Source organism: Petromyzon marinus, unplaced genomic scaffold, assembly GCF_048934315.1.
Source record: "Petromyzon marinus isolate PM22_M1 ecotype Great Lakes invasive population unplaced genomic scaffold, UKy_Petmar_22M1.pri1.0 PM_Scaffold_1, whole genome shotgun sequence".
NCBI classification, from domain to species: domain Eukaryota; kingdom Metazoa; phylum Chordata; class Hyperoartia; order Petromyzontiformes; family Petromyzontidae; genus Petromyzon; species Petromyzon marinus.
Genome location: NW_027423057.1, coordinates 1129660 through 1418017, shown reverse-complemented (window position 1 = coordinate 1418017; position 288358 = coordinate 1129660). Strand labels below are relative to the sequence as shown.

The 288358-nt window shown below is 45.9% G+C and overlaps 1 protein-coding gene and 1 long non-coding RNA gene across 3 annotated transcripts; one reads left to right on the top strand and one right to left on the bottom strand.

Moving 5' to 3' along the window:
• Positions 1-114781: 114781 nt before the first annotated feature.
• On the top strand, positions 114782-133506 carry LOC142922493 (uncharacterized). The gene is made up of 4 exons (XR_012940093.1): positions 114782-114921; positions 127302-127392; positions 130510-130632; positions 132361-133506. It is a non-coding gene; the product is annotated as an uncharacterized LOC142922493 (long non-coding RNA).
• A 23279-nt stretch (positions 133507-156785) lies between these two features.
• Positions 156786-253813, bottom strand: LOC142922492 (dual specificity tyrosine-phosphorylation-regulated kinase 2-like). Of its 2 annotated transcripts, XM_076063305.1 has the most exons (12): positions 253503-253810; positions 252683-252722; positions 249705-249804; positions 248288-248448; positions 247290-247426; positions 242806-242952; positions 242193-242331; positions 164297-164378; positions 163773-163945; positions 162260-162320; positions 161550-161667; positions 156786-157197 (listed from the first exon to the last, which is right to left on the bottom strand). In XM_076063305.1, the coding sequence occupies exons 2-12, from the start codon at positions 252686-252688 to the stop codon at positions 156957-156959; spliced, it is 1365 nt and encodes a 454-aa protein (XP_075919420.1). In that variant the 5' UTR covers positions 252689-252722; positions 253503-253810; the 3' UTR covers positions 156786-156956. The 2 variants fall into 2 exon arrangements, with proteins under 2 accessions (XP_075919420.1, XP_075919418.1); XM_076063303.1 differs by lacking the exons at positions 156786-157197; positions 161550-161667; positions 162260-162320 and having other exon boundaries at positions 163080-163945; positions 253503-253813.
• Between the last annotated feature and the right edge of the window lie 34545 nt (positions 253814-288358).

Here is a 288358-nt window from a genome sequence, read left to right as displayed (position 1 = left end):
TGAGTGTTTCAGCTATGGGATATGAAATGGACGAGCGACCAATAAAACAGCATGTATTATGGGGATGAATGCTTTTTGCTATTCACAAAATAAAACAAAAGCAGTCATGCAAATATCTGAATTTTCACAGCACAGCAAAATCAGTTGCACCATTCAATTCCGCTCATCCAGACGGGGAGAATTCAATCACATTTATTCGATGCGACGTTTCTTATGGGATTTAATAAGCGACAACATTTTGACCCCAAACCGAGAGGATTCTGGGATGTTTGTGGTTTCTTGGTAATAACTCTGGAAGGAAACGTCGCAGACCCATCAAGGTGGTACTCGTACTGCTCGCCTCGTCGAGCGGAATCCAAATATATGAGTGTTTCAGCTATGGGATATGAAATGGACGAGCGACCAATAAAACAACATGTATTATGGGGTTGAATGCTTTTTGCTATTCACAAAATAAAACAAAAGCAGTCATGTAAATATCTGAATTTTCACAGCACAGCAAAATCAGTTGCACCATTCAATTCCGCTCGTCCAGACGGGGAGAATTCAATCACATTTATTCGATGCGACGTTTCTTATGGGATTTAATAAGCGACAACATTTTGACCCCAAACCGAGAGGATTCTGGGATGTTTGTGGTTTTTTGGTAATAACTCTGGAAGTAAACGTCGCAGACCCATCAAGGTGGTACTCGTACTGCTCGCCTCATCGAGAGGAATCCAAATATATGAGTTGTTAAGCTATGGGATATGAAATGGACGAGCGACCAATAAAACAACATGTATTATGGGGTTGAATGCTTTTTGCTATTCACAAAATAAAACAAAAGCAGTCATGCAAATATCTGAATTTTCACAGCACAGCAAAATCAGTTGCACCATTCAATTCCGCTCGTCCAGACGGGGAGAATTCAATCACATTTATTCGATGCGACGTTTCTTATGGGATTTAATAAGCGACAACATTTTGACCCCAAACCGAGAGGATTCTGGGATGTTTGTGGTTTTTTGGTAATAACTCTGGAAGTAAACGTCGCAGACCCATCAAGGTGGTACTCGTACTGCTCGCCTCATCGAGAGGAATCCAAATATATGAGTTGTTAAGCTATGGGATATGAAATGGACGAGCGACCAATAAAACAACATGTATTATGGGGTTGAATGCTTTTGCTATTCACAAAATAAAACAAAAGCAGTCATGCAAATATCTGAATTTTCACAGCACAGCAAAATCAGTTGCACCATTCAATTCCGCTCGTCCAGACGGGTAGAATTCAATCACATTCATTCGATGCGACGTTTCTTATGGGATTTAATAAGCGACACCATTTTGACCCCAAACCGAGAGGATTCTGGGATGTTTGTGGTTTTTTGGTAATAACTCTGGAAGGAAACGTCGCAGACCCATCAAGGTGGTACTCGTACTGCTCGCCTCATCGAGAGGAATCCAAATATATGAGTGTTTCAGCTATGGGATATGAAATGGACGAGCGACCAATAAAACAACATGTATTATGGGGTTGAATGCTTTTTGCTATTCACAAAATAAAACAAAAGCAGTCATGTAAATATCTGAATTTTCACAGCACAGCAAAATCAGTTGCACCATTCAATTCCGCTCGTCCAGACGGGGAGAATTCAATCACATTTATTCGATGCGACGTTTCTTATGGGATTTAATAAGCGACAACATTTTGACCCCAAACCGAGAGGATTCTGGGATGTTTGTGGTTTTTTGGTAATAACTCTGGAAGTAAACGTCGCAGACCCATCAAGGTGGTACTCGTACTGCTCGCCTCATCGAGAGGAATCCAAATATGTGGTTGTTAAGCTATGGGATATGAAATGGACGAGCGACCAATAAAACAACATGTATTATGGGGTTGAATGCTTTTTGCTATTCACAAAATAAAACAAAAGCAGTCATGCAAATATCTGAATTTTCACAGCACAGCAAAATCAGTTGCACCATTCAATTCCGCTCGTCCAGACGGGGAGAATTCAATCACATTTATTCGATGCGACGTTTCTTATGGGATTTAATAAGCGACAACATTTTGACCCCAAACCGAGAGGATTCTGGGATGTTTGTGTTTTTTTGGTAATAACTCTGGAAGGAAACGTCGCAGACCGATCAAGGTGGTACTCGTACTGCTCGCCTCGTCGAGCGGAATCCAAATATATGAGTGTTTCAGCTATGGGATATGAAATGGACGAGCGACCAATAAAACAACATGTATTATGGGGTTGAATGCTTTTTGCTATTCACAAAATAAAACAAAAGCAGTCATGCAAATATCTGAATTTTCACAGCACAGCAAAATCAGTTGCACCATTCAATTCCGCTCGTCCAGACGGGGAGAATTCAATCACATTCATTCGATGCGACGTTTCTTATGGGATTTAATGAGCGACAACATTTTGACCCCAAACCGAGAGGATTCTGGGATGTTTGTGTTTTTTTGGTAATAACTCTGGAAGGAAACGTCGCATACCCATCAAGGTGGTACTCGTACTGCTCGCCTTATCGAGAGGAATCCATATATATGAGTTGTTAAGCTATTGGGATATGAAATGGACGAGCGACCAATAAAACAACATGTATTATGGGGTTGAATGCTTTTTGCTATTCACAAAATAAAACAAAAGCAGTCATGCAAATATCTGAATTTTCACAGCACAGCAAAATCAGTTGCACCATTCAATTCCGCTCGTCCAGACGGGGAGAATTCAATCACATTCATTCGATGCGACGTTTCTTATGGGATTTAATGAGCGACAACATTTTGACCCCAAACCGAGAGGATTCTGGGATGTTTGTGTTTTTTTGGTAATAACTCTGGAAGGAAACGTCGCAGACCCATCAAGGTGGTACTCGTACTGCTCGCCTCGTCGAGCGGAATCCAAATATATGAATGGTTAAGCTATGGGATTTGAAATGGACTAGCGACCAATAAAACAGCATGTATTATGGGGTTGAATGCTTTTTGTTATTCACAAAATAAAACAAATGCAGTCATGCAAATATTTGAATTTTCACAGCACAGCAAAATCAGTTGCACCATTCAATTCCGCTCGTCCAGACGGGGAGAATTCAATCACATTCATTCGATGGGACGTTTCTTATGGGATTTAATAAGCGACAACATTTTGACCCCAAACCGAGAGGATTCTGGGATGTTTGTGGTTTTTTGGTAATAACTCTGGAAGGAAACGTCGCAGACCCATCAAGGTGGTACTCGTACTGCTCGCCTCATCGAGAGGAATCCAAATTTATGAGTTGTTAAGCTATGGGATATGAAATGGACGAGCGACCAATAAAACAACATGTATTATGGGGTTGAATGCTTTTTGCTATTCACAAAATAAAACAAAAGCAGTCATGCAAATATCTGAATTTTCACAGCACAGCAAAATCAGTTGCACCATTCAATTCCGCTCGTCCAGACGGGTAGAATTCAATCACATTCATTCGATGCGACGTTTCTTATGGGATTTAATAAGCGACACCATTTTGACCCCAAACCGAGAGGATTCTGGGATGTTTGTGGTTTTTTGGTAATAACTCTGGAAGGAAACGTCGCAGACCCATCAAGGTGGTACTCGTACTGCTCGCCTCATCGAGAGGAATCCAAATATATGAGTGTTTCAGCTATGGGATATGAAATGGACGAGCGACCAATAAAACAGCATGTATTATGGGGTTGAATGCTTTTTGTTATTCACAAAATAAAACAAATGCAGTCATGCAAATATTTGAATTTTCACAGCACAGCAAAATCAGTTGCACCATTCAATTCCGCTCGTCCAGACGGGGAGAATTCAATCACATTTATTCGATGCGACGTTTCTTATGGGATTTAATAAGCGACAACATTTTGACCCCAAACCGAGAGGATTCTGGGATGTTTGTGTTTTTTTGGTAATAACTCTGGAAGGAAACGTCGCAGACTGATCAAGGTGGTACTCGTACTGCTCGCCTCGTCGAGCGGAATCCAAATATATGAGTGTTTCAGCTATGGGATATGAAATGGACGAGCGACCAATAAAACAACATGTATTATGGGGTTGAATGCTTTTTGCTATTCACAAAATAAAACAAAAGCAGTCATGCAAATATCTGAATTTTCACAGCACAGCAAAATCAGTTGCACCATTCAATTCCGCTCGTCCAGACGGGGAGAATTCAATAACATTTATTCGAAGCGACGTTTCTTATGGGATTTAATAAGCGACAACATTTTGACCCCAAACCGAGAGGATTCTGGGATGTTTGTGTTTTTTTGGTAATAACTCTGGAAGGAAACGTCGCAGAACCATCAAGGTGGTACTCGTACTGCTCGCCTCGTGGAGAGGAATCCAAATATATGAATGGTTAAGCTATGTGATATGAAATGGACGAGCGACCAATAAAACAGCATGTATTATGGGGTTGAATGCTTTTTGCTATTCACAAAACAAAACAAAAGCAGTCATGCAAATATCTGAATTTTCACAGCACAGCAAAATCAGTTGCACCATTCAATTCCGCTCGTCCAGACGGGGAGAATTCAATCACATTCATTCGATGGGACGTTTCTTATGGGATTTAATAAGCGACAACATTTTGACCCCAAACCGAGAGGATTCTGGGATGTTTGTGGTTTTTTGGTAATAACTCTGGAAGGAAACGTCGCAGACCCATCAAGGTGGTACTCGTACTGCTCGCCTCATCGAGAGGAATCCAAATTTATGAGTTGTTAAGCTATGGGATATGAAATGGACGAGCGACCAATAAAACAACATGTATTATGGGGTTGAATGCTTTTTGCTATTCACAAAATAAAACAAAAGCAGTCATGCAAATATCTGAATTTTCACAGCACAGCAAAATCAGTTGCACCATTCAATTCCGCTCGTCCAGACGGGTAGAATTCAATCACATTCATTCGATGCGACGTTTCTTATGGGATTTAATAAGCGACACCATTTTGACCCCAAACCGAGAGGATTCTGGGATGTTTGTGGTTTTTTGGTAATAACTCTGGAAGGAAACGTCGCAGACCCATCAAGGTGGTACTCGTACTGCTCGCCTCATCGAGAGGAATCCAAATATATGAGTGTTTCAGCTATGGGATATGAAATGGACGAGCGACCAATAAAACAGCATGTATTATGGGGTTGAATGCTTTTTGTTATTCACAAAATAAAACAAATGCAGTCATGCAAATATTTGAATTTTCACAGCACAGCAAAATCAGTTGCACCATTCAATTCCGCTCGTCCAGACGGGGAGAATTCAATCACATTTATTCGATGCGACGTTTCTTATGGGATTTAATAAGCGACAACATTTTGACCCCAAACCGAGAGGATTCTGGGATGTTTGCGTTTTTTTGGTAATAACTCTGGAAGGAAACGTCGCAGACTGATCAAGGTGGTACTCGTACTGCTCGCCTCGTCGAGCGGAATCCAAATATATGAGTGTTTCAGCTATGGGATATGAAATGGACGAGCGACCAATAAAACAACATGTATTATGGGGTTGAATGCTTTTTGCTATTCACAAAATAAAACAAAAGCAGTCATGCAAATATCTGAATTTTCACAGCACAGCAAAATCAGTTGCACCATTCAATTCCGCTCGTCCAGACGGGGAGAATTCAATCACATTTATTCGATGCGACGTTTCTTATGGGATTTAATAAGCGACAACATTTTGACCCCAAACCGAGAGGATTCTGGGATGTTTGTGGTTTTTTGGTAATAACTCTGGAAGTAAACGTCGCAGACCCATCAAGGTGGTACTCGTACTGCTCGCCTCATCGAGAGGAATCCATATATATGAGTTGTTAAACTATGGGATATGAAATGGACGAGCGACCAATAAAACAACATGTATTATGGGGTTGAATGCTTTTTGCTATTCACAAAATAAAACAAAAGCAGTCATGCAAATATCTGAATTTTCACAGCACAGCAAAATCAGTTGCACCATTCAATTCCGCTCGTCCAGACGGGGAGAATTCAATCACATTCATTCGATGCGACGTTTCTTATGGGATTTAATGAGCGACAACATTTTGACCCCAAACCGAGAGGATTCTGGGATGTTTGTGTTTTTTTGGTAATAACTCTGGAAGGAAACGTCGCAGACCCATCAAGGTGGTACTCGTACTGCTCGCCTCATCGAGAGGAATCCATATATATGAGTTGTTAAGCTATGGGATATGAAATGGACGAGCGACCAATAAAACAACATGTATTATGGGGTTGAATGCTTTTTGCTATTCACAAAATAAAACAAAAGCAGTCATGCAAATATCTGAATTTTCACAGCACAGCAAAATCAGTTGCACCATTCAATTCCGCTCGTCCAGACGGGGAGAATTCAATCACATTCATTCGATGCGACGTTTCTTATGGGATTTAATGAGCGACAACATTTTGACCCCAAACCGAGAGGATTCTGGGATGTTTGTGTTTTTTTGGTAATAACTCTGGAAGGAAACGTCGCAGACCCATCAAGGTGGTACTCGTACTGCTCGCCTCGTCGAGAGGAATCCAAATATATGAATGGTTAAGCTATGGGATTTGAAATGGACTAGCGACCAATAAAACAGCATGTATTATGGGGTTGAATGCTTTTTGTTATTCACAAAATAAAACAAATGCAGTCATGCAAATATTTGAATTTTCACAGCACAGCAAAATCAGTTGCACCATTCAATTCCGCTCGTCCAGACGGGGAGAATTCAATCACATTTATTCGATGCGACGTTTCTTATGGGATTTAATAAGCGACAACATTTTGACCCCAAACCGAGAGGATTCTGGGATGTTTGTGTTTTTTTGGTAATAACTCTGGAAGGAAACGTCGCAGACCCATCAAGGTGGTACTCGTACTGCTCGCCTCATCGAGAGGAATCCATATATATGAGTTGTTAAGCTATGGGATATGAAATGGACGAGCGACCAATAAAAAAAAATGTATTATGGGGTTGAATGCTTTTTGCTATTCACAAAATAAAACAAAAGCAGTCATGCAAATATCTGAATTTTCACAGCACAGCAAAATCAGTTGCACCATTCAATTCCGCTCGTCCAGACGGGGAGAATTCAATCACATTCATTCGATGCGACGTTTCTTATGGGATTTAATGAGCGACAACATTTTGACCCCAAACCGAGAGGATTCTGGGATGTTTGTGTTTTTTTGGTAATAACTCTGGAAGGAAACGTCGCAGACCCATCAAGGTGGTACTCGTACTGCTCGCCTCGTCGAGAGGAATCCAAATATATGAATGGTTAAGCTATGGGATTTGAAATGGACTAGCGACCAATAAAACAGCATGTATTATGGGGTTGAATGCTTTTTGTTATTCACAAAATAAAACAAATGCAGTCATGCAAATATTTGAATTTTCACAGCACAGCAAAATCAGTTGCACCATTCAATTCCGCTCGTCCAGACGGGGAGAATTCAATCACATTTATTCGATGCGACGTTTCTTATGGGATTTAATAAGCGACAACATTTTGACCCCAAACCGAGAGGATTCTGGGATGTTTGTGTTTTTTTGGTAATAACTCTGGAAGGAAACGTCGCAGACCCATCAAGGTGGTACTCGTACTGCTCGCCTCATCGAGAGGAATCCATATATATGAGTTGTTAAGCTATGGGATATGAAATGGACGAGCGACCAATAAAACAACATGTATTATGGGGTTGAATGCTTTTTGCTATTCACAAAATAAAACAAAAGCAGTCATGCAAATATCTGAATTTTCACAGCACAGCAAAATCAGTTGCACCATTCAATTCCGCTCGTCCAGACGGGGAGAATTCAATCACATTCATTCGATGCGACGTTTCTTATGGGATTTAATGAGCGACAACATTTTGACCCCAAACCGAGAGGATTCTGGGATGTTTGTGTTTTTTTGGTAATAACTCTGGAAGGAAACGTCGCAGACCCATCAAGGTGGTACTCGTACTGCTCGCCTCGTCGAGAGGAATCCAAATATATGAATGGTTAAGCTATGGGATTTGAAATGGACTAGCGACCAATAAAACAGCATGTATTATGGGGTTGAATGCTTTTTGTTATTCACAAAATAAAACAAATGCAGTCATGCAAATATTTGAATTTTCACAGCACAGCAAAATCAGTTGCACCATTCAATTCCGCTCGTCCAGACGGGGAGAATTCAATCACATTTATTCGATGCGACGTTTCTTATGGGATTTAATAAGCGACAACATTTTGACCCCAAACCGAGAGGATTCTGGGATGTTTGTGTTTTTTTGGTAATAACTCTGGAAGGAAACGTCGCAGAACCATCAAGGTGGTACTCGTACTGCTCGCCTCGTCGAGAGGAATCCAAATATATGAATGGTTAAGCTATGTGATATGAAATGGACGAGCGACCAATAAAACAGCATGTATTATGGGGTTGAATGCTTTTTGCTATTCACAAAACAAAACAAAAGCAGTCATGCAAATATCTGAATTTTCACAGCACAGCAAAATCAGTTGCACCATTCAATTCCGCTCGTCCAGACGGGGAGAATTCAATCACATTCATTCGATGGGACGTTTCTTATGGGATTTAATAAGCGACAACATTTTGACCCCAAACCGAGAGGATTCTGGGATGTTTGTGGTTTTTTGGTAATAACTCTGGAAGGAAACGTCGCAGACCCATCAAGGTGGTACTCGTACTGCTCGCCTCATCGAGAGGAATCCAAATTTATGAGTTGTTAAGCTATGGGATATGAAATGGACGAGCGACCAATAAAACAACATGTATTATGGGGTTGAATGCTTTTTGCTATTCACAAAATAAAACAAAAGCAGTCATGCAAATATCTGAATTTTCACAGCACAGCAAAATAAGTTGCACCATTCAATTCCGCTCGTCCAGACGGGTAGAATTCAATCACATTCATTCGATGCGACGTTTCTTATGGGATTTAATAAGCGACACCATTTTGACCCCAAACCGAGATGATTCTGGGATGTTTGTGGTTTTTTGGTAATAACTCTGGAAGGAAACGTCGCAGACCCATCAAGGTGGTACTCGTACTGCTCGCCTCGTCGAGAGGAATCCAAATATATGAATGGTTAAGCTATGGGATTTGAAATGGACTAGCGACCAAAAAAACAGCATGTATTATGGGGTTGAATGCTTTTTGTTATTCACAAAATAAAACAAATGCAGTCATGCAAATATTTGAATTTTCACAGCACAGCAAAATCAGTTGCACCATTCAATTCCGCTCGTCCAGACGGGGAGAATTCAATCACATTTATTCGATGCGACGTTTCTTATGGGATTTAATAAGCGACAACATTTTGACCCCAAACCGAGAGGATTCTGGGATGTTTGTGTTTTTTTGGTAATAACTCTGGAAGGAAACGTCGCAGAACCATCAAGGTGGTACTCGTACTGCTCGCCTCGTCGAGAGGAATCCAAATATATGAATGGTTAAGCTATGTGATATGAAATGGACGAGCGACCAATAAAACAGCATGTATTATGGGGTTGAATGCTTTTTGCTATTCACAAAACAAAACAAAAGCAGTCATGCAAATATCTGAATTTTCACAGCACAGCAAAATCAGTTGCACCATTCAATTCCGCTCGTCCAGACGGGGAGAATTCAATCACATTCATTCGATGGGACGTTTCTTATGGGATTTAATAAGCGACAACATTTTGACCCCAAACCGAGAGGATTCTGGGATGTTTGTGGTTTTTTGGTAATAACTCTGGAAGGAAACGTCGCAGACCCATCAAGGTGGTACTCGTACTGCTCGCCTCATCGAGAGGAATCCAAATTTATGAGTTGTTAAGCTATGGGATATGAAATGGACGAGCGACCAATAAAACAACATGTATTATGGGGTTGAATGCTTTTTGCTATTCACAAAATAAAACAAAAGCAGTCATGCAAATATCTGAATTTTCACAGCACAGCAAAATAAGTTGCACCATTCAATTCCGCTCGTCCAGACGGGTAGAATTCAATCACATTCATTCGATGCGACGTTTCTTATGGGATTTAATAAGCGACACCATTTTGACCCCAAACCGAGATGATTCTGGGATGTTTGTGGTTTTTTGGTAATAACTCTGGAAGGAAACGTCGCAGACCCATCAAGGTGGTACTCGTACTGCTCGCCTCGTCGAGAGGAATCCAAATATATGAATGGTTAAGCTATGTGATATGAAATGGACGAGCGACCAATAAAACAGCATGTATTATGGGGTTGAATGCTTTTTGCTATTCACAAAACAAAACAAAAGCAGTCATGCAAATATCTGAATTTTCACAGCACAGCAAAATCAGTTGCACCATTCAATTCCGCTCGTCCAGACGGGGAGAATTCAATCACATTCATTCGATGGGACGTTTCTTATGGGATTTAATAAGCGACAACATTTTGACCCCAAACCGAGAGGATTCTGGGATGTTTGTGGTTTTTTGGTAATAACTCTGGAAGGAAACGTCGCAGACCCATCAAGGTGGTACTCGTACTGCTCGCCTCATCGAGAGGAATCCAAATTTATGAGTTGTTAAGCTATGGGATATGAAATGGACGAGCGACCAATAAAACAACATGTATTATGGGGTTGAATGCTTTTTGCTATTCACAAAATAAAACAAAAGCAGTCATGCAAATATCTGAATTTTCACAGCACAGCAAAATAAGTTGCACCATTCAATTCCGCTCGTCCAGACGGGTAGAATTCAATCACATTCATTCGATGCGACGTTTCTTATGGGATTTAATAAGCGACACCATTTTGACCCCAAACCGAGATGATTCTGGGATGTTTGTGGTTTTTTGGTAATAACTCTGGAAGGAAACGTCGCAGACCCATCAAGGTGGTACTCGTACTGCTCGCCTCATCGAGAGGAATCCAAATATATGAGTGTTTCAGCTATGGGATATGAAATGGACGAGCGACCAATAAAACAACATGTATTATGGGGTTGAATGCTTTTTGCTATTCACAAAATAAAACAAAAGCAGTCATGCAAATATCTGAATTTTCACAGCACAGCAAAATCAGTTGCACCATTCAATTCCGCTCGTCCAGACGGGGAGAATTCAATCACATTTATTCGATGCGACGTTTCTTATGGGATTTAATAAGCGACAACATTTTGACCCCAAACCGAGAGGATTCTGGGATGTTTGTGGTTTTTTGGTAATAACTCTGGAAGTAAACGTCGCAGACCCATCAAGGTGGTACTCGTACTGCTCGCCTCATCGAGAGGAATCTATATATATGAGTTGTTAAGCTATGGGATATGAAATGGACGAGCGACCAATAAAACAACATGTATTATGGGGTTGAATGCTTTTTGCTATTCACAAAATAAAACAAAAGCAGTCATGCAAATATCTGAATTTTCACAGCACAGCAAAATCAGTTGCACCATTCAATTCCGCTCGTCCAGACGGGGAGAATTCAATCACATTCATTCGATGCGACGTTTCTTATGGGATTTAATGAGCGACAACATTTTGACCCCAAACCGAGAGGATTCTAGGATGTTTGTGTTTTTTTGGTAATAACTCTGGAAGGAAACGTCGCAGACCCATCAAGGTGGTACTCGTACTGCTCGCCTCATCGAGAGGAATCCATATATATGAGTTGTTAAGCTATGGGATATGAAATGGACGAGCGACCAATAAATCAACATGTATTATGGGGTTGAATGCTTTTTGCTATTCACAAAATAAAACAAAAGCAGTCATGCAAATATCTGAATTTTCACAGCACAGCAAAATCAGTTGCACCATTCAATTCCGCTCGTCCAGACGGGGAGAATTCAATCACATTCATTCGATGCGACGTTTCTTATGGGATTTAATGAGCGACAACATTTTGACCCCAAACCGAGAGGATTCTGGGATGTTTGTGTTTTTTTGGTAATAACTCTGGAAGGAAACGTCGCAGACCCATCAAGGTGGTACTCGTACTGCTCGCCTCGTCGAGAGGAATCCAAATATATGAATGGTTAAGCTATGGGATTTGAAATGGACTAGCGACCAATAAAACAGCATGTATTATGGGGTTGAATGCTTTTTGTTATTCAGAAAATAAAACAAATGCAGTCATGCAAATATTTGAATTTTCACAGCACAGCAAAATCAGTTGCACCATTCAATTCCGCTCGTCCAGACGGGGAGAATTCACTCACATTTATTCGATGCGACGTTTCTTATGGGATTTAATAAGCGACAACATTTTGACCCCAAACCGAGAGGATTCTGGGATGTTTGTGTTTTTTTGGTAATAACTCTGGAAGGAAACGTCGCAGAACCATCAAGGTGGTACTCGTACTGCTCGCCTCGTCGAGAGGAATCCAAATATATGAATGGTTAAGCTATGTGATATGAAGTGGACGAGCGACCAATAAAACAGCATGTATTATGGGGTTGAATGCTTTTTGCTATTCACAAAACAAAAACAGTCATGCAAATATCTGAATTTTCACAGCACAGCAAAATCAGTTGCACCATTCAATTCCGCTCGTCCAGACGGGGAGAATTCAATCACATTCATTCGATGGGACGTTTCTTATGGGATTTAATAAGCGACAACATTTTGACCCCAAACCGAGAGGATTCTGGGATGTTTGTGGTTTTTTGGTAATAACTCTGGAAGGAAACGTCGCAGACCCATCAAGGTGGTACTCGTACTGCTCGCCTCGTCGAGCGGAATCCAAATATATGAGTGTTTCAGCTATGGGATATGAAATGGACGAGCGACCAATAAAACAACATGTATTATGGGGTTGAATGCTTTTTGCTATTCACAAAATAAAACAAAAGCAGTCATGTAAATATCTGAATTTTCACAGCACAGCAAAATCAGTTGCACCATTCAATTCCGCTCGTCCAGACGGGGAGAATTCAATCACATTTATTCGATGCGACGTTTCTTATGGGATTTAATAAGCGACAACATTTTGACCCCAAACCGAGAGGATTCTGGGATGTTTGTGGTTTTTTGGTAATAACTCTGGAAGTAAACGTCGCAGATCCATCAAGGTGGTACTCGTACTGCTCGCCTCATCGAGAGGAATCCATATATATGAGTTGTTAAGCTATGGGATATGAAATGGACGAGCAACCAATAAAACAACATGTATTATGGGGTTGAATGCTTTTTGCTATTCACAAAATAAAACAAAAGCAGTCATGCAAATATCTGAATTTTCACAGCACAGCAAAATCAGTTGCACCATTCAATTCCGCTCGTCCAGACGGGGAGAATTCAATCACATTCATTCGATGCGACGTTTCTTATGGGATTTAATGAGCGACAACATTTTGACCCCAAACCGAGAGGATTCTGGGATGTTTGTGTTTTTTTGGTAATAACTCTGGAAGGAAACGTCGCAGACCCATCAAGGTGGTACTCGTACTGCTCGCCTCGTCGAGAGGAATCCAAATATATGAATGGTTAAGCTATGGGATTTGAAATGGACTAGCGACCAATAAAACAACATGTATTATGGGGTTGAATGCTTTTTGTTATTCACAAAATAAAACAAATGCAGTCATGCAAATATTTGAATTTTCACAGCACAGCAAAATCAGTTGCACCATTCAATTCCGCTCGTCCAGACGGGGAGAATTCAATCACATTTATTCGATGCGACGTTTCTTATGGGATTTAATAAGCGACAACATTTTGACCCCAAACCGAGAGGATTCTGGGATGTTTGTGTTTTTTTGGTAATAACTCTGGAAGGAAACGTCGCAGAACCATCAAGGTGGTACTCGTACTGCTCGCCTCGTCGAGAGGAATCCAAATATATGAATGGTCAAGCTATGTGATATGAAATGGACGAGCGACCAATAAAACAACATGTATTATGGGGTTGAATGCTTTTTGCTATTCACAAAATAAAACAAAAGCAGTCATGTAAATATCTGAATTTTCACAGCACAGCAAAATCAGTTGCACCATTCAATTCCGCTCGTCCAGATGGGGAGAATTCAATCACATTTATTCGATGCGACGTTTCTTATGGGATTTAATAAGCGACAACATTTTGACCCCAAACCGAGAGGATTCTGGGATGTTTGTGGTTTTTTGGTAATAACTCTGGAAGTAAACGTCGCAGATCCATCAAGGTGGTACTCGTACTGCTCGCCTCATCGAGAGGAATCCATATATATGAGTTGTTAAGCTATGGGATATGAAATGGACGAGCTACCAATAAAACAACATGTATTATGGGGTTGAATGCTTTTTGCTATTCACAAAATAAAACAAAAGCAGTCATGCAAATATCTGAATTTTCACAGCACAGCAAAATCAGTTGCACCAATCAATTCCGCTCGTCCAGACGGGGAGAATTCAATCACATTTATTCGATGCGACGTTTCTTATGGGATTTAATAAGCGACAACATTTTGACCCCAAACCGAGAGGATTCTGGGATGTTTGTGTTTTTTTGGTAATAACTCTGGAAGGAAACGTCGCAGAACCATCAAGATGGTACTCGTACTGCTCGCCTCGTCGAGAGGAATCCAAATATATGAATGGTCAAGCTATGTGATATGAAATGGACGAGCGACCAATAAAACAACATGTATTATGGGGTTGAATGCTTTTTGCTATTCACAAAATAAAACAAAAGCAGTCATGTAAATATCTGAATTTTCACAGCACAGCAAAATCAGTTGCACCATTCAATTCCGCTCGTCCAGACGGGGAGAATTCAATCACATTTATTCGATGCGACGTTTCTTATGGGATTTAATAAGCGACAACATTTTGACCCCAAACCGAGAGGATTCTGGGATGTTTGTGGTTTTTTGGTAATAACTCTGGAAGTAAACGTCGCAGATCCATCAAGGTGGTACTCGTACTGCTCGCCTCATCGAGAGGAATCCATATATATGAGTTGTTAAGCTATGGGATATGAAATGGACGAGCGACCAATAAAACAACATGTATTATGGGGTTGAATGCTTTTTGCTATTCACAAAATAAAACAAAAGCAGTCATGCAAATATCTGAATTTTCACAGCACAGCAAAATCAGTTGCACCATTCAATTCCGCTCGTCCAGACGGGGAGAATTCAATCACATTCATTCGATGCGACGTTTCTTATGGGATTTAATGAGCGACAACATTTTGACCCCAAACCGAGAGGATTCTGGGATGTTTGTGTTTTTTTGGTAATAACTCTGGAAGGAAACGTCGCAGACCCATCAAGGTGGTACTCGTACTGCTCGCCTCGTCGAGAGGAATCCAAATATATGAATGGTTAAGCTATGGGATTTGAAATGGACTAGCGACCAATAAAACAGCATGTATTATGGGGTTGAATGCTTTTTGTTATTCACAAAATAAAACAAATGCAGTCATGCAAATATTTGAATTTTCACAGCACAGCAAAATCAGTTGCACCATTCAATTCCGCTCGTCCAGACGGGGAGAATTCAATCACATTTATTCGATGCGACGTTTCTTATGGGATTTAATAAGCGACAACATTTTGACCCCAAACCGAGAGGATTCTGGGATGTTTGTGTTTTTTTGGTAATAACTCTGGAAGGAAACGTCGCAGAACCATCAAGGTGGTACTCGTACTGCTCGCCTCGTCGAGAGGAATCCAAATATATGAATGGTCAAGCTATGTGATATGAAATGGACGAGCGACCAATAAAACAGCATGTATTATGGGGTTGAATGCTTTTTGCTATTCACAAAACAAAACAAAAGCAGTCATGCAAATATCTGAATTTTCACAGCACAGCAAAATCAGTTGCACCATTCAATTCCGCTCGTCCAGACGGGGAGAATTCAATCACATTCATTCGATGGGACGTTTCTTATGGGATTTAATAAGCGACAACATTTTGACCCCAAACCGAGAGGATTCTGGGATGTTTGTGGTTTTTTGGTAATAACTCTGGAAGGAAACGTCGCAGACCCATCAAGGTGGTACTCGTACTGCTCGCCTCGTCGAGCGGAATCCAAATATATGAGTGTTTCAGCTATGGGATATGAAATGGACGAGCGACCAATAAAACAACATGTATTATGGGGTTGAATGCTTTTTGCTATTCACAAAATAAAACAAAAGCAGTCATGTAAATATCTGAATTTTCACAGCACAGCAAAATCAGTTGCACCATTCAATTCCGCTCGTCCAGACGGGGAGAATTTAATTACATTTATTCGATGCGACGTTTCTTATGGGATTTAATAAGCGACAACATTTTGACCCCAAACCGAGAGGATTCTGGGATGTTTGTGGTTTTTTGGTAATAACTCTGGAAGTAAACGTCGCAGACCCATCAAGGTGGTACTCGTACTGCTCGCCTCATCGATAGGAATCCAAATATGTGAGTTGTTAAGCTATGGGATATGAAATGGACGAGCGACCAATAAAACAGCATGTATTATGGGGTTGAATGCTTTTTGCTATTCACAAAATAAAACAAAAGCAGTCATGCAAATATCTGAATTTTCACAGCACAGCAAAATCAGTTGCACCATTCAATTCCGCTCGTCCAGACGGGTAGAATTCAATCACATTTATTCGATGCGACGTTTCTTATGGGATTTAATAAGCGACACCATTTTGACCCCAAACCGAGAGGATTCTGGGATGTTTGTGGTTTTTTGGTAATAACTCTGGAAGGAAACGTCGCAGACCCATCAAGGTGGTACTCGTACTGCTCGCCTCATCGAGAGGAATCCAAATATATGAGTGTTTCAGCTATGGGATATGAAATGGACGAGCGACCAATAAAACAGCATGTATTATGGGGTTGAATGCTTTTTGTTATTCACAAAATAAAACAAATGCAGTCATGCAAATATTTGAATTTTCACAGCACAGCAAAATCAGTTGCACCATTCAATTCCGCTCGTCCAGTCGGGGAGAATTCATTCACATTTATTCGATGCGACGTTTCTTATGGGATTTAATAAGCGACAACATTTTGACCCCAAACCGAGAGGATTCTGGGATGTTTGTGTTTTTTTGGTAATAACTCTGGAAGGAAACGTCGCAGACCGATCAAGGTGGTACTCGTACTGCTCGCCTCGTCGAGCGGAATCCAAATATATGAGTGTTTCAGCTATGGGATATGAATTGGACGAGCGACCAATAAAACAACATGTATTATGGAGTTGAATGCTTTTTGCTATTCACAAAATAAAACAAAAGCAGTCATGTAAATATCTGAATTTTCACAGCACAGCAAAATCAGTTGCACCATTCAATTCCGCTCGTCCAGACGGGGAGAATTCAATCACATTTATTCGATGCGACGTTTCTTATGGGATTTAATAAGCGACAACATTTTGACCCCAAACCGAGAGGATTCTGGGATGTTTGTGGTTTTTTGGTAATAACTCTGGAAGGAAACGTCGCAGACCCATCAAGGTGGTACTCGTACTGCTCGCCTCATCGAGAGGAATCCAAATATATGAGTGTTTCAGCTATGGGATATGAAATGGACGAGCGACCAATAAAACAGCATGTATTATGGGGTTGAATGCTTTTTGTTATTCACAAAATAAAACAAATGCAGTCATGCAAATATTTGAATTTTCACAGCACAGCAAAATCAGTTGCACCATTCAATTCCGCTCGTCCAGTCGGGGAGAATTCATTCACATTTATTCGATGCGACGTTTCTTATGGGATTTAATAAGCGACAACATTTTGACCCCAAACCGAGAGGATTCTGGGATGTTTGTGTTTTTTTGGTAATAACTCTGGAAGGAAACGTCGCAGACCGATCAAGGTGGTACTCGTACTGCTCGCCTCGTCGAGCGGAATCCAAATATATGAGTGTTTCAGCTATGGGATATGAATTGGACGAGCGACCAATAAAACAACATGTATTATGGAGTTGAATGCTTTTTGCTATTCACAAAATAAAACAAAAGCAGTCATGTAAATATCTGAATTTTCACAGCACAGCAAAATCAGTTGCACCATTCAATTCCGCTCGTCCAGACGGGTAGAATTCAATCACATTTATTCGATGCGACGTTTCTTATGGGGTTTAATAAGCGACACCATTTTGACCCCAAACCGAGAGGATTCTGGGATGTTTGTGGTTTTTTGGTAATAACTCTGGAAGGAAACGTCGCAGACCCATCAAGGTGGTACTCGTACTGCTCGCCTCATCGAGAGGAATCCAAATATATGAGTGTTTCAGCTATGGGATATGAAATGGACGAGCGACCAATAAAACAGCATGTATTATGGGGTTGAATGCTTTTTGTTATTCACAAAATAAAACAAATGCAGTCATGCAAATATTTGAATTTTCACAGCACAGCAAAATCAGTTGCACCATTCAATTCCGCTCGTCCAGTCGGGGAGAATTCATTCACATTTATTCGATGCGACGTTTCTTATGGGATTTAATAAGCGACAACATTTTGACCCCAAACCGAGAGGATTCTGGGATGTTTGTGTTTTTTTGGTAATAACTCTGGAAGGAAACGTCGCAGACCGATCAAGGTGGTACTCGTACTGCTCGCCTCGTCGAGCGGAATCCAAATATATGAGTGTTTCAGCTATGGGATATGAATTGGACGAGCGACCAATAAAACAACATGTATTATGGAGTTGAATGCTTTTTGCTATTCACAAAATAAAACAAAAGCAGTCATGTAAATATCTGAATTTTCACAGCACAGCAAAATCAGTTGCACCATTCAATTCCGCTCGTCCAGACGGGGAGAATTCAATCACATTTATTCGATGCGACGTTTCTTATGGGATTTAATAAGCGACAACATTTTGACCCCAAACCGAGAGGATTCTGGGATGTTTGTGGTTTTTTGGTAATAACTCTGGAAGTAAACGTCGCAGACCCATCAAGGTGGTACTCGTACTGCTCGCCTCGTCGAGAGGAATCCAAATATATGAATGGTTAAGCTATGGGATTTGAAATGGACTAGCGACCAATAAAACAGCATTTATTATGGGGTTGAATGCTTTTTGTTACTCACAAAATAAAACAAATGCAGTCATGCAAATATTTGAATTTTCACAGCACAGCAAAATCAGTTGCACCATTGAATTCCGCTCGTCCAGACGGGGAGAATTCAATCACATTTATTCGATGGGACGTTTCTTATGGGATTTAATAAGCGACAACATTTTGACCCCAAACCGAGAGGATTCTGGGATGTTTGTGGTTTTTTGGTAATAACTCTGGAAGGAAACGTCGCAGACCCATCAAGGTGGTACTCGTACTGCTCGCCTCATCGAGCGGAATCCAAATATATGAGTGATTCAGCTATGGGATATGAAATGGACGAGCGACCAATAAAACAACATGTATTATGGGGTTGAATGCTTTTTGCTATTCACAAAATAAAACAAAAGCAGTCATGTAAATATCTGAATTTTCACAGCACAGCAAAATCAGTTGCACCATTCAATTCCGCTCGTCCAGACGGGGAGAATTCAATCACATTTATTCGATGCGACGTTTCTTATGGGATTTAATAAGCGACAACATTTTGACCCCAAACCGAGAGGATTCTGGGATGTTTGTGGTTTTTTGGTAATAACTCTGGAAGTAAACGTCGCAGACCCATCAAGGTGGTACTCGTACTGCTCGCCTCATCGATAGGAATCCAAATATGTGAGTTGTTAAGCTATGGGATATGAAATGGACGAGCGACCAATAAAACAACATGTATTATGGAGTTGAATGCTTTTTGCTATTCACAAAATAAAACAAAAGCAGTCATGTAAATATCTGAATTTTCACAGCACAGCAAAATCAGTTGCACCATTCAATTCCGCTCGTCCAGACGGGGAGAATTCAATCACATTTATTCGATGCGACGTTTCTTATGGGATTTAATAAGCGACAACATTTTGACCCCAAACCGAGAGGATTCTGGGATGTTTGTGGTTTTTTGGTAATAACTCTGGAAGTAAACGACGCAGATCCATCAAGGTGGTACTCGTACTGCTCGCCTCATCGAGAGGAATCCATATATATGAGTTGTTAAGCTATGGGATATGAAATGGACGAGCGACCAATAAAACAACATGTATTATGGGGTTGAATGCTTTTTGCTATTCACAAAATAAAACAAAAGCAGTCATGCAAATATCTGAATTTTCACAGCACAGCAAAATCAGTTGCACCATTCAATTCCGCTCGTCCAGACGGGGAGAATTCAATCACATTCATTCGATGCGACGTTTCTTATGGGATTTAATGAGCGACAACATTTTGACCCCAAACCGAGAGGATTCTGGGATGTTTGTGTTTTTTTGGTAATAACTCTGGAAGGAAACGTCGCAGACCCATCAAGGTGGTACTCGTACTGCTCGCCTCGTCGAGAGGAATCCAAATATATGAATGGTTAAGCTATGGGATTTGAAATGGACTAGCGACCAATAAAACAGCATGTATTATGGGGTTGAATGCTTTTTGTTATTCACAAAATAAAACAAATGCAGTCATGCAAATATTTGAATTTTCACAGCACAGCAAAATCAGTTGCACCATTCAATTCCGCTCGTCCAGACGGGGATAATTCAATCACATTTATTCGATGCGACGTTTCTTATGGGATTTAATAAGCGACAACATTTTGACCCCAAACCGAGAGGATTCTGGGATGTTTGTGTTTTTTTGGTAATAACTCTGGAAGGAAACGTCGCAGAACCATCAAGGTGGTACTCGTACTGCTCGCCTCGTCGAGAGGAATCCAAATATATGAATGGTCAAGCTATGTGATATGAAATGGACGAGCGACCAATAAAACAGCATGTATTATGGGGTTGAATGCTTTTTGCTATTCACAAAACAAAACAAAAGCAGTCATGCAAATATCTGAATTTTCACAGCACAGCAAAATCAGTTGCACCATTCAATTCCGCTCGTCCAGACGGGGAGAATTCAATCACATTCATTCGATGGGACGTTTCTTATGGGATTTAATAAGCGACAACATTTTGACCCCAAACCGAGAGGATTCTGGGATGTTTGTGGTTTTTTGGTAATAACTCTGGAAGGAAACGTCGCAGACCCATCAAGGTGGTACTCGTACTGCTCGCCTCGTCGAGCGGAATCCAAATATATGAGTGTTTCAGCTATGGGATATGAAATGGACGAGCGACCAATAAAACAACATGTATTATGGGGTTGAATGCTTTTTGCTATTCACAAAATAAAACAAAAGCAGTCATGTAAATATCTGAATTTTCACAGCACAGCAAAATCAGTTGCACCATTCAATTCCGCTCGTCCAGACGGGGAGAATTTAATTACATTTATTCGATGCGACGTTTCTTATGGGATTTAATAAGCGACACCATTTTGACCCCAAACCGAGAGGATTCTGGGATGTTTGTGGTTTTTTGGTAATAACTCTGGAAGGAAACGTCGCAGACCCATCAAGGTGGTACTCGTACTGCTCGCCTCATCGAGAGGAATCCAAATATATGAGTGTTTCAGCTATGGGATATGAAATGGACGAGCGACCAATAAAACAGCATGTATTATGGGGTTGAATGCTTTTTGTTATTCACAAAATAAAACAAATGCAGTCATGCAAATATTTGAATTTTCACAGCACAGCAAAATCAGTTGCACCATTCAATTCCGCTCGTCCAGTCGGGGAGAATTCATTCACATTTATTCGATGCGACGTTTCTTATGGGATTTAATAAGCGACAACATTTTGACCCCAAACCGAGAGGATTCTGGGATGTTTGTGTTTTTTTGGTAATAACTCTGGAAGGAAACGTCGCAGACCGATCAAGGTGGTACTCGTACTGCTCGCCTCGTCGAGCGGAATCCAAATATATGAGTGTTTCAGCTATGGGATATGAATTGGACGAGCGACCAATAAAACAACATATATTATGGAGTTGAATGCTTTTTGCTATTCACAAAATAAAACAAAAGCAGTCATGTAAATATCTGAATTTTCACAGCACAGCAAAATCAGTTGCACCATTCAATTCCGCTCGTCCAGACGGGGAGAATTCAATCACATTTATTCGATGCGACGTTTCTTATGGGATTTAATAAGCGACAACATTTTGACCCCAAACCGAGAGGATTCTGGGATGTTTGTGGTTTTTTGGTAATAACTCTGGAAGTAAACGTCGCAGACCCATCAAGGTGGTACTCGTACTGCTCGCCTCGTCGAGAGGAATCCAAATATATGAATGGTTAAGCTATGGGATTTGAAATGGACTAGCGACCAATAAAACAGCATTTATTATGGGGTTGAATGCTTTTTGTTACTCACAAAATAAAACAAATGCAGTCATGCAAATATTTGAATTTTCACAGCACAGCAAAATCAGTTGCACCATTCAATTCCGCTCGTCCAGACGGGGAGAATTCAATCACATTTATTCGATGGGACGTTTCTTATGGGATTTAATAAGCGACAACATTTTGACCCCAAACCGAGAGGATTCTGGGATGTTTGTGGTTTTTTGGTAATAACTCTGGAAGGAAACGTCGCAGACCCATCAAGGTGGTACTCGTACTGCTCGCCTCATCGAGCGGAATCCAAATATATGAGTGATTCAGCTATGGGATATGAAATGGACGAGCGACCAATAAAACAACATGTATTATGGGGTTGAATGCTTTTTGCTATTCACAAAATAAAACAAAAGCAGTCATGTAAATATCTGAATTTTCACAGCACAGCAAAATCAGTTGCACCATTCAATTCCGCTCGTCCAGACGGGGAGAATTCAATCACATTTATTCGATGCGACGTTTCTTATGGGATTTAATAAGCGACAACATTTTGACCCCAAACCGAGAGGATTCTGGGATGTTTGTGGTTTTTTGGTAATAACTCTGGAAGTAAACGTCGCAGACCCATCAAGGTGGTACTCGTACTGCTCGCCTCATCGATAGGAATCCAAATATGTGAGTTGTTAAGCTATGGGATATGAAATGGACGAGCGACCAATAAAACAACATGTATTATGGAGTTGAATGCTTTTTGCTATTCACAAAATAAAACAAAAGCAGTCATGTAAATATCTGAATTTTCACAGCACAGCAAAATCAGTTGCACCATTCAATTCCGCTCGTCCAGACGGGGAGAATTCAATCACATTTATTCGATGCGACGTTTCTTATGGGATTTAATAAGCGACAACATTTTGACCCCAAACCGAGAGGATTCTGGGATGTTTGTGGTTTTTTGGTAATAACTCTGGAAGTAAACGTCGCAGACCCATCAAGGTGGTACTCGTACTGCTCGCCTCGTCGAGAGGAATCCAAATATATGAATGGTTAAGCTATGGGATTTGAAATGGACTAGCGACCAATAAAACAGCATGTATTATGGGGTTGAATGCTTTTTGTTACTCACAAAATAAAACAAATGCAGTCATGCAAATATTTGAATTTTCACAGCACAGCAAAATCAGTTGCACCATTCAATTCCGCTCGTCCAGACGGGGAGAATTCAATCACATTTATTCGATGGGACGTTTCTTATGGGATTTAATAAGCGACAACATTTTGACCCCAAACCGAGAGGATTCTGGGATGTTTGTGGTTTTTTGGTAATAACTCTGGAAGGAAACGTCGCAGACCCATCAAGGTGGTACTCGTACTGCTCGCCTCGTCGAGCGGAATCCAAATATATGAGTGATTCAGCTATGGGATATGAAATGGACGAGCGACCAATAAAACAACATGTATTATGGGGTTGAATGCTTTTTGCTATTCACAAAATAAAACAAAAGCAGTCATGTAAATATCTGAATTTTCACAGCACAGCAAAATCAGTTGCACCATTCAATTCCGCTCGTCCAGACGGGGAGAATTCAATCACATTTATTCGATGCGGCGTTTCTTATGGGATTTAATAAGCGACAACATTTTGACCCCAAACCGAGAGGATTCTGGGATGTTTGTGGTTTTTTGGTAATAACTCTGGAAGTAAACGTCGCAGACCCATCAAGGTGGTACTCGTACTGCTCGCCTCATCGATAGGAATCCAAATATGTGAGTTGTTAAGCTATGGGATATGAAATGGACGAGCGACCAATAAAACAGCATGTATTATGGGGTTGAATGCTTTTTGCTATTCACAAAATAAAACAAAAGCAGTCATGCAAATATCTGAATTTTCACAGCACAGCAAAATCAGTTGCACCATTCAATTCCGCTCGTCCAGACGGGTAGAATTCAATCACATTTATTCGATGCGACGTTTCTTATGGGATTTAAAAAGCGACACCATTTTGACCCCAAACCGAGAGGATTCTGGGATGTTTGTGGTTTTTGGTAATAACTCTGGAAGGAAACGTCGCAGACCCATCAAGGTGGTACTCGTACTGCTCGCCTCATCGAGAGGAATCCAAATATATGAGTGTTTCAGCTATGGGATATGAAATGGACGAGCGACCAATAAAACAGCATGTATTATGGGGTTGAATGCTTTTTGTTATTCACAAAATAAAACAAATGCAGTCATGCAAATATTTGAATTTTCACAGCACAGCAAAATCAGTTGCACCATTCAATTCCGCTCGTCCAGTCGGGGAGAATTCAATCACATTTATTCGATGCGACGTTTCTTATGGGATTTAATAAGCGACAACATTTTGACCCCAAACCGAGAGGATTCTGGGATGTTTGTGTTTTTTTGGAAATAACTCTGGAAGGAAACGTCACAGACCGATCAAGGTGGTACTCGTACTGCTCGCCTCGTCGAGCGGAATCCAAATATATGAGTGTTTCAGCTATGGGATATGAAATGGACGAGCGACCAATAAAACAACATGTATTATGGAGTTGAATGCTTTTTGCTATTCACAAAATAAAACAAAAGCAGTCATGTAAATATCTGAATTTTCACAGCACAGCAAAATCAGTTGCACCATTCAATTCCGCTCGTCCAGACGGGGAGAATTTAATTACATTTATTCGATGCGACGTTTCTTATGGGATTTAATAAGCGACAACATTTTGACCCCAAACCGAGAGGATTCTGGGATGTTTGTGGTTTTTTGGTAATAACTCTGGAAGTAAACGTCGCAGACCCATCAAGGTGGTACTCGTACTGCTCGCCTCATCGATAGGAATCCAAATATGTGAGTTGTTAAGCTATGGGATATGAAATGGACGAGCGACCAATAAAACAGCATGTATTATGGGGTTGAATGCTTTTTGCTATTCACAAAATAAAACAAAAGCAGTCATGCAAATATCTGAATTTTCACAGCACAGCAAAATCAGTTGCACCATTCAATTCCGCTCGTCCAGACGGGTAGAATTCAATCACATTTATTCGATGCGACGTTTCTTATGGGATTTAATAAGCGACACCATTTTGACCCCAAACCGAGAGGATTCTGGGATGTTTGTGGTTTTTTGGTAATAACTCTGGAAGGAAACGTCGCAGACCCATCAAGGTGGTACTCGTACTGCTCGCCTCATCGAGAAGAATCCAAATATATGAGTGTTTCAGCTATGGGATATGAAATGGACGAGCGACCAATAAAACAGCATGTATTATGGGGTTGAATGCTTTTTGTTATTCACAAAATAAAACAAATGCAGTCATGCAAATATTTGAATTTTCACAGCACAGCAAAATCAGTTGCACCATTCAATTCCGCTCGTCCAGTCGGGGAGAATTCATTCACATTTATTCGATGCGACGTTTCTTATGGGATTTAATAAGCGACAACATTTTGACCCCAAACCGAGAGGATTCTGGGATGTTTGTGGTTTTTTGGTAATAACTCTGGAAGGAAACGTCGCAGACCCATCAAGGTGGTACTCGTACTGCTCGCCTCGTCGAGCGGAATCCAAATATATGAGTGATTCAGCTATGGGATATGAAATGGACGAGCGACCAATAAAACAACATGTATTATGGGGTTGAATGCTTTTTGCTATTCACAAAATAAAACAAAAGCAGTCATGTAAATATCTGAATTTTCACAGCACAGCAAAATCAGTTGCACCATTCAATTCCGCTCGTCCAGACGGGGAGAATTCAATCACATTTATTCGATGCGACGTTTCTTATGGGATTTAATAAGCGACAACATTTTGACCCCAAACCGAGAGGATTCTGGGATGTTTGTGGTTTTTTGGTAATAACTCTGGAAGTAAACGTCGCAGACCCATCAAGGTGGTACTCGTACTGCTCGCCTCATCGATAGGAATCCAAATATGTGAGTTGTTAAGCTATGGGATATGAAATGGACGAGCGACCAATAAAACAACATGTATTATGGAGTTGAATGCTTTTTGCTATTCACAAAATAAAACAAAAGCAGTCATGTAAATATCTGAATTTTCACAGCACAGCAAAATCAGTTGCACCATTCAATTCCGCTCGTCCAGACGGGGAGAATTCAATCACATTTATTCGATGCGACGTTTCTTATGGGATTTAATAAGCGACAACATTTTGACCCCAAACCGAGAGGATTCTGGGATGTTTGTGGTTTTTTGGTAATAACTCTGGAAGTAAACGTCGCAGACCCATCAAGGTGGTACTCGTACTGCTCGCCTCGTCGAGAGGAATCCAAATATATGAATGGTTAAGCTATGGGATTTGAAATGGACTAGCGACCAATAAAACAGCATTTATTATGGGGTTGAATGCTTTTTGTTACTCACAAAATAAAACAAATGCAGTCATGCAAATATTTGAATTTTCACAGCACAGCAAAATCAGTTGCACCATTCAATTCCGCTCGTCCAGACGGGGAGAATTCAATCACATTTATTCGATGGGACGTTTCTTATGGGATTTAATAAGCGACAACATTTTGACCCCAAACCGAGAGGATTCTGGGATGTTTGTGGTTTTTTGGTAATAACTCTGGAAGGAAACGTCGCAGACCCATCAAGGTGGTACTCGTACTGCTCGCCTCGTCGAGCGGAATCCAAATATATGAGTGATTCAGCTATGGGATATGAAATGGACGAGCGACCAATAAAACAACATGTATTATGGGGTTGAATGCTTTTTGCTATTCACAAAATAAAACAAAAGCAGTCATGTAAATATCTGAATTTTCACAGCACAGCAAAATCAGTTGCACCATTCAATTCCGCTCGTCCAGACGGGGAGAATTCAATCACATTTATTCGATGCGACGTTTCTTATGGGATTTAATAAGCGACAACATTTTGACCCCAAACCGAGAGGATTCTGGGATGTTTGTGGTTTTTTGGTAATAACTCTGGAAGTAAACGTCGCAGACCCATCAAGGTGGTACTCGTACTGCTCGCCTCATCGATAGGAATCCAAATATGTGAGTTGTTAAGCTATGGGATATGAAATGGACGAGCGACCAATAAAACAACATGTATTATGGAGTTGAATGCTTTTTGCTATTCACAAAATAAAACAAAAGCAGTCATGTAAATATCTGAATTTTCACAGCACAGCAAAATCAGTTGCACCATTCAATTCCGCTCGTCCAGACGGGGAGAATTCAATCACATTTATTCGATGCGACGTTTCTTATGGGATTTAATAAGCGACAACATTTTGACCCCAAACCGAGAGGATTCTGGGATGTTTGTGGTTTTTTGGTAATAACTCTGGAAGTAAACGTGGCAGACCCATCAAGGTGGTACTCGTACTGCTCGCCTCGTCGAGAGGAATCCAAATATATGAATGGTTAAGCTATGGGATTTGAAATGGACTAGCGACCAATAAAACAGCATGTATTATGGGGTTGAATGCTTTTTGTTACTCACAAAATAAAACAAATGCAGTCATGCAAATATTTGAATTTTCACAGCACAGCAAAATCAGTTGCACCATTCAATTCCGCTCGTCCAGACGGGGAGAATTCAATCACATTTATTCGATGGGACGTTTCTTATGGGATTTAATAAGCGACAACATTTTGACCCCAAACCGAGAGGATTCTGGGATGTTTGTGGTTTTTTGGTAATAACTCTGGAAGGAAACGTCGCAGACCCATCAAGGTGGTACTCGTACTGCTCGCCTCGTCGAGCGGAATCCAAATATATGAGTGATTCAGCTATGGGATATGAAATGGACGAGCGACCAATAAAACAACATGTATTATGGGGTTGAATGCTTTTTGCTATTCACAAAATAAAACAAAAGCAGTCATGTAAATATCTGAATTTTCACAGCACAGCAAAATCAGTTGCACCATTCAATTCCGCTCGTCCAGACGGGGAGAATTCAATCACATTTATTCGATGCGACGTTTCTTATGGGATTTAATAAGCGACAACATTTTGACCCCAAACCGAGAGGATTCTGGGATGTTTGTGGTTTTTTGGTAATAACTCTGGAAGGAAACGTCGCAGACCCATCAAGGTGGTACTCGTACTGCTCGCCTCATCGATAGGAATCCAAATATGTGAGTTGTTAAGCTATGGGATATGAAATGGACGAGCGACCAATAAAACAGCATGTATTATGGGGTTGAATGCTTTTTGCTATTCACAAAATAAAACAAAAGCAGTCATGCAAATATCTGAATTTTCACAGCACAGCAAAATCAGTTGCACCATTCAATTCCGCTCGTCCAGACGGGTAGAATTCAATCACATTTATTCGATGCGACGTTTCTTATGGGATTTAATAAGCGACACCATTTTGACCCCAAACCGAGAGGATTCTGGGATGTTTGTGGTTTTTTGGTAATAACTCTGGAAGGAAACGTCGCAGACCCATCAAGGTGGTACTCGTACTGCTCGCCTCATCGAGAGGAATCCAAATATATGAGTGTTTCAGCTATGGGATATGAAATGGACGAGCGACCAATAAAACAGCATGTATTATGGGGTTGAATGCTTTTTGTTATTCACAAAATAAAACAAATGCAGTCATGCAAATATTTGAATTTTCACAGCACAGCAAAATCAGTTGCACCATTCAATTCTGCTCGTCCAGTCGGGGAGAATTCAATCACATTTATTCGATGCGACGTTTCTTATGGGATTTAATAAGCGACAACATTTTGACCCCAAACCGAGAGGATTCTGGGATGTTTGTGTTTTTTTGGAAATAACTCTGGAAGGAAACGTCGCAGACCGATCAAGGTGGTACTCGTACTGCTCGCCTCGTCGAGCGGAATCCAAATATATGAGTGTTTCAGCTATGGGATATGAAATGGACGAGCGACCAATAAAACAACATGTATTATGGAGTTGAATGCTTTTTGCTATTCACAAAATAAAACAAAAGCAGTCATGTAAATATCTGAATTTTCACAGCACAGCAAAATCAGTTGCACCATTCAATTCCGCTCGTCCAGACGGGTAGAATTCAATCACATTTATTCGATGCGACGTTTCTTATGGGATTTAATAAGCGACAACATTTTGACCCCAAACCGAGAGGATTCTGGGATGTTTGTGTTTTTTTGGAAATAACTCTGGAAGGAAACGTCGCAGACCGATCAAGGTGGTACTCGTACTGCTCGCCTCGTCGAGCGGAATCCAAATATATGAGTGTTTCAGCTATGGGATATGAAATGGACGAGCGACCAATAAAACAACATGTATTATGGAGTTGAATGCTTTTTGCTATTCACAAAATAAAACAAAAGCAGTCATGTAAATATCTGAATTTTCACAGCACAGCAAAATCAGTTGCACCATTCAATTCCACTCGTCCAGACGGGGAGAATTCAATCACATTTATTCGATGCGACGTTTCTTATGGGATTTAATAAGCGACAACATTTTGACCACAAACCGAGAGGATTCTGGGATGTTTGTGGTTTTTTGGTAATAACTCTGGAAGTAAACGTCGCAGACCCATCAAGGTGGTACTCGTACTGCTCGCCTCATCGAGAGGAATCCATATATATGAGTTGTTAAGCTATGGGATATGAAATGGACGAGCGACCAATAAAACAGCATGTATTATGGGGTTGAATGCTTTTTGCTATTCACAAAACAAAACAAAAGCAGTCATGCAAATATCTGAATTTTCACAGCACAGCAAAATCAGTTGCACCATTCAATTCCGCTCGTCCAGACGGGGAGAATTCAATCACATTCATTCGATGCGACGTTTCTTATGGGATTTAATGAGCGACAACATTTTGACCCCAAACCGAGAGGATTCTGGGATGTTTGTGGTTTTTTGGTAATAACTCTGGAAGTAAACGTCGCAGACCGATCAAGGTGGTACTCGTACTGCTCGCCTCGTCGAGCGGAATCCAAATATATGAGTGATTCAGCTATGGGATATGAAATGGACGAGCGACCAATAAAACAGCATGTATTATGGGGTTGAATGCTTTTTGCTATTCACAAAATAAAACAAAAGCAGTCATGCAAATATCTGAATTTTCACAGCACAGCAAAATCAGTTGCACCATTCAATTCCGCTCGTCCAGACGGGGAGAATTCAATCACATTCATTCGATGCGACGTTTCTTATGGGATTTAATGAGCGACAACATTTTGACCCCAAACCGAGAGGATTCTGGGATGTTTGTGGTTTTTTGGTAATAACTCTGGAAGGAAACGTCGCAGCCCCATCAAGGTGGTACTCGTACTGCTCGCCTCGTCGAGAGGAATCCAAATATATGAATGGTTAAGCTATGGGATTTGAAATGGACTAGCGACCAATAAAACAGCATGTATTATGGGGTTGAATGCTTTTTGTTACTCACAAAATAAAACAAATGCAGTCATGCAAATATTTGAATTTTCACAGCACAGCAAAATCAGTTGCACCATTCAATTCCGCTCGTCCAGACGGGGAGAATTCAATCACATTTATTCGATGGGACGTTTCTTATGGGATTTAATAAGCGACAACATTTTGACCCCAAACCGAGAGGATTCTGGGATGTTTGTGGTTTTTTGGTAATAACTCTGGAAGGAAACGTCGCAGACCCATCAAGGTGGTACTCGTACTGCTCGCCTCGTCGAGCGGAATCCAAATATATGAGTGATTCAGCTATGGGATATGAAATGGACGAGCGACCAATAAAACAACATGTATTATGGGGTTGAATGCTTTTTGTTATTCACAAAATAAAACAAAAGCAGTCATGCAAATATCTGAATTTTCACAGCACAGCAAAATCAGTTGCACCATTCAATTCCGCTCGTCCAGACGGGGAGAATTCAATCACATTCATTCGATGCGACGTTTTTTATGGGATTTAATGAGCAACAACATTTTGACCCCAAATCGAGAGGATTCTGGGATGTTTGTGTTTTTTTGGTAATAACTCTGGAAGGAAACGTCGCAGACCCAGCAACGTGGTACTCGTACTGCTCGCTTCGTCGAGAGGAATCCAAATATATGAATGGTTAATCTATGGGATATGAAATGGACGAGCGACCAATAAAACAGCATGTATCATGGGGTTGAATGCTTTTTGCTATTCACAAAATAAAACAAAAGCAGTCATGCAAATATCTGAATTTTCACAGCACAGCAAAATCAGTTGCACCATTCAATTCCGCTCGTCCAGACGGGGAGAATTCAATCACATTCATTCGATGCGACGTTTCTTATGGGATTTAATAAGCGACAACATTTTGACCCCAAACCGAGAGGATTCTGGGATGTTTGTGGTTTTTTGGTAATAACTCTGGAAGGAAACGTCGCAGACCCATCATGGTGGTACTCGTACTGCTCGACTCGTCGAGAGGAATCCAAATATATGAGTGGTTAAGCTATGGGATATGAAATGGACGAGCGACCAATAAAACAGCATGTATTATGGGGTTGAATGCTTTTTGCTATTCACAAAATAAAACAAAAGCAGTCATGCAAATATCTGAATTTTCACAGCACAGCAAAATCAGTTGCACCATTCAATTCCGCTCGTCCAGACGGGTAGAATTCAATCACATTTATTCGATGCGACGTTTCTTATGGGATTTAATAAGCGACACCATTTTGACCCCAAACCGAGAGGATTCTGGGATGTTTGTGGTTTTTTGGTAATAACTCTGGAAGGAAACGTCGCAGACCCATCAAGGTGGTACTCGTACTGCTCGCCTCATCGAGAGGAATCCAAATATATGAGTGTTTCAGCTATGGGATATGAAATGGACGAGCGACCAATAAAACAGCATGTATTATGGGGTTGAATGCTTTTTGTTATTCACAAAATAAAACAAATGCAGTCATGCAAATATTTGAATTTTCACAGCACAGCAAAATCAGTTGCACCATTCAATTCCGCTCGTCCAGACGGGGAGAATTCAATCACATTCATTCGATGCGACGTTTCTTATGGGATTTAATGAGCGACAACATTTTGACCCCAAACCGAGAGGATTCTGGGATGTTTGTGGTTTTTTGGTAATAACTCTGGAAGTAAACGTCGCAGACCGATCAAGGTGGTACTCGTACTGCTCGCCTCGTCGAGCGGAATCCAAATATATGAGTGATTCAGCTATGGGATATGAAATGGACGAGCGACCAATAAAACAGCATGTATTATGGGGTTGAATGCTTTTTGCTATTCACAAAATAAAACAAAAGCAGTCATGCAAATATCTGAATTTTCACAGCACAGCAAAATCAGTTGCACCATTCAATTCCGCTCGTCCAGACGGGGAGAATTCAATCACATTCATTCGATGCGACGTTTCTTATGGGATTTAATGAGCGACAACATTTTGACCCCAAACCGAGAGGATTCTGGGATGTTTGTGGTTTTTTGGTAATAACTCTGGAAGGAAACGTCGCAGCCCCATCAAGGTGGTACTCGTACTGCTCGCCTCGTCGAGAGGAATCCAAATATATGAATGGTTAAGCTATGGGATTTGAAATGGACTAGCGACCAATAAAACAGCATGTATTATGGGGTTGAATGCTTTTTGTTACTCACAAAATAAAACAAATGCAGTCATGCAAATATTTGAATTTTCACAGCACAGCAAAATCAGTTGCACCATTCAATTCCGCTCGTCCAGACGGGGAGAATTCAATCACATTTATTCGATGGGACGTTTCTTATGGGATTTAATAAGCGACAACATTTTGACCCCAAACCGAGAGGATTCTGGGATGTTTGTGGTTTTTTGGTAATAACTCTGGAAGGAAACGTCGCAGACCCATCAAGGTGGTACTCGTACTGCTCGCCTCGTCGAGCGGAATCCAAATATATGAGTGATTCAGCTATGGGATATGAAATGGACGAGCGACCAATAAAACAACATGTATTATGGGGTTGAATGCTTTTTGTTATTCACAAAATAAAACAAAAGCAGTCATGCAAATATCTGAATTTTCACAGCACAGCAAAATCAGTTGCACCATTCAATTCCGCTCGTCCAGACGGGGAGAATTCAATCACATTCATTCGATGCGACGTTTTTTATGGGATTTAATGAGCAACAACATTTTGACCCCAAATCGAGAGGATTCTGGGATGTTTGTGTTTTTTTGGTAATAACTCTGGAAGGAAACGTCGCAGACCCAGCAACGTGGTACTCGTACTGCTCGCTTCGTCGAGAGGAATCCAAATATATGAATGGTTAATCTATGGGATATGAAATGGACGAGCGACCAATAAAACAGCATGTATCATGGGGTTGAATGCTTTTTGCTATTCACAAAATAAAACAAAAGCAGTCATGCAAATATCTGAATTTTCACAGCACAGCAAAATCAGTTGCACCATTCAATTCCGCTCGTCCAGACGGGGAGAATTCAATCACATTCATTCGATGCGACGTTTCTTATGGGATTTAATAAGCGACAACATTTTGACCCCAAACCGAGAGGATTCTGGGATGTTTGTGGTTTTTTGGTAATAACTCTGGAAGGAAACGTCGCAGACCCATCATGGTGGTACTCGTACTGCTCGACTCGTCGAGAGGAATCCAAATATATGAGTGGTTAAGCTATGGGATATGAAATGGACGAGCGACCAATAAAACAGCATGTATTATGGGGTTGAATGCTTTTTGCTATTCACAAAATAAAACAAAAGCAGTCATGCAAATATCTGAATTTTCACAGCACAGCAAAATCAGTTGCACCATTCAATTCCGCTCGTCCAGACGGGTAGAATTCAATCACATTTATTCGATGCGACGTTTCTTATGGGATTTAATAAGCGACACCATTTTGACCCCAAACCGAGAGGATTCTGGGATGTTTGTGGTTTTTTGGTAATAACTCTGGAAGGAAACGTCGCAGACCCATCAAGGTGGTACTCGTACTGCTCGCCTCATCGAGAGGAATCCAAATATATGAGTGTTTCAGCTATGGGATATGAAATGGACGAGCGACCAATAAAACAGCATGTATTATGGGGTTGAATGCTTTTTGTTATTCACAAAATAAAACAAATGCAGTCATGCAAATATTTGAATTTTCACAGCACAGCAAAATCAGTTGCACCATTCAATTCCGCTCGTCCAGACGGAGAGAATTCAATCACATTCATTCGATGCGACGTTTATTATGGGATTTAATAAGCGACAACATTTTGACCCCAAACCGAGAGGATTCTGGGATGTTTGTGTTTTTTTGGTAATAACTCTGGAAGGAAACGTCGCAGACCGATCAAGGTGGTACTCGTACTGCTCGCCTCGTCGAGCGGAATCCAAATATATGAGTGTTTCAGCTATGGGATATGAAATGGACGAGCGACCAATAAAACAACATGTATTATGGAGTTGAATGCTTTTTGCTATTCACAAAATAAAACAAAAGCAGTCATGTAAATATCTGAATTTTCACAGCACAGCAAAATCAGTTGCACCATTCAATTCCGCTCGTCCAGACGGGGAGAATTCAATCACATTTATTCGATGCGACGTTTCTTATGGGATTTAATAAGCGACAACATTTTGACCCCAAACCGAGAGGATTCTGGGATGTTTGTGGTTTTTTGGTAATAACTCTGGAAGTAAACGTCGCAGACCCATCAAGGTGGTACTCGTACTGCTCGCCTTATCGAGAGGAATCCAAATATATGAGTTGTTAAGCTATGGTATATGAAATGTACGAGCGACCAATAAAACAGCATGTATTATGGGGTTGAATGCTTTTTGCTATTCACAAAACAAAACAAAAGCAGTCATGCAAATATCTGAATTTTCACAGCACAGCAAAATCAGTTGCACCATTCAATTCCGCTCGTCCAGACGGGGAGAATTCAATCACATTCATTCGATGCGACGTTTCTTATGGGATTTAATGAGCGACAACATTTTGACCCCAAACCGAGAGGATTCTGGGATGTTTGTGGTTTTTTGGTAATAACTCTGGAAGTAAACGTCGCAGACCGATCAAGGTGGTACTCGTACTGCTCGCCTCGTCGAGCGGAATCCAAATATATGAGTGATTCAGCTACGGGATATGAAATGGACGAGCGACCAATAAAACAGCATGTATTATGGGGTTGAATGCTTTTTGCTATTCACAAAATAAAACAAAAGCAGTCATGCAAATATCTGAATTTTCACAGCACAGCAAAATCAGTTGCACCATTCAATTCCGCTCGTCCAGACGGGGAGAATTCAATCACATTCATTCGATGCGACGTTTCTTATGGGATTTAATGAGCGACAACATTTTGACCCCAAACCGAGAGGATTATGGGATGTTTGTGGTTTTTTGGTAATAACTCTGGAAGGAAACGTCGCAGACCCATCAAGGTGGTACTCGTACTGCTCGCCTCGTCGAGAGGAATCCAAATATATGAATGGTTAAGCTATGGGATTTGAAATGGACTAGCGACCAATAAAACAGCATGTATTATGGGGTTGAATGCTTTTTGTTACTCACAAAATAAAACAAATGCAGTCATGCAAATATTTGAATTTTCACAGCACAGCAAAATCAGTTGCACCATTCAATTCCGCTCGTCCAGACGGGGAGAATTCAATCACATTTATTCGATGGGACGTTTCTTATGGGATTTAATAAGCGACAACATTTTGACCCCAAACCGAGAGGATTCTGGGATGTTTGTGGTTTTTTGGTAATAACTCTGGAAGGAAACGTCGCAGACCCATCAAGGTGGTACTCGTACTGCTCGCCTCGTCGAGCGGAATCCAAATATATGAGTGATTCAGCTATGGGATATGAAATGGACGAGCGACCAATAAAACAACATGTATTATGGGGTTGAATGCTTTTTGCTATTCACAAAATAAAACAAAAGCAGTCATGTAAATATCTGAATTTTCACAGCACAGCAAAATCAGTTGCACCATTCAATTCCGCTCGTCCAGACGGGGAGAATTCAATCACATTTATTCGATGCGACGTTTCTTACGGGATTTAATAAGCGACAACATTTTGACCCCAAACCGAGAGGATTCTGGGATGTTTGTGGTTTTTTGGTAATAACTCTGGAAGTAAACGTCGCAGACCCATCAAGGTGGTACTCGTACTGCTCGCCTCATCGAGAGGAATCCAAATATATGAGTTGTTAAGCTATGGTATATGAAATGGACGAGCGACCAATAAAACAGCATGTATTATGGGGTTGAATGCTTTTTGCTATGCACAAAATAAAACAAAAGCAGTCATGCAAATATCTGAATTTTCACAGCACAGCAAAATCAGTTGCACCATTCAATTCCGCTCGTCCAGACGGGTAGAATTCAATCACATTTATTCGATGCGACGTTTCTTATGGGATTTAATAAGCGACACCATTTTGACCCCAAACCGAGAGGATTCTGGGATGTTTGTGGTTTTTTGGTAATAACTCTGGAAGGAAACGTCGCAGACCCATCAAGGTGGTACTCGTACTGCTCGCCTCGTCGAGAGGAATCCAAATATATGAATGGTTAAGCTATGTGATTTGAAATGGACTAGCGACTAATAAAACAGCATGTATTATGGGGTTGAATGCTTTTTGTTATTCACAAAATAAAACAAAAGCAGTCATGCAAATATCTGAATTTTCACAGCACAGCAAAATCAGTTGCACCATTCAATTCCGCTCGTCCAGACGGGGAGAATTCAATCACATTCATTCGATGCGACGTTTTTTATGGGATTTAATGTGCAACAACATTTTGACCCCAAATCGAGAGGATTCTGGGATGTTTGTGTTTTTTTGGTAATAACTCTGGAAGGAAACGTCGCAGACCCAGCAACGTGGTACTCGTACTGCTCGCTTCGTCGAGAGGAATCCAAATATATGAATGGTTAATCTATGGGATATGAAATGGACGAGCGACCAATAAAACAGCATGTATTATGGGGTTGAATGCTTTTTGCTATTCACAAAATAAAACAAAAGCAGTCATGCAAATATCTGAATTTTCACAGCACAGCAAAATCAGTTGCACCATTCAATTCCGCTCGTCCAGACGGGGAGAATTCAATCACATTCATTCGATGCGACGTTTCTTATGGGATTTAATAAGCGACAACATTTTGACCCCAAACCGAGAGGATTCTGGGATGTTTGTGGTTTTTTGGTAATAACTCTGGAAGGAAACGTCGCAGACCCATCATGGTGGTACTCGTACTGCTCGACTCGTCGAGAGGAATCCAAATATATGAGTGGTTAAGCTATGGGATATGAAATGGACGAGCGACCAATAAAACAACATGTATTATGGGGTTGAATGCGTTTTGCTATTCACAAAATAAAACAAAAGCAGTCATGCAAATATCTGATTTAACACAGCACAGCAAAATCAGTTGCACCATTCAATTCCGCTCGTCCAGACGGGGAGAATTCAATCACATTTATTCGATGCGACGTTTCTTATGGGATTTAATAAGCGACATCATTTTGACCCCAAACCGAGAGGATTCTGGGATGTTTGTGGTTTTTTGGTAATAACTCTGGAAGTAAACGTCGCAGACCCATCAAGGTGGTACTCGTACTGCTCGCCTCATCGATAGGAATCCAAATATGTGAGTTGTTAAGCTATGGGATATGAAATGGACGAGCGACCAATAAAACAGCATGTATTATGGGGTTGAATGCTTTTTGCTATTCACAAAATAAAACAAAAGCAGTCATGCAAATATCTGAATTTTCACAGCACAGCAAAATCAGTTGCACCATTCAATTCCGCTCGTCCAGACGGGTAGAATTCAATCACATTTATTCGATGCGACGTTTCTTATGGGATTTAATAAGCGACACCATTTTGACCCCAAACCGAGAGGATTCTGGGATGTTTGTGGTTTTTTGGTAATAACTCTGGAAGGAAACGTCGCAGACCCATCAAGGTGGTACTCGTACTGCTCGCCTCATCGAGAGGAATCCAAATATATGAGTGTTTCAGCTATGGGATATGAAATGGACGAGCGACCAATAAAACAGCATGTATTATGGGGTTGAATGCTTTTTGTTATTCACAAAATAAAACAAATGCAGTCATGCAAATATTTGAATTTTCACAGCACTGCAAAATCAGTTGCACCATTCAATTCCGCTCGTCCAGACGGAGAGAATTCAATCACATTCATTCGATGCGACGTTTATTATGGGATTTAATAAGCGACAACATTTTGACCCCAAACCGAGAGGATTCTGGGATGTTTGTGTTTTTTTGGTAATAACTCTGGAAGGAAACGTCGCAGACCGATCAAGGTGGCACTCGTACTGCTCGCCTCGTCGAGCGGAATCCAAATATATGAGTGTTTCAGCTATGGGATATGAAATGGACGAGCGACCAATAAAACAACATGTATTATGGAGTTGAATGCTTTTTGCTATTCACAAAATAAAACAAAAGCAGTCATGTAAATATCTGAATTTTCACAGCACAGCAAAATCAGTTGCACCATTCAATTCCACTCGTCCAGACGGGGAGAATTCAATCACATTTATTCGATGCGACGTTTCTTATGGGATTTAATAAGCGACAACATTTTGACCCCAAACCGAGAGGATTCTGGGATGTTTGTGGTTTTTTGGTAATAACTCTGGAAGTAAACGTCGCAGACCCATCAAGGTGGTACTCGTACTGCTCGCCTCATCGAGAGGAATCCATATATATGAGTTGTTAAGCTATGGGATATGAAATGGACGAGCGACCAATAAAACAGCATGTATTATGGGGTTGAATGCTTTTTGCTATTCACAAAACAAAACAAAAGCAGTCATGCAAATATCTGAATTTTCACAGCACAGCAAAATCAGTTGCACCATTCAATTCCGCTCGTCCAGACGGAGAGAAATCAATCATATTCATTCGATGCGACGTTTTTTATGGGATTTAATGTGCAACAACATTTTGACCCCAAATCGAGAGGATTCTGGGATGTTTGTGTTTTTTTGGTAATAACTCTGGAAGGAAACGTCGCAGACCCAGCAACGTGGTACTCGTACTGCTCGCTTCGTCGAGAGGAATCCAAATATATGAATGGTTAATCTATGGGATATGAAATGGACGAGCGACCAATAAAACAGCATGTATTATGGGGTTGAATGCTTTTTGCTATTCACAAAATAAAACAAAAGCAGTCATGCAAATATCTGAATTTTCACAGCACAGCAAAATCAGTTGCACCATTCAATTCCGCTCGTCCAGACGGGGAGAATTCAATCACATTCATTCGATGCGACGTTTCTTATGGGATTTAATAAGCGACAACATTTTGACCCCAAACCGAGAGGATTCTGGGATGTTTGTGGTTTTTTGGTAATAACTCTGGAAGGAAACGTCGCAGACCCATCATGGTGGTACTCGTACTGCTCGACTCGTCGAGAGGAATCCAAATATATGAGTGGTTAAGCTATGGGATATGAAATGGACGAGCGACCAATAAAACAACATGTATTATGGGGTTGAATGCGTTTTGCTATTCACAAAATAAAACAAAAGCAGTCATGCAAATATCTGATTTAACACAGCACAGCAAAATCAGTTGCACCATTCAATTCCGCTCGTCCAGACGGGGAGAATTCAATCACATTTATTCGATGCGACGTTTCTTATGGGATTTAATAAGCGACATCATTTTGACCCCAAACCGAGAGGATTCTGGGATGTTTGTGGTTTTTTGGTAATAACTCTGGAAGTAAACGTCGCAGACCCATCAAGGTGGTACTCGTACTGCTCGCCTCATCGATAGGAATCCAAATATGTGAGTTGTTAAGCTATGGGATATGAAATGGACGAGCGACCAATAAAACAGCATGTATTATGGGGTTGAATGCTTTTTGCTATTCACAAAATAAAACAAAAGCAGTCATGCAAATATCTGAATTTTCACAGCACAGCAAAATCAGTTGCACCATTCAATTCCGCTCGTCCAGACGGGTAGAATTCAATCACATTTATTCGATGCGACGTTTCTTATGGGATTTAATAAGCGACACCATTTTGACCCCAAACCGAGAGGATTCTGGGATGTTTGTGGTTTTTTGGTAATAACTCTGGAAGGAAACGTCGCAGACCCATCAAGGTGATACTCGTACTGCTCGCCTCATCGAGAGGAATCCAAATATATGAGTGTTTCAGCTATGGGATATGAAATGGACGAGCGACCAATAAAACAGCATGTATTATGGGGTTGAATGCTTTTTGTTATTCACAAAATAAAACAAATGCAGTCATGCAAATATTTGAATTTTCACAGCACTGCAAAATCAGTTGCACCATTCAATTCCGCTCGTCCAGACGGAGAGAATTCAATCACATTCATTCGATGCGACGTTTATTATGGGATTTAATAAGCGACAACATTTTGACCCCAAACCGAGAGGATTCTGGGATGTTTGTGTTTTTTTGGTAATAACTCTGGAAGGAAACGTCGCAGACCGATCAAGGTGGTACTCGTACTGCTCGCCTCGTCGAGCGGAATCCAAATATATGAGTGTTTCAGCTATGGGATATGAAATGGACGAGCGACCAATAAAACAACATGTATTATGGAGTTGAATGCTTTTTGCTATTCACAAAATAAAACAAAAGCAGTCATGTAAATATCTGAATTTTCACAGCACAGCAAAATCAGTTGCACCATTCAATTCCACTCGTCCAGACGGGGAGAATTCAATCACATTTATTCGATGCGACGTTTCTTATGGGATTTAATAAGCGACAACATTTTGACCCCAAACCGAGAGGATTCTGGGATGTTTGTGGTTTTTTGGTAATAACTCTGGAAGTAAACGTCGCAGACCCATCACGGTGGTACTCGTACTGCTCGCCTCATCGAGAGGAATCCATATATATGAGTTGTTAAGCTATGGGATATGAAATGGACGAGCGACCAATAAAACAGCATGTATTATGGGGTTGAATGCTTTTTGCTATTCACAAAACAAAACAAAAGCAGTCATGCAAATATCTGAATTTTCACAGCACAGCAAAATCAGTTGCACCATTCAATTCCGCTCGTCCAGACGGAGAGAAATCAATCATATTCATTCGATGCGACGTTTCTTATGGGATTTAATGAGCGACAACATTTTGACCCCAAACCGAGAGGATTCTTGGATGTTTGTGTTTTTTTGGTAATAACTCTGGAAGTAAACGTCGCAGACCCATCAAGGTGGTACTCGTACTGCTCGCCTCGTCGAGAGGAATCCAAATATATGAATGGTTAAGCTATGGGATTTGAAATGGACTAGCGACCAATAAAACAGCATGTATTATGGGGTTGAATGCTTTTTGCTATTCACAAAATAAAACAAAAGCAGTCATGTAAATATCTGAATTTTCACAGCACAGCAAAATCAGTTGCACCATTCAATTCCGCTCGTCCAGACGGGGAGAATTCAATCACATTTATTCGATGCGACGTTTCTTATGGAATTTAATAAGCGACAACATTTTGACCCCAAACCGAGAGGATTCTGGGATGTTTGTGGTTTTTTGGTAATAACTCTGGAAGTAAACGTCGCAGACCCATCAAGGTGGTACTCGTACTGCTCGCCTCATCGAGAGGAATCCAAATATATGAGTTGTTAAGCTATGGTATATGAAATGGACGAGCGACCAATAAAACAGCATGTATTATGGGGTTGAATGCTTTTTGCTATTCACAAAATAAAACAAAAGCAGTCATGCAAATATCTGAATTTTCACAGCAACGGCAAAATCAGTTGCACCATTCAATTCCGCTCGTCCAGACGGGTAGAATTCAATCACATTTATTCGATGCGACGTTTCTTATGGGATTTAATAAGCGACACCATTTTGACCCCAAACCGAGAGGATTCTGGGATGTTTGTGGTTTTTTGGTAATAACTCTGGAAGGAAACGTCGCAAACCCATCAAGGTGGTACTCGTACTGCTCGCCTCATCGAGAGGAATCCAAATATATGAGTGTTTCAGGTATGGGATATGAAATGGACGAGCGACCAATAAAACAGCATGTATTATGGGGTTGAATGCTTTTTGTTATTCACAAAATAAAACAAAAGCAGTCATGTAAATATCTGAATTTTCACAGCACAGCAAAATCAGTTGCACCATTCAATTCCGCTCGTCCAGACGGGGATAATTCAATCACATTTATTCGATGCGACGTTTCTTATGGGATTTAATAAGCGACAACATTTTGACCCCAAACCGAGAGGATTCTGGGATGTTTGTGGTTTTTTGGTAATAACTCTGGAAGTGAACGTCGCAGACCCATCAAGGTGGTACTCGTACTGCTCGCCTCATCGAGAGGAATCCATATATATGAGTTGTTAAGCTATGGGATATGAAATGGACGAGCGACCAATAAAACAACATGTATTATGGGGTTGAATGCTTTTTGCTATTCACAAAATAAAACAAAAGCAGTCATGCAAATATCTGAATTTTCACAGCACAGCAAAATCAGTTGCACCATTCAATTCCGCTCGTCCAGACGGGGAGAATTCAATCACATTCATTCGATGCGACGTTTCTTATGGGATTTAATGAGCGACAACATTTTGACCCCAAACCGAGAGGATTCTGGGATGTTTGTGTTTTTTTGGTAATAACTCTGGAAGGAAACGTCGCAGACCCATCAAGGTGGTACTCGTACTGCTCGCCTCGTCGAGAGGAATCCAAATATATGAATGGTTAAGCTATGGGATTTGAAATGGACTAGCGACCAATAAAACAGCATGTATTATGGGGTTGAATGCTTTTTGTTATTCACAAAATAAAACAAATGCAGTCATGCAAATATTTGAATTTTCACAGCACAGCAAAATCAGTTGCACCATTCAATTCCGCTCGTCCAGACGGGGAGAATTCAATCACATTTATTCGATGCGACGTTTCTTATGGGATTTAATAAGCGACAACATTTTGTCCCCAAACCGAGAGGATTCTGGGATGTTTGTGTTTTTTTGGTAATAACTCTGGAAGGAAACGTCGCAGAACCATCAAGGTGGTACTCGTACTGCTCGCCTCGTCGAGAGGAATCCAAATATATGATTGGTCAAGCTATGTGATATGAAATGGACGAGCGACCAATAAAACAGCATGTATTATGGGGTTGAATGCTTTTTGCTATTCACAAAATAAAACAAAAGCAGTCATGCAAATATCTGAATTTTCACAGCACAGCAAAATCAGTTGCACCATTCAATTCCGCTCGTCCAGACGGGGAGAATTCAATCACATTCATTCGATGCGACGTTTTTTATGGGATTTAATGAGCAACAAAATTTTGACCCCAAATCGAGAGGATTCTGGGATGTTTGTGTTTTTTTGGTAATAACTCTGGAAGGAAACGTCGCAGACCCAGCAACGTGGTACTCGTACTGCTCGCTTCGTCGAGAGGAATCCAAATATATGAATGGTTAATCTATGGGATATGAAATGGACGAGCGACCAATAAAACAGCATGTATTATGGGGTTGAATGCTTTTTGCTATTCACAAAATAAAACAAAAGCAGTCATGCAAATATCTAAATTTTCACAGCACAGCAAAATCAGTTGCACCATTCAATTCCGCTCGTCCAGACGGGGAGAATTCAATCACATTCATTCGATGCGACGTTTCTTATGGGATTTAATAAGCGACAACATTTTGACCCCAAACCGAGAGGATTCTGGGATGTTTGTGTTTTTTTGGTAATAACTCTGGAAGGAAACGTCGCAGACCCAGCAACGTGGTACTCGTACTGCTCGCTTCGTCGAGAGGAATCCAAATATATGAATGGTTAATCTATGGGATATGAAATGGACGAGCGACCAATAAAACAGCATGTATTATGGGGTTGAATGCTTTTTGCTATTCACAAAATAAAACAAAAGCAGTCATGCAAATATCTGATTTAACACAGCACAGCAAAATCAGTTGCACCATTCAATTCCGCTCGTCCAGACGGGGAGAATTCAATCACATTTATTCGATGCGACGTTTCTTATGGGATTTAATAAGCGACATCATTTTGACCCCAAACCGAGAGGATTCTGGGATGTTTGTGGTTTTTTGGTAATAACTCTGGAAGTAAACGTCGCAGACCCATCAAGGTGGTACTCGTACTGCTCGCCTCATCGATAGGAATCCAAATATGTGAGTTGTTAAGCTATGGGATATGAAATGGACGAGCGACCAATAAAACAGCATGTATTATGGGGTTGAATGCTTTTTGCTATTCACAAAATAAAACAAAAGCAGTCATGCAAATATCTGAATTTTCACAGCACAGCAAAATCAGTTGCACCATTCAATTCCGCTCGTCCAGACGGGTAGAATTCAATCACATTTATTCGATGCGACGTTTCTTATGGGATTTAATAAGCGACACCATTTTGACCCCAAACCGAGAGGATTCTGGGATGTTTGTGGTATTTTGGTAATAACTCTGGAAGGAAACGTCGCAGACCCATCAAGGTGGTACTCGTACTGCTCGCCTCGTCGAGCGGAATCCAAATATATGAGTGTTTCAGCTATGGGATATGAAATGGACGAGCGACCAATAAAACAACATGTATTATGGAGTTGAATGCTTTTTGCTATTCACAAAATAAAACAAAAGCAGTCATGTAAATATCTGAATTTTCACAGCACAGCAAAATCAGTTGCACCATTCAATTCCGCTCGTCCAGACGGGGAGAATTCAATCACATTTATTCGAAGCGACGTTTCTTATGGGATTTAATAAGCGACAACATTTTGACCCCAAACCGAGAGGATTCTGGGATGTTTGTGGTTTTTTGGTAATAACTCTGGAAGTAAACGTCGCAGACCCATCAAGGTGGTACTCGTACTGCTCGCCTCATCGAGAGGAATCCATATATATGAGTTGTTAAGCTATGGGATATGAAATGGACGAGCGACCAATAAAACAGCATGTATTATGGGGTTGAATGCTTTTTGCTATTCACAAAACAAAACAAAAGCAGTCATGCAAATATCTGAATTTTCACAGCACAGCAAAATCAGTTGCACCATTCAATTCCGCTCGTCCAGACGGAGAGAAATCAATCATATTCATTCGATACGACGTTTCTTATGGGATTTAATGAGCGACAACATTTTGACCCCAAACCGAGAGGATTCTTGGATGTTTGTGTTTTTTTGGTAATAACTCTGGAAGTAAACGTCGCAGACCCATCAAGGTGGTACTCGTACTGCTCGCCTCATCGATAGGAATCCAAATATGTGAGTTGTTAAGCTATGGGATATGAAATGGACGAGCGACCAATAAAACAGCATGTATTATGGGGTTGAATGCTTTTTGCTATTCACAAAATAAAACAAAAGCAGTCATGCAAATATCTGAATTTTCACAGCACAGCAAAATCAGTTGCACCATTCAATTCCGCTCGTCCAGACGGGTAGAATTCAATCACATTTATTCGATGCGACGTTTCTTATGGGATTTAATAAGCGACACCATTTTGACCCCAAACCGAGAGGATTCTGGGATGTTTGTGGTATTTTGGTAATAACTCTGGAAGGAAACGTCGCAGACCCATCAAGGTGGTACTCGTACTGCTCGCCTCGTCGAGCGGAATCCAAATATATGAGTGTTTCAGCTATGGGATATGAAATGGACGAGCGACCAATAAAACAACATGTATTATGGAGTTGAATGCTTTTTGCTATTCACAAAATAAAACAAAAGCAGTCATGTAAATATCTGAATTTTCACAGCACAGCAAAATCAGTTGCACCATTCAATTCCGCTCGTCCAGACGGGGAGAATTCAATCACATTTATTCGAAGCGACGTTTCTTATGGGATTTAATAAGCGACAACATTTTGACCCCAAACCGAGAGGATTCTGGGATGTTTGTGGTTTTTTGGTAATAACTCTGGAAGTAAACGTCGCAGACCCATCAAGGTGGTACTCGTACTGCTCGCCTCATCGAGAGGAATCCATATATATGAGTTGTTAAGCTATGGGATATGAAATGGACGAGCGACCAATAAAACAGCATGTATTATGGGGTTGAATGCTTTTTGCTATTCACAAAACAAAACAAAAGCAGTCATGCAAATATCTGAATTTTCACAGCACAGCAAAATCAGTTGCACCATTCAATTCCGCTCGTCCAGACGGAGAGAAATCAATCATATTCATTCGATACGACGTTTCTTATGGGATTTAATGAGCGACAACATTTTGACCCCAAACCGAGAGGATTCTTGGATGTTTGTGTTTTTTTGGTAATAACTCTGGAAGTAAACGTCGCAGACCCATCAAGGTGGTACTCGTACTGCTCGCCTCATCGATAGGAATCCAAATATGTGAGTTGTTAAGCTATGGGATATGAAATGGACGAGCGACCAATAAAACAGCATGTATTATGGGGTTGAATGCTTTTTGCTATTCACAAAATAAAACAAAAGCAGTCATGCAAATATCTGAATTTTCACAGCACAGCAAAATCAGTTGCACCATTCAATTCCGCTCGTCCAGACGGGTAGAATTCAATCACATTTATTCGATGCGACGTTTCTTATGGGATTTAATAAGCGACACCATTTTGACCCCAAACCGAGAGGATTCTGGGATGTTTGTGGTATTTTGGTAATAACTCTGGAAGGAAACGTCGCAGACCCATCAAGGTGGTACTCGTACTGCTCGCCTCGTCGAGCGGAATCCAAATATATGAGTGTTTCAGCTATGGGATATGAAATGGACGAGCGACCAATAAAACAACATGTATTATGGAGTTGAATGCTTTTTGCTATTCACAAAATAAAACAAAAGCAGTCATGTAAATATCTGAATTTTCACAGCACAGCAAAATCAGTTGCACCATTCAATTCCGCTCGTCCAGACGGGGAGAATTCAATCACATTTATTCGAAGCGACGTTTCTTATGGGATTTAATAAGCGACAACATTTTGACCCCAAACCGAGAGGATTCTGGGATGTTTGTGGTTTTTTGGTAATAACTCTGGAAGTAAACGTCGCAGACCCATCAAGGTGGTACTCGTACTGCTCGCCTCATCGAGAGGAATCCATATATATGAGTTGTTAAGCTATGGGATATGAAATGGACGAGCGACCAATAAAACAGCATGTATTATGGGGTTGAATGCTTTTTGCTATTCACAAAACAAAACAAAAGCAGTCATGCAAATATCTGAATTTTCACAGCACAGCAAAATCAGTTGCACCATTCAATTCCGCTCGTCCAGACGGAGAGAAATCAATCATATTCATTCGATACGACGTTTCTTATGGGATTTAATGAGCGACAACATTTTGACCCCAAACCGAGAGGATTCTTGGATGTTTGTGTTTTTTTGGTAATAACTCTGGAAGGAAACGTCGCAGACCCATCAAGGTGGTACTCGTACTGCTCGCCTCGTCGAGAGGAATCCAAATATATGAATGGTTAAGCTATGGGATTTGAAATGGACTCGCGACCAATAAAACAGCATGTATTATGGGGTTGAATGCTTTTTGCTATTCACAAAATAAAACAAAAGCAGTCATGTAAATATCTGAATTTTCACAGCACAGCAAAATCAGTTGCACCATTCAATTCCGCTCGTCCAGACGGGGAGAATTCAATCACATTTATTCGATGCGACGTTTCTTATGGGATTTAATAAGCGACAACATTTTGACCCCAAACCGAGAGGATTCTGGGATGTTTGTGGTTTTTTGGTAATAACTCTGGAAGTAAACGTCGCAGACCCATCAAGGTGGTACTCGTACTGCTCGCCTCATCGAGAGGAATCCAAATATATGAGTTGTTAAGCTATGGTATATGAAATGGACGAGCGACCAATAAAACAGCATGTATTATGGGGTTGAATGCTTTTTGCTATTCACAAAATAAAACAAAAGCAGTCATGCAAATATCTGAATTTTCACAGCAACGGCAAAATCAGTTGCACCATTCAATTCCGCTCGTCCAGACGGGTAGAATTCAATCACATTTATTCGATGCGACGTTTCTTATGGGATTTAATAAGCGACACCATTTTGACCCCAAACCGAGAGGATTCTGGGATGTTTGTGGTTTTTTGGTAATAACTCTGGAAGGAAACGTCGCAAACCCATCAAGGTGGTACTCGTACTGCTCGCCTCATCGAGAGGAATCCAAATATATGAGTGTTTCAGCTATGGGATATGAAATGAACGAGCGACCAATAAAACAGCATGTATTATGGGGTTGAATGCTTTTTGTTATTCACAAAATAAAACAAAAGCAGTCATGTAAATATCTGAATTTTCACAGCACAGCAAAATCAGTTGCACCATTCAATTCCGCTCGTCCAGACGGGGATAATTCAATCACATTTATTCGATGCGACGTTTCTTATGGGATTTAATAAGCGACAACATTTTGACCCCAAACCGAGAGGATTCTGGGATGTTTGTGGTTTTTTGGTAATAACTCTGGAAGTGAACGTCGCAGACCCATCAAGGTGGTACTCGTACTGCTCGCCTCATCGAGAGGAATCCATATATATGAGTTGTTAAGCTATGCGATATGAAATGGACGAGCGACCAATAAAACAACATGTATTATGGGGTTGAATGCTTTTTGCTATTCACAAAATAAAACAAAAGCAGTCATGCAAATATCTGAATTTTCACAGCACAGCAAAATCAGTTGCACCATTCAATTCCGCTCGTCCAGACGGGGAGAATTCAATCACATTCATTCGATGCGACGTTTCTTATGGGATTTAATGAGCGACAACATTTTGACCCCAAACCGAGAGGATTCTGGGATGTTTGTGTTTTTTTGGTAATAACTCTGGAAGGAAACGTCGCAGACCCATCAAGGTGGTACTCGTACTGCTCGCCTCGTCGAGAGGAATCCAAATATATGAGTGTTTCAGCTATGGGATATGAAATGGACGAGCGACCAATAAAACAACATGTATTATGGAGTTGAATGCTTTTTGCTATTCACAAAATAAAACAAAAGCAGTCATGTAAATATCTGAATTTTCACAGCACAGCAAAATCAGTTGCACCATTCAATTCCGCTCGTCCAGACGGGGAGAATTCAATCACATTTATTCGAAGCGACGTTTCTTATGGGATTTAATAAGCGACAACATTTTGACCCCAAACCGAGAGGATTCTGGGATGTTTGTGGTTTTTTGGTAATAACTCTGGAAGTAAACGTCGCAGACCCATCAAGGTGGTACTCGTACTGCTCGCCTCATCGAGAGGAATCCATATATATGAGTTGTTAAGCTATGGGATATGAAATGGACGAGCGACCAATAAAACAGCATGTATTATGGGGTTGAATGCTTTTTGCTATTCACAAAACAAAACAAAAGCAGTCATGCAAATATCTGAATTTTCACAGCACAGCAAAATCAGTTGCACCATTCAATTCCGCTCGTCCAGACGGAGAGAAATCAATCATATTCATTCGATACGACGTTTCTTATGGGATTTAATGAGCGACAACATTTTGACCCCAAACCGAGAGGATTCTTGGATGTTTGTGTTTTTTTGGTAATAACTCTGGAAGGAAACGTCGCAGACCCATCAAGGTGGTACTCGTACTGCTCGCCTCGTCGAGAGGAATCCAAATATATGAATGGTTAAGCTATGGGATTTGAAATGGACTCGCGACCAATAAAACAGCATGTATTATGGGGTTGAATGCTTTTTGCTATTCACAAAATAAAACAAAAGCAGTCATGTAAATATCTGAATTTTCACAGCACAGCAAAATCAGTTGCACCATTCAATTCCGCTCGTCCAGACGGGGAGAATTCAATCACATTTATTCGATGCGACGTTTCTTATGGGATTTAATAAGCGACAACATTTTGACCCCAAACCGAGAGGATTCTGGGATGTTTGTGGTTTTTTGGTAATAACTCTGGAAGTAAACGTCGCAGACCCATCAAGGTGGTACTCGTACTGCTCGCCTCATCGAGAGGAATCCAAATATATGAGTTGTTAAGCTATGGTATATGAAATGGACGAGCGACCAATAAAACAGCATGTATTATGGGGTTGAATGCTTTTTGCTATTCACAAAATAAAACAAAAGCAGTCATGCAAATATCTGAATTTTCACAGCAACGGCAAAATCAGTTGCACCATTCAATTCCGCTCGTCCAGACGGGTAGAATTCAATCACATTTATTCGATGCGACGTTTCTTATGGGATTTAATAAGCGACACCATTTTGACCCCAAACCGAGAGGATTCTGGGATGTTTGTGGTTTTTTGGTAATAACTCTGGAAGGAAACGTCGCAAACCCATCAAGGTGGTACTCGTACTGCTCGCCTCATCGAGAGGAATCCAAATATATGAGTGTTTCAGCTATGGGATATGAAATGAACGAGCGACCAATAAAACAGCATGTATTATGGGGTTGAATGCTTTTTGTTATTCACAAAATAAAACAAAAGCAGTCATGTAAATATCTGAATTTTCACAGCACAGCAAAATCAGTTGCACCATTCAATTCCGCTCGTCCAGACGGGGATAATTCAATCACATTTATTCGATGCGACGTTTCTTATGGGATTTAATAAGCGACAACATTTTGACCCCAAACCGAGAGGATTCTGGGATGTTTGTGGTTTTTTGGTAATAACTCTGGAAGTGAACGTCGCAGACCCATCAAGGTGGTACTCGTACTGCTCGCCTCATCGAGAGGAATCCATATATATGAGTTGTTAAGCTATGCGATATGAAATGGACGAGCGACCAATAAAACAACATGTATTATGGGGTTGAATGCTTTTTGCTATTCACAAAATAAAACAAAAGCAGTCATGCAAATATCTGAATTTTCACAGCACAGCAAAATCAGTTGCACCATTCAATTCCGCTCGTCCAGACGGGGAGAATTCAATCACATTCATTCGATGCGACGTTTCTTATGGGATTTAATGAGCGACAACATTTTGACCCCAAACCGAGAGGATTCTGGGATGTTTGTGTTTTTTTGGTAATAACTCTGGAAGGAAACGTCGCAGACCCATCAAGGTGGTACTCGTACTGCTCGCCTCGTCGAGAGGAATCCAAATATATGAATGGTTAAGCTATGGGATTTGAAATGGACTAGCGACCAATAAAACAGCATGTATTATGGGGTTGAATGCTTTTTGTTATTCACAAAATAAAACAAATGCAGTCATGCAAATATTTGAATTTTCACAGCACAGCAAAATCAGTTGCACCATTCAATTCCGCTCGTCCAGACGGGGAGAATTCAATCACATTTATTCGATGCGACGTTTCTTATGGGATTTAATAAGCGACAACATTTTGACCCCAAACCGAGAGGATTCTGGGATGTTTGTGTTTTTTTGGTAATAACTCTGGAAGGAAACGTCGCAGAACCATCAAGGTGGTACTCGTACTGCTCGCCTCGTCGAGAGGAATCCAAATATATGATTGGTCAAGCTATGTGATATGAAATGGACGAGCGACCAATAAAACAGCATGTATTATGGGGTTGAATGCTTTTTGCTATTCACAAAATAAAACAAAAGCAGTCATGCAAATATCTGAATTTTCACAGCACAGCAAAATCAGTTGCACCATTCAATTCCGCGCGTCCAGACGGGGAGAATTCAATCACATTCATTCGATGCGACGTTTTTTATGGGATTTAATGAGCAACAAAATTTTGACCCCAAATCGAGAGGATTCTGGGATGTTTGTGTTTTTTTGGTAATAACTCTGGAAGGAAACGTCGCAGACCCAGCAACGTGGTACTCGTACTGCTCGCTTCGTCGAGAGGAATCCAAATATATGAATGGTTAATCTATGGGATATGAAATGGACGAGCGACCAATAAAACAGCATGTATTATGGGGTTGAATGCTTTTTGCTATTCACAAAATAAAACAAAAGCAGTCATGCAAATATCTGAATTTTCACAGCACAGCAAAATCAGTTGCACCATTCAATTCCGCTCGTCCAGACGGGGAGAATTCAATCACATTCATTCGATGCGACGTTTCTTATGGGATTTAATAAGCGACAACATTTTGACCCCAAACCGAGAGGATTCTGGGATGTTTGTGTTTTTTTGGTAATAACTCTGGAAGGAAACGTCGCAGACCCAGCAACGTGGTACTCGTACTGCTCGCTTCGTCGAGAGGAATCCAAATATATGAATGGTTAATCTATGGGATATGAAATGGACGAGCGACCAATAAAACAGCATGTATTATGGGGTTGAATGCTTTTTGCTATTCACAAAATAAAACAAAAGCAGTCATGCAAATATCTGAATTTTCACAGCACAGCAAAATCAGTTGCACCATTCAATTCCGCTCGTCCAGACGGGGAGAATTCAATCACATTTATTCGATGCGACGTTTCTCATGGGATTTAATAAGCGACATCATTTTGACCCCAAACCGAGAGGATTCTGGGATGTTTGTGGTTTTTTGGTAATAACTCTGGAAGTAAACGTCGCAGACCCATCAAGGTGGTACTCGTACTGCTCGCCTCATCGATAGGAATCCAAATATGTGAGTTTTTAAGCTATGGGATATGAAATGGACGAGCGACCAATAAAACAGCATGTATTATGGGGTTGAATGCTTTTTGCTATTCACAAAATAAAACAAAAGCAGTCATGCAAATATCTGAATTTTCACAGCACACAAAATCAGTTGCACCATTCAATTCCGCTCGTCCAGACGGGTAGAATTCAATCACATTTATTCGATGCGACGTTTCTTATGGGATTTAATAAGCGACACCATTTTGACCCCAAACCGAGAGGATTCTGGGATGTTTGTGGTTTTTTGGTAATAACTCTGGAAGGAAACGTCGCAGACCCATCAAGGTGGTACTCGTACTGCTCGCCTCATCGAGAGGAATCCAAATATATGAGTGTTTCAGCTATGGGATATGAAATGGACGAGCGACCAATAAAACAGCATGTATTATGGGGTTGAATGCTTTTTGTTATTCACAAAATAAAACAAATGCAGTCATGCAAATATTTGAATTTTCACAGCACAGCAAAATCAGTTGCACCATTCAATTCCGCTCGTCCAGACGGAGAGAATTCAATCACATTCATTCGATGCGACGTTTATTATGGGATTTAATAAGCGACAACATTTTGACCCCAAACCGAGAGGATTCTGGGATGTTTGTGTTTTTTTGGTAATAACTCTGGAAGGAAACGTCGCAGACCGATCAAGGTGGTACTCGTACTGCTCGCCTCGTCGAGCGGAATCCAAATATATGAGTGTTTCAGCTATGGGATATGAAATGGACGAGCGACCAATAAAACAACATGTATTATGGAGTTGAATGCTTTTTGCTATTCACAAAATAAAACAAAAGCAGTCATGTAAATATCTGAATTTTCACAGCACAGCAAAATCAGTTGCACCATTCAATTCCGCTCGTCCAGACGGGGAGAATTCAATCACATTTATTCGATGCGACGTTTCTTATGGGATTTAATAAGCGACAACATTTTGACCCCAAACCGAGAGGATTCTGGGATGTTTGTGGTTTTTTGGTAATAACTCTGGAAGTAAACGTCGCAGACCCATCAAGGTGGTACTCGTACTGCTCGCCTCATCGAGAGGAATCCATATATATGAGTTGTTAAGCTATGGGATATGAAATGGACGAGCGACCAATAAAACAGCATGTATTATGGGGTTGAATGCTTTTTGCTATTCACAAAACAAAACAAAAGCAGTCATGCAAATATCTGAATTTTCACAGCACAGCAAAATCAGTTGCACCATTCAATTCCGCTCGTCCAGACGGAGAGAAATCAATCATATTCATTCGATGCGACGTTTCTTATGGGATTTAATGAGCGACAACATTTTGACCCCAAACCGAGAGGATTCTTGGATGTTTGTGTTTTTTTGGTAATAACTCTGGAAGGAAACGTCGCAGACCCATCAAGGTGGTACTCGTACTGCTCGCTTCGTCGAGAGGAATCCAAATATATGAATGGTTAAGCTATGGGATTTGAAATGGACTAGCGACCAATAAAACAGCATGTATTATGGGGTTGAATGCTTTTTGCTATTCACAAAATAAAACAAAAGCAGTCATGTAAATATCTGAATTTTCACAGCACAGCAAAATCAGTTGCACCATTCAATTCCGCTCGTCCAGACGGGGAGAATTCAATCACATTTATTCGATGCGACGTTTCTTATGGGATTTAATAAGCGACAACATTTTGACCCCAAACCGAGAGGATTCTGGGATGTTTGTGGTTTTTTGGTAATAACTCTGGAAGTAAACGTCGCAGACCCATCAAGGTGGTACTCGTACTGCTCGCCTCATCGAGAGGAATCCAAATATATGAGTTGTTAAGCTATGGTATATGAAATGGACGAGCGACCAATAAAACAGCATGTATTATGGGGTTGAATGCTTTTTGCTATTCACAAAATAAAACAAAAGCAGTCATGCAAATATCTGAATTTTCACAGCAACGGCAAAATCAGTTGCACCATTCAATTCCGCTCGTCCAGACGGGTAGAATTCAATCACATTTATTCGATGCGACGTTTCTTATGGGATTTAATAAGCGACACCATTTTGACCCCAAACCGAGAGGATTCTGGGATGTTTGTGGTTTTTTGGTAATAACTCTGGAAGGAAACGTCGCAAACCCATCAAGGTGGTACTCGTACTGCTCGCCTCATCGAGAGGAATCCAAATATATGAGTGTTTCAGCTATGGGATATGAAATGGACGAGCGACCAATAAAACAGCATGTATTATGGGGTTGAATGCTTTTTGTTATTCACAAAATAAAACAAAAGCAGTCATGTAAATATCTGAATTTTCACAGCACAGCAAAATCAGTTGCACCATTCAATTCCGCTCGTCCAGACGGGGAGAATTCAATCACATTTATTCGATGCGACGTTTCTTATGGGATTTAATAAGCGACAACATTTTGACCCCAAACCGAGAGGATTCTGGGATGTTTGTGGTTTTTTGGTAATAACTCTGGAAGTAAACGTCGCAGACCCATCAAGGTGGTACTCGTACTGCTCGCCTCATCGAGAGGAATCCATATATATGAGTTGTTAAGCTATGGGATATGAAATGGACGAGCGACCAATAAAACAGCATGTATTATGGGGTTGAATGCTTTTTGCTATTCACAAAACAAAACAAAAGCAGTCATGCAAATATCTGAATTTTCACAGCACAGCAAAATCAGTTGCACCATTCAATTCCGCTCGTCCAGACGGAGAGAAATCAATCATATTCATTCGATGCGACGTTTCTTATGGGATTTAATGAGCGACAACATTTTGACCCCAAACCGAGAGGATTCTTGGATGTTTGTGTTTTTTTGGTAATAACTCTGGAAGGAAACGTCGCAGACCCATCAAGGTGGTACTCGTACTGCTCGCTTCGTCGAGAGGAATCCAAATATATGAATGGTTAAGCTATGGGATTTGAAATGGACTAGCGACCAATAAAACAGCATGTATTATGGGGTTGAATGCTTTTTGCTATTCACAAAATAAAACAAAAGCAGTCATGTAAATATCTGAATTTTCACAGCACAGCAAAATCAGTTGCACCATTCAATTCCGCTCGTCCAGACGGGGAGAATTCAATCACATTTATTCGATGCGACGTTTCTTATGGGATTTAATAAGCGACAACATTTTGACCCCAAACCGAGAGGATTCTGGGATGTTTGTGGTTTTTTGGTAATAACTCTGGAAGTAAACGTCGCAGACCCATCAAGGTGGTACTCGTACTGCTCGCCTCATCGAGAGGAATCCAAATATATGAGTTGTTAAGCTATGGTATATGAAATGGACGAGCGACCAATAAAACAGCATGTATTATGGGGTTGAATGCTTTTTGCTATTCACAAAATAAAACAAAAGCAGTCATGCAAATATCTGAATTTTCACAGCAACGGCAAAATCAGTTGCACCATTCAATTCCGCTCGTCCAGACGGGTAGAATTCAATCACATTTATTCGATGCGACGTTTCTTATGGGATTTAATAAGCGACACCATTTTGACCCCAAACCGAGAGGATTCTGGGATGTTTGTGGTTTTTTGGTAATAACTCTGGAAGGAAACGTCGCAAACCCATCAAGGTGGTACTCGTACTGCTCGCCTCATCGAGAGGAATCCAAATATATGAGTGTTTCAGCTATGGGATATGAAATGGACGAGCGACCAATAAAACAGCATGTATTATGGGGTTGAATGCTTTTTGTTATTCACAAAATAAAACAAAAGCAGTCATGTAAATATCTGAATTTTCACAGCACAGCAAAATCAGTTGCACCATTCAATTCCGCTCGTCCAGACGGGGAGAATTCAATCACATTTATTCGATGCGACGTTTCTTATGGGATTTAATAAGCGACAACATTTTGACCCCAAACCGAGAGGATTCTGGGATGTTTGTGGTTTTTTGGTAATAACTCTGGAAGTAAACGTCGCAGACCCATCAAGGTGGTACTCGTACTGCTCGCCTCATCGAGAGGAATCCATATATATGAGTTGTTAAGCTATGGGATATGAAATGGACGAGCGACCAATAAAACAGCATGTATTATGGGGTTGAATGCTTTTTGCTATTCACAAAACAAAACAAAAGCAGTCATGCAAATATCTGAATTTTCACAGCACAGCAAAATCAGTTGCACCATTCAATTCCGCTCGTCCAGACGGAGAGAAATCAATCATATTCATTCGATGCGACGTTTCTTATGGGATTTAATGAGCGACAACATTTTGACCCCAAACCGAGAGGATTCTTGGATGTTTGTGTTTTTTTGGTAATAACTCTGGAAGGAAACGTCGCAGACCCATCAAGGTGGTACTCGTACTGCTCGCTTCGTCGAGAGGAATCCAAATATATGAATGGTTAAGCTATGGGATTTGAAATGGACTAGCGACCAATAAAACAGCATGTATTATGGGGTTGAATGCTTTTTGCTATTCACAAAATAAAACAAAAGCAGTCATGTAAATATCTGAATTTTCACAGCACAGCAAAATCAGTTGCACCATTCAATTCCGCTCGTCCAGACGGGGAGAATTCAATCACATTTATTCGATGCGACGTTTCTTATGGGATTTAATAAGCGACAACATTTTGACCCCAAACCGAGAGGATTCTGGGATGTTTGTGGTTTTTTGGTAATAACTCTGGAAGTAAACGTCGCAGACCCATCAAGGTGGTACTCGTACTGCTCGCCTCATCGAGAGGAATCCAAATATATGAGTTGTTAAGCTATGGTATATGAAATGGACGAGCGACCAATAAAACAGCATGTATTATGGGGTTGAATGCTTTTTGCTATTCACAAAATAAAACAAAAGCAGTCATGCAAATATCTGAATTTTCACAGCAACGGCAAAATCAGTTGCACCATTCAATTCCGCTCGTCCAGACGGGTAGAATTCAATCACATTTATTCGATGCGACGTTTCTTATGGGATTTAATAAGCGACACCATTTTGACCCCAAACCGAGAGGATTCTGGGATGTTTGTGGTTTTTTGGTAATAACTCTGGAAGGAAACGTCGCAAACCCATCAAGGTGGTACTCGTACTGCTCGCCTCATCGAGAGGAATCCAAATATATGAGTGTTTCAGCTATGGGATATGAAATGGACGAGCGACCAATAAAACAGCATGTATTATGGGGTTGAATGCTTTTTGTTATTCACAAAATAAAACAAAAGCAGTCATGTAAATATCTGAATTTTCACAGCACAGCAAAATCAGTTGCACCATTCAATTCCGCTCGTCCAGACGGGGAGAATTCAATCACATTCATTCGATGCGACGTTTCTTATGGGATTTAATGAGCGACAACATTTTGACCCCAAACCGAGAGGATTCTGGGATGTTTGTGTTTTTTTGGTAATAACTCTGGAAGGAAACGTCGCAGACCCATCAAGGTGGTACTCGTACTGCTCGCCTCGTCGAGAGGAATCCAAATATATGAATGGTTAAGCTATGGGATTTGAAATGGACTAGCGACCAATAAAACAGCATGTATTATGGGGTTGAATGCTTTTTGTTATTCACAAAATAAAACAAATGCAGTCATGCAAATATTTGAATTTTCACAGCACAGCAAAATCAGTTGCACCATTCAATTCCGCTCGTCCAGACGGGGAGAATTCAATCACATTTATTCGATGCGACGTTTCTTATGGGATTTAATAAGCGACAACATTTTGACCCCAAACCGAGAGGATTCTGGGATGTTTGTGTTTTTTTGGTAATAACTCTGGAAGGAAACGTCGCAGAACCATCAAGGTGGTACTCGTACTGCTCGCCTCGTCGAGAGGAATCCAAATATATGATTGGTCAAGCTATGTGATATGAAATGGACGAGCGACCAATAAAACAGCATGTATTATGGGGTTGAATGCTTTTTGCTATTCACAAAATAAAACAAAAGCAGTCATGCAAATATCTGAATTTTCACAGCACAGCAAAATCAGTTGCACCATTCAATTCCGCTCGTCCAGACGGGGAGAATTCAATCACATTCATTCGATGCGACGTTTTTTTATGGGATTTAATGAGCAACAAAATTTTGACCCCAAATCGAGAGGATTCTGGGATGTTTGTGTTTTTTTGGTAATAACTCTGGAAGGAAACGTCGCAGACCCAGCAACGTGGTACTCGTACTGCTCGCTTCGTCGAGAGGAATCCAAATATATGAATGGTTAATCTATGGGATATGAAATGGACGAGCGACCAATAAAACAGCATGTATTATGGGGTTGAATGCTTTTTGCTATTCACAAAATAAAACAAAAGCAGTCATGCAAATATCTGAATTTTCACAGCACAGCAAAATCAGTTGCACCATTCAATTCCGCTCGTCCAGACGGGGAGAATTCAATCACATTCATTCGATGCGACGTTTCTTATGGGATTTAATAAGCGACAACATTTTGACCCCAAACCGAGAGGATTCTGGGATGTTTGTGTTATTTTGGTAATAACTCTGGAAGGAAACGTCGCAGACCCATCAAGGTGGTACTCGTACTGCTCGCCTCGTCGAGAGGAATCCAAATATATGAATGGTTAAGCTATGGGATTTGAAATGGACTAGCGACCAATAAAACAGCATGTATTATGGGGTTGAATGCTTTTTGTTATTCACAAAATAAAACAAATGCAGTCATGCAAATATTTGAATTTTCACAGCACAGCAAAATCAGTTGCACCATTCAATTCCGCTCGTCCAGACGGGGAGAATTCAATCACATTTATTCGATGCGACGTTTCTTATGGGATTTAATAAGCGACAACATTTTGACCCCAAACCGAGAGGATTCTGGGATGTTTGTGTTTTTTTGGTAATAACTCTGGAAGGAAACGTCGCAGAACCATCAAGGTGGTACTCGTACTGCTCGCCTCGTCGAGAGGAATCCAAATATATGATTGGTCAAGCTATGTGATATGAAATGGACGAGCGACCAATAAAACAGCATGTATTATGGGGTTGAATGCTTTTTGCTATTCACAAAATAAAACAAAAGCAGTCATGCAAATATCTGAATTTTCACAGCACAGCAAAATCAGTTGCACCATTCAATTCCGCTCGTCCAGACGGGGAGAATTCAATCACATTCATTCGATGCGACGTTTTTTATGGGATTTAATGAGCAACAAAATTTTGACCCCAAATCGAGAGGATTCTGGGATGTTTGTGTTTTTTTGGTAATAACTCTGGAAGGAAACGTCGCAGACCCAGCAACGTGGTACTCGTACTGCTCGCTTCGTCGAGAGGAATCCAAATATATGAATGGTTAATCTATGGGATATGAAATGGACGAGCGACCAATAAAACAGCATGTATTATGGGGTTGAATGCTTTTTGCTATTCACAAAATAAAACAAAAGCAGTCATGCAAATATCTGAATTTTCACAGCACAGCAAAATCAGTTGCACCATTCAATTCCGCTCGTCCAGACGGGGAGAATTCAATCACATTCATTCGATGCGACGTTTCTTATGGGATTTAATAAGCGACAACATTTTGACCCCAAACCGAGAGGATTCTGGGATGTTTGTGGTTTTTTGGTAATAACTCTGGAAGGAAACGTCGCAGACCCATCATGGTGGTACTCGTACTGCTCGACTCGTTGAGAGGAATCCAAATATATGAGTGGTTAAGCTATGGGATATGAAATGGACGAGCGACCAATAAAACAACATGTATTATGGGGTTGAATGCGTTTTGCTATTCATAACTCTGGAAGGAAACGTCGCAGACCCATCATGTTGGTACTCGTACTGCTCGCCTCGTCGAGCGGAATCCAAATATATGAGTGGTTCAGCTATGGGATATGAAATGGACGAGCGACCAATAAAACAACATGTATTATGGGGTTGAATGCTTTTTGCTATTCACAAAAAAAAACAAAAGCAGTCATGCAAATATCTGAATTTTCACAGCACAGCAAAATCAGTTGCACCATTCAATTCCGCTCGTCCAGACGGGGAGAATTCAATCACATTCATTCGATGCGACGTTTCTTATGGGATTTAATAAGCGACAACATTTTGACCCCAAACCGAGAGGATTCTGGGATGTTTGTGGTTTTTTGGTAATAACTCTGGAAGGAAACGTCGCAGACCCATCATGTTGGTACTCGTACTGCTCGCTTCGTCGAGAGGAATCCAAATATATGAGTTGTTAAGCTATGGTATATGAAATGGACGAGCGACCAATAAAACAGCATGTATTATGGGGTTGAATGCTTTTTGCTATTCACAAAATAAAACAAAAGCAGTCATGCAAATATCTGAATTTTCACAGCACAGCAAAATCAGTTGCACCATTCAATTCCGCTCGTCCAGACGGGTAGAATTCAATCACATTTATTCGATGCGACGTTTCTTATGGGATTTAATAAGCGACAACATTTTTACCTCAAACCGAGAGGATTCTGGGATGTTTGTGGTTTTTTGGTAATAACTCTGGAATGAAACGTCGCAGACCCATCAAGGTGGGTCTCCTACTGCTCGCCTCGTCGAGAGGAATCCAAATATATGAATGGTTAAGCTATGGGATATGAAATGGACGAGTGACCAATAAAACAGCATGTATTATGGGGTTGAATGCTTTTTGCTATTCACAAAATAAAACAAAAGCAGTCATGCAAATATCTGAATTTTCACAGCACAGCAAAATCAGTTGCACCATTCAATTCCGCTCGTCCAGACGGGGAGAATTCAATCACATTCATTCGATGCGACGTTTTTTTATGGGATTTAATGAGCAACAAAATTTTGACCCCAAATCGAGAGGATTCTGGGATGTTTGTGTTTTTTTGGTAATAACTCTGGAAGGAAACGTCGCAGACCCAGCAACGTGGTACTCGTACTGCTCGCTTCGTCGAGAGGAATCCAAATATATGAATGGTTAATCTATGGGATATGAAATGGACGAGCGACCAATAAAACAGCATGTATTATGGGGTTGAATGCTTTTTGCTATTCACAAAATAAAACAAAAGCAGTCATGCAAATATCTGAATTTTCACAGCACAGCAAAATCAGTTGCACCATTCAATTCCGCTCGTCCAGACGGGGAGAATTCAATCACATTCATTCGATGCGACGTTTCTTATGGGATTTAATAAGCGACAACATTTTGACCCCAAACCGAGAGGATTCTGGGATGTTTGTGTTATTTTGGTAATAACTCTGGAAGGAAACGTCGCAGACCCATCAAGGTGGTACTCGTACTGCTCGCCTCGTCGAGAGGAATCCAAATATATGAATGGTTAAGCTATGGGATTTGAAATGGACTAGCGCCCAATAAAACAGCATGTATTATGGGGTTGAATGCTTTTTGTTATTCACAAAATAAAACAAATGCAGTCATGCAAATATTTGAATTTTCACAGCACAGCAAAATCAGTTGCACCATTCAATTCCGCTCGTCCAGACGGGGAGAATTCAATCACATTTATTCGATGCGACGTTTCTTATGGGATTTAATAAGCGACAACATTTTGACCCCAAACCGAGAGGATTCTGGGATGTTTGTGTTTTTTTGGTAATAACTCTGGAAGGAAACGTCGCAGAACCATCAAGGTGGTACTCGTACTGCTCGCCTCGTCGAGAGGAATCCAAATATATGATTGGTCAAGCTATGTGATATGAAATGGACGAGCGACCAATAAAACAGCATGTATTACGGGGTTGAATGCTTTTTGCTATTCACAAAATAAAACAAAAGCAGTCATGCAAATATCTGAATTTTCACAGCACAGCAAAATCAGTTGCACCATTCAATTCCGCTCGTCCAGACGGGGAGAATTCAATCACATTCATTCGATGCGACGTTTTTTATGGGATTTAATGAGCAACAAAATTTTGACCCCAAATCGAGAGGATTCTGGGATGTTTGTGTTTTTTTGGTAATAACTCTGGAAGGAAACGTCGCAGACCCAGCAACGTGGTACTCGTACTGCTCGCTTCGTCGAGAGGAATCCAAATATATGAATGGTTAATCTATGGGATATGAAATGGACGAGCGACCAATAAAACAGCATGTATTATGGGGTTGAATGCTTTTTGCTATTCACAAAATAAAACAAAAGCAGTCATGCAAATATCTGAATTTTCACAGCACAGCAAAATCAGTTGCACCATTCAATTCCGCTCGTCCAGACGGGGAGAATTCAATCACATTCATTCGATGCGACGTTTCTTATGGGATTTAATAAGCGACAACATTTTGACCCCAAACCGAGAGGATTCTGGGATGTTTGTGGTTTTTTGGTAATAACTCTGGAAGGAAACGTCGCAGACCCATCATGGTGGTACTCGTACTGCTCGACTCGTTGAGAGGAATCCAAATATATGAGTGGTTAAGCTATGGGATATGAAATGGACGAGCGACCAATAAAACAACATGTATTATGGGGTTGAATGCGTTTTGCTATTCATAACTCTGGAAGGAAACGTCGCAGACCCATCATGTTGGTACTCGTACTGCTCGCCTCGTCGAGCGGAATCCAAATATATGAGTGTTTCAGCTATGGGATATGAAATGGACGAGCGACCAATAAAACAACATGTATTATGGGGTTGAATGCTTTTTGCTATTCACAAAAAAAAACAAAAGCAGTCATGCAAATATCTGAATTTTCACAGCACAGTAAAATCAGTTGCACCATTCAATTCCGCTCGTCCAGACGGGGAGAATTCAATCACATTCATTCGATGCGACGTTTCTTATGGGATTTAATAAGCGACAACATTTTGACCCCAAACCGAGAGGATTCTGGGATGTTTGTGGTTTTTTGGTAATAACTCTGGAAGGAAACGTCGCAGACCCATCATGTTGGTACTCGTACTGCTCGCTTCGTCGAGAGGAATCCAAATATATGAGTTGTTAAGCTATGGTATATGAAATGGACGAGCGACCAATAAAACAGCATGTATTATGGGGTTGAATGCTTTTTGCTATTCACAAAATAAAACAAAAGCAGTCATGCAAATATCTGAATTTTCACAGCACAGCAAAATCAGTTGCACCATTCAATTCCGCTCGTCCAGACGGGGAGAATTCAATCACATTCATTCGATGCGACGTTTCTTATGGGATTTAATGAGCGACAACATTTTGACCCCAAATCGAGAGGATTCTGGGATGTTTGTGATTTTTTGGTAATAACTCTGGAAGGAAACGTCGCAGACCCATCAAGGTAGTACTCGTACTGCTCGCTTCGTCGAGAGGAATCCAAATATAACAATGGTTAATCTATGGGATATGAAATGGACGAGCGACCAATAAAACAGCATGTATTATGGGGTTGAATGCTTTTTGCTATTCACAAAATAAACAAAAGCAGTCATGCAAATATCTGAATTTTCACAGCACAGCAAAATCAGTTGCACCATTCAATTCCGCTCGTCCAGACGGGGAGAATTCAATCACATTCATTCGATGCCACCTTTCTTATGGGATTTAATAAGCGACAACATTTTTACCTCAAACCGAGAGGATTCTGGGATGTTTGTGTTTTTTTGGTAATAACTCTGGAATGAAACGTCGCAGACCCATCAAGGTGGTTCTCCTACTGCTCGCCTCGTCAAGAGGAATCCAAATATATGAATGGTTAAGCTATGGGATATGAAATGGACGAGTGACCAATAAAAAAGCATGTATTATGGGGTTGAATGCTTTTTGCTATTCACAAAATAAAACAAAAGCAGTCATGCAAATATCTGAATTTTCACAGCACAGCAAAATCAGTTGCACCATTCAATTCCGCTCGTCCAGACGGGGAGAATTCAATCACATTCATTCGATGCGACGTTTCTTATGGGATTTAATAAGCGACAACATTTTGACCCCAAACCGAGAGGATTCTGGGATGTTTGTGGTTTTTTGGTAATAACTCTGGAAGGAAACGTTGCAGACCCATCATGGTGGTACTCGTACTGCTCGACTCGTCGAGAGGAATCCAAATATATGAGTGGTTAAGCTATGGGATATGAAATGGACGAGCGACCAATAAAACAACATGTATTATGGGGTTGAATGCGTTTTGCTATTCATAACTCTGGAAGGAAACGTCGCAGACCCATCATGTTGGTACTCGTACTGCTCGCCTCGTCGAGCGGAATCCAAATATATGAGTGGTTCAGCTATGGGATATGAAATGGACGAGCGACCAATAAAACAACATGTATTATGGGGTTGAATGCTTTTTGCTATTCACAAAAAAAAACAAAAGCAGTCATGCAAATATCTGAATTTTCACAGCACAGCAAAATCAGTTGCACCATTCAATTCCGCTCGTCGAGACGGGGAGAATTCAATCACATTCATTCGATGCGACGTTTCTTATGGGATTTAATAAGCGACAACATTTTGACCCCAAACCGAGAGGATTCTGGGATGTTTGTGGTTTTTTGGTAATAACTCTGGAAGGAAACGTCGCAGACCCATCATGTTGGTACTCGTACTGCTCGCTTCGTCGAGAGGAATCCAAATATATGAGTTGTTAAGCTATGGTATATGAAATGGACGAGCGACCAATAAAACAGCATGTATTATGGGGTTGAATGCTTTTTGCTATTCACAAAATAAAACAAAAGCAGTCATGCAAATATCTGAATTTTCACAGCACAGCAAAATCAGTTGCACCATTCAATTCCGCTCGTCCAGACGGGTAGAATTCAATCACATTTATTCGATGCGACGTTTCTTATGGGATTTAATAAGCGACAACATTTTTACCTCAAACCGAGAGGATTCTGGGATGTTTGTGGTTTTTTGGTAATAACTCTGGAATGAAACGTCGCAGACCCATCAAGGTGGTTCTCCTACTGCTCGCCTCGTCGAGAGGAATCCAAATATATGAATGGTTAAGCTATGGGATATGAAATGGACGAGTGACCAATAAAAAAGCATGTATTATGGGGTTGAATGCTTTTTGCTATTCACAAAATAAAACAAAAGCAGTCATGCAAATATCTGAATTTTCACAGCACAGCAAAATCAGTTGCACCATTCAATTCCGCTCGTCCAGACGGAGAGAATTCAATCACATTCATTCGATGCGACGTTTATTATGGGATTTAATAAGCGACAACATTTTGACCCCAAACCGAGAGTATTCTGGGATGTTTGTGGTTTTTTGGTAATAACTCTGGAAGGAAACGTCGCAGACCCATCATGTTGGTACTCGTACTGCTCGCCTCGTCGAGCGGAATCCAAATATATGAGTGTTTCAGCTATGGGATATGAAATGGACGAGCGACCAATAAAACAACATGTATTATGGGGTTGAATGCTTTTTGCTATTCACAAAATAAAACAAAAGCAGTCATGCAAATATCTGAATTTTCACAGCACAGCAAAATCAGTTGCACCATTCAATTCCGCTCGTCCAGACGGGTAGAATTCAATCACATTCATTCGATGCGACGTTTCTTATGGGATTTAATGAGCGACAACATTTTGACCCCAAATCGAGAGGATTCTGGGATGTTTGTGATTTTTTGGTAATAACTCTGGAAGGAAACGTCGCAGACCCATCAAGGTAGTACTCGTACTGCTCGCTTCGTCGAGAGGAATCCAAATATAACAATGGTTAATCTATGGGATATGAAATGGACGAGCGACCAATAAAACAGCATGTATTATGGGGTTGAATGCTTTTTGCTATTCACAAAATAAAACAAAAGCAGTCATGCAAATATCTGAATTTTCACAGCACAGCAAAATCAGTTGCACCATTCAATTGCGCTCGTCCAGACGGGGAGAATTCAATCACATTCATTCGATGCCACCTTTCTTATGGGATTTAATAAGCGACAACATTTTTACCTCAAACCGAGAGGATTCTGGGATGTTTGTGGTTTTTTGGTAATAACTCTGGAAGGAAACGTCGCAGACCCATCATGTTGGTACTCGTACTGCTCGCCTCGTCGAGCGGAATCCAAATATATGAGTGGTTCAGCTATGGGATATGAAATGGACGAGCGACCAATAAAACAACATGTATTATGGGGTTGAATGCTTTTTGCTATTCACAAAAAAAAACAAAAGCAGTCATGCAAATATCTGAATTTTCACAGCACAGCAAAATCAGTTGCACCATTCAATTCCGCTCGTCGAGACGGGGAGAATTCAATCACATTCATTCGATGCGACGTTTCTTATGGGATTTAATAAGCGACAACATTTTGACCCCAAACCGAGAGGATTCTGGGATGTTTGTGGTTTTTTGGTAATAACTCTGGAAGGAAACGTCGCAGACCCATCATGTTGGTACTCGTACTGCTCGCTTCGTCGAGAGGAATCCAAATATATGAGTTGTTAAGCTATGGTATATGAAATGGACGAGCGACCAATAAAACAGCATGTATTATGGGGTTGAATGCTTTTTGCTATTCACAAAATAAAACAAAAGCAGTCATGCAAATATCTGAATTTTCACAGCACAGCAAAATCAGTTGCACCATTCAATTCCGCTCGTCCAGACGGGTAGAATTCAATCACATTTATTCGATGCGACGTTTCTTATGGGATTTAATAAGCGACAACATTTTTACCTCAAACCGAGAGGATTCTGGGATGTTTGTGGTTTTTTGGTAATAACTCTGGAATGAAACGTCGCAGACCCATCAAGGTGGTTCTCCTACTGCTCGCCTCGTCGAGAGGAATCCAAATATATGAATGGTTAAGCTATGGGATATGAAATGGACGAGCGACCAATAAAACAACATGTATTATGGGGTTGAATGCTTTTTGCTATTCACAAAAAAAAACAAAAGCAGTCATGCAAATATCTGAATTTTCACAGCACAGCAAAATCAGTTGCACCATTCAATTCCGCTCGTCGAGACGGGGAGAATTCAATCACATTCATTCGATGCGACGTTTCTTATGGGATTTAATAAGCGACAACATTTTGACCCCAAACCGAGAGGATTCTGGGATGTTTGTGGTTTTTTGGTAATAACTCTGGAAGGAAACGTCGCAGACCCATCATGTTGGTACTCGTACTGCTCGCTTCGTCGAGAGGAATCCAAATATATGAGTTGTTAAGCTATGGTATATGAAATGGACGAGCGACCAATAAAACAGCATGTATTATGGGGTTGAATGCTTTTTGCTATTCACAAAATAAAACAAAAGCAGTCATGCAAATATCTGAATTTTCACAGCACAGCAAAATCAGTTGCACCATTCAATTCCGCTCGTCCAGACGGGTAGAATTCAATCACATTTATTCGATGCGACGTTTCTTATGGGATTTAATAAGCGACAACATTTTTACCTCAAACCGAGAGGATTCTGGGATGTTTGTGGTTTTTTGGTAATAACTCTGGAATGAAACGTCGCAGACCCATCAAGGTGGTTCTCCTACTGCTCGCCTCGTCGAGAGGAATCCAAATATATGAATGGTTAAGCTATGGGATATGAAATGGACGAGTGACCAATAAAAAAGCATGTATTATGGGGTTGAATGCTTTTTGCTATTCACAAAATAAAACAAAAGCAGTCATGCAAATATCTGAATTTTCACAGCACAGCAAAATAAGTTGCACCATTCAATTCCGCTCGTCCAGACGGAGAGAATTCAATCACATTCATTCGATGCGACGTTTATTATGGGATTTAATAAGCGACAACATTTTGACCACAAACCGAGAGTATTCTGGGATGTTTGTGGTTTTTTGGTAATAACTCTGGAAGGAAACGTCGCAGACCCATCATGTTGGTACTCGTACTGCTCGCCTCGTCGAGCGGAATCCAAATATATGAGTGTTTCAGCTATGGGATATGAAATGGACGAGCGACCAATAAAACAACATGTATTATGGGGTTGAATGCTTTTTGCTATTCACAAAATAAAACAAAAGCAGTCATGCAAATATCTGAATTTTCACAGCACAGCAAAATCAGTTGCACCATTCAATTCCGCTCGTCCAGACGGGTAGAATTCAATCACATTCATTCGATGCGACGTTTCTTATGGGATTTAATGAGCGACAACATTTTGACCCCAAATCGAGAGGATTCTGGGATGTTTGTGATTTTTTGGTAATAACTCTGGAAGGAAACGTCGCAGACCCATCAAGGCAGTACTCGTACTGCTCGCTTCGTCGAGAGGAATCCAAATATCACAATGGTTAATCTATGGGATATGAAATGGACGAGCGACCAATAAAACAGCATGTATTATGGGGTTGAATGCTTTTTGCTATTCACAAAATAAAACAAAAGCAGTCATGCAAATATCTGAATTTTCACAGCACAGCAAAATCAGTTGCACCATTCAATTCCGCTCGTCCAGACGGGGAGAATTCAATCACATTCATTCGATGCGACGTTTCTTATGGGATTTAATAAGCGACAAGATTTTGACCCCAAACCGAGAGGATTCTGGGATGTTTGTGGTTTTTTGGTAATAACTCTGGAAGGAAACGTCGCAGACCCATCATGTTGGTACTCGTACTGCTCGCCTCGTCGAGCGGAATCCAAATATATGAGTGTTTCAGCTATGGGATATGAAATGGACGAGCGACCAATAAAACAACATGTATTATGGGGTTGAATGCTTTTTGCTATTCACAAAATAAAACAAAAGCAGTCATGCAAATATCTGAATTTTCACAGCACAGCAAAATCAGTTGCACCATTCAATTCCGCTCGTCCAGACGGGGAGAATTCAATCACATTCATTCGATGCGACGTTTCTTATGGGATTTAATGAGCGACAACATTTTGACCCCAAATCGAGAGGATTCTGGGATGTTTGTGATTTTTTGGTAATAACTCTGGAAGGAAACGTCGCAGACCCATCAAGGTAGTACTCGTACTGCTCGCTTCGTCGAGAGGAATCCAAATATAACAATGGTTAATCTATGGGATATGAAATGGACGAGCGACCAATAAAACAGCATGTATTATGGGGTTGAATGCTTTTTGCTATTCACAAAATAAAACAAAAGCAGTCATGCAAATATCTGAATTTTCACAGCACAGCAAAATCAGTTGCACCATTCAATTCCGCTCGTCCAGACGGGGAGAATTCAATCACATTCATTCGATGCCACCTTTCTTATGGGATTTAATAAGCGACAACATTTTTACCTCAAACCGAGAGGATTCTGGGATGTTTGTGGTTTTTTGGTAATAACTCTGGAAGGAAACGTCGCAGACCCATCATGTTGGTACTCGTACTGCTCGCCTCGTCGAGCGGAATCCAAATATATGAGTGGTTCAGCTATGGGATATGAAATGGACGAGCGACCAATAAAACAACATGTATTATGGGGTTGAATGCTTTTTGCTATTCACAAAATAAAACAAAAGCAGTCATGCAAATATCTGAATTTTCACAGCACAGCAAAATCAGTTGCACCATTCAATTCCGCTCGTCCATACGGGGAGAATTCAATCACATTCATTCGATGCGACGTTTCTTATGGGATTTAATAAGCGACAACATTTTGACCCCAAACCGAGAGGATTCTGGGATGTTTGTGGTTTTTTGGTAATAACTCTGGAATGAAACGTCGCAGACCCATCATGTTGGTACTCGTACTGCTCGCCTCGTCGAGCGGAATCCAAATATATGAGTGGTTCAGCTATGGGATATGAAATGGACGAGCGACCAATAAAACAACATGTATTATGGGGTTGAATGCTTTTTGCTATTCACAAAATAAAACAAAAGCAGTCATGCAAATATCTGAATTTTCACAGCACAGCAAAATCAGTTGCACCATTCAATTCCGCTCGTCCAGACGGGGAGATTTCAATCACATTCATTCGATGCGACGTTTCTTATGGGATTTAATGAGCGACAACATTTTGACCCCAAATCGAGAGGATTCTGGGATGTTTGTGATTTTTTGGTAATAACTCTGGAAGGAAACGTCGCAGACCCATCAAGGTGGTACTCGTACTGCTCGCTTCGTCGAGAGGAATCCAAATATAACAATGGTTAATCTATGGGATATGAAATGGACGAGCGACCAATAATACAGCATGTATTTTGGGGTTGAATGCTTTTTGCTATTCACAAAATAAAACAAAAGCAGTCATGCAAATATCTGAATTTTCACAGCACAGCAAAATCAGTTGCACCATTCAATTCCGCTCGTCCAGACGGGGAGAATTCAATCACATTCATTCGATGCCACCTTTCTTATGGAATTTAATAAGCGACAACATTTTGACCTCAAACCGAGAGGATTCTGGGATGTTTGTGGTTTTTTGGTAATAACTCTGGAAGGTAACGTCGCAGACCCATCAAGGTGGTACTCGAACTGCTCGCCTCGTCGAAATGAATCCAAATACATGAATGGTTAATCTATGGGATATGAAATGGACGAGCGACCAATAAAACAACATGTATTATGGGGTTGAATGCTTTTTGCTATTCACAAAATAAAACAAAAGCAGTCATGCAAATATCTGAATTTTCACAGCACAGCAAAATCAGTTGCACCATTCAATTCCGCTCGTCCAGACGGGGAGAATTCAATCACATTCATTAGATGCGACGTTTCTCATGGGATTTAATGAGCGACAACATTTTGACCCCAAACCGAGAGGATTCTGGGATGTTTGTGGTTTTTGCTGTCTGAAAGCCACTGTAAGCGTGAACAATCAATTAAGAATTGTAAGCCATCTGGCTTCCATGAGAGATTCGTTCATGAGGCTATCCACATATACAAGCACAGAGACAATTTCAACCGAGAAGATGGATTCTATCTTAGCAATCATTGGAAAGATTTGATAAACCATTTCAGTTCTTAATTGATTGTTAACGCTTACAGTGGCTTTCAGACAGCATACATTATAAAAAATTTCGTCTCCCCCCTCCTCTTTTCAGAATATAGGTGGACTAGTCCTGGGTAAACTGCCAAATCGCTGCGCGTGGCGCTAACGTTTTTTATAGATAAATAAATGCGCCGTTTAAAAATAAATTTATGCAAACCAACACACCTGAAGATGACCGTTTGAGTTATGGTCGAAACGTCGTGAGAATTTTTTTATTGTTCTATATATATTTTATTATTTTGTTGTTCTCTTCAACGTGACTTTACCAAAAAAACTAAGAATATGTTATGTCATTGTCACGTCACGTGATGTGATGTCACATTGCTGGTGCGCTCTAACATTATTTCAATGCAATTACAATTGACTGTATACCATTAAAACTGATAATTTGATGTTATAATATAGTACAATGACAGGTGTACATTTAATGTTGATTATTATCACATAAAATGTTCAGTATTACTTGTGGGAATTTCGGCAAACTTGTCCGTAACTGTTTAAATTGACTTACTCTTGTTAAAACTGTCATGATCCTTTTTATAATATCTCAAAAAAATTTACAGGTTGAAATTGTGAATTCGCTTATAAAAAAATGTTTCCACATGATCAACATGCCACCATCAGAGACAACCACGACGTTTCAGTGATGTTACAATAAAAAAAACTGGCAAATCGCTTGACAATCTATAATACGTTGACTTTAGGCATAATTTAAACTTGATGTGGATCCATCTTCTTTGGTTCTTTCGGTAAAGTCACGTAGAATGAGAATAAAATAATAAATTGATAAAATAAAATAACACAATAATATTCTCACGACATTTCGGCCACAACACAAGCGGCCTTCATCAGGTGAAGGGGACGAGACTGTCTGGAGGACAGCGCTGGAGTGAGAAAGCCACGCTGAGATCACGACCTTTAAGCTGTGTGAGAAGAAACAAAGCGCCTTGACAAAGGAATTAGCATATAATTTTAGCATTGAAATGGCTGAGTGATTAGATTGTGACTGGTCACAGAAAAGGCTATGTTAAAGTTAAAGCATACACATCCGCAAAGGCACCCCTTGACAAAGGAATTAGCATAGAATTTAGCATTGAAATAGCTAAGTTAAAGTATACACATCCGCAGAGGCACTCCAAGACAAAGGAATTAGCATAGAATTTAGCATTGAAATAGCTGAGTGATTAGCTTGTAACTGGTCACAGAAATAGCTATGTTAAAGTCAGAGCATATACATTCACCGAGGCACCTAGTACAAATCAAACAGGAGAATTAAGCATTGAAATAACTAGGCGAATTTAGCATTGTTGAAGTTAAGGCCTACACATCTGAGCTATTCACAGTAACTGGGTATACAATACAATATATAATGAATACTATATAGTGAACCAATAAAAAATACTAAAATATAAATTACCTCAATGTTATCAATAAACTCTATATTCTCCAATCAGCTAAGCTACCAACAATAAGTCGTTATATATCACAATGCTATATGGCGAAAAATGGGTGGATTCTTACCCTCAACTTTAGCAACACGGATAGCTACGGGTCCCGTTCAGACGGACGAGTTCATCCATGGTCGGAACAGAGGAGGGGGAGAGAGAGAGCTGCGAGGCGCTGTTATACTCCATGTTGTAAACCATACCATTAACCGTGGTGTGAGAGGTATTAAGAGTCAATGCCAGCGAAAGAGCTGCGGTCTGAAGGTCATCGTAAAATACAATTAATTAAGAATGGAAATGGTTTAAAACATCTTTCCAATGGTTACTAAGCCAGAATCCATCTTCTCGGTTGAAATGGTCTCTGTGCTTGTATATGTGAATGGCCTCATTAATTATTTTATTCTCATTCTACGTGACTTTACCGAAAGAACCAAAGAAGACGAATCCTTGCAGTCATGAAAGCTTTAAATTGATGTGGATCCTGAAGTTCAGTCAAATAACTTTGGAGGAAATATTTCACACGGTGTATTTCCCCTGTGGGTGTGTGTCAATGAATCTGTCAGTTTGTATGCATGATTCACGTACATGCAGCACAATAATTAACTGCTGACCATGTTGTGTTGGTAGATTTGGATGTTGCTGAGGAAAGATGGATTCCATGGAGACAATGTTTTTTTTTTCTTGCTCACTGTAGCCTCTTTCTGATACAATGGGGTGCACTGCATTGTGAGATGTTCGCACGGATTATTTGTCTCGATTGAAAGACGAAACAAGTATTAAATCAAGAAACGAAACTCTGAGCAATTACCAAAAAGACAGGAAGAATTCGGGAAATATGTTTTTATGTTTGAATTTCGGTACAATGGTAATTGAAAACAACATAACGTGTAAGGAGAAATCCTGGCGGGTGGCATTCATAGTATTTAAAGTGTAAACCTCCGTGTATGCGAGTTTGCATATGCATGCCTGTGTGCATGTGTGAGACTTGCATATCAGTCATTCAACCCATGGCACCTGGGTCTGTCCCGTGACCTTCTGCCACAACCACTGGCACACTCCAAGGATAAGGCCGGCGTCCTCTGGTCTCGGTGGATGCATCTATGGTCTCAATGCTGACCTTGGATGTGTCTGTCTTCTTGGTGAATTCTCCGGTGGTCTGGACAGAGGAATCTCTGAGTCCATTGTCGATCACAACCACGGGCCCACTCCAAGGATAAGGCCGGCGTCCTCTGGTCTCGGTTGATGCATCTCTAGTCTCAATGTTGACCTTGGATGTGTCTGTCTTCTTGGTGAAGTCCCCAGTGGTCTGGACAGAGGAATCTCTGAGTCCATCGTCGATCACAACCACGGGCCCACTCCAAGGATAAGGCCGGCGTCCTCTGGTCTCGGTGGATGCATCTCTAGTCTCAATGCTGACCTTGGATGTGTTCGCTGTCTTCTTGGTGAAGTCCCCGGTGGTCTGGACAGAGGAATCTCTGAGTCCATTGTCGATCACAACCACGGGCCCACTCCAAGAATAAAGCCGGCGTCCTCTGGTCTCGGTGGATGCATCTCTAGTCTCAATGCTGACCTTGGATGTGTCTGTCTTCTTGGTGAAGTCCGCAGTGGTTGGACAGAGGAATCTCTGAGTCCATTGTCGATCACAACCACGGGCCCACTCCAAGGATAAGGCCGGCATCCTCTGGTCTCGGTGGATGCATCTATGGTCTCAATGCTGACCTTGGATGTGTCTGTCTTCTTGGTGAATTCCCCGGTGGTCTGGACAGAGGAATCTCTGAGTCCATTGTCGATCACAACCACGGGCCCACTCCAAGGATAAGGCCGGCGTCCTCTGGTCTCGGTGGATGCATCTCTAGTCTCAATGCTGACCTTGGATGTGTCTGTCTTCTTGGTGAAGTCCCCAGTGGTCTGGACAGAGGAATCTCTGAGTCCATCGTCGATCACAACCACGGGCCCACTCCAAGGATAAGGCCGGCGTCCTCTGGTCTCGGTGGATGCATCTCTAGTCTCAATGCTGACCTTGGATGTGTCCGCCGTCTTCTTGGTGAAGTCCCCGCTGGTCTGGACAGATGAATCTCTGAGCCCATTGTCGATCACAACCACGGGCCCACTCCAAGAATAAGGCCGGCGTCCTCTGGTCTCGGTGGATGCATCTCTAGTCTCAATGCTGACCTTGGATGTGTCTGTCTTCTTGTTGAAGTCCCCAGTGGTTTGGACAGAGGAATCTCTGAGTCCATTGTCGATCACAACCACGGGCCCACTCCAAGGATAAGGTCGGCGTCCTCTGGTCTCGGTGGATGCATCTCTAGTCTCAATGCTGACCTTGGATGTGTCCGTCTTCTTGGTGAAGTCCCCGCTGGTCTGGACAGAGGAATCTCTGAGTCCATTGTCGATCACAACCACGGGCCCACTCCAAGGATAAGGCCGGCGTCCTCTGGTCTCTGTGGATGCATCTCTGGTCTCAATGCTGACCTTGGATGTGTCCGTCGTCTTGGTGAAGTCCCCGCTGGTCTGGCCAGAGGAATCTCTGAGTCCATTGTCGATCACAACCACGGGCCCACTCCAAGGATAAGGCCGGCGTCCTCTGGTCTCGGTGGATGCATCTCTGGTCTCAATGCTGACCTTGGATGTGTCTGTCTTCTTGGTGAAGTCCCCAGTGGTTTGGACAGAGGAATCTCTGAGTCCATTGTCGATCACAACCACGGGCCCACTCCAAGGATGAGGCCGGCGTCCTCTGGTCTCGGTGGATGCTTCTGTGGTCTCCATGCAGGCCCTTATGATATCGGTCTCATGTCTGATCTTTCGGAATCTGGGTCGTCTTACTATTTTCACTTTCTTGATAATTGCTTCATATTTTGTTTTCATCACTGCCCTCTGTTGATGTTTTATGATCCACATGTGGCAGATGATGAGAATAACATGAATAGCAGACATGTCTATGGATATTTTATGGACAATGGTCCACAATAAATTTGCAGTTTTCATAATCCCGTTATATGCCATTGCATGCCCAACACCATTCCATATCTTTTTTAACAACTCAAACACTGCAGTTGCATCTTTGATGGAGGCCTCGCTCATAGCAATTATCGCAGAACTGGCCATATGGCCAAAGGTTTGCAGCCAATCCAGGTACTGACTGTTGAAAAGTATGAGAAATATGTAAAAAATCAAACCAAACGTTGCCATTTTTTCAAATTCTTTACACAAGCTCCAATATTAAATCGGTCTGGTGCAAGATGCTTTGTTTCCTGTGACGAGTCGACACTGCTGACAGTTTGAGAGTGCTTCAGCTTATATAGCCTGAGGGCCGGTGTGACGTCATTGTGACGTCACAATGATGGCACAGTAACGTCTGTGACATAACTGTTATGTCATTGTCACGTCACGTGATGTGATGTCACATTGCTGGTGCGCTCTAACATTATTTCAATGCAATTACAATTGACTGTATACCATTAAAACTGATAATTTGATGTTATAATATAGTACAATAACAGGTGTACATTTTATGTTGATTATTATCACGTAAAATGTTGAGTATTACTTGTGGGAATTTCGGCAAACCTGTCCGTAACCGTTTAAATTGACTTACTCTTGTTAAAACTATCATGATCCTTTTTATAATATCTCAAAAAAATTACAGTTTGAAATTGTGAATTCGCTTATAAAAAAATGTTTCCACATGATCAGCATGCCACCATCAGAGACAACCACGTTGTTTCAGTGAGGTTACAATAAAAAAAGACTTGGCAAATCGCTTGACAATCTATAATACGTTGACTTTAGGCATAATTTAAACTTGATGTGGATCCATCTTCTTTGGTTCTTTCGGTAAAGTCACGTAGAATGAGAATAAAATAATAAATTGATAAAATAAAATAACACAATAATATTCTCACGACATTTCGGCCACAACACAAGCGGCCTTCATCAGGTGAAGGGGACGAGACTGTCTGGAGGACAGCGCTGGAGTGAGAAAGCCACGCTGAGATCACGACCTTTAAGCTGTGTGAGAAGAAACAAAGCGCCTTGACAAAGGAATTAGCATATAATTTAGCATTGAAATGGCTGAGTGATTAGCTTGTGACTGGTCACAGAAAAGGCTATGTTAAAGTTAAAGCATACACATCCGCAAAGGCACCCCTTGACAAAGGAATTAGCATAGAATTTAGCATTGAAATAGCTAAGTTAAAGTATACACATCCGCAGAGGCACTCCTTGACAAAGGAATTAGCATAGAATTTAGCATTGAAATAGCTGAGTGATTAGCTTGTAACTGGTCACAGAAATAGCTATGTTAAAGTCAGAGCATATACATTCACCGAGGCACCTAGTACAAATCAAACAGGAGAATTTAGCATTGAAATAACTAGGCGAATTTAGCATTGTTGAAGCTAAGGCCTACACATCTGAGCTATTCACAGTAACTGGGTATACAATACAATATATAATGAATACTATATAGTGAACCAATAAAAAATACTAAAATATAAATTACCTCAATGTTATCAATACACTCTATATTCTCCAATCAGCTAAGCTACCAACAATAAGTCGTTATATATCACAATGCTATATGGCGAAAAATGGGTGGATTCTTACCCTCAACTTTAGCAACACGGATAGCTACGGGTCCCGTTCAAACGGACGAGTTCATCCATGGTCGGAACAGAGGAGGGGGAGAGAGAGAGCTGCGAGGCGCTGTTATACTCCATGTTGTAAACTATACCATTAACCGTGGTGTGAGAGGTATTAAGAGTCAATGCCAGCGAAAGAGCTGCGGTCTGAAGGTCATCGTAAAATACAATTAATTAAGAATGGAAATGGTTTAAAACATCTTTCCAATGGTTACTAAGCCAGAATCCATCTTCTCGGTTGAAATGGTCTCTGTGCTTGTATATGTGAATGGCCTCATTAATTATTTTATTCTCATTCTACGTGACTTTACCGAAAGAACCAAAGAAGACGAATCCTTGCAGTCACGAAAGCTTTAAATTGATGTGGATCCTGAAGTTCAGTCAAATAACTTTGGAGGAAATATTTCACGCGGTGTATTTCCCCTGTGGGTATGTGTCAATGAATCTGTCAGTTTGTATGCATGATTCACGTACAAGCAGCACAATAATTAACTGCTGACCATGTTGTGTTGGTTGATTTGGATGTTGCTGAGGAAAGATGGATTCCATGGAGACAATGTTTTTTTTTTCTTGCTCACTGTAGCCTCTTTCTGATACAATGGGGTGCACTGCATTGTGAGATGTTCGCACGGATTCTTTGTCTCGATTGAAAGACGAAACAAGTATTAAATCAAGAAACGAAACTCTGAGCAATTACCAAAAAGACAGGAAGAATTCGGGAAATATGTTTTAATGTTTGAATTTCGGTACAATGGTAATTGAAAACAACATAACATGTAAGGAGAAATCCTGGCGGGTGGCATACATAGTATTTAAAGTGTAAACCTCCGTGTATGCGAGTTTGCATATGCATGTCTGTGTGCATGTGTGAGACTTACATATCAGTCAGTCAACCCATGGCACCTGGGTCTGTCCCGTGACCTTCTGCCACAACCACTGGCCCACTCCAAGGATAAGGCCGGCGTCCTCTGGTCTCGGTGGATGCATCTTTAGTCTCAATGCTGACCTTGGATGTGTCCGTCTTCTTGGTGAAGTCCCCGCTGGTCTGGACAGAGGAATCTCTGAGTCCATTGTCGATCACAACCACGGGCCCACTCCAAGGATAAGGCCGGCGTCCTCTGGTCTCGGTGGATGCATCTCTGGTCTCAATGCTGACCTTGGATGTGTCTGTCTTCTTGGTGAATTCCCCGGTGGTCTGGACAGAGGAATCTCTGAGTCCATTGTCGATCACAACCACGGGCCCACTCCAAGGATAAGGCCGGCGTCCTCTGGTCTCGGTGGATGCATCTCTAGTCTCAATGCTGACCTTGGATGTGTCTGTCTTCTTGGTGAAGTCCCCAGTGGTCTGGACAGTGGAATCTCTGAGTCCATTGTCGATCACAAACACGGGCCCACTCCAAGGATAAGGCCGGCGTCCTCTGGTCTCGGTGGATGCATCTCTGGTCTCAATGCTGACCTTGGATGTGTCTGTCTTCTTGGTGAATTCCCCGGTGGTCTGGACAGAGGAATCTCTGAGTCCATTGTCGATCACAACCACGGGCCCACTCCAAGGATAAGGCCGGCGTCCTCTGGTCTCGGTGGATGCATCTCTAGTCTCAATGCTGACCTTGGATGTGTCTGTCTTTATGGTGAAGTCCCCAGTGGTCTGGACAGTGGAATCTCTGAGTCCATTGTCGATCACAAACACGGGCCCACTCCAAGGATAAGGCCGGCGTCCTCTGGTCTCGGTGGATGCATCTCTGGTCTCAATGCTGACCTTGGATGTGTCTGTCTTCTTGGTGAATTCCCCGGTGGTCTGGACAGAGGAATCTCTGAGTCCATTGTCGATCACAACCACGGGCCCACTCCAAGGATAAGGCCGGCGTCCTCTGGTCTCGGTGGATGCATCTCTGGTCTCAATGCTGACCTTGGATGTGTCTGTCTTCTTGGTGAATTCCCCGGTGGTCTGGACAGAGGAATCTCTGAGTCCATTGTCGATCACAACCACGGGCCCACTCCAAGGATAAGGCCGGCGTCCTCTGGTCTCGGTGGATGCATCTCTAGTCTCAATGCTGACCTTGGATGTGTCCGTCGTCTTGGTGAAGTCCCCGCTGGTCTGGCCAGAGGAATCTCTGAGTCCATTGTCGATCACAACCACGGGCCCACTCCAAGGATAAGGCCGGCGTCCTCTGGTCTCGGTGGATACATTTCTGGTCTCAATGCTGACCTTGGATGTGTCTGTCTTCTTGGTGAAGTCCCCAGTGGTTTGGACAGAGGAATCTCTGAGTCCATTGTCGATCACAACCACGGGCCCACTCCAAGGATGAGGCCGGCGTCCTCTGGTCTCGGTGGATGCATCTGTGGTCTCCATGCAGCCCCTTATGATATCGGTCTCATGTCTGATCTTTCGGAATCTGGGTCGTCTTACTATTTTCACTTTCTTGATAATTGCTACATATTTTGTTTTCATCACTGCCCTCTGTTGATGTTTTATGATCCACATGTGGCAGATGATGAGAATAACATGAATAGCAGACATGTCTATGGATATTTTATGGACAATGGTCCACAATAAATTTGCAGTTTTCATAATCCCGTTATATGCCATTGCATGCCCAACACCATTCCATATCTTTTTTAACAACTCAAACACTGCAGTTGCATCTTTGATGGAGGCCTCGCTCATAGCAATTATCGCAGAACTGGCCATATGGCCAAAGGTTTGCAGCCAATCCAGGTACTGACTGTTGAAAAGTATGAGAAATATGTAAAAAATCAAACCAAACGTTGCCATTTTTTCAAATTCTTTACACAAGCTCCAATATTAAATCGGTCTGGTGCAAGATGCTTTGTTTCCTGTGACGAGTCGACACTGCTGACAGTTTGAGAGTGCTTCAGCTTATATAGCCTGAGGGCCGGTGTGACGTCATTGTGACGTCACAATGATGGCACAGTAACGTCTGTGACATAACTGTTATGTCATTGTCACGTCACGTGATGTGATGTCACATTGCTGGTGCGCTCTAACATTATTTCAATGCAATTACAATTGACTGTATACCATTAAAACTGATAATTTGATGTTATAATATAGTACAATAACAGGTGTACATTTTATGTTGATTATTATCACGTAAAATGTTGAGTATTACTTGTGGGAATTTCGGCAAACCTGTCCGTAACCGTTTAAATTGACTTACTCTTGTTAAAACTATCATGATCCTTTTTATAATATCTCAAAAAAATTACAGTTTGAAATTGTGAATTCGCTTATAAAAAAATGTTTCCACATGATCAGCATGCCACCATCAGAGACAACCACGTTGTTTCAGTGAGGTTACAATAAAAAAAGACTTGGCAAATCGCTTGACAATCTATAATACGTTGACTTTAGGCATAATTTAAACTTGATGTGGATCCATCTTCTTTGGTTCTTTCGGTAAAGTCACGTAGAATGAGAATAAAATAATAAATTGATAAAATAAAATAACACAATAATATTCTCACGACATTTCGGCCACAACACAAGCGGCCTTCATCAGGTGAAGGGGACGAGACTGTCTGGAGGACAGCGCTGGAGTGAGAAAGCCACGCTGAGATCACGACCTTTAAGCTGTGTGAGAAGAAACAAAGCGCCTTGACAAAGGAATTAGCATATAATTTAGCATTGAAATGGCTGAGTGATTAGCTTGTGACTGGTCACAGAAAAGGCTATGTTAAAGTTAAAGCATACACATCCGCAAAGGCACCCCTTGACAAAGGAATTAGCATAGAATTTAGCATTGAAATAGCTAAGTTAAAGTATACACATCCGCAGAGGCACTCCTTGACAAAGGAATTAGCATAGAATTTAGCATTGAAATAGCTGAGTGATTACCTTGTAACTGGTCACAGAAATAGCTATGTTAAAGTCAGAGCATATACATTCACCGAGGCACCTAGTACAAATCAAACAGGAGAATTTAGCATTGAAATAACTAGGCGAATTTAGCATTGTTGAAGCTAAGGCCTACACATCTGAGCTATTCACAGTAACTGGGTATACAATACAATATATAATGAATACTATATAGTGAACCAATAAAAAATACTAAAATATAAATTACCTCAATGTTATCAATACACTCTATATTCTCCAATCAGCTAAGCTACCAACAATAAGTCGTTATATATCACAATGCTATATGGCGAAAAATGGGTGGATTCTTACCCTCAACTTTAGCAACACGGATAGCTACGGGTCCCGTTCAAACGGACGAGTTCATCCATGGTCGGAACAGAGGAGGGGGAGAGAGAGAGCTGCGAGGCGCTGTTATACTCCATGTTGTAAACTATACCATTAACCGTGGTGTGAGAGGTATTAAGAGTCAATGCCAGCGAAAGAGCTGCGGTCTGAAGGTCATCGTAAAATACAATTAATTAAGAATGGAAATGGTTTAAAACATCTTTCCAATGGTTACTAAGCCAGAATCCATCTTCTCGGTTGAAATGGTCTCTGTGCTTGTATATGTGAATGGCCTCATTAATTATTTTATTCTCATTCTACGTGACTTTACCGAAAGAACCAAAGAAGACGAATCCTTGCAGTCACGAAAGCTTTAAATTGATGTGGATCCTGAAGTTCAGTCAAATAACTTTGGAGGAAATATTTCACGCGGTGTATTTCCCCTGTGGGTATGTGTCAATGAATCTGTCAGTTTGTATGCATGATTCACGTACAAGCAGCACAATAATTAACTGCTGACCATGTTGTGTTGGTTGATTTGGATGTTGCTGAGGAAAGATGGATTCCATGGAGACAATGTTTTTTTTTTCTTGCTCACTGTAGCCTCTTTCTGATACAATGGGGTGCACTGCATTGTGAGATGTTCGCACGGATTCTTTGTCTCGATTGAAAGACGAAACAAGTATTAAATCAAGAAACGAAACTCTGAGCAATTACCAAAAAGACAGGAAGAATTCGGGAAATATGTTTTAATGTTTGAATTTCGGTACAATGGTAATTGAAAACAACATAACATGTAAGGAGAAATCCTGGCGGGTGGCATACATAGTATTTAAAGTGTAAACCTCCGTGTATGCGAGTTTGCATATGCATGCCTGTGTGCATGTGTGAGACTTACATATCAGTCAGTCAACCCATGGCACCTGGGTCTGTCCCGTGACCTTCTGCCACAACCACTGGCCCACTCCAAGGATAAGGCCGGCGTCCTCTGGTCTCGGTGGATGCATCTTTAGTCTCAATGCTGACCTCGGATGTGTCTTTCTTCTTGGTGAATTCCCCGGTGGTCTGGACAGAGGAATCTCTGAGTCCATTGTCGATAACAACCACTGGCCCACTCCAAGGATAAGGCCGGCGTCCTCTGGTCTCGGTGGATGCATCTTTAGTCTCAATGCTGACCTCGGATGTGTCTTTCTTCTTGGTGAATTCCCCGGTGGTCTGGACAGAGGAATCTCTGAGTCCATTGTCGATAACAACCACGGGCCCACTCCAAGGATAAGTCCGGCGTCCTCTGGTCTCGGTGGATGCATCTCTAGTCTCAATGCTGACCTTGGATGTGTCCGTCTTCTTGGTGAAGTCCCCGCTGGTCTGGACAGAGGAATCTCTGAGTCCATTGTCGATCACAACCACGGGCCCACTCCAAGGAGAAGGCCGGCGTCCTCTGGTCTCGGTGGATGCATCTCTGGTCTCAATGCTGACCTTGGATGTGTCTGTCTTCTTGGTGAATTCCCCGGTGGTCTGGACAGAGGAATCTCTGAGTCCATTGTCGATCACAACCACGGGCCCACTCCAAGGATAAGGCCGGCGTCCTCTGGTCTCGGTGGATGCATCTCTAGTCTCAATGCTGACCTTGGATGTGTCTGTCTTCTTGGTGAAGTCCCCAGTGGTCTGGACAGTGGAATCTCTGAGTCCATTGTCGATCACAAACACGGGCCCACTCCAAGGATAAGGCCGGCGTCCTCTGGTCTCGGTGGATGCATCTCTGGTCTCAATGCTGACCTTGGATGTGTCTGTCTTCTTGGTGAATTCCCCGGTGGTCTGGACAGAGGAATCTCTGAGTCCATTGTCGATCACAACCACGGGCCCACTCCAAGGATAAGGCCGGCGTCCTCTGGTCTCGGTGGATGCATCTCTAGTCTCAATGCTGACCTTGGATGTGTCTGTCTTTATGGTGAAGTCCCCAGTGGTCTGGACAGTGGAATCTCTGAGTCCATTGTCGATCACAAACACGGGCCCACTCCAAGGATAAGGCCGGCGTCCTCTGGTCTCGGTGGATGCATCTCTGGTCTCAATGCTGACCTTGGATGTGTCTGTCTTCTTGGTGAATTCCCCGGTGGTCTGGACAGAGGAATCTCTGAGTCCATTGTCGATCACAACCACGGGCCCACTCCAAGGATAAGGCCGGCGTCCTCTGGTCTCGGTGGATGCATCTCTAGTCTCAATGCTGACCTTGGATGTGTCTGTCTTTATGGTGAAGTCCCCAGTGGTCTGGACAGAGGAATCTCTGAGTCCATTGTCGATCACAACCACGGGCCCACTCCAAGGATAAGGCCGGCGTCCTCTGGTCTCGGTGGATGCATCTCTGGTCTCAATGCTGACCTTGGATGTGTCTGTCTTCTTGGTGAATTCCCCTGTGGTCTGGGCAGAGGAATCTCTGAGCCCATTGTCGATCACAACCACGGGCCCACTCCAAGGATAAGGCCGGCGTCCTCTGGTCTCGGTGGATGCATCTCTAGTCTCAATTCTGACCTTGGATGTGTCTGTCTTCTTGGTGAAGTCCCCAGTGGTCTGGACAGAGCAATCTCTGAGTCCATTGTCGATCACAACCACGGGCCCACTCCAAGGATAAGGCCGGCGTCCTCTGGTCTCGGTGGATGCATCTCTAGTCTCAATGCTGACCTTGGATGTGTCCGTCTTCTTGGTGAAGTCCCCGCTGGTCTGGACAGAGGAATCTCTGAGTCCATTGTCGATCACAACCACGGGCCCACTCCAAGGATAAGGCCGGCGTCCTCTGGTCTCGGTGGATGCATCTCTGGTCTCAATGCTGACCTTGGATGTGTCTGTCTTTTTGGTGAAGTCCCCAGTGGTTTGGACAGAGGAATCTCTGAGTCCATTGTCGATCACAACCACGGGCCCACTCCAAGGATAAGGCCGGCGTCCTCTGGTCTCGGTGGATGCATCTCTGGTCTCAATGCTGACCTTGGATGTGTCTGTCTTCTTGGTGAAGTCCCCAGTGGTTTGGACAGAGGAATCTCTGAGTCCATTGTCGATCACAACCACGGGCCCACTCCAAGGATGAGGCCGGCGTCCTCTGGTTTCGGTGGATGCATCTGTGGTCTCCATGCCGGCCCTTATGATATCGGTCTCATGTCTGATCTTTCGGAATCTGGGTCGTCTTACTATTTTCACTTTCTTGATAATTGCTGCATATTTTGTTTTCATCACTGCCCTCTGTTGATGTTTTATGATCCACATGTGGCAGATGATGAGAATAACATGAATAGCAGACATGTCTATGGATATTTTATGGACAATGGTCCACAATAAATGTGCAGTTTTCATAATCCCGTTATATGCCATTGCATGCCCAACACCATTCCATATCTTTTTTAACAACTCAAACACTGCAGTTGCATCTTTGATGGAGGCCTCGCTCATAGCAATTATCGCAGAACTGGCCATATGGCCAAAGGTTTGCAGCCAATCCAGGTACTGACTGTTTAAAAGTATGAGAAATATGTAAAAAATCAAACCAAACGTTGCCATTTTTTCAAATTCTTTACACAAGCTCCAATATTAAATCGGTCTGGTGCAAGATGCTTTGTTTCCTTTGACGAGTCGACACTGCTGACAGTTTGAGAGTGCTTCAGCTTATATAGCCTGAGGGCCGGTGTGACGTCATTGTGACGTCACAAATGATGGCACAGTAACGTCTGTGACATAACTGTTATGTCATTGTCACGTCACGTGATGTGATGTCACATTGCTGGTGCGCTCTAACATTATTTCAATGCAATTACAATTGACTGTATACCATTAAAACTGATAATTTGATGTTATAATATAGTAAAATAACAGGTGTACATTTTATGTTGATTATGATCACGTAAAATGTTGAGTATTGCTTGTGGGAATTTCGGCAAACTTGTCCGTAACTGTTTAAATTGACTTAGTCTTGTTAAAACTGTCATGACATTTTTATAATATCTCAAAAAAATTTACAGGTTGAAATTGTGAATTCGCTTATAAAAAAATGTTTCCACATGATCAGCATGCCACCATCAGAGACAACCACGTTGTTTCAGTGAGGTTACAATAAAAAAGCCTTGGCAAATCGCTTGGCAATCTATAATACGTTGACTTTAGGCATAATTTAAACTTGATGTGGATCCATCTTCTTTGGTTCTTTCGGTAAAGTCACGTAGAATGAGAATAAAATAATAAATTGATAAAATAAAATAACACAATAATATTCTCACGACATTTCGGCCACAACACAAGCGGCCTTCATCAGGTGAAGGGGACGAGACTGTCAGGAGGACAGCGCTGGAGTGAGAAAGCCACGCTGAGATCACGACCTTTAAGCTGTGTGAGAAGAAACAAAGCGCCTTGACAAAGGAATTAGCATATAATTTAGCATTGAAATGGCTGAGTGATTAGCTTGTGACTGGTCACAGAAAAGGCTATGTTAAAGTTAAAGCATACACATCCGCAAAGGCACCCCTTGACAAAGGAATTAGCATAGAATTTAGCATTGAAATAGCTAAGTTAAAGTATACACATCCGCAGAGGCACTCCTTGACAAAGGAATTAGTATAGAATTTAGCATTGAAATAGCTGAGTGATTAGCTTGTAACTGGTCACAGAAATAGCTATGTTAAAGTCAGAGCATATACATTCACCGAGGCACCTAGTACAAATCAAACAGGAGAATTTAGCATTGAAATAACTAGGCGAATTTAGCATTGTTGAAGTTAAGGCCTACACATCTGAGCTATTCACAGTAACTGGGTATACAATACAATATATAATGAATACTATATAGTGAACCAATAAAAAATACTAAAATAAAAATTACCTCAATGTTATCAATAAACTCTATATTCTCCAATCAGCTAAGCTACCAATAATAAGTCGTTATATATCACAATGCTATATGGCGAAAAATGGGTGGATTCTTACCCTCAACTTTAGCAACACGGATAGCTACGGGTCCCGTTCAGACGGACGAGTTCATCCATGGTAGGAACAGAGGAGGGGGAGAGAGAGAGCTGCAAGGCGCTGTAATACTCCATGTTGTAAACCATACCATTAACCGTGGTGTGAGAGGTATTAAGAGTCAATGCCAGCGAAAGAGCTGCGGTCTGAAGGTCATCGTAAAATACAATTAATTAAGAATGGAAATGGTTTAAAACATATTTCCAATGGTTACTAAGCCAGAATCCATCTTCTCGGTTGAAATGGTCTCTGTGCTTGTATATGTGAATGGCCTCATGAATTATTTTATTCTCATTCTACGTAACTTTACCGAAAGAACCAAAGAAGACGAATACTTGCAGTTACGGAAGCTTTAAATTGATGTGGATCTTGAAGTTCAGTCAAATAACTTTGGAGAAAATATTTCACGCGGTGTATTTCCCCTGTGGGTGTGTGTGTGTCAATGAATCTGTCAGTTTGTATGCATGATTCACGTGCATGCAGCACAATAATTAACTGCTGACCATGTTGTGTTGGTTGATTTGGATGTTGCTGAGGAAAGATGGATTCCATAGAGACAATGTTTTTTTTTTCTTGCTCACTGTAGCCTCTTTCTGATACAATGGGGTGCACTGCATTGTGAGATGTTCGCACAGATTCTTTGTCTCGATTGAAAGACGAAACAAGTATTAAATCAAGAAACGAAACTCTGAGCAATTACCAAAAAGACAGGAAGAATTCGGGAAATATGTTTTTATGTTTGAATTTCGGTACAATGGTAATTGAAAACAACATAACATGTAAGGAGAAATCCTGGTGGGTGGCATACATAGTATTTAAAGTGTAAACCTCCGTGTATGCGAGTTTGCATATGCATGCCTGTGTGCATGTGTGAGACTTACATATCAATCAGTCAACCCATGGCACCTGAGTCTGTCCCGTGACCTTCTGCCACAACCACTGGCCCACTCCAAGGATAAGGCCGGCGTCCTCTGGTCTCGGTGGATGCATCTCTGGTCTCAATGCTGACCTTGGATGTGTCTGTCTTCTTGGTGAATTCCCCGGTGGTCTGGACAGAGGAATCTCTGAGTCTATTGTCGATCACAACCACGGGCCCACTCCAAGGATAAGGCCGGCGTCCTCTGGTCTCGGTGGATGCATCTCTAGTCTCAATGCTGACCTTGGATGTGTCTGTCTTCTTGGTGAATTCCCCGGTGGTCTGGACAGAGGAATCTCTGAGTCCATTGTCGATCACAACCACGGGCCCACTCCAAGGATAAGGCCGGCGTCCTCTGGTCTCGGTGGATGCATCTCTAGTCTCAATGCTGACCTTGGATGTGTCCGTCTTCTTGGTGAAGTCCCCGCTGGTCTGGACAGAGGAATCTCTGAGTCCATTGTCGATCACAACCACGGGCCCACTCCAAGGATAAAGCCGGCGTCCTCTGGTCTCGGTGGATGCATCTCTGGTCTCAATGCTGACCTTGGATGTGTCTGTCTTCTTGGTGAATTCCCCGGTGGTCTGGACAGAGGAATCTCTGAGTCTATTGTCGATCACAACCACGGGCCCACTCCAAGGATAAGGCCGGCGTCCTCTGGTCTCGGTGGATGCATCTCTAGTCTCAATGCTGACCTTGGATGTGTCTGTCTTCTTGGTGAATTCCCCGGTGGTCTGGACAGAGGAATCTCTGAGTCCATTGTCGATCACAACCACGGGCCCACTCCAAGGATAAGGCCGGCGTCCTCTGGTCTCGGTGGATGCATCTCTAGTCTCAATGCTGACCTTGGATGTGTCCGTCTTCTTGGTGAAGTCCCCGCTGGTCTGGACAGAGGAATCTCTGAGTCCATTGTCGATCACAACCACGGGCCCACTCCAAGGATAAAGCCGGCGTCCTCTGGTCTCGGTGGATGCATCTCTGGTCTCAATGCTGACCTTGGATGTGTCTGTCTTCTTGGTGAATTCCCCGGTGGTCTGGACAGAGGAATCTCTGAGTCCATTGTCGATTACAACCACGGCCCACTCCAAGGATAAGGCCGACGTCCTCTCGTCTTGGTGGATGCATCTCTGGTCTCAATGCTGACCTTGGATGTGTCTGTCTTTTTGGTGAAGTCCCCAGTGGTTTGGACAGAGGAATCTCTGAGTCCATTGTCGATCACAACCACGGGCCCACTCCAAGGATAAGGCCGGCGTCCTCTGGTCTCGGTGGATGCATCTCTGGTCTCAATGCTGACCTTGGATGTGTCTGTCTTCTTGGTGAAGTCCCCAGTGGTTTGGACAGAGGAATCTCTGAGTCCATTGTCGATCACAACCACGGGCCCACTCCAAGGATGAGGCCGGCGTCCTCTGGTTTCGGTGGATGCATCTGTGGTCTCCATGCCGGCCCTTATGATATCGGTCTCATGTCTGATCTTTCGGAATCTGGGTCGTCTTACTATTTTCACTTTCTTGATAATTGCTGCATATTTTGTTTTCATCACTGCCCTCTGTTGATGTTTTATGATCCACATGTGGCAGATGATGAGAATAACATGAATAGCAGACATGTCTATGGATATTTTATGGACAATGGTCCACAATAAATGTGCAGTTTTCATAATCCCGTTATATGCCATTGCATGCCCAACACCATTCCATATCTTTTTTAACAACTCAAACACTGCAGTTGCATCTTTGATGGAGGCCTCGCTCATAGCAATTATCGCAGAACTGGCCATATGGCCAAAGGTTTGCAGCCAATCCAGGTACTGACTGTTTAAAAGTATGAGAAATATGTAAAAAATCAAACCAAACGTTGCCATTTTTTCAAATTCTTTACACAAGCTCCAATATTAAATCGGTCTGGTGCAAGATGCTTTGTTTCCTTTGACGAGTCGACACTGCTGACAGTTTGAGAGTGCTTCAGCTTATATAGCCTGAGGGCCGGTGTGACGTCATTGTGACGTCACAAATGATGGCACAGTAACGTCTGTGACATAACTGTTATGTCATTGTCACGTCACGTGATGTGATGTCACATTGCTGGTGCGCTCTAACATTATTTCAATGCAATTACAATTGACTGTATACCATTAAAACTGATAATTTGATGTTATAATATAGTAAAATAACAGGTGTACATTTTATGTTGATTATGATCACGTAAAATGTTGAGTATTGCTTGTGGGAATTTCGGCAAACTTGTCCGTAACTGTTTAAATTGACTTAGTCTTGTTAAAACTGTCATGACATTTTTATAATATCTCAAAAAAATTTACAGGTTGAAATTGTGAATTCGCTTATAAAAAAATGTTTCCACATGATCAGCATGCCACCATCAGAGACAACCACGTTGTTTCAGTGAGGTTACAATAAAAAAGCCTTGGCAAATCGCTTGGCAATCTATAATACGTTGACTTTAGGCATAATTTAAACTTGATGTGGATCCATCTTCTTTGGTTCTTTCGGTAAAGTCACGTAGAATGAGAATAAAATAATAAATTGATAAAATAAAATAACACAATAATATTCTCACGACATTTCGGCCACAACACAAGCGGCCTTCATCAGGTGAAGGGGACGAGACTGTCAGGAGGACAGCGCTGGAGTGAGAAAGCCACGCTGAGATCACGACCTTTAAGCTGTGTGAGAAGAAACAAAGCGCCTTGACAAAGGAATTAGCATATAATTTAGCATTGAAATGGCTGAGTGATTAGCTTGTGACTGGTCACAGAAAAGGCTATGTTAAAGTTAAAGCATACACATCCGCAAAGGCACCCCTTGACAAAGGAATTAGCATAGAATTTAGCATTGAAATAGCTAAGTTAAAGTATACACATCCGCAGAGGCACTCCTTGACAAAGGAATTAGTATAGAATTTAGCATTGAAATAGCTGAGTGATTAGCTTGTAACTGGTCACAGAAATAGCTATGTTAAAGTCAGAGCATATACATTCACCGAGGCACCTAGTACAAATCAAACAGGAGAATTTAGCATTGAAATAACTAGGCGAATTTAGCATTGTTGAAGTTAAGGCCTACACATCTGAGCTATTCACAGTAACTGGGTATACAATACAATATATAATGAATACTATATAGTGAACCAATAAAAAATACTAAAATAAAAATTACCTCAATGTTATCAATAAACTCTATATTCTCCAATCAGCTAAGCTACCAATAATAAGTCGTTATATATCACAATGCTATATGGCGAAAAATGGGTGGATTCTTACCCTCAACTTTAGCAACACGGATAGCTACGGGTCCCGTTCAGACGGACGAGTTCATCCATGGTAGGAACAGAGGAGGGGGAGAGAGAGAGCTGCAAGGCGCTGTAATACTCCATGTTGTAAACCATACCATTAACCGTGGTGTGAGAGGTATTAAGAGTCAATGCCAGCGAAAGAGCTGCGGTCTGAAGGTCATCGTAAAATACAATTAATTAAGAATGGAAATGGTTTAAAACATATTTCCAATGGTTACTAAGCCAGAATCCATCTTCTCGGTTGAAATGGTCTCTGTGCTTGTATATGTGAATGGCCTCATGAATTATTTTATTCTCATTCTACGTAACTTTACCGAAAGAACCAAAGAAGACGAATACTTGCAGTTACGGAAGCTTTAAATTGATGTGGATCTTGAAGTTCAGTCAAATAACTTTGGAGAAAATATTTCACGCGGTGTATTTCCCCTGTGGGTGTGTGTGTGTCAATGAATCTGTCAGTTTGTATGCATGATTCACGTGCATGCAGCACAATAATTAACTGCTGACCATGTTGTGTTGGTTGATTTGGATGTTGCTGAGGAAAGATGGATTCCATAGAGACAATGTTTTTTTTTTCTTGCTCACTGTAGCCTCTTTCTGATACAATGGGGTGCACTGCATTGTGAGATGTTCGCACAGATTCTTTGTCTCGATTGAAAGACGAAACAAGTATTAAATCAAGAAACGAAACTCTGAGCAATTACCAAAAAGACAGGAAGAATTCGGGAAATATGTTTTTATGTTTGAATTTCGGTACAATGGTAATTGAAAACAACATAACATGTAAGGAGAAATCCTGGTGGGTGGCATACATAGTATTTAAAGTGTAAACCTCCGTGTATGCGAGTTTGCATATGCATGCCTGTGTGCATGTGTGAGACTTACATATCAATCAGTCAACCCATGGCACCTGAGTCTGTCCCGTGACCTTCTGCCACAACCACTGGCCCACTCCAAGGATAAGGCCGGCGTCCTCTGGTCTCGGTGGATGCATCTCTGGTCTCAATGCTGACCTTGGATGTGTCTGTCTTCTTGGTGAATTCCCCGGTGGTCTGGACAGAGGAATCTCTGAGTCTATTGTCGATCACAACCACGGGCCCACTCCAAGGATAAGGCCGGCGTCCTCTGGTCTCGGTGGATGCATCTCTAGTCTCAATGCTGACCTTGGATGTGTCTGTCTTCTTGGTGAATTCCCCGGTGGTCTGGACAGAGGAATCTCTGAGTCCATTGTCGATCACAACCACGGGCCCACTCCAAGGATAAGGCCGGCGTCCTCTGGTCTCGGTGGATGCATCTCTAGTCTCAATGCTGACCTTGGATGTGTCCGTCTTCTTGGTGAAGTCCCCGCTGGTCTGGACAGAGGAATCTCTGAGTCCATTGTCGATCACAACCACGGGCCCACTCCAAGGATAAAGCCGGCGTCCTCTGGTCTCGGTGGATGCATCTCTGGTCTCAATGCTGACCTTGGATGTGTCTGTCTTCTTGGTGAATTCCCCGGTGGTCTGGACAGAGGAATCTCTGAGTCTATTGTCGATCACAACCACGGGCCCACTCCAAGGATAAGGCCGGCGTCCTCTGGTCTCGGTGGATGCATCTCTAGTCTCAATGCTGACCTTGGATGTGTCTGTCTTCTTGGTGAATTCCCCGGTGGTCTGGACAGAGGAATCTCTGAGTCCATTGTCGATCACAACCACGGGCCCACTCCAAGGATAAGGCCGGCGTCCTCTGGTCTCGGTGGATGCATCTCTAGTCTCAATGCTGACCTTGGATGTGTCCGTCTTCTTGGTGAAGTCCCCGCTGGTCTGGACAGAGGAATCTCTGAGTCCATTGTCGATCACAACCACGGGCCCACTCCAAGGATAAAGCCGGCGTCCTCTGGTCTCGGTGGATGCATCTCTGGTCTCAATGCTGACCTTGGATGTGTCTGTCTTCTTGGTGAATTCCCCGGTGGTCTGGACAGAGGAATCTCTGAGTCCATTGTCGATTACAACCACGGCCCACTCCAAGGATAAGGCCGACGTCCTCTCGTCTTGGTGGATGCATCTCTGGTCTCAATGCTGACCTTGGATGTGTCTGTCTTCTTGGTGAAGTCCCCAGTGGTTTGGACAGAGAAATCTCTGAGTCCATTGTCGATCACAACCACGGGCCCACTCCAAGGATGAGGCCGGCGTCCTCTGGTCTCGGTGGATGCATCTGTGGTCTCAATGCTGAACTTCGATGTGTCTGTCTTCTTGGTGAATTCCCCGGAGGTCTGGACAGAGGAATCTCTGAGTCCATTGTCGATCACAACCACGGGCCCACTCCAAGGATAAGGCCGGCGTCCTCTGGTCTCGGTGGATGTATCTCTAGTCTCAATGCTGACCTTGGATGTGTCTGTCTTCTTGGTGAATTCCCCGGTGGTCTGGACAGAGGAATCTCTGAGTCCATTGTCGATCACAACCACGGGCCCACTCCAAGGATAAGGCCGGCGTCCTCTGGTCTCGGTGGATGCATCTCTAGTCTCAATGCTGACCTTGGATGTGTCCGCCGTCTTCTTGGTGAAGTCCCCGGTGGTCTGGACAGAGGAATCTCTGAGTCCATTGTCGATCACAACCACGAGCCCACTCCAAGGATAAGGCCGGCGTCCTCTGGTCTTGGTGGATGCATCTCTGGTCTCAATGCTGACCTTGGATGTGTCTGTCTTCTTGGTGAATTCCCCGGTGGTCTGGACAGAGGAATCTCTGAGTCCATTGTCGATCACAACCACGGGCCCACTCCAAGGATAAGGCCGGCATCCTCTGGTCTCGGTGGATGCATCTCTAGTCTCAATGCTGACCTTGGATGTGTCCGTCTTCTTGGTGAAGTCCCCGCTGGTCTGGATCGAGGAATCTCTGAGTCCATTGTCGATCACAACCACGGGCCCTCTCCAAGGATAAGGCCGGCGTCGTCTCGTGTCGGTGGATGCATCTCTGGTCTCAATGCTGACCTTGGATGTGTCTGTCTTCTTGGTGAAGTCCACAGTGGTTTGGACAGAGGAATCTCTGAGTCCATTGTCGATCACAACCACGGGCCCACTCCAAGGATGAGGCCGGCGTCCTCTGGTCTCGGTGGATGCATCTGTGGTCTTTATGCAGGTCCTTATGATATCGGTCTCATGTCTGATCTTTCGGAATCTGGGTCGTCTTACTATTTTCACTTTCTTGATAATTGCTGCATATTTTGTTTGAGTATGATCTTTAAATTGATGCTGGACTCAGTCGGGGGATATTTGAACAATTTGAATATTGGGGCGATATCGTCTTGCTACGGGTCTGAGTGAGAAGTCTCCCAGCGGTTGTTTGAGTCCATAATCGAGATTTTTGGGTTAGAGCACGTAAACATGCACTCAATAATACACTAAATATGCACTATTTATTTATATATACAGTGAGGGAAAAAAGTATTTGATTTGCTGCTGATTTTGTACGTTTGCCCACTGGTAAAGAAATTATCAGTCCATAATTTTAATGGTAGGTTTATTTGAACAGTGAGAGACAGAATAACAACAACAAAATCCAGAAAAAACGCATGTCAAAAATGTTATATATTTGACCCCCTCTCAATCAGAAAGAAATTAGGTTAGCTTTACATTTGTCTGACAGTGAATCAGCAGAAGAAGCAGTCATGTTGTCTATGTGATTCCAATCAGAAGGTGACATTTTTTGTGTTAACATTAAATGAGCTTGTAGGAGAGTCCTGTCTAAAGTATCGAGTTCAAATCGGAGTAGCCTTATCCTCTCTGAGATTTAAGATAGGCTGGCCTTAAACAGAATCTGTTTAGAATTTGGAGAAGATACAGCAGAAGAAATGAGTGTGAAAGCGATGGGTATTACCTTGTGATCGCGGCATCTTTTGAGGAAGGTCAGAGTCTCGATGAGCTGTGACTTCTTGTCCCGTTGTCTGTTTAAAGCTCTAACAGATAGGTGAAGGCCCTCCCCGTAGAGGTTATCAATTCTAGATTTAAAGCTTTCGTGACTGCAAGGATCCATACTCTTTGGTTCTATTCGGTAAAGTCACGTAGGTAAATAATAAAACAACAAAAATCACGACGTTTCGGCCACAACACAAGCGGCCTTCATCAGGTGAAGGAACCAGGCTGTCTCGAGGACAGCGCTGGAGTGAAACACAGCCACGCTCAGACCGCGACCGTTAAGCTGTGTGCGAGGAAACAAGGTGCCTTGACAAAGGAATTAGCATAAAAATTAGCATTTGATTGGCCGACTTAGCATGATGAACGGTGTAGAGGTGGTGTACATGCGGGTGCACATACCGGTTGGTGCGGATTGGAATCACATAGACAACATGACTGCTTCTTCTGCTGATTCACTGTCAGTCAAATGTAAAGCTAACCTGATTTCTAAATTCAACCAGCTATTAAAGAAAAACCCAGTTCCACATATAACAAAACTCGACGTCAACAAAATCGTCATTAATCAGAGTAGCACGCCGATTTCGGACAATCTGAAAACAATACTGGCTAGGGGACTGAATTTTGCTGTCACCCCAAAACACATACCAGTAGATGATATCATCTCTCAGGTCGATGTAACCCTCAAAGGCGTGGGACACATCCAAGCAGACGTTGCGAGAGCTGAAATAGCCCCGATTCTTAAGAATGCTAAGAAACCCATTAGTAACATCAGCAAAAATGAACGCTCTGAACTCGCGAATTTAAAAAAACAGAAGTGATATAGTCATCCTCTCAGCCGATAAAAGCAACGCTACTGTAATCATGGATAAAGACTCATACAACAACAAAATCCAGAATCTGCTCAATGATGGAAGTTACTCAAAAATTAAAAATGACCCTATCAATAGCCTAGCGATAAAAACCAACAAGATCATCACAAGTTCGACCTCCCTAATCGACCCAACTAAACGTCCCTCCCTAAAACCTTCTGCTGCAAGACTCCCTAGATTATATGGTCTTCCCAAGATCCATAAAGAAGGCACCCCACTACGACCCATCATATCCATGATCAACTCCCCTACCTATAGACTAGCCCGTTTTCTGTCATATTCCTTGCTGCCTTTCACTGGCAAGACCGCCTCAGCAGTACTTAACTCAGCCCAATTGGTCTCTATGGTCAAAGACGTTGTACTGTCCCCTGACGATATCCTTGTCAGCTTCGATGTGGTCTCTTTGTTCACCAAGGTCCCAGTACCTGATTCCATTGAAATAATTGAAAATTTGGTCCAACATGGACTAGATGCCGATACACCTGTACTGGTTAGGCACTGCCTCAACAATACCTACTTTACTTGGAATGGCTCCTTCTACAAACAAAATGAGGGTACCCCCATGGGTTCCCCCTTGTCACCAGTGATAGCCAATATTTTCATGGAGAAATTTGAATCAGATGCCATCCAGACTTCCACCCTCAGACCTTCCCAGGGGAAGAGATGTGGATGACACTTTCGTCATTTGGCCACATAGCCTCCCAGCTTTGAACCTTTTCCTACACCACATCAATTCCAGACATCCCGCCATCAAATTCACCATGGACGTGGAAAAAGATGGCAAGCTACCATTCTTAGATGTTCTGTTTCAGAGGAGACCTGATGGCTCATTGGGGCATTCTGTCTACAGGAAACCCACCCACACAGACTCCTACTTGAAACCTGATTCCCACCACCACCCAGACCAAAAGAATTATCTCATCAAAACTTTATACCATTGGGTTAATTGCATTTCGGACCAACACCACCTGACCAGTGAATTAAAACATGTGCACCTGGCCCTCAAAAGGAATGGATACTCTGACCGTACCATCCGCCATGCTGTTTCTCCCTCCATACAGAAACAACCACTTGATACTCAGGTCAAAACCATCACACTACCATATATAGCAGGCGTTACTAAAAAGATTTCCAAAATTCTAAACAAACACAAGATCCAGGTCCGGTTCAATACAGTACACAAAATTCGTGATCTGATCCCATCCGTGAAGGATGTCATTCCTGACTTACAGTACCCCGGGGTTTACAAATTGAGTTGTACCTGTGGTGATTGCTATATCGGGGAGACAAAGCGACATGTCTCTGACCGAATTCGCGAGCACAAATGAGATTTGAAACACGGCAGAACGAATTCTTCTGCTGTGGCTGATCATTGTCACAACGCTATGGGTGATCATGAGATTGTCTTCTCCGATACCAAGGTTCTCTGTAAACCTATAGGTTATCACCAGAGATGTGTTCACCAAGCCATTCAGATATACAAATACAGGCATACCTTCAACCGAGAGGATAGTTTCAAATTAAGCAACCACTGGAAGGACGTTTTAAATCATACCAAACGTCAACTAATTTCTAACAGCAATTTCAAGTAGTGGTATACCAAGCATATTCCTTCCGAACTTTCTATTTCCCTTTTTTCTACTTCCCCCTGACAGCACATTCTTGCCGATCTTTAATTTTTCTATTTTTTTTCCGTTTCTATTGCACACACACAGTGACCCACCCCCCACACCCTCTACACAACAAAAGACGGATTAACTCAGCCCCTCACCCCACCAAGGTCCCCCTACATGGCTCCTCCCGCCCCCTCCCTTAACCTGTATTTAAGCCAGAGGTTTCCAGAGCCTCGCCACTTGGTGCAGCGATTTTTTGCTGTGACTGTTTCCACCTGAAGACGGAAGCTTGTGTTGCCTTCGAAACGTCGTGTTTTATTTTTTTCTTTTATTTAATTTTAGTTTACTTTTTTACCTACGTGACTTAACCGAATAAAACCAAAGATTATAAAATAAAACCCCAATTCAGGACCCTACTGTGACTCAGTGTGGATTTCTTGGAGTAATTCTTTTATTATAAAGAATTACAGGGGCTGTTTGATGACACGACTAGGGAGCTGGCTTGCATTGCGGGGAACTTAATATTCAATTTGGATTCTGCAACCCTCAATGGCCTTTTTAAGTTCCATTTGTGCATGTAAAACTCGCACAAACAACCATACCCAGAAACCCATAGACTCCAAGAGAGACCCATGCATTCCTACAGACAATCAGACTCACACAGCAACCCCATAGACTCACACAGAGTCCTTTTGACATGCACATAGACCAATAGCCTCACACAGAGATCCATACACTCAAGAGACCCAAAAACTCACACAGAAATCCATAGATTCGCACAGAGGTCAATAGAATTTTAATCTGAATATTTATTTATACTGGATGAATCTGATGAGCTATGACGATCTGTTTTCACAGACGTCCAATCGGGCGGGTCAGAACATAACAAAAATACAATACAAAAACACGACAGGAAAGGTAAACAAATTGTTTGAATATATACAAATTAAACTGAACTGTTTTTATCTTACCATAGACTAAAATAAACCTGTTGGACTCGCACAGAGACCTTAACCACTAAACCTCGAACAAATAAAACCCTCTAAACCTCTAAACCCCGTAACTATCTAAATCCCTAACCATTTAAACCCATAACCATCTAAACTGCTAACCCTCTCAAAAACTTTACCCTTAAAACCCTAACCCACCAAAAACCCCTCACTCTCCAAACCCCTTAGTCTTTTAACCCTAACCTTCGAAGCCATTAAAAACCAAACCCTCAACCCTCTGAATCCCTAACCCTCTAAACCTTGAAACTCGATCCTTCTAAAACCCTAAATCCCTAATATTCTAAATACCAACCAATCTAAACCACAACCCTCTAATGAACTAACCCTCTAGACCCCTAACCCTCTGAACTCACAACCTTCTAAATCCTCAACTTCTAAAACCCAAACCCTCAAAACCCTAACGTTCTAAAAATCTAAATCCCTAATCTAATCCCAACACATTTAAACCCCAACCCTCTAAAGAACTAACCCTCTAGATGCCTAACCCTTAAAACACCTATACCCCTAAAATGCTAACCCTCTAAACACATAACCCACTAAACCCTCTAAACCCATAAATGTTTTTTTGGGGTTAGATTGTGTAACTATAAATGTGTCGTTAAACCAGCCACCACCCGACACAGCCAATTAGGAAAATTTGTCACATCAACAAAAAGTACCATTTAGTGTTGGAGACTAACCCAATATTAGTTGTGAAAGTCTAGGTGTTAAACCCTCAACTCTCAAACCACTAAACCCCTAACACTCTAAATCCCTAACCCTTGAAACCCCTATACCTCTAAACCCCTAAACACATACCCTTATAACCTCCTCAACTCCTAACCATCTAAACCATTCAACCTCTAACAATCGAAACCCATAAACCTCTAAACACGTAACTCTCTAAACCCTCTAAACTCAAAACGTTCTAAACTCTAACCCTCTAAACACCAAATCCTCTAAAGGACTTTACCCTGAAGACTCCAACCGTCTAAACACCTCACCCTTTAGAACCCTAACCCATAAACCCCAAAAACTCTTAACTGTCTAAACCCTTAACCTTCTAAACCAGACATGGGCAAAGTACGGCCCCCGGGCCGTATACGGCCCGTTGGGCTTTTTAATCCGGCCCGCCGAACTTATACAAATATTATTATTATTAAATTAAATTTTACCTTTCTCCTGTAATGCCCCCATTTCCCCATTTAGATGGCGCACTTTGACCGGGAGTTACGACATGTTTTTGTATTGTTCATGTTCGTGCAATTTGTTAAATTGCCTTGCAAATAAATGCTTTGCTACCTGTTAAAGGCCAAATCCTTTCATGTTATTATTTTTACACGACATTTATATTAGTTCACACAAACACTCCATCCATCTGTTCCTGGCCCGGCCCCTCTGTCAAATTTTAGAACCCATTGTGGCCCGTGAGTCAAAAAATTTGCCCACCCCTGTTCTAAACCCTTAAGCCCCAAACTGTCTAAACACCTAAACCTGTAAAACCATAACCCTTTAAACCCCTCACCTTATAAACCTCTAATCCCCGAAACACCGAAACCTCTAAACCCAAAACCTTCTAAAACTCGTAACCTTGTAAACCAAAACACCGAGCAATCAAAACCCATAAACCCCCTAAACCTCTAAACACCGACAGTAACTCTAAACCCTTAACCCTCTAAACCCATAACCTTCTAAACTCTACCAAATAAAAACCTCAGCCTCTTCACCCTTAAAACCCTATCTGTCTAAACTCCTCACCCTTTGAAATCCTGACCCAAATACCACGAAAACCCCAACCCTCTAAACCCCTCACCCTCTAATCCCCTAACCCTCTACACCCTTAACCCACTAAAACCCTAACCCTCAAAACCCCTAATACGCTCAACCCCTAAACATCATAACCCTTAAAACCCCCCAAACCTCTAAACTGCTTACCCCCTAAAAGCCCCAAAACCTCTAAACCCCTAAGTCCATAACCTTATAAACTCCTAACCCTCTAAACCACTAACCCTTTAACAATTAAACCCCATAAACCCTCTAAACACCTAATTCTCTAAACCGAGAACCCTCTAAAACCACAACCTTCTAAACTGTAACCCTCTAAAACTCAACCCTCAAAACCCCTTTACCCTTAAAACCATAACGGTCTAAACCCATCACCCTCTAAAATCCTAACCCATAAACCCCCAAACCTCTAACCCACTGAACCCCTAACCTAAACCCTTAAACACAAAATCGTTAAATTCAAAACCCTCTAAATCCCTAACCCTCTTAACCCCTCTACCCTTAAAACCATAACCCTCTGAACCCCTAAACCCCTAACTCTTTAAACCCCTATACGCCTAATAGCCTAATCCTCTAAACACCTAACCCTTTAAACCCCTTTACCCTTAAAACCCTAACCCTCTAAACCCCTAACTCTAGAATCCCCTAAACCGCTAACACTCTCAACCCCTAAACCCTATAACCCTCGAAATACCTAAACATATAAACCCCTTATCCCCAAAATACCCCAAAACCTCTAAACCCATAACTTTATAAACCCCTAACCCTCTAAACGCCTAGCTCTTTGTGTAGTGTGTGGTGGGTGTCACGGGGTGGGTGGGTGCAGGATGTGTGTGGTGGGTGGTGGGTATCACAGGGGGGTGTATGTGTGGAGTGTGCATGTGGTGGGTGTGGTGATAGTGGTCGTGGTGCACAACTGTCCATAACCACCACCTCTACTGTGTGGTGGACCGGCCACCACACAGCAGCGCGCGTCGGAGGAGTGAACGGATGGTTCTCCCTATGCGGGCCAGGCCCCCTCGCTTCCTCTTCTCCTCCTGCATCACCATCGCCTGATCCTCTTTCCTTGTCATCTCCTTCTCCTCCACCACCATCTCCTGCACCACCATCTCCTCCTCCTGCTCCTTCTTCGTCTCCACCTCCTCTGTCTCCCCCCCCATCTCCTCTTCGTCCTGCACCACCAGCTCCTCCACCCGGGTCTCCTCCTCCTGCACCACCAGCTCCTCCACCCGGGTCTCCTCCTCCTGCACCACCAGCTCCTCCACCCGGGTCTCCTCCTGCACCACCAGCTCCTCCACCAGGTTCTCCTCCTGCACCACCAGCTCCTCCAGCAGGGTCTCCTCATCCTGCACCACCAGCTCCTCCACCAGGGTCTCCTCTTCCACCACAACCGTCAGCTTCCCTTTAGAGGCCAGGGCAAGCGCGGAGGATGGGGGCAGCGCCGGCTCCGCTCTGTGAAGAGATGCGCACGACACCGTTCCAACTTCCTGCTACAGCAGAGATCACAGTCCGTCCCCCCTCCCCCCATCGTCCGCGTACGGACTGTGTGCAGAGATAGATTAACTAGGCTAATAACGATGCTGCAATAATGCAGCATACCATGCCCATCGTGGGTCTGGTTACAAAATGGGCATTAGTCTTGCGATATCACACTGGATGAAGGGCTACATGGCAAAGATATGGCTGCCTCATTATTTGTCCTCACCCAGGAACCAATTATAAAAATACATCCGTATATAACCGAATGTACACGTGGGGTTTGAACTGTACATGTGTTCGTTTGCGGGTGGCAGGGCTGGAACTCAGTCAAAGAAGGACCTGGGTTTGATTCCCATACTTGGGCCACTTCTCCGTGTGGAATGTGGAGTGTGTTCTACCCCTCCCCCCCCCCCCCCCCCGTTTTGTCCTGCATTGGTTTCCAAATCAGAATACATTATTTAGACTGGATGAAGAGGAATCCGATGAGCTATGAAGCTCTTCCTTCACAGATATGCAGTCGAGGCACAGGGTAAGCAAGTTACAACAACAAACAAAAGGAGTGCAACGTGTAAAAATGTAAGCAAGTCACAAAAAATTGAGCACATAAGCACAAAGTACATAAAATCCTGCCAGTTTTCAACACTAACTGTAAATTTGAGCAAGGCAGCAAAACATCAACAAAAACAGCCCCAGACCCCACCAAGACAACACACAGTCCCTCAATAAAATTGTACATTAAAATGTAACTTTCATTCCTTTGGGTTTGGCATTTTCCTCCACGTAACTGAACCCTGACACACGCCACGCAACCAGTTTTGGATGGACATCCTCGTCAGTGTTAGAAATTGAACCTCCAAATCATTCAATCGGGATCGCATAGCAGCAGTAGCAAAAGCAAATTTGTTCTGTACTGCAAACAACTTGGCAGGACTCTACTGAAAAAGAGTCTTGAGACTGAGTGAGGCTCATGCTGGCTAAATAAGGGTAGTAGTAATAAGTATAAATACATTAACAGGAGCAGAGCCGTTCCCCGGGTACGGTGTACTGGGGAAACCGCCCCGGGCACCGTGCTTTTGGCGGCCCTGTGCTTCGATGTCACGGTGTCAGACGTAAAATGTCTTTTTAACACATAGGCTTTCGCACCAGATTGGCTCACAAATGATGACATCACATTCACATTTATCACTATTTAAGACCGAAACAGGAGTATTTCTCCACAATTCTGGCCGTCACCTTATGAGGCTGGTTGCAATCCCCGGCAAAATGTCGTACTCGAATAGTAAATGTGGTGGGTTTACTTTCCAACACACTGGTGTGCTGATCTAGTAACTAATTGGCACATTTTGTTTACATGATACACCTTACTAATTGGCTGTGTTGGGTGGTGGTGAGTTTAACAACACATGTATATCTATGCGATCTAACCGAAAAAAAACCCTGTATTGTTGGTAATACTTCCGATTTAATTGTGACTTGCCCCGGGCCCCACACCTCCCTATGGACTGCCTTGAACATTGGACAAGCAGCTCATGGCTTACCGTCGCTCAGCAGCTCCAAAACACTGTACACTGCCAGGAGCAGCAATGGTGGTGGCGGTGGCGTTGCTGGTGGTGCTGGTGGCCACCGTCCGGAGCCAGCTGTGACCCAGCGCCTGCGCTGGCGTCATGCGACAATCCGGATCCCATCTGTTGAGAGACGCACGGGGGTCACACGCAGCGCACGTGGTGAGAGAGGCATGGTGAGAGGATTGACGTTCCTTCCCTTTCTCCCACGAGGTCCAGGATCGCACGGCATCAGCGGTAGTCTTGGTAGCAGCGGCAATCCTTCAATACGCGGTACTCTAAAAATGTCCTGAGCCTTGCACTGCCGAGGATCATCTTTAACGGACCTCCAAAGAGGGCGATCTTAACAAGGGTGGTACTGGTTATCGGCAGGTTAACTCAGCTCCACATCTTCCTGGTGATCGGTGGAGGGCGATCGTTGATCACCTTGGTGGGAGAAATCCTCATGGGGAGGGGGGAGGGGGTGGGGGATGATTCTTACTGCAGGCAGGAGCTGACAAAGTCAACAAACTCCGGGTCGTGGCTTTTGAGTGCCCCGTGAAGTGACAAGCTCCCTGGCACCCTTCTCTTGACTGGGGAGAACATCATGCCCAAACGATCTGCAGGAGACATGCACAGCAGAAGAGACACACAGTCACCAACCACCACTTTGCCCACCTACCCACTTGCCCACGCGCCCATTTACCCACCCACTCACCCAAGGAATTGAAAATACAAAGAGGCCCCCCCCCCCCCATGGCCACCCCCCCAAAAAGAACTACAACAGCTCCAGGCCACACCCTAACACTGAATCCGGCCGGTTGCTCGCCCCACCCTTCAACTCACCAAAGTAGTGCATTCCGTCAGGAGCTGCATCCATCATGCATCTTGGAGGCAACCCGAGGATCTGCACATGGTTGAGATAAAGGCAAAAGTCACCCGTGTAGCCGCAGCAGACTGTAGGGGCAAGTGCTTATAGTAGTGAGTAGAAACATCAGCAGCAACAGTAGCGGCACCTGTTGAGGGCCAGGACTGTGGCACACACAGAGAGGGGATGGTTGGCCATATTGAAGCAGGTACACACGGCACCAGGTACTCATTTGAGGCTGATTTATACTAGGGGATGCCCAGTACCGGTTCAGATAATCCTCACTGATGTTGGCCGTGAATTGGAATCAAACTCGCATTACCGGGTTTGTAGCTGAGCACGCTAACCGCTACACCACTGCTCCCACAACACGTACAAGACACACACGTGTACACACATACAACATACGATGGCTGCCATTCGCCAGATCACCAAGTAGCCAATCGCCCCCCCCTCTCCTGGCTCCCCACCCCCCCATAGCCTACAACTTCAAGAAAGGAGGGGGGAATCACGAGCGGGTGAACGTCCAGTTGGAAATACCTCCATGCAGCACGGGAGGTGGTCGTCGCGGCTGTCCGAATGGAATAATTCCCTGCCGGTCGCCAACTCTGCCACTGTGCAGCCCAGTGCCCACATGTCCACTGCACACGTTAATCTATAGCCCAGCAATACCTCCGGAGAGAGGTATGGCAGGGTCCCACCCACATGCAGAGCTGCACAACAACAACAAATATATATGTACGTGTGTGTGTATACTCACTGTGTCATGAACAGCATCGTTATCACACACTGTCACATGTACAGACACTAAGAGACTTACACACACACACTGGAACACAGACACACCCACATGCAGAAACTCACACCCACACGCAGAAACTCACACCCAGGTGAATTTACTCACGTTGCCTTTTCACAAAAAAGCTGTTGCCAAAGTCCGTGACCCTGACGGTGCCGGTCACGGTATCCTTGAGTAGAACATTTTCCTAAAGGAAGAAAGACAGAAGGAATTCACACTCGGAGGTTACGCCGATAGCATTCAGCCAGCAGTGGATCAATCACGTACCACGGTACAAACTAAACAGGGGAACTAGGTGAGGCGTAGCGCCGTCATCAACCTTGAGTCAAGTGCAACAATCGCTGTTTTCTGACAGCTGCCACTGGGGGTGCCCCTTTCAAATGCGTCAAGATGAGCGATGTTAGTCGAGGCTCATCACATTTAAAGCTCTCTGAAGCACCATATAAGTAAAAGGGTGCGGCTCTATCGACAACTTATCATAGATGCTCACAGCTGCCCGATAACGAGTTATGGACCAAAAACCACACTCAAGGGCGCACGGATTTCGTGACGCTTTCCACCGCGCGTTTGTCTTGGGAAGTTTTCTATTCACAGCATGGAAGCTGACAACGGGCAGCTGTCAGTTCAAACGCGTGTTTGGCACGTTTTGAAAATCATTCTTTTCGGCTCCGGTTTGTGTTTCCCAAAGTTTGGGGCAACGCTGTGATCTACATTGCTAGTTTTCTCTGTGGTGAGTACCCCAATAGCGACACGACTCTACACGACAGTTTAATTCATACCAGATCATCACCAGAGGTAACGTGACCCTGCTTCCTTCCAGATAGACGGACAGAGCTAACACATCGACCCTGTGACCAACGTGGTCAGTTTTCTCTATGGACCGAGTCCCCAATAATGACACAACTCCGGAACAAAGTCACGCTGATTGCTGTGTCCACTCACTGGCTTGATGTCTGCATGGATGATGCTCCTGGCCTTGGTGTGGCAAAGGAACTTGAGGATGCCCCTGGTGTAAGTTTTCACCATCCCCATGTGCAATTTCCGGAGCCCCGCTTCCATAATCACATCATAGAGGCTCTCCCTGTGAAAGAGGCAGCAGCAGCAACAATGACAACAACGAAGCAGCGTCAGTGTCATACCCTGCAATACTGCGTGGATTCTGATAACGAAATATTAATATTCTATTTGCACATTCACGACTAATACGATTCATAGCTCAGTGTGGGTTTAGGTCATCGGTTTGCTGATAAACCAAATCAGTTAGCACCATTGTCCACTTGCTTTCATTGGCTCTGTTTCCGGGTGGTGGAATTATCCATTAGGAGATACAAACTCCACAGAGAAAGGCGTCCGAGTTGAGAATCGAACTCAGGGATTTTCACCGAGGGGCTCAAGCATCACCACTGCGCTGATCGAGTGGAGGCGTGGCTATATAAAAGTGGGCGGGGCTGATTGAGAAAAGAGGCGTGGCCTCGTGCACCCGGGACACATGACAGCTCCACAGTATCACAATGCGTGGGTGGCACAGGAATCCCAAAAGTAACATCTAGCCCCGGTGGTGTGACGTTATCACCCTCCCCTGGTGTGGAAGAGATCGGGGCTTTGATCCCGACCGTGACGCATGTATATTTTGAGTTTGCATGTTCTACCCCTGGTCACGTGGCTTTTTCTCCGGGTTCTCTGGTTTTTCCCTCCACATTTAGAAACATATGTTTAGAGTATTTGGCTGCTATACATTTCCACATCAGCCACTTTTTTTAGCTATCATTTGTAGCCAGGCCGCTTGTGAAAAATAACTGATAGGGCAGTGGGCTTTACCTGTTAAATAAAAGTTTTAGTTTAGCTAATGAAGTTAACCACGCTATGGGTGGGAGGGGGGGGCGGTGGGAACACATGGTACGTACTTCAACAGCTCCAGGACAATGCAGTGGTGTCCTCTGAAGTCAAAATGATTCAGGACTTTGACAACGTTGTAGTCCTCATCACTGCCCTCGCCCTGAAGTTCCAGAGCCATCTGGAGCTCCATTCTCTGAAATTTATCATGCTTAGAGCTGTGCAGAGAAAATCCACAAATGAATCATGACTTAGACTTGCTTAAGGAATGACCAGAAACAAATTCTATTCAGAATTAAATAAATAAATATTCGTTCCCCGGGTGTAATGGCATTGTGAGTTCCGGTAGTGCGCTCATGGAAGGTTCCAGAAAGGATCGGGAAGAGGATCAAATAAGCAAGGGATAGAAGGGGGCTTGGGGTGCTGCCTGAACGTAGTGATTCCCTAATGTGTGAATTGAGCCGACTCCGAGCATGGCCCCAGCCACACTCAGGATTCCCAGGAGCTGAGCCAAGCCACGGCTGAGCCACTCATGTATCTTTAACAGTAGCTGAGCGGCTCAAGCCTGGGCCAAACCACGGCTGAGCTAGAGCTGAGCCTGAGTTTTAGAGACTGAGCCACAGCTGAGTCATGACTGAATGTGGCTCTCACAGAGCAAGGCATTATAACGTGGAATATCATGGGACCTCCTTTGCCAGTACCAAAATATCACAATATATTTTCTCCTTTTTTCTAGCAAGAAAACAGGTGTTAAGATGTTAAAATACCAAACTGAAACCTTTTACAAGGAATTCTGTCTGCATTAACCACAATACTTGTGGTCAGAATGCAAACAAAAAACATACTCTGATAATATATGCATTGTCTTTGAAACTGATTGGTCCACACCAGAAACAGCTTTCTTTTGAGCATCGTCTCAAAAACGGTGTTAGACCAGGGGACGCCAAAAGGCGTACAGCACAAAGACAAGCGTTATCAGAGTAATGAGAGCTCGGGGTGAATGGCTACATCATGGGAAATCCTTTGGGAGTATATTTTGGTACTGGCAAAGGAGATCCCATGATGTAGCTGCTATAACGCAGAACGCACACGTTATAACACGGAACACACCCGTTATGACATGGGACAACTCCATTACAGCGTGGAACATGCCTTTTATAGCGTGGAACGTGCCCATAATAACGTGGAAGGCTCCCATTATGACGCGGACTGCACCCATTATAATCCGGAATGCTTCTGTTCTAATGCAGGAAAGCGCCCATTATAACGTGGAATGTGCCCGCTATAAAATTGCACGGCTGAGCGGTATGACACAGTAGGCAGAATGCAGATTGATCACGTGACGTGACAGCATGCCCTCCGTTATTGGTCTCTTCACATCACTGTGTGCGTGTATTATATCTTGCAAAACTTTATCGTTACATTATATATGGTGATATTATGTTTGCTTAATGTGCTTTCCCTTAACGTGGCACTTTTCAGGAATGCCTCTACGAGGTTAAATGAAGACTTAATGTAATGTAAGCGTGAACTGATCCAGAACAGGGGGAGAACATAAAAACTCCACACAGGAGGGCACCCGAGTTAGGAGTCGAACCGGGGACTCTGTACGTGAGGCACGAGTTGTCACCACCTCATCACACGGCCGCCCACAGCACTGGACGTAACAACATCATCCTTGTGACGACACCGCTCTGAATTCTTACCTCAATGGTGATACCAAGATCTTCACGGCCACCAGGGTGTTCATCTTGTGGTCAAGGCACCGGATCACCTGGCCTTGACCTCCGCGCCCAATCCTCTTCAGCACCTCATAGCGGTAGTGAAGGTGCTCATGGTGGACCTGCACAAATATTACACAAATTTAGACTGACTGTATTTTGAAAATCACAACATGTGAGCATTATTTTACGAAATAATTGCTTTTTTTAAGTGTTTGGTTTTCTTAAATCTGTAATTGTGGAATGCTCTGATGTCTGCTGGCCGAGTCACCCTAAAAAAAGCTCTTTAGCTCAATGGGCTTAACTTGGGAAATAAACTTCTGATTGTGGAGTGTGTGGAAGAGTGCACGTGTGCTTTCTCTGGTTGGTTGGTGCTTAAGTTGCAATGACAAGAAGCCACAAACCCCGCGACCGCTACGCCCTGTGACCGCCCCCACGGCGGGGGCTTTGTGGCGAGTCTCACCGGAATGTAATGATGTTCGTGGTTGTCGTATCCATCGTTGTTGTGTCCCCGGAATCTGTTGCTGAGCGCAAAGTACCATACTTTCTGTATGGCGACAAGCTCCAGCTTCTCCCGGTGGGTCATTTGAGGGCCAAAGAGAGCCAGGATTGCTGCAGGCAAGAGAATGACAGCTGTCGGTGATCTTTCGTTTACGCAGCACAGCCTCAAAAAGTCTCAAGATTCCTTTTCAGGAGGTTCCTGCAGATGATTTACAGAGAATGGGGGTGACTCTGCTGCCATTACGTCTGCTGTGTGATCCCAATTTGAGGAATTTGCAGGGGATTTGGATGTTTTGGCCAATACCAGTTATGTCCGTATGTTAAACCGTGCTTCGGCAGCCCTGCTAATCAGAAGTGAGGGGGAAAGGCAACAAACTAACAAGTTCGCAAAAAATATTGATTTAAAAGTGCATCGCTCTAGTGGCTGCCTAATGTCGGAAGAGCATTCCAGATGAATGCAGAAGCACATCTGAAAGCGTGCCATGCAGTGACCATCTTTGTTTGATGTCCAGCTATATGTAGCTCTGAGGACATCTTAGGTTGCTTGGGTTTGACAACAGGGTTAATGAATTAGATAAATATAACACAGATATGCCATGAAGGATTTTATGAAATAAGAATAGCTTTTACCCTTTCTGGCACAAAAACAGGTGTTAATATGTTCAAACACCAAATAGCTACCTTTTGCAAGGCATCAAGTCTGCATTTACCACACGTACTTGTGGAAAAATATGCAAACAAACATGCTCTGATAATATATGGGCATTGTCTTTGAAACTGACTGGCCTGCACCAGAGACAGCCTTCTTTATGACCTTGTCTCGTCGGTGTTAGACCAGAGAACGGCAAAAGTCGAACGGTACATCACCCATGCAACATGGCCACCATGAAGTCCCCCCATGCATCATGGTCACTGTGACGTCCCCCTTGAAACATGACCATCGTGATGTCCCACCATTCAGCGTGGCCATCTTGACGTCACTCATTTCTGTTCTTACCTTGTGGCGATTTGCTGCGGATGGAGCCGGTGCGCGCTGAGGACAACGCACTCCACGTGGTGCAAGACTCGCCGTTACTCCGAGCCTCTCCAGCTCGGCTGATCTACACACACAAAGAGGAAGGTCCACCACATGGGCTTGATTAAGATGTTGGAGCAAGTGCAGTGGGCGAGCACTGAGCCAGCATCTCTGACATCCTGGGCTCCACATTCAGGAGAGTCCTGCCGAGATGTTGCCAGTTCTCAGCGTTGGGATATTTGGCCAATATCAGTTGCCATGCTTGGATTTACAATGAAAGACGTGTGGATTTCGAGGTCACAGGCAGGTCAATGGGATCGTTCAAACTGTTAAGAGGAGTGAGTGGGACTCGGGCCGGACGAGCCATGGCTAGTAGGGACAACAATGGCTCACGGTCAAGAATAATAACGGAGCGACAACCAAGGAACAGAACACATCAGAGAGGAGAGCCGCCAGAGAGATGGTGCGACGAAATCGGCGCTTGGCAGATTATTCCATCACAGGATGTGAGGGGTAGTAGGGTCTCAGGGAGGGAGGCGTTCATCCATCAGTGGATAGATAACAGCGCTGTAGATGCTCACGCGTAGACGGGCACGTACACCAACAGGATCTCAGAAAGACACTCTGATAGACGCGCACACACTTAGGCGGGCAAGGAGAAGCACACCCAGGTATACAGGTGACAGGTAGGCATACGCAGAGGGGAGAACACACGTCCACCCATACTTCACCACACGAGTCAAGGAGCCACATGTACCTCCATAGTAGCAACTTGCAGACGAGGGTGCTCAGAGCTCACGGTGTCTCTCGCGCGGTCCGGGTCTCTGCGTGGAGAGCGGGAGACAGAGGTGAGGGACACGCAGAGTTGAAGGGGCGTGACACACCCACGTCTAAACGCACGTCACGTCACAATGCGGACTCTCATCATCAACATGGACTCACATCCTCACCAGTCACCCACAATACGAAAAACACAAAAAACAACAACTGACATTCGCCACTAAGTAGCGGTGATGTGACCACGGCGCCTGTGCCAGGCCAGGTGCACTTTGAGACCACGTGAAGTGCCGAAGGCTCACTGACAGGCGGTCACAGGTCAGACCCAGGTGCCATGAGTTGTCTGACTGAGATGACTGTGCCAACTTGCTGCATTTTAGATGCCCGGCTCAAAGGTTGTTGTCGTGAGCGTTGCTCCTCTGTTCGGACACCACTACTAACACTACTCCTAACACCACCAACACCACCACTACGAACACCACCACTACGAACACCACCACTACGAACACCACTACTACGAACACCACTACTAACACCACAATTAACACCAAGAACAAAGACAAAGATCCCCCGTATAGCCTTAACAGACTGTTGGGGCAAGTGCTGTCCGCGAGCACCTATGAAGGCCGGCACGGCACACGAGGGGGTGGGTGGCCAACACCACGCCCGGCCGCCTTTGTCTCCCCAGTGGCAATGTTTGCACCTCGCACCAGGTACTCATTTAAGGCTGAGTCGATCTAGGGTGAGGCCCAGGACCAGTTCAGATAATCGTCACCAATGTTGGCCGTGAGCGGGAATCAAACCCAGGTCGCCAGGTTCTTAGCGCAGCGCGCTAACCGCTACACTACCCCACTAACACCATCACTAACACCACTACTAACACCACCACCAATAATACCACCACCACCAACACCACCACTAAGACCACCACGAACACCACTACCAGCACCAATAATACCACCATCACTAACACCACCACGACTAAGACCAGCAACAAAAATTACACCATCACTAACACCAACAACAACAACAACAACCGCCATTCGCCGCTAAGTGGCGGTGATGTCACCACGACGCTTGTGCCAGACCATGTGCACCTTGAGGCCACGTGAAGTGTCGAACGCCCGCCCGCTGGCAGGAGGTCACAGGGCAGACCCAGGTGCCACAGGTCGACTGACTGAGATGACTGGCTGATGCACCACCTGTGCCCCTTACTGTGCCAACTTGCTGTGCTTTAGCCATCCGGCGCTCTGCTCGTTGTTGTGAGCGTCGTTCCTGCGCTCTCCGTTGTTGTTGGAGGGCGACTGCCTCCAACTGCCCAGTAGCGTCCTTCACGAGCCTCTTCCACAGAGGCCGATCTTGACACAGCTGGTACCAGTTATCGGCAAGTCCACTCAGCTCCACATCCTGCTGTACCACATCACTCCATCTCTTCTCTAGCCCGTGCCGCGTCCGTTCAGCCCCCTCGATCCGGCCGAATAAAAGCTGCTTGCGCATGCGGTGATTGGGCATGCGGGCTACATGGCCCAGCCAACGCAGCCTTGCCTGCTGGAGGAGCTCACTGATGGGGCTTTGTCCAGATCTTTCGAGGATTTGTGAGCTCCTCACACAATCCAGCATGGGTAAACCCAGGATTGATCGGAGGCAGGCCAGCCTCAACGTTTCTAACTGGCAAAGATGTTCCATTAGGGGGGTCCACGTTTCACAAGCGTAGAGAAGGGAGGGAATGACTGCGGCTGAGAAGACCCGAAGCTTCGTGTGGAGCGACAGACCAGGTAGCTTCCACACAGCGTTACGCAACTGCTGAAAAGATAATGCCGCTCGACTGATTCGGAGTGAGACCTCTGCTGTTAAACCGGAGACGGTCATGAGCACACTGCCCAGGTATGGGAAACTTTCCACTCTCTCCACAACTGCCCCATCACCGATTGGGAGTTGTGGGGGTGGAGTGCTCGATGGTACAAAATACCCAGACAGGTGCTTCATTTTGGTGGGGCTGATGGTAAGGCCCCACCTCTTAGTGGCACACTCCAGTTTTAGCAGAAGCGCCTCCAACTCCTCCTCTGAGTGAGCCGCAATTATCAGGTCATTGGCATACATAACGTGGTTGACCAATAGGGAGCCATCCCTTGACGGCATCCGGGCATTGATCAGCCTCCCACTGTATCTGTACCAGATGGAAATTCCTCCGGTACTGCTACTGAAGGCTTCACGAACTACGTGGTTGAAATAGATGTTAAATAATGTTGCAGCCAGAGGACATCCCTGTCGCACCCCAAGGTGAACAGGGAATGGCTCCGACTCCCGGCCATGTAGTTTTACCCGGGTCCGCTAACCATAATGAAGGTCCTTAAAGATCGTGAGCAGCGGGTCAGGGACTCCGAAAGCACGAAGAACCCAGAGCCCAGGCCTACTGATGGTGTCATAGGCTTTTACCAGGTCAATAAAGCAGAGATGAAGGTCTTGTTGGAATTCCCTACACCTCTGCTTTAGCAAACGGACAGAAAATATGGCATCTGTGCAGGACCGCCCTTTCCTGAAACCACATTGGGGCTCCGCAAGCCTCTCCTCAGCATGCCTGGTAAGGCAGTGTTGAATAATCCTTGCCAGGACCTTTCCCGGCACACTGAGTGAGATGCCCCTGTAGTTGTTACAGTCTGTGCGTTCTCTCTTCTTAAAGATGGGGATCACCATGGCATCCGATCACCTCACTTACACCACCATCACTAATACCACCAACACCAACACCACCATCACTAACACCAGTAACACCACCACTATCACCACTACTAACAACCACAATCACTAACACCACCATCACTAACACAACTAACACCACCACCATCACGAGCACCACCACCACTAACACCACCAACATTAACACCACCACTCCTCCCCCTGCCAGTATGGGACACCAAAGACAAAGATCCCCGTAGAGACTTAACAGGCTGTAGGGGCAAGTGCTGTTAGCCAGCAGTACGTATGAAGGCCGGCACGACACACGAGGGTGTTGGATTGCCAGGACCACGCCCGGCCGCCTTTGTCTCCCCAGTGGCGATCTTTACACACCACACCAGGTACTCATTCGAGGTTAAGTCGATCTAGGGGAGGCCCAGCACCGGTTCAGATAATCGTTACTGCTGTTGCCCTTTAGAGGGAATCCAACTCGGGGACGCCGGGTTCATAGCGCAGCGCGCTGTCAGCTCCACGACCGTTCCACACACACACAGACTCACACAGACTCACACACACAGAGAGACTCACACAGAGCGTCTCACACACACAGACTCACACAGAGACTCACACACACACAGAGACTCACGCAGAGATACACACACACAGACTCACACACACAGACTCACACACACACAGAGACTCACACAGGGAGACTCACACAGAGTCTCACACGCACACAGAGACTCACACAGAGAGACTCACGCACACAGACTCACACACACACAGACTCACACACACACAGACTCGCACAGAGAGACTCACACACAGACTCACACAGAGAGACTCACACAGCCTCGCACAGAGAGACTCACACCACCACCGCCACCACTCACCCACAGCTCGGTTCCACTCCTGCTCTGGGGTCTGTCCGGGCCTCTCTAACGGCCAAACTGCCAATGGGAAGCACGTGGCACGAGACGCGGGGGCGGTACAAAGTAACCACGCCCCCGTGACGTCAGAGCCATGAGCTCCTCCCCCTCACACCTGAGCTCCTCCCCCCCTGCTCCCCATGCGCGACCACGCCCCATGGCCCGACATTTCCCTCCCCCTCGCTACCCCCCCTGCCCCCCCCCGCCCCTCCTCGTGACCCCCCTTCCCCCCCCGCCCCTCCACATTCGCAACCCCCCATGCCCCCTCACAACCCCCCATGCCCCCCCTCGCGACCCGCCCCCTCACCCCCCATGCCCCAACCCCCTTCCCTCGTCACCCGCCCCCTCACCCCCCATGCCCCGCCCCCCTCCCCCGCTGCTACTTCCGCTTAGGCCGGGGCCGAGTGGAGGCGGCGCGCGCTGTGGATTGTGGGTGGCGAGCGGCTGATTTGGATTCCAGCTCACGGCCACCGTCAGTGGCTCGCGAAAGCTTCTGAAGCGGCGGCTCGCTGGGCCTCCTCTACGTCGACTCAGCCTGAAGGTGAGAACCTCGCGCGGTGTGTCCACATCAGCAGTGGCGGCGGCGGCGGTGGGGGGAGACAGAGGAGGCGCCTGGCCCACAGCCGTCACGTTCTGCTGAGTTTGCTTCAAGCAGAGCTCGGCCCTGCTGCTGCTGCTGTTGAGAGGCACTCCCAGAGGGCCGTGTGGCTGATGGGAATTATAGTTGTGGTTAAATTATAGTTGTGGTTACAGTTCATAATAACGGTTTTTGGGTTAGATCGCGTTTATTTATAAATGTGTCGTAACCCTCCACCACCCGACACGGCCAATCAGCAAAAAAAGTGTCACGTTGACAAAAGACAAATAATTCACTACTTTAGCCCAGTACTCAAACTGTAAATGTGGATTCACTCTTCAACACACCGGTGGGCTAAAGTAGTGAATTATTTGTCTTTTGTCAACGTGACACTTTTTTTGCTGATTGGCCGTGTCGGGTGGTGGAGGGTTACGACACATTTATAAATAAACGCGATCTAACCCAAAAACCGTTATTATGAATAATATTGGTCGCGAAAGCCTACGTGTTAAACTGTGGTTACAGTTGTTGGTCGTGGTTATTGTTGTGTGGTTGTTATTGTGGTGGTTGTGCAGGTGGTGGCACACGAGTTAACCCATAGCACCAGGGTCTAGCCCTCCTCTTGTACCTAGCCAGGCAGAGCAGTCAACCCATGGCACCTGAGTCTGGCCCGTGGCCTCCTCCTGCACTTAGCCTGGCACAGCCGTCAAACCTTGGCACCTGAGTTATTGTGGGGACATCACCGCCACGTAGTGGTGAATGGCGACAGTTGATGTGTGTGGGCTTGTGTGTGAGTATGATGGTGAATGCGTGAGTATGATGGTGAGTATCATGGCGAGTGTATCATGGTTAGTTAGTAATACTGAGTGTGAGTTTGACTAATTCTCCTCTCTCTCGCTGTCTCTGCTTTCCCCCCTAACTACCTCGCCTGGTGTACAGGAGGTTGTGGGTTCGACCCCGACCCTGATGCCTGCTGTATATTTGGAGTTTGCGTGTCTCTGTCTCTCCCTGTGGTCGTGTGGACTTTTTCTCCGGGTCCTCCGGTTTTTCCCTCCACATTTAGAAACATTCGTTTAAAGTTTTTACTTAAAACTTTCGTGACTGTGATGATGAGCCACTTCGTTGAGCTATCATTGGTGCCAAATCGCTTCTGAAGAAGAGATGTTTAGCTCAGTGGACCTTAGTCTAGTTTTCTCTCTCCTTCCCGAGCACAAAAACAAGCAGGAGCAGGGGTAGGAGCATTCTCCACTTAGTGGTGGTGATGACGCCACGGCGCTTGTGCCAGGATATGTGCACCACAGATATCCATCACATAGAGACCCATAGAGTCATCACACATAGACCTATACACTCACCACGCACATACCCTCAGACTTGCACAGAGAACCATAGACTCACCACAGAGACCCATAGACTCATCAGACAGAGAACCACAGACTCAAACAGATCCACAGACTCGCACAGAGCCCTATAGACATAGACTCACCAAACAGAGACATAGACTCACCAGACAGATACCCATAGACTCAATCGTACCCATACTCACACAGAGACCCATAGACTCACCACAGAGACCCATAGACTCACCACAGAGACCCATAGACTCACCACAGAGACCCATAGACTCACCACAGAGACCCATAGACACATCAGACAGAGACGCATAGACTCACCCCACAAAGACGCATAGACTCACCCCACAGAGACCCATAGACTCAGAGAGAGACCCATAGACTCACCAAACAGACCCATAGAATCACCACATAGAGACCCATAGAGTCATACAAAAACGCATAGACTCATCACACAGAGAACCACCGAATCAAACAGACTCGCACAGAGCCCTATAGACTCATAAAACAGACACACATAAACTCACCACACAGAGACCCACGGACTCTCACAGAGACCCATAGACTCACCACACACAGATCCATCGACTCACAGAGAGCCCCAAGGGCTCGCGTGTGTGGTTATTTAGTTGAAGGTGGAGGGGGATTACCAGCCCCTTGCACCCATCCAGAACTCCCTGTTGCCACTGTGTGGCTGCGAGGCGACGTGAGGTTTACAGCTGGTCAGGTTTGGCACCCCCCCCCCCCCCCAAAATGGCATTTCTCACAACCACCGCCGCGTTATCGACCGTCGCCATTCGCCAATATGTGACAGTGACGTCACCACGGCGCCTGTGCCAGGCCAGGTGCACTTTGAAGCCACGTGAAGTGTCGAAGGCTCGCTGACCGGAGGTCCTGGAACAGACCCAGGTGCCATGGGTTGGCTGACTGAGATGACTGGCAGATGCACCACCTGTACCCCGTACTGTGCCAAATTGCTGCATATTTATCATCCGGTGTTCCGCTCGTTGTTGTGAGCGTCACTCCTCCGTTGTTGGTGGAGGGCGACTGTCTCCAACTGCCCAGTAGAAGCGTCCTTCACGAGCCTCCCCCGCAGAGGCCGATCCCGACACCGCTGGTACCAGTCGTCGGCAAAGCCCACTCAGCTCCATATCCTCCCGTAACGCATCAGTCCGCCTCCACTCCAGCCCATGGCGTTCCCGCCCATCCCCCTCCATCCACCCACATACTCATCTACCGGCTTACTGACGCACTCACCCACTCATATCTGCTCACGCACCCACACATAACATTTTAAATGCAGGCCACGCAAAGCATCGTGATCAGTTTACACCAAAATCTACTCTCAACCACTTAAACCACATATTCGTGAATGATGCGCACCCTAATCTGCCACTACGGTTGTGTGCAGGGTGTTGTGATGTCACGTAGTACGACGTTTCTCCTGGTCCCCCCCTTCTCCGTTATAACGCGCCGTCTATCTATGGCCTCGTCGCATTGGCCTTCATGGACGAGTGGTGATGGTGAAAGATGATTCAGCGGTGGACACTGAATTTACCGGGGCCCCATTTAACGTTTAGGTGACACGGGACACGGTACGTGAAGAACCTTTTATCTTTCGATTTAAAGCTTTCGTGACTGCAATGATTCGTCTTCTTTGGTTCTTTCGGTAAAGTCACGTAGAATTAGAATAAAATAATAAATTGATAAAATAAAATAACACAATAATATTCTCACGACGTTTCGGCCACAACACAAGCGGCCTTCATCGGGTGAAGGGACGAGACTGTCTGGTAGGACAACACTCCAGCGTTGTCCTACCAGACAGTCTCGTCCCTTCACCTGATGAAGGCCGCTTGTGTTGTGGCCGAAACGTCGGGAAAATATTATTGTGTTATTTTATTTTATCAATTTATTATTTTATTCTAATTCTACGTGACTTTACCGAAAGAACCAAAGAAGATGAACCTTTTATCTGTCCTATAAGCAGACTCCTCTGCGTGGGATATTTAACACCTCTTAATGCACAGACAACAGCCAACTCAGCCTCGCCTGCCGGAGGAGCTCACTGATGATCGGACAGTGCCCAGATCTCTCAAGCATCTGTGAGCTACTCGCACACAAAGATCCCCCGTGTAGCCTTTAACAGACTGTTGGGGCAAGTGCTTTATAACATCATCAAAGGGGCGCTGCAATATGATGCAATCCAAATCACCGATCAGAGATTTTCCTATATATGGTCTTTGTTGATCGTGAATCAAGACTAATTGTATTGATTCCACTCAATCGATCCTGCAGCAAGCTCGAAATGTCCGATTTTATCTGCAATATTCTGCGTTTCACAGATCATACAAAGCAACGGTATTGATGCCCGATTTGTATGAGCGAGTGGGTGGCAGGGTGAGTGGGTTTTTGAGTGGGTGAGTGAGGGTGTGGGTGGCTTTAGTAGTTGAGCGGGTGGGTGAGTCAGATAATGAGGCACCGCAGTGGCGAGATGTTAACTCCCTCGCCCAGAATACAGGATGTAATCAATTCGATCCCGACCCTGAAGCCTGTATATTTGGAGTTTTCATCTTCTTCCGTGGTCGCATCGATTTTTTTTATTCCTTGGGATTTGTTTTACACGTAGGCTTTCGCGACCAATATTATCCATAATAGAGGGTTTTTTGGGTTAGATCGCATAAATATATAAATGTGTCGTTAAAACCCACCACCACCCGACACAGCCAACTAGTAAGGGTTGTCACGTAATCAGAACATGCCAATTTATCACTAGTACAGCACACCGGTGTGTTGGAGAGTCAAGCCACAACATTTACAATCTGAGTACAACTTTTCGCCAGTAATTACAACTAGCTTCATCAGGCGACAGCCAGATTTGTGGAGAAGTTAGTCTGTTTCGTTCCTTATAAAGAGGCATAGATGTGGTGACCACACTTTGGCGCTCTTGATGCAAAGTGGGGAGGGGGGGAGAGATTAATGAGTCAACGTACATTATGCATGCGCATTATGTGAACCCTTTGCGCTTGTCCTTCTGGTCCATTGTGTGCATTAAAATAGCCGGGTTTTCCCTCCGCATTTCAAATCAACATGCGTTTAAAGGATTTGAATGCAATAAATGTTTACGTGATAAGCCACTTCGTCGACCTATTATTTGTAACCAGGTCACTTGCTATACCTCTGTGTGCCTTACCTGGTAAAAAAAAAAAATGTTTAGTTTCAGTTTATTGGATGGTTGAGTGGGTAGGTGGGATTTTGAGTGCGTGGGTGGGTCAGTTGGAGATTGAGTGGGTGTCAGGGTGAGTGGGTGGGTAAATTGGTGAGTGAGTGTGTTTGAGATCCAGTGGGTGGGTTTGTGAGTGGGTGGGTGAGTAGGTGGCTGAGTCGGAGTGTGGAGTGCCATGGTGGCGAGATGTTAACTGCCTCGTCTTTTATAAACGAGGTCATGGGTTCGATCCCGACCCTGACGTCTGTATATTTAGAGTGAGTGGGTGTGTAGGTGGGTGCATAGGTAAGTTCTTGAGTGAGTGGCTTGGTGTGTTGATGAGTCAGTGGGTTAGTGAATGAGTGGGTTTGTGAGTGGGTGAGTGAGTGTGTGGGTGGCTTTAGTAGTTGAGTTGGTGGGTGAGTCAGATAATGAGGCGCCACAGTGGTGAGATGTTAACTCCCTCGCCTGGTATATTGGAGTTTGTAGGTTCCCCCCAACCCTAAAGCCTGTATACATTTGGAGTTTGCATCTTCTCCCCATGGTCGGGTGGAATTTTCTCCGGGTTCTCCGGGTTGTCCCTCCGTATTTAGAAACATGCATTTATAGAATGTGGCTGCTATAACGTTCTACGTGAAAAGCCACTTCATTGAGCTGTTATTTGTGGGCAGATTGCTTCTGATAAAGATTTATATAGCTGTGGGCCTTACCTGGAAAAAAAAATCGTTTTAGTTCAGTGTTTTTTTATGATTGGCTGGGTGCGTGGGTGAGTGGGTTGGTGTGTGGGTGGGTGGATGAGTGGATGGGTGAGTAGCTGGATGCATGAGTGTGAGTTATAGATTGAGAGAGTGGCTTGGTGAGTGTGTGAGTGGCTCGGTGGTTGAGTTTGTGGGTGGTTGAGTAAGTAGCTGGTTGAGTAAGTGGCTGGTTGAGTTAGTGGGTGGTTGAGTTCATGGGTTGTTGAGTTAATGGGTGGGTATTTGAGTGGGTGGGTGTGTGGGTTCATGGATGGGAGAGTCGGAGAATGGAGCGCCATTGTGGTGAGATGCGAGCCACTTCACCTGGAAAACAGGAGGTTGTGGTTTCGATCTCGACCCTTCTGCCTGTATATTTGGAGTTTGCACGTTCTCCCCTTGGTCGCATGGATTTTTCTCCATGTCCTCCGGGTTTTCCCTCTGCATATAAAATCAACATGCATTTATAGGATTTGGCTGCAATAAATGTCTACGTGATAAGCCACTTCGTTGGCCTATCATTTGTAACCAGGTCACTACTGAAAGTGATGTACAGTATATAGCTCTGTGACCCTTACCTGGTAAAATAAAATTAGTTTAGTTTATTGGCTGGGTTGGTGAATGGGTAGGTGGGTTGTTGTGTGCTTGGGTTGGTGGGTTAGAGATTGAGTAGTTGTCAGGGTTGAGTGGGTTTGTTGTGAGTGGGTGGGTGAGTGGGTGGCTACGTCAGATAGTGGAGTGCCATTGTGGCGAGATGTTAACTTCCTCGTATTTTATGCAGGAGGTTGTGAGTTCAATCCCGACCCTGACGCCTGGAAATTTGGAGTGTGCATGTTGTTCCTGTGGTCGCGTGACATTTAATCAGAGTTCTCCGGGTTGTCCTGCTGCATTTAGACACATGCATTTATAGAATTTAGCTTCTACGTGAAAAGCCACTTCATTGAACTGCTATTTGTGGTCACGTGGCTTCTGAAAAATATCTATTTTGCTGTGGGCCTGACCTGGTAAAATAAAAAAAAATATTTAACATTTAGTTTAGTTTGTGGATAATTGGGTGGGTGGGTGAGTGGGCAAGTGCATGGGTGAGTGCCTGGGTGGGTTTATGGGTACTGAGTGGCTGGGTGAGTCAGTGCCTGGATGCATGTGACGGTGGGTATTTAAGTGAGTGGGTGACTGTGTGGGTTAGTGGGTGGGAGAGTCATATAGTGGGGGGCCACAGTGGCGATATGTTAACTACCTCGCCTCGTATACAGAAGGTTGTGGGTTCGATCCTGACCCTAATGCCTGTAGATTTCCCTCCACATTTAGAAACATGTATTTAGAGGAGTTGGTTGCTATAAATGTATACATGATAAGCCACTTTTTTGAGCTATAATTTTTGGCGATGGTGCTTCTGAAAACGATATTTATAGCTCAGTGGGCCTGACCTGGTAAAATAAACCTGGTTGAGTTAGTGGGTGGTTGAGTTAATGGGTGGTTTAATTATTGGGTGGCTTTATTATTGTTTGGTTGAGTGATGGGTGGATGATTAGTTATTTGGGTAGTGGGTGATTTGGTGAGTCGGTGAGTGGCTGAGGGAGTGGGAGGTGGTTGGGTGAGTGTGTGGGTTAGAAATGGAGTGGGTGGCAGGGTGAGTGGATGTGTAAGTGGGTGAGTGAGTAGGTGAGTGGCTGGGTAATTAGGTGAGTGGCTCGGTAAATTATTGAGCAGCTGGGCGAGTAGGTGAGTGTATGGGTGAGTGTGGGTGGGTATGTGGTTGGGTGAATGAGTGTGTGGGAAGGAGGTTAGGTGGGTAGTGGGTGGGTTATACATTGAGTGAGTGCGTTAGTGACTGGGTGAGTGAGTGGGCAGGTGGGTGGGTGAGTGAGTGGGCAGGTGGGTGGGTGAGTGGGTGGGTTAGCAATTGAGTGGCTCGGTGAGTGAGTGCTGGGTCGGTGAGTGGGTGAGTAGGTGAGTGTGTGGGTGTTAGTTAGTGGGTAGGTGATTGATGGGGTGGGTGTGTGAGTGAGGAGATGGGTGGGTGGGTTGGTGAGTGCATGAGGGAGTAAGTGGGTGGTTGGGCGAGTGCATAAGTGAGTGGGTCAGTGAGTGGGTGTGTGGGTGTGTGTAGATTAGTTTGGTATGAGATTGAGTGGGATGCTGGGTGAGTGGTTGAGAAGATAGGTGGGCAAGTTAATGAGTGAGTGGGTGGGTTAGTGGAGGGGTGAGTGACGGGTTGGGTGAGTGAGTGAATGGGTGAGTGACGGCTGGGTGGGTAATTTAACATGGGAAGTTGAGTGGGTAAGTTAGCGTGTAAGTGAGTGGATGGCTGAGTCAGAGAGTGAGGCGCCAAGGTGGTGAGATGTTCACTATTTTGCCTAGTATACAGGAGGTGGTAGATTCGATCCCGACCCTGTCGCCTGTATATTTGGAGTTTGCAAGTTCTCACCCGTGGTCGCCTGGATTTTGTTCTAGATACTCAGGGTTTTCCCTCTGCATTTAGAAGCAACATGTGTTTAGAGGATTTGGCTGCAATAAATGTATCTGTGATAAGCCACTCGTATATCTATCATTTGTAGCCAGGTCTATTCTGAAAAGGATCTATATAGCTTAATGGGCCTTGCCTGGTGAAATAAAAAGTAAATTTCAGTTTAAAGCTTTCATGACTGCAAGGATTCATCTTCTTGGTTCTTTCGGTAAAGTCACGTAGAATGGGAATAAAATAATAAAATTAAATAAGACAATAAAATTCTCACGACGTTTTGGCCACAACACAAGTGGCCTTCTTCAAGTGAAGAGACAGGTCTGTCCGGAAGACAGAGCTTGAATGAACGCTGACATGCAAGGACCGCGTCTATTAAGCTGTGTGGGCGGAGTTAAAATATGAATTTGCATGTTACCTGCATCACCTCCGGAGAGGAGGAGGGAGGGGGCTGGGAACACAGGCAGAGAGGAAACAAGAAAAGGGGCAAGTGCAACAGCCAAGGTGCGCTGTTGTGTCCTGAGTTGCCTTATGACTATGCTGTAAACTGGACTACTATATAATACAATATTATACCTTCCAATCTAAACTACATTGTATAACATCATATCATAGACAAATTCCACTTTTGAATTATACAATGCGTTACTTTACACTACCCTATACTTTAGATTATAAACTATTAGACTTGTGATATTACACTATGTCTTATTCTATGAACCCAACTATATACCACACTGATGTATATTCATTATGCAATTACGATGCTATATATTGCCTTATGAGTTATGTTAAACATTACAATGTTATACTATTAATTATTATACTACATGTTGTAAACCATACCATTGACCGTGGTGTGAGAAGTATTAAGAGGCAGTGCCAGCGAAAGGGCTGCGGTCTGAAAATCACCATAAAATACAATCAATTAAGAACCGAAATGGTTTAAAACATCTTTCCAATGGTTACTAAGCCAGAATCCATCTTCTCGGTTGAAATTGTATCTGTGCTTGTATATGTGGATGGCCTCATGAACGAATCTCTCATGGTAGCCGGTTGGCTTGCAAAGAACCTCTGTCTTGGAGAAGTCAATGTCATGTGAGCCCACTGAATTATAACAGTGATCTGCCACGGCAGAGGAGTTCGTCCTACCGTGTTTCAAGTCTGCTTTATGTTCGCGGATGGGGTCTGATATATGTCGTGTGGTTTCTCCAATGTAGCTGCTACCACAGACGCACTTTAGTTTGTAAACGCCCGGGTACTGTATGCCTGGAACCACATCCTTTACAGATGGAACCAGATCACGGATTTTTTTGTACTGTGTTGAATTGGACCTGGATTTTGTGTTTATTCAGGATTTTGGAGATATTTTTGTGACCCCCGCCAATGTACAGTGAGGGAAAAAAGTATTTGATCCTCTGCTGATTTTGTACGTTTGCCCACTGACAAAGAAATGATCAGTCTATAATTTTAATGGTCGGTTTATTTGTGGTGAAGGTTGTTTTGAAAACGAGCTACGTAGCTCATTGGGCCTAACCTGGTAAAATAAACATAATTTAGTGTGTAGGTGAGTGGGCGGTGGGTGAGTGAAATATTGGGTTAGAGATATAGGTGGGTGGCTTGCTGAGTGGGTGAGTGGCTCGGTGGTTAAGTTAGTGGGTGGTTGAGGTAGTGGGTGGTTTAATTAATAGGCGATTTAGTTTGTGAGTGGTTGAATTATTGGGTGGTTGACTGATGGGTGGGTGAATAATTCCGTGGTAATGGGTGAGTAGATGAGTGGGCGGGTGGTTGGGTGAGTGGGGGATTAGAAATTGAGTGGATTGCAGGGTAAGTGGATGTGTAAGTGGGGTGGGTAAGTAGGTGAGTGGCTGAGGGAGTGGGCAGCTGGTTGGGTGAGTGGGTGGGTTAGGAATTGAGTGGGTGGCAGAGTCAGTTGATGTGTAAGTACTGGGTGAGAAGGTGAGTGGCTCATTGAGTAAGTGAGTGGATGGGCGAGTAGGTGAGTGGATGGATGAGGGAGTGAGTGGGTGGGTGAATTAGTGGGTGGGTGAGTGGATGTTTGGGTGGGTGGATGAGTGAGTGAGTGTGTGGGTGAGTGAGTGAGTGTGTGGGTAGGTTGTTAGGTGGTTAGTGTGTGGGTTATAAGTTGAGTGGGTTAGTACCTGAGTGAGTCGGCGGGTGGGTTGGTGAGTTCGTTGTTGGATGAGTGGGTGAGTATTAGTGGGTAGGTATGTAGGTGAGTGATTGACTGTGTGGGTGGGTGAGTGAGTGAAGAGATGGGTAGGTGGGTTGGTTGGTGGGTGCGTGAGTGAGTAAGTGGGTGCGTGAGTGCATAAATGGGTAGGTGAGTGAGTTTGGGTATGAGATTGCGTGGGTGGTTGGGTGAGTGGTTGAGAATTAATTTTGATGAGTTAGTGGGTGGGTGAGTCGGTGAGTGAGTGGTTGGGTTAGCGTATGGGTAAGTGAGCAAGTGGTTGGGTGAGTGTGTGGGGTAGTGAGTGATTGAATAAGTGGGTGAGTGAGGGGCTGGGTGGTTGGCTTGGCTAGTGAGATTGTGGGTGGGTAAGTGAATGGGTGAATGGGTGTATTGGTCGGTGAGTGTGTGAGTAAGTTAGTCGGCACGTGATTGAGCGGGTGGCTGGCTGAGTGCGGGAGAAGATGGGTGGGTGAGTTAGTGGGTAGGTGAGTTGGTGCGTGGTTGGGTGAGTGAGGGGGTGGTTGGGTGAATGGGGGAGTGACTGGTGGGTGGGTAAGTTAATGTGGGAGGTTGAGTGGGTGAGTTAGTGTGTAATTGGGTGAGTGGGTCAGAGAGCGGGGTGCCACTATGGTGAGATATTAACTACCTCACTAAGTATACAGGAAATCGTGTATTCGATTCTGACCCTGCTGCCTGTATATTATGAGTTTTAATGTTTTGCCTGTGTCTTCGTAGATCTTTCTCCGGGTCCTCCAGATTCATCCCTCCCCATTTAGAGTCAAGATTTGTTTAGAAGAAATGTCAGCTTGATAAGCCACTTCGTTCACGTATCAGTTGTAACCAGATCACTTCTAAAATGTTTTATATAGCTCTGTGGGGCTTACCTGGTAAAATACAAAATAGTTTAGTTGTAGTTTATTGGATGGGTGATTGGGTAGGTGGGTAGTTCGGTGCGTGGGTGGGTTAGAGGTTGAGTAGGTGGCAGGATGAGTGGGTGGGTGAGTAGATAAGTGGCTGGTGAGCAGGTGGGTGGATGAGTGCATGAGTTATAGATTAAGTGGGTGAATGGGTCAGTGTGTGATTTGGGGCATGAATAGGTGATTGGGTGGGTTAGTGGAGTGTTGAGTGAGTGGGTCGTTGAGTTAGTGAGTGGGGGGTATGCAGGTGGGTTCGTAGGTAAGTGGTTAAGTGAGTGGCTGGGTGTGTTGATGAGTGAGTGGGTTTCGCGATTAAGTGGGTGCCACGGTGATTGGGTTCATGAGTGCTTGGCTGGGTGTTTGAGTGGGTGGGTGGGAGGCTGAGTCAGAGTGGAGCGCCAGGGTAGCGGAATGTTAACTCCCTCGCCATTTGTATAAGACATCGTGGGTTCGATCTCGATCGTGACGCCTGTATATTTGGAGTTTGCATGTTCTCCCTGTGGTTGCATGGATTTTTCTCTGGGACCTCCGAGTTTTTCATGCATATTTAGAAATATACATTTAGAGGCTTTGGCTGCTATAAATGTCCACGTGATAAGCCACTTCTTTGAGCTATCATTTGTTTGCCACGTCGTTTCCGACAAGGATCTATATAGCTCAGTGGGCCTTGCCTGGTGAATTTAAAATAATTCAATTGTAGTTGAACTATTTTAAGTGAATAGGTGGATGAGTGGGTCGGTGGGTTGGTGAGTGGCTGGTTTAGTAAGTGAGAGGTTGGATGAGTGGGTGGGTGGTTGAGTTGTTGGTTTAGAGATTAAGTACGTGGCAGGGTGAGTGAGTGGGTGGTTGAGTTGTTGGTTTAGAGATTCAGTACGTGGCAGGGTGAGTGAGTGGGTGGCTTTACGAGTGGGTGGGTGGGTGGATAAGTCAGAGAATGGGGCGCCATGGTGGCTAGGAGATGTTAACTGCCTCGCCTGGTATATTGGACTTCGTAGGTTCGATCCCGACCTTGACGCCTGCTGTATATTTTAAGTTTGCATGTTCTCCCCGTGGTCGTGCAGATTTTTCTCCGGTTTCTCCAGTTTTTCCCTGCACATTTAGAAACATGAGTATTTTGAGCATTTGGCTGCTATACATTTCCATGTGATAAGCCACTTCGTTAGGCTATCATTTGTGGCCAGGTCGGTTCTGAAAAATAGCTCTGGTAATATAAAAAATGGTTTCATTTATAGTCTACATAGGATTGACTTCCCAGGAAGTAACACTCATTGTATAAACCCCAGAAGAATATTGTTTTGAGTCACCTAAACCAGAATGTGAACTGATATATTCGTATTTTCAAGCGAGGTTCTTGGCCACAGACCACCTGGACAAATATGATGTAGTTTAGTTTGCATATGAATTATTACTTGGGGTTTGTTGACATGATAAAGTTAATGTTTTCTTTGACAGGTCTATTGTGTTGTACACTCTGACAGGGGCTCAGGCTTGTTGGGGCAGCATCTGGCTGAAATGCACCTTCACAACAGGAAGATTGGAGAGAGGCTTCACAAGGAAGAGAAACTATCGGTATTGAATCATGAAAATGTAAAACATGTGGAAAACTAGGCCCACCGATCCAACCCTAGCATCATGTCAACTATGTATTATGTTGACATTCCTTCGCACTGAGAGTAGGCATGCTAATCGGATCTAATGAATATGTGTAAACAGGCGATTTGTGTGTAAACAAACACACATTTCATACAGCTGTTTATTAATCGTAAAAATCAAGCGATTGAGCTAGTGAATGAGATAGACACATGCTGTCATTATTTCATACATGAACACAACTAGCCAGCCAGCGGTCATGCTTTTCCACACCTAATCACATTCATCTCTTTGTTTTAGCCATCTTTGTGATGAAGGGAACTGTATTGTTCATGTGTGTGCAATGTACTTTTCAGAATATGAATTATGTTGGGTAATATATGAATTATGGCTATTAAAAGTATCTGTATTTAAGTCCATCAGGGCAAACTCTTCTGCAAAGGAGACTTAGAGCATTCAACATTGCGTCCCTTTATATTTTTGCTAATCGCAATATTTTTCGATTTAAAGCTTTCGTGACTGCAGGGATTCATATTTTTGTTTCTTTCGGTAAAGTCACGTGGAAGGGAAATAATAAAATAATACAAATAAAACATTATATAATAAAATTTTCACGAAGTTTCGACCACAACGCAAGCAGACGTCCTCAGATGAAGAAACAGAGCTGTCGGAAAGACAGCGTCTTAATGAACGCTGGGTAGTGTTCATTAAGACGCTGTCTTTCCGACAGCTCTGTTTCTTCACCTGAGGACGGCTGTTTGCGTTGTGGCCGAAATGTCGTGAGAATTTTATTATATTATGTTTTATTTGTATTATTTCCCTTCTACGTGACTTTGCCGAAAGAACCAAGAATATAATCACAATATGTTCAGGAGATAAATGTCAAGGTCTGCTAGCCAAAAGAAGGCTTTAGGAGAGAGTTCATGTAGTTTTGCTATTCATTCATTAAAGGGCAATAGAGTAAATGCTAAAATAAATGTTTTCAGCTAATTATTTATATACGCTAGATTTACAAGTCTATAATGTACAGAAAATACCATGGTTGGCCAGACCATTGCTCGGCATCTGCATGTGGCTCCTGGGCAGTTCAAGTGTGGCTCTGCAGAGGCGCTGCTAATTTGTAACTCTTCAATTTAACTTTATATGAAGTGAGAACAATCTGGTATCGGAGGCAGGCCATGAGTACTCCCAGGGCACTGAGATTTCTAAAGTCAAAATTCCACAGCCAGTCGACACGAGTCAACTTCTGTATGGCTAATCTTTATCTCTTGTGGCTCCCGCGGCCATCTGAAGATTATGGTATGCTGCTGGTAGGGTCAGGAAAGTTGGTCACCCTTGGTATATATCTGTATATGCGTTGATGATTTTGTGCAATGTTCAGCTGCTCCGTCACGACAGGGGTCCCAGTCAGTTTGAGACTGCTAAATTAAGGTTCTCATGTGTTTTACAGATTTTGATAAAAATTTCAGTCTTAAATTTCTCCCAACAGGTATAGACCCTGGGCAGGAGGATGTAGAGTATGTGGGTTTCATACGGCTATATGCTGTGGTTACATCCCACATGTGATCTCCGCTTTAAAGTCATGAAACTGGTTGTAGCCCATTTAAATTTGAATATACCCGTTTAACACGTAGGCTTTCGCGGCCAATATCATCCATAATATCGGTTTTTTTTGGGTTAGATCGTTGAAATATAAATTTGTCGTTAAACCCGCCACCGACAGCCAATTCGTAAGGTTTGTCACATAAACAGAACATTCCAATTCGTGAAGGGCTCACAAGTGACGTCATCACATCTATCCCTCCAAGGAATGAAACAGGAGGATTTCTCTATGATTGTGGCTGTCCACCTAATGATGATAGTTGTAAATACCAGCGAAACGTCATACTCAGATTGTAAATGTTGTGGATTTTCTCTCCAACACTTCGGTTTGCTGTTCAAGTAGCGGATTGGCATGTTCCGTTTACGTGACAACCTTACTAATTGGCTGTTAGGTGGTGGTAGGTTTAACGGCTCATTCATTTTTATGCGATCTAACCCAGAAAAAACTATGTTATAGATTTAATATACCCTTTTGTTGAAGGACAGCCTGGGTGACCAAAGTTTTATAGGAACGGCAATAATGTTTACTTGATTAAATTAGTTTTATCATGGAGCGGTGAAATCAGCTGTTGTTCAGATGTCAGTCTAATTAGTATTACATCGTAGAAATATGAGAGTCCTTTGTGTAATATTCTATTAACCACTGATGATGGTAACATTGGTTTAAGGTTACATTTTAAGAAGAACTAGATTGGCGTACATTTTATCTTGTGCAAGTACACAAATTTATAAAACAATATATTTGATAAAAAAATGCATATATTTTCTTCCATTGCACACAGTTGTACCATTGATAACAGGGCACACAGTTACAACTGACATCACCAGATATCACTGAAGTTCCCTCAGAGATCGATCTTGCATAACCAGTGTTCACGTAATCAGTTATGTTTTCGCTAATTACCAATTACACTCAGCCGGGTTTGAGAGACTTGTATGAATGTATGTTGAACTTCCTTTCCACCGTACATAGCCAACCGTGCTAAACGGAGGTGTGGGAATTAAGCGCAGAACCTATCGTTAGGATCAATGCTGTTGTAATTTTTTTATGAGGATATCAATTGGTGGCTAAAATGAGATGTTCAAAGACTACAGCATGATAATCGGTACATAACATGAGTGTCGAATTATGTCTTAAGAATTACCCAGCCATTTGTACGTAAAATTCAACGTTTCTGGGTGACATCTTAAGTCCGTGTTCTTCATTGCAAGGCCCGTGGGCCGGTGGCAGTCCCTGGTGTCCTTTTTACTGCGACCCCTGACGTGCAGTCCCCGACAATACACACAAGTGAAAACACCCATCATGCTGTCAAACCCCCCAATGGTTTCAAATGTGAGATGGCTCTTTCACTGATAATGTCTTATTCGCGAAAGTGGCCCCCCTCCGAAAATGAGTGAATATCACTGTTTTAGGTCAAGGATTGGCCAAATAAAGTAGGTATTATTTGCTTATGTTTCTAAATGTCCGTAATAAAACTATATTTATGCCACCAGCTGAATGAGTGGCAGGAGGACTGGGTGACGTTCTTCTCACGGCAGCAACTGCAGCTTCAGCTGGACATGATAGAGAAGGACTACGGTGAACGGGAAACCCGCGAGCTCTGGTCTCGGCTTCAGGTTCGTAAGCTGTTTCACTCTCGCCCTTAACCCTTTCCTGTTCCGAGACGACTGCTCATTTCAGGATGGGTCTCGTTCACCACCGAATCTCGGAACCCGCAAGCGGTTCAGCGGTAATTTTATTTAGAGAGGCATAGCGCCGTTGTTTTTAAAGACATTGTACTCGCCGCAGAGCACCGTAGCAACAGGACAGCACTCTATTATAGCTGGTACCAAACTGTGCTACACACGTTCCCGCACGGCCTTGTGGGATCCTCGGTACTAATAAAGTTAATTAATATTTACTTCCTATTACGTTCCGATGACGTACACGAGATTCAGCGGTGAACGGGATGCACCCCGCAACTTGCGGTCATCTCTGAGCAGGAAAGAGTTAATACATGCAGCAGTGTAGCTCATCATGTGCACAGCCATATGGGAAACCCATTTGATCGCAGTGGGTTTTCGAGGTGACTTTAAAGGTAAAGTGGTGTTTCACACGCAGGCTTTCGCGACCAATATTATTCATGATAAAGTTTTTTTTGGCTTAGATCGCCCATTAGTAATGTTTCTGACATGAACAGAACGTGCCATTTATGTTATTGCTTCGGCACTCTGGTGTGTTAGAGAGGAAACGCGGAACATTTTAAAATGAGTACGACCTTTCGCTGGTGATTACAACCAGCATCATCAAGCAATTGCCAGAAGCGTTTTGACTTCTGGCAATTGCCTCATTGCAATTGGAGGTGGGTGTACGACGCATGTAAATTTATGCGATCTAACTCGAAAAAAACGTTATCATGAATAAAGCGGTGTTGTTTTTTGCGTGGTGTGCAGCTTCGGTTGGGGGATTTTTTCCGGGACGTAGAGGTGGTTCTGGCACTGCTCCACAGTGATATATGGACTGGGAATGCTGCAGAGATTAATGAAGGGCCCGTCATCTTTGACCCAGCCTCCTTCTATGGGCACTCGGAGTACGAGCTTGCCATCGCTGGGTACAAAAAAAAGCTACAAACAACCAAAACAATAGCAGCAACTGCCGTTCACTGCCCTGTCTGTGGCATGCAAGGTTCATTCGTATAACCTCAGTGTGGCAAGGGCTGGCTCATTTAATAAATAACAGAGACCAGGTAGAGTTGTGGTTGAGATGTCTACATGCTGAGGTCTCCACCCTCTCTATTTGCTAACTTACAAAGACTCATCCTTCCTTGCTAAGGCGTTTTGGGCAAATCCTGTTAAAGCTGATACAGTCAACAAAACAATAGTGGAACGATAAAACTCTTACTTATCCACGGCACTTGAGGATGCTTGAATGTTCCAGAAACACAGTTTGTCGAACAAGGAACCCCTGTTTCAGAGACAAGTTGCCACTGATGTGCTTTACCAGAAATCCAAGCTGAAGATAATTCATTACACGTCAAATGGAATTCAAACCCTCAGAGCTGGGATATGCTTCAGTGAACAAAAACACATTTGACATGATGTTTACTGTGCAGCCATTGGTGACCAAGTTGAGACCACAGCATTCCTGCACTTAATTCGCAGGAACGTTTGTTGATAGATGGCTCACTGAATTTTGAATGGAGGACCTCAATGGCATTGGCTCGGTGCTCTGACATTGAAATTAACCTCGAGCCACTCAATTACCTGCATTACGTTGAATTTGTTAAAATGTGTTCATTGTTATGTTGTTCGTGCTGGAACAGCAGCATTGTAAGATTTTGAATGTTTGGTGTTGTTTGGGTACAGGATGTTCCAGGAGCTTTAGCTCTACGCTTCACTCATCCTACCACGCTCTCATCCCAAAGTCACAAGGCTTCGGCAATAACCAGAAGCTCTAGCAACTCTTCCACTACCTGAACCACTGGAATTACTTTGGGACAGGATACCGAGGGTAATCCATCTCCACCATGCGCAGTCTCCTCAAGTGAATGAACGGTGCAGGAAATCGTGGGCTATGGTGTATAACTATAAAAATTCTTATCGGCCATGATATACATTGTTGAATAAAGGCCTTCCCTAAGCCACCAAATAAATCTCACAAAACTAGTCCATTTAATTGCTGTGCAATGCCCTAGGCATTCCACGTGAGTGTGACCGGGGGTCCCTTTGTTCCGCATCCTGGCCATGATATCCGCGCGAAAACTGGGTCAGTTAATGTTAGAATCAGAATCTTTAATTAGGCTGGACGAATCTGATGAGCTATGAAGCTCTTTTTTTCACAGATGTCCAGTCGGGGCGAGTCAGAAAGTTACAACAACAAACAGCAATACAAACAGATAGGAGGGCAAAGTAAAGGAACGCGAAGCAAATTTTGACTTAAAACTTTCGTGACTGCAGGAAATCATATTCTTGGTTCTTTCGGTAAAGTCACGTAAATAGAAAACAAAAAACAATAAAATAAAGACCACTTGTGTTGCGATTGAAACGTCCTGGGTTTTTTGCTTTTATTATTTTCAATTTATTTTTTATTTGTTATTTTTTTATTTTTTTTTTATTTAATTTGAATTTTATTTCTTGTTTTCTATTTACGTGACTTTACCAAGAATATGAACGCTAAGCAAGTCATGAAATGAAAATATATAAGAGTTCAAATTGCATTAGTGCATCAATTCCTGCCAAAATTTTTTATCACCAAATGCCATTTTGGGCAAGGCAGCATAACAAAAACAATCCCAGATGTTTGGCTAGTACCAGTTACAGTGTATGTTTTTGTTGTTGTTTTGCTATGGGAGTAAACCCATGCAGAGAAAGGGACCAGAATTAGGAAAGCGATGCCAGGCACTCCTTCAGAAGATGCCATGCACGGGCGTGACCACTGCACCACCCTGACGCCCAAACAAATGTAATTCAAATAATCTACAATACTGGAAAAATAAACCCTATTAGTATCAACCGAATGTCTGGACAATCTGACCCCCTCTACACAAGTAACAGTTGAGAGTCAACGCTGTGATGTTGTGCGATTGGTGCAAGCGACCCATCGTTGTGTTTTAATGTTGAGCGGTTAAACTTGCACTGTTGTGGGGTGAGGTCAAGTCCGATGGCTGCTTCCAGCGGTGTCAAGGTGAGCGTTTTGAAGAGGCTCGCGAAGGATGATACTTGGCAGTTGGGTGCAGTCTCCCTCCATTAACAACAGAGGACAGAGGAGCGACGCTCACAACAATTGGCTGAGCACTGGGCGTATACAACGCATGAAGTCGGCAGCAAGTTTATCTCAGGGAGTTGACCCGCACACGACAACTGGGTCTGTCCCGCGTGTTCACGCTATAACGCGGTTGCCTTCATTTAGGGAACGCGCACCGCCATAAGGCGACTTGTGAGCAGTCGACGCCGAACTACTTTCTTGAGCTGCGCGGTTGAGCGAGACGAGACGGTAACGCGGCGGCGTCCCCTCAAGTTGTTTGTAACCCAATTCTGACTGCGCTTGGACATTCATTACGGGGGAAATAGTTTTCGCTTAGCGCGGCACTTTTCAGGAACGCATCTACTGCGTTAAACGAGGACCCGTCGTACAGGTGCTGTGCACACTGTACTGGGAATCAAAATCTGTTTTGACCCTGGAGAAATCCGAAGCGCTATCAAGCTCTCACTCACAGGTGTCCAGTAAAAGGCGGTGGGGGGGTCACCAAGTGACACGCAGCTTGACCGTGGAGTAGACCGCGAGGACGCCAACGTCGCCTAGGCAACGCCGCCCCCCCGCCCCTCTGGCTCTGCCTGCCTCGCTCTGTGCACGTGAGGTGCCAACCACGTGACGCGGGCCACTGCGCGCGTTGCGTCACCGCTCACCGTGGGGGGCCCCTCCGCTACGTCCACATCGTACAGTCGCACATTCATTACTAGTTACTCTTAATCATGTTTATGGTCATCGTCATTAAAGGTGAGTTTAATAATAATACCACTACTACACAATGTGTGCATTAATATATACGGCATGAATAAAATGCACCTGTAAATATCCTAAGTAAGTTTGACCTGACATTATTGCACAACAATTGCCCAGCCACCGTGGGATGTTTATCCTCCAATGTGTATCTGGCTCTGACCTGACTTATATAAAAGTGCAGCTCTGCAATTGCTTGGTCACACGACCGCTGGTGAAAAGACTTTCATGAGAGCGAACTCTTTACGAGTATTTGGTCTACTTTTCCATATAACAATAGGTTTTACCCTTTCTGGCAATACAACAGGTGTCAAGATGTTAAAACACCAAACAGAATCCTCATTCAAGGAATCCTGTCTGCATTAACCACACGTACTTGTGGTGAACATGCAAACATGCTCTGATAATATATGCATTGTCTTTGAAACTGATTAGTCCACACCAGGAAGGTCCCATATTCTACTTTTCCACGTTGACCAGATGTGTTGGAAGAGCCGGCTGAAAGCCACACTTTGCTGCATCACACGTGACTTGCCGATCAGCTAACTGTGGTGTACCCATTTAGCGACCTATGGTCTGTGAGTTCAGTTTACTAACCATTAACAGCATGGCAGCTTTCTAATTGGCTTGTGTGACAATTAACCCATGTCATTATCTCTTGCACAGCCTGAAATAAGTTTTGGCGTCAGGGATGGAAATTATGACTCACCCACCTGCACCTGCCTTGTGCTCCCAGACACCTAAGGACCTTACTACCGCTGTGAGAAATTGACGGGCGTAGACTGCTGCATGGCGATGATGTATTCACGTCGTTCCTGCTGTTTTCCTCTTTTGCTAGGTGATGCAATTGGTGTGCCAACACCTCCAGATGCAGTTCCTGAAGGACGTGGGCATTCGGGACATGTTCGTTTTGCCTGTGATGAATGAGTTTGTCCAAACACACAGGGAAGTCAGCTTGTTCATCGAGGTGCGTTTCCCATGTTTATTTCACTCGATTGGTCGTCTGTTTGCAAGGTCATGCTCTGCCCAGAGGTCACCCACTGAGATTTTTTTTTACCGTAACATTACCGTCACTTGGGTTTGGTGATCGATTCAACAGGGCAAAAATATTTGTAAGAAGCGTAAACATGGCAACGTGATCATTGTCAGACCACGGAGGACCTTCAGAATGCCGAGTATGATCTTTAAATTGATCCTGGATGTCATTCCTGACTTACAGTACCCCGGGGTTTACAAATTGAGTTGTACCTGTGGTGATTGCTATATCGGGGAGACAAAGCGACATGTCTCTGACCGAATTCGCGAGCACAAATGAGATTTGAAACACGGCAGAACGAATTCTTCTGCTGTGGCTGATCATTGTCACAACGCTATGGGTGATCATGAGATTGTCTTCTCCGATACCAAGGTTCTCTGTAAACCTATAGGTTATCACCAGAGATGTGTTCACCAAGCCATTCAGATATACAAATACAGGCATACCTTCAACCGAGAGGATAGTTTCAAATTAAGCAACCACTGGAAGGACGTTTTAAATCATACCAACCGTCAACTAATTTCTAACAGCAATTTCAAGTAGTGGTATACCAAGCATATTCCTTCCGAACTTTCTATTTCCCTTTTTTCTACTTCCCCCTGACAGCACATTCTTGCCGATCTTTAATTTTTCTATTTTTTTTCCGTTTCTATTGCACATACACAGTGACCCATCCCCCGCACCCTCTACACAACAAAAGACGGATTAACTCAGCCCCGCACCCCACCAAGGTCCCCCTACATGGCTCCTCCCACCCGCCCCCCCTTAACCTGCATTTAAGCTTTTCTATTTCCACGGTTTTCTACTCCGCACCTTACAGCACATTCTTGCCGATCTTTAATTTTTTTCTATTTTTCCGTTTCTATTGCACATACACAGTGACCCTCCCCCCACACCCTCTACACAACAAAAGACGGATTAAGTCAGCCCCTCACCCCACCAAGGTCCCCCTACATGGCTCCTCCCCCCCCCTCCCATAACCTGTATTTAAGCCAGAGGTTTCCAGAGCCTCGCCACTTGGTGCAGCGATTTTTTGCTGTGACTGTTTCCACCTGAAGACGGAAGCTTGTGTTACCTTCGAAACGTCGTGTTTTAATTTATTCTTTTATTTAATTTTAATTTATTTTTTACCTACGTGACTTAACCGAATAAAACCAAAGATTATAAAATAAAACCCCAATTCAGGACCCTACTGTGACTCAGTGTGGATTTCTTGGAGTAAGTCTTTTATTATAAAGAATTACAGGGGCTGTTTGATGACACGACTAGGGAGCTGGCTTGCACTGCGGGGAACTTAATATTCAATTTGGATTCTGCAACCCTCAATGACCTTTTTAAGTTCCATTTGTGCATGTAAAACTCGCACAAACAACCATACCCAGAAACCCATAGACTCCAACAGAGACCCATGCATTCCTACAGACACTCAGACTCACACAGCAACCCCATAGACTCACACAGAGTCCTTTTGACATGCACAGAGACCAATAGCCTCACACAGAGATCCATACACTCAAGAGACCGAAAAACTCACACAGAAATCCATAGATTCGCACAGAGGTCAATAGAATTTTAATCTGAATATTTATTTATACTGGATGAATCTGATGAGCTATAACGATCTGTTTTCACAGACGTCCAATCGGGCGGGTCAGAACATAACAAAAATACAATACAAAAACACGACAGGGAAGGTAAACAAATTGTTTAAATATATACAAATTAAACTGAACTGTTTTTATCTTACCATAGACTAAAATAAACCTGTTGGACTCGCACAGAGACCTTAACCACTAAACCTCGAACAAATAAAACCCTCTAAAACCTCTAAACCCCGTAACTATCTAAATCCCTAACCATTTAAACCCATAACCATCTAAACCGCTAACCCTCTCAAACCCTTTACCCTTAAAACCCTAACCCACCAAAAACCCCTCACTCTCCAAACCCCTTAGTCTTTTAACCCTAACCTTCGAAGCCATTAAAAATCAAACCCTCAACCCTCTGAATCCCTAACCCTCTAAACCTTGAAACTCTAGGCTTCTAAAACCCTACATCCCTAATATTCTAAATACCAACCAATCTAAACCAAAACCCTGTAATGAACTAACCCTCTAGACCCCTAACCCTCTGAACTCACAACCTTCTAAATCCTCAACTTCTAAAACCCTAACCCTCAAAACCCTAACGTTCTAAAACCCTAAATCCCTAATCTAATCCCAACACATTTAAACCCCAACCCTCTAAAGAACTAACCCTCTAGATGCCTAACCCTTAAAACACCTATACCCCTAAAATGCTAACCCTCTAAACACATAACCCACTAAACCCCTAACCCTCTAAACCCATAAAAAAAATTTTGGGGTTAGATTGTGTAACTATAAATGTGTCGTTAAACCAGCCACCACCTGACACAGCCAATTAGGAAAATTTGTCACATCAACAAAAAGTGCCATTTAGTGTTGGAGACTAACCCAATATTAGTTGTGAAAGTCTAGGTGTTAAACCCTCAACTCTCAAACCACTAAACCCCTAACACTCTAAATCCCTAACCCTCTAAACACCAAATTCTCTAAAGGACTTTACCCTGAAGACTCCAACCGTCTAAACACCTCACCCTTTAGAACCCTAACCCATAAACCCCAAAAACTCTTAGCTGTCTAAACCCTTAACCTTCTAAACCAGACATGGGAAAAGCACGCCCCCCGGGCCGTATACGGCCCGTTGGGCTTTTTAATCCGGCCCGCCGAACTTGTACAAATATTATTATTACTAAATTAAATTTTACCTTTCTCCTGTAATGCCCCCATTTCCCCATTAGATGGCGGACTTTGACCGGGAGTTACGACATGTTTTTGTATGTTCATGTTCGTACAATTTGTTAAATTGCCTTGCAAATAAATGCTTTGCTACCTGTTAAAGGCCAAATCCTTTCATGTTATTATTTTTACATGCCATTTATATTAGTTCACACAAACACTCCATCCATCTGTTCCTGGCCCGGCCCCTCTGTCAAATTTTAGAACCCATTGTGGCCCGCGAGTCAAAAAATTTGCCCACCCCTGTTCTAAACCCTTAAACCCCAAATTGTCTAAACCCATAAACCTGTAAAACCATAACCCTTTAAACCCCTCACCTTATAAACCTCTAATCCCCGAAACACCGAAACCTCTAAACCCATAACCTTCTCAAACTCGTAACCTTGTAAACCAAAACACCGAGCAATCAAAACCCATAAACCCCCTAAACCTCTAAACACCGACAGTAACTCTAAACCCTTAACCCTCTAAACCCATAACCTAAACTCTACCAAATAAAGACCTCAACCCCTTCACCCTTAAAACCCTCTCCGTCTAAACTCCTCACCGTTTGAAATCCTAACCCAAATACCTTGAAAACCCCTCACCCTCTAATCCCCTAACCCTCTACACCCTTAACCCACTAAAACCCTAACCCTCAAAACCCCTAATACGCTCAAACCCTAAACATCATAACCCTTAAAACCCCCCAAACCTCTAAACTGCTTACCCCCTAAAAACCCCAAAACCTCTAAACCCCTAAGCCTTTAACCTTATAAACTCCTAACCTCTAAACCACTAACCCTTTAACAATCAAACCCCATAAACCCTCTAAACACCTAATTATCTAAACCGAGAACCCTTTAAAACCATAACCTTCTAAACTGTAACCCTCTAAAACTCAACCCTCAAAACCTCTTTACCCTTAAAACCATAACGGTCTAAACCCATCACGCTCTAAAATCCTAACCCATAAACCCCCAAACCTCTAACCCACTGAACCCCTAACCTAAACCCTTAAACACAAAATCTTTAAACCCAAAACCCTCTAAATTACTAACCCTCTTAACCCCTCTACCCTTAAAACCATATTTTTTTGAACCCCTAAACCCCTAACTCTTTAAAACCCTATACCCCTAATAGCCTAATCCTCTAAACACCTAACCCTTTAAACCCCTTTACCCTTAAAACCCTAACCCTCTAAACCCCTAACTCTAGAATCCCCTAAACCCCTAACACTCTCAACCCCTAAACCCTATAACCCTCGAAATACCTAAACATATAAACCCCTTATCCCCAAAATACCCCAAAACCTCTAAACCCATAACTTTATAAACCCCTAACCCTCTAAACCCCTAGCCCTTTGTGTAGTGTGTGGTGGGTGTCACGGGGTTGGTGGGTGCAGGGTGTGTGTGGTGGGTGGTGGGTATCACAGGGGGGTGTATGTGTGGAGTGTGCATGTGGTGGGTGTGGTGATAGTGGTCGTGGTTCACAACGATCCATGACCACCACCTCTACTGTGTGGTGGACCGGCCACCACACAGCAGCGCGCGTCGGAGGAGTGAACGGATGGTTCTCCCTATGCGGGCCAGGCCCCCTCGCTTCCTCTTCTCCTCCTGCATCACCATCGCCTGATCCTCTTTCCTTGTCATCTCCTTCTCCTCCACCACCATCTCCTGCACCACCATCTCCTCCTCCTGCTCCTTCTTCATCTCCACCTCCTCTGTCTCCCCCTCCATCTCCTCTTCGTCCTGCACCACCAGCTCCTCCACCAAGGTCTCCTCCTCCTGCACCACCAGCTCCTCCACCAGGGTCTCCTCCTCCACCTGCACCACCAGCTCCTCCACCAGGGTCTCCTCCTGCACCACCAGCTCCTCCACCAGAGTCTCCTCCTGCACCACCAGCTCCTCCACCAGGGTCTCCTCCCCCTCCTGCACCACCAGCTCCTCCACCAGGGTCTCCTCCTGCACCACCAGCTCCTCCACCAGGGTGTCCTCCTCCTGCACCACCAGCTCCTCCACAAGGGTCTCCTCCTCCTGCACCACCAGCTCCTCCACCAGGGTCTCCTCCTGCACCACCAGCTCCTCCACCAGGGTCTCCTCCTGCACCACCAGCTCCTCCACCAGGGTCTCCTCTTCCACCACAAACGTCAGCTTCCATTTAGAGGCCAGGGCAAGCGCGGAGGATGGGGGCAGGGCCGGCTCCGCTCTATAAAGAGATGCGCACGACACCGTTCCAACTTCCTGCTACAGCAGAGATCACAGCCCCCCCCCCCCCACCATCGTCCGCGTACGGACTGTGTGCAGAGATAGATTGACCAGGCTAATAACGATGGTGCAATAATGCAGCATACCTTTGCCCATCGTGGGTCTGGTTACAGAATGGGCATTAGTCTTGCGATATCACAAAGGATGAAGGGCTACATGGTAAAGATATGGCTGCCTCATTATTTGTCCTCACCCAGGAACCAATTATAAAAATACATCCGTATATAACCGAATGTATACGTGGGGTTTGAACTGTACATGTGTTCGTTTGCAGGCAGCAGGGCTGGAACTCAGTCAAAGAGGGACCTGGGTTTGATTCCCATACTTGGGCCACTTTCTCCGTGTGGAATGTGGAGTGTGTTCTACCCCCCCCCCCCCCCCCGTTTTGTCCTGCATTGGTTTCCAAAATCAGAATACATTATTTAGACTGGATGAAGAGGAATCCGATAAGCTATGAAGCTCTTCTTTCACAGATATGCAGTCGAGGCACAGGGTCAGCAAGTTACAACAAACAAGAGGAGTGCAACGTGTAAAAATGTAAGCAAGTCACAAAAAATTGAGCACATAAGCACAAAGTACATAAAATCCTGCCAGATTTTCAACACTAAATGTAAACTTGGGCAAGGCAGCAAAACATCAACAAAAACAGCCCCAGACCCCTCCAAGACAACACACAGTCCCTCAATAAAATTGTACATTAAAATGTAACTTTCATTCCTTTGGGTTTGGCATTTTCCTCCACGTAACTGAACCCTGACACACGCCACGCAACCAGTGTTGGATGGACATCCTCGCCAGTGTTAGAAATTGAACCTCCAAATCACTCAATTGGGATCACATAGCAGCAGTAGCAAAAGCAAATTTGTTCTGTACTGCAAACAACTTGGCAGGACTCTACTGAAAAAGAGTCTTGAGACTGAGTGAGGCTCATGCTGGCTAAATAAGGGTAGTAGTAATAAATATAAATACATTAACGGGAGCAGAGCCGTCCCCCGGGTACGGTGTACTGAGGAAACCGCCCCAGGCACCGTGCTTTTGGCGGCCCTGTGCTTCGATGTCACGGTGTCAGACATCAAATGTCTTTTTAACACGTAGGCTTTCGCACCAGATTGGCTCACAAATGATGACATCACATTCACATTTATCACTAAGACCGAAACAGGAGTATTTCTCCACAATTCTGGCCGTCACCTTATGAGGCTGGTTGCAATCCCCGGCAAAATGTCGTACTCGAATAGTAAATGTGGTGGGTTTACTTTCCAACACTGGTGTGCTGATCTAGTAACTAATTGGCACATTTTGTTTACATGATACACCTTACTAATTGGCTGTGTTGGGTGGTGGTGAGTTTAACAACACATGTATATCTATGCGATCTAACCGAAAAAACCCCTGTATTGTTGGTAATACTTCCGATTTAATTGTGACTTGCCCCGGGCCCCACACCTCCCTATGGACTGCCTTGAACATTGGACAAGCAACTCATGGCTTACCGTCACTCAGCAGCTCCAAAACACTGTACACTGCCAGGAGCAGCAATGGTGGTGGCGGTGGCGTTGCTGGTGGTGCTGGTGGCCGCGGTCCGGAGCCAGCTGTGACCCAGCGCCTGCGCTGGCGTCATACGACAATCCGGATCCCATCTGTTGAGAGACGCACCGGGGTCACACGTGGCTCACATGCTGAGAGAGGCGTGGTGAGAGGATTGACGTTCCTTCCCTTCTCCCACGAGGTCCAGGATCGCACGGCATCAGCGGTAGTCTTGGTAGCAGCGGCAATCCTTCAATACGCGGTACTCTAATAATGCCCTGAGCCTCGCACTGCCGAGGAGCATCTTTAACGGACCTCCAAAGAGGGCGATCTTAACACCGGTGGTACTGGTTATCGGCAGGTTAACTCAGCTCCACATCTTCCTGGTGATCGGTGGAGGGCGATCGTTGATCACCTTGGTGGGAGAAATCCTCATGGGGAGGGGGGAGGGGGTGGGGGATGATTCTTACCGCAGGCAGGAGCTGACAAAGTCAACAAACTCCGGGTCGTGGCTTTTGAGTGCCCCGTGAAGTGACAAGCTCCCTGGCACCCTTCTCTTGACTGGGGAGAACATCATGCCCAAACGATCTGCAGGAGACATGCACAGCAGGAGAGACACACAGTCACCAACCACCACTTTGCCCACCTACCCACTTGCCCACGCGCCCATTTACACACCCACTCACCCAAGGAATTGAAAATACAAAGAGGCCCCCCCGCATGGCCACCCCCCCAAAATACTACAACAGCTCCAGGCCACACCCTAACACTGAATCCGTCCAGTTGCTCGCCCCACCCTTCAACTAACCAAAGTAGTGCATTCCGTCAGGAGCTGCATACATAATGCATCTTGGAGGCAACCCAAGGATCTGCACATGGTTGAGATAAAGGCAAAAGTCACCCGTGTAGCCGCAGCAGACTGTAGGGGCAAGTGCTTTTAGTAGTGAGTAGAAACAGCAGCAGCAACAGTAGCGGCACCTGTTGAGGGCCAGGACTGTGGTACACACAGAGAGGGGATAGTTGGCCATATTGAAGCAGGTGCACACGGCACCAGGTACTCATTTGAGGCTGATTTGTACTAGGGGATGCCCAGTACCGGTTCAGATAATCCTCACTGATGTTGGCCGTGAATTGGAATCAAACTCGCATTACCGGGTTTGTAGCTGAGCACGCTAACCGCTACACCACTCCTCCCCCCACACGTTCAAGACACACACGTGTACATGCATAAAACATACGATGGCTGCCATTCGCCAGATCACCAAGTAGCCAATCGCCCCCCCTCTCCTGGCTCCCCCCCCCCCATAGCCTACAACTTCAAGAAAGGAGGGGGGAATCACGAGCGGGTGAACGTCCAGTTGGAAATACCTCCATGCAGCACGGGAGGTGGTCATCGCGGCTGTCCGAATGGAATAATTTCCTGCCGGTCGCCAACTCCGCCACTGTGCAGCCCAGTGCCCACATGTCCACTGCACACGTTAATCTGTAGCCCAGCAATACCTCCGGAGAGAGGTATGGCAGGGTCCCACCCACATGCAGAGCTGCACAACAACAACGAATATATAAGTACGTGTGTGTGTATACTCACTGTGTCATGAACAGCATCGTTATCACACACTGTCACATGTACAGACACTAAGAGACTTGCACACACACACACACACTGGAACACAGACACACCCACACGCAGAAACTCACACCCACACGCAGAAACTCACACCCAGGTGAGGTTACTCACGTTGCCTTTTCACAAAAAAGCTGGTGCCAAAGTCCGTGACCCTGATGGTGCCAGTCACGGTATCCTTGAGTAGAACATTTTCCTAAAGGAAGAAAGGCAGAAGTAATTCACACTCGGAGGTTACGCCGATAGCATTCAGCCAGCAGTGGATCAATCACGTACCACGGTGCAAACTAAACAGGGGAACTAGGTGAGGCGTAGCGCCGTCATCAACCTTGAGTCAAGTGCAACATTCGCTGTTTTCTGACAGCTGCCACTGGGGGTGCCCCTTTCAAATGCGTCAAGATGAGCGATGTTAGTCGAGGCTCATCACATTTAAAGCTCTCTGAAGCACCATCTAAGTAAAAGGGTGCGGCTCTATAGACAACTTATCCTAGTTGCTCACAGCTGCCCGATAACGAGTTACGGACCAAAAAACACACTCGAGGGCGCACGGATTTCGTGACGCTTTCCACCGCACGTTTGTCTTGGGAAGTTTTCCATTTACAGCATGGAAGCTGACAACGGGCAGCTGTCAGTTCAAACGCGTGTTTGGCACGTTTTGAAAATCATTCTTTTCGGCTCCGGTTTGTGTTTCCCAAAGTTTGGGGCAACGCTGTCATCTACATTGCTGGTTTTATCTGTGGTGAGTCCCGCAATAGCGACACGACTCTACACAACAGTTTAATTTATACCAGATCATCACCAGAGGTAAGGTGACCCTGCTTCCTTCCAGATAGACGGACAGAGCTAACACATCGACCCTGTGACCAACGTGGTTAGTTTTCTCTATGGACCGAGTCCCCAATAATGACACAACTCCGGAACAAAGTCACGCTGATTGCTGTGTCCACTCACTGGCTTGATGTCTGCATGGATGATGCTCCTGGCCTTGGTGTGGCAAAGGAACTTGAGGATGCCCCTGGTGTAAGTTTTCACCATCCCCATGTGCAATTTCCGGAACCCCGCTTCCGTAATCACATCATAGAGGCTCTCCCTGTGAAAGAGGCAGCAGCAGCAACAACAATGACAACAACGAAGCAGCGTCAGTGTCATACCCTGCAATACTGCGTGGATTCTGATAACGACAATATTAATATGATATTTGCACATTCACGACTAATATGATTCATAGCTCAGTGTGGGTTTAGGTCATCGGTTTGTTGATAAACCAAATCAGTTAGCACATCTGTCCACTTGCTTTCATTGGCTCTGTTTCCGGGTGGTGGAATTATCCATTAGGAGATACAAACTCCACGCAGAAAGGCGTCCGAGTTGAGAATCGAACTCAGGGATTTTCACCGAGGGGCACAAGCGTCACCACTGCGCTGCAGCCAACCTGCTGATCGAGTGGAGGCGTGGCTATATAAAAGTGGGCGGGGCTGATTGAGAAAAGAGGAGTGGCCTCGTGCACCCGGGACACATTACAGCTCCACAGTATCACAATGCGTGGGTGGCACAGGAATCCCAAAAGTAACATCTAGCCCCGGTGGTGTGACGTTATCACCCTCCCCTGGTGTGGAAGAGATCGGGGCTTTGATCCCGACCGTGACGCATGTATATTTTGAGTTTGCATGTTCTACCCCTGGTCACGTGGATTTTTCTCCGGGTTCTCTGGTTTGTCCCTCCACATTTAGAAACATGTGTTTAGAGTATTTGGCTGCTATACATTTCCACATCAGCCATTTTTTTTAGCTATCATTTGTAGCCAGGCCGCTTGTGAAAAATAACTGATAGGGCAGTGGGCTTTACCTGTTAAATAAAAGTTTTAGTTTAGCTAATGTAGTTAACCACGCTATGGGGGGGGGGGGGGGGGGGGCGGTGGGAACACATGGTACGTACTTCAACAGCTCCAGGACAATGCAGTGGTGTCCTCTGAAGTCAAAATGGTTCAGGACTTTGATGACGTTGTACTCCTCATCACTGCCCTCGCCCTGAAGTTCCAGAGCCATCTGGAGCTCCTTTCTCTGAAATTTATCATCCTTGGAGCTGTGCAGAGAAAATCCACAAATGAATCATGACTTAGACTTGCTAAAGGAATGACCAGAAACAAATTCTATTCCGAATTAAATAAATAAATATACGTTCCCCAAGTGTAATGGCATTGTGAGTTCCGGTACCGCGCTCATGGAAGGTTCCAGAAAGGATCGGGAAGAGGATCAAATAAGCAAGGGATAGAAGGGGGTTTGGGGTGTTGCCTGAACGTAGTGATTCCCTAATGTGTGAATTGAGCCGACTCCGAGCATGGCCCCAGCCACACTCAGGATTCCCAGAAGCTGAGCCAAGCCACGGCTGAGCCACTCATGTATCTTTAACAGCAGCTGAGCGGCTCAAGCCTGAGCCAAACCACGGCTGAGCGAGAGCTGAGCCTGAGTTTTAGAGACTGAGCCACAGCTGAGTCGTGACTAAATGTGGCTCTCACAGAGCAAGGCATTATAACGTGGGATATCATGGGACCTCCTTTGCCAGTACCAAAATATCAGAATAGATTTTCCCTTTTTTTCTGGCAACAAAACAGGTGTTAAGATGTTAAAACACCAAACTGAAACCTTTTACAAGGAATCATGTCTGCATTAACCATAATACTTGTGGTCAGAATGCAAACAAAAAACATACTCTGATAATATATGCATTGTCTTTGAAACTGATTGGTCCACACCAGAGACAGTTTTCTTTTGAGCCTCGTCTCAAAAACGATGTTAGACCAGAGTACGCCAAAAGGTGTACAGCACAAAGACAAGCGTTATCAGAGTAATGAGAGCTCAGGGTGAACGGCTACATCATGGACCTTCTTTGGGAGTATATTTTGGTACTGGCAAAGGAGGTCCCATGAAGTAGCTGCTATAACGCAGAACGCACCCGTTATAACATGTAACACGCCCGTTATGACATGGGACAACCCCATTACAGCGTGGAACACGCCTTTTATAGCGTGGAACGTGCCCATGATAATGTGGAAGGCTCCCGTTATAACACGGACCGCACCCATTATAATCCGGAATGCTTCTGTTCTAATGCAGGAAGGCGCCCATTATAACGTGGAATGTGCCCGCTATAAAATTGCAAGGCTGAGCGGTATGACACAGTAGGTGGAATGCGGAATGATCACGTGACGTGACAGCATGCCCTCCGTTATTGATCTCTTTACATCACTGTGTGCGTGTATTATATCTTGCAAAACTTTATCGTTACATTATATATGGGGATATTATGTTTGCTTAATGTGCTTTCCCTTAATGCGGCACTTTTCAGGAATGCATCTACCGGGTTAAATGAAGACTTAATGTAATGTAAGAGTGAACTGATCCAGAACAGGGGGAGAACATACAAACTCCACACAGGAGGACACCCGAGTCAGGAGTCGAACCGGGGACCCTCTACGTGAGGCACGAGTTGTCACCACCTCATCACACGGCCGCCCACAGCACTGGACATAACAACAACGTCGTCCTTGTGACGACACCACTCTGAATTCTTACCTCAATGGTGATCTCAAGATCTTCACTGCCACCAGGGTGTTCATCTTTTGGTCAAGGCACCGGATCACCTGGCTTTGAGCTCCATCCCCAATCTTCTTCAGCACCTCATAGCGGTAGTGGAGGTGCTCATGGTGGACCTGCACAAAATGACACAAATTTAGACTGACTATATTTTGAAAATCACAACATGTGAGCATTATTTTACGAAATAATTGCTTTTATTAAGCGTTTGGTTTTCTTAAATCTGTAATTGTGGAATGCTCTGATGTCTGCTGGCCGAGTCACCCTAAAAAAAGCTCTTTAGCTCAATGGGCTTAACTTGGGAAATACACTTCTGATTGTGAAGTGTGTGGGAGAGTGCACGTGTGCTTTCTCTGGTTGGTTGGTGCTTAAATTGCAATGACAAGAAGCCACGAACCCCGCGACTGCTGCGCCCTGTGACCGCCCCCACGGCGGGGGCTTTGTGGCGAGTCTCACCGGAATGTAATGATGTTCGTGGTCGTCGTATCCATCGTTGTTGTGTCCCCGGGATCTGTTGCGGAGCGCAAAGTACCATACTTCCTGTATGGCGACAAGCTCCAACTTCTCCCGGTGGGTCATTTGTGGGCCAAAGAGAGCCAGGATTGCTGCAGGCAAGAGAATAACAACAGCTGTCGGTGATCTTTCATTTAAGCAGCACAGCCTCAAAAAGTCTCAAGATTCCTTTTCAGGAGGTTCCTGCAGATGCTTTACAGAGAATGGGGGCGACGCTGCTGTCATTACGTCTGCTGTGTGATCCCAATTTGAGGAATTTGCAGGGGATTTGGATGTTTTGGCCAATACCAGTTATGTCCGTATGTTAAACCGTGCTTCGGCAGCCCTGCTAATCAGAAGTGAGGGGGAAAGGCAACAAACTAACAAGTTCGCAAAAATTATTGATTTAAAAGTGCATCGCTCCAGTGGCTGCCTAATGTCGGAAGAGCATTCCAGATGACTGCAGAAGCACATCTGAAAGCGTGCCATGCAGTGACCATCTTTGTTCGATGTCCAGCTATATGCAGCTCTGAGGACATCTTAGGTTGCTTGGGTTTGAAAACGGGGTTAACGAATTAGATAAATATAACACAGATATGCCAAGAAGGATTTTATGAAATAAGAATAGCTTTTACCCTTTCTGGCACAAAAACAGGTGTTAATATGTTCAAACACCAAATAGATACCTTTTGCAAGGCATCAAGTCTGCATTTACCACACGTACTTGTGGAAAAATATGCAAACAAACATGCTCCGATAATATATGGGCATTGTCTTTGAAACTGACTGGCCCGCACCAGAGACAGCCTTCTTTATGACCTTGTCTCGTCGGTGTTAGACCAGAGAACGGCAAAATTCGAACGGTACATCACCCATGCAACATGGCCACCATGAAGTCCCCCATGCATCATGGTCACTGTGACGTCCCCCTTGAAACATGACCGTCGTGATGTCCCACCATTCAGCGTGGCCATCTTGACGTCACTCATTTCTATTCTTACCTTGTGGCGATTTGCTGCGGATGGAGCCGGTGCGCGCTGAGGACAGCGCACTCCACGTGGTGCAAGACTCGCCGTTACTCCGAGCCTCTCCAGCTCGGCTGATCTACACACACAAAGACAAACGTCCACCACATGGGCTTGATTAAGATGTTGGAGCAAGTGCAGTGGGCGAGCACTGAGCCAGCATCTCTGACATCCTGGGCTCCACATTCAGGAGGGTCCTGCCGAGATGTTGCCAGTTCTCAGCGTTGGGATATTTGGCCAATATCAGTTGCCATGCTTGGATTTACAATGAAAGACGTGTGGATTTCGAGGTCACACGCAGGTCAATGGCATCGTTCAAACTGTTAAGAGGAGTGAGTGGGACTCGGGCCGGACGAGCCATGGCTAGGAGGGACAACAATGGCTCACGGTCAAGAATAATAACGGAGCGACAACCAAGGAACAGAACACATCAGAGAGGAGAGCCGCTAGAGAGATGGTGCGACGAAATCGGCGCTTGGCAGATTATTCCATCACAGGATGTGAGGGGTAGTAGGGTCTCAGGGAGAGAGGCGTTCATCCATCAGTGGATAGATAACAGCGCTGTAGATGCTCACGCGTAGACGGGCACGTACACCAAAAGGATCTCGGAGAGACACTCTGATAGACGCGCACACACTTAGGCGGGCAAGGAGAAGCACACCCAGGTATACAGGTGACAGGTAGGCACACGCAGAGGGGAGAACACACGTCCACCCATACTTCACCACACGAGTCGAGGAGCCACATGTACCTCCATGGTAGCAACTTGCAGACGAGGGTGCTCAGAGCTCACGGTGTCTCTCGCGCGGTCCGGGTCTCTGCGTGGAGAGCGGCAGACAGAGGCAAGGGACACGCAGAGTTGAAGGGGCATGACACACCCACGTCTAAACCCACGTCACGTCACAATGCGGACTCTCATCAACACGGACTCACATCCTCACCAGTCACACAATACGAAAAATACAAAAAACAACAACTGCCATTCGCCACTAAGTAGCGGTGATGTGACCACGGCGCCTGTGCCAGGCCAGGTGCACTTTGAGACCACGTGAAGTGCCGAAGGCTCACTGACAGGCGGTCACAGGTCAGACCCAGGTGCCATGAGTTGTCTGACTGAGATGACTGTGCCAACTTGCTGCATTTTAGATGCCCGGCTCAAAGGTTGTTGTCGTGAGCGTTGCTCCTCTGTTCGGACACCACTACTAACACTACTCCTAACACCACCAACACCACCACTACGAACACCACCACTACGAACACCACTACTACGAACACCACTACTACGAACACCACTACTAACACCACAATTAACACCACGAACAAAGACAAAGATCCCCCGTATAGCCTTAACAGACTGTTGGGGCAAGTGCTGTCCGCGAGCACCTATGAAGGCCGGCACGGCACACGAGAGGGTGGGTAGCCAACACCACGCCCGGCCGCCTTTGTCTCCCCAGTGGCAATGTTTGCACCTCCCACCAGGTACTCATTTAAGGCTGAGTCGATCTAGGGTGAGGCCCAGGACCAGTTCAGATAATCGTCACCAATGTTGGCTGTGAGCGGGAATCAAACCCAGGTCGCCAGGTTCTTAGAGCAGCGCGCTAACCGCTACACTACCCCACTAACACCATAACTAACACCACTACTAACACCACCACCAATAATACCACCAACACTAACACCACCACTAAGACCACCACGAACACCACTACCAGCACCAATAATACCACCATCACTAACACCACCACGACTAACACCAGCAACAAAAATTCCACCATCACTAACACCAACAACAACAATCGCCATTCGCCACTAAGTGGCGGTGATGTCACCACGACGCTTGTGCCAGGCCATGTGCACCTTGAGGCCAAGTGAAGTGTCGAACGCCCGCCCGCTGGCAGGAGGTCACGGGGCAGACCCAGGTGCCACAGGTCGACTGACTGAGATGACTGGCTGATGCACCACCTGTGCCCCTTACTGTGCCAACTTGCTGTGCTTTAGCCATCCGGCGCTCTGCTCGTTGTTGGGAGCGTCGTTCCTGCGCTCTCCGTTGTTGTTGGAGGGCGACTGCCTCCAACTGCCCAGTAGCGTCCTTCACGAGCCTCTTCCACAGAGGCCGATCTTGACACAGCTGGTACCAGTTATCGGCAAGTCCACTCAGCTCCACATCCTGCTGTACCACATCATTCCATCTCTTCTCTAGCCCGTGCTGCGTCCGTTCAGCCCCCTCGATCCGGCCAAATAAAATCTGCTTGGGCATGCGGTGATTGGGCATGCAGGCTGCATGGCCCAGCCAACGCAGCCTTGACTGCCGGAGGAGCTCACTGATGGGGCTTTGTCCAGATCTTTCGAGGATTTGTGAGCTCCTCACACAATCCAGCCTTGTTAAACCCAGGATTGATCGGAGGCAGGCCAGCCTCAACGTTTCTAACCGGCAAAGATGTTCCATTAGGGGGGTCCACGTTTCACAAGCGTAGAGAAGGGAGGGAATGACTGTGGCTGAGAAGACCCGAAGCTTCGTGTGGAGCGACAGACCAGGTAGCTTCCACACAGCGTTACCCAACTGCTGAAAAGATAATGCCGCTCGACTGATTCGGAGTGAGACCTCTGCTGTTAAACCGGAGACGGTCATGAGCACACTGCCCAGGTATGGGAAACTTTCCACTCTCTCCACAACTGCCCCATCACCGATTGGGAGTTGTGGGGGTGGAGTGCTCGATGGTACAAAATACCCAGGCAGGTGCTTCGTTTTGGTGGGGCTGATGGTAAGGCCCCACCTCTTAGTGGCACACTCCAGTTTTAGCAGCAGCGCCTCCAACTCCTCCTCTGAGTGAGCCGCAATTATCACGTCATCGGCATACATAACGTGGTTGACCAATAGGGAGCCATCCCTTGACGGCATCCGGGCATTGATCAGCCTCCCACTGTATCTGTACCAGATGGAAATTCCTCCGGTACAGCTACTGAAGGCCTCACAAACTACGTGGTCGAAATAGATGTTAAATAATGTTGGAGCCAGAGGACATCCCTGTCGCACCCCAAGGTGAACAGGGAATGGCTCCGACTCCCGGCAATGTAGTTTTACCCGGGTCCGCTCACCATAATGAAGGTCCTTAAAGATCGTGAGCAGCGGGTCAGGGACTCCGAAAGCACGAAGAAGCCAGAGAGCAGGCCTACTTATGGTGTCATAGGCCTTTACCAGGTCAATAAAGCAGAGATGTAGGTCTTGTTGGAATTCCCTACACCTCTGCTTTAGCAAACGGACAGAAAATATGGCATCTGTGCAGGACCACCCTTTCCTGAAACCACATTGGGGCTCCGCAAGCCTCTCCTCAGCATGCCTGGTAAGGCAGTGTTGAATAATCCTTGCCAGGACCTTTCCCGGCACACTGAGGAGTGAGATGCCCCTGTAGTTGTTACAGTCTGTGCGGTCTCCCTTCTTAAAGATGGGGACCACCATGGCATCTGATCACCTCACTTACACCACCATCACTAATACCACCAACACCACCATCACTAACACCAGTAACACCACCACTATCACCACTACTAACAACCACAATCACTAACACCACCCGCAGACTCACAACGGACACGCACAGACTCGCAACGGACACCCACAGACTCACAACGGACACCCGCAGACTCACAACAGACACCCGCAGACTCAGAACGGACACCCACAGACTCGCAACGGACACCCACAGACTCACAATGAACACCCACAGACTCACAACGGACACCCGCAGACTCACAATGAACACCCACAGATTCACAACGGACACCCGCAGACTCACAATGGACACCCACAGACTCACAACAGACACCCACAGACTCGCAACGGACACCAACAGACTCACAAGGAACACCCACAGACTCACAACGGACACCCGCAGACTCACAATGGACATCCACAGACTCACAACGGACACCCGCAGACTCACAACGGACACCCACAGACTCACAATGGACACCCACAGACTCACAACAGACACCCGCAGACTCACAACAGACACCCGCAGACTCAGAACGGACACCCACAGACTCACAACAGACACCCGCAGACTCGCAACGGACACCCACAGACTCGCAACAGACACCCACAGACTCACAACAGACACCCGCAGACTCAGAACAGACACCCACAGACACACAACGGACACAAGCAGACTCACAACGGACGCCGGAAGACTCACAACGGACACCCACAGACTCGCAACAGACACCCGCAGACTCAGAACGGACACCCACAGACTCACAACGGACACAAGCAGACTCACAACGGACGCCGGTAGACTCACAACATACGCCCACAGACTCACAAAGAGACCCATTAACGTGGAAAGGGACCAATCTATTTGGAAAGGGACCAAGGGAAGGCGCCCAACCGCCATCTTGCATAGGGAAGGCACCTAACCGCCATCTTACGTGGGGAAGGCGTCCAATCGCCATCCCACCCTACCTGCCCATTATAAATCCACCCCACCTGTCCATTATGAACCCACTCTACGTGCCCATTATAAACCCACTCTACCTGCCCATTATAAACCCACCCTACCTGTCCATTATAAACCCACTCTACCTGCGCATTATTAACCCACTCTACCTGCCCATTATAAACCCACCCTACCTGTCCATTATAAACCCACCCTACCTGTCCATTATAAACCCATCCTACCTGACCATTAAATACCCACCCTACCTGCCCATTATAAACCCACCCTACCTGCCAATTATAAACCCACCCTACCTGCCCATTGTAAACCCACCCTACCTGTTCATTATAAACCCACCCTACCTGCCCATTATAAACCCACCCTACCTATCCATTATGAACCCACCCTACCTGCCCATTATAAACCCACCCTACCTGCCCATTATAAACCCACCCTACCTGTCCATTATAACCCACCCTACCTGTCCATTATAAACCCACCCTACCTGCCCATTATAAACCCCAGTGACACGGCCAAGATGAACCCACCCTACCTGCCCATTATAAACCCACCCTACCTGTCCATTATAAACCCACCCTACCTGCCCATTATAAACCCACCCTACCTGTCCATTATAAACCCCAGTGACACGGCCAAGATGAACCCACCCTACCTGCCCATTATAAACCCCAGTGACACGGCCAAGATGAACCCAGACCCCACACGTCACTGACAATCGACGGCACCAGACCCCACAAAATCAACGTCCGCAAGGTCATCTCACGTCCCGGTGACTTTATGCACAATAACAACCCTCTTAGAAGAACACAACATTCTTACAATAATTATAATATTTACAATAATAACATTCAAAACTACGATATTATGTACAGAGCTATATATGATTAAATTATAACATTTTTTCTTAAACAAACTTCACGTGGCAGGGCCTAGACAGGCTTCTCGCCCAGTGCCTGCACCAGGCCTCCCTTCCCCCTCCCCATGTCCTGGAAACCGTGTGGCGAGGTCACTCCCTCCCTCATCCTCCTCCTTTGAGGACTGCCACCGGATGAAAACCAGCATGGGCTGGAGTCCCGGGGTAAGCGGGCCCTGGGTAGGCTACTGGGCTGAGTGTGTGGTGAGTGAGTGGTGGGCTGAGTGTGTGGTGAGTGCAGTCAGAGTGGCTGTGTCCAGTCCATGTCTGGGTTTCCACTCTTTCGTCTTCTGCCACAGCTGTTTCCCCACGGGAGTGTGTGGGGTGAGTGTGTGTGTGTGGTGAGTGTGTGTGGTGAGTGTGTGTGTGTGTGGTGAGTGTGTGTGTGGGGTGAGTGTGTGTGTGGGGTGAGTGTGTGTGGGGTGAGTGTGTGTGTGTGTGGGGTGAGTGTGTGTGTGTGGGCTGGGTGTGTGTGGCTGGGTGTGTGTGGTGAGTGTGGTGTTACGGGGTGAGTGGGTGGTGCGTGCGGTGGTGGTGCTGCTCGTGGTGGTGGATGGCACCGACTCCACCACCACCACCACCACGCCGCTACTCTGCCGTGGGCCGTCCACCACACAGCAGCAGGCGGCCGAAGAGCGACCGGAGTGAGCGGAGCGCCCTGCCCAGTTGGGCCAAGCCCCCTCGCTTCCTCTTCTTCTTCTCCTCCTCCTCCTCCTTCTTCTGCTGTTGCCGCATCTCCACCTCCTCCATCTTCTCCATCTTCTCCTTGTTCTCTTCTGTCTCCTCCTCCAACTCCTTCGTCTCGACCTCTTGCACCACGGCCACCACCACCACCACCACCTCCTTCTCCTCCTCCTTCTCCTCATCCGTCTCCTCCTCCACCTCCTCCACCTCCTTCTCCTCCATCTTCTCGTCCTTCTCCTCCTTCTCCTCCTCCGTCTTCTCCTCCTCCTCCTCCTCCATCTTGTCCTCGTTCACTTCCATCTTCACCACCTTCGTCTCGACCTCTTGCACCACCACGACCACCACCTTCTCCACCTCCTCCTCTGTCTCCTCATCACCCCCCTCCTCCTCACATTTGTTCTCCTGCTCCTCATTCTCATCCTTTTCCTCATCCCCCGTTTCCTCCTCTATCTCCTCATCCATCTCATCCTCATCCAACTCCTCCTCCTCCATCGCCTCCTCCGCCTCCTCGTCCTCCTCCATCTCATCCTCCGTCTCCTCCTCCTCGTCCTCATCCTCCTCCTCATCCTCCTCATCCTCATCCTCCTCATCCTCATCTTCCTCATCCTCCTCCTCATCCTCCTCATCCTCCTCCTCCTCCTCATCCTCCTCATCCTCATCCTCCTCATCCTCATCCTCCTCCTCGTCCTCGTCCTCCTCCATCTCCTCCTCATCCTCCTCCTTCTCCTCCTCCTGCTCCTCCTCCTCCCCCTCCTCATCGGAGGAGGAGGATGATGATGATGATGATGGGAGCCTCTTCTCCGGCTGAGCTCTGTGGAGAGAGAGGCAGCAACACCACAGCACCACCACGTCAGCATCGCGCGACTACGGCCAGAGGTCACAGTCGGTCCCCACCCCCAGGAGTGGACTTGCCCATCACGAGTTTCTACAGACTCATAGACACCCACAGAGATTCACAGAGACCCATACTCATAGAGACCCATACTCATAGAGACCCATGCTCATAGAGACCCATACTCATAAACACCCACAGAGATTCACAGAGACCCATACTCATAGAGACCCACAGAGACTCACAGAGACCCATACTCATAGAGACCCATACTCATAGAGACCCGCAGAGACTCACAGAGACCCATACTCATAGAAACCCACAGAGACTCACAGAGGCCCATACTCATAGAGACCCATACCCATAGAGACCCACAGAGACTCATAGAGACCTATACTCATAGAGATCAGCAGAGACCCATACACACAGAGACCCATACTCATAGAGACCCACAGAGACTCACAGAGACCCATACTCATAGAGACCAGCAGAGACCCATACACACAGAGACCCATACACATAGAGACCCATACTCATAGAGACCCACAGAGACTCACAGAGACCCATACTCATAGAGACCCATACCCATAGAGACCCACAGAGACTCACAGAGACCCATACTCATAGAGACCCACAGAGACTCACAGAGACCCATACTCATAGAGACCCACAGAGACTCACAGAGACCCATACTCATAGAGACCAGCAGAGACCCACAGAGACCCATACTCATAGAGACCCATACTCATAGAGACCCACCGAGACTCACAGAGACCCATACTCATAGAGACCCACCGAGACTCACAGAGACCCATACTCATAGAGACCCACAGAGACTCACAGCGACCCATACTCATAGAGACCAGCAGAGACCCATACTCATAGAGACTCACAGAGACTCACAGAGACTCATACTCATAGAGACCAGCAGAGACCCATACACACAGAGACCCATACTCATAGAGACCCACAGAGACTCACAGAGACCCATACTCATGGAGACCCATACTCATAGAGACCCACAGAGACTCACAGAGACCCATACTCATAGAGACCCACAGAAACTCACAGAGACCCATACTCACAGAGACCCATACTCTTAGAGACCCATACACATACAGAGACACACAGAGACCCATACACACAGAGACCCATACACACAGAGACTCATAGAGACTCATAGAGACCCACAGAGACCCATACACACAGAGAGAGCCTCACCGTGGCTTCACAGCTCTGGGGAGGGCCCGGCTGGTGGTGGGGAGGGCTCGGCTGGTGGTGGGGAGGGCCCGGCTGGTGGTGGGGAGGGCATGGCTGGTGGTGGGGAGGGCCCGGCTGGTGGTGGGGAGGGCCCGGCTGGTGGTGGGGAGGTCGTCGCTGGGGCTGGCGGTGTCGTCGCTCTGGAGCCAGCCGTGAGCCAGCGCCTGCTCCGGTGTCATGCGGAGTTCCGGATCCCAGCTAGGGTGAGGGGGGGCACGGAGGGGGGTAAGGGGGGGCACGGAGGGGGTTAGGGGGGGCACGGAGGGGGGGGGGAAGGACAAGAAGGGGGGTGAGGCGGGGTGAGGATATGACGTTCGCTAGACGTACGTCACGTTCCGATCTGATCGTGTCTGTACGTGTGTGTCTGTACGTGTGTGTGTGTACGTGTGTGTGTGTACGTGTGTGTCTGTACGTGTGTGTGTGTGTACGTGTGTGTGTGTACGTGTGTGTCTGTACGTGTGTGTGTACGTGTGTGTGTGTACGTGTGTGTGTACGTGTGTATCTGTACGTGTGTGTGTACGTGTGTGTAGGTCCGTCCGGCAAAACAACCCCCTACCTCCTCGTGGTGCCGGACGGGCAACTCTGCCGTGGACAGTGCTGTGGGGGGAGGTCCAATTTCGATTGGCTCCTCCCCTCATGGCATCTGTGTCCACCACAGGGTCTAAACGGGAGCTCTGGACGGGTGCGAGGGGCTGGTAACCCCTCCACCTTCAATTAATTACCACTAAACCGCGAATTAAGTATATAGCTAATAAGCTTGTGCCGGAGGCCCCGGGGGGCCAGGCGTCTATGACGTCTCCTGGCCAAACCCCAATTGGCGGAGCCAGGAGATTGAATATCTACCCTTGGGGCTCCTCCAGAAACAACGAAAAACCACTACGGGTGGCAACGTGGAATGTTCGAACGCTCACTGCGGAGGAGAGGCTGCCACTCCTCTGTCGGGAGCTGGACCGGTACCGCCTGGATCTCTGTGGCATTCAGGAGGTCCGGTGGACCGGTTCTGGCTCCTGCCACCATGATGGGTGGACAGTCCTCTACTCGGGGCAGCAGACTGCCAAACAACAGGATGTGGCTCTTCTGTTGAACAAAAGAACGAAGGGGGCGTGGGAGCGTGGCGGTGAGGTGTGGGAAGCTGTAAGCCCCAGGCTACTTTGGGCTCGCCTTCCCATCAACCGGAGGCGAGGAATGGTGGTCGTGGTTACTTATGCCCCCACCGAAGATGAACATCCGTGAAAGGATGCAGGCAAAGCCAATGAGTCAGATGCCTTCTATGACCTCCTGTCACAGGTGCTGGCTAAAGTGGCCCCTCGGGATAGAGTCATCATGTTGGGTGACTTCAATGGCCGAGTTGGTCATGATGCTGGCACCTGGTCTGGAGTGATTGAAGGGCATGGGCCAGATCAGCTCAATAACAACGGTAGGAGGCTGCTAGATTTTTGTGCAGCCCATGGGCTTGTAATTACCAACACGCTGTTCTGGCATCGGCGCATCCACACAACATCATGGATGCATGCCGGGTCCAAGCAAGAACATCTGCTGGACTACATAGTTACGGACCAGCGGATGCGAGCCCATGTCCTTGACACCAGGATCTACCGTGGAGCTGATCTGCCCTCTGACCATTGATTAGTCATATGTAAGATGCGCCTGCCATTCTTCCACTCCGGTGGTGGGTGTACACCCAGGACCCCATGCCAACCTAAAGTGGCCTGGTCTCAGTTATCTGATGAAAGTTGCAAGCGAGAATTTAATCATCGCTTGCGGCTGGGATTGGCATCGTCCCCGACTCCTCCTGATGTCGAGGGGAAATGGGCGAGGTTTAGGACTGTGACTCATGCAGCTGCAATGGCTGCTTTGGGTACGCGGTCCAGACCTCCCCAGAGACCCTGGCTGACAGAGAAGGTGTTCAGGATGGTTGAGAAAAAACGACAGGCCCACTGTCATCGGCTACAGAATCCCACGTCAGAGAATGAGGAGGCTTACCGCAGCCTTCGCTCGGAGGTTCGGAGAGCCGTGAGGCGCTGCAAGGATGGGTGGTGGTCGCGGGTTGCTGAGGAGATGGAGTCTGTCTCCGTGGCCCGTGATCACAAATCTCTATTTAACTCCATCAAAAAAGTAACCTGCAGCGCCACACCTATTACCATCATTAGGGGAAAAAACGGTGATCTAATCTCCAACCCCCAGGAATAGGTTTGCAGATTTGCTGGGCATTTCTGTGAGGTCCTGGGGGAGGGAAAATCCCTCAGCCAGGAAAACATCGTGGCACAAAGTGAGGATGACCCTGCTGAGGCTGCGGTGCCTCAAATATTGGAAGAAGTCACCCCCTGTGAGTGGCTGGCTGAGGTGCCATCTGTTGAGGAAGTACTGAAGGCGATCCGGAGTCTGAGACCAGGAAAGGCAGCGGGCAGAGATGATCTCCCATGCGAAATGCTGAGGGAGGGTGGCGTTTGTGCACAGACTGCCCTATATGACATCATAACAACAGTCTGGACCACTGGACGGGTTCCGCAGGATTGGAAGGATGCCCTGGTAGTCCCCCTTTTTAAGAAGGGGGACCGCACAGACTGTAACAACTACAGGGGCATCTCACTCCTCAGTGTGCCGGGAAAGGTCCTGGCAAGGATTATTCAGCATCGCCTTGCCAGGCACGCTGAGGAGAGGCTTGCGGAGCCCCAATGTGGTTTCAGGAAAGGGCGGTCCTGCACAGATGCCATATTTTCTGTCCGTCTGCTACAGCAGAGGTGTAGGGAATTCCAACAAGACCTACATCTCTGCTTTATTGACCTGGTCAAGGCCTATGATACCATCAGTAGGCCTGGGCTCTGGGTTGTTCTTCGTGCTTTTGGAGTACCTGACGCTCTGCTCACGATCATTAAGGACCTTCATGATGGTGAGCGGGCCCGGGTAAAACTACGTGGCCGGGAGTCAGAGCCATTACCTGTACACCTTGGGGTGCGACAGGGATGTCCTCTGGCTCCCACATTATTTAACATCTATTTTGACCACATAGTTCGTGAAGCCTTCAATAGCTGTACCGGGGGAATCTCTATATGGTACAGATATAATGGGAGGCTGATCGATGCCCGGGTGCGGTCAAGGGATGGCTCCGTATTGCTCAACCACGTTATGTATGCTGATGATTGGGTAATAGCTGCTCATTCAGAGGAGGAGTTGGAGACGCTGCTGCTGAGACTGGAGCGTACCACTAAGAGGTGGGGCCTTACCATCAGCCCCACCCAAACTAAGCACCTGCCTGGGTATTGTACCATCGGACACTCCACCCCCACAACTCCCAATCGGTGATGGGGCAGTTGTGGAGCGAGTGGAGAGTTTCCCATACCTGGGCAGTGTGCTTATGACCGGCTCCAGTTTAACAGCAGAGGTCTCACTCCGAATCTTTTAATTGGTTGCGTAACGCTGTGTGGAAGCTACCTGGTCTCTCGCTCCGCACTAAGCTTCAGGTCTTCTCGGCCACCGTCATTCCCTCCCTTCTCTACGCTTGCGAAACGTGGACCCCCCTAATGGAACATCTTTGCCGGTTAGAAACATTTAGGCTGGCCTGCCTACGATCCATCTTGGGTTTAACCAGACTGGATTGTGTGAGGAGCTCACAAATCCTTGAAAGATCTGGGCAAGGTCCCATCGGTGAGCTCCTCCGGCGGGCAAGGCTGCGATGGCTGGGTCATGTAGCCCGCATGCCCAGCCACCGCATGCTGAAACAGCTTTTGTTCAGCCGGATTGAGGGGGCTAAACGGGCACGGCACGGGCTAGAGAAGAGATGGAGTGACGTGGTACAGGAGGACGTGGAGCTGAGTGGACTTGCTGATGACTGGTACCAGCGGTGTCAAGATCGGCCTCTGTGCAGGAGGCTCGTGAAGGACGCTACTGGGCAGTTGGAGGCAGTCGCCCTCCAACAACAACAGAGGGCGGAGGAGCGACGCTCACAACAACGAGCGGAGCGCCGGGTGGCTAAAGCACAGCAGGTTGGCACAGTAGGGGGCACAGGTGGTGCATCAGCCAGTCATCTCAGTCAGTCGACCTGTGGCACCTGGGTCTGCCCCGTGACCTCCTGCCAGCGGGCGGGCGTTCGACACTTCACGTGGCCTCAAGGTGCACATGGCCTGGCACAAGCGTCGTGGTGACATCACTGCCACTTAGTGGCGTGTGAGTGTGTGTACGTGTGTGTACGTGTTCGATTCCCGCTCACAGCCAACACCAGTGACTGCGATTATCTGAACAACCGGTCCTGGTCCTCCCCTCGGTCGACTCAGCCTCAAAAGAGTACCTGGTGCGGTGTGTAAACATCTCCAACCCTGAGACAAAGGCGGCCGGGCGTGGTGCTGGCCACCCACCCCCTCTGTGTGTGCCACAGCACCGGCCTTCATAGATGCTGCTACTCGCTACTACTAACAGCACTTGCCCCTACAGTCTGCTAGAGGCTACACGGGGGATTTTGTCTGTGTGTAGGTGCTGCTACTCGCTACTACTAACAGCACTTGCCCCTACAGCCTGCTAGAGGCTACATGGGGGATCTTTGTCTTTGTTCTTACTGTAGGCAGTTTCTGATAAAGTTCACGAGCTGAGCTCCACATCCCCACAGCACGAAATGCAGGGGAATGCTTCCCGGGTGACGCTTCGTGGCCGGGCAGAGAGGATGGCCGAATCGGTCTGCAGGAGAGCGAGAGAGACAGAGAGAGACACAGATAGACAGAGATAGAGAGATAGAGAGAGATGGATAGAGAGACAGGGAGAGAGACAGAGAGAGACAGAGAGATAGAGAGAGAGAGGCAGAGAGAGACAGAGACACAGAGAGAGACACATAAAGAGATAAAGAGAGAGACAGGGAGAGAGAGACAGACACACGCACAGTGTCACTAACCACCACGTCAACAACATATCAACTCACCCACCCACACCGACTCCCACCCACCCACTTACTCACCTAACTACCTATCCACTCAACCCACCTACCACCCGACCTATCCACCAACTCACCCACCCACCTACCCACCCACCAACCTATCGACCCACCTATCCATACTTGGGTTGCTTATCAACCCCAACCCAGGTCGTAATTGAGTGGGCCCAAACCCCAACCACCACCTCCTCCCTACCGCTCCCCCCAGGCCCCCCCCACCACCACACCACCACCATCGCCACCACCACATCAACAACACACCACACCACGACACCACCACCACTGAACCACCACCAACACAGCACCACCACCACACCACCACCACACCACCCTTCTACTCACCAAAGAAGTGCTCTTTGTTGCGAGATCTCTCCACCATTTCTTTTGGAGGCATGCCCAGGATCTGCACAACCATTTCAAGACAGCGACAAAGAGAGACACGCTTGTTACACGCATTTTACACGCATGTTACACGCGTGTTACACGCATGTTACACGCGTGTTACACAGAGAGACCCATAGAGATTCAGAGACATATAGAAACATAGGGACTCCTAGAGACCCATACATAGATGCATAGAGACCGACAGAGATTCAGAGACTCACATAGAACCATAGGGACTCACAGAAACCCATACAGAGACCCATAGAGACCCATAGACTTACATAGAACAATAGGGACTCACAGAGACCCATACATAGACCCATAGAGACCCATATACTTATATAGAACAATAAGGACTCACAGAGACCCATACAGAGACCCATAGAGACCCATATACTTACATAGAACAATAGGGACTCACAGAGACCCATACAGAGACCCATAGAGACCCATAGACTTACAAAGAACAAAAGGAACTCACAGAGACCCATACAGAGCACCTTGGAGATCTAGAGACTCATATAGAAGGACAGTGACCTACACAGGGACCCAAGCTACAGCTAAACTATTTTTCTTTAACCAGGTAAGGCGCCCACAGAGCTACGTAGCTATTTCTCATCGGCCGTACGGCAGAAAAAGATCTCTATGTGACATTGTCACATTGAGCATTATGGGTGCGTAGGTGGGTAGATAGGTGGGTAGGTTGGTAGGTGGGTGGGTGAGTGGGTAGGTGGGTAGATAGGTTGGTAGGTGGGTGGGTATGTCGGTAGGTAGGTGGGTTGGTAGGTGGGTGGGTGAGTGGGTCGGTCGGTGGGTTTGGCGAGTCGGTGGGTCACTGGCTGGGTGACTGGCTGGGTAACTGCGTATTTGTCTGGGTGTCTGGCTGGGTGATTGGCTGGGTGACTTACTGGGTGACTGACTGGGTGACTGGTCAGGTGGCTGGCCGGGTGGCTGTGTGTCGGGCTGGGTGACTGGCTGGGTGACTGGCTGGGTGACTGGCTGGGTCACTGGCTGCGTGTCTGGCTGGGTGACTGGCTGGGTAACTGGTCAGGTGACTGGCTGGGTAACTGGCCAGGTGACTGGCTGGGTGTCTGGCTGGGTAACTGGCTGGGTGTCTGACTGGGTGTCTGGCAGCGTGACTGGCTGGGTGTCTGGCAGCGTGACTGGCTGGATGACTGGCTGCGTGACTGGCTGGGTGTCTGACTGGGTAACTGGCCAGGTGACTGGCTGGGTGACTAGCTGGGTGTCTAGCTGGGTGTCTGACTGGGTGACTGGCTGCGTGACTGGCTGGGTGTCTGACTGGGTGACTGGCTGGGTGTCTGACTGGGTGGCTGGCTGGGTGTCTGGCTGTGTGGCTGGCTGGGTGTCTGGCTGGGTGACTGGCTGGGTGGATGTCTGCGGGGCCGGTCTGGGCCAAGTCTCCCGCTTGAGGTGTCCCCCCCCCTTTCCCCCAAGGAGGCTCCCCGGTCACCTCGATGCAGCATGCCAGGTGGTCGTCGCGGCCGAAGGAGAGGAAGAGGTCCCTGCCGGTGGCCATCTTGGCGACGGTGCAGCCCAGGGACCACGTGTCCGCGGCGCAGGTGACCGGGTAGCCCAGCAGCACCTCGGGCGCCACGTAGACGAGGGTGCCTCCCACGTGCGAGGCTGTGCGGACGACGGCAAGCGACAGCGGCGGTGATGGTGAATGTGGACTGGGTACGTGCGCGTGTGTGGGGGGCGGTGGTGGGTGGGTGGGTGGGAGGAGAAACCCGCACACAGACACCCACACACCCACACACACACACCCACTCACACACCCACACACCCATAACCACACACCCACACACCCACACACCCACACCCACACACCCACACACCCACACACACACACAGACACCCACTACACACACCCACACACCCACACACACAGACACCCACACACACACCCACACACACACCCACACACCCACACACACCCACACACACAAGTGCAGGTGTATGAGGGTCACCACTCACGTGGACGGTCCACAAAGAAGCTGAAGCCAAAGTCGGTGACTCTGGCAACGCGGCTCGCGATGTTTTTCACCAGAATGTTGCCCTGGATGGGGAGCGAGCGGCAGGGAGAGAGAGGATTCACACTCAGCGGGGTCAAGGCGTCGAACACTCTCTAGGACTGTACGTCTATGTACGGTAACTACCTCTACTTATGAACGTTCAGCTTGCGAACTATCAGAGATACGAACCAAACCCAGTCCGTATGCTCCAGTTGCTGCTGTTCAGAACCGAGAGTTCATAAGTTCGATAGATGGCGGTCGTGGCATCTACATCTGCAGAACGTGAAGAACCAGTGGTAATCTACATCTGCTGAATGTGAAGAACCAGTGGCATCTACATCTGCAGAACGTGAATAACCAGTGGCATCTACATCTGCAGAACGTGAAGAACCAGTGGCATCTACATCTACAGAACGTGAAGAACCAGTGGAATCTGCATCTACAGAACGTGAAGGACCAGTGGCATCTACATCTACAGAACGTGAAGAACCAGTGGCATCTACATCTGCAGAACGTGAAGAACCAGTGGAATCTACATCTGCAGACCGTGAAGAACCAGTGGCATCTACATCTGTAGAACGTGAAGAACCAGTGGCATCTACATCTGTAGAACGTGAAGAACCAGTGGCATCTACATCTACAGAACGTGAAGAACCAGTGGCATCTGCGTCTACAGAACGTGAAGGACCAGTGGCATCTACATTTACAGAACGTGAAAAACCAATGGCGTCTAAATCTGCAGAACATGAAGAACCAGTGGCATCTATATCTGTAGAACGTGAAGAACCAGTGGCATCTGTGTCTACAGAACGTGAAGAACCAATGGCGTCTACATCTACAGAACGTGAAGAATCAGTGGCATCTTCTTCTACAGAACGTGAAGGACCAGTGGCATCTACATCTGCAGAACGTGAAGAACCAGTGGCATCTACATCTGTAGAACGTGACGAACCAGTGGCATCTACATCTGCAGAACGTGAAGAACCAGTGGCATCTACATCTACATCTACAGAACGTGGAGAACCAGTGGCATCTACATCTACAGAACGTGAAGAACCAGTGACATCTACATCTAAAGAACGTGAAGAAAGAGTGGCATCTACGTCTACAGAATGTGAAGGACCAGTGGCATCTACAGAACGCGAAAAACCAGTGACATCTATATCTCCAGAACGTGAAGAACCAGTGGCATCTACATCTGTAGAACTTGACGAACCAGTGACATCAACATCTACAGAACGTGAAGAACCAGTGGCATATTCGTCTAAAGAATGTGAAGGACCAGTGGCATCTACATCTACAGAACGTGAAGAACCAGTGGCATCTACATCTACAGAAAGTGAAGAACCAGTGGCATCTACGTCTACAGAACGTGAAGGACCAGTGGCATCTGCGTCTACAGAATGTGAAGAACCAGTGGCATCTGCGTCTACAGAATGTGACGAACCAGTGGCTTCTACATCTACAGAATGTGAAGAAGCAGTGGCATCTACATCTGTAGAACGTTAAGAACCAGTGGCATCTTCATCTACATAACGTGAAGAACCAATGGCATATACATCTGCAGAACGTGAAGAACCAGTGGCATCTACATCTACAGAACGTAAAGAACCAGTGGCATCTTCGTCTACAGAACATGAAGGACCAGTGGCATCTACATCTGCAGAACGTGAAGAACCAGTGGCATCTACATCTTTAGAACGTGACGAACCAGTGGCATCTACATCTAGAGAACGTGAAGAACCAGTGGCATCTACATCTACAGAACGTGAAGAACTAGTGGCATCTACATATGCAGAACGTAAAGAACCAGAGGCATCTACATCTGTATAACGTGACGAACCAGTGGCATCTACATCTGCAAAACGTGAAGAACCAGTGGTATCTACATCTACAGAACGTGAAGGACCAGTGGCATCTACATCTACAGAGCGTGAAGAACCAGTGGCGTCTACATCTACAGAACGTGAAGAACCAGTGACATCTACATTTAAAGAACGTGAAGAACAAGTGGCATCTACGTCTACAGAATGTGAAGGACTAGTAGCATCTACATCTACAGAACGCGAAAAACCAGTGACATCTATATCTCCAGAACGTGAAGAACCAGTGGCATCTACATCTGTAGAACTTGACGAACCAGTGACATCTACATCTAAAGAACGTGAAGAACCAGTGGCATCTACATCTACAGAATGTGAAGGACCAGTGGCATCTACTTCTACAGAACGCAAAAAACCAGTGACATCTATATCTCTAGAAACGTGAAGAACCAGTGGCATCTACATCTGTAGAACTTGACGAACCAGTGACATCTACATCTACAGAACGTGAAGAACCAGTGGCATATTCGTCTACAAAATGTGAAGGATCAGTGGCATCTACGTCTACAGAACGTGAAAAACCAGTTGCATCTGCGTCTACAGAATGTGAAGAACCAGTGGCATCTGCGTCTACAGAATGTGAAGAACCAGTGGAATCTGCGTCTACAGAATGTAACGAACCAGTGGCATCTACATCTACAGAACGTAAAGAACCAGTGGCATCTTCGTCTACAGAACGTGAAGGACCAGTGGCATCTATATCTGCAGAACGTGAAGAACCAGTGGCATCTACATCTTTAGAACGTGACGAACCAGTGGCATCTACATCTGCAAAACGTGAAGAACCAGTGGTATCTACATCTACAGAACATGAAGGACCAGTGGTATCTACATCTACATAACGTCAAGAACCAGTGGCGTCTACATCTACAAAATGTGAAGAACCAGTGACATCTACATTTAAAGAACGTGAAGAACCAGTGGCATCTACGTCTACAGAATGTGAAGGACCAGTGGCATCTACATCTACAGAACGCGAAAAACCAGTGACATCTAAATCTCCAGAACGTGAAGAACCAGTGGCATCTACATCTGTAGAACTTGACGAACCAGTGACATCTACATCTGCAGAACGTGAAGAACCAATGGCATATTCCTCTACAGAATGTGAAGGACCAGTGGCATCTACATCTACAGAAAGTGAAGAACCAGTGGCATCTACGTCTACAGAACGTGAAGGACCAGTGGCATCTGCGTCTACAGAATGTGAAGAACCAGTGGCATCTGCGTCTACAGAATGTAACGAACCAGTGGCTTCTACCTCTACAGAATGTGAAGAAGCAGTGGCATCTAAATCTACAGAACGTGATGAACCAGTGGCATCTACATCTGTAGAACGTGATGAACTAGTGGCATCTACATCTACAGAACGTGAAGAACCAGTGGCATCTTCATCTACATAACGTGAAAAACCAGTGGCATATACATCTGCAGAATGTGAAGAACCAGTGTCATCTACATCTACAGTACGTGAAGAACCAGTGGCATCTTCGTCTACAGAACGTGAAGAACCAGTGGCATCTACATCTGTAGAACTTGACGAACCAGTGACATCTACATCTAAAGAACGTGAAGAACCAGTGGCATCTACATCTACAGAATGTGAAGGACCAGTGGCATCTACTTCTACCGAACGCAAAAAACCAGTGACATCTATATCTCTAGAAACGTGAAGAACCAGTGGCATCTACATCTGTAGAACTTGATGAACCAGTGACATCTACATCTACAGAACGTGAAGAACCAGTGGCATATTCGTCTACAGAATGTGAAGGATCAGTGGCATCTACGTCTACAGAACGTGAAAAACCAGTTGCATCTGCGTCTACAGAATGTGAAGAACCAGTGGCATCTGCGTCTACAGAATGTGAAGAACCAGTGGAATCTGCGTCTATAGAATGTAACGAACCAGTGGCATCTACATCTACAGAACGTAAAGAACCAGTGGCATCTTCGTCTACAGAACGTGAAGGACCAGTGGCATCTATATCTGCAGAACGTGAAGAACCAGTGGCATCTACATCTGTAGAACGTGAAGAACCAGTGGCATCTACATCTACAGAACGTGAAGAACCAGTGGCATCTGCGTCTACAGAACGTGAAGGACCAGTGGCATCTACATTTACAGAACGTGAAAAACCAATGGCGTCTAAATCTGCAGAACATGAAGAACCAGTGGCATCTATATCTGTAGAACGTGAAGAACCAGTGGCATCTGTGTCTACAGAACGTGAAGAACCAATGGCGTCTACATCTACAGAACGTGAAGAACCAGTGGCATCTTCTTCTACAGAACGTGAAGGACCAGTGGCATCTACATCTGCAGAACGTGAAGAACCAGTGGCATCTACATCTGTAGAACGTGACGAACCAGTGGCATCTACATCTGCAGAACGTGAAGAACCAGTGGCATCTACATCTACATCTACAGAACGTGGAGAACCAGTGGCATCTACATCTACAGAACGTGAAGAACCAGTGACATCTACATCTAAAGAACGTGAAGAACCAGTGGCATCTACGTCTACAGAATGTGAAGGACCAGTGGCATCTACAGAACGCGAAAAACCAGTGACATCTATATCTCCAGAACGTGAAGAACCAGTGACATCTACATCTGTAGAACTTGACGAACCAGTGACATCAACATCTACAGAACGTGAAGAACCAGTGGCATATTCGTCTAAAGAATGTGAAGGACCAGTGGCATCTACATCTACAGAACGTGAAGAACCAGTGGCATCTACATCTACAGAAAGTGAAGAACCAGTGGCATCTGCGTCTACAGAATGTGAAGAACCAGTGGCATCTGCGTCTACAGAATGTGACGAAGCAGTGGCTTCTACATCTACAGAATGTGAAGAAGCAGTGGCATCTACATCTGTAGAACGTGATGAACCAGTGGCATCTACATCTACAGAACGTGAAGAACCAGTGGCATCTTCATCTACATAACGTGAAGAACCAATGGCATACACATCTGCAGAACGTGAAGAACCAGTGGCATCTACATCTACAGAACGTAAAGAACCAGTGGCATCTTCGTCTACAGAACATGAAGGACCAGTGGCATCTACATCTGCAGAACGTGAAGAACCAGTGGCATCTACATCTTTAGAACGTGACGAACCAGTGGCATCTACATCTAGAGAACGTGAAGAACCAGTGGCATCTGCGTCTACAGAATGTGAAGAACCAGTGGCATCTGCGTCTACAGAATGTGACGAAGCAGTGGCTTCTACATCTACAGAATGTGAAGAAGCAGTGGCATCTACATCTGTAGAACGTGATGAACCAGTGGCATCTACATCTACAGAACGTGAAGAACCAGTGGCATCTTCATCTACATAACGTGAAGAACCAATGGCATACACATCTGCAGAACGTGAAGAACCAGTGGCATCTACATCTACAGAACGTAAAGAACCAGTGGCATCTTCGTCTACAGAACATGAAGGACCAGTGGCATCTACATCTGCAGAACGTGAAGAACCAGTGGCATCTACATCTTTAGAACGTGACGAACCAGTGGCATCTACATCTAGAGAACGTGAAGAACCAGTGGCATCTACATCTACAGAACGTGAAGAACTAGTGGCATCTACATATGCAGAACGTAAAGAACCAGAGGCATCTACATCTGTATAACGTGACGAACCAGTGGCATCTACATCTGCAAAACGTGAAGAACCAGTGGTATCTACATCTACAGAACGTGAAGGACCAGTGGCATCTACATCTACAGAGCGTGAAGAACCAGTGGCGTCTACATCTACAGAACGTGAAGAACCAGTGACATCTACATTTAAAGAACGTGAAGAACAAGTGGCATCTACGTCTACAGAATGTGAAGGACTAGTAGCATCTACATCTACAGAACGCGAAAAACCAGTGACATCTATATCTCCAGAACGTGAAGAACCAGTGGCATCTACATCTGTAGAACTTGACGAACCAGTGACATCTACATCTAAAGAACGTGAAGAACCAGTGGCATCTACATCTACAGAATGTGAAGGACCAGTGGCATCTACTTCTACAGAACGCAAAAAAACAGTGACATCTATATCTCTAGAAACGTGAAGAACCAGTGGCATCTACATCTGTAGAACTTGACGAACCAGTGACATCTACATCTACAGAACGTGAAGAACCAGTGGCATATTCGTCTACAGAATGTGAAGGATCAGTGGCATCTACGACTACAGAACGTGAAAAACCAGTTGCATCTGCGTCTACAGAATGTGAAGAACCAGTGGCATCTGCGTCTACAGAATGTGAAGAACCAGTGGAATCTGCGTCTACAGAATGTAACGAACCAGTGGCATCTACATCTACAGAACGTAAAGAACCAGTGGCATCTTCGTCTACAGAACGTGAAGGACCAGTGGCATCTATATCTGCAGAACGTGAAGAACCAGTGGCATCTACATCTTTAGAACGTGACGAACCAGTGGCATCTACATCTGCAAAACGTGAAGAACCAGTGGTATCTACATCTACAGAACATGAAGGACCAGTGGTATCTACATCTACATAACGTCAAGAACCAGTGGCGTCTACATCTACAAAATGTGAAGAACCAGTGACATCTACATTTAAAGAACGTGAAGAACCAGTGGCATCTACGTCTACAGAATGTGAAGGACCAGTGGCATCTACATCTACAGAACGCGAAAAACCAGTGACATCTAAATCTCCAGAACGTGAAAAACCAGTGGCATCTACATCTGTAGAACTTGACGAACCAGTGACTTCTACATCTGCAGAACGTGAAGAACCAATGGCATATTCCTCTACAGAATGTGAAGGACCAGTGGCATCTACATCTACAGAACGTGAAGAACCAGTGGCATCTACATCTACAGAAAGTGAAGAACCAGTGGCATCTACATCTACAGAAAGTGAAGAACCAGTGGCATCTACATCTGTAGAACTTGACGAACCAGTGACATCAACATCTACAGAACGTGAAGAACCAGTGGCATATTCGTCTAAAGAATGTGAAGGACCAGTGGCATCTACATCTACAGAACGTGAAGAACCAGTGGCATCTACATCTACAGAAAGTGAAGAACCAGTGGCATCTACGTCTACAGAACGTGAAGGACCAGTGGCATCTGCGTCTACAGAATGTGAAGAACCAGTGGCATCTGCGTCTACAGAATGTGACGAACCAGTGGCTTCTACATCTACAGAATGTGAAGAAGCAGTGGCATCTACATCTGTAGAACGTGATGAACCAGTGGCATCTACATCTACAGAACGTGAAGAACCAGTGGCATCTTCATCTACATAACGTGAAGAACCAATGGCATACACATCTGCAGAACGTGAAGAACCAGTGGCATCTACATCTACAGAACGTAAAGAACCAGTGGCATCTTCGTCTACAGAACATGAAGGACCAGTGGCATCTACATCTGCAGAACGTGAAGAACCAGTGGCATCTACATCTTTAGAACGTGACGAACCAGTGGCATCTACATCTAGAGAACGTGAAGAACCAGTGGCATCTACATCTACAGAACGTGAAAAACTAGTGGCATCTACATATGCAGAACGTAAAGAACCAGAGGCATGTACATCTGTATAACGTGACGAACCAGTGGCATCTACATCTGCAAAACGTGAAGAACCAGTGGTATCTACATCTACAGAACGTGAAGGACCAGTGGCATCTACATCTACAGAGCGTGAAGAACCAGTGGCGTCTACATCTACAGAACGTGAAGAACCAGTGACATCTACATTTAAAGAACGTGAAGAACAAGTGGCATCTACGTCTACAGAATGTGAAGGACTAGTAGCATCTACATCTACAGAACGCGAAAAACCAGTGACATCTATATCTCCAGAACGTGAAGAACCAGTGGCATCTACATCTGTAGAACTTGACGAACCAGTGACATCTACATCTAAAGAACGTGAAGAACCAGTGGCATCTACATCTACAGAATGTGAAGGACCAGTGGCATCTACTTCTACAGAACGCAAAAAAACAGTGACATCTATATCTCTAGAAACGTGAAGAACCAGTGGCATCTACATCTGTAGAACTTGACGAACCAGTGACATCTACATCTACAGAACGTGAAGAACCAGTGGCATATTCGTCTACAGAATGTGAAGGATCAGTGGCATCTACGACTACAGAACGTGAAAAACCAGTTGCATCTGCGTCTACAGAATGTGAAGAACCAGTGGAATCTGCGTCTACAGAATGTAACGAACCAGTGGCATCTACATCTACAGAACGTAAAGAACCAGTGGCATCTTCGTCTACAGAACGTGAAGGACCAGTGGCATCTATATCTGCAGAACGTGAAGAACCAGTGGCATCTACATCTTTAGAACGTGACGAACCAGTGGCATCTACATCTGCAAAACGTGAAGAACCAGTGGTATCTACATCTACAGAACATGAAGGACCAGTGGTATCTACATCTACATAACGTCAAGAACCAGTGGCGTCTACATCTACAAAATGTGAAGAACCAGTGACATCTACATTTAAAGAACGTGAAGAACCAGTGGCATCTACGTCTACAGAATGTGAAGGACCAGTGGCATCTACATCTACAGAACGCGAAAAACCAGTGACATCTAAATCTCCAGAACGTGAAGAACCAGTGGCATCTACATCTGTAGAACTTGACGAACCAGTGACATCTACATCTGCAGAACGTGAAGAACCAATGGCATATTCCTCTACAGAATGTGAAGGACCAGTGGCATCTACATCTACAGAACGTGAAGAACCAGTGGCATCTACATCTACAGAAAGTGAAGAACCAGTGGCATCTACATCTACAGAAAGTGAAGAACCAGTGGCATCTACGTCTACAGAACGTGAAGGACCAGTGGCATCTGCGTCTACAGAATGTGAAGAACCAGTGGCATCTGCGTCTACAGAATGTAACGAACCAGTGGCTTCTACCTCTACAGAATGTGAAGAAGCAGTGGCATCTAAATCTACAGAACGTGAAGAACCAGTGGCATCTACATCTGTAGAACGTGATGAACTAGTGGCATCTACATCTACAGAACGTGAAGAACCAGTGGCATCTTCATCTACATAACGTGAAAAACCAGTGGCATATACATCTGCAGAATGTGAAGAACCAGTGTCATCTACATCTACAGTACGTGAAGAACCAGTGGCATCTTCGTCTACAGAACGTGAAAAACCAGTGGAATCTGCATCTACAGAACGTGAAGGACCAGTGGCATCTACATCTACAGAACGTGAAGAACCAGTGGCATCTACATCTGCAGAACGTGAAGAACCAGTGGCATCTACATCTGCAGACCGTGAAGAACCAGTGGCATCTACATCTGTAGAACATAAAGAACCAGTGGCATCTACATCTGTAGAACGTGAAGAACCAGTGGCATCTACATCTACAACACGTGAAGAACTAGTGGCATCTGCGTCTACAGAACGTGAAGGACCAGTGGCATCTATATCTGTAGAACGTGAAGAACCAGTGGCATCTGTGTCTACAGAACGTGAAGGACCAGTGGCATCTACATCTGCAGAACGTGAAGAACCAGTGGCATTTACATCTGTAGAACGTGACGAACCGTTGGCATCTACATCTGCAGAACGTGAAGAACCAGTGGCATCTACATCTACATCTACAGAACGTGGAGAACCAGCGGCATCTACATCTGCAGAACGTGAAGAACCAGTGGCATCTACGTCTACAGAATGTGAAGGACCAGTGGCATCTACTTCTACAGAACGCGAAAAACCAGTGACATCTATATCTCCAGAACGTGAAGAACCAGTGGCATTTACATCTGTAGAACTTGACGAACCAGTAACATCTACATCTACAGAACGTGAAGAAGCAGTGGCATATTCGTCTACAGAATGTGAAGGACCAGTGGCATCTACAGCTACAGAACGTGAAGAACCAGTGGCATCTACATCTACAGAAAGTGAAGAACCAGTGTCATCTACATCTGCAGAACGTGAAGAACCAATGGCATATTCGTCTACAGAATGTGAAGGACCAGTGGCATCTACATCTACAGAACGTGAAGAACCAGTGGCATCTACATCTACAGAAAGTGAAGAACCAGTGGCATCTACATCTACAGAAAGTGAAGAACCAGTGGCATCTACGTCTACAGAACGTGAAGGACCAGTGGCATCTGCGTCTACAGAATGTGAAGAAGCAGTGGCATCTAAATCTACAGAAAGTGAAGAACCAGTGGCATCTACATCTGTAGAACGTGATGAACCAGTGGCATCTACATCTACAGAACGTGAAGAACCAGTGGCATCTTCATCTACATAACGTGAAGAACCAGTGGCATATACATCTGCAGAACATGAAGAACCAGTGGCATCTTCGTCTACAGAACGTGAAGGAACAGTGGCATCTACATCTGCAGAACGTGAATAACCAGTGGCATCTACATCTACAGAACGTGAAGAACCAGTGGCATCTACTTCTGCAGAACGTGAAGAACCAGTGACATCTACATCTACAGAACGTGAAAAACCAGTGGAATCTGCATCGACAGAACGTGAAGGACCAGTGGCATCTACATTTACAGAACGTGAAAAACCAATGGCGTCTACATCTGCAGAACATGAAGAACCAGTGGCATATATATCTGTAGAACGTGAAGAACCAGTGGCATCTGTGTCTACAGAACGTGAAGGACCAGTGGCATCTACATCTGCAGAACGTTAAGAACCAGTGGCATCTACATCTGTAGAACGTGACGAACCGTTGGCATCTACATCTGCAGAACGTGAAGAACCAGTGGCATCTACATCTACAGAACGTTGAGAACCAGTGGCATCTACATCTGCAGAACGTGAAGAACCAGTGGCATATTCGTCTACAGAATGTGAAGGATCAGTGGCATCTACAGCTACAGAACGTGAAGAACCAGTGGCATCTACATCTACAGAAAGTGAAGAACCAGTGGCATCTACATCTGCAGAACGTGAAGAATCAATGGCATATTCGTCTACAGAATGTGAAGGACCAGTGGCATCTACATCTACAGAACGTGAAGAACCAGTGGCATCTACATCTACAGAAAGTGAAGAACCAGTGGCATCTACATCTAAAGAAAGTGTAGAACCAGTGGCATCTACGTCTACAGAACGTGAATGACCAGTGGCATCTGCGTCTACAGAATGTGAAGAACCAGTGGCATCTGCGTCTACAGAATGTAACGAACCAGTGGCTTCTACATCTACAGAATGTGAAGAACCAGTGGCGTCTACATCTACAGAACGTGAAGAACCAGTGATATCTACATCTGCAGACCGTGAAGAACCAGTGGCATCTACATCTGTAGAACGTGAAGAACCAGTGGCATCTACATCTACAGAACGTGAAGAACCAGTGATATCTACATCTAAAGAACGTGAAGAACCAGTGGCATCTACGTCTACAGAAGACGAAAAACCAGTGACATCTATATCTCCAGAACGTGAAGAACCAGTGGCATCAACATCTGTAGAACTTGACGAACCAGTGACATCTACATCTACAGAACGTGAAGAACCAGTGGCATATTCGTCTACAGAATGTGAAGGATCAGTGGCATCTACAGCTACAGAACGTGAAGAACCAGTGGCATCTACATCTACAGAAAGTGAAGAACCAGTGGCATCTACATCTGCAGAACGTGAAGAACCAATGGCATATTCGTCTACAGAATGTGAAGGACCAGTGGCATCTACATCTACAGAACGTGAAGAACCAGTGGCATCTACATCTACAGAAAGTGAAGAACCAGTGGCATCTACATCTAAAGAAAGTGAAGAACCAGTGGCATCTACGTCTACAGAACGTGAAGGACCAGTGGCATCTGCGTCTACAGAATGTGAAGAAGCAGTGGCATCTAAATCTACAGAAAGTGAAGAACCAGTAGCATCTACATCTGTAGAACGTGATGAACCAGTGGCATCTACATCTACAGAACGTGAAGAACCAGTGGCATCTTCATCTACATAACGTGAAGAACCAGTGGCATATACATCTGCAGAACGTGAAGACCCAGTGGCATTTACATCTACAGAACATGAAGAACCAGTGGCATCTTCGTCTACAGAACGTGAAGGAACAGTGGCATCTACATCTGCACAACGTGAAGAACCAGTGACATCTACATCTACAGAACGTGAAGAACCAGTGGCATCCACTTCTGCAGAACGTGAAGAACCAGTGACATCTACATCTACAGAACGTGAAAAACCAGTGGAATCTGCATCGACAGAACGTGACGGACCAGTGGCATCTACATTTACAGAACGTGAAAAACCAATGGCGTCTACATCTGCAGAACATGAAGAACCAGTGGCATATATATCTGTAGAACGTGAAGAACCAGTGGCATCTGTGTCTACAGAACGTGAAGGACCAGTGGCATCTACATCTGCAGAACGTTAAGAACCAGTGGCATCTACATCTGTAGAACGTGACGAACTGTTGGCATCTACATCTGCAGAACGTGAAGAACCAGTGGCATCTACATCTACAGAACGTGGAGAACCAGTGGCATCTACATCTGCAGAACGTGAAGAACCAGTGGCATCTACATCTACGGAACGTGAGGGACCAGTGGCATCTACATCTACAGAACGTGAAGAACCAGTGGCATCTACGTCTACAGAATGTGAAGGACCAGTGGCATCTACTTCTACAGAACGCGAAAAACCAGTGACATCTATATCTCCAGAACGTGAAGAACCAGTGGCATCTACATCTGTAGAACTTGACGAACCAGTGACATCTACATCTACAGAACGTGAAGAACCAGTGGCATATTCGTCTACAGAATGTGAAGGACCAGTGGCATCTACATCTACAGAACGTGAAGAACCAGTGGCATCTACATCTACAGAAAGTGAACAACCAGTGGCATCTACGTCTACAGAACGTGAAGGACTAGTGGCATCTGCGTCTACAGAATGTGACGAACCAGTGGCTTCTACATCTACAGAATGTGAAGAAGCAGTGGCATTTAAATCTACAGAACGTGAAGAACCATTGGCATCTACATCTGTAGAACGTAATGAACCAGTGGCATCTACATCTACAGAACGTGAAGAACCAGTGGCATCTTCATCTACATAACGTGAAGAACCAGTGGCATATACATCTACAGAAAGTGAAGAACCAGTGGCATCTACATCTGCAGAACGTGAAGAACCAATGGCATATTCCTCTACAGAATGTGAAGGACCAGTGACATCTACATCTACAGAACGTGAAGAACCAGTGGCATCTACATCTACAGAAAGTGAAGAACCAGTGGCATCTACATCTACAGAAAGTGAAGAACCAGTGGCATCTACGTCTACAGAACGTGAAGGACCAGTGGCATCTGCGTCTACAGAATGTGAAGAACCAGTGGCATCTGCGTCTACAGAATGTAACGAACCAGTGGCTTCTACCTCTACAGAATGTGAAGAAGCAGTGGCATCTAAATCTACAGAACGTGAAGAACCAGTGGCATCTACATCTGTAGAACGTGATGAACTAGTGGCATCTACATCTACAGAACGTGAAGAACCAGTGGCATCTTCATCTACATAACGTGAAAAACCAGTGGCATATACATCTGCAGAATGTGAAGAACCAGTGTCATCTACATCTACAGTACGTGAAGAACCAGTGGCATCTTCGTCTACAGAACGTGAAGAACCAGTGGCATCTACATCTGTAGAACTTGACGAACCAGTGACATCTACATCTAAAGAACGTGAAGAACCAGTGGCATCTACATCTACAGAATGTGAAGGACCAGTGGCATCTACTTCTACCGAACGCAAAAAACCAGTGACATCTAGATCTCTAGAAACGTGAAGAACCAGTGGCATCTACATCTGTAGAACTTGACGAACCAGTGACATCTACATCTACAGAACGTGAAGAACCAGTGGCATATTCGTCTACAGAATGTGAAGGATCAGTGGCATCTACGTCTACAGAACGTGAAAAACCAGTTGCATCTGCGTCTACAGAATGTGAAGAACCAGTGGCATCTGCGTCTACAGAATGTGAAGAACCAGTGGAATCTGCGTCTATAGAATGTAACGAACCAGTGGCATCTACATCTACAGAACGTAAAGAACCAGTGGCATCTTCGTCTACAGAACGTGAAGGACCAGTGGCATCTATATCTGCAGAACGTGAAGAACCAGTGGCATCTACATCTGTAGAACGTGAAGAACCAGTGGCATCTACATCTACAGAACGTGAAGAACCAGTGGCATCTGCGTCTACAGAACGTGAAGGACCAGTGGCATCTACATTTACAGAACGTGAAAAACCAATGGCGTCTAAATCTGCAGAACATGAAGAACCAGTGGCATCTATATCTGTAGAACGTGAAGAACCAGTGGCATCTGTGTCTACAGAATGTGAAGAACCAATGGCGTCTACATCTACAGAACGTGAAGAACCAGTGGCATCTTCTTCTACAGAACGTGAAGGACCAGTGGCATCTACATCTGCAGAACGTGAATAACCAGTGGCATCTACATCTGTAGAACGTGACGAACCAGTGGCATCTACATCTGCAGAACGTGAAGAACCAGTGGCATCTACATCTACAGAACGTGGAGAACCAGTGGCATCTACATCTACAGAACGTGAAGAACCAGTGACATCTACATCTAAAGAACGTGAAGAACCAGTGGCATCTACGTCTACAGAATGTGAAGGACCAGTGGCATCTACAGAACGCGAAAAACCAGTGACATCTATATCTCCAGAACGTGAAGAACCAGTGGCATCTACATCTGTAGAACTTGACGAACCAGTGACATCAACATCTACAGAACGTGAAGAACCAGTGGCATATTCGTCTAAAGAATGTGAAGGACCAGTGGCATCTACATCTACAGAACGTGAAGAACCAGTGGCATCTACATCTACAGAAAGTGAAGAACCAGTGGCATCTACGTCTACAGAACGTGAAGGACCAGTGGCATCTGCGTCTACAGAATGTGAAGAACCAGTGGCATCTGCGTCTACAGAATGTGACGAACCAGTGGCTTCTACATCTACAGAATGTGAAGAAGCAGTGGCATCTACATCTGTAGAACGTGATGAACCAGTGGCATCTACATCTACAGAACGTGAAGAACCAGTGGCATCTTCATCTACATAACGTGAAGAACCAATGGCATACACATCTGCAGAACGTGAAGAACCAGTGGCATCTACATCTACAGAACGTAAAGAACCAGTGGCATCTTCGTCTACAGAACATGAAGGACCAGTGGCATCTACATCTGCAGAACGTGAAGAACCAGTGGCATCTACATCTTTAGAACGTGACGAACCAGTGGCATCTACATCTACAGAACGTAAAGAACCAGTGGCATCTTCGTCTACAGAACGTGAAGGACCAGTGGCATCTATATCTGCAGAACGTGAAGAACCAGTGGCATCTACATCTGTAGAACGTGAAGAACCAGTGGCATCTACATCTACAGAACGTGAAGAACCAGTGGCATCTGCGTCTACAGAACGTGAAGGACCAGTGGCATCTACATTTACAGAACGTGAAAAACCAATGGCGTCTAAATCTGCAGAACATGAAGAACCAGTGGCATCTATATCTGTAGAACGTGAAGAACCAGTGGCATCTGTGTCTACAGAATGTGAAGAACCAATGGCGTCTACATCTACAGAACGTGAAGAACCAGTGGCATCTTCTTCTACAGAACGTAAAGGACCAGTGGCATCTACATCTGCAGAACGTGAATAACCAGTGGCATCTACATCTGTAGAACGTGACGAACCAGTGGCATCTACATCTGCAGAACGTGAAGAACCAGTGGCATCTACATCTACATCTACAGAACGTGGAGAACCAGTGGCATCTACATCTACAGAACGTGAAGAACCAGTGACATCTACATCTAAAGAACGTGAAGAACCAGTGGCATCTACGTCTACAGAATGTGAAGGACCAGTGGCATCTACAGAACGCGAAAAACCAGTGACATCTATATCTCCAGAACGTGAAGAACCAGTGGCATCTACATCTGTAGAACTTGACGAACCAGTGACATCAACATCTACAGAACGTGAAGAACCAGTGGCATATTCGTCTAAAGAATGTGAAGGACCAGTGGCATCTACATCTACAGAACGTGAAGAACCAGTGGCATCTACATCTACAGAAAGTGAAGAACCAGTGGCATCTACGTCTACAGAACGTGAAGGACCAGTGGCATCTGCGTCTACAGAATGTGAAGAACCAGTGGCATCTGCGTCTACAGAATGTGACGAACCAGTGGCTTCTACATCTACAGAATGTGAAGAAGCAGTGGCATCTACATCTGTAGAACGTGATGAACCAGTGGCATCTACATCTACAGAACGTGAAGAACCAGTGGCATCTTCATCTACATAACGTGAAGAACCAATGGCATACACATCTGCAGAACGTGAAGAACCAGTGGCATCTACATCTACAGAACGTAAAGAACCAGTGGCATCTTCGTCTACAGAACATGAAGGACCAGTGGCATCTACATCTGCAGAACGTGAAGAACCAGTGGCATCTACATCTTTAGAACGTGACGAACCAGTGGCATCTACATCTAGAGAACGTGAAGAACCAGTGGCATCTACATCTACAGAACGTGAAAAACTAGTGGCATCTACATATGCAGAACGTAAAGAACCAGAGGCATGTACATCTGTATAACGTGACGAACCAGTGGCATCTACATCTGCAAAACGTGAAGAACCAGTGGTATCTACATCTACAGAACGTGAAGGACCAGTGGCATCTACATCTACAGAGCGTGAAGAACCAGTGGCGTCTACATCTACAGAACGTGAAGAACCAGTGACATCTACATTTAAAGAACGTGAAGAACAAGTGGCATCTACGTCTACAGAATGTGAAGGACTAGTAGCATCTACATCTACAGAACGCGAAAAACCAGTGACATCTATATCTCCAGAACGTGAAGAACCAGTGGCATCTACATCTGTAGAACTTGACGAACCAGTGACATCTACATCTAAAGAACGTGAAGAACCAGTGGCATCTACATCTACAGAATGTGAAGGACCAGTGGCATCTACTTCTACAGAACGCAAAAAAACAGTGACATCTATATCTCTAGAAACGTGAAGAACCAGTGGCATCTACATCTGTAGAACTTGACGAACCAGTGACATCTACATCTACAGAACGTGAAGAACCAGTGGCATATTCGTCTACAGAATGTGAAGGATCAGTGGCATCTACGACTACAGAACGTGAAAAACCAGTTGCATCTGCGTCTACAGAATGTGAAGAACCAGTGGAATCTGCGTCTACAGAATGTAACGAACCAGTGGCATCTACATCTACAGAACGTAAAGAACCAGTGGCATCTTCGTCTACAGAACGTGAAGGACCAGTGGCATCTATATCTGCAGAACGTGAAGAACCAGTGGCATCTACATCTTTAGAACGTGACGAACCAGTGGCATCTACATCTGCAAAACGTGAAGAACCAGTGGTATCTACATCTACAGAACATGAAGGACCAGTGGTATCTACATCTACATAACGTCAAGAACCAGTGGCGTCTACATCTACAAAATGTGAAGAACCAGTGACATCTACATTTAAAGAACGTGAAGAACCAGTGGCATCTACGTCTACAGAATGTGAAGGACCAGTGGCATCTACATCTACAGAACGCGAAAAACCAGTGACATCTAAATCTCCAGAACGTGAAGAACCAGTGGCATCTACATCTGTAGAACTTGACGAACCAGTGACATCTACATCTGCAGAACGTGAAGAACCAATGGCATATTCCTCTACAGAATGTGAAGGACCAGTGGCATCTACATCTACAGAACGTGAAGAACCAGTGGCATCTACATCTACAGAAAGTGAAGAACCAGTGGCATCTACATCTACAGAAAGTGAAGAACCAGTGGCATCTACGTCTACAGAACGTGAAGGACCAGTGGCATCTGCGTCTACAGAATGTGAAGAACCAGTGGCATCTGCGTCTACAGAATGTAACGAACCAGTGGCTTCTACCTCTACAGAATGTGAAGAAGCAGTGGCATCTAAATCTACAGAACGTGAAGAACCAGTGGCATCTACATCTGTAGAACGTGATGAACTAGTGGCATCTACATCTACAGAACGTGAAGAACCAGTGGCATCTTCATCTACATAACGTGAAAAACCAGTGGCATATACATCTGCAGAATGTGAAGAACCAGTGTCATCTACATCTACAGTACGTGAAGAACCAGTGGCATCTTCGTCTACAGAACGTGAAAAACCAGTGGAATCTGCATCTACAGAACGTGAAGGACCAGTGGCATCTACATCTACAGAACGTGAAGAACCAGTGGCATCTACATCTGCAGAACGTGAAGAACCAGTGGCATCTACATCTGCAGACCGTGAAGAACCAGTGGCATCTACATCTGTAGAACATAAAGAACCAGTGGCATCTACATCTGTAGAACGTGAAGAACCAGTGGCATCTACATCTACAACACGTGAAGAACTAGTGGCATCTGCGTCTACAGAACGTGAAGGACCAGTGGCATCTATATCTGTAGAACGTGAAGAACCAGTGGCATCTGTGTCTACAGAACGTGAAGGACCAGTGGCATCTACATCTGCAGAACGTGAAGAACCAGTGGCATTTACATCTGTAGAACGTGACGAACCGTTGGCATCTACATCTGCAGAACGTGAAGAACCAGTGGCATCTACATCTACATCTACAGAACGTGGAGAACCAGCGGCATCTACATCTGCAGAACGTGAAGAACCAGTGGCATCTACGTCTACAGAATGTGAAGGACCAGTGGCATCTACTTCTACAGAACGCGAAAAACCAGTGACATCTATATCTCCAGAACGTGAAGAACCAGTGGCATTTACATCTGTAGAACTTGACGAACCAGTAACATCTACATCTACAGAACGTGAAGAAGCAGTGGCATATTCGTCTACAGAATGTGAAGGACCAGTGGCATCTACAGCTACAGAACGTGAAGAACCAGTGGCATCTACATCTACAGAAAGTGAAGAACCAGTGTCATCTACATCTGCAGAACGTGAAGAACCAATGGCATATTCGTCTACAGAATGTGAAGGACCAGTGGCATCTACATCTACAGAACGTGAAGAACCAGTGACATCTACATCTACAGAAAGTGAAGAACCAGTGGCATCTACATCTACAGAAAGTGAAGAACCAGTGGCATCTACGTCTACAGAACGTGAAGGACCAGTGGCATCTGCGTCTACAGAATGTGAAGAAGCAGTGGCATCTAAATCTACAGAAAGTGAAGAACCAGTGGCATCTACATCTGTAGAACGTGATGAACCAGTGGCATCTACATCTACAGAACGTGAAGAACCAGTGGCATCTTCATCTACATAACGTGAAGAACCAGTGGCATATACATCTGCAGAACATGAAGAACCAGTGGCATCTTCGTCTGCAGAACGTGAAGAACCAGTGACATCTACATCTACAGAACGTGAAAAACCAGTGGAATCTGCATCGACAGAACGTGAAGGACCAGTGGCATCTACATTTACAGAACGTGAAAAACCAATGGCGTCTACATCTGCAGAACATGAAGAACCAGTGGCATATATATCTGTAGAACGTGAAGAACCAGTGGCATCTGTGTCTACAGAACGTGAAGGACCAGTGGCATCTACATCTGCAGAACGTTAAGAACCAGTGGCATCTACATCTGTAGAACGTGACGAACCGTTGGCATCTACATCTGCAGAACGTGAAGAACCAGTGGCATCTACATCTACAGAACGTTGAGAACCAGTGGCATCTACATCTGCAGAACGTGAAGAACCAGTGGCATATTCGTCTACAGAATGTGAAGGATCAGTGGCATCTACAGCTACAGAACGTGAAGAACCAGTGGCATCTACATCTACAGAAAGTGAAGAACCAGTGGCATCTACATCTGCAGAACGTGAAGAATCAATGGCATATTTGTCTACAGAATGTGAAGGACCAGTGGCATCTACATCTACAGAACGTGAAGAACCAGTGGCATCTACATCTACAGAAAGTGAAGAACCAGTGGCATCTACATCTAAAGAAAGTGTAGAACCAGTGGCATCTACGTCTACAGAACGTGAATGACCAGTGGCATCTGCGTCTACAGAATGTGAAGAACCAGTGGCATCTGCGTCTACAGAATGTAACGAACCAGTGGCTTCTACATCTACAGAATGTGAAGAACCAGTGGCGTCTACATCTACAGAACGTGAAGAACCAGTGATATCTACATCTGCAGACCGTGAAGAACCAGTGGCATCTACATCTGTAGAACGTGAAGAACCAGTGGCATCTACATCTACAGAACGTGAAGAACCAGTGATATCTACATCTAAAGAACGTGAAGAACCAGTGGCATCTACGTCTACAGAATGTAAAGGACCAGTGGCATCTACTTCTACAGAAGACGAAAAACCAGTGACATCTATATCTCCAGAACGTGAAGAACCAGTGGCATCAACATCTGTAGAACTTGACGAACCAGTGACATCTACATCTACAGAACGTGAAGAACCAGTGGCATATTCGTCTACAGAATGTGAAGGATCAGTGGCATCTACAGCTACAGAACGTGAAGAACCAGTGGCATCTACATCTACAGAAAGTGAAGAACCAGTGGCATCTACATCTGCAGAACGTGAAGAACCAATGGCATATTCGTCTACAGAATGTGAAGGACCAGTGGCATCTACATCTACAGAACGTGAAGAACCAGTGGCATCTACATCTACAGAAAGTGAAGAACCAGTGGCATCTACATCTAAAGAAAGTGAAGAACCAGTGGCATCTACGTCTACAGAACGTGAAGGACCAGTGGCATCTGCGTCTACAGAATGTGAAGAAGCAGTGGCATCTAAATCTACAGAAAGTGAAGAACCAGTAGCATCTACATCTGTAGAACGTGATGAACCAGTGGCATCTACATCTACAGAACGTGAAGAACCAGTGGCATCTTCATCTACATAACGTGAAGAACCAGTGGCATATACATCTGCAGAACGTGAAGACCCAGTGGCATTTACATCTACAGAACATGAAGAACCAGTGGCATCTTCGTCTACAGAACGTGAAGGAACAGTGGCATCTACATCTGCACAACGTGAAGAACCAGTGACATCTACATCTACAGAACGTGAAGAACCAGTGGCATCTACTTCTGCAGAACGTGAAGAACCAGTGACATCTACATCTACAGAACGTGAAAAACCAGTGGAATCTGCATCGACAGAACGTGACGGACCAGTGGCATCTACATTTACAGAACGTGAAAAACCAATGGCGTCTACATCTGCAGAACATGAAGAACCAGTGGCATATATATCTGTAGAACGTGAAGAACCAGTGGCATCTGTGTCTACAGAACGTGAAGGACCAGTGGCATCTACATCTGCAGAACGTTAAGAACCAGTGGCATCTACATCTGTAGAACGTGACGAACTGTTGGCATCTACATCTGCAGAACGTGGAGAACCAGTGGCATCTACATCTACAGAACGTGGAGAACCAGTGGCATCTACATCTGCAGAACGTGAAGAACCAGTGGCATCTACATCTACGGAACGTGAGGGACCAGTGGCATCTACATCTACAGAACGTGAAGAACCAGTGGCATCTACGTCTACAGAATGTGAAGGACCAGTGGCATCTACTTCTACAGAACGCGAAAAACCAGTGACATCTATATCTCCAGAACGTGAAGAACCAGTGGCATCTACATCTGTAGAACTTGACGAACCAGTGACATCTACATCTACAGAACGTGAAGAACCAGTGGCATATTCGTCTACAGAATGTGAAGGACCAGTGGCATCTACATCTACAGAACGTGAAGAACCAGTGGCATCTACATCTACAGAAAGTGAACAACCAGTGGCATCTACGTCTACAGAACGTGAAGGACTAGTGGCATCTGCGTCTACAGAATGTGACGAACCAGTGGCTTCTACATCTACAGAATGTGAAGAAGCAGTGGCATTTAAATCTACAGAACGTGAAGAACCATTGGCATCTACATCTGTAGAACGTAATGAACCAGTGGCATCTACATCTACAGAACGTGAAGAACCAGTGGCATCTTCATCTACATAACGTGAAGAACCAGTGGCATATACATCTACAGAAAGTGAAGAACCAGTGGCATCTACATCTGCAGAACGTGAAGAATCAATGGCATATTCGTCTACAGAACGTGAAGGACCAGTGGCATCTACATCTACAGAACGTGAAGAACCAGTGGCATCTACATCTACAGAAAGTGAAGAACCAGTGGCATCTACATCTAAAGAAAGTGAAGAACCAGTGGCATCTACGTCTACAGAACGTGAATGACCAGTGGCATCTGCGTCTACAGAATGTGAAGAACCAGTGGCATCTGCGTCTACAGAATGTAACGAACCAGTGGCTTCTACATCTACAGAATGTGAAGAACCAGTGGCGTCTACATCTACAGAACGGGAAGAACCAGTGACATCTACATCTGCAGACCGTGAAGAACCAGTGGCATCTACATCTGTAGAACGTGAAGAACCAGTGGCATCTACATCTACAGAACGTGAAGAACCAGTGACATCTACATCTAAAGAACGTGAAGAACCAGTGGCATCTACGTCTACAGAATGTGAAGGACCAGTGCCATCTACTTCTACAGAACGCGAAAAACCAGTGACATCTATATCTCCAGAACGTGAAGAACCAGTGGCATCAACATCTGTAGAACTTGACGAACCAGTGACATCTACATCTACAGAACGTGAAGAACCAGTGGCATATTCGTCTACAGAAAGTGAAGAACCAGTGGCATCTACATCTGCAGAACGTGAAGAACCAATGGCATATTCGTCTACAGAATGTGAAGGACCAGTGGCATCTACATCTACAGAACGTGAAGAACCAGTGGCATCTACATCTACAGAAAGTGAAGAACCAGTGGCATCTACATCTAAAGAAAGTGAAGGACTAGTGGCATCTGCGTCTACAGAATGTGACGAACCAGTGGCTTCTACATCTACAGAATGTGAAGAAGCAGTGTCATTTAAATCTACAGAACGTGAAGAACCAGTGGCATCTACATCTGTAGAACGTGATGAGCCAGTGGCATCTACATCTACAGAACGTGAAGAACCAGTGGCATCTTCATCTACATAACGTGAAGAACCAGTGGCATATACATCTGCAGAATGTGAAAAACCAGTGGCATCTACATCTACAGAACGTAAAGAACCAGTGGCATCTTCGTCTACAGAACGTGAATAACCAGTGGCATCTACATCTACAGAACGTGAAGAACCAGTGACATCTACATCTAAAGAACGTGAAGAACCAGTGGCATCTACATCTGTAAAACGTGACGAACCAGTGGCATCTACATCTGCAAAACGTGAAGAACCAGTGGCATCTACAGAACGTGAAGAACCAGTGGCATCTACATCTGCAGAACGTGAAGAACCAGTGGCATCTACATCTGTAGAACGTGACGAACCAGTGGCATCTACATCTACAGAACGTGAATAACCAGTGGCATCTACAACTACAGAACGTGAAGAACCAGTGGCATCTACATCTGCAAAACGTGAAGAACCAGTAGCATCTACATCTGTAAAACGTGACGAACCAGTGGCATCTACATCTGCAAAACGTGAAGAACCAGTGGTATCTACATCTCCAGAACGTGAAGGACCAGTGGAATCTACATCTACAGAACGTGAAGAACCAGTGGCATATTCGTCTACAGAATGTGAAGTACCAGTGGCATCTACATCTACAGAACGTGAAGAACCAGTGGCATCTACATCTACAGAAAGTGAAGAACCAGTGGCATCTACATCTAAAGAAAGTGAAGAACCAGTGGCATCTACGTCTACAGAACGTGAAGGACCAGTGGCATCTGCGTCTACAGAATGTGAAGAAGCAGTGGCATCTAAATCTACAGAAAGTGAAGAACCAGTGGCATCTACATCTGTAGAACGTGATGAACCAGTGGCATCTACATCTACAGAACGTGAAGAACCAGTGGCATCTTCATCTAGATAACGTGAAGAACCAGTGGCATATACATCTGCAGAACGTGAAGACCCAGTGGCATTTACATCTCAGAACATGAAGAACCAGTGGCATCTTCGTCTACAGAACGTGAAGGAACAGTGGCATCTACATCTGCAGAACGTGAAGAACCAGTGGCATCTACATCTACAGAACGTGAAGAACCAGTGGCATCTACTTCTGCAGAACGTGAAGAACCAGTGACATCTACATCTACAGAACGTGAAAAACCAGTGGAATCTGCATCGACAGAACGTGACGGACCAGTGGCATCTACATTTACAGAACGTGAAAAACCAATGGCGTCTACATCTGCAGAACATGAAGAACCAGTGGCATATATATCTGTAGAACGTGAAGAACCAGTGGCATCTGTGTCTACAGAAGGTGAAGGACCAGTGGCATCTACATCTGCAGAACGTTAAGAACCAGTGGCATCTACATCTGTAGAACGTGACGAACCGTTGGCATCTACATCTGCAGAACGTGAAGAACCAGTGGCATCTACATCTACAGAACGTGGAGAACCAGTGGCATCTACATCTGCAGAACGTGAAGAACCAGTGGCATCTACATCTACGGAAAGTGAGGGACCAGTGGCATCTACATCTACAGAACGTGAAGAACCAGTGGCGTCTACATCTACAGAACGTGAAGAACCAGTGACATCTATATCTAAAGAACGTGAAGAACCAGTAGCATCTACGTCTACAGAATGTGAAAGACCAGTGGCATCTACTTCTACAGAACGCGAAAAACCAGTGACATCTATATCTCCAGAACGTGAAGAACCAGTGGCATCTACATCTGTAGAACTTGACGAACCAGTGACATCTACATCTACAGAACGTGAAGAACCAGTGGCATATTCGTCTACAGAATGTGAAGGACCAGTGGCATCTACATCTACAGAACGTGAAGAACCAGTGGCATCTACATCTACAGAAAGTGAACAACCAGTGGCATCTACGTCTACAGAACGTGAAGGACTAGTTGCATCTGCGTCTACAGAATGTGACGAACCAGTGGCTTCTACATCTACAGAATGTGAAGAAGCAGTGGCATTTAAATCTACAGAACGTGAAGAACCAGTGGCATCTACATCTGTAGAACGTAATGAACCAGTGGCATCTACATCTACAGAACGTGAAGAACCAGTGGCATCTTCATCTACATAACGTGAAGAACCAGTGGCATATACATCTACAGAATGTGAAGGACCAGTGGCATCTACAGAACGTGAAGAACCAGTGGCATCTACATCTACAGAAAGTGAAGAACCAGTGGCATCTACATCTAAAGAAAGTGAAGAACCAGTGGCATCTACGTCTACAGAACGTGAATGACCAGTGGCATCTGCGTCTACAGAATGTGAAGAACCAGTGGCATCTGCGTCTACAGAATGTAACGAACCAGTGGCTTCTACATCTACAGAATGTGAAGAACCAGTGGCGTCTACATCTACAGAACGGGAAGAACCAGTGACATCTACATCTGCAGACCGTGAAGAACCAGTGGCATCTACATCTGTAGAACGTGAAGAACCAGTGGCATCTACATCTACAGAACGTGAAGAACCAGTGACATCTACATCTAAAGAACGTGAAGGACCAGTGGCATCTACTTCTACAGAACGCGAAAAACCAGTGACATCTATATCTCCAGAACGTGAAGAACCAGTGGCATCAACATCTGTAGAACTTGACGAACCAGTGACATCTACATCTACAGAACGTGAAGAACCAGTGGCATATTCGTCTACAGAATGTGAAGGATCAGTGGGATTTACAGCTACAGAACGTGAAGAACCAGTGGCATCTACATCTACAGAAAGTGAAGAACCAGTGGCATCTACATCTGCAGAACGTGAAGAACCAATGGCATATTCGTCTACAGAATGTGAAGGACCAGTGGCATCTACATCTACAGAACGTGAAGAACCAGTGGCATCTACATCTACAGAAAGTGAAGAACCAGTGGCATCTACATCTAAAGAAAGTGAAGGACTAGTGGCATCTGCGTCTACAGAATGTGACGAACCAGTGGCTTCTACATCTACAGAATGTGAAGAAGCAGTGGCATTTAAATCTACAGAACGTGAAGAACCAGTGGCATCTACATCTGTAGAACGAGATGAACCAGTGGCATCTACATCTACAGAACGTGAAAAACCAGTGGCATCTTCATCTACATAACGTGAAGAACCAGTGGCATTTACATCTGCAGAACGTGAAAAAACAGTGGCATCTACATCTACAGAACGTAAAGAACCAGTGGCATCTTCGTCTACAAAACGTGAATAACCAGTGGCATCTACATCTACAGAACGTGAAGAACCAGTGACATCTACATCTAAAGAACGTGAAGAACCAGTGGCATCTACATCTGTAAAACGTGACGAACCAGTGGCATCTACATCTGCAAAACGTGAAGAACCAGTGGCATCTACATCTACAGAACGTGAAGAACCAGCGGCATCTACATCTGCAGAACGTGAAGAACCAGTGGCATCTACATCTGTAGAACGTGACGAACCAGTGGCATCTACATCTACAGAACGTGAATAACCAGTGGCATCTACATCTACAGAACGTGAAGAACCAGTGGCATCTACATCTGCAGAACGTGAAGAACCAGTAGCATCTACATCTGTAAAACGTGACGAACCAGTGGCATCTACATCTGCAAAACGTGAAGAACCAGTGGTATCTACATCTCCAGAACGTGAAGGACCAGTGGAATCTACATCTACAGAACGTGAAGAACCAGTGGCATATTCGTCTACAGAATGTGAAGTACCAGTGGCATCTACATCTACAGAACGTGAAGAACCAGTGGCATCTATATCTACAGAAAGTGAAGAACCAGTGGCATCTACATCTAAAGAAAGTGAAGAACCAGTGGCATCTACGTCTACAGAACGTGAAGGACCAGTGGCATCTGCGTCTACAGAATGTGAAGAAGCAGTGGCATCTAAATCTACAGAAAGTGAAGAACCAGTGGCATCTACATCTGTAGAACGTGATGAACCAGTGGCATCTACATCTACAGAACGTGAAGAACCAGTGGCATCTTCATCTACATAACGTGAAGAACCAGTGGCATATACATCTGCAGAACGTGAAGACCCAGTGGCATTTACATCTACAGAACATGAAGAACCAGTGGCATCTTCGTCTACAGAACGTGAAGGAACAGTGGCATCTACATCTGCAGAACGTGAAGAACCAGTGGCATCTACATCTACAGAACGTGAAGAACCAGTGGCATCTTCATCTACATAACGTGAAGAACCAGTGGCATATACATCTGCAGAACGTGAAAAACCAGTGGCATCTACATCTACAGAACGTAAAGAACCAGTGGCATCTTCGTCTACAGAACGTGAATAACCAGTGGCATCTACATCTACAGAACGTGAAGAACCAGTGACATCTACATCTAAAGAACGTGAAGAACCAGTGGCATCTACATCTGTAAAACGTGACGAACCAGTGGCATCTACATCTGCAAAACGTGAAGAACCAGTGGCATCTACATCTACAGAACGTGAAGAACCAGCGGCATCTACATCTGCAGAACGTGAAGAACCAGTGGCATCTACATCTGTAGAACGTGACGAACCAGTGGCATCTACATCTACAGAACGTGAATAACCAGTGGCATCTACATCTACAGAACGTGAAGAACCAGTGGCATCTACATCTGCAGAACGTGAAGAACCAGTAGCATCTACATCTGTAAAACGTGACGAACCAGTGGCATCTACATCTGCAAAACGTGAAGAACCAGTGGTATCTACATCTCCAGAACGTGAAGGACCAGTGGAATCTACATCTACAGAACGTGAAGAACCAGTGGCATATTTGTCTACAGAATGTGAAGTACCAGTGGCATCTAAATCTACAGAACGTGAAGAACCAGTGGCATCTACATCTACAGAAAGTGAAGAACCAGTGGCATCTACATCTAAAGAAAGTGAAGAACCAGTGGCATCTACGTCTACAGAACGTGAAGGACCAGTGGCATCTGCGTCTACAGAATGTGAAGAAGCAGTGGCATCTAAATCTACAGAAAGTGAAGAACCAGTGGCATCTACATCTGTAGAACGTGATGAACCAGTGGCATCTACATCTACAGAACGTGAAGAACCAGTGGCATCTTCATCTACATAACGTGAAGAACCAGTGGCATATACATCTGCAGAACGTGAAGACCCAGTGGCATTTACATCTACAGAACATGAAGAACCAGTGGCATCTTCGTCTACAGAACGTGAAGGAACAGTGGCATCTACATCTGCAGAACGTGAAGAACCAGTGGCATCTACATCTACAGAACGTGAAGAACCAGTGGCATCTACTTCTGCAGAACGTGAAGAACCAGTGACATCTACATCTACAGAACGTGAAAAACCAGTGGAATCTGCATCGACAGAACGTGAAGGACCAGTGGCATCTACATTTACAGAATGTGAAAAACCAATGGCGTCTACATCTGCAGAACATGAAGAACCAGTGGCATATATATCTGTAGAACGTGAAGAACCAGTGGCATCTGTGTCTACAGAACGTGAAGGAGCAGTGGCATCTACATCTGCAGAACGTTAAGAACCAGTGGCATCTACATCTGTAGAACGTGACGAACCGTTGGCATCTACATCTGCAGAACGTGAAGAACCAGTGGCATCTACATCTACAGAACGTGGAGAACCAGTGGCATCTACATCTGCAGAACGTGAAGAACCAGTGGCATCTACATCTACGGAACGTGAGGGACCAGTGGCATCTACATCTACAGAACGTGAAGAACCAGTGGCGTCTACATCTACAGAACGTGAAGAACCAGTGACATCTACATCTAAAGAACGTGAAGAACCAGTGGCATCTACGTCTACAGAATGTGAAGGACCAGTGGCATCTACTTCTACAGAACACGAAAAACCAGTGACATCTATATCTCCAGAACGTGAAGAACCAGTGGCATCAACATCTGTAGAACTTGACGAACCAGTGACATCTACATCTACAGAACGTGAAGAACCAGTGGCATATTCGTCTACAGAATGTGAAGGATCAGTGGGATCTACAGCAACAGAACGTGAAGAACCAGTGGCATCTACATCTACAGAAAGTGAAGAACCAGTGGCATCTACATCTGCAGAACGTGAAGAACCAATGGCATATTCGGCTACAGAATGTGAAGGACCAGTGGCATCTACATCTACAGAACGTGAAGAACCAGTGGCATCTACATCTACAGAAAGTGAAGAACCAGTGGCATCTACATCTAAAGAAAGTGAAGGACTAGTGGCATCTGCGTCTACAGAACGTGATGAACCGTTGGCATCTACATCTGCAGAACGTGAAGAACCAGTGGCATCTACATCTACAGAACGTGGAGAACCAGTGGCATCTACATCTGCAGAACGTGAAAAACCAGTGGCATCTACATCTACGGAACGTGAGGGACCAGTGGCATCTACATCTACAGAACGTGAAGAAACAGTGGCGTCTACATCTACAGAACGTGAAGAACCAGTGACATCTACATATAAAGAACGTGAAGAACCAGTGGCATCTACGTCTACAGAATGTGAAGGACCAGTGGCATCTACTTCTACAGAACGCGAAAAACCAATGACATCTATATCTCCAGAACGTGAAGAACCAGTGGCATCTACATCTGTAGAACTTGACGAACCAGTGACATCTACATCTACAGAACGTGAAGAACCAGTGGCATATTCGTCTACAGAATGTGAAGGACCAGTGGCATCTACATCTACAGAACGTGAAGAACCAGTGGCATCTACATCTACAGAAAGTGAACAACCAGTGGCATCTACGTCTACAGAACGTGAAGGACTAGTGGCATCTGCGTCTACAGAATGTGACGAACCAGTTGCTTCTACATCTACAGAATGTGAAGAAGCAGTGGCATTTAAATCTACAGAACGTGAAGAACCAGTGGCATCTACATCTGTAGAACGTGATGAACCAGTGGCATCTACATCTACAGAACGTGAAGAACCAGTGGCATCTTCATCTACATAACGTGAAGAACCAGTGGCATATACATCTACAGAAAGTGAAGAACCAGTGGCATCTACATCTGCAGAACGTGAAGAATCAATGGCATATTCGTCTACAGAATGTGAAGGACCAGTGGCATCTACATCTAAAGAAAGTGAAGAACCAGTGGCATCTACGTCTACAGAACGTGAATGACCAGTGGCATCTGCGTCTACAGAATGTGAAGAACCAGTGGCATCTGCGTCTACAGAATGTAACGAACCAGTGGCTTCTACATCTACAGAATGTGAAGAACCAGTGGCGTCTACATCTACAGAACGTGAAGAACCAGTGACATCTACATCTGCAGACCGTGAAGAACCAGTGGCATCTACATCTGTAGAACGTGAAGAACCAGTGGCATCTACATCTACAGAACGTGAAGAACCAGTGACATCTACATCTAAAGAACGTGAAGAACCAGTGGCATCTACGTCTACAGAATGTGAAGGACCAGTGGCATCTACTTCTACAGAACGCGAAAAACCAGTGACATCTATATCTCCAGAACGTGAAGAACCAGTGGCATCAACATCTGTAGAACTTGACGAACCAGTGACATCTACATCTACAGAACGTGAAGAACCAGTGGCATATTCGTCTACAGAATGTGAAGGATCAGTGGGATCTACAGCTACAGAACGTGAAGAACCAGTGGCATCTACATCTACAGAAAGTGAAGAACCAGTGGCATCTACATCTGCAGAACGTGAAGAACCAATGGCATATTCGTCTACAGAATGTGAAGGACCAGTGGCATCTACATCTACAGAACGTGAAGAACCAGTGGCATCTACATCTACAGAAAGTGAAGAACCAGTGGCATCTACATCTAAAGAAAGTGAAGGACTAGTGGCATCTGCGTCTACAGAATGTGACGAACCAGTGGCTTCTACATCTACAGAATGTGAAGAAGCAGTGGCATTTAAATCTACAGAACGTGAAGAACCAGTGGCATCTACATCTGTAGAACGTGATGAACCAGTGGCATCTACATCTACAGAACGTGAAGAACCAGTGGCATCTTCATCTACATAACGTGAAGAACCAGTGGCATATACATCTGCAGAACGTGAAAAACCAGTGGCATCTACATCTACAGAACGTAAAGAACCAGTGGCATCTTCGTCTACAGAACGTGAATAACCAGTGGCATCTACAGAACGTGAAGAACCAGTGACATCTACATCTAAAGAACGTGAAGAACCAGTGGCATCTACATCTGTAAAACGTGACGAACCAGTGGCATCTACATCTGCAAAACGTGAAGAACCAGTGGCATCTACATCTACAGAACGTGAAGAACCAGTGGCATCTACATCTGCAGAACGTGAAGAACCAGTGGCATCTACATCTGTAGAACGTGACGAACCAGTGGCATCTACATCTACAGAACGTGAATAACCAGTGGCATCTACATCTACAGAACGTGAAGAACCAGTGGCATCTACATCTGCAGAACGTGAAGAACCAGTAGCATCTACATCTGTAAAACGTGAAGAACCAGTGGTATCTACATCTCCAGAACGTGAAGGACCAGTGGAATCTACATCTACAGAACGTGAAGAACCAGTGGCATCTACATCTGCAGAACGTTAAGAACCAGTGGCATCTACATCTGTAGAACGTGACGAACCGTTGGCATCTACATCTGCAGAACGTGAATAACCAGTGGCATCTACATCTACAGAACTTGGAGAACCAGTGGCATCCACATCTGAAGAACGTGAAGAACCAGTGGCATCTACATCTACGGAACGTGAGGGACCAGTGGCATCTACATCTACAGAACGTGAAGAACCAGTGGCGTCTACATCTACAGAACGTGAAGAACCAGTGACATATACATCTAAAGAACGTGAAGAACCAGTGGCATCTACGTCTACAGAATGTGAAGGACCAGTGGCATCTACTTCTACAGAACACGAAAAACCAGTGACATCTATATCTCCAGAACGTGAAGAACCAGTGGCATCTACATTTGTAGAACTTGACGAACCAGTGACATCTAAAGAACGTGAAGAACCAGTGGCATATTCGTCTACAGAATGTGAAGGACCAGTGGCATCTACGTCTACAGAAAGTGAAGAACCAGTGGCATCTACGTCTACAGAACGTGAAGGACTAGTGGCATCTGAATCTACAGAATGTGACGAACCAGTGGCTTCTACATCTACAGAATGTGAAGAAGCAGTGGCATTTAAATCTACAGAACGTGAAGAACCAGTGGCATCTACATCTGTAGAACGTGATGAACCAGTGGCATTTACATCTACAGAACGTGAAGAACCAGTGGCATCTTCATCTACATAACGTGAAGAACCAGTGGCATATACATCTGCAGAACGTGAAAAACCAGTGGCATCTACATCTACAGAACGTAAAGAACCAGTGGCATCTTCGTCTACAGAACGTGAATAACCAGTGGCATCTACGTCTACAGAACGTGAAGAACCAGTGGCATCTACATCTGCAGAACGTGAAGAACCAGTGGCATCTACATCTGTAAAACGTGACGAACCAGTGGCATCTACATCTGCAAAACGTGAAGAACCAGTGACATCTACATCTACAGGACGTGAAGAACCAGTGACATCTACATCTACACAACGTGAAGAACCAGTGGAATCTGCATCTAACGAACGTGCAGTGGCATCTACATCTACAGAACGTGAAGAACCAGTGGCATCTACATCTACAGAACGTGAAGAACCAGTGACATCTACATCTAAAGAACGTGAAGAACCAGTGGCATATTCGTCTACAGAATGTGAAGGATCAGTGGCATCTACAGCTACAGAACGTGAAGAACCAGTGGCATCTACATCTACAGAAAGTGAAGAACCAGTGGCATCTACATCTGCAGAACGTGAAGAATCAATGGCATATTCGTCTACAGAATGTGAAGGACCATTGGCATCTACATCTACAGAACGTGAAGAACCAGTGGCATCTACATCTACAGAAAGTGAAGAACCAGTGGCATCTACATCTAAAGAAAGTGAAGAACCAGTGGCATCTACGTCTACAGAACGTGAATGACCAGTGGCATCTGCGTCTACAGAATGTGAAGAACCAGTGGCATCTGCGTCTACAGAATGTAATGAACCAGTGGCTTCTACATCTACAGAATGTGAAGAACCAGTGGCGTCTACATCTACAGAACGTAAAGAACCAGTGACATCTACATCTGCAGACCGTGAAGAACCAGTGGCATCTACATCTGCAGAACGTTAAGAACCAGTGGCATCTACATCTGTAGAACGTGACGAACCGTTGGCATCTACATCTGCAGAACGTGAATAACCAGTGGCATCTACATCTACATCTACAGAACTTGGAGAACCAGTGGCATCCACATCTGAAGAACGTGAAGAACCAGTGGCATCTACATCTACGGAACGTGAGGGACCAGTGGCATCTACATCTACAGAACGTGAAGAACCAGTGGCGTCTACATCTACAGAACGTGAAGAACCAGTGACATCTACATCTAAAGAACGTGAAGAACCAGTGGCATCTACGTCTACAGAATGTGAAGGACCAGTGGCATCTACTTCTACAGAACGCGAAAAACCAGTGACATCTATATCTCCAGAACGTGAAGAACCAGTGGCATCTACATCTGTAGAACTTGACGAACCAGTGACATTTAAAGAACGTGACGAACCAGTGGCATATTCGTCTACAGAATGTGAAGGACCAGTGGCATCTACGTCTACAGAAAGTGAAGAACCAGTGGCATCTACGTCTACAGAACGTGAAGGACTAGTGGCATCTGAATCTACAGAATGTGACGAACCAGTGGCTTCTACATCTACAGAATGTGAAGAAGCAGTGGCATTTAAATCTACAGAACGAGAAGAACCAGTGGCATCTACATCTGTAGAACGTGATGAACCAGTGGCATTTACATCTACAGAACGTGAAGAACCAGTGGCACCTTCATCTACATAACGTGAAGAACCAGTGGCATATACATCTGCAGAACGTGAAAAACCAGTGGCATCTACATCTACAGAACGTAAAGAACCAGTGGCATCTACATCTGTAGAACTTGACGAACCAGTGACATCTAAAGAACGTGAAAAACCAGTGGCATATTCGTCTACAGAATGTGAAGGACCAGTGGCATCTACAACTACAGAATGTGAAGGACCAGTGGCATCTACGTCTACAGAAAGTGAAGAACCAGTGGCATCTACGTCTACAGAACGTGAAGGACTAGTGGCATCTGCGTCTACAGAATGTGACGAACCAGTGGCTTCTACATCTACAGAATGTGAAGAAGCAGTGGCATTTAAATCTACAGAACGTGAAGAACCAGTGGCATCTACATCTGTAGAACGTGATGAACCAGTGGCATTTACATCTACAGAACGTGAAGAACCAGTGGCATCTTCATCTACATAACGTGAAGAACCAGTGGCATCTTCGTCTACAGAACGTAAATAACCAGTGGCATCTACATCTACAGAACGTGAAGAACCAGTGGCATCTACATCTGCAGAACGTGAAGAACCAGTGGCATCTACATCTGTAAAACGTGACGAACCAGTGGCATCTACATCTGCAAAACGTGAAGAACCAGTGACATCTACATCTACAGAACGTGAAGAACCAGTGACATCTACATCTACACAACGTGAAGAACCAGTGGAATCTGCATCTAACGAACGTGCAGTGGCATCTACATCTACAGAACGTGAAGAACCAGTGGCATCTACATCTGCAGAACGTGAAGAACCAGTGGCATCTACATCTGCAGACCGTGAAGAACCAGTGGCATCTACATCTGTAGAACGTGAAGAACCAGTGGCATCTACATTACAGAACGTGAAGAACCAGTGACATCTACATCTAAAGAACGTGAAGAACCAGTGGCATATTCGTCTACAGAATGTGAAGGATCAGTGGCATCTACAGCTACAGAACGTGAAGAACCAGTGGCATCTACATCTACAGAAAGTGAAGAACCAGTGGCATCTACATCTGCAGAACGTGAAGAATCAATGGCATATTCGTCTACAGAATGTGAAGGACCAGTGGCATCTACATCTACAGAACGTGAAGAACCAGTGGCATCTACATCTACAGAAAGTGAAGAACCAGTGGCATCTACATCTAAAGAAAGTGAAGAACCAGTGGCATCTACGTCTACAGAACGTGAAGAACCAGTGGCATCTTCATCTACATAACGTGAAGAACCAGTGGCATATACATCTGCAGAACGTGAAAAACCAGTGGCATCTACATCTACAGAACGTAAAGAACCAGTGGCATCTTCGTCTACAGAACGTGAATAACCAGTGGCATCTACAGAACGTGAAGAACCAGTGACATCTACATCTAAAGAACGTGAAGAACCAGTGGCATCTACATCTGTAAAACGTGACGAACCAGTGGCATCTACATCTGCAAAACGTGAAGAACCAGTGGCATCTACATCTACAGAACGTGAAGAACCAGTGGCATCTACATCTGCTGAACGTGAAGAACCAGTGGCATCTACATCTGTAGAACGTGACGAACCAGTGGCATCTACATCTACAGAACGTGAATAACCAGTGGCATCTACATCTACAGAACGTGAAGAACCAGTGGCATCTACATCTGCAGAACGTGAAGAACCAGTAGCATCTACATCTGTAAAACGTGAAGAACCAGTGGTATCTACATCTCCAGAACGTGAAGGACCAGTGGAATCTACATCTACAGAACGTGAAGAACCAGTCGCATCTACATCTGCAGAACGTTAAGAACCAGTGGCATCTACATCTGTAGAACGTGACGAACCGTTGGCATCTACATCTGCAGAACGTGAATAACCAGTGGCATCTACATCTACATCTACAGAACTTGGAGAACCAGTGGCATCCACATCTGAAGAACGTGAAGAACCAGTGGCATCTACATCTACGGAACGTGAGGGACCAGTGGCATCTACATCTACAGAACGTGAAGAACCAGTGGCGTCTACATCTACAGAACGTGAAGAACCAGTGACATATACATCTAAAGAACGTGAAGAACCAGTGGCATCTACGTCTACAGAATGTGAAGGACCAGTGGCATCTACTTCTACAGAACACGAAAAACCAGTGACATCTATATCTCCAGAACGTGAAGAACCAGTGGCATCTACATCTGTAGAACTTGACGAACCAGTGACATCTAAAGAACGTGAAGAACCAGTGGCATATTCGTCTACAGAATGTGAAGGACCAGTGGCATCTACAACTACAGAATGTGAAGGACCAGTGGCATCTACGTCTACAGAAAGTGAAGAACCAGTGGCATCTACGTCTACAGAACGTGAAGGACTAGTGGCATCTGCGTCTACAGAATGTGACGAACCAGTGGCTTCTACATCTACAGAATGTGAAGAAGCAGTGGCATTTAAATCTACAGAACGTGAAGAACCAGTGGCATCTACATCTGTAGAACGTGATGAACCAGTGGCATTTACATCTACAGAACGTGAAGAACCAGTGGCATCTTCATCTACATAACGTGAAGAACCAGTGGCATATACATCTGCAGAACGTGAAAAAACCAGTGGCATCTACATCTACAGAACGTAAAGAACCAGTGGCATCTTCGTCTACAGAACGTGAATAACCAGTGGCATCTACATCTACAGAACGTGAAGAACCAGTGGCATCTACATCTGCAGAACGTGAAGAACCAGTGGCATCTACATCTGTAAAACGTGACGAACCAGTGGCATCTACATCTGCAAAACGTGAAGAACCAGTGACATCTACATCTACAGAACGTGAAGAACCAGTGACATCTACATCTACACAACGTGAAGAACCAGTGGAATCTGCATCTAACGAACGTGCAGTGGCATCTACATCTACAGAACGTGAAGAACCAGTGGCATCTACATCTGCAGAACGTGAAGAACCAGTGGCATCTACATCTGCAGACCGTGAAGAACCAGTGGCATCTACATCTGTAGAACGTGAAGAACCAGTGGCATCTACATCTACAGAACGTGAAGAACCAGTGACATCTACATCTAAAGAACGTGAAGAACCAGTGGCATATTCGTCTACAGAATGTGAAGGATCAGTGGCATCTACAGCTACAGAACGTGAAGAACCAGTGGCATCTACATCTACAGAAAGTGAAGAACCAGTGGCATCTACATCTGCAGAACGTGAAGAATCAATGGCATATTCGTCTACAGAATGTGAAGGACCAGTGGCATCTACATCTACAGAACGTAAAGAACCAGTGGCATCTACATCTACAGAAAGTGAAGAACCAGTGGCATCTACATCTAAAGAAAGTGAAGAACCAGTGGCATCTACGTCTACAGAACGTGAATGACCAGTGGCATCTGCGTCTACAGAATGTGAAGAACCAGTGGCATCTGCGTCTACAGAATGTAATGAACCAGTGGCTTCTACATCTACAGAATGTGAAGAACCAGTGGCGTCTACATCTACAGAACGTAAAGAACCAGTGACATCTACATCTGCAGACCATGAAGAACCAGTGGCATCTACATCTGCAGAACGTTAAGAACCAGTGGCATCTACATCTGTAGAACGTGACGAACCGTTGGCATCTACATCTGCAGAACGTGAATAACCAGTGGCATCTACATCTACATCTACAGAACTTGGAGAACCAGTGGCATCCACATCTGAAGAACGTGAAGAACCAGTGGCATCTACATCTACGGAACGTGAGGGACCAGTGGCATCTACATCTACAGAACGTGAAGAACCAGTGGCGTCTACATCTACAGAACGTGAAGAACCAGTGACATCTACATCTAAAGAACGTGAAGAACCAGTGGCATCTACGTCTACAGAATGTGAAGGACCAGTGGCATCTACTTCTACAGAACGCGAAAAACCAGTGACATCTATATCTCCAGAACGTGAAGAACCAGTGGCATCAACATCTGTAGAACTTGACGAACCAGTGACATCTACATCTACAGAACGTGAAGAACCAGTGGCATATTCGTCTACAGAATGTGAAGGATCAGTGGGATCTACAGCTACAGAACGTGAAGAACCAGTGGCATCTACATCTACAGAAAGTGAAGAACCAGTGGCATCTACATCTGCAGAACGTGAAGAACCAATGGCATATTCGTCTACAGAATGTGAAGGACCAGTGGCATCTACATCTACAGAACGTGAAGAACCAGTGGCATCTACATCTACAGAAAGTGAAGAACCAGTGGCATCTACATCTAAAGAAAGTGAAGGACTAGTGGCATCTGCGTCTACAGAATGCGACGAACCAGTGGCTTCTACATCTACAGAATGTGAAGAAGCAGTGGCATTTAAATCTACAGAACGTGAAGAACCAGTGGCATCTACATCTGTAGAACGTGATGAACCAGTGGCATCTACATCTACAGAACGTGAAGAACCATTGGCATCTTCATCTACATAACGTGAAGAACCAGTGGCATATACATCTGCAGAACGTGAAAAACCAGTGTCATCTACATCTACAGAACGTAAAGAACCAGTGGCATCTTCGTCTACAGAACGTGAATAACCAGTGGCATCTACATCTACAGAACGTGAAGAACCAGTGACATCTACATCTAAAGAACGTGAAGAACCAGTGGCATCTACATCTGTAAAACGTGACGAACCAGTGGCATCTACATCTGCAAAACGTGAAGAACCAGTGGCATCTACATCTACAGAACGTGAAGAACCAGTGGCATCTACATCTGCAGAACGTGAAGAACCAGTGGCATCTACATCTGTAGAACGTGACGAACCAGTGGCATCTACATCTACAGAACGTGAATAACCAGTGGCATCTACATCTACAGAACGTGAAGAACCAGTGGCATCTACATCTGCAGAACGTGAAGAACCAGTAGCATCTGCATCTGTAAAACGTGACGAACCAGTGGCATCTACATCTGCAAAACGTGAAGAACCAGTGGTATCTACATCTCCAGAACGTGAAGGACCAGTGGAATCTACATCTACAGAACGTGAAGAACCAGTGGCATCTACATCTGCAGAACGTTAAGAACCAGTGGCATCTACATCTGTAGAACGTGACGAACCGTTGGCATCTACATCTGCAGAACGTGAATAACCAGTGGCATCTACATCTACAGAACTTGGAGAACCAGTGGCATCCACATCTGAAGAACGTGAAGAACCAGTGGCATCTACATCTACGGAACGTGAGGGACCAGTGGCATCTACATCTACAGAACGTGAAGAACCAGTGGCGTCTACATCTACAGAACGTGAAAAACCAGTGACATCTACATCTAAAGAACGTGAAGAACCAGTGGCATCTTCATCTACAGAATGTGAAGGACCAGTGGCATCTACTTCTACAGAACACGAAAAACCAGTGACATCTATATCTCCAGAACGTGAAGAACCAGTGGCATCTACATCTGTAGAACTTGACGAACCAGTGACATCTACAGAACGTAAAGAACCAGTGGTATATTCGTCTACAGAATGTGCAGGACCAGTGGCATCTACAACTACAGAATGTGAAGGACCAGTGGCATCTACGTCTACAGAAAGTGAAGAACCAGTGGCATCTACGTCTACAGAACGTGAAGGACTAGTGGCATCTGCGTCTACAGAATGTGACGAACCAGTGGCTTCTACATCTACAGAATGTGAAGAAGCAGTGGCATTTAAATCTACAGAACGTGAAGAACCAGTGGCATCTACATCTGTAGAACGTGATGAACCAGTGGCATTTACATCTACAGAACGTGAAGAACCAGTGGCATCTTCATCTACATAACGTGAAGAACCAGTGGCATATACATCTGCAGAACGTGAAAAACCAGTGGCATCTACATCTACAGAACGTAAAGAACCAGTGGCATCTTCGTCTACAGAACGTGAATAACCAGTGGCATATACATCTACAGAACGTGAAGAACCAGTGGCATCTACATCTGCAGAAGGTGAAGAACCAGTGGCATCTACATCTGTAAAACGTGACGAACCAGTGGCATCTACATCTGCAAAACGTGAAGAACCAGTGACATCTACATCTACAGAACGTGAAGAACCAGTGACATCTACATCTACACAACGTGAAGAACCAGTGGAATCTGCATCTAACGAACGTGCAGTGGCATCTACATCTACAGAATGTGAAGAACCAGTGGCATCTACATCTGCAGACCGTGAAGAACCAGTGGCATCTACATCTGTAGAACGTGAAGAACCAGTGGCATCTACATCTACAGAACGTGAAGAACCAGTGACATCTACATCTAAAGAACGTGAAGAACCAGTGGCATCTACATCTACAGAAAGTGAAGAACCAGTGGCATCTACATCTAAAGAAAGTGAAGAACCAGTGGCATCTACGTCTACAGAACGTGAATGACCAGTGGCATCTGCGTCTACATAATGTGAAGAACCAGTGGCATCTGCGTCTACAGAATGTAACGAACCAGTGGCTTCTACATCTACAGAATGTGAAGAACCAGTGGCGTCTACATCTACAGAACGTGAAGAACCAGTGACATCTACATCTGCAGACCGTGAAGAACCAGTGGCATCTACATCTGTAGAACGTGAAGAACCAGTGGCATCTACATCTACAGAACGTGAAGAACCAGTGACATCTACATCTAAAGAACGTGAAGAACCAGTGGCATCTACGTCTACAGAATGTGAAGGACCAGTGGCATCTACTTCTACAGAACGCGAAAAACCAGTGACATCTATATCTCCAGAACGTGAAGAACCAGCGGCATCAACATCTGTAGAACTTGACGAACCAGTGACATCTACATCTACAGAACGTGAAGAACCAGTGGCATATTCGTCCACATAACGTGAAGAACCAGTGGCATATACATCTGCAGAACGTGAAAAAACCAGTGGCATCTACATCTACAGAACGTAAAGAACCAGTGGCATCTTCGTCTACAGAACGTGAATAACCAGTGGCATCTACATCTACAGAACGTGAAGAACCAGTGGCATCTACATCTGCAGAACGTGAAGAACCAGTGGCATCTACATCTGTAAAACGTGACGAACCAGTGGCATCTACATCTGCAAAACGTGAAGAACCAGTGACATCTACATCTACAGAACGTGAAGAACCAGTGACATCTACATCTACACAACGTGAAGAACCAGTGGAATCTGCATCTAACGAACGTGCAGTGGCATCTACATATACAGAACGTGAAGAACCAGTGGCATCTACATCTGCAGAACGTGAAGAACCAGTGGCATCTACATCTGCAGACCGTGAAGAACCAGTGGCATCTACATCTGTAGAACGTGAAGAACCAGTGGCATCTACATCTACAGAACGTGAAGAACCAGTGACATCTACATCTAAAGAACGTGAAGAACCAGTGGCATATTCGTCTACAGAATGTGAAGGATCAGTGGCATCTACAGCTACAGAACGTGAAGAACCAGTGGCATCTACATCTACAGAAAGTGAAGAACCAGTGGCATCTACATCTGCAGAACGTGAAGAATCAATGGCATATTCGTCTACAGAATGTGAAGGACCAGTGGCATCTACATCTACAGAACGTGAAGAACCAGTGGCATCTACATCTACAGAAAGTGAAGAACCAGTGGCATCTACATCTAAAGAAAGTGAAGAACCAGTGGCATCTACGTCTACAGAACGTGAATGACCAGTGGCATCTGCGTCTACAGAATGTGAAGAACCAGTGGCATCTGCGTCTACAGAATGTAATGAACCAGTGGCTTCTACATCTACAGAATGTGAAGAACCAGTGGCGTCTACATCTACAGAACGTAAAGAACCAGTGACATCTACATCTGCAGACCATGAAGAACCAGTGGCATCTACATCTGCAGAACGTTAAGAACCAGTGGCATCTACATCTGTAGAACGTGACGAACCGTTGGCATCTACATCTGCAGAACGTGAATAACCAGTGGCATCTACATCTACATCTACAGAACTTGGAGAACCAGTGGCATCCACATCTGAAGAACGTGAAGAACCAGTGGCATCTACATCTACGGAACGTGAGGGACCAGTGGCATCTACATCTACAGAACGTGAAGAACCAGTGGCGTCTACATCTACAGAACGTGAAGAACCAGTGACATCTACATCTAAAGAACGTGAAGAACCAGTGGCATCTACGTCTACAGAATGTGAAGGACCAGTGGCATCTACTTCTACAGAACGCGAAAAACCAGTGACATCTATATCTCCAGAACGTGAAGAACCAGTGGCATCAACATCTGTAGAACTTGACGAACCAGTGACATCTACATCTACAGAACGTGAAGAACCAGTGGCATATTCGTCTACAGAATGTGAAGGATCAGTGGGATCTACAGCTACAGAACGTGAAGAACCAGTGGCATCTACATCTACAGAAAGTGAAGAACCAGTGGCATCTACATCTGCAGAACGTGAAGAACCAATGGCATATTCGTCTACAGAATGTGAAGGACCAGTGGCATCTATATCTACAGAACGTGAAGAACCAGTGGCATCTACATCTACAGAAAGTGAAGAACCAGTGGCATCTACATCTAAAGAAAGTGAAGGACTAGTGGCATCTGCGTCTACAGAATGCGACGAACCAGTGGCTTCTACATCTACAGAATGTGAAGAAGCAGTGGCATTTAAATCTACAGAACGTGAAGAACCAGTGGCATCTACATCTGTACAACGTGATGAACCAGTGGCATCTACATCTACAGAACGTGAAGAACCATTGGCATCTTCATCTACATAACGTGAAGAACCAGTGGCATATACATCTGCAGAACGTGAAAAACCAGTGGCATCTACATCTACAGAACGTAAAGAACCAGTGGCATCTTCGTCTACAGAACGTGAATAACCAGTGGCATCTACATCTACAGAACGTGAAGAACCAGTGACATCTACATCTAAAGAACGTGAAGAACCAGTGGCATCTACATCTGTAAAACGTGACGAACCAGTGGCATCTACATCTGCAAAACGTGAAGAACCAGTGGCATCTACATCTACAGAACGTGAAGAACCAGTGGCATCTACATCTGCAGAACGTGAAGAACCAGTGGCATCTACATCTGTAGAACGTGACGAACCAGTGGCATCTACATCTACAGAACGTGAATAACCAGTGGCATCTACATCTACAGAACGTGAAGAACCAGTGGCATCTACATCTGCAGAACGTGAAGAACCAGTAGCATCTGCATCTGTAAAACGTGACGAACCAGTGGCATCTACATCTGCAAAACGTGAAGAACCAGTGGTATCTACATCTCCAGAACGTGAAGGACCAGTGGAATCTACATCTACAGAACGTGAAGAACCAGTGGCATCTACATCTGCAGAACGTTAAGAACCAGTGGCATCTACATCTGTAGAACGTGACGAACCGTTGGCATCTACATCTGCAGAACGTGAATAACCAGTGGCATCTACATCTACAGAACTTGGAGAACCAGTGGCATCCACATCTGAAGAACGTGAAGAACCAGTGGCATCTACATCTACGGAACGTGAGGGACCAGTGGCATCTACATCTACAGAACGTGAAGAACCAGTGGCGTCTACATCTACAGAACGTGAAAAACCAGTGACATCTACATCTAAAGAACGTGAAGAACCAGTGGCATCTTCATCTACAGAATGTGAAGGACCAGTGGCATCTACTTCTACAGAACACGAAAAACCAGTGACATCTATATCTCCAGAACGTGAAGAACCAGTGGCATCTACATCTGTAGAACTTGACGAACCAGTGACATCTACAGAACGTAAAGAACCAGTGGTATATTCGTCTACAGAATGTGCAGGACCAGTGGCATCTACAACTACAGAATGTGAAGGACCAGTGGCATCTACGTCTACAGAAAGTGAAGAACCAGTGGCATCTACGTCTACAGAACGTGAAGGACTAGTGGCATCTGCGTCTACAGAATGTGAAGAACCAGTGGCATCTGCGTCTACAGAATGTAATGAACCAGTGGCTTCTACATCTACAGAATGTGAAGAACCAGTGGCGTCTACATCTACAGAACGTAAAGAACCAGTGACATCTACATCTGCAGACCATGAAGAACCAGTGGCATCTACATCTGCAGAACGTTAAGAACCAGTGGCATCTACATCTGTAGAACGTGACGAACCGTTGGCATCTACATCTGCAGAACGTGAATAACCAGTGGCATCTACATCTACATCTACAGAACTTGGAGAACCAGTGGCATCCACATCTGAAGAACGTGAAGAACCAGTGGCATCTACATCTACGGAACGTGAGGGACCAGTGGCATCTACATCTACAGAACGTGAAGAACCAGTGGCGTCTACATCTACAGAACGTGAAGAACCAGTGACATCTACATCTAAAGAACGTGAAGAACCAGTGGCATCTACGTCTACAGAATGTGAAGGACCAGTGGCATCTACTTCTACAGAACGCGAAAAACCAGTGACATCTATATCTCCAGAACGTGAAGAACCAGTGGCATCAACATCTGTAGAACTTGACGAACCAGTGACATCTACATCTACAGAACGTGAAGAACCAGTGGCATATTCGTCTACAGAATGTGAAGGATCAGTGGGATCTACAGCTACAGAACGTGAAGAACCAGTGGCATCTACATCTACAGAAAGTGAAGAACCAGTGGCATCTACATCTGCAGAACGTGAAGAACCAATGGCATATTCGTCTACAGAATGTGAAGGACCAGTGGCATCTATATCTACAGAACGTGAAGAACCAGTGGCATCTACATCTACAGAAAGTGAAGAACCAGTGGCATCTACATCTAAAGAAAGTGAAGGACTAGTGGCATCTGCGTCTACAGAATGCGACGAACCAGTGGCTTCTACATCTACAGAATGTGAAGAAGCAGTGGCATTTAAATCTACAGAACGTGAAGAACCAGTGGCATCTACATCTGTAGAACGTGATGAACCAGTGGCATCTACATCTACAGAACGTGAAGAACCATTGGCATCTTCATCTACATAACGTGAAGAACCAGTGGCATATACATCTGCAGAACGTGAAAAACCAGTGGCATCTACATCTACAGAACGTAAAGAACCAGTGGCATCTTCGTCTACAGAACGTGAATAACCAGTGGCATCTACATCTACAGAACGTGAAGAACCAGTGACATCTACATCTAAAGAACGTGAAGAACCAGTGGCATCTACATCTGTAAAACGTGACGAACCAGTGGCATCTACATCTGCAAAACGTGAAGAACCAGTGGCATCTACATCTACAGAACGTGAAGAACCAGTGGCATCTACATCTGCAGAACGTGAAGAACCAGTGGCATCTACATCTGTAGAACGTGACGAACCAGTGGCATCTACATCTACAGAACGTGAATAACCAGTGGCATCTACATCTACAGAACGTGAAGAACCAGTGGCATCTACATCTGCAGAACGTGAAGAACCAGTAGCATCTGCATCTGTAAAACGTGACGAACCAGTGGCATCTACATCTGCAAAACGTGAAGAACCAGTGGTATCTACATCTCCAGAACGTGAAGGACCAGTGGAATCTACATCTACAGAACGTGAAGAACCAGTGGCATCTACATCTGCAGAACGTTAAGAACCAGTGGCATCTACATCTGTAGAACGTGACGAACCGTTGGCATCTACATCTGCAGAACGTGAATAACCAGTGGCATCTACATCTACAGAACTTGGAGAACCAGTGGCATCCACATCTGAAGAACGTGAAGAACCAGTGGCATCTACATCTACGGAACGTGAGGGACCAGTGGCATCTACATCTACAGAACGTGAAGAACCAGTGGCGTCTACATCTACAGAACGTGAAAAACCAGTGACATCTACATCTAAAGAACGTGAAGAACCAGTGGCATCTTCATCTACAGAATGTGAAGGACCAGTGGCATCTACTTCTACAGAACACGAAAAACCAGTGACATCTATATCTCCAGAACGTGAAGAACCAGTGGCATCTACATCTGTAGAACTTGACGAACCAGTGACATCTACAGAACGTAAAGAACCAGTGGTATATTCGTCTACAGAATGTGCAGGACCAGTGGCATCTACAACTACAGAATGTGAAGGACCAGTGGCATCTACGTCTACAGAAAGTGAAGAACCAGTGGCATCTACGTCTACAGAACGTGAAGGACTAGTGGCATCTGCGTCTACAGAATGTGACGAACCAGTGGCTTCTACATCTACAGAATGTGAAGAAGCAGTGGCATTTAAATCTACAGAACGTGAAGAACCAGTGGCATCTACATCTGTAGAACATGATGAACCAGTGGCATTTACATCTACAGAACGTGAAGAACCAGTGGCATCTTCATCTACATAACGTGAAGAACCAGTGGCATATACATCTGCAGAACGTGAAAAACCAGTGGCATCTACATCTACAGAACGTAAAGAACCAGTGGCATCTTCGTCTACAGAACGTGAATAACCAGTGGCATATACATCTACAGAACGTGAAGAACCAGTGGCATCTACATCTGCAGAAGGTGAAGAACCAGTGGCATCTACATCTGTAAAACGTGACGAACCAGTGGCATCTACATCTGCAAAACGTGAAGAACCAGTGACATCTACATCTACAGAACGTGAAGAACCAGTGACATCTACATCTACACAACGTGAAGAACCAGTGGAATCTGCATCTAACGAACGTGCAGTGGCATCTACATCTACAGAATGTGAAGAACCAGTGGCATCTACATCTGCAGAACGTGAAGAACCAGTGGCATCTACATCTGCAGACCGTGAAGAACCAGTGGCATCTACATCTGTAAAACGTGAAGAACCAGTGGCATCTACATCTACAGAACGTGAAGAACCAGTGACATCTACATCTAAAGAACGTGAAGAACCAGTGGCATATTCGTCTACAGAATGTGAAGGATCAGTGGCATCTACAGCTACAGAACGTGAAGAACCAGTGGCATCTACATCTACAGAAAGTGAAGAACCAGTGGCATCTACATCTACAGAAAGTGAAGAACCAGTGGCATCTACATCTAAAGAAAGTGAAGAACCAGTGGCATCTACGTCTACAGAACGTGAATGACCAGTGGCATCTGCGTCTACAGAATGTGAAGAACCAGTGGCATCTGCGTCTACAGAATGTAACGAACCAGTAGCTTCTACATCTACAGAATGTGAAGAACCAGTGGCGTCTACATCTACAGAACGTGAAGAACCAGTGACATCTACATCTGCAGACCGTGAAGAACCAGTGGCATCTACATCTGTAGAACGTGAAGAACCAGTGGCATCTACATCTACAGAACGTGAAGAACCAGTGACATCTACATCTAAAGAACGTGAAGAACCAGTGGCATCTACGTCTACAGAATGTGAAGGACCAGTGGCATCAACATCTGTAGAACTTGACGAACCAGTGACATCTACATCTACAGAACGTGAAGAACCAGTGGCATCTTCATCTACAGAATGTGAAGGACCAGTGGCATCTACTTCTACAGAACACGAAAAACCAGTGACATCTATATCTCCAGAACGTGAAGAACCAGTGGCATCTACATCTGTAGAACTTGACGAACCAGTGACATCTACAGAACGTAAAGAACCAGTGGTATATTCGTCTACAGAATGTGCAGGACCAGTGGCATCTACAACTACAGAATGTGAAGGACCAGTGGCATCTACGTCTACAGAAAGTGAAGAACCAGTGGCATCTACGTCTACAGAACGTGAAGGACTAGTGGCATCTGCGTCTACAGAATGTGACGAACCAGTGGCTTCTACATCTACAGAATGTGAAGAAGCAGTGGCATTTAAATCTACAGAACGTGAAGAACCAGTGGCATCTACATCTGTAGAACATGATGAACCAGTGGCATTTACATCTACAGAACGTGAAGAACCAGTGGCATCTTCATCTACATAACGTGAAGAACCAGTGGCATATACATCTGCAGAACGTGAAAAACCAGTGGCATCTACATCTACAGAACGTAAAGAACCAGTGGCATCTTCGTCTACAGAACGTGAATAACCAGTGGCATATACATCTACAGAACGTGAAGAACCAGTGGCATCTACATCTGCAGAAGGTGAAGAACCAGTGGCATCTACATCTGTAAAACGTGACGAACCAGTGGCATCTACATCTGCAAAACGTGAAGAACCAGTGACATCTACATCTACAGAACGTGAAGAACCAGTGACATCTACATCTACACAACGTGAAGAACCAGTGGAATCTGCATCTAACGAACGTGCAGTGGCATCTACATCTACAGAATGTGAAGAACCAGTGGCATCTACATCTGCAGAACGTGAAGAACCAGTGGCATCTACATCTGCAGACCGTGAAGAACCAGTGGCATCTACATCTGTAAAACGTGAAGAACCAGTGGCATCTACATCTACAGAACGTGAAGAACCAGTGACATCTACATCTAAAGAACGTGAAGAACCAGTGGCATATTCGTCTACAGAATGTGAAGGATCAGTGGCATCTACAGCTACAGAACGTGAAGAACCAGTGGCATCTACATCTACAGAAAGTGAAGAACCAGTGGCATCTACATCTACAGAAAGTGAAGAACCAGTGGCATCTACATCTAAAGAAAGTGAAGAACCAGTGGCATCTACGTCTACAGAACGTGAATGACCAGTGGCATCTGCGTCTACAGAATGTGAAGAACCAGTGGCATCTGCGTCTACAGAATGTAACGAACCAGTAGCTTCTACATCTACAGAATGTGAAGAACCAGTGGCGTCTACATCTACAGAACGTGAAGAACCAGTGACATCTACATCTGCAGACCGTGAAGAACCAGTGGCATCTACATCTGTAGAACGTGAAGAACCAGTGGCATCTACATCTACAGAACGTGAAGAACCAGTGACATCTACATCTAAAGAACGTGAAGAACCAGTGGCATCTACGTCTACAGAATGTGAAGGACCAGTGGCATCAACATCTGTAGAACTTGACGAACCAGTGACATCTACATCTACAGAACGTGAAGAACCAGTGGCATATTCGTCTACAGAATGTGAAGGATCAGTGGGATCTACAGCTACAGAACGTGAAGAACCAGTGGCATCTACATCTACAGAAAGTGAAGAATCAGTGGCATCTACATCTGCAGAACGTGAAGAACCAATGGCATATTCGTCTACAGAATGTGAAGGACCAGTGGCATCTACATCTACAGAACGTGAAGAACCAGTGGCATCTACATCTACAGAAAGTGAAGAACCAGTGGCATCTACATCTAAAGAAAGTGAAGAACCAGTGGCATCTATGTCTACAGAACGTGAAGGACCAGTGGCATCTGCGTCTACAGAATGTAAAGAAGCAGTGGCATCTAAATCTACAGAAAGTGAAGAACCAGTGGCATCTACATCTGTAGAACGTGATGAACCAGTGGCATCTACATCTACAGAACGTGAAGAACCAGTGGCATCTTCATCTACATAACGTGAAGAACCAGTGGCATATACATCTGCAGAACGTGAAGACCCAGTGGCATTTACATCTACAGAACATGAAGAACCAGTGGCATCTTCGTCTACAGAACGTGAAGGAACAGTGGCATCTACATCTGCAGAACGTGAAGAACCAGTGGCATCTACATCTACAGAACGTGAAGAACCAGTGGCATCTACATCTGCAGAACGTGAAGAATCAATGGCATATTCGTCTACAGAATGTGAAGGACCAGTGGCATCTACATCTACAGAACGTGAAGAACCAGTGGCATCTACATCTACAGAAAGTGAAGAACCAGTGGCATCTACGTCTACAGAACGTGAATGACCAGTGGCATCTGCGTCTACAGAATGTGAAGGACCAGTGGCATCTACATCTACAGAACGTGAAGAACCAGTGGCATCTACATCTACAGAAAGTGAAGAACCAGTGGCATCTACATCTAAAGAAAGTGAAGAACCAGTGGCATCTACGTCTACAGAACGTGAATGACCAGTGGCATCTGCGTCTACAGAATGTGAAGAACCAGTGGCATCTGCGTCTACAGAATGTAACGAACCAGTGGCTTATACATCTACAGAATGTGAAGAACCAGTGGCGTCTACATCTACAGAACGTGAAGAACCAGTGACATCTACATCTGCAGACCGTGAAGAACCAGTGGCATCTACATCTGTAGAACGTGAAGAACCAGTGGCATCTACATCTACAGAACGTGAAGAACCAGTGGCATCTACGTCTACAGAATGTGAAGAATCAGTGGCATCTACATCTGCAGACCGTGAAGAACCAGTGACATCTACATCTGTAGAACGTGAAGAACCAGTGGCATCTACATCTACAGAACGTGAAGAACCAGTGACATCTACATCTAAAGAACGTGAAGAACCAGTGGCATATTCGTCTACAGAATGTGAAGGATCAGTGGCATCTACAGCTACAGAACGTGAAGAACCAGTGGCATCTACATCTACAGAAAGTGAAGAACCAGTGGCATCTACATCTACAGAAAGTGAAGAACCAGTGGCATCTACATCTAAAGAAAGTGAAGAACCAGTGGCATCTACGTCTACAGAACGTGAATGACCAGTGGCATCTGCGTCTACAGAATGTGAAGAACCAGTGGCATCTGCGTCTACAGAATGTAACGAACCAGTGGCTTATACATCTACAGAATGTGAAGAACCAGTGGCGTCTACATCTACAGAACGTGAAGAACCAGTGACATCTACATCTGCAGACCGTGAAGAACCAGTGGCATCTACATCTGTAGAACGTGAAGAACCAGTGGCATCTACATCTACAGAACGTAAAGAACCAGTGACATCTACATCTAAAGAACGTGAAGAACCAGTGGCATCTACGTCTACAGAATGTGAAGGACCAGTGGCATCTACTTCTACAGAACGCGAAAAACCAGTGACATCTATATCTCCAGAACGTGAAGAACCAGTGGCATCAACATCTGTAGAACTTGACGAACCAGTGACATCTACATCTACAGAACGTGAAGAACCAGTGGCATATTCGTCTACAGAATGTGAAGGATCAGTGGGATCTACAGCTACAGAACGTGAAGAACCAGTGGCATCTACATCTACAGAAAGTGAAGAACCAGTGGCATCTACATCTGCAGAATGTGAAGAACCAATGGCATATTCGTCTACAGAATGTGAAGGACCAGTGGCATCTACATCTACAGAACGTGAAGAACCAGTGGCATCTACATCTACAGAAAGTGAAGAACCAGTGGCATCTACATCTAAAGAAAGTGAAGAACCAGTGGCATCTATGTCTACAGAACGTGAAGGACCAGTGGCATCTGCGTCTACAGAATGTGAAGAAGCAGTGGCATCTAAATCTACAGAAAGTGAAGAACCAGTGGCATCTACATCTGTAGAACGTGATGAACCAGTGGCATCTACATCTACAGAACGTGAAGAACCAGTGGCATCTTCATCTACATAACGTGAAGAACCAGTGGCATATACATCTGCAGAATGTGAAGACCCAGTGGCATTTACATCTACAGAACGTGAAGAACCAGTGACATCTACATCTGCAGACCGTGAAGAACCAGTGGCATCTACATCTGTAGAACGTGAAGAACCAGTGGCATCTACATCTACAGAACGTGAAGAACCAGTGGCATCTACGTCTACAGAATGTGAAGAATCAGTGGCATCTACATCTGCAGACCGTGAAGAACCAGTGACATCTACATCTGTAGAACGTGAAGAACCAGTGGCATCTACATCTACAGAACGTGAAGAACCAGTGACATCTACATCTAAAGAACGTGAAGAACCAGTGGCATATTCGTCTACAGAATGTGAAGGATCAGTGGCATCTACAGCTACAGAACGTGAAGAACCAGTGGCATCTACATCTACAGAAAGTGAAGAACCAGTGGCATCTACATTTACAGAAAGTGAAGAACCAGTGGCATCTACATCTAAAGAAAGTGAAGAACCAGTGGCATCTACGTCTACAGAACGTGAATGACCAGTGGCATCTGCGTCTACAGAATGTGAAGAACCAGTGGCATCTGCGTATACAGAATGTAACGAACCAGTGGCTTCTACATCTACAGAATGTGAAGAACCAGTGGCGTCTACATCTACAGAACGTGAAGAACCAGTGACATCTACATCTGCAGACCGTGAAGAACCAGTGGCATCTACATCTGTAGAACGTGAAGAACCAGTGGCATCTACATCTACAGAACGTGAAGAACCAGTGACATCTACATCTAAAGAACGTGAAGAACCAGTGGCATCTACGTCTACAGAATGTGAAGGACCAGTGGCATCTACTTCTACAGAACGCGAAAAACCAGTGACATCTATATCTCCAGAACGTGAAGAACCAGTGGCATCAACATCTGTAGAACTTGACGAACCAGTGACATCTACATCTACAGAACGTGAAGAACCAGTGGCATATTCGTCTACAGAATGTGAAGGATCAGTGGGATCTACAGCTACAGAACGTGAAGAACCAGTGGCATCTACATCTACAGAAAGTGAAGAACCAGTGGCATCTACATCTGCAGAATGTGAAGAACCAATGGCATATTCGTCTACAGAATGTGAAGGACCAGTGGCATCTACATCTACAGAACGTGAAGAACCAGTGGCATCTACATCTACAGAAAGTGAAGAACCAGTGGCATCTACATCTAAAGAAAGTGAAGAACCAGTGGCATCTATGTCTACAGAACGTGAAGGACCAGTGGCATCTGCGTCTACAGAATGTGAAGAAGCAGTGGCATCTAAATCTACAGAAAGTGAAGAACCAGTGGCATCTACATCTGTAGAACGTGATGAACCAGTGGCATCTACATCTACAGAACGTGAAGAACCAGTGGCATCTTCATCTACATAACGTGAAGAACCAGTGGCATATACATCTGCAGAATGTGAAGACCCAGTGGCATTTACATCTACAGAACATGAAGAACCAGTGGCATCTTCGTCTACAGAACGTGAAGGAACAGTGGCATCTACATCTGCAGAACGTGAAGAACCAGTGGCATCTACATCTACAGAACGTGAAGAACCAGTGGCATCTACATCTGCAGAACGTGAAGAATCAATGGCATATTCGTCTACAGAATGTGAAGGACCAGTGGCATCTACATCTACAGAACGTGAAGAACCAGTGGCATCTACATCTACAGAAAGTGAAGAACCAGTGGCATCTACGTCTACAGAACGTGAATGACCAGTGGCATCTGCGTCTACAGAATGTGAAGGACCAGTGGCATCTACATCTACAGAACGTGAAGAACCAGTGGCATCTACATCTACAGAAAGTGAAGAACCAGTGGCATCTACATCTAAAGAAAGTGAAGAACCAGTGGCATCTACGTCTACAGAACGTGAATGACCAGTGGCATCTGCGTCTACAGAATGTGAAGAACCAGTGGCATCTGCGTCTACAGAATGTAACGAACCAGTGGCTTATACATCTACAGAATGTGAAGAACCAGTGGCGTCTACATCTACAGAACGTGAAGAACCAGTGACATCTACATCTGCAGACCGTGAAGAACCAGTGGCATCTACATCTGTAGAACGTGAAGAACCAGTGGCATCTACATCTACAGAACGTGAAGAACCAGTGGCATCTACGTCTACAGAATGTGAAGAATCAGTGGCATCTACATCTGCAGACCGTGAAGAACCAGTGGCATCTACATCTGTAGAACGTGAAGAACCAGTGGCATCTACATCTACAGAACGTGAAGAACCAGTGACATCTACATCTAAAGAACGTGAAGAACCAGTGGCATATTCGTCTACAGAATGTGAAGGATCAGTGGCATCTACAGCTACAGAACGTGAAGAACCAGTGGCATCTACATCTACAGAAAGTGAAGAACCAGTGGCATCTACATCTACAGAAAGTGAAGAACCAGTGGCATCTACATCTAAAGAAAGTGAAGAACCAGTGGCATCTACGTCTACAGAACGTGAATGACCAGTGGCATCTGCGTCTACAGAATGTGAAGAACCAGTGGCATCTGCGTATACAGAATGTAACGAACCAGTGGCTTCTACATCTACAGAATGTGAAGAACCAGTGGCGTCTACATCTACAGAACGTTAAGAACCAGTGACATCTACATCTGCAGACCGTGAAGAACCAGTGGCATCTACATCTGTAGAACGTGAAGAACCAGTGGCATCTACATCTACAGAACGTGAAGAACCAGTGACATCTACATCTAAAGAACGTGAAGAACCAGTGGCATCTACGTCTACAGAATGTGAAGGACCAGTGGCATCTACTTCTACAGAACGCGAAAAACCAGTGACATCTATATCTCCAGAACGTGAAGAACCAGTGGCATCAACATCTGTAGAACTTGACGAACCAGTGACATCTACATCTACAGAACGTGAAGAACCAGTGGCATATTCGTCTACAGAATGTGAAGGATCAGTGGGATCTACAGCTACAGAACGTGAAGAACCAGTGGCATCTACATCTACAGAAAGTGAAGAACCAGTGGCATCTACATCTGCAGAACGTGAAGAACCAATGGCATATTCGTCTACAGAATGTGAAGGACCAGTGGCATCTACATCTACAGAACGTGAAGAACCAGTGGCATCTACATCTACAGAAAGTGAAGAACCAGTGGCATCTACATATAAAGAAAGTGAAGAACCAGTGGCATCTATGTCTACAGAACGTGAAGGACCAGTGGCATCTGCGTCTACAGAATGTGAAGAAGCAGTGGCATCTAAATCTACAGAAAGTGAAGAACCAGTGGCATCTACATCTGTAGAACGTGATGAACCAGTGGCATCTACATCTACAGAACGTGAAGAACCAGTGGCATCTTCATCTACATAACGTGAAGAACCAGTGGCATATACATCTGCAGAACGTGAAGACCCAGTGGCATTTACATCTACAGAACATGAACAACCAGTGGCATCTTCGTCTACAGAACGTGAAGGAACAGTGGCATCTACATCTGCAGAACGTGAAGAACCAGTGGCATCTACATCTGCAGAACGTGAAGAATCAATGGCATATTTGTCTACAGAATGTGAAGGACCAGTGGCATCTACATCTACAGAACGTGAAGAACCAGTGGCATCTACATCTACAGAAAGTGAAGAACCAGTGGCATCTACATCTAAAGAAAGTGAAGAACCAGTGGCATCTACGTCTACAGAACGTGAATGACCAGTGGCATCTGCGTCTACAGAACGTGAAGAACCAGTGGCATCTACATCTACAGAAAGTGAAGAACCAGTGGCATCTACATCTGCAGAACGTGAAGAATCAATGGCATATTTGTCTACAGAATGTGAAGGACCAGTGGCATCTACATCTACAGAACGTGAAGAACCAGTGGCATCTACATCTACAGAAAGTGAAGAACCAGTGGCATCTACATCTAAAGAAAGTGAAGAACCAGTGGCATCTACGTCTACAGAACGTGAATGACCAGTGGCATCTGCGTCTACAGAACGTGAAGAACCAGTGGCATCTACATCTACAGAAAGTGAAGAACCAGTGGCTTATACATCTACAGAATGTGAAGAACCAGTGGCGTCTACATCTACAGAACGTGAAGAACCAGTGACATCTACATCTGCAGACCGTGAAGAACCAGTGGCATCTACATCTGTAGAACGTGAAGAACCAGTGGCATCTACATCTACAGAACGTGAAGAACCAGTGGCATCTACGTCTACAGAATGTGAAGGACCAGTGGCATCTACTTCTACAGAACGCGAAAAACCAGTGACAACTATATCTCCAGAACGTGAAGAACCAGTGGCATCAACATCTGTAGAACTTGACGAACCAGTGACATCTACATCTGTAGAACGTGAAGAACCAGTGGCATCTACATCTACAGAACGTGAAGAACCAGTGACATCTACATCTAAAGAACGTGAAGAACCAGTGGCATATTCGTCTACAGAATGTGAAGGATCAGTGGCATCTACAGCTACAGAACGTGAAGAACCAGTGGCATCTACATCTACAGAAAGTGAAGAACCAGTAGCATCTACATCTACAGAAAGTGAAGAACCAGTGGCATCTACATCTAAAGAAAGTGAAGAACCAGTGGCATCTACGTCTACAGAACGTGAATGACCAGTGGCATCTGCGTCTACAGAATGTGAAGAACCAGTGGCATCTGCGTATACAGAATGTAACGAACCAGTGGCTTCTACATCTACAGAATGTGAAGAACCAGTGGCGTCTACATCTACAGAACGTGAAGAACCAGTGACATCTACATCTGCAGACCGTGAAGAACCAGTGGCATCTACATCTGTAGAACGTGAAGAACCAGTGGCATCTACATCTACAGAACGTGAAGAACCAGTGACATCTACATCTAAAGAACGTGAAGAACCAGTGGCATCTACGTCTACAGAATGTGAAGGACCAGTGGCATCTACTTCTACAGAACGCGAAAAACCAGTGACATCTATATCTCCAGAACGTGAAGAACCAGTGGCATCAACATCTGTAGAACTTGACGAACCAGTGACATCTACATCTACAGAACGTGAAGAACCAGTGGCATATTCGTCTACAGAATGTGAAGGATCAGTGTGATCTACAGCTACAGAACGTGAAGAACCAGTGGCATCTACATCTACAGAAAGTGAAGAACCAGTGGCATCTACATCTGCAGAACGTGAAGAACCAATGGCATATTCGTCTACAGAATGTGAAGGACCAGTGGCATCTACATCTACAGAACGTGAAGAACCAGTGGCATCTACATCTACAGAAAGTGAAGAACCAGTGGCATCTACATATAAAGAAAGTGAAGAACCAGTGGCATCTATGTCTACAGAACGTGAAGGACCAGTGGCATCTGCGTCTACAGAATGTGAAGAAGCAGTGGCATCTAAATCTACAGAAAGTGAAGAACCAGTGGCATCTACATCTGTAGAACGTGATGAACCAGTGGCATCTACATCTACAGAACGTGAAGAACCAGTGGCATCTTCATCTACATAACGTGAAGAACCAGTGGCATATACATCTGCAGAACGTGAAGACCCAGTGGCATTTACATCTACAGAACATGAACAACCAGTGGCATCTTCGTCTACAGAACGTGAAGGAACAGTGGCATCTACATCTGCAGAACGTGAAGAACCAGTGGCATCTACATCTACAGAACGTGAAGAACCAGTGGCATCTACATCTGCAGAACGTGAAGAATCAATGGCATATTTGTCTACAGAATGTGAAGGACCAGTGGCATCTACATCTATAGAACGTGAAGAACCAGTGGCATCTACATCTACAGAAAGTGAAGAACCAGTGGCATCTACATCTAAAGAAAGTGAAGAACCAGTGGCATCTACGTCTACAGAACGTGAATGACCAGTGGCATCTGCGTCTACAGAATGTGAAGAACCAGTGGCATCTACGTCTACAGAATGTGAAGGACCAGTGGCATCTACTTCTACAGAACGCGAAAAACCAGTGACATCTATATCTCCAGAACGTGAAGAACCAGTGGCATCAACATCTGTAGAACTTGACGAACCAGTGACATCTACATCTACAGAACGTGAAGAACCAATGGAATATTCGTCTACAGAATGTGAAGGATCAGTGTGATCTACAGCTACAGAACGTGAAGAACCAGTGGTATCTACATCTACAGAAAGTGAAGAACCAGTGGCATCTACATCTGCAGAACGTGAAGAACCAATGGCATATTCGTCTACAGAATGTGAAGGACCAGTGGCATCTACATCTACAGAACGTGAAGAACCAGTGGCATCTACATCTACAGAAAGTGAAGAACCAGTGGCATCTACATATAAAGAAAGTGAAGAACCAGTGGCATCTATGTCTACAGAACGTGAAGGACCAGTGGCATCTGCGTCTACAGAATGTGAAGAAGCAGTGGCATCTAAATCTACAGAAAGTGAAGAACCAGTGGCATCTACATCTGTAGAACGTGATGAACCAGTGGCATCTACATCTACAGAACGTGAAGAACCAGTGGCATCTTCATCTACATAACGTGAAGAACCAGTGGCATATACATCTGCAGAACGTGAAGACCCAGTGGCATTTACATCTACAGAACATGAACAACCAGTGGCATCTTCGTCTACAGAACGTGAAGGAACAGTGGCATCTACATCTGCAGAACGTGAAGAACCAGTGGCATCTACATCTACAGAACGTGAAGAACCAGTGGCATCTACATCTGCAGAACGTGAAGAATCAATGGCATATTTGTCTACAGAATGTGAAGGACCAGTGGCATCTACATCTATAGAACGTGAAGAACCAGTGGCATCTACATCTACAGAAAGTGAAGAACCAGTGGCATCTACATCTAAAGAAAGTGAAGAACCAGTGGCATCTACGTCTACAGAACGTGAATGACCAGTGGCATCTGCGTCTACAGAATGTGAAGGACCAGTGGCATCTACATCTACAGAACGTGAAGAACCAGTGGCATCTACATCTACAGAAAGTGAAGAACCAGTGGCATCTACATCTAAAGAAAGTTAAGAACCAGTGGCATCTACGTCTACAGAACGTGAATGACCAGTGGCATCTGCGTCTACAGAATGTGAAGAACCAGTGGCATCTGCGTCTACAGAATGTAACGAACCAGTGGCTTATACATCTACAGAATGTGAAGAACCAGTGGCGTCTACATCTACAGAACGTGAAGAACCAGTGACATCTACATCTGCAGACCGTGAAGAACCAGTGGCATCTACATCTGTAGAACGTGAAGAACCAGTGGCATCTACATCTACAGAACGTGAAGAACCAGTGGCATCTACGTCTACAGAATGTGAAGGACCAGTGGCATCTACTTCTACAGAACGCGAAAAACCAGTGACAACTATATCTCCAGAACGTGAAGAACCAGTGGCATCAACATCTGTAGAACTTGACGAACCAGTGACATCTACATCTGTAGAACGTGAAGAACCAGTGGCATCTACATCTACAGAACGTGAAGAACCAGTGACATCTACATCTAAAGAACGTGAAGAACCAGTGGCATATTCGTCTACAGAATGTGAAGGATCAGTGGCATCTACAGCTACAGAACGTGAAGAACCAGTGGCATCTACATCTACAGAAAGTGAAGAACCAGTGGCATCTACATCTACAGAAAGTGAAGAACCAGTGGCATCTACATCTAAAGAAAGTGAAGAACCAGTGGCATCTACGTCTACAGAACGTGAATGACCAGTGGCATCTGCGTCTACAGAATGTGAAGAACCAGTGGCATCTGCGTATACAGAATGTAACGAACCAGTGGCTTCTACATCTACAGAATGTGAAGAACCAGTGGCGTCTACATCTACAGAACGTGAAGAAGCAGTGACATCTACATCTGCAGACCGTGAAGAACCAGTGGCATCTACATCTGTAGAACGTGAAGAACCAGTGGCATCTACATCTACAGAACGTGAAGAACCAGTGACATCTACATCTAAAGAACGTGAAGAACCAGTGGCATCTACGTCTACAGAATGTGAAGGACCAGTGGCATCTACTTCTACAGAACGCGAAAAACCAGTGACATCTATATCTCCAGAACGTGAAGAACCAGTGGCATCAACATCTGTAGAACTTGACGAACCAGTGACATCTACATCTACAGAACGTGAAGAACCAGTGGCATATTCGTCTACAGAATGTGAAGGATCAGTGGGATCTACAGCTACAGAACGTGAAGAACCAGTGGCATCTACATCTACAGAAAGTGAAGAACCAGTGGCATCTACATCTGCAGAACGTGAAGAACCAATGGCATATTCGTCTACAGAATGTGAAGGACCAGTGGCATCTACATCTACAGAACGTGAAGAACCAGTGGCATCTACATCTACAGAAAGTGAAGAACCAGTGGCATCTACATATAAAGAAAGTGAAGAACCAGTGGCATCTATGTCTACAGAACGTGAAGGACCAGTGGCATCTGCGTCTACAGAATGTGAAGAAGCAGTGGCATCTAAATCTACAGAAAGTGAAGAACCAGTGGCATCTACATCTGTAGAACGTGATGAACCAGTGGCATCTACATCTACAGAACGTGAAGAACCAGTGGCATCTTCATCTACATAACGTGAAGAACCAGTGGCATATACATCTGCAGAACGTGAAGACCCAGTGGCATTTACATCTACAGAACATGAACAACCAGTGGCATCTTCGTCTACAGAACGTGAAGGAACAGTGGCATCTACATCTGCAGAACGTGAAGAACCAGTGGCATCTACATCTACAGAACGTGAAGAACCAGTGGCATCTACATCTGCAGAACGTGAAGAATCAATGGCATATTTGTCTACAGAATGTGAAGGACCAGTGGCATCTACATCTACAGAACGTGAAGAACCAGTGGCATCTACATCTACAGAAAGTGAAGAACCAGTGGCATCTACATCTAAAGAAAGTGAAGAACCAGTGGCATCTACGTCTACAGAACGTGAATGACCAGTGGCATCTGCGTCTACAGAATGTGAAGGACCAGTGGCATCTACATCTACAGAACGTGAAGAACCAGTGGCATCTACATCTACAGAAAGTGAAGAACCAGTGGCATCTACATCTAAAGAAAGTTAAGAACCAGTGGCATCTACGTCTACAGAACGTGAATGACCAGTGGCATCTGCGTCTACAGAATGTGAAGAACCAGTGGCATCTGCGTCTACAGAATGTAACGAACCAGTGGCTTATACATCTACAGAATGTGAAGAACCAGTGGCGTCTACATCTACAGAACGTGAAGAACCAGTGACATCTACATCTGCAGACCGTGAAGAACCAGTGGCATCTACATCTGTAGAACGTGAAGAACCAGTGGCATCTACATCTACAGAACGTGAAGAACCAGTGGCATCTACGTCTACAGAATGTGAAGGACCAGTGGCATCTACTTCTACAGAACGCGAAAAACCAGTGACAACTATATCTCCAGAACGTGAAGAACCAGTGGCATCAACATCTGTAGAACTTGACGAACCAGTGACATCTACATCTACAGAACGTGAAGAACCAGTGGCATATTCGTCTACAGAATGTGAAGGATCAGTTGCATCTACAGCTACAGAACGTGAAGAACCAGTGGCATCTACATCTACAGAAAGTGAAGAACCAGTGGCATCTACATCTGCAGAACGTGAAGAACCAATGGCATATTCGTCTACAGAATGTGAAGGACCAGTGGCATCTACATCTACAGAACGTGAAGAACCAGTGGCATCTATATCTACAGAAAGTGAAGAACCAGTGGCATCTACATCTAAAGAAAGTGAAGAACCAGTGGCATCTACGTCTACAGAACGTGAAGGACCAGTGGCATCTGCGTCTACAGAATGTGAAGAAGCAGTGGCATCTAAATCTACAGAAAGTGAAGAACCAGTGGCATCTACATCTGTAGAACGTGATGAACCAGTGGCATCTACATCTACAGAACGTGAAGAACAAGTGGTATCTTCATCTACATAACGTGAAGAACCAGTGGCATATACATCTGCAGAACGTGAAGACCCAGTGGCATTTACATCTACAGAACATGAAGAACCAGTGGCATCTTCGTCTACAGAACGTGAAGGAACAGTGGCATCTACATCTGCAGAACATGAAGAACCAGTGGCATCTACATCTACAGAACGTGAAGAACCAGTGGCATCTACTTCTGCAGAACGTGAAGAACCAGTGACATCTACATCTACAGAACGTGAAAAACCAGTGGAATCTGCATCGACAGAACGTGAAGGACCAGTGGCATCTACATTTACAGAACGTGAAAAACCAATGGCGTCTACATCTGAAGAACATGAAGAACCAGTGGCATCTATATCTGTAGAACGTGAAGAACCAGTGGCATCTGTGTCTACAGAACGTGAAGGACCAGTGGCATCTACATCTGCAGAACGTGAAGAACCAGTGGGATCTACATCTGTAGAACGTGACGAACCGTTGGCATCTACATCTGCAGGACGTGAAGAACCAGTGGCATCTACATCTACAGAACGTGGAGAACCAGTGGCATCTACATCTGCAGAACGTGAAGAACCAGTGGCATCTACATCTACGGAACGTGAGGGACCAGTGGCATCTACATCTACAGAACGTGAAGAACCAGTGGCGTCTACATCTACAGAACGTGAAGACCCAGTGACATCTACATCTAAAGAACGTGAAGAACCAGTGGCATCTACGTCTACAGAATGTGAAGGACCAGTGGCATCTACTTCTACAGAACGCGAAAAACCAGTGACATCTATATCTCCAGAACGTGAAGAACCAGTGGCATCTACATCTGTAGAACTTGACGAACCAGTGACATCTACATCTACAGAACGTGAAGAACCAGTGGCATATTCGTCTACAGAATGTGAAGGACCAGTGGCATCTACATCTACAGAACGTGAAGAACCAGTGGCATCTACATCTACAGAAAGTGAATAACCAGTGGCATCTACGTCTACCGAACGTGAAGGACTAGTGGCATCTGCGTCTACAGAATGTGACGAACCAGTGGCTTCTACATCTACAGAATGTGAAGAAGCAGTGGCATTTAAATCTACAGAACGTGAAGAACCAGTGGCATCTACATCTGTAGAACGTGATGAACCAGTGGCATCTACATCTACAGAACGTGAAGAACCAGTGGCATCTTCATCTACATAACGTGAAGAACGAGTGGCATATACATCTGCAGAACGTGAAAAACCAGTGGCATCTACATCTACAGAACGTAAAGAACCAGTGGCATCTTCGTCTACAGAACGTGAATAACCAGTGGCATCTACATCTACAGAACGTGAAGAACCAGTGACATCTACATCTAAAGAACGTGAAGAACCAGTGGCATCTACATCTGTAAAACGTGACGAACCAGTGGCATCTACATCTGCAAAACGTGAAGAACCAGTGGCATCTACATCTACAGAACGTGAAAAACCAGTGGCATCTACATCTGGAGAACGTGAAGAACCAGTGGCATCTACATCTGTAGAACGTGACGAACCAGTGGCATCTACATCTACAGAACGTGAATAACCAGTGGCATCTACATCTACAGAACGTGAAGAATCAGTGGCATCTACATCTGCAGAACGTGAAGAACCAGTAGCATCTACATCTGTAAAACGTGACGAACCAGTGGCATCTACATCTGCAAAACGTGAAGAACCAGTGGTATCTACATCTCCAGAACGTGAAGGACCAGTGGAATCTACATCTACAGAACGTGAAAAACCAGTGGAATCTGCATCGACAGAACGTGAAGGACCAGTGGCATCTACATTTACAGAACGTGAAAAACCAATGGCGTCTACATCTGAAGAACATGAAGAACCAGTGGCATCTATATCTGTAGAACGTGAAGAACCAGTGGCATCTGTGTCTACAGAACGTGAAGGACCAGTGGCATCTACATCTGCAGAACGTGAAGAACCAGTGGGATCTACATCTGTAGAACGTGACGAACCGTTGGCATCTACATCTGCAGGACGTGAAGAACCAGTGGCATCTACATCTACAGAACGTGGAGAACCAGTGGCATCTACATCTGCAGAACGTGAAGAACCAGTGGCATCTACATCTACGGAACGTGAGGGACCAGTGGCATCTACATCTACAGAACGTGAAGAACCAGTGGTGTCTACATCTACAGAACGTGAATACCCAGTGACATCTACATCTAAAGAACATGAAGAACCAGTGGCATCTACATCTACAGAAAGTGAAGAACCAGTGGCATCTACATCTAAAGAAAGTTAAGAACCAGTGGCATCTACGTCTACAGAACGTGAATGACCAGTGGCATCTGCGTCTACAGAATGTGAAGAACCAGTGGCATCTGCGTCTACAGAATGTAACGAACCAGTGGCTTATACATCTACAGAATGTGAAGAACCAGTGGCGTCTACATCTACAGAACGTGAAGAACCAGTGACATCTACATCTGCAGACCGTGAAGAACCAGTGGCATCTACATCTGTAGAACGTGAAGAACCAGTGGCATCTACATCTACAGAACGTGAAGAACCAGTGGCATCTACGTCTACAGAATGTGAAGGACCAGTGGCATCTACTTCTACAGAACGCGAAAAACCAGTGACAACTATATCTCCAGAACGTGAAGAACCAGTGGCATCAACATCTGTAGAACTTGACGAACCAGTGACATCTACATCTGTAGAACGTGAAGAACCAGTGGCATCTACATCTACAGAACGTGAAGAACCAGTGACATCTACATCTAAAGAACGTGAAGAACCAGTGGCATATTCGTCTACAGAATGTGAAGGATCAGTGGCATCTACAGCTACAGAACGTGAAGAACCAGTGGCATCTACATCTACAGAAAGTGAAGAACCAGTGGCATCTACATCTACAGAAAGTGAAGAACCAGTGGCATCTACATCTAAAGAAAGTGAAGAACCAGTGGCATCTACGTCTACAGAACGTGAATGACCAGTGGCATCTGCGTCTACAGAATGTGAAGAACCAGTGGCATCTGCGTATACAGAATGTAACGAACCAGTGGCTTCTACATCTACAGAATGTGAAGAACCAGTGGCGTCTACATCTACAGAACGTGAAGAAGCAGTGACATCTACATCTGCAGACCGTGAAGAACCAGTGGCATCTACATCTGTAGAACGTGAAGAACCAGTGGCATCTACATCTACAGAACGTGAAGAACCAGTGACATCTACATCTAAAGAACGTGAAGAACCAGTGGCATCTACGTCTACAGAATGTGAAGGACCAGTGGCATCTACTTCTACAGAACGCGAAAAACCAGTGACATCTATATCTCCAGAACGTGAAGAACCAGTGGCATCAACATCTGTAGAACTTGACGAACCAGTGACATCTACATCTACAGAACGTGAAGAACCAGTGGCATATTCGTCTACAGAATGTGAAGGATCAGTGGGATCTACAGCTACAGAACGTGAAGAACCAGTGGCATCTACATCTACAGAAAGTGAAGAACCAGTGGCATCTACATCTGCAGAACGTGAAGAACCAATGGCATATTCGTCTACAGAATGTGAAGGACCAGTGGCATCTACATCTACAGAACGTGAAGAACCAGTGGCATCTACATCTACAGAAAGTGAAGAACCAGTGGCATCTACATATAAAGAAAGTGAAGAACCAGTGGCATCTATGTCTACAGAACGTGAAGGACCAGTGGCATCTGCGTCTACAGAATGTGAAGAAGCAGTGGCATCTAAATCTACAGAAAGTGAAGAACCAGTGGCATCTACATCTGTAGAACGTGATGAACCAGTGGCATCTACATCTACAGAACGTGAAGAACCAGTGGCATCTTCATCTACATAACGTGAAGAACCAGTGGCATATACATCTGCAGAACGTGAAGACCCAGTGGCATTTACATCTACAGAACATGAACAACCAGTGGCATCTTCGTCTACAGAACGTGAAGGAACAGTGGCATCTACATCTGCAGAACGTGAAGAACCAGTGGCATCTACATCTACAGAACGTGAAGAACCAGTGGCATCTACATCTGCAGAACGTGAAGAATCAATGGCATATTTGTCTACAGAATGTGAAGGACCAGTGGCATCTACATCTACAGAACGTGAAGAACCAGTGGCATCTACATCTACAGAAAGTGAAGAACCAGTGGCATCTACATCTAAAGAAAGTGAAGAACCAGTGGCATCTACGTCTACAGAACGTGAATGACCAGTGGCATCTGCGTCTACAGAATGTGAAGGACCAGTGGCATCTACATCTACAGAACGTGAAGAACCAGTGGCATCTACATCTACAGAAAGTGAAGAACCAGTGGCATCTACATCTAAAGAAAGTTAAGAACCAGTGGCATCTACGTCTACAGAACGTGAATGACCAGTGGCATCTGCGTCTACAGAATGTGAAGAACCAGTGGCATCTGCGTCTACAGAATGTAACGAACCAGTGGCTTATACATCTACAGAATGTGAAGAACCAGTGGCGTCTACATCTACAGAACGTGAAGAACCAGTGACATCTACATCTGCAGACCGTGAAGAACCAGTGGCATCTACATCTGTAGAACGTGAAGAACCAGTGGCATCTACATCTACAGAACGTGAAGAACCAGTGGCATCTACGTCTACAGAATGTGAAGGACCAGTGGCATCTACTTCTACAGAACGCGAAAAACCAGTGACAACTATATCTCCAGAACGTGAAGAACCAGTGGCATCAACATCTGTAGAACTTGACGAACCAGTGACATCTACATCTACAGAACGTGAAGAACCAGTGGCATATTCGTCTACAGAATGTGAAGGATCAGTTGCATCTACAGCTACAGAACGTGAAGAACCAGTGGCATCTACATCTACAGAAAGTGAAGAACCAGTGGCATCTACATCTGCAGAACGTGAAGAACCAATGGCATATTCGTCTACAGAATGTGAAGGACCAGTGGCATCTACATCTACAGAACGTGAAGAACCAGTGGCATCTATATCTACAGAAAGTGAAGAACCAGTGGCATCTACATCTAAAGAAAGTGAAGAACCAGTGGCATCTACGTCTACAGAACGTGAAGGACCAGTGGCATCTGCGTCTACAGAATGTGAAGAAGCAGTGGCATCTAAATCTACAGAAAGTGAAGAACCAGTGGCATCTACATCTGTAGAACGTGATGAACCAGTGGCATCTACATCTACAGAACGTGAAGAACCAGTGGTATCTTCATCTACATAACGTGAAGAACCAGTGGCATATACATCTGCAGAACGTGAAGACCCAGTGGCATTTACATCTACAGAAAGTGAAGAACCAGTGGCATATTCGTCTACAGAATGTGAAGGATCAGTTGCATCTACAGCTACAGAACGTGAAGAACCAGTGGCATCTACATCTACAGAAAGTGAAGAACCAGTGGCATCTACATCTGCAGAACGTGAAGAACCAATGGCATATTCGTCTACAGAATGTGAAGGACCAGTGGCATCTACATCTACAGAACGTGAAGAACCAGTGGCATCTATATCTACAGAAAGTGAAGAACCAGTGGCATCTACATCTAAAGAAAGTGAAGAACCAGTGGCATCTACGTCTACAGAACGTGAAGGACCAGTGGCATCTGCGTCTACAGAATGTGAAGAAGCAGTGGCATCTAAATCTACAGAAAGTGAAGAACCAGTGGCATCTACATCTGTAGAACGTGATGAACCAGTGGCATCTACATCTACAGAACGTGAAGAACCAGTGGTATCTTCATCTACATAACGTGAAGAACCAGTGGCATATACATCTGCAGAACGTGAAGACCCAGTGGCATTTATATCTACAGAACATGAAGAACCAGTGGCATCTTCGTCTACAGAACGTGAAGGAACAGTGGCATCTACATCTGCAGAACATGAAGAACCAGTGGCATCTACATCTACAGAACGTGAAGAACCAGTGGCATCTACTTCTGCAGAACGTGAAGAACCAGTGACATCTACATCTACAGAACGTGAAAAACCAGTGGAATCTGCATCGACAGAACGTGAAGGACCAGTGGCATCTACATTTACAGAACGTGAAAAACCAATGGCGTCTACATCTGAAGAACATGAAGAACCAGTGGCATCTATATCTGTAGAACGTGAAGAACCAGTGGCATCTGTGTCTACAGAACGTGAAGGACCAGTGGCATCTACATCTGCAGAACGTGAAGAACCAGTGGGATCTACATCTGTAGAACGTGACGAACCGTTGGCATCTACATCTGCAGGACGTGAAGAACCAGTGGCATCTACATCTACAGAACGTGGAGAACCAGTGGCATCTACATCTGCAGAACGTGAAGAACCAGTGGCATCTACATCTACGGAACGTGAGGGACCAGTGGCATCTACATCTACAGAACGTGAAGAACCAGTGGCGTCTACATCTACAGAACGTGAAGACCCAGTGACATCTACATCTAAAGAACGTAAAGAACCAGTGGCATCTACGTCTACAGAATGTGAAGGACCAGTGGCATCTACTTCTACAGAACGCGAAAAACCAGTGACATCTATATCTCCAGAACGTGAAGAACCAGTGGCATCTACATCTGTAGAACTTGACGAACCAGTGACATCTACATCTACAGAACGTGAAGAACCAGTGGCATATTCGTCTACAGAATGTGAAGGACCAGTGGCATCTACATCTACAGAACGTGAAGAACCAGTGGCATCTACATCTACAGAAAGTGAATAACCAGTGGCATCTACGTCTACCGAACGTGAAGGACTAGTGGCATCTGCGTCTACAGAATGTGACGAACCAGTGGCTTCTACATCTACAGAATGTGAAGAAGCAGTGGCATTTAAATCTACAGAACGTGAAGAACCAGTGGCATCTACATCTGTAGAACGTGATGAACCAGTGGCATCTACATCTACAGAACGTGAAGAACCAGTGGCATCTTCATCTACATAACGTGAAGAACGAGTGGCATATACATCTGCAGAACGTGAAAAACCAGTGGCATCTACATCTACAGAACGTAAAGAACCAGTGGCATCTTCGTCTACAGAACGTGAATAACCAGTGGCATCTACATCTACAGAACGTGAAGAACCAGTGACATCTACATCTAAAGAACGTGAAGAACCAGTGGCATCTACATCTGTAAAACGTGACGAACCAGTGGCATCTACATCTGCAAAACGTGAAGAACCAGTGGCATCTACATCTACAGAACGTGAAAAACCAGTGGCATCTACATCTGGAGAACGTGAAGAACCAGTGGCATCTACATCTGTAGAACGTGACGAACCAGTGGCATCTACATCTACAGAACGTGAATAACCAGTGGCATCTACATCTACAGAACGTGAAGAATCAGTGGCATCTACATCTGCAGAACGTGAAGAACCAGTAGCATCTACATCTGTAAAACGTGACGAACCAGTGGCATCTACATCTGCAAAACGTGAAGAACCAGTGGTATCTACATCTCCAGAACGTGAAGGACCAGTGGAATCTACATCTACAGAACGTGAAAAACCAGTGGAATCTGCATCGACAGAACGTGAAGGACCAGTGGCATCTACATTTACAGAACGTGAAAAACCAATGGCGTCTACATCTGAAGAACATGAAGAACCAGTGGCATCTATATCTGTAGAACGTGAAGAACCAGTGGCATCTGTGTCTACAGAACGTGAAGGACCAGTGGCATCTACATCTGCAGAACGTGAAGAACCAGTGGGATCTACATCTGTAGAACGTGACGAACCGTTGGCATCTACATCTGCAGGACGTGAAGAACCAGTGGCATCTACATCTACAGAACGTGGAGAACCAGTGGCATCTACATCTGCAGAACGTGAAGAACCAGTGGCATCTACATCTACGGAACGTGAGGGACCAGTGGCATCTACATCTACAGAACGTGAAGAACCAGTGGTGTCTACATCTACAGAACGTGAATACCCAGTGACATCTACATCTAAAGAACATGAAGAACCAGTGGCATCTACATCTACAGAACGTGAAGAACCAGTGGCATCTACTTCTGCAGAACGTGAAGAACCAGTGACATCTACATCTACAGAACGTGAAAAACCAGTGGAATCTGCATCGACAGAACGTGAAGGACCAGTGGCATCTACATTTACAGAACGTGAAAAACCAATGGCGTCTACATCTGAAGAACATGAAGAACCAGTGGCATCTATATCTGTAGAACGTGAAGAACCAGTGGCATCTGTGTCTACAGAACGTGAAGGACCAGTGGCATCTACATCTGCAGAACGTGAAGAACCAGTGGGATCTACATCTGTAGAACGTGACGAACCGTTGGCATCTACATCTGCAGGACGTGAAGAACCAGTGGCATCTACATCTACAGAACGTGGAGAACCAGTGGCATCTACATCTGCAGAACGTGAAGAACCAGTGGCATCTACATCTACGGAACGTGAGGGACCAGTGGCATCTACATCTACAGAACGTGAAGAACCAGTGGCGTCTACATCTACAGAACGTGAAGACCCAGTGACATCTACATCTAAAGAACGTGAAGAACCAGTGGCATCTACGTCTACAGAATGTGAAGGACCAGTGGCATCTACTTCTACAGAACGCGAAAAACCAGTGACATCTATATCTCCAGAACGTGAAGAACCAGTGGCATCTACATCTGTAGAACTTGACGAACCAGTGACATCTACATCTACAGAACGTGAAGAACCAGTGGCATATTCGTCTACAGAATGTGAAGGACCAGTGGCATCTACATCTACAGAACGTGAAGAACCAGTGGCATCTACATCTACAGAAAGTGAATAACCAGTGGCATCTACGTCTACCGAACGTGAAGGACTAGTGACATCTGCGTCTACAGAATGTGACGAACCAGTGGCTTCTACATCTACAGAATGTGAAGAAGCAGTGGCATTTAAATCTACAGAACGTGAAGAACCAGTGGCATCTACATCTGTAGAACGTGATGAACCAGTGGCATCTACATCTACAGAACGTGAAGAACCAGTGGCATCTTCATCTACATAACGTGAAGAACGAGTGGCATATACATCTGCAGAACGTGAAAAACCAGTGGCATCTACATCTACAGAACGTAAAGAACCAGTGGCATCTTCGTCTACAGAACGTGAATAACCAGTGGCATCTACATCTACAGAACGTGAAGAACCAGTGACATCTACATCTAAAGAACGTGAAGAACCAGTGGCATCTACATCTGTAAAACGTGACGAACCAGTGGCATCTACATCTGCAAAACGTGAAGAACCAGTGGCATCTACATCTACAGAACGTGAAAAACCAGTGGCATCTACATCTGGAGAACGTGAAGAACCAGTGGCATCTACATCTGTAGAACGTGACGAACCAGTGGCATCTACATCTACAGAACGTGAATAACCAGTGGCATCTACATCTACAGAACGTGAAGAATCAGTGGCATCTACATCTGCAGAACGTGAAGAACCAGTAGCATCTACATCTGTAAAACGTGACGAACCAGTGGCATCTACATCTGCAAAACGTGAAGAACCAGTGGTATCTACATCTCCAGAACGTGAAGGACCAGTGGAATCTACATCTACAGAACGTGAAAAACCAGTGGAATCTGCATCGACAGAACGTGAAGGACCAGTGGCATCTACATTTACAGAACGTGAAAAACCAATGGCGTCTACATCTGAAGAACATGAAGAACCAGTGGCATCTATATCTGTAGAACGTGAAGAACCAGTGGCATCTGTGTCTACAGAACGTGAAGGACCAGTGGCATCTACATCTGCAGAACGTGAAGAACCAGTGGGATCTACATCTGTAGAACGTGACGAACCGTTGGCATCTACATCTGCAGGACGTGAAGAACCAGTGGCATCTACATCTACAGAACGTGGAGAACCAGTGGCATCTACATCTGCAGAACGTGAAGAACCAGTGGCATCTACATCTACGGAACGTGAGGGACCAGTGGCATCTACATCTACAGAACGTGAAGAACCAGTGGCATCTACATCTACAGAAAGTGAATAACCAGTGGCATCTACGTCTACCGAACGTGAAGGACTAGTGGCATCTGCGTCTACAGAATGTGACGAACCAGTGGCTTCTACATCTACAGAATGTGAAGAAGCAGTGGCATTTAAATCTACAGAACGTGAAGAACCAGTGGCATCTACATCTGTAGAACGTGATGAACCAGTGGCATCTACATCTACAGAACGTGAAGAACCAGTGGCATCTTCATCTACATAACGTGAAGAACCAGTGGCATATACATCTGCAGAACGTGAAAAACCAGTGGCATCTACATCTACAGAACGTAAAGAACCAGTGGCATCTTCGTCTACAGAACGTGAATAACCAGTGGCATCTACATCTACAGAACGTGAAGAACCAGTGACATCTACATCTAAAGAACGTGAAGAACCAGTGGCATCTACATCTGCAAAACGTGAAGAACCAGTGGGATCTACATCTACAGAACGTGAAGAACCAGTGGCATCTACATCTGGAGAACGTGAAGAACCAGTGGCATCTACATCTGTAGAACGTGACGAACCAGTGGCATCTACATCTACAGAACGTGAATAACCAGTGGCATCTACATCTACAGAACGTGAAGAACCAGTGGCATCTACATCTGCAGAACGTGAAGAACCAGTAGCATCTACATCTGTAAAACGTGACGAACCAGTGGCATCTACATCTGCAAAACGTGAAGAACCAGTGGTATCTACATCTGCAGAACGTGAAGGACCAGTGGAATCTACATCTACAGAACGTGAAGAACCAGTGGCATCTACATCTGCAGAACGTTAAGAACCAGTGGCATCTACATCTGTAGAACGTGACGAACCGTTGGCATCTACATCTGCAGAACGTGAATAACCAGTGGCATCTACATCTACAGAACTTGGAGAACCAGTGGCATCCACATCTGAAGAACGTGAAGAACCAGTGGCATCTACATCTACGGAACGTGAGGGACCAGTGGCATCTACATCTACAGAACGTGAAGAACCAGTGGCGTCTACATCTACAGAACGTGAAGAACCAGTGACATCTACATCTAAAGAACGTGAAGAACCAGTGGCATCTACGTCTACAGAATGTGAAGGACCAGTGGCATCTACTTCTACAGAACACGAAAAACCAGTGACATCTATATCTCCAGAACGTGAAGAACCAGTGGCATCTACATCTGTAGAACTTGACGAACCAGTGACATCTACAGAACGTGAAGAACCAGTGGCATATTCGTCTACAGAATGTGAAGGACCAGTGGCATCTACAACTACAGAATGTGAAGGACCAGTGGCATCTACGTCTACAGAAAGTGTAGAACCAGTGGCATCTACGTCTACAGAACGTGAAGGACTAGTGGCATCTGCGTCTACAGAATGTGACGAACCAGTGGCTTCTACATCTACAGAATGTGAAGAAGCAGTGGCATTTAAATCTACAGAACGTGAATAACCAGTGGCATCTACATCTGTAGAACGTGATGAACCAGTGGCATTTACATCTACAGAACGTGAATAACCAGTGGCATCTTCATCTACATAACGTGAAGAACCAGTGGCATATACATCTGCAGAACGTGAAAAACCAGTGGCATCTACATCTACAGAACGTGAAGAACCAGTGGCATCTTCGTCTACAGAACGTGAATAACCAGTGGCATCTACATCTACAGAACTTGAAGAACCAGTGGCATCTACATCTGCAGAACGTGAAGAACCAGTGGCATCTACATCTGTAAAACGTGACGAACCAGTGGCATCTACATCTGAAAAACGTGAAGAACCAGTGACATCTACATCTACAGAACGTGAAGAACCAGTGGCATCTACATCTGCAGAACGTGAAGAACCAGTGGCATCTACATCTGTATAACGTGACGAACCAGTGGCATCTACATCTACAGAACGTGAATAACCAGTGGCATCTACATCTACAGAACGGGAAGAACCAGTGGCATCTACATCTGCATAACGTGAAGAACCAGTAGCATCTACATCTGTAAAACGTGACGAACCAGTGGCATCTACATCTGCAAAACGTGAAGAACCAGTGGTATCTACATCTCCAGAACGTGAAGAACCAGTGGCGTCTACATCTACAGAACGTGAAGAACCAGTGACATCTACATTTAAAGAACGTGAAGAACCAGTGGCATCGACGTCTACAGAATGTGAAGGACCAGTGGCATCTACATCTACAGAACGCGAAAAACCAGTGACATCTATATCTCCAGAACGTGAAGAACCAGTGGCATCTACATCTGTAGAACTTGATGAACCTGTGACATCTACATCTGCAGAACGTGAAGAATCAATGGCATATTCGTCTACAGAATGTGAAGGACCAGTGGCATCTACATCTAAAGAACGTGAAGAACCAGTGGCATCTACATCTACAGAAAGTGAAGAACCAGTGGCATCTACATCTACAGAAAGTGAAGAACCAGTGGCATCTACGTCTACAGAACGTGAAGGACCAGTGGCATCGGCGTCTACAGAATGTGAAGAACCAGTGGCATTGGCGTCTACAGAAAGTGACGAACCAGTGGCTTCTACATCTACAGAATGTGAAGAAGCAGTGGCATCTAAATCTACAGAACATGAAGAACCAGTGGCATCTACATCTGTAGAACGTGATGAACCAGTGGCGTCTACATCTACAGAACGTGAAGAACCAGTGGCATCTTCATCTACATAACGTGAAGAACCAGTGGCATATACATCTGCAGAACGTGAAAAACCAGTGGCATCTAAATCTACAGAACGTGAAGAACCAGTGGCATCTTCGTCTACAGAACGTGAAGGACCAGTGGCATCTACATCTGCAGAATGTGAAGAACCAGTGGCATCTACATCTTTCGAACGTGACGAACCAGTGGCATCTACATCTACAGAATGTGAAGGACCAGTGGCATCTACATCTACAGAACGCGAAAAACCAGTGACATCTATATCTCCAGAACGTGAAGAACCAGTGGCATCTACATCTGTAACCAGTGACATCTACATCTGCAGAACGTGAAGAAGCAATGGCATATTCGTCTCCAGAATGTGAAGGACCAGTGGCATCTACATCTACAGAACGTGAAGAACCAGTGGCATCTACATCTACAGAAAGTGAAGAACCAGTGGCATCTACATCAACAGAAAGTGAAGAACCAGTGGCATCTACATCTACAGAACGTGAAGAACCAGTGACATCTACAACTACAGAATGTGAAGAACCAGTGACATCTACATTTAAAGAACGTGAAGAACCAGTGGCATCGACGTCTACAGAATGTGAAGGACCAGTGGCATCTACATCTACAGAACGCGAAAAACCAGTGACATCTATATCTCCAGAACGTGAAGAACCAGTGGCATCTACATCTGTAGAACTTGATGAACCTGTGACATCTACATCTGCAGAACGTGAAGAATCAATGGCATATTCGTCTACAGAATGTGAAGGACCAGTGGCATCTACATCTAAAGAACGTGAAGAACCAGTGGCATCTACATCTACAGAAAGTGAAGAACCAGTGGCATCTACATCTACAGAAAGTGAAGAACCAGTGGCATCTACGTCTACAGAACGTGAAGGACCAGTGGCATCTGCGTCTACAGAATGTGAAGAACCAGTGGCATCTGCGTCTACAGAAAGTGACGAACCAGTGGCTTCTACATCTACAGAATGTGAAGAAGCAGTGGCATCTAAATCTACAGAACATGAAGAACCAGTGGCATCTACATCTGTAGAACGTGATGAACCAGTGGCGTCTACATCTACAGAACGTGAAGAACCAGTGGCATCTTCATCTACATAACGTGAAGAACCAGTGGCATATACATCTGCAGAACGTGAAAAACCAGTGGCATCTAAATCTACAGAACGTGAAGAACCAGTGGCATCTTCGTCTACAGAACGTGAAGGACCAGTGGCATCTACATCTGCAGAATGTGAAGAACCAGTGGCATCTACATCTTTCGAACGTGACGAACCAGTGGCATCTATATCTACAGAATGTGAAGGACCAGTGGCATCTACATCTACAGAACGCGAAAAACCAGTGACATCTATATCTCCAGAACGTGAAGAACCAGTGGCATCTACATCTGTAACCAGTGACATCTACATCTGCAGAACGTGAAGAAGCAATGGCATATTAGTCTCCAGAATGTGAAGGACCAGTGGCATCTACATCTACAGAACGTGAAGAACCAGTGGCATCTACATCTACAGAAAGTGAAGAACCAGTGGCATCTACATCAACAGAAAGTGAAGAACCAGTGGCATCTACATCTACAGAACGTGAAGAACCAGTGACATCTACAACTACAGAATGTGAAGAACAGTGGCATCTGCGTCTACAGAACGTGAAGAACCAGTGGCATCTACATCTACAGAACGTGAAGGACCAGTGGCATCTACATCTACAGAACGTGAAGGACCAGTGGCATCTACATCTACAGAACGTGAAGGACCAGTGGCATCTACATCTACAGAGCGTGAAGAACCAGTGGCATCTACATCTGGAGAACGTGAAGGACCAGTGGCATCTACATCTACAGAACGCGAAAAACCAGTGACATCTATATCTCCAGAACGTGAAGAACCAGTGGCATCTACATCTGTAACCAGTGACATCTACATCTGCAGAACGTGAAGAAGCAATGGCATATTCGTCTCCAGAATGTGAAGGACCAGTGGCATCTACATCTACAGAACGTGAAGAACCAGTGGCATCTACATCTACAGAAAGTGAAGAACCAGTGGCATCTACATCAACAGAAAGTGAAGAACCAGTGGCATCTACATCTACAGAACGTGAAGAACCAGTGACATCTACAACTACAGAATGTGAAGAACCAGTGACATCTACATTTAAAGAACGTGAAGAACCAGTGGCATCGACGTCTACAGAATGTGAAGGACCAGTGGCATCTACATCTACAGAACGCGAAAAACCAGTGACATCTATATCTCCAGAACGTGAAGAACCAGTGGCATCTACATCTGTAGAACTTGATGAACCTGTGACATCTACATCTGCAGAACGTGAAGAATCAATGGCATATTCGTCTACAGAATGTGAAGGACCAGTGGCATCTACATCTAAAGAACGTGAAGAACCAGTGGCATCTACATCTACAGAAAGTGAAGAACCAGTGGCATCTACATCTACAGAAAGTGAAGAACCAGTGGCATCTACGTCTACAGAACGTGAAGGACCAGTGGCATCTGCGTCTACAGAATGTGAAGAACCAGTGGCATCTGCGTCTACAGAAAGTGACGAACCAGTGGCTTCTACATCTACAGAATGTGAAGAAGCAGTGGCATCTAAATCTACAGAACATGAAGAACCAGTGGCATCTACATCTGTAGAACGTGATGAACCAGTGGCGTCTACATCTACAGAACGTGAAGAACCAGTGGCATCTTCATCTACATAACGTGAAGAACCAGTGGCATATACATCTGCAGAACGTGAAAAACCAGTGGCATCTAAATCTACAGAACGTGAAGAACCAGTGGCATCTTCGTCTACAGAACGTGAAGGACCAGTGGCATCTACATCTGCAGAATGTGAAGAACCAGTGGCATCTACATCTTTCGAACGTGACGAACCAGTGGCATCTACATCTACAGAATGTGAAGGACCAGTGGCATCTACATCTACAGAACGCGAAAAACCAGTGACATCTATATCTCCAGAACGTGAAGAACCAGTGGCATCTACATCTGTAACCAGTGACATCTACATCTGCAGAACGTGAAGAAGCAATGGCATATTCGTCTCCAGAATGTGAAGGACCAGTGGCATCTACATCTACAGAACGTGAAGAACCAGTGGCATCTACATCTACAGAAAGTGAAGAACCAGTGGCATCTACATCAACAGAAAGTGAAGAACCAGTGGCATCTACATCTACAGAACGTGAAGAACCAGTGACATCTACAACTACAGAATGTGAAGAACAGTGGCATCTGCGTCTACAGAACGTGAAGAACCAGTGGCATCTACATCTACAGAACGTGAAGGACCAGTGGCATCTACATCTACAGAACGTGAAGGACCAGTGGCATCTACATCTACAGAACGTGAAGGACCAGTGGCATCTACATCTACAGAGCGTGAAGAACCAGTGGCATCTACATCTGGAGAACGTGAAGGACCAGTGGCATCTACATCTACAGAACGTGAAGGACCAGTGGCATCTACATCTACAGAACGTGGAGGACCAGTTTCATCTACATCTGTCAGAGTGCCGAGCGTCGAAGCGAGCGTCCGCGCCCCCAGCCTGCCCTCCGCTCACCAGCTTTATGTCCCCGTGGACGATGCCCCGGGACTTGGCATAGGCGAGGAAGCGGAGGATGCCCCTGGTGTAGGCCCTCGCGATGTCCTCGTCGATGTGCCCCTGCCCCATGTCTCTGAGCAGCCAATGGAGGTTCGTGCTGTGACGGGGAGACAGAGGCGTCAGCGATGCCCCTCTCTGTGGGTCTCTGTGGGTGGTGGTGTGGTGGTGGTGAGTGGGTGGTGATGGTGGTAGTGGTGATGGTGAGTGGTGGTGATGGTGGGTGAGTGAGTGGTGGTGGTAGTGGTGAGTGAGTGAGTGAGTGGTGGTGAGTGAGTAGGTGGTGGTGGTGGTGGTGGTGATGGTGGTGATGGTGGTAGTAGTGATGGTGAGTGAGTGGTGGTGCTGGTGGTAGTGGTGATGGTGAATGAGTGAGTGAGTGGTGGTGGTGTTGGTGGTAGTGGTGATGGTGAGTGAGTGAGTGGTGGTGCTGGTGGTAGTGGTGATGGTGAGTGAGTGAGTCGTGGTGGTAGCGGTGATGATGGTGGTAGTCGTGATGGTAAGTGAGTGGTGGTGATGGCGGTAGTGGTGATGGTGAGTGAGTGAGTGGTGCTGGTGCTGGTGCTGTTCGTACCTCAACAGCTCCATGACAAGGCATTTATGTCCTCGGAAGGAGAAAGTCTCCAGGACTCTGGCAACGTTGAAGTCCACGTCGCTACGGTGGCTCTGCAGCTCCATGGACATCTGCATCTCCCTCAGCTGGTTCTCCTCTTGCATGGAGCTGCGCGCGAGTGAGCGAGTGCACAGAGAGAGACACAGAGACAGAGAGACAGAGAGTTTAGACATAACGTAGAGGAGGGATGGTGGTGATGGTGGGGAAGGGTGGTGGTGGTGTGGGGGTGGTGGTGGTAGTAGTCGTGATGGTGGTGGTAGTGTGGGGGTGGTGGTAGTGTGATGGTGATGGTGGTGGTAGTGTGATGGTGATGATGGTGGTGGTGGTGGTAGTGTGATGGTGGTCCGGCAAAACAACCCCCTACCTCCGTGCGGTGCCGGACGGGCAACTCTGTCGTGGAGAGTGCTGTGGGGAGAGGTCCAATTTTGATTGGCTCCTCCCCTCATGGCATATGTGTCCACCACAGGGGCTAAACGGGGGCTCTGGACGGGTGCGAGGGGCTGGTAACCCCTCCACCTTCAATTAATTACCACTAAACCACGAGTTAAACTGAAATATGTAACTAATAAGCTTGTGCCGGAGGCCCCGGGGGGCCAGGCATCTATGACGTCTCCTGGCCAAACCCCAATTGGCGGAGCCAGGAGATTGAATATCTACCCTCGGGGCTCCTCCAGAAACAACGAAAAGTCATTACGGGTGGCCACGTGGAATGTTCGAACGCTCACTGCGGAGGAGAGGCTGCCACTCCTCTGTCGGGAGCTGGACCGGTACCGCCTGGATCTCTGTGGCATTCAGGAGGTCCGGTGGACCGGCTCTGGCTCCTGCCACCATGAGGGGTGGACAGTCCTCTACTCGGGGCAGCAGACTGCCAAACAACAGGGTGTGGCTCTTCTTTTGAACAAAAGAATGAAGGGGGCGTGGGAGCGTGGCGGTGAGGTGTGGGAAGCTGTAAGTCCCAGGCTACTTTGGGCTCGCCTTCCCATCAACCGGAGGCGAGGAATGGTGGTCGTCGTTACTTATGCCCCCATTGAAGATGAACATCCGTGGAGGGATGCAGGCAAAGCCGATGAGTCAGATGCCTTCTATGACCTCCTGTCGCAGGTGCTGGCTAAAGTGGCCCCTCGGGATAGAGTCATCATGCTGGGTGAATTCAATGCCCGAGTTGGTCATGATACTGGCACCTGGTCTGGAGTGATTGGAGGGCAGGGGCCAGATCAGCTCAATAACAACGGTAGGAGGCTGCTAGATTGTTGTGCAGCCCATGGGCTTGTAATTACCAACACGCTGTTCCGGCATCGGCGCATCCACACAACATCATGGATGCATGCCGGGTCCAAGCAAGAACATCTGCTGGACTACATAGTGACGGACAAGCGGATGCGAGCCCATGTCCTTGACACCAGGACCTACCGTGGAGCTGATCTGCCCCCTGACCATCGACTAGTCATCTGTAAGATGCGCCTGCCATTCTTCCACTCCGATGGTGGGTATTCACCCAGGACCCCATTCCAACCTAAAGTGGCCTGGTCTCAGTTATCTGATGAAAGTTGCAAGCGAGAATTTCATCATCGCTTGCGGCTGGGATTGGCATCGTCCCTGACTCCTCCTGATGTCGAGGATAAATGGGCGAGGTTTAGGACTGTGACTCATGCAGCTGCAATGGCTGCTTTGGGTACGCGGTCCAGACCTCCCCAGAGACCCTGGCTGACAGAGGAGGTGTTCAGGATGGTTGAGAAAAAGCGACAGGCCCACTGTCATCGGCTACAGAATCCCACGTCAGAGAATGAGGAGGCTTACCGCAGCCTTCACTCGGAGGTTCGGAGAGCCGTGAGGCGCTGCAAGGATGGGTGGTGGTCGCGGGTTGCTGAGGAGATGGAGTCTGCCTCAGTGGCCCGTGATCACAAATCTCTATTTAACTCCATCAAAAAAGTAATCTGCAGCGCCACACCTATTACCATCATTAGGGGAAAAAACGGTGACCCAATCTCCAACCCCCAGGAACAGGTTTGCAGATTTGCTGAGCATTTCTGTGAGGTCCTGGGGGAGGGAAAATCCCTCAGCCAGGAAAACATTGTGGCACAAAGTGAGGATGACCCTGCTGAGACTGCGGTGCCTCAAATATTGGAAGAAGTCACCCCCTGTGAGTGGCTGGCTGAGGTGCCATCTGTTGAGGAAGTACTGAAGGCAATCCGAAGTCTGAGACGAGGAAAGGCAGCGGGCAGAGATGATCTCCCAAGCGAAATGCTGAGGGAGGGCGGCGTTTGTGCACAGACTGCCCTATATGACATCATAACAACAGTCTGGACCACTGGACGGGTTCCGCAGGATTGGAAGGATGCCCTGGTGGTCCCCCTTTTTAAGAAGTGGGACCGCACAGACTGTAACAACTACAGGGGCATCTCACTCCTCAGTGTGCCGGGAAAGGTCCTGGCAAGGATTATTCAACATCGCCTTGCCAGGCACGCTGAGGAGAGGCTTGCGGAGTCCCAATGTGGTTTCAGGAAAGGGCGGTCCTGCACAGATGCCATATTTTCTGTCCGTCTGCTACAGCAGAGGTGTAGGGAATTCCAACAAGACCTACATCTCTGCTTTATTGACCTGGTCAAGGCCTATGATACCATCAGTAGGCCTGGGCTCTGGGTTGTTCTTCGTGCTTTTGGAGTACCTGACGCTCTGCTCACGATCATTAAGGACCTTCATGATGGTGAGCGGGCCCGGGTAAAACTACGTGGCCGGGAGTCAGAGCCATTCCCTGTTAACCTTGGGGTGCGACAGGGATGTCCTCTGGCTCCCCCATTATTTAACATCTATTTTGACCACGTAGTTCGTGAAGCCTGCAATAGCTGTACCGGGGGAATCTCCATATAGTACAGATATAATGGGAGGCTGATCGACGCCCGGGTGCGGTCAAGGGATGGCTCCCTATAGCTCAACCACGTTATGTATGCTGATGATTTGGTAATAGCTGCTCATTCAGAGGAGGAGTTGGAGACGCTGCTGCTGAGACAGGAGCGTGCCACTAAGAGGTGGGGCCTTACCATCAGCCCCACCAAAACTAGCACCTGCCTGGGTATTTTTGTGCCATCGGACACTCCACCCCCACAACTCTCAATCGGTGATGGGGCAGTTGTGGAGAGAGTGGAGAGTTTCCCATACCTGGGCAGTGTGCTTATGACTGGCTCCAGTTTAACAGCAGAGGTCTCTCTCCGAATCAGTCGAGCGGCAATATATTTTCATCGGTTGCGTAACGCTGTGAGGAAGCTACCTGGTCTGTCGCTCCGCACTAAGCTTCAGGTCTTCTCAGCCACGGTCATTCCCTCCCTTCTCTATGCTTGCGAAACGTGGAACCCCTAATGGAACATCTTCGCCGGTTAGAAACATTTAGGCTGACCTGCCTACGATCCATCCTGGGTTTAACCAGACTGGATTGTGTGAGGAGCTCACAAATCCTTGAAAGATCTGGGCAAGGTCCCATCGGTGAGCTCCTCCGGCGGGGAAGGCTGCGATGGCTGGGTCATGTAGCCCGCATGCCCAGCCACCGCATGCCGAAACAGCTTTTGTTCGGCCGGATTGAGGGGGCTAGGCGGGCGCGGCACGGGCTAGAGAAGAGATGGAGTGATGTGGTACAGGAGGACGTGGAGCTGAGTGGACTTGCCAATGACTGGTACCAGCGGTGTCAAGATCGGCCTCTGTGGAGGAGGCTCGTGAAGGACGCTACTGGGCAGTTGGAGGTAGTCGCCCTCCAACAACAACGGAGGGCGGAGGAGCGACACTCAGAATAACGAGCGGAGTGCCGGGTGGCTAAAGCACAGCAGGTTGGCACAGTAGGGGGCAAAGGTGGTGCATCAGCCAGTCATCTCAGTCAGTCCACCCGTGGCACCTGGGTCTGCCCCGTGACCTCCTGCCAGCGGGCGTTCGACACTTCACGTGGCCTCAGGGTGCACATAGCCTGGCACAAGCGTCGTGGTGACGTCACCGCCACTTAGTGGCGAATGGCGGTTGTTGTTGTTGTGATGGTGGTGGTGGTAGTGTGATGGTGGTAGTGTGGTGGTGGTAGTGAGAGAGGGGTGGTGGCAGTGGTCGTGATGGTGGTGGTAGTGTGATGGTGGTGGTGGTAGTGTGATGGTGGTGGTGATGGTGGTGGCAGTGGTCGTGATGGTGGTGGTAGCGAGAGAGGGGTGGTGGTAGTGTGATGGTGGTGATGGTGGTGGCAGTGGTGGTGGTGATGGGGGTGGCAGTGGTCGTGATGGTGGTGGGTGCTCGAGCGAGTCAAGTAAAGGATGTTTCAGCCATAGTTTGTTATTGTTGTCACTGTGAGTGTTAGCTCACAGTGACAACAGCAGTCCCATAGTTGGCCCATTGTTGTTGTTGACATCGTTGTTGTTGTTGTTGTTGGTGCTGCTGCTGCTGCTGTTGACTGCACCGCTGCACCAGGGCCCACTCACTTGGAGGGCGAGGCGAGGATCTTGAGCGCCACCATTGTCCGAGTCTTGTGGTCCAGACACTGCACCACCACGCCCTGTCCGCCATGCCCAATCGTCTCGTTCAGCTCGAAGCGGTAGTAGAAGTGCTCGTTCTGGACCTTGCAGGGGTCACGAGGGAGGTCACGCGGAGTGGTCAGGGTGAAGGTCAAAGTGGGGTCACGGGGAGGTCACGGAAAGCATCAGGGTGAAGGTCAAATTGGGGGTCTGTGTGTGTCTGTGTGTGTGGGGAGTGGTGGTGCAGCGGTTAGCGTTACGCTGCGTTATCAACCTGGCGACCCGGGGTTCGATTCCCACTCACGGCCAACACCAACAGTGACGATTATCTGAACCGGTCCCGGGCCTCCCCTAGGTCGACTCAGCCTCAAATGAGTAGCTGGTGCGGTGTGTAAACATCGCCACTGGGGAGACAAAGGCGGTCGGGCGTGGTGCTGGCCACCCACCCCCTCGTGTAACGTTCTGGCCTTCATAGGTGCTCGCTAACAGCACTTGCCCCTACAGTCTGTGAAGGCTATATAGGGGATCTTTGTCTTTGTCTTGTGTGTGAGTCTCACAGGGATGTAGTTGTGTGTGTGTCTGTGTGTGTCGGTGTGTGTCTGTGTCTGTGTGTGTCTGTGTGTGTCTGTGTGTGTGTCTGTGTGTGTGTGTCTGTGTGTGTGTGTCTGTGTCTGTGTGTGTCTGTGTGTGTCTGTGTCTGTGTGTATGTGTCTGTGTGTGTCTGTGTGTGTCTGTGTTTGTGTGTGTGGCTGTGTGAGTGTCTGTATGTGTCTGTGTGTGTCTGTGTGTATGTGTGTGTCTGTGTGTGTCTGTGTGTGTCTGTGTGTGTGTGTCTGTGTGTGTCTGTGTGTGCGTGTGTGTCTGTGTGTCTGTGTGTGTGAGTCTCACAAGGATGTAGTTGTGTGTGTCTGTGTGTGTGTGTCTGTGTATGTGTGTGTCTGTGTGACTGTGTGTGTGAGTCTCACAAGGATGTAGTTGTTATCGTCGTCGTCATATCCTCCATTGGCCACGCCCCCTCGGCTTTCCTCCTCCCCCTCGTCCAAAGTAAAAAACCAAACCGCGTCCATGGCGGCGAGCTCCAGCTTCTGGCGCTTCGTCAGGGAAGTCTTGAAGATACGCTGGATCGCTGCACACGTGACAACAACAACAACATCAGCCACAACAACTGAAGCTATCAACTTGTTTTGTATACACAAACCGCGCTATGCCCCCCCCCCCAAAGTGGCTGGTGTCATCATCATCGTCGTCATCATCACCGTCGTCATCATCGTCATCATCATCATCGTTATCATCACGTGGCAGACAAATGCTCTAAACGCATTTTTCTACAGACTCAAAGAGACCCACAGAGACTCATTGAGACCCACAGAGACCCACAGAGACTCATAGAGACCCACAGAGAGCCACAGAGACCCACTGACACCCACAGAGACTCACAGAGACTCACCAGAGACCTTTACTAATGCAGAGGAGTCAAATGGAAACGTGTCGTCAGGTGTGCCGTCCGGCGCGATGGCGTCACGAAACGTGACGTCATGCGCGCCGGGCGGCTCCATGACGTCACGTCTCCCCTTGGTATAAAAAGGGGAACCCCGTGACGTAGGCGGGGTCGTTGCTGGAGCCAGGGCTCGGAGTAGGGTGGAACGGGGGGAGCCAGGGGCAAGAGGGTAGGAGTAGGGGATAGCACAGCGTACAGGGCTGGAGGTGACCGCGCTCCTCGGTCGGCCGGGTTGGCTGAACCCACGGTCGGACGCAGAGGAGGCAGCACGGGGCAGCCGGCTGTGACGGGGGGGCTAGTGGGACGTAGCCCGGGACCCCTGGGGAAGTTGTTACACCCTCGTGTACTGTAATAAGCTTCGAGTAAACTTACGGCGAAAGCCCCTAAACCTCCGAGTCGTCGGGAACCCTTCAACGCTAATGTAGACCCACGTGGCGGTACAGGTTGCATCTACGAAAGTTAAACTTCTTTTTGGGTCTGGGTGTCTCTGTGGGTCTCTGTGTGTCTACGGGTGTATCTGTGTGTCTCTGTGTGTCTATGAGTGTCTATGGGTGTATGTGGGTGTCTATGAGTGTCTCTGTGTGTCTATGGGTGTCTCTGTCTATGGTTGTCAGTGTATCTATGGGTGTCTCTGTGAGTATCTCCCCGCTCAACATTTAGAGGAATCAACATCACCACGCTTGTATCCAAGTGTTATTTGGCTGCTGCTATGCATTTCCACGTGACAGCGACAATGATGATGACGACGATGATGATGATGACGACGATGATGACGGCGATGATGATGATGACGATGATATCAGCCCACTTGGTTGAGCTGCTTTGATCTGAGCTGCCATCATTCTTAGACTTTGATGATTCTCCTGCTCCTCTCTCGTTCTTACCTTTGGGTGATTTGGGGCGGATTAACGTGGAGCTGGCGGTCAGCGCACTCCACCTGGTGATAGGCGGAGGCTGCCTCCCGCTCGGTCCAGCTTGCCTCGTCTACACGCACACAAATTCATACATACATACACAACAACAACCGCCATTCGCCACTAAGTGGCGGTGACGTCACCACGACGCTTGTGCCAGGCTATGTGCACCGTGAGGCCACGTGAAGTGTCGAACGCCCGCTGGCAGGAGGTCACGGGGCAGACCCAGGTGCCACGGGTCGACTGACTGAGATGACTGGCAGATGCACCACCTGTGCCCCCTACTGTGCCAACCTGCTGTGCTTTAGCCACCCGGCGCTCCGCTCGTTGTTCTGAGCGTCGCTCCTCCGTCCTCCGTTGTTGTTGGAGGGCGACTGCCTCCAACTGCCCAGTAGCATCCTTCACGAGCCTCCTCCACAGAGGCCGATCTTGACACCGCTGGTACCAGTCATCGGCAAGTCCACTCAGCTCCACGTCCTCCTGTACCACATCACTCCATCTCTTCTCTAGCCCGTGCCGCGCCCGCTTAGCCCCCTCAATCCGGCCAAACAAAAGCTGTTTCGGCATGCGGTGGCTGGGCATGCGGGCTACATGACCCAGCCATCGCAGCCTTGCCTACCGAAGGAGCTCACCGATGGGACCCTGCCCAGATCTTTCAAGGATTTGTGAGCTCCTCACACAATCCAGTCTGGTTAAACCCAGGATGGATCGTAGGCAGGCCAGTCTAAATGTTTCTAACCAGCGAAGATGTTCCATTAGGGGGGTCCACGTTTCGCAAGCGTAGAGAAGGGAGGGAATGACCGTGGCCGAGAAGACCTGAAGCTTAGTGCGGAGCGACAGACCAGGTAGCTTCCACACAGCGTTACGCAACCGATGAAAATATATTGCCGCTCGACTGATTCGGAGTGAGACCTCTGCTGTTAAACTGGAGCCAGTCATAAGCACACTGCCCAGGTATGGGAAACTCTCCACTCTCTCCACAACTGCCCCATCACCGATTGGGAGTTGTGGGGGTGGAGTGTCCGATGGTACAAAATACCCAGGCAGGTGCTTAGTTTTGGTGGGGCTGATGGTAAGGCCCCACCTCTTAGTGGCACGCTCCTGTCTCAGCAGCAGCGTCTCCAACTCCTCCTCTGACTGAGCAGCTATTACCAAATCATCAGCATACATAACGTGGTTGAGTAATAGGGAGCCATCCCTTGACCGCACCCGGGCATCGATTAGCCTCCCATTATATCTGTACCATATGGAGATTCCCCCGGTACAGCTATTGAAGGCTTCACGAACTACGTGGTCAAAATAGATGTTAAATAATGTGGGAGCCAGAGGACATCCCTGTCGCACCCCAAGGTGTACAGGGAATGGCTCTGACTCCCGGCCACGTAGTTTTACCCGGGCCCGCTCACCATCATGAAGGTCCTTAATGATCGTGAGCAGAGGGTCAGGTACTCCAAAAGCACGAAGAACGACCCAGAGCCCAGGCCTACTGATGGTATCATAGGCCTTGACCAGGTCAATAAAGCAGAGATGTAGGTCTTGTTGGAATTCCCTACACCTCTGCTGTAGCAGACGGACAGAAAATATGGCATCTGTGCAGGACCGCCCTTTCCTGAAACCGCATTGGGGCTCCGCAAGCCTCTCCTCAGCGTGCCTGGCAAGGCGATGTTGAATAATCCTTGCCAGGACCTTTCCCGGCACACTGAGGAGTGAGATGCCCCTGTAGTTGTTACAGTCTGTGCGGTCCCCCTTCTTGAAAAGGGGGACCACCAGGGCATACACACACACATACACACACACATACACATATACACACATATATACACATACACGCATACACACACATTCATACATACTTACACACACATACACACATACACATTCATACACACACACATATACACAGACATACACACATACATACACACATACATACACATTCCTACACACATACACATTCATAGATACATATATACACACACATACACACATACACACACATACATACACATTCACACACACACATACACATTCATACATACATATATACACACACATACATATGTATATATGTATACATATATGGGTGGTGTTTGTAAGTGTGAGTGGTGTTCACAGGTGTGGGTGGTGTTTGTAAGTGTGGGTGGTGTTTGTAAGTGAGGGTGGTGTTTGTAATAGTGGATGGTGTTTGTAAGTGTGAGTGGTGTTTGTAAGTGAGGGTGGTGTTCGTAAGTGAGGGTGGTGTTTGTAAGTGAGGGTGGTGTTCGTAAGTGAGGGTGGTGTTTGTAAGTGAGGGTGGTGTTTGTAATAGTGGATGGTGTTTGTAAGTGAGGGTGGTGTTCGTAAGTGAGGGTGGTGTTCGTAAGTGAGGGTGGTGTTTGTAAGTGTGGACGGTGTTTGTAAGTGAGGGTGGTGTTTGTAAGTGAGGGTGGTGTTCGTAAGTGAGGGTGGTGTTTGTAAGTGAGGGTGGTGTTTGTAAGTGAGGGTGGTGTTGTAAGTGTGGGTGGTGTTCGTAAGTGTGGGTGGTGTTTGTAAGTGAGGGTGGTGTTTGTAAGTGTGGGTGGTGTTTGTAAGTGTGGGTGGTGTTTGTAAGTGTGGGTGGTGTTTGTAAGTGAGGGTGGTGTTTGTAAGTGAGGGTGGTATTTGTAAGTGTGGGTGGTGTTTGTGAGGGTGGTCTATGTAAGTGAGGGTGGTGTTTGTAAGTGTGGGTGGTGTTTGTAAGTCTGAGTGGTGTTTGTAAGTGTGGGTGGTGTTTGTGAGGGTGGTGTTTGTAAGTGTGAGTGGTGTTTGTAAGTGTGGATGGTGTTTGTAAGTGTGGGTGGTGTTTGTAAGTGAGGGTGGTGTTCGTAAGTGAGGGTGGTGTTTGTAAGTGAGGGTGGTGTTTGTAAGTGTAGGTGGTGTTTGTAAGTTAGGGTGGTGTTCATATGTTGAGTGGAGGGGGCCACGCCTACCTGCATGGCGTTGCTGTGCTCCGTAAATCTCTCGGCGTCTCTGCGTGGAGAGTGGAGAGTGGGGAGAGTCAGGCAGAGTTCAGTAGAGGGCGATTGCACCGCTACCACGTGGACTCACATTGTTAGCACGGACTCACGCACCACAAACCCACATCCTCACCACGAACCCACCAACCCTCACCAAGAACCCACATCCTCACCACGAACCCTCACAACTCACCACAAACCCACATCTACACCACAAACCCTCACAACTCACCACAAACCCACATCCTCACCACGAACCCTCACAACTCACCACAAACCCAAACCTACACCACGAACCCTCACAACTCGCCACAAACCCACATCCTCACCACGAACCCACACAACTCACCACAAACCCACATCCTCACCACGAACCCACACAACTCACCACAAACCCACATCCTCACCACTAACCCACACATCAAACCAAGAACCCACATCCTCACCACGAACCCACACAACTCACCACGAACCCACATCCTCACCACGAACCCACACAACTCACCACGAACCCACACAACTCACCACAAACCCACATCATCACCACGAATCCACACAACTCACCACGAACCCATATCCTCACCACGGACTCTCACAACTCACCATGAATCCTCACCACGGACACCCACACTCACCAATAAGCCACAATAAGGACCCACACAACTCACCACGAACCAACACTCTCACCAAGAACCCACACAACTCACCACGGATCCACAACACGGACCCACACAACTCACCACAGACCCAGACAACTCACCACAGACCCACAACACTGACCCACACAACTCACCACGTCAATGGCTTCAGCAGAAGGTGCTCAGCGATTAGGATGATGAAGAATCTGAAGATGTCGACGCTAAAGACGAAAAAGCAGCCGCCTCCTTCACGTCCGTCTCGAACTGTGACGAGCCACGTGGCCACGTGACGTCACCGATGACGTTCAGTGCGAGGGAAGTGACCACGCCCACGCCAAGCCACGCCCACGCGGAGCCACGCCCCTGCCGAATGACGTGGTTAACGCGGCCACGCCCCCGGCAGCCGGGCGCCCCCAAATCTACAGCTTATACTTCCGCTTCCGGGTCGGGACGAGTGGAGGCGGTGGCGGGAAAATCTGAACCCTGTCTGGGCCTCCTCAAGGTCGACTCAGCCTGAAGATGCCCACACGGGGCTCTGTGTGGTGAGTCTGTGGGTCTCTGTGTGGTGAGTCTGTGGGTCTCTGTGTGGTGAGTCTGTGGGTCTCTGTGTGGTGAGTCTGTGGGTCTCTGTGTGGTGAGTCTGTGGGTCTCTGTGTGGTGAGTCTGTGGGTCTCTGTGTGATGAGTCTGTGGGTCTCTGTGTGGTGAGTCTGTGGGTCTCTGTGTGGTGAGTCTGTGGGTCTCTGTGTGGTGAGTCTGTGGGTCTCTGTGTGGTGAGTCTGTGGGTCTCTGTGTGGTGAGTCTGTGGGTCTCTGTGTGGTGAGTCTGTGGGTGTCTGTGTGGTGAGTCTTTGGGTCTCTGTGTGGTGAGTCTGTGGGTCTCTGTGTGGTGAGTCTGTGGGTCTCTGTGTGGTGAGTCTGTGGGTCTCTGTGTGGTGAGTCTGTGGGTCTCTGTGTGGTGAGTCTGTGGGTCTCTGTGTGGTGAATCTGTGGGTCTCTGTGTGGTGAATCTGTGGGTCTCTGTGTGGTGAGTCTGTGGGTCTCTGTGTGGTGAATCTATGGGTCTCTGCGTGGTGAGTCTGTGGGTCTCTGCGTGGTGAGTCTGTGGGTCTCTGCGTGGTGAGTCTGTGGGTCTCTGTGTGGTGAGTCTGTGTGTCTCTGTGTGGTGAGTCTGTGTATCACTGTGTGGTGAGTCTGTGTATCACTGTGTGATGAGTCTGTGGTTATCTGTGTGGTGAGTCTGTGGGTCTCTGTGTGGTGAGTCTATGGGTCTCTGTGTGGTGAGTCTGTGGGTCTCTATGCGGTGAGTCTGTGGGTGTCTGTGTGGTGAGTCTGTGGGTCTCTGTGCGGTGAGTCTGTGGGTCTCTGTGTGGTGAGTCTGTGGGTCTCTGTGTGGTGAGTCTATGTGTCTCTGTGTGATGAGTCTATGTGTCTCTGTGTGATGAGTCTGTGGGTCTCTGTGTGGTGAGTCTGTGTGTCTCTGTGTGATGAGTCTTTGGGTCTCTGTGTGATGAGTCTGTGGGTCTCTGTGTGGTGAGACAGTGGGTCTCCGTGTGGTAAGTCTGTGGGTCTCTGTGTGGTGAGTCTATGGGTCTCTTTGTGATGAGTCTATGTGTTTCTGTGTGATGAGTCTGTGGGTCTCTGTGTGGTGAGTCTATGGGTCTCTGTGTGATGAGTCTATGTGTCTCTGTGTGATGAGTCTGTGGGTCTCTGTGTGGTGAGTCTGTGGGTCTCTGTGTGGTGAGTCTGTGGGTTTCTGTGGTGAGTCAGTGGGTCTCCGTGTGGTGAGTCTGTGGGTCTCTGTGTGGTGAGTCTATGGATCTCTGTGTGGTGAGTCTGTGGGTGTCTGTGTGGTGAGTCTGTAGGTCTCTGTGTGGTGAGTCTGTTGGTGTCTGTGTGTGGTGAGTCTGTGGGTCTCTGTGCGGTGAGTCTCTGGGTGTTTGTGGTGAGTCTATGGGTCTCTGTGTGGTGAGTCTGTGTGTCTCTGTGTGATGAGTCTGTGGGTCTCTGTGTGATGAGTCTGTGGGTCTCTGATGAGTCAGTGGGTCTCTGTGTGGTGAGTCTATGGGTCTCTTTGTGATGAGTCTATGTGTCTCTGTGTGATGAGTCTGTGGGTCTCTGTGTGGTGAGTCCGTGGGTCTCTGTGTGGTGAGTCTGTGGGTCTCTGTGTGGTGAGTCTATGGGTCTCTTTGTGATGAGTCTATGTGTCTCTGTGTGGTGAGTCTGTGGGTCTCTGTGTGGTGAGTCCGTGGGTCTCTGTGTGGTGAGTCTGTGGGTCTCTGTGTGGTGAGTCTGTAGGTCTCTGTGTGGTGAGTCTGTGGGTCTCTGTGTGGTGAGTCTGTGGGTCTCTTTGTGGTGAGACTGTGGGTCTCTGTGTGGTGAGTCTATCGGTCTCTGTGTGGTGAGTCTGTGGGTCTCTGTGTGGTGAGTCTGTGGGTCTCTGTGTGGTGAGTCTGTGGGTCTCTGTGTGGTGAGTCTGTCTGTCTCTGTTTGATGAGTCTATGGGTCTCTGTGTGGTGAGTCTCTGGGTATCTGTGTGGTGAGTCTGTGGGTCTCTGTGTGGTGAGTCTGTGGGTCTCTGTGTGGTGAGTCTGTGGGTCTCTGTGTGGTGAGTCTGTGGGTCTCTGTGTGGTGAGCCTGTGGGTCTCTGTGTGGTGAGTCTGTGGGTCTCTGTGTGGTGAGTCCGTGGGTCTCTGTGTGGTGAGTCTGTGGGTCTCTGTGTGGTGAGTCTGTGGGTCTCTGTGTGGTGAGTCTGTGGGTCTCTGTGTGGTGAGTCTGTGGGTCTCTGTGTGGTGAGTCTGTGGGTCTCTGTGTGGTGAGTCTGTGGGTCTCTGTGTGGTGAGTCTGTGGGTCTCTGTGTGGTGAGACTGTGGGTCTCTGTGTGGTGAGTCTGTGGGTCTCTGTGTGGTGAGTCTGTGGGTCTCTGTGTGATGAGTCTGTGGGTTTCTGTGTGGTGAGTCTGTGGGTCTCTGTTGTGAGTCAGTGGGTCTCTGTGTGGTGAGTCTGTGGGTCTCTGTGTGGTGAGTCTGTGGGTGTCTGTGTGTGGTGAGTCTGTGGGTTTCTGTGCGGTGAGTCTCTGGGTGTTTGTGGTGAGTCTATGGGTCTCTGTGTGGTGAGTCTGTGGGTATCTGTGTGGTGAGTCTGTGGATCTCTGTGTGGTGAGTCTGTGTGTCTCTGTGTGATGAGTCTGTGGGTCTCTGTGTGATGAGTCTGTGGGTCTCTGTGTGGTGAGTCTGTGGGTCTCTGTGTGGTGAGTCTATGGGTCTCTGTGTGGTGAGTCTGTGGGTCTCTGTGTGGTGAGTCTGTGGGTCTCTGTGTGGTTAGTCTGTGGATCTCTGTGTGGTGAGTCTGTGTGTCTCTGTGTGATGAGTCTATGGGTCTATGTGTGGGGAGTCTGTGTATCTGTGTGGTGAGTCTGTGGGTCTCTGTGTGGTGAGTCTGTGGGTCTCTGTGTGGTGAGTCTGTGGGTCTCTGTGTGATGAGTCTATGGGTCTCTGTGTGGTGAGTCTGTGGGTCTCTGTGTGGTGAGCCTGTGGGTCTCTGTGTGGTGAGTCTGTGGGTCTCTGTGTGGTGAGTCCGTGGGTCTCTGTGTGGTGAGTCTGTGGGTCTCTGTGTGGTGAGTCTGTGGGTCTCTGTGTGGTGAGTCTGTGGGTCTCTGTGTGGTGAGTCTGTGGGTCTCTGTGTGGTGAGTCTGTGGGTCTCTGTGTGGTGAGTCTGTGGGTCTCTGTGTGGTGAGTCTGTGGGTCTCTGTGTGGTGAGACTGTGGGTCTCTGTGTGGTGAGTCTGTGGGTCTCTGTGTGGTGAGTCTGTGGGTCTCTGTGTGATGAGTCTGTGGGTTTCTGTGTGGTGAGTCTGTGGGTCTCTGTTGTGAGTCAGTGGGTCTCTGTGTGGTGAGTCTGTGGGTCTCTGTGTGGTGAGTCTGTGGGTGTCTGTGTGTGGTGAGTCTGTGGGTTTCTGTGCGGTGAGTCTCTGGGTGTTTGTGGTGAGTCTATGGGTCTCTGTGTGGTGAGTCTGTGGGTATCTGTGTGGTGAGTCTGTGGATCTCTGTGTGGTGAGTCTGTGTGTCTCTGTGTGATGAGTCTGTGGGTCTCTGTGTGGTGAGTCTGTCTGTCTCTGTTTGATGAGTCTATGGGTCTCTGTGTGGTGAGTCTCTGGGTATCTGTGTGGTGAGTCTGTGGGTCTCTGTGTGGTGAGTCTGTGGGTCTCTGTGTGGTGAGTCTGTGGGTCTCTGTGTGGTGAGTCTGTGGGTCTCTGTGTGGTGAGCCTGTGGGTCTCTGTGTGGTGAGTCTGTGGGTCTCTGTGTGGTGAGTCCGTGGGTCTCTGTGTGGTGAGTCTGTGGGTCTCTGTGTGGTGAGTCTGTGGGTCTCTGTGTGGTGAGTCTGTGGGTCTCTGTGTGGTGAGTCTGTGGGTCTCTGTGTGGTGAGTCTGTGGGTCTCTGTGTGGTGAGTCTGTGGGTCTCTGTGTGGTGAGTCTGTGGGTCTCTGTGTGGTGAGACTGTGGGTCTCTGTGTGGTGAGTCTGTGGGTCTCTGTGTGGTGAGTCTGTGGGTCTCTGTGTGATGAGTCTGTGGGTTTCTGTGTGGTGAGTCTGTGGGTCTCTGTTGTGAGTCAGTGGGTCTCTGTGTGGTGAGTCTGTGGGTCTCTGTGTGGTGAGTCTGTGGGTGTCTGTGTGTGGTGAGTCTGTGGGTTTCTGTGCGGTGAGTCTCTGGGTGTTTGTGGTGAGTCTATGGGTCTCTGTGTGGTGAGTCTGTGGGTATCTGTGTGGTGAGTCTGTGGATCTCTGTGTGGTGAGTCTGTGTGTCTCTGTGTGATGAGTCTGTGGGTCTCTGTGTGATGAGTCTGTGGGTCTCTGTGTGGTGAGTCTGTGGGTCTCTGTGTGGTGAGTCTATGGGTCTCTGTGTGGTGAGTCTGTGGGTCTCTGTGTGGTGAGTCTGTGGGTCTCTGTGTGGTTAGTCTGTGGGTCTCTGTGTGGTGAGTCTGTGTGTCTCTGTGTGATGAGTCTATGGGTCTATGTGTGGGGAGTCTGTGTGTATCTGTGTGGTGAGTCTGTGGGTCTCTGTGTGGTGAGTCTGTGGGTCTCTGTGTGGTGAGTCTGTGGGTCTCTGTGTGATGAGTCTATGGGTCTCTGTGTGGTGAGTCTGTGGGTCTCTGTGTGGTGAGCCTGTGGGTCTCTGTGTGGTGAGTCTGTGGGTCTCTGTGTGGTGAGTCCGTGGGTCTCTGTGTGGTGAGTCTGTGGGTCTCTGTGTGGTGAGTCTGTGGGTCTCTGTGTGGTGAGTCTGTGGGTCTCTGTGTGGTGAGTCTGTGGGTCTCTGTGTGGTGAGTCTGTGGGTCTCTGTGTGGTGAGTCTGTGGGTCTCTGTGTGGTGAGTCTGTGGGTCTCTGTGTGGTGAGACTGTGGGTCTCTGTGTGGTGAGTCTGTGGGTCTCTGTGTGGTGAGTCTGTGGGTCTCTGTGTGATGAGTCTGTGGGTTTCTGTGTGGTGAGTCTGTGGGTCTCTGTTGTGAGTCAGTGGGTCTCTGTGTGGTGAGTCTGTGGGTCTCTGTGTGGTGAGTCTGTGGGTGTCTGTGTGTGGTGAGTCTGTGGGTTTCTGTGCGGTGAGTCTCTGGGTGTTTGTGGTGAGTCTATGGGTCTCTGTGTGGTGAGTCTGTGGGTATCTGTGTGGTGAGTCTGTGGATCTCTGTGTGGTGAGTCTGTGTGTCTCTGTGTGATGAGTCTGTGGGTCTCTGTGTGATGAGTCTGTGGGTCTCTGTGTGGTGAGTCTGTGGGTCTCTGTGTGGTGAGTCTATGGGTCTCTGTGTGGTGAGTCTGTGGGTCTCTGTGTGGTGAGTCTGTGGGTCTCTGTGTGGTTAGTCTGTGGGTCTCTGTGTGGTGAGTCTGTGTGTCTCTGTGTGATGAGTCTATGGGTCTATGTGTGGTGAGTCTGTGTGTATCTGTGTGGTGAGTCTGTGGGTCTCTGTGTGGTGAGTCTGTGGGTCTCTGTGTGGTGAGTCTGTGGGTCTCTGTGTGATGAGTCTATGGGTCTCTGTGTGGTGAGTCTGTGGGACTCTGTGTGGTGAGTCTGTAGGTCTCTGTGTGGTGAGTCTGTGGGTCTCTGTGTGGTGAGTCTGTGGGTCTCTTTGTGGTGAGACTGTGGGTCTCTGTGTGGTGAGTCTATCGGTCTCTGTGTGGTGAGTCTGTGGGTCTCTGTGTGGTGAGTCTGTGGGTCTCTTTGTGGTGAGACTGTGGGTCTCTGTGTGGTGAGTCTATCGGTCTCTGTGTGGTGAGTCTGTGGGTCTCTGTGTGGTGAGTCTGTGGGTCTCTGTGTGGTGAGTCTGTGGGTCTCTGTGTGGTGAGTCTGTGTGTCTCTGTTTGATGAGTCTATGGGTCTCTGTGTGGTGAGTCTCTGGGTATCTGTGTGGTGAGTCTGTGGGTCTCTGTGTGGTGAGTCTGTGGGTCTCTGTGTGGTGAGTCTGTGGGTCTCTGTGTGGTGAGTCTGTGGGTCTCTGTGTGGTGAGTCTGTGGGTCTCTGTGTGGTGAGTCTGTGGGTCTCTGTGTGGTGAGTCTGTGGGTACTCTTTGGTTCTATTGGGTAAAGTCAAGTAGGTAAAAAAATAAAATAACAAAAATCACGACGTTTCGGCCACAACACAAGCGGCCTTCATCAGGTGAAGGGACGAGACTGTCTGGAGGACAGCGCTGGAGTGAAAAAAGCCACGCTCAGATCACGACCTTTAAGCTGTGTGAGAAGAAACAAAGCGCCTTGACAAAGGAATTAGCATATAATTTAGCATTGAAATGGCTGAGTGATTAGCTTGTGGCTGGTGACAGAAATGGCTATGTTAAAGTTAAAGCATACACATCCGCAAAGGCACCCCTTGACAAAGGAATTAGCATAGAATTTAGCAATGAAATAGCTAAGTTAAAGTATACACATCCGTAGAGGCACCTTTTGACAAAGGAATTAGCATAGAATTTAGCATTGAAATAGCTGAGTGATTAGCTTGTAACTGGTCGCAGAAATAGCTATGTTAAAGTCAGAGCATATACATTCACCGAGGCACCTAGTACAAATCAAACAGGAGAATTAAGCAACCATTGGAAAGATGTTCTAAATCGAACTAAACATTAAAGTAACTTCAATGGTACAGTATATTTTTCAAGTAGTGGTACCCCAAACTTTCGCAGCTCTTATAAATTCCCTTTTCACACCATCAATAGGTAAACTCCCCCCACGCGCCAAACGGCCAGTCCACCGGCACGTACACCATCTCTTTTCTATAATCGGCCAATCAAATGCTAATTTTTATGCTAATTTCTTTGTCAGGACACCTTGTTTGCTCGCACACAGCTTAAAGGTCCGCGGTCTGAGCATGGTTGTGTTTCGCTAAATTCTCCTGTTTGATTTGTACTAGGTGCCTCGGTGAATGTATATGCTCTGACTTTAACATAGCTATTTCTGAGTCCAGTTACAAGCTAATCACTCAGCTATTTCAATGCTAAATTCTATGCTAATTCCTTTGTCAAGGGGTGCCTCTGCGGATGTGTATACTTTAACTTAGCTATTTCAATGCTAAATTCTATGCTAATTCCTTTATCAAGGGGTGTCTTTGCGGATGTGTATGCTTTAACTTTAACATAGCCATTTCTGTGACCAGCCACAAGCTAATCACTCAGCCATTTCATTCCTTTGTCAAGGCGCTTTGTTTCTTCTCACACGGCTTAAAGGTCGTGATCTGAGCGTGGCTTTTTTCACTCCACCAGAACTCACACAGCCAGCCCCAAACACTGACCCAGAACTCATACGGCCTGCACCAAACACTCACCCAGAACTCACACAGCCACCCCCAACACTCATGCAGAACTCACACAGCCAGCCCCAAACACTCACCCAGAACTCACAAGGCCAGCACCAAACACTCACCCAGAACTCACTGTCACCCCCAAACACTCACCCAGAACTCACACAGCCACCCACAAACACTCACCCAGAACTCACACAGCCAGCCCCAAACCCTCACCCAGAACTCACACAGCAAGCACCAAACCATCACCCAGAACTCACACAGCCAGCCCCAAACACTCACCCAGCACTCACACAGCCAGCCCCAAGCCCTCACCCAGCACTCACACAGCCAGCCCCAAACACTCACCCAGAACTCACACAGCCAGCCCCAAACCCTCACCCAGAACTCACACAGCCAGCTCCAAACCCTCACCCAGCACTCACACAGCCAGCCCCAAACACTCACCCAGAACTCACACAGCCAGCCCCAAACACTCACCCAGAACTCACACAGTCAGCCCCAAACACTCACCCAGAACTCAAACAGCCAGCCCCAAACACTCACCCAGAACTCACACAGCCAGCCCCAAACACTCACCCAGAACTCACACAGCCAGCCCCAAACACTCATCCAGAACTCACACAGCCATCCCCAAACACTCACCCAGAACTCACTGCCACCCCCAAACACTCACCCAGAACTCACACAGCCACCCACAAACACTCACCCAGAACTCACACAGCCAGCCCCAAACCCTCACCCAGAACTCACACAGCAAGCACCAAACCATCACCCAGAACTCACACAGCCAGCCCCAAACACTCACCCAGCACTCACACAGCCAGCCCCAAGCCCTCACCCAGCACTCACACAGCCAGCCCCAAACACTCACCCAGAACTCACACAGCCACCCACAAACACTCACCCAGAACTCACACAGCCAGCCCCAAACCCTCACCCAGAACTCACACAGCAAGCACCAAACCATCACCCAGAACTCACACAGCCAGCCCCAAACCCTCACCCAGCACTCACACAGCCAGCCCCAAGCTCTCACCCAGCACTCACACAGCCAGCCCCAAACACTCACCCAGAACTCACACAGCCAGCCCCAAACCCTCACCCAAAACTTACACAGCCAGCTCCAAACCCTCACCCAGCACTCACACAGCCAGCCCCAAACAATCACCCAGAACTCACACAGCCAGCCCCAAACACTCACCCAGAACTCACACAGTCAGCCCCAAACACTCACCCAGAACTCAAACAGCCAGCCCCAAACACTCACCCAGAACTCACACAGCCAGCAGCAAACCCTCACCCAGAACTCACACAGCAAGCACCAAACCATCACCCAGAACTCACACAGCCAGCCCCAAACACTCACCCAGAACTCACACAGCCAGCCCCAAACCCTCACCCAGAACTCACACAGCCAGCTCCAAACCCTCACCCAGCACTCACACAGCCAGCCCCAAACACTCACCCAGAACTCACACAGCCAGCCCCAAACACTCACCCAGAACTCACACAGTCAGCCCCAAACACTCACCCAGAACTCAAACAGCCAGCCCCAAACACTCACCCAGAACTCACACAGCCAGCCCCAAACACTCACCCAGAACTCACACAGCCTGCCCCAAACACTCATCCAGAACTCACACAGCCATCCCCAAACACTCACCCAGAACTCACAAGGCCAGCACCAAACACTCACCCAGAACTCACTGCCACCCCCAAACACTCACCCAGAACTCACACAGCCACCCACAAACACTCACCCAGAACTCACACAGCCAGCCCCAAACCCTCACCCAGAACTCACACAGCAAGCACCAAACCATCACCCAGAACTCACACAGCCAGCCCCAAACACTCACCCAGCACTCACACAGCCAGCCCCAAGCCCTCACCCAGCACTCACACAGCCAGCCCCAAACACTCACCCAGAACTCACACAGCCACCCACAAACACTCACCCAGAACTCACACAGCCAGCCCCAAACCCTCACCCAGAACTCACACAGCAAGCACCAAACCATCACCCAGAACTCACACAGCCAGCCCCAAACCCTCACCCAGCACTCACACAGCCAGCCCCAAGCCCTCACCCAGCACTCACACAACCAGCCCCAAACACTCACCCAGAACTCACACAGCCAGCCCCAAACCCTCACCCAAAACTTACACAGCCAGCTCCAAACCCTCACCCAGCACTCACACAGCCAGCCCCAAACAATCACCCAGAACTCACACAGCCAGCCCCAAACACTCACCCAGAACTCACACAGTCAGCCCCAAACACTCACCCAGAACTCAAACAGCCAGCCCCAAACACTCACCCAGAACTCACACAACCAGCAGCAAACCCTCACCCAGAACTCACACAGCAAGCACCAAACCATCACCCAGAACTCACACAGCCAGCCCCAAACACTCACCCAGAACTCACACAGTCAGCCCCAAACACTCACCCAGAACTCAAACAGCCAGCCCCAAACACTCACCCAGAACTCACACAGCCAGCCCCAAACACTCACCCAGAACTCACACAGCCTGCCCCAAACACTCATCCAGAACTCACACAACCATCCCCAAACACTCACCCAGAACTCACAAGGCCAGCACCAAACACTCACCCAGAACTCACTGCCACCCCCAAACACTCACCCAGAACTCACACAGCCACCCACAAACACTCACCCAGAACTCACACAGCCAGCCCCAAACCCTCACCCAGAACTCACACAGCAAGCACCAAACCATCACCCAGAACTCACACAGCCAGCCCCAAACACTCACCCAGCACTCACACAGCCAGCCCCAAGCCCTCACCCAGCACTCACACAGCCAGCCCCAAACACTCACCCAGAACTCACACAGCCAGCCCCAAACCCTCACCCAAAACTTACACAGCCAGCTCCAAACCCTCACCCAGCACTCACACAGCCAGCCCCAAACAATCACCCAGAACTCACACAGCCAGCCCCAAACACTCACCCAGAACTCACACAGTCAGCCCCAAACGCTCACCCAGAACTCAAACAGCCAGCCCCAAACACTCACCCAGAACTCACACAGCCAGCCCCAAACCCTCACGCAGAACTCACACAGCCAGCAGCAAACACTCACCCAGAACTCACACGGCCAGCCCCAAACACTCACCCAGAACTCACACAGCCAGCCCCAAACCCTCACGCAGAACTCACACAGCCAGCCCCAAACACTCATCCAGAAATCACACAGCCAGCCCCAAACACTCACCCAGAACTCACACAGCCAGCACCAAACACTCACCCAAAACTCACACAGCCAGCCCCAAGCACTCATCCAGAACTCACACAGCCAGCCCCAAACACTCACCCAGAACTCACACAGCCAGCACCAAACACTCCCCCAGAACTCACACAGCCAGCCCCAAACACTCACCCAGAACTCACACAGCCAGCCCCAAACACTCACCCAGAACTCACACGGCCAGCCCCAATCCCTCACCCAGAACTCACCCAGCCAGCCCCAAACACTAACCTATAACTCACACAGCCAGCCCCAAACACTCACCCAGAACTCACACAGCCAGCCCCAAACCCTCACCCAGAACTCACACAGCCAGCCCCAAACACTCACCCAGAACTCACACAGCCAGCCCCATACCCTCACGCAGAACTCACACAGCCAGCCCCAAACACTCATCCAGAACTCACACAGCCAGCCCCAAACACTCACCCAGAACTCACACAGCCAGCCCCAAACACTCACCCAGACCTCACACAGCCAGCCCTATACCCACCTAGCAATCAAACAGCCAGATAGTCTAATCTACAGCCCATACACCCAACTCGAATACAAACACCCATCCTCGTACACACCTTGCACACCCCCAACTCCTATACCCAGCCTCATACACACCTAGCAACATACGATCAGCCTCTTTGTCCGGTCCACATACCACCGACCACTCGCCCCAACACTCAGCGCACACAGCCTACCCAAACCTCCACATTATCTCAGAGCCAGGATCTCCAATACACAACCTTCTTCCTGCCCACATCCCACATTCCATGTATCTGGCCCCAGACTCTTCTTCCCCCTACATGCACATCACGCCCTACACCTTGTTGGTGGCAGAAGAAAAGTTAGTTTGTGGTGCAAAGCAGGGCCCTTGTGGTGCGGGACACCACGCTGCACAGTCCACAAGCTGCAAGACGGATTTATAGCGCTGATATGGCTCCCCACGTGGGTAATTAACGGTGTGCATATTCATTAATTATTCTTATTTTAGGGAGAATGGTGGGAGGAAGTGCATGGATTGATAATAAATGCTAGATTCCTTTGCCTATGCCCAAATCCATGGCATTCATTATACAGACAAAGATCACCCGTATAGCCTTAACAGACTGTTGGGGCAAGTGCTATAAGCAAGCACCTATGAAGGCCTGAACGGCACACGAGGGATGGGTGGCCAGCACCACGCCCGCCCGTCTTTATCTTGCCAGTGACGATATTTACACATCGCACCAGGTAAGAATTTGAGGTTCAGTCAACCTTAGCCTCATCACATCTCACAACTTCCCTCCTTCCACATGCCCTGCCTTCCACACCGCGTTTGCTTTCCCGGGCAACAGGAAACTTCTCATCGCCCCTACCTTGTCTCTCACTCTATACAGGTGTAGTGGGTTCCAGGACACGGAGACGGCAGAATAGAAGCAGCACTATTTATTTAAACCTTGACAAGGGTTACACTAGAAGGGGTAGCGGCCCCTCCACCCGTATAACTCAGGAACACACCCCAGGCTCTCTAGCCTAAGCTCTAGGCTCCCAGTTCCTCCTGGTAGGGCTCTAAGGGAGGCTATCAGATCCGGCCCTGGTTAGGCACAGATCTCGGCACCCCGCCGACCAGACCGGCCCTTAGAAGGACTCTGACTCTGGGGCTCTGGGGCCGCACCACTGGCTTGCTGTGCCGGCCCTGAAAAGGGCAGCGGTCACAGGAGTTCCAGGGTCTCACCTAGCTGGCCTTCTTTCTTCACTGGTTGCTTCAGCCTCGGGCCCCACACTCTCCCCCCAGCTCCCTGGCTCCCCGCACTTTATACCCACTGGAGCCTTAGCGGACGTTGTTGTAGCCACCAAGGTGTGGGTGAACCACACCTTCCCGTGTCATGTGTTTATTCCCCATAGCACCCCTACATCACCCCCTCCCGTGTAACCCGCAGCCGTCCCGGCTGCAACAATACTCGAACAATAAACACAACAAACCCTCACCCGTGCGTGCCTCATAAGAACGAACACCCCAATAAATAACCCAACCCACCTATACAAAATTACACTATATACACATATACATTGTACCCGCCCCCCCCATCAACGCAGCAAGAAAACTTAACAGTGAACAACAAGAGTAACAAGAACCATTTTTACAACAAGCGGCGCATTTTGGCGCGAGTCCGATTTGCGGGTCCATCGTAGGGGGAGGGTCCGGTCGGCCCGGCAGTGGGCACCGGCTGTGCAGGTGCACCGTCTTCCGTCACCCCGGAAGGGCAAACTCCGTCCCCACCGGGTGGCGCAGGCGCGCTGGAAGCCGTCATTCTTGAGGCGCCTGAAGGTGGAACAGTTAGTGAAGCATCAAGGGCAGGTGACGAAGACGCCGTCCGGGAGTCAGCGGAGACATCACATGCTCGGCCTGTGTAATGTGGTGGAGGGACGCGCGGCGCCACAAACGGCTTCAGACGCGAGGGGTGTACGTACCAGCGGCGTTTCCCCCACTGGATGCGAACGCACTGCGGCCGCATAACCTTCACAATAACCACAGGGCCCCTCCAAGGCCGCAATAATTTCGCCGAGGTCGCCAACGGCACCTGAGGGCAGTGCAGCCAGGCTTGATCGCCTGGCTTCCACGCATGTGTGCGTGATTGGCGCGATCGCAACCTCTCGTTGGCCTTCTGCCGAGAGGAAGAGTTTTGGGCCGCTGCCTCCCGCGCCTCGGTCAACCTCAGGATATTAAATTTAACGTGGTCGGCCAATTTCGATTTTCTGCTGGTTTCCGAGACGCGGAGCTGATTCGCAATTGGTGGGTCAACGTCGCGACCGTACATCAAAAAGAACGGCGAGAAGCCGGTTGCCGCGTGAGGAGCCATTCTATAGGCGGCCAAAACCCCCGGAATGTGAAGGTCCCAATCGGTCTGGGAGTCACACACCTGGTGACACAACATAGATGTGAGCGTCCTATGCAGCCGCTCCACCATGCCATCGGTTTGTGGGTGATAGGGGGAAGTGCGAATCTTTTTCGTACCAAGAAGCGCACACACCTCGTGCAGAAGGACGCCAGAGAAGTTCTTCCCTTGGTCAGTCAGCAGCCGTTCGGGAGCACCCTTGTCGAGGACATAGCCCTGGACAAAGGCCTCGGCAACGGCTGCTGCTGACTGGTTAGCAAGAGGCCATGCCATAGGCCATCGGGTGAAATATTCCACGCCAACCAGCAGGTACTTGTTACCCCTAGGGGTCGCAGGGAAGGGCCCCAATATATCGAGTGCGACGAGTTCGTTAACCCGAGAGACCGTGATAGATTGTAGCGGTGGGCAGGCGCCTTTCGCTGGTGGTTTTCGTTGGGCGCACTGAGTGCATGCACCCAGGAGGTCATCCACATCCCTTGCCATACCCGGCCAGAAGAAATCCAGCTGGAGCACGGCAAGGGTCTTGTGGGTCCCCAGGTGCAAAAGTCGCTCGTGTGCGGCCCAAACGGCCTTACCCCGCAAAGCGGATGGCACCACAAGCCTGTGACGGCAGGCCCTCCCATCCCAATGCATTAGGAGCCCCTGGAGCAGCCCGTATGAATCAATCCCCGCGACCCCCCGCACGGAACCCCCTGCGCGACGACGCAACGCGAGGAGGGATGCGTCCTCCATCTGGAGGCGCCCCCATTCAGCAACGGACAACCCCAGCAAGGAGTCCGCACCTCCCTCCCCGACAGGACCCTCAGGCAAGGGGTCCTCAGTGGCAGCAGCGAGAACCGGGATATCTAAGGGGGGGCTATCCTCTGGCGGCTTACAACGCCCCGATCCCCTGAGACAAGCGCAATCTGAGGCGGGCGGCAGGCGAGACAGCGCATCCGCATTAGTGTGCCGAGCACCCTTCCGATATGTGGTCGTGAAATCATAATCCTGAAGGATTTCGAGCCATCGGGACAATTGCCCCGAAGGCTGTGTCACCCGCAAGGCATATTGTAATGCCGCATGGTCCGTACGGACAGTGAAATGCCGACCGTACAGGTATGGGCGATACTGTTGCATAAAAAATACAATAGCCAAGAGTTCCCGACGCGTGACGCAGTATCTCTGTTCCGCCGGAGACAAAACCCTACTGCCATAAGCCACGACGCGTTCCACACCACAGATCACCTGTGAGAGCACACCCCCAATGCCCGTATTGCTGGCGTCTGTATCGAGCAGGAAGGGTTCCGAAAAATCGGGGTAGCTCAATGGAGGGGCCCGCACGAGAGCGTCGCGAAGGGAACAAAAAGCGACCTCCTCCTCCTGGCCCCAGTGAAATTTCACTCCCTTCGCCGTCAGAGCGTGTAAGGGCTTAGCAATGGTCGCGAAATCCGCGACGAACCGCCGGTAATAAGACGCAAATCCAATGAAACTCCTGACCTCAGCCACCGAGGTGGGGGTTGGCCAGGAGTTGACACACTGCGTCTTTGCGGGATCGGTGGATATGCCCGAGCGGCTGACGATGTGCCCCAAATAGCGTACGGATTCCCGTAGCAGGTGGCACTTTTGCGGCTTAAATTTCAAATTCGCAGCACGCATTTTGAGGAACACGGCGCGCAAGCGCAAAAGGTGTTCGTCAAATGTCTTGCTGAACACGATGACGTCATCCAGATAGATCAAACAGACGTTCCACTGTAAGCCAGCCAAAACCAGTTCCATAAGGCGCTGAAATGTCGCCGGAGCGGAGTGTAATCCCATAGGTAACCGGTTAAATTGGAATAGGCCGTGTGGTGTGCGAAACGCAGTCTTTGGCTTGGACTCATCATCCAATGGGAGTTGCCAAAATCCGGATAACAAGTCCAACGTAGAAAAAAAACGTGCGCCAGCCAGAGCATCCAGAGATTCGTCCATCCGGGGAAGTGGATACGCGTCGGCCACGGAGATCTTATTAAGGCGGCGAAAATCCACACAGAATCGCAAGGACCCATCGTGCTTTTTGACAAGCACTATGGGTGCTCCCCATGGACTGGTGGAAGGGGCTATAATGTCTGCAGCCAGCATGTCATCCACTGCCAATTTGACATGATCTTTTTCGGCCGGACTTAACCGAAAAGGATTCTGGCGTACCGGGGCATTGTCACCCGTGTCAATGTGGTGACGCAACAATTTCGTGCACCCAATGTCATATTTGTGTTTACTAAAAACATCGGAAAATTCCGTCAGAAGGGTGCGTAGGCCGGCACGCTGGGAGTCGGACAGATCACTCGTGCCCGAACATAGTGTGTCCATCCAACTATCGTCCCCCTCAGAATGCGGTTGAGCCAGAGGATCGGTCCCCACATTACCCATAACCGTGTCTACCACGGGGACCGGTGTCGCGTGCGCGAGCACAGTTCCCTGAGGAACGACGGCCGTCTGTACGCCAACGTTAAGGACGAGGATAAACGGGTCATCGCTCCCCTTAACGAGCGTTTGAGCGGCCACCAGATCCAGCCCGTTTTCCCCAGCCCTCGAGGGCCCTAACAGAATTCCCTGGTCCAGAACACCGGGCACGAAAGGCCGACGCAAGCGAAGGGGCACGAGCATTTGCGCCCCGGGAGGTACACGCACCGTCCGAGTGACGAACGCTTGTATCGACGCGCACGCTGCCCTTGAGGTGACAGGGGAAGGCAGGAATGTTACCCGTCGGCCCGAGGGAAGCTCGATGCAACCCTGATCAATTAGAATTTTAATCGGCATTTTGCCCAAAAAGTCCGTCCCCAACAAGCACGGAACCGCCAGCGAGGACGAGACTAATATCGGCCCGGAGAGTTTGATATCGCCAATGCAAATTTGTGCTCGAATTTGGCCTATGATACCCAGCGAACCCCCGTTCGCTGCGTAACACGGAACGGTGACTGGGAGCAAGGGGCGGCTTTGAACGGGAAGAATATTATAAATCAAGTCTGACACAATGGTCGCCGAAGCTCCCGTATCGACGAGGATACGCACCTCGACCCCGTCAATGTGACCCGCGACCACGGACGAGCCTGCCGACGCAGCAACAATGCGGTGGGCCAATTCCGTCCACTGCCCCGGCCCGAGCACCCTCTCGACCCCGCCGCCACCCAACAAACCAATGGGCGTACCCCGAGGCCCGTACACCGAAACGCGCGAGGTGGGGACAGGTGTGTGCACAGGCCGAGCATGTGGGGTGCCGCGACTTGCCGGGTTGCGATGCGGAGGCCTGTAGGCTGGAGCGCCGTCCGACTGTCCCGGCTGTCGTTGACGAGGCGCCCGGCATTCCGCAGCCACGTGGCCCTTGCGGCCACAGTTGTAGCACGTGATGAGCGCCTTGGGGTGCTCCTGGCGATCCGGTGTGGTCCGAGCCGGCCTCCCTCCGGATCTCCACTCCACCGGGCGACCCGCCGCGAAGACCTCCTCGGAGGGGGGGATGGTCGGCGTCCCAGCGCACACCGCAGCTGCGCCCTTGGGGACGAGAGGTGATCGACGCTGCGCTATCAGGTGCGCGTGGATGTGTCTTGCTGCCCGCAAGGAGCACATGTCCGCGTCGTCCTCTGCGACGATGACGATCTGTAGCTCCTGGGCCAACGCCAGGAGCTTCTCCGTCACCATCGCGTCCACCCCTTCGCCGTCCATCCGCGGGAAAGCCGCTTTTGCGAGGGCCAGGAGAGCCGTGCGATACGCCAGCGGTGGCTCCTTCTGGCCCCTGCACCGCTCGTGGAAGAGTTTGCGGCAGTCCGACGATGGCCCGTAGACTATGGTGAGGACCTGGAGCGCCGACTGTAGCGTAGATCGCGTTGATCTGGGAGCTGTGATGAGCGTAGCAAGGGCGTCATCGTCCAGCATGGCCGGTAGCGCACTCAACGCCTCGTTGTCCGTCCAGCCGGCCATCTCTTGATGAGCGAGAAAGCGGCGTTGAAAGGCCCCCCAGTCGCCGCCGTCTGAAACGAACTCCTTCAACACCGGCAGGCGTTGTTGAAACGATGGCTTCGTCTCTGAGAGGTGCCGCGCGCCATTTCCGGCCTCTCCACCGGTGTCTGTGGGGCTGGGGACACCCATCGGCGGTCGCGCAGGTGATGACGATGCGCCCGCCGATTGGTCCTGACAGCGGGCGTCCGTTGGTGATGACGTCACCACCGCTGATTGGCCCACAGCGTCCACGTGGCGCTGCGACCCTCCAATCGCCGTGGCGGACACTGTCATGGCGGAAAATCCGAAATCTGGTGGCTGTGTTTCGGCGGGAATGGCCGTTGAACGGCGTTCGTCTCTCTGCCGCCTTTGCGCCCGCAGCCCTGCGCGGTTGATTTCCTCCAGCGTGGAAGCCGCGGCATACAGCAGCTCAGCCAGTCGAGAGTGAGCCGCCTGCAACCCGTCCTCCATCGGCGGCCACTCCTCCAGCGGCGGCTGCTGTTGGGGCGTCTGGGACATCCCAGGATCGTCGGCCGCGGCCTCTGGCGCAATCCCAGGCGAGCCGTCCTCCTCCTGGGGTTCCTGTGATCGGTTTGTACTCCTTGTGTCCATTTTAAGACCACTTCTGACACCAGTTGTAGTGGGTTCCAGGACACGGAGACGGCAGAATAGAAGCAGCACTATTTATTTAAACCTTGACAAGGGTTACACTAGAAGGGGTAGCGGCCCCTCCACCCGTATAACTCAGGAACACACCCCAGGCTCTCTAGCCTAAGCTCTAGGCTCCCAGTTCCTCCTGGTAGGGCTCTAAGGGAGGCTATCAGATCCGGCCCTGGTTAGGCACAGATCTCGGCACCCCGCCGACCAGACCGGCCCTTAGAAGGACTCTGACTCTGGGGCTCTGGGGCCGCACCACTGGCTTGCTGTGCCGGCCCTGAAAAGGGCAGCGGTCACAGGAGTTCCAGGGTCTCACCTAGCTGGCCTTCTTTCTTCACTGGTTGCTTCAGCCTCGGGCCCCACACTCTCCCCCCAGCTCCCTGGCTCCCCGCACTTTATACCCACTGGAGCCTTAGCGGACGTTGTTGTAGCCACCAAGGTGTGGGTGAACCACACCTTCCCGTGTCATGTGTTTATTCCCCATAGCACCCCTACACAGGTATCCCTCGATTTACGAACGTTCAGTTTCACGAAATTTCGCGGATTCTTAAGTACTAGTGTTCGTCAGTCGGGTGTTCCTAAGGCGGGTATTCTTAAGTCGGGTGTTCGTAAGTCGAGGGCTGCCTGTAATTTTCATTTTACAGGTCCAGCTGATTTTTACCAGAAACCGATAACCTATGGCACTGGTAATGACCTATAACAACTGCTTATAGCCTCTAAACTAGATTAAAGAAACATCTGTGGTTCATGTGGTGGATGGAGCTGAACAGGGCCCGCTGGTGGAGGAGCGAGGCCAAGGGAAGGAGTGGGGACAGCCTCTGGAGAGAGAGGCAACAAGGAAAACACGTGTGTGAGTTATGGCGCAGATTATGAATCGGCTCACATAAGCCGGTGTGTTTTGGCAGCATTAATTTGAGTAGTTGCCAACGTACAGAGCCGAAAGATAACTCATTTTGACCGTATTAATCCAGCTGGCTATGGTATTAAATGTGAACTTTGTACGACGTATGAATTTTATCTCAGATTTTAAAAAAAAATAGAATCCAGTGCGTGACACAGGTAGGGTGTTTGATGGCAATCTGAAACACCCACCATAATCATCCATGGGGGTCTTTGGAATTGCACATTGCCTATGTTATGACTCTTGACCTAGATACAATAAAAAAGTCACGTGCTGCAGTGCAATGACTACTCAGAGAAAATTCGTAAATAAAAAACTGTGGTCTTAAAAGTATTTATTTTTTAATACGCGACATTTGGTCAATTGTTCTTCTTCATAGCACGTGAAGCCAACACGTGCGTCAACAACATTGCCGCAGCACCCCCTGCTGGACTAAACACGCTACTGTGCCGCGGAGACAATACGCATTAGACGGCCACAAGCGAGTGGTGTCAAGTGTGATCATGATGATTAACACATTCCTGCGGAGGGAGCTGGTAGGAACGTTGGGTTGCTCGGTCAATGGCCAGGGTCAACGGCGGCACCACGTGGTGTATTCCGCAAATATGCCCGACTGTGAGGGCGGGCACAAGCCGGCGTGAGTAGGTTAAACGTTGAGTTTTATAAGGGCACCACAGGGTGACCAGCCCCTCCCCACCCAGCCCCACCCCTCCCACCCCCCACCCAGCCCCACCCTCACCACCCTCCCCACTCAGCCCCTCCCCACCCTCCCCTCCCCACCCAGCCCCACCCTCCCCATCCAGCCCCTCCCCACCCTCCCCTCCCCACTCAGCCCCTCCCCACTCAGCCCCTCCCCACCCTCCCCTCTCCACCCAGCCCCACCCCTCCTATTTTTTGATGCACGACGGATGGACGGACACAATAATCCCCTGTGGGCTGGTGTAACCAGGAGGTTCCTACCAGTATGAGGCTTGTTTACCCAGGAAAGCCTCACTGCAGGCGCGAGACGTCCATGTAGGCTATCTAGGCGGTCGTCTAGGGAGCCAAGTTAAGTGGGGTGCCAAATTCGAGGAAAAAAAATAATTTCTCAACATTTCTGACAATTGATTGATTGGACAGACGGACAAATCGAATAAATATGCCTCTTTAAAAACCATTAAACGGAAAATAGGGGCAAAATGTTTCCCAGTTTACCAAAAAACTCAGCCTCGATCTGCCCCTGGGGTTTGGGGGGCGCCGATTGCTGGCAACAGCGGGTCCAGGGCCACCGCTGCCTCACTGAGTGAGTCTCGTGGCTCTTTTTCAGGAGGGTCCTGCCAGTTTTCATAGTAGGGGGTGGCTATCTATAATCCCAATTGAGTAATGTGTGCTGTATATCAGAATCTATTACAGTACAGTATACCATTTTGCGTGAAAACTCGGACCCATTATCTTGAAGTTATCGGGGGTGGGGCGTCTTTGCTTATTAGCATCTTTAGTATCTTGCGATTCACCAACGTTGGTTGGGGCAAGCCTGACTGCTGATGAGACGCTGAATGTCTAATCGAGCCCATAGCTTGCTTTGTATTGAACTAATACTGCTGATATTATGCACTCCACGAAGACCTTGGGGCCGATGGGATAAAAAAAACATTGATTTTTTTGTTTTATGCGATGAGACAGATACAGGATTGTGAATGAGACGTGTTTTTTGTCAATGTTATGGACGAATAGGTGAGAATGGTGTGAGTTTGTGTGCGAGTGAATGGCAAATGCCTGGAATGTGTGGTTCGGATCAGGTGAGTGGTGCGTGGTGGTTGATGAGTATATCATGTGTATGCCAGGTGAATGATATCTGGTGAGTGGTGAGTGCCCGCATGGTGAGCGGTGTCTGGCGATGGGTCAGTTGTCATGCATGTGAGGTCACGCCACCTTATCCGTCCTCTAGTGTGTGTGTCAATAATAACAATGTCAACTTGCAACACGCCGCTACCGCACATCACTCGCTCGCTCTCGCAGAGAGGACAACGACTCGGAGGCGCGAGGAGGAACCACAGATGAGCGGGAAGGCAGCAGCCAGGCGACGAGTCGGCGCCAACGATTGCCCAAGCTCTGCGGTCCTCTACAGTTTGAGGTGGTGTGGGCCAATTAATGTGGGAGGAAACCGGAACACCTGAAGAATAACCAAATAAAAAAATGTTCACCACGTGAAGCTCACTCAGCTATACAGCTCTTTTTTGCAGAAACGACCTGGCCTCAAATGATAGCTCAACGAAGTGGCTTATCTTGTGGAAATTTACAGCAGTCAAATACTCAAAACGCTCGTTTATTCTGTATCTGCGGAGGTAAAAACCGGAGGACCCGGAAAAAATCCACGCGACCACGGGGAGACAGAGACATGCAAACTCCAAATATACAGCAGGCGTCTGGGTCGGGATCGAATCCATGACCTGTATACCAGGCGAGGTAGTTAACATCTCACCACCGTGGCGCCCATGCGTGCGAAGGGGGCAAACGATCAATCCCATGCAGTCCACATTCTTCCTTTACCGCCTTCTCCTGGCATAGCCAGAGCATGGCACCTCCTCGACGCCCACGGCAAGGGAGTTTCACAACATCGAAGTGCGGTGATCCACCGACCCTCGCTGCTGCCTCCACAGTGCAGCAGCCACGTGCAGCAGCGTAGCCGCCACCGCCCAGCTTTTGTTGTGTGCGTGTGTACACAGGAGACGGTAAAAACAACGAGGCATGAGCAAGTAATAAATGAAATTGTAAATTCTGAATCGTGACGAATTAAATTACTGGTGGACTACATAACTGCGTCCCTACGAACCATCCGCCAGCAGCAGGTCTAGCGATGTTTTCAATCTCAGATCATTCTAATGTTTTACATTTCCATGCATTCGTTTTCCTTCTTCAGCACGCAGATGCTTATACATTAATCCAGAGATCATATGTCAATGTCTTCCTCGTCCAAGTATTAGCTGCACTCATTTGATATGTCGGTGTGTCTGAGCCATACATCACAGCAGGTGATAGATGCACCGTTTGTTAACGTGATTCCCTGAGCACATAGCTATGTTGATATTCAGAAGCACTCCGATCTAACGTCGTCCCCCTCTCTTATATCCTGTCTATGATCCCGGTCTGCCTTCAATAACTCCCCTAGGTATACATATGAGCATGCATATTCTAGTTCCTCTAACATTGATTCCACAGGGAGCTACAATTACTTTTTAATATTTTCCCACAGAAACTTTCACCACTCTACATGGTCAATAGGCCTGATTAGGTACGTCTTCATGCTAAGTATATGGTACAGTATTTACATGAGGTGGATGTGACTGTGATTCTCGTATTGTAAAATGTTTTAGCACTAAAGTCAGGACTGGACTTAGGAATGGACGATCGGGGCAGCTACTCATGGGCGAAAATTTGTAATGAAAATAATGAGGGCATCGCCATGGGCAAATAGGGGTAGAGAGAAAGACACGGAGAGAAACACACACAGCGAAAGATAGACACAGAAATAGGCAGTGAGAGACGTAGGAGTAAAGTGAGAAACAAACACAACAACAACCGCCATTCGCCACTAAGTGGCAGTGACCACCATGACGCTTGTGCCAGGCTATGTGCACCTTGAGGTCACGTGAAGTGTCGAAAACCCGCTGGCAGGAGGTCACGGGGCAGACCTAGATGCCACGGGTCTACTGACTGAGACTACTGGCTGATGCACCACCTGTGCCCCCTACTGTATCAACTTGCTGTGCTTTAGCCACCCGGCACTCCGCTCGTTGTTGTGAGCGTCGCTCCTCCGCCGTCTGTTGTTGTTGGAGGGTGACTGCCTCCAACTGCCCAGTAGCAGCGTCCTTCACGAGCCTCCTCCACCGAGGCCGATCTTGACACCGCTGGTACAAGTCATCGGCAAGTCCACATCCTCATGTACCACATCAATCCATCTCTTCTCTAGCCCGTCCGCGCCCGTTTCACCACCTAGATCCGGCTGAACAAAAGCTGTTTAGGCATGCGGTGGCTGGGCATGCGGGCTACATGATCCAGCCAACGAAGCCTTGCCTGCCGGAGGAGCTCACCAATGGGACTTTGTCCACATCTTTCAACGATTTGTGAGCTCACACAATCTAGCCTGGTTAAACCCAGGATGGATCGTAGGCAGGCCAGCATAAATGTTTCTAACCGGCGATGATGTTCCATTAGGGGGGTCCACGTTTTGCAAGCGTAGAGAAGGGAGGGAATGACCGTGGCCGAGAAGACCTGAGGCTTTGTGCGGAGTGAAAGACCAGGTAGCTTCCACACAGCGTTACGCAACCGATGAAAATATAATGCCGCTTGACTGATTTGGAGTGAGACCTCTGCTGTTAAAGCGGAGCCGGTCATGAGCACATTGCCAAGGTATGGGAAGCTCTCCACTCTCTCCACAACTACCCTATCACCAATTTGGAGTTGTGGGGGTGGAGTGTCCGATGGTACAAATACCCAGGCAGGTGCTTAGTTTTGGTGGGGCTGATGGTAACGCCCCACCTCTTGGTGGCAAGCTCCAGGTTCGGCAGCAGAGCCTCCAACTCCTCCTCTGAGTGAGCAGCAATTACCCGGGCATCGATCAGCCTCCCATTGTATCCGTACCAAATGGAGATTCCTCCGGTACAGCTATTGAAGGCTTCACGAACCACGAGGTCAAAATAGATGTTAAATAATGTGGGAGCCAGAGGACATCCCTGTCGCACCCCAAGGTGTGCAGGGAATAGCTCTGACTCCCAGCCACGTAGTTTTACCCAGGCCCGCTCACCATCATGAAGGTCCTTAATGATCGTGAGCAGAGGGACAGGGACTCCGAAAGCATGAAGAACAACCAGAGCCCAGGCCTACAAACACACACACAAAGGGACACAGACACAGAGAAAAACCATCATGCAGACTCCGGTCATCCTCACAGTGGCTTTTGGCTGGCCATAGAACAAAGATGGCCACCGCATCACGTGTTTTCTGATGCAGTTTTACGGCCGTCTGGAACGCTGTCCCGATATTAGGAAGCCACTGGAGCTATGCAATTTTAAATATAGATTGAAAACTAATTTCTTTATAACTTATTTTTGTGTTTAGTAGGCTGTCTTTCCCCCGCACCTCCGATTAGCACGGTTGGCAATGTATGGAACGAAAGAACTTCCACAGATATATAGAGACAGACACAGAAATAGAGAGGGACATTCAAAAAAAGCAGTGCAGAGAGAGACACGAAACATTAATACAGAGACATAGGGAGAGAGAGACAGACACAGAGAGATACACAGACTGAGATAGAAACAGATAGAGAGACAGAGACATAAAGAGAGATGCAGAGAGAGGGACAGTGACATACAAGTTTTGTGGCCCGAACTAACCACACGGAGACATCTGCTGGAGGCAACGCGTTTATTGTAACAACTCTTAACACTCTGTTAAGACTACTCTGTTAAACACTACTGTAACACCCGATAGCCTAAGGGAGAGACAGCCTCCCTTCTAGCGTGTCCTACACACGCCGGGCTTCGCTACACGCCGGTCCCTTGCGACGGCGGCTAGGGGAAGACTGGACCGACCGACCCACCCCGGGGTACGGGACTCGCCCTGGTCCGCTGCAACCCCGGCTCTAGCGAGAGCCTCGGGGAGGGTCCCCGGGTGCTGGTCCAGTCTTCAGGTCTTCAGATGTCTTCAAGCTTGAGTTGGCGAACACTCCCTGGCCCGTCCCGAGGGCCGGCCTTTTATCCCCAGGTCGAGGTCACCCCTCCCCTCATGATCCCCCCTACAGAACCTTCTAGAAGGTCTTAGTAGGTCTTAATTCTTAAGGGGTTTTAGGAAGTGGTGGGGGTCCCCATCCCCCTCAGCCCCCAGCCCCTGGGGGGTCTGGGGTGTCAACCTCCGGTCACGGAGGGGCGGGGGTTTGACCTTCGGTCAACCCCTACACACCTCGCTCTCTCTCGGCTGCCCCCTGTCGGTCCATTGGCGTGGTGGCAGCTCAGCTGCCTACAGCGCCTTATTATGGCGCATTAAAGTAATTATTATGGCGCATTAAAGTAATGATCAGCCACAGCAGAAGTATTGGTCCTGCCGTGTTTCAGATCTGCCTTATGTTCACGAACACGGCCCGAGACATGTCGTTTGGTTTCCCCAATGTAACTGCTGCCGCAGATACAGCTTAGTTTGTAGACACCGCGATATTGCATGTCAGGAATTTTGTTCTTCACAGATGGGATCAGATCACGAATTTTATGTACTGTGTTAAATCGGACCTGGATCTTGTATTTCTTCATGATTTTATAAATATTTGTGGTTACCCCTGCTATGTATGGCAGGGTGATGGTTTTGATTGGATCCTCAGATGGCTCCTTCCTCACGCTTGGGGTGAAGGCTTTGCGGATTGTTTAATCAGAATATCCATTCGCCTTGAGAGCTTGGTGTACGTGTTTTACTTCACTGGTTAGGTGTTCATGGTCGGAGATACACTGAGCTCTATGTGTAGCGTTTTGATGAGGGGATTCTTCTGGGATGGATGGTGGTGGGAATCAGGTTTTAGGTAGGCGTCAGTATGGGTTACTTTCCTGTAGACAGAGTGGCTCATTGAGCCATCTGGTCTCTTTTTGATTAAGACATCCAAGAAAGTTAGCATGCCATCCTTTTCTACCTCCATCGTGAATTTGATGGCTGGGTGTATGGAATTGATGTAGTTGAGCCGGTCGGCCATGTGGCCAGATGACAAACGTGTCATCCACGTACCTCTTCCACAAGGACAGGCGTAGAGTGGATGCCTGGATGGCGTCCGTCTCAGATATTTCCATGAAAATATTGGCCACAACCGGAGATAAGGGAGAACCCATTGGGTGCCTTCAATTTTTTTTTGTAAAATGATGGTGAATATGTATGTCTTAGCATTTGCTATTAAAATATGAAATAATTATTCTTTATTAGATTAAGTAATTATTTTTTTATTAGATATTAAATAATGTGGGATCTGTAGAACATCCCTGTCGCACATACAGAGGGAAAAAAAGCATTTGATCCCCTGCTGATTTTGTACGTTTGCCCACTGACAAATACATGATCAGTCTATAATTTTAATGGCAGGTTTATTTGAACAGTGAGAGACAGAATAACAACAACAAAATCCAGAAAAACGCATGTCAAAAATGTTATAAATTGATTTGCATTTTAATAAGGGATATAAGTATTTGAGCCCTCTTCAAAACATGACTTAGTACTTGGTGGCAAAACCCTTGTTGGCAATCACAGAGGTCAGACGTTTCTTGAAGTTGGCCACCAGGTTTGCACACATCTCAAGAGGGATTTTGTCCCACTCCTCTTTGCAGATCTTCTCCAAGTCATTAAGGTTTCGAGGCTGACGTTTGGCAACTCGAACCTTCCCCATCCACGACCCATTTTCAATGCCCTGGCTGAGGGAAGGAGGTTCTCACCCAAGATTTGATGGTACATGGTCCCCACCATTGTCCCTTTGATACGGTGAAGTTGTCCTGTCCCCTTAGCAGAAAAACACCCCCAAAAATAATGTTTTTACCTCCATGTTTGACGGTGGGCATGGTGTTCTTGGGGTCATAGGCAGCATTCCTCCTCCTCCTCCAAACACGGCGAGTTGAGTTGATGCCAAAGAGCTCCATTTTGGTCTCATCTGACCACAACACTTTCACCCAGTTGTCCTCTGAATCATTCAGATGTTCATTGGCAAACTTCAGACGGGCATATATATGTGCTTTCTTGAGCAGGGGGACCTTGCGGGTGCTGTAGGATTTCAGTCCTTCACGGCATAGTGTGTTACCATTTGTTTTCTTGATGACTATGGTCCCAGCTGCCTTGAGATCATTGACAAGATCCTCCTGTGTAGTTCTGGGCTGATTCCTCACCGTTCTCATGATCATTGCAACTCCACGAGGTGAGATCTTGCATGGAACCCCAGGCCGAGGGAGATTGACAGTTCATTTGTGTTTCTTCCATTTGCGAATAATCGCACCAACTGTTGTCACCTTCTCACCAAGCTGCTTGGCAATGGTCTTGTAGCCCATTCCAGCCTTGTGCAGGTCTACAATCTTGTCCCTGACATCCTTGCAGAGCTCTTTGGTCTTGGCCATGGTGGAGAGTTTGGAATCTGATTGATTGCTTGTGGACAGGTGTCTTTTATAGAGGTAACAAGCTGAGATTAGGAGCACTCCCTTTAAGAGTGTGCTCCTAATCTCAGCTCGTTACCTATATAAAAGACACCTGGGAGCCAGAAATCTTTCTGATTGAGACGGGGTCAAATTCTTATTTCCCTCATTAAAATGCAAATCAATTTATAACATTTTTGACATGCGTTTTTCTGGATTTTTGTTGATGTTATTGTCTCTCACTGTTCAAATCAACCTACCATTAACATTATAGACTAATAATTTCTTTGTCAGTGGGCAAACGTACAAAATCAGCAGGGGAACAAATACTTTTTTCCCTCACTTTATACATACGCTCACACGTACACTCAACACACACTCTCAGTGGTGATGTTAGGACTCATCACAGCTGGCTCCGCCAAACCAAAGAGTTTTGGTGGTTCGTTTCGCCAGTGCGAGTCGGCGTTTTCAAGCTGTTACTGTAAGTTTTTTTCTCATGGAATGTGTTATCTCCGTGTTGTCATAAGTGGGGCTTTCGTCCACTGAGTGTCAACTTACAAATGAGTTGGATCAATGAACGGGCCTCAGGCACGCAGCCTGTTCGTGAAGCGGGGACTGGCCGTAAAGTGTTATGACGGCGAGTTGAAAAATAACGTAGCTTTTTTGCAGCACAGGATTATTAATTATTTCATGGATAGGGTCTCACCTTTATTTATCGGAAGTTTGTATCTTCACGTTTACAGGGCATGCATACGTGACGTAACACTCAGCAAGCAGCCACTCAGCCTGTGCGATGGCGCCAAGTATAACATTGTTAATGAGCCCCGTTGCAAGAGGTCAATTTGCCTCTTGCCTGTGAGCTGCTGGTGTCAAATATTTTACCGTGTTTAACCCGTTCGTGATGTATAACATTTTTCCCACTCAAATTCACGTGGGCCTTTTTGATCAAATAGCTTTTCAATTTCACTTTCAAGGAAAATCCAAGGCGACTCATTTTTCAGTCACTTCCGTTTATTCGTGTTGTTCAATAAAGTGATTTCTATTTCATGTTACCGGTAACTACCTTGTGATCCCTCCCCCCACACTCCCTCAAACTCTCGAAATTCCTAAGCTTACCCTCCTCTTAAAAATGTCCAACAAAGTCACCGTCATTTATAAACTTGATGATAAAAATGCCCAGAATGAGTCAAATGTGCAAGAGTGACTGGGTTGGTGCCGTGATGATGCAGCAGAGAAGCCCCAAGGGCCTGAGTAGCAATGCAAAAAGAATAGCAATGCAAATTGCTATTCTGATTAGCACGGTTGGCGATGCGAAACAAATTCAACATACATACAAACAAACGAAGTCGAGTCAATGTGAATTATCAAGACAATTTATTCACAGTTGGTAATACATAATATAGGTTTTATACTGGTAGGAACGAAGTTGTAAACTGAGTGTACCAGCCTGCAATAGATTAATGTGTCCGTCCGTCCCCTTTCAATACTTTAACGAAGTGAAATCTCGTGCTGTTCTTAAACATTTACTTATCTTAAACATCGACTTATCTTAATCATTGACTTATCTTAAACATCTACATATCTTAAACATTTACTTATCTTAAACATCTACATATCTTAAACATTTACTTATCTTAAACATCGATTTATCTTAAACATCGACTTATGTTAAACATCGACTTATCTTCAACATTTACTTATGTTAAACATCGACTTATCTTCAACATTTACTTATCTTAAAATCCACTTATCTTAAACATTTACTTATCTTAAACATCGACTTATCTTAATAATTGACTTATCTTAAACATCTACTTATCTTAAACATTTACTTATCTTGAACATCGACTTATCTTAAACATCGACTTATCTTGAACATCGACTTATCTTGAACATCGACTTATCTTAAACATCGACTTATCTTAATCATTAACTATTCTTAAACATCGACTTGTCTTTAACATTTACTTATCTTAAACATCGACTTCTCTTAATCATTGACTTGTCTTAAACATCGACTTGTCTTAAACATCGACTTATCTTGAACATTTACTTATCGTAAATATCGACTTATCTTAAACATCGACTTATCTTTAACATTTACTTATCTTAAACATTGACTTGTCTTAATCATCGACTTGTCTTAAACATCGACTTGTCTTAAACATCGACTTGTCTTAAACATTTACTTATCTTAAACATCGACTTATCTTAAACATCGACTTATCTTTAACATTTACTTATCTTAAACATCGACTTATATTAAACATCGACTTATCTTAAACATCGACTTATCTTGAACATTTACTTATCTTAAACATCGACTTATCTTGAACATTTACTTATCTTAAACATCGACTTATCTTAAACATCGACTTATCTTAAACAACGACTTATCTTAAACATCGACTTATCTTAAACATCGATTTATCTTAACATTTACTTATCTTAAACATCGACTTATCTTAAACATCGACTTATACTGGTAGGAACGAAGTTGTAAACTGAGTGTACCAGCCTGCAATAGATTAATGTGTCCGTCTGTCCGTCCCTTTTAATACTTTAAGAAGTGAAATCTCGTGCTGTTGGGTGTAATAAATTTGCGCAAAATTCCAATGTTCCTACCAGCCCACCCTGCAGGGACCTGTTAAGTTAGATTTCGTAAATATAAATGTGTCATGCAACACACCACCACCCGACACAGTAAGGTTTGTCACATAAACAGAACATGCCAACACACTGGTATGCTGTACTAGTAACAAATTGCCATGTTCTGTTTACGTGATAAACCTTTGTCGGGTGGTGGCGGGTTTAACGACAGATTTATATTTACGAAGCCATCTCCCAGAGGTCCCCAGCGGAAGAACCGTGTTCAGAGGAGGTGCCGAGCCAGCAGCACACTCAATCTCCCATCTCGCTGGCGGTGGGGTCGGGGTGGGGCGGACGCTCGTGCCTGCTCATCACAGTTGGTTGGCACAAGGTGTAACGTTGATAAACCTGCGGAAGAAAACGAGCGTTAAGCCGCGCAGTCCTTTGGTACCCGCCCCTCCCATCTTTCCCACCTGGCACACGCAAGCTGAGTCAGCGCAGGGGGCCACGGCGCGTGGGTGAGACAGAAAGAGGTCCGTGTCCGTGCCTGGACGGGATGTGGCGCCGGGTGTTAACGGCGATGCTCTCGTGACCGTGCGTTCGTTTGTGTGTATGCGCGCGTGCGTCTCACCTGTGACCGTCCTTCTGCTGCACGAACCCCGGTGGCTGTTGGTTCTCATACATTGGAGAAACATTTCCCCCCCGGGGCTGGGAGACCTGTGAAGGAGACCGCCATGAACATCAGCTCGTCGAGAACGCCCGAGGCAAACGAGCGATTCGCTCGCACATCCTAAACCCATGCTCTGGGCTTTACAGCGAACACCTTAACATGGCTGTCATTGCATGTGTGTGTACGCATATGTTGGTACTTGCACGCGTGTGTATGTACGTGCGGAGCAGTAGTGTAGCGGATAGCGCGCTGCTCTACGAACCCGGTGACCCGACTTCTATGGCCGCTTATGGACAATACCAGTGACGATTATCTGAATGGGTCCTGGGGCTTCCCTAAAGTCGAATGAGCCTCAAATGAGTACTTTGTGAAGTGTGTAAACATTGCCATTGGGAAGACAAAGGCGGCCGGGCGTAGTGTCGGCCACCTACCCCCTTGTGTGCCATAATTACGGCCTTCATAGATGCTTGCTAACAGCACTTGCTCCAAAAGTCTTTTTAGGCTCTATAGGGGATCTTTGTCTTTTTTACAGTTCTGTATGTATATTCTTAGTTTTTTCGGTAAAGTCACGTTGAAGAGAAACAACAAAATAACAAAATATATATAAAACAATAAAAAATTCTCACGACGTTTCTACAAATTCTACTATCAGCTCCCCCACCTACAAACTAGCTCGTTTTTTGTCTGAAATCCTGCGTCCTTTCACTGGAAAGACCACCTCTGCGGTACAAAATTCTACTCACCTGGTATCAACAATCAAGGGTATTTCCCTGTCCCCAGACGACCTGCTTGTCAGTTTTGATGTAGTTTCCTTATTCACCAAGGTTCCTGTACCTGACACCATTGCAATCATTGAAGACTTGGTTCATCAAGGACTAAACACTGAGGTACCCCCCCTGGTGAGACACTGTTTAACCAATACATACTTCACTTGGAATGGAACTTTCTACAAACAAACTGAGGGCACCCCAATGGGCTCCCCCCTTTCTCCAGTTATAGCTAACATTTTCATGGAGAAATTTGAGACTGACGCCATCCAGACTGCCACTCTGCGCCCAACCTTATGGAAGAGGTACGTGGATGACACTTTTGTCATCTGGCCACATGGCCGGCCTGCTCTAGACCAATTCTTCGACCACATCAATTCCATACACCCAGCCATCAGATTTACCATGGAAGTCGAAATAGATGGCAAGATACCTTTTTTGGATGTCCTAATTAAAAAGAGACCTGATGGTTCAATGAGCCACTCTGTCTACAGGAAAGCTACCCATACAGATGCTTATCTGAAACCGGATTCCCACCACCATCCATCACAGAAGAATGCTCTCATCAAGACTCTGTATCATAGAGCCCAATGCATATCCGACCAGGAACACATAAGCAGTGAACTCAAGCACGTACACCAAGCTCTTAGGGCTAATGGTTACTCCGACTATACAATCCGCAAAGCTATCACTCAAACCATGAAGAAGAACCCTCTTGAGGAGCCTTTCAAAACCATCACTTTACCCTACATTGCTGGGATCACAAAAAAGATCTCCAAAATCTTGAATAAACACAGGATCCAGGTCCGTTTCAACACATTACATAAAATCCGTGATCTGGTTCCGTCTGTAAAAGATGTGATTCCGGACATACAATACCCTGGTGTCTACAAACTAAGTTGCCTCTGTGGTAGTAGTTACATTGGAGAAACCAAACGCCATATCTCGGACCGCATTCGTGAACATAAAGCAGACCTTAAACACGGTAGGACCAACACCTCGGCCGTAGCAGATCATTGTTCTAATTCAGTAGGCTCACATGCCATTGACTTTTCCAAGACGGAGGTTCTTTGTAAGCCATCTGGCTTCCATGAGAGATTCGTTCATGAGGCTATCCACATATACAAACACAGAGACAATTTCAACCGAGAAGATGGATTCTATCTTAGCAATCATTGGAAAGATTTGATAAATCATTTCAGTTCTTGATTGATTGTTCACGCTTACAGTGGCTTTCAGACAGCATACATAAAAACAAATTTCGTCTCCCCCCTCCTCTTTTCAAAAAATAGATGGACTAGTCCTGGCAAACAGCCAATCGTTGCGCGTGACGCAAACGTTATTTTTTTTATATAAATAAATAAATATGCCGTTTTCAAAATAAATTTATGCAAACCGACACACCTGATGATGACCGTTTGAGTTATGGTCGAAACGTCGTGAGAATTTTTTATTGTTTTATATATATTTTGTTGTTTCTCTTCAACGTGACTTTACCGAAAAAACTAAGAATATGAATTACTGCAGTCACGAAAGCTTTAAATCAAAATTTAGTTCTGTATGTGTTTGCATCTGCAAGTCACTCCCTACCGATTCATGGCCGAACTTCCAATCAGCTAGCCGTGGCTTGCTGGAAGTGTCCACGACCGTGCTGTCCGTGTTCACAAGTTCCTGCAGTAAGGAGAATAGGAAATCAGCAGGCGGTGAACATATGGCCACGGGCCACTTGCCAAAGTGCCATTCTTCACGAGGGCCCGATGATACTTTGCCTCTTGAGAAGAAAAATTAACTCACACTCATAAACGATACTGTGGCCTTGAAATAAAAAAAACATAAAATACATATACAGTGAGGGAAAAAAGTATTTGATCCCCTGCAGGTTTGTACGTTTGCCCACTGACAAAGAAATGATCAGTCTATAATTTTAATGGTAGGTTTAGTTGAACAGTAAGAGACAGAATAGCAACAATAAAATCCATGTTTGACGGTGGGGATGGTGTTCTTGGGGTCATAGGCAGCATTCCTCCTCCTCCAAAGACGGCGAGTTAAGTTGATGCCAAAGAGCTCCATTTTGGTCTCATCTGACCACAACACTTTCACCCAGTTGTCCTCTGAATCATTTAGATGTTCATTGGCAAACTTCAGACGGGCATGTATATGTGCTTTCTTGAGCAGGGGGACCTTGCGGGCGCTGCAGGATTTCAGTCCTTCACGGCGCAGTGTGTTACCAATTGTTTTCTTGGTAACTATGGTCCCAGCTGCCTTGAGATCATTGACAAGATCCTCCCGCGTAGTTCTGGGCTGATTCCTCACCGTTCTCATGATCATTGCAACTCCACGAGGTGAGATCTTGCATGGAGCCCCAGGCCGAGGGAGATTGACAGTTCTTTTATGTTTCTTCCATTTGCGAATAATCGCACCAACTGTTGTCACCTTCTCACCAAGCTGCTTGGCAATGGTCCTGTAGCCCATTCCAGCCTTGTGTAGGTCTACAATCTTGTCCCTGACATCCTTGCAGAGCTCTTTGGTCTTGGCCATGGTGGATAGTTTGGAATCTGATTGATTTGTTGCTTCTGTGGACAGGTACCTGTTACACAAGCTGAGATTAGGAGCACTCCCTTTAAGAGTGTGCTCCTAAATCTCAGCTCGTTACCTGTATAAAAGACACCTGGGGGCCAGAAATCTTTCTGATTGAGAGGGGGTCAAATACTTATTTCCATCATTAAAATGCAAACCAATTTATAACATTTTTGACATGCGTTTTTCTGGATTTTTGTTGTTGTTATTGTCTCTCACTGTTCAAATAAACCTACCATTAAAATTATAGACTGATCATTTCTTTGTCAGTGGGCAAACGTACAAAATCAGCAGGGAATCAAATACTTTTTTCCCTCACTGTATATCATGTGTGTGCCAGGTGAATGATATCTGGTGAGTGGTGAGTGCCCGCATGGTGAGCGGTGTCTGGCGATGGGTCAGTTGTCATGCATGTGAGGTCACGCCACCTTATCCGTCCTCTAGTGTGTGTGTCAATAATAACAATGTCAACTTGCAACACGCCGCTACCGCACATCACTCGCTCGCTCTCGCAGAGAGGACAACGACTCGGAGGCGCGAGGGGGAACCACAGATGAGCGGGAAGGCAGCAGCCAGGCGACGAGTCGGCGCCAACGATTGCCCAAGCTCTGCGGTCCTCTACAGTTTGAGGTGGTGTGGGCCAATTAATGTGGGAGGAAACCGGAGCACCTGAAGAATAACTAAATAAAAAAATGTTTACCAGGTAAACATTTTTACCTGGTAACGTCGTGAGAATATTATTTTGTTATTTTATATTATCAATTTATTATTTTATTCTCATTTTACGTGACTTTACCGAAAGAATCAAAGAAGATGTATGCTTTAACTTTAACATAGCCATTTCTGTGACCAG

Excerpts from the sequence above, each read along its gene's own strand:
- LOC142922492 (XM_076063303.1), bottom strand. Across the intron at positions 248,449-249,704 it reads CCGCCCCAAATCACCCAAAG|CGATCCAGCGTATCTTCAAG; the intron begins GTAAGAACGAGA and ends TCACGTGTGCAG. Across the intron at positions 164,379-242,192 it reads TCCACGGGGACATAAAGCTG|GGCAACATTCTGGTGAAAAA; the intron begins GTGAGCGGAGGG and ends CTCCCCATCCAG.